The sequence below is a fragment of the Photinus pyralis genome, unplaced genomic scaffold (assembly GCF_008802855.1).
Source record: "Photinus pyralis isolate 1611_PpyrPB1 unplaced genomic scaffold, Ppyr1.3 Ppyr1.4_LG1, whole genome shotgun sequence".
Lineage (NCBI taxonomy): Eukaryota > Metazoa > Arthropoda > Insecta > Coleoptera > Lampyridae > Photinus > Photinus pyralis.
Genome location: NW_022170249.1, coordinates 59,063,110 through 59,351,467, shown reverse-complemented (window position 1 = coordinate 59,351,467; position 288,358 = coordinate 59,063,110). Strand labels below are relative to the sequence as shown.

Below are 288,358 nucleotides of genomic sequence, written 5' to 3'. Positions count from 1 at the left end.
TACTATGTCAAAAACCGTGCATACCTTAAAACTGTCACCCAGCTTTTGCCGCTTTTCTTGAAATTTTTCTATTGGAATAATAGTTTTTATTTTTGATTAATAAAATATGTCCTTACGAAAATTTTGCTACCTGGAAAATTGGAGGTTATGTGAAAATAGTTCTATAAGAAATTTTATTTTTAAATTTTTAATGTATTTGAGTGACAAGTATTTGAATACTTTTTACTGTATTCGAATAATTTTTATAGTATTCGAATACCTTAGAATACTTTTGAAAGTATTCGAATACATTCTAAAGTATTTGAATACTTATTTTTTAAAGTATTTGAATACTTTTCAATGTATCTGTATCTAGTATTCGCTTGTGCTGGACGTAAAGGTATTTAGTTTAGTATTCAAATACTTTCTCCCCAGCTCTGGCCTGGACTACTATGGAACTTGTATTTTGTTATAATATTAATATTCGTATCTATCATTTGAAGCTGTACTAATTAAAAAAAACGTTGTTCGTATTAACGTTTAATCGCAGCTTAAGCCCAATTTAATACCATAAACAATTTCAGTTATGTAGTTACAAGTCACCGTCCCATTTAGCAAAATATAACGAAAAATAAATAAACGTGTGCCTAAAACATCAAAAACCACAGAAAACGAATCAACGCGTTTCAAATTATAGTCATTTACATAAAGGTCAGGAAAATGACACATTACTGGCGAGGAAATATTGAAGTGCGAAACCCCTTCGGGGCCGAGTACTTTAATTTCTGAGTCAGGTAATATCATTTTACTGACGAGTTTTGTATTAAATTTTACCCGAAATCGTATTTTAATATAAAATTTCAATTTTTCTATATAGAACTTTTGATTAATGTCAATCTGTCAGTGATAGAGTCATTATAGACATTTGGAAACGTCAAAGGTGCGGCCGGTAAAGTGACAAGCGGCAGGAAACGTAGTCTGCTCTGCCTCTGTCACGGAAACTAAAATTTCCTGACAGAAAGTAGGTTTCAGGACGATTTTGGGTAAAACAAATTATAGGAAAGGAAGTCATTCAGTTTCCATTTTCTGGAAGTTAAAACTAAATCTCCAATCTCACTCGAATATGAGGGATGCGGCCGTAACGTTAATTATTAATTTTATACTAAAAGATTTTCTCGTAGGCCCAAAAATGAATAGCACTCTTGGGTTTTTAATGCGTCACTCACACATTAAGATGTAGATTATATGCCATGGATTAAAAGATTTGAATAGTCGATTTCTTTAAATCACTACATAATGAAACATGTCTCCAATAAGACAAGAGTTAATTCAACGTCTAAGAAAAAAACGTAACGTACAATTAAGCCACATTGGGAACTAAACTTAAAAGACAGATGAAGTAAACAACATAATCGATCAATTTTCATTAACTCCTGCGTAAAATAATTCCGGAGCCTTTAAGGAATACAATTTGGTACCTAATTGTATCATTACGAGTAAACAAGTCCGAAATTGGTCCATTCATCTACTAAATTTCATGTAAGACGAAAACAATTATATTTAATAAGAAAATTTCGTTTGGAATGGCAGTAGACAATCCTGACCCGGGATACTGCGAAGCAACTTGACTAGCGTCAGGTTGCTGCTGATGTCACGGGATGCGTAGCAACGCACCAAGGTGCCCTAACAACCGACGCGCCCTTAACGCCTTCGCATATTCGGGCATTTACAGTGGCAACGTCCCTACAAAAGCAAAAACCTTGAACTTTTCTATTAAGGCATTCAAATTAATTTAAAGTGGTGTAGGTTTTCGTTTGTACATATAACAAAATTTACAAAATTAATTTAGCCGCGCTTTGAAAAGAAATATCTTCGTTCGGTCATCAATGCTAGGAAGTGGGCTTATGAAGTACAGTTTTGTGTGGGCGTCCCTTTTATTTCGTATTGCTTCCGATTTCATGTTACAAAACAATGGGAAAATTTGGCATTCTGTCGAAAATAATTTTTTTACGTTGATGTCTGTTAGCGAAGTGAAAACCCCCATATATAAAAAATGTAATAAGAATGTGTTTGGCATGTAAAATAAATTGAAGATAACGAGTACATTCGACTTTTTGGATACATTCAGAGAGCACTAGAGGAACCATACATATTTGACATTATCGTTTGTTATACAAAAATATTCTGTTAAGAGAATACATACGTACATCACCGTATAGTAATTTCAAGTTGTAAGTAATAATTATGTGATTCGTTATGCATCCAGTACATACATAACCCACTCACCACCCCATCCCCCGGACAGGCAAATACATAGTATTTCATTTACTACACATTACATTGCTATCCTGTTACAAGAGATGTCACTGAAGGTCCCCTAAGGCGGTGATATATTTAGTGAAAGTCGCATGATGAGATCTATCAGCTTTGAGGACAACGCACGGTATCGAGACGTGATGTAAATATTGGCGCAATTCGTTACGAGAAACTGTTCCCTGTCCCTACGTTAATTAAAAAAATCAGCATTAAAACTGCAAGGTCGTGTAGTTTATTACATTATCGCAGACCTTTTGCGAATGATCCAAAATTCCATGCAACAATGGGTATTACTGGGTTACCGAATTTGGAAATTTCAATCCGGCCAATTAAGTGAGTATAATTAACCGTAGTTAATCAATTGTGTTGCAGAAAACTTCGTCTGATTAGATTGTGTTTAGTGAGATTAGAAGCGGGCTTAATTAATATAGATTCTGAAATATACCCCAAATTTTCAGGATGCCCGGGAAATTCATTGAAAAAGTTCTTCATTTTTGGACGTTATCACCCGAGTACGCCGACCGGTTGGGAAATCCGAATTCCATTTCCACATTTTTTTGGGAATTCTATAAAGGGTGGTGTTTTTAAGTGGTCCATTCTCAGGAACAGTTTGGAATTTTGATTCGGGACTCATTGCGTTTTTTGAATAATCGATCAAAAGGAATCATTTAAAAATATTTTCAAGATGGCCGCTTTTCCGGCTGTATCAGAACGACACCAGAACATTCTTATTTCAAATGGGACTATCTTTAAGCGAATTGCTGCTCCTCTTCTGTGACTATTACTTTTTTTATTATTATATTAGTATTATGTATGTATTAGGAATTTAAGTGCAGGTGAGTGGTCGTGCATTTGCATATTTGCGTGTCGTGTACATAATATCTATAGCTGTTAGTGCTTGCTACGTGTTTAGGCCACATGGAAGAGCAGTGATTTCTCACTGAATGTGATCCTTTTTCCACCTCTTGTAATATTTGTATTTTTTTGTGTATTTTTTCCCTTTTCTGTCTTTTTTGGTGGAAATAAACATTATTATTATTATCTTTTCTGATGGCATTTTTGAATTCCTCATAAAAAACCAGTATAATTTTGTTAATATGATGCTATGTCTAACTGACATTGTTTAGAAGTTATTTGACATTTTTTCACAGTTACAGAGCTTCAGTAAATTAGCCATACCACTGCTGTCTGACAACTTAGCAAAATGTTTTTTTTTGGTCAAAAACTCGAAATTTTCTTTACTATGCATCCACGGAAAGAAATGAACAAAAAATGTACTTGCAAAATTGTTCACAGTTCTTGGACAGTTTTTTTAGGCTTTTTTTAAAGAAAAATTTTGCAAGTACACTTTTTTATCCTTTTTTTATGCTCTTTCCATTGCTGCATAGTAAAGATATGGTTTCTATTTGAAAATTTCGAATTTATGACAACAAAAAACCATTTTGCTAAGTTGTCATACAACAGTGATATGGCTAATTTAATGAACCTCTGAAACCGTGAAAAAATTTCAAAAATGTCAAATAACTTCGAAACCATGTCAGTTGATAGCATCATATTGACAAAGTCATACTGATTTTTTATAAGGAATACGAAAATGCTATCCGAAAAGATAGTGCCATTTGAAATAAGAATGTTCCGGTACCGGTCTGATACAACCGGAAAAGCGGCCATCTTGAAAATATTTTTAAATGATTCCTTTTGCCGATTATTCAAAAAAGGTAATGAGCCCCATTATCGAACTACCAAACCGTTCCTGAAATACTTCTAATGGTTCACTTAAAAACACCACTCCGTATAAGGTAACCGCATGATTTAAGACTGATCTTTCGATATTTCGTCGTTTTGGATTTCACTGTACCGTGTACCGTGATATTCCGTTATGTACCGGGCGATCGAAAAGTAATGCGGACAATTAGAATTTTCCGTAAAACTAAACATTTATAACGTTGATAACATACCAAATGTCATTTATGTAAAAGCAGTGGTGGATCAATTTAATCGCTAATACATAAATAAACTACCTTCTAAACATGTTTGCCAATTCCTTAAGTAAAAAATATTAAAAACTTAAAGCGCCCATTTTAAACGGCCTGCAGTTCTTTTTGATCACCCGATATAAATAAGGGAGGTTGTGCTTCTGTTTCTGGTTTAGGAAATCGCTACCGTTTTCGTGTACTGTAGTTCTGGTTTAAATTTTCATCAATGACGGTCGCCATTTAGCCCGCATGATCTCTGCAGTTTTCCGTATTTTAATACCAGTAATCGTACCGCCCTTTGTGTGCAGACTATCGAAGTTCGTCACATTTTATTCCTGAAAATCAAAACTTGCCATTCTGATTCAATTGCAGATAATAAATAAATACAAATTTATACCCTACACTGTTACCACCTTACCCCTATTTAATCCTCAATAATAATAAATATAGAAATTTTTACACAAAATATAAACACCTTATAGCTAACAACATTGAGCTCATTTATAGGAATATTCTAATTTAAATTAAAAGAAAGAAAAACCAAAATTCCTTCTCGATGAATCCAAACATAATTAAATACAATGCAATTTTGCGTCATTCAGTCAATGTGCAAATATCCTTTAAGAACTTTCTGATTACTTTCAATTAAGTTCGTCGACCGATTTTTATTTTCCATACAAATAAAAAAATGTACGTTACCTAAATTATAGCCAAAGGATGGTGCCTTAAATCTGGGCAATATGGAAACAAAAATTGAACTATGAGGTTTTCTGAATATTATTTACGACAAACCTCTTCGTAGGCAAATAAGCGGGCAATGAAATTTTTATTTATAGTCTGCATTCAACTAGCTTTACACTCTCGTAATATAAGGTATTACTTGTACACTAAAAAGACCAAACAGGTTCAATGTTACGCGCCAAAACTGCGCTAATTTGTCCTTTTCCTTATCTAGCACCAACCCTGTCAAATCCCATGACGCATCCTGCAACCTTCGACCAGACCTAAAAATAATAGAACTGACGGAAAAAATTTGAATCCTAAAGGAAATGTACCGTTGTAATTTCCACGTTTCGAAGACATCTAAAATAATTTGTTTCAAAGATATGTCAATGAAAAGGATTTTTCAAGAATTTTCTAAAAACAAACCCCAAGCGTTACCCTTAAATTTCCAAAGGCTTCGATTTTTAAACTACCACAATTAATGAGTATTGTACGATACCTTTACACATACAAACCCTACTGAAAGGTTTTCCTTACACAGGTTGTAAAATATGTTGTGTATGTATAAGAAAAATTGACCTGTCGAGCGGAGGCACAACAAATTCCGATGTCCTGTATCAAAATGTGTTCTTTCTCACTTACAGGGGTGTGTGAGAATGTTTCAATTCATTAAGTGTAAATCGGGGGGATTACTTACGAATAATCACAAAGTTGGTTTATATTCTTTGGGTTTGTGTATCAGTGTTTTCCCTATTAGAATTGTTTGTATTTGTGTATTATTTTCTTGTTTGATTTTTATTGCTATTGTAATTCATTTAATTTAGTTAAGATTTGATGATTGCATCAAATATTTATGTGAAGATAAATCGAAGTCGTGCCTTTTTCTATGAAACCACAACCTTTTATTAAAAGAGTTACGATGATCTACAAAAGTTTTAACGAATTGTCAAGGTAAGCCACCAAAAACGATATCGGGATTTACTGTGCACATAGCTACGTACAACTCTGAGAAAAAAGTGGCGTCCGCTCGCTGACAGGCCCAAAAATATTCACCTTGCCCCCGTAATTATAAAATTAGGAAATTGTTTTATTGGCAAAGTTGCTAAATGCCAATAAATATCTTATGCAACAAGAAATATTTTTCGGTTCCGGTGAAACGCCCATCGTGTATGACTTTTCTGTATTGAAGAAGTTTGGTAAATATTACAGTACCAGTTTCCCATACATTTTTCCGGGTGATACCAGAAATCAAAATTGATCTTCATAATGTACTAAGATTAAAATGGTTCGAGGCGAAAGTTCTTGTTCTCCAAATGATAAATTAGTACACGAACGCTCGTGATCGCTACAAAAAATTTTTGCAATATGTACATTGGGTAATATGTAAACAATAATTAAATACTTGTTTTACGTACTTCATACAGAATGTTGGAATCGTATATGAACCGTGTCAAGGTGCACAAGGTGACGTACGCATTTCCATACCTGCTGCCACTGCTGTCTGAATAATGACTGCGTGTCGGAAATTTTTATTAAATAATTTAGGTCGATCTGCACTTTACTTAAATCACGCGGTATTTTTATTACGTGTCGTTTTGGCATTGCGGTAATTCGAGGAATTCGAATAGGGGTTAGCTTATGCACTTGACTACAGTAGTTGTTATGCAATTTGAGTAATATTTAAAAATCAACATCATCATCAACTATTTATGGTCGATATATATTTCTGAGAGGAAGGTCAGACCAGGGTTCCCAGTTTTTCTTTTTTCCTGTATTGGTTTTGTATATAATTTGATGAGTCCTAGAAACACATAGTCTCCGTTGGTCGTCACGTCTACTGCAGTTCCTGTTAATTTGTCTAGAATATACACAAGCACAATTCAAGTATAACTTTTCCTTTGGTCACAATGAAAATCGGGAAGAAAGGAAGGCTAGGACTGTAGGAGTTGCTATATAACTATCAGCTTCTCATGTTCGATAATATCTAGAGGCAAATTCGAGGGAATCAAGACGTCATTTACTAAAGAGTTGTACCGCGGCTTTTACTTACTTCAAATGATCGTGGAAAAAAGTTGGAAGTTAACATAATGTAGTAAGAGATAAAAGCATCTGTACAAAGAAGAGGGAGTGGAATAAATACGCATGGAACAAATAAAGAAAAGATTTTTGGACAAAATCCAGAATTTTTTATGTAAGTCCATCGTTTAGTTAGGATCTCATTTTGTTTAGTGGTCAAGATACTCTACAGTCAATTTACAGAGACCACCAGATCAGATTCGATTCGTGAATGTCTAATTTGACCGTCGACTTCGTACCAGACTTGATCCGTATACTGTAATGGTTATGATCTTATGATTTATCAGAAGTGACTCACTTCAAACTTGGTTTTTCTCATTGCTTTCTCTACTGTCAAAGTAGTGATATTTTTCGCAGATGTTTCATTCCAGACCATTGATGTCCGGGTTGACATACCCAGGATCGATAATCCCCATAACTGGGACAATGGGTACCAAGGAGCAATCGATTAATCGCAACCAAAAAACGAAAAGATTACGGACTATAACCAAAGAATCAAAACATTGTAAATTAGCGCGATTTTCACTATTACTCACATAGTTATTTGTACAACTAGACAAGAAACTAGAAAGTGGAGTTTTTCAACTCGAGTTCAAAGTTTGACACTTGTCAATTGAACTAGAGTTGATAAACAGTTTCTGTGGTGGGGTGCAACTATCAAAAATTAAATTTGGCGTTTATCACATGCCTACATGATGTGTATTTTTGGTAACCAAAATATTTTTACCTAAAGGATGCCAAAATCGTTATTTATGCATCGATTTTCGTGAGAAACTCGATTGCCCAATGCCCAAGAAGTGGTCTAGGTGTATTTTTCGCGACTAACATATTTTTGGGTAAGAATTGTCAAAATCGTTATTTATATATCGATTTTCTTGGGAAGAAGACGTCCACTACATGAAAGCTTATGGGTTGGAACCCATCTGGAGATGTGCATTTATCAAAAATTAATCACTTTTATCAAAAGCAGTTACTAAATACGGATTTTCAAAAAGATCGGATGAATTTTACTTAGTAATAACCAAGTGTTAATTTTGGATTACTTTTTTACATTTTTCCATAAATAACAATAACAGTTGAAAATGAGCTTTCCGGACCAACTGTATCTTATAGAAAATTTTATTCTAAACAAGTTCATTTCTATTCTTTTTTCCCTCCGAGCAATAGTTATCGAGATATTCGAAGTCAAATGTGAAAAAACACGACATTTTCCCATTTTTTCTTTGTTTTTTGTTTATAACAATGGCCCGTATGAATAAAAATAAGCAAATGCTTATACTTGCAAAATTCAAAGTAAATACTCGTAAGTGCTCCTTCGCACTGGGCGACTTAGCAGCGATTCTAAGCAGAAGGACAGGACGCAATGCAGCGCTGCTAAGCAGACCAGTATGAAGGGGCAGTTACGAGTATTTACTTTGAATTTTGCAAGTATAAGCATTTGCTTATTTTTATTCATACGGGCCAATATGTTCCGGGCGTTTCCGGCCAGGGGGACTATGATTTTCGGATTCAGCGAATTTTTTTACATAGGATAGGCTTGGTGTCGTTGAGTGAAGTGACAACATACAGCCCAAACCGTAATTTGACTGGACTAATTATAGTTATTTACGTTATAAGTCCGGTAGGTTACTTGTAACAGTACTAGGTAGACATTATGGACGAGGCGACGTCAGGAGCCGAGTCAAGAATGTCTTAACGAGTACTGTTACAAGTACTACCGGACGTATATCGTAACGTATTTTATTTCATACTGTAAGTCTGTTCTGTATCATTATTTCATTTCAAAGATTACAAAATCTCGTTATATTGTAAAAATCGCATTACCTTTTTTCTGTTTTTAATTAATTGTGTGAAGATGTCAAATTTGATACATACAGATAGCAGTCCGGTAAGTGTTGCTAGTCCGGTAAGTGTTGCTTAGCGACACTTACCGGTTCTGATGCTGTAATAACTCACCTACCGGACTCAAATTGATAGTGTAATCGAACATCTACCGGACAGTATGAAATAAATGGCGATTTAATGCCTAAATGCAATTAATATTGTTATTGATTGCATAACTTTATTAATTTATTAGTGAACATCATGTAACCTTGAAGTTGTGGTCAGTTTAGGAAATATTACGTTTAAACGAACTTTGTGTGATGGAAATTACTCCTGGGATTTATGTGGTTGTGTCTAGAACACATTGGACATCGGAAGAATGACAATAGGTATGCTGGTAATTTTCTCCAAATAAAAAAGTGGTAGTCTTTTTTTCTAGGAAGTTATTCTTGGGATATTACACTACTCATATAGTCATATACAGTGTGTGAATGTGAAAAGTGGCCAGTTGGAATAGGTCGGACACGTATGTATGTAATATCAAGAAATGCCCAAAACAACAAGTTGCAGATACGTGTGATGTGTCATTGGGGAGCTCTTTAAAGATTATAGTTGTCAACGGTACCTAAGTATAGGAAATGAATGCGAAATTACGGTTAATTAAGATTAGTTATTAAGATAGACTGTGGTAGTCATGGTATCATAAAACACATGATACGATTTTGGATATTTTTTGCCATCTTACATTTGAATACCTTTACATGCTTTTCAATAATGTATTATACATAGGGGTTTACCATTTACCATTACTCTGCGCTGGTAATTTTTGTTTCTCTGTGTTCCCCCCTAACCATTTTGAGCATATCTTCATTATATTTTACGTGCCCAATATATTCCAACTCGAAACTTTTAAAATTTACTCTTTACATTACGTTTAATTATCATTAAAACTGGTACCCTTCACAATAAAATAAACGCATAAACGTGTTCTTAATATGTAAGAACAGAAAACCGTTCCACTGAAAATACCACATCAGGAACAATGAAAGTACTAAGTATACGGTTGTTTTCTCTCTTCTGGGACAATTCCATTTAAACTTATTTTAAATTACAACAAACGGATGAGTTTTTTATTTGCATTGGCAAACTTTTACGTCATTCCACAAATATGACCTTTTGAAATGGCGGTTACAATGGAGGACGTGATTGAAATTCAAAATCTATTGTTGTTGTTCTCACTAATGGCGAACTTCAGGAAATTAAAATGCAGAGAATGTGGCATCGCAACCTACTTAGCAATTTGCAAATTTTCTTCGAATCGGATAAAAAATAACAAGTTAAAAAGTAATCGTAAACGATTTACATAAAGCGCATTTCCACTTGCATTCATTTCCCATTTGTAAGATGCAACTTCTGTTAAAATCGTAAAAATCCCGCCACAAATATGAAAGATAGCGTTGCACATGGGCAATCCATTGTTGACGTGCTACTTCAATTTCAGTTTATGAGAAGAATTTCATTTCAATGCTTTTCTAAATAAGAAAGTTGGAACTGCGCATGCGCAAACCTAAATTTTAAAACTAATTTACTATAACTAACTAATAAACTAAGATTTTCCTTTGTTCCAAGCGCCTAAGTATCAAATTTCACTTAAATAGTTCCATAGATAAAAAAGTTGGCACGGCGCATGCGCAAAATAAAATTTTGAAACTGGCGCTAGATTTTCCTTTATTCCAAGTGCCTATGTATCACATTTCATTTAAATTCTTCCATAAATAAAAAAAGTTGGCACTGCGCATGCGCAAAACCAAATTTTGAAATTGGCGTTTGATTTTCCTTTATTCCAAGTGCCTATGTATCAAATTTCATTCAAATACTTTTATAAGTAAAAAAGTTTGCAATTCGGTTTATAAATGGTCGAGATGCGAAAAGGGCACTGTGAATTTTGAATCGATTCGATTCAACTTTTGGCATTGCGTATTATATGGCTAAAGCTATGCCCATATTGAATTTCATGCAATTCAGTTCATAACTAACGGAGATGTAAAAGCGATCGAACATTTCTAAACAAAGTTATCGTTCACACGGACAGATAGATGGACAGACAGACAAAGTAACAGACGGAGAGACCAACCGGCAGGCGACAGATAGCAATGCAAAATTATAAACGATCTCTAGGATCGTTAATAAACGGCAAAAGTGTAAAATTATGGAACAAAAAAAAACGGTTTTTTGTTTTTTTTACAATAACTTTTTTTGTAAGCGGTACAGAAAAAATTCCTTCCTTTGGTACAAGACTCGACACCATAACGAACCAAATAGCGAAAAAAGTAGAACAATAGCTCTTAAGATAAAAAACTAGTAGCGTCGCAAAGTTAGCGGACGGACGGACGGACGGACGGACGGACAAAGTGACCACAATAGCGCATTTTTTTTTTATTTTTGTGGAAATGCGCTAAAAAGGCGATACAATTTTCAAAATTCTACCAACAATTTAATACACTGTTATACGATTACAGTTAAATTTGAGTATTTATCTTCCAATTCTTCTCTATCCTCTTCTTTACCAGATGAAATGAAATGATATAGATCGGTCAACGATTTTTTAAGTCAAAATCTATTTAGGTTTTCTGTAGAAAAAAATTTTTTACGTCAATCAACCATATTAGTTTTCAATTTTGTGCATAATAAAGACGGAAAATTGGAAAAATAAAACCCCCATCTTTTCAATAATCTGTGATGCCATGGAATTTTCTAATACAAAAACTACGCCAATATCCGTCATGCCATGGAATGTCTGCTATAAAACAAATCAAATTCTATCAAAAAGTATTATATTTAGAACAGCGAATTCAACATAAAGAAAGACCAAATTAATAAAAACGGTTTCCTAATATAACAATTTACAATAAATGTTCGAATAAGTCACCATTAACTGCAAGACAGTAACCAACTCGATCATAAAATCCATTTCGAACTGCTCCTAATTGATAACTGGATATCTTTTTGTATTATAAAATTCCATGGCCTCACGGATTATTGAAAAAGATGGGGGTTTTATTTTTCCAATTTTCCCTCTTTACTATGCAAAAAATTGAAAACTAATACGGTTGATTGACGTAAACATTTTTTTTCTACAAAAAACCTTAATACATTTTTGCTCTAAAATAATTTGGGGAGCCAATAATCGCATGTTATGAATTTTACATTGAAATCCCTATGATGCGTTACGCAAGTCACCACCCTGTATAGTACATTCGCCTAGTGCACCTTCTGTTTTCATCGTTGAATGCATGGTTACCGGTTTATAACCGGATAGCAAATGTGATAATGAAGAAGCGAAACCTGTCAGGTTTTTCCATGTGTGATCATCTATGAACTCAGCGCTCAGCGTTAGACGTAAATAAGAGTTACAGTTCCAGACAGGTAGACAAACAGACGCCGACAAAATACGCTTTCTTTCCTAGAACACTTTCACTTCTTCGCACTAATTGAAAGAATGCACGTTTAGTACCAAATTTGGTGTAAGGGGTGGTAGAGCGCAACAAAATAAGATTTTTTCCAAATAATCGTTGGGTCTAAAATATTTCGTTTGAAAAAATGTAGTTAATACATTTTTTTCCTGAGCCATCCATATACGGGGGTGCGATGAACCCACGACGAAGTTTGGTATCTCGGAATCTTGGAACAGGAAATGTCAAGGAAAAAATAGTAAATTTCAAATACCCAATTCCGCCAATCAAAATACAAAAAACGAGTTCGCTCTGCTCTTACATTCAGAAGATATTTAAAACAATTTAAAAACGAGCTTCCTCGCTCCCGACGAGAGCGCATTTTCCTCGCACAAAATCATTAATAACTCGGGAAGGAAGCGACTAATCAAAAAAAAAATTTGTCGTTCTGGTCTCGAAGCTGTGCTACACCGTATAAGAAAGAAACCACAACAATGGAAAAGCTTAAATTAAAAACTGGAGTATTAGTATTGGTTCAGACGGACAGATGTACAGACAGACAATTCTCTGCGACGTTTAGCTCTCAAAAGAAACACTTTGGACCCCCATTTACGTGGGAAAGATTGCTTACTCCTTACCTTAATGACGTACGGTTAATTTACACCCTCTATTAAAGGTGAATACCAACCTCGTATAAATTACCGAAAACGACCTAAAATTGTTTGTAGAATCCAACAAGTATAAATGGTGTACAACCCTTGTGCAGATAAAGCGCATTTTTTAGACTTAGTAAATGGTTGGGTTATAAGGTAGTAGCATGCTTATTTATCGATGTTTACTTTCTTGGTAGATGATTAATGGGGAGGGGGCTCTTTACACATAAATATTTAAAGGCCTCCTGGCATATATTCAAAATCTACGCTATATAATGCAAGAGATTAGAAAAATTCTCCGAATTATTGCCATTTCCCTTTGTAGGTAGCTAGGTACCTTCCTCCAACATTTTAGAGATTTTAGAGGTGTCCCGTCAGACGATCTTTTCGCCCTTTGAGAGTACCCTCCTCCGACACTCCGTTCTGCAGATATTTGCACTGAAAGTTTGATATCACCAATAGATATGTCTCGTCCAGACGATTCATTTGGCATTTGAGTGTACTTTCCTCCGACAAACGGTTTTAGACTTTCGGTAGTTGGTAGAAAACAGTTCTTTTTGTTGAGACCTTCAATTAGAATACCATGAAGGGTAGAACGTGCATTCACCCCCCTCCCCATTTTCAAAATTTGTACTTAGTACCACTAGTCATTCGTGCAAAATCTGAGGCCAATTGATTGTCCCATGTAAAAGTTATGGACGTTATACTTTCAAAAACAGCATCTCAGGAACTAATTCATGACAGCCGTCTGGTACACCTTCAAGGTATACACTACCTATTGCAAAAAAATGTCAGGACTCTAGACCATTCTCCTATAAGTTGTTCAACACGGCAGAAGTGGGTCCGGACAGAAAGACGGAAAAAACGCAAACAATAGCACATTTTTTTCATTCTAATAAAATGCGTTAAAAATGTATATTTCTTAAATTTCTGCACTTAGGACCAGGAAAATACTATTTGGAGTCTTCAATTCGTTATTTTACCCTTTTTATATTCACACTGCCAATTTTGGCTAAGTTACAGGGGTGTTTAATCCACTTTGTTAAATAATAAGAGGCGTATGATCTCATTATCTTTGGTGTACGCACGAAAGGAATCAGGTTTATGGTCGATGCAATGTAAAAGAAACAGAAAATATAGATTCAGTTGTATCACTGCACTTCCGCTAGTGGAGTATCGTACGAAAATCACGTTCGCGCGCATTTATTTCAAAATCCAATCTAAACGGAAGCTTGCTGCGGCTAGCACAGTTACCACCCGCACATCTGCACGTGCGCGTCCTGTCCAAAGACTTTTAAGCCGTTTCTTTTATATCTAAGAATATGTGTATTCCAATCGGTTTAGCCATTTAGCCTGAAATGAGAGTACAGACGGACTGACCTCATCGAGATTTTGTTTGATTCGGATTCCTTCAAAACGTGTATTTCCGTAAAAAAAGTGGGGGTCATTTTTTACCCCAATGCAATACCTCCCTTACTAACATGCGAGTGGTGAAAATGTATGCAAGATAAATTGTAGAGGATTAAATTTCCTACAAAAAAATCCGTTTTTAAATAATACATTTAAATATCAGTGCACGATTCCGTGTTCCGCGGTCTGCAAACAACACGTGCTTAAATCTGTTCATACTCGCGTTTTGCACTGTTCGCGCATAAAGACCTTGCGATGACAGGTGTGTATCTAATTCAAAAACTGACATATGTCCTCGCGAAATGTTTTGTAGGAAAAGTTGTACTCTACAATTTGTCGTATATACACGTATCTATTTCGGTTTGCCCTGTGTTTTGAAATAAATGTCAGCGAACATGATTTTCGTAAGAAAACTCCATAAGACTTCATTAGCAAAATGGTGTTTTTTTACGTTGGATCGAACATGAAATAAACTTCGCTATTTCATCCGAAGGGTTGAACTTCCTTGCTTTGAAATTAATTGACTTGACAGTTTTCTTGCGACTCCAATTTTTCTTTGCAAATTCTATTAATTTGCCGTACGATAAATTAATTTTTTTAAATTTATTATCCCTCTCTTGTTCTGGACCCCCAACAGGCTTTGTAACGAGTGGTTTTATTTCGCGCCAAATTTCATTAAAAAATTCGAAATTTCTTGTCATGATAGTGCAGGTCACCCTGTATATTTCATTATTTGTTCCGGTTAGAAATTTTGTGTTTGGGCATTTCGGTTCGCTCAAGACTATGGTCCGATAGATTTAATTTCGCTCAGATTTAATTTCGTCGTGGGAAGAGTGCAAAGTGATTGACGTCATCATGAGTAATGCGAGTTTTTGTCGTTCGTTTATCACCCAAGGCGCCGTCTAGACCGAGAATAGGAGCGGATATAGCACCGAGCCATCAAGAGATAAGGGTCTTCATTTCGTCAGCAGAAAACCGTGAGATCAGCTTATTCAGCAGATCCTGGAGGTTGACGACGAAGTTAGAGTGAGTTAAGTCTTCTTTATCTAAACCAATGGGAGAATTTCTAGCGGGAGCCATTTTTGTTTTATGGTAATTTAGGTGTGGTTTTCTCATTTCAATTCTGAAGAAGGGGATCGTTTTTGGGGAGACTCGCGGTTAGTACGTCAAGGGGTCAACACGTACCTTGAGTGATCTTTTTTTGGGGGTACCTAGCGGTTTGAGCCACCGGTTTATTTCGGTTGCTCGCAGTTGCGTGCTTTTTGCACCCGTTTCGAAGTGTTATTTTCTTTTCGCGTTGATTTTTTGGCGACGAAGACCCAGGTTCCGATCAGGTGATATTTTGGCGAACCCTTGAGCTTCACCCCAGTTTACTTTGGATGCAGTGAATCGCGTTAGGATACGTTGTGATTTCTCGAGGATATATAATTCAAAGTGCTGCCCTAGTCCTCAAGGCGCCGATATTCGGGATCCACCCCAGGTGGAATTTCCTACTAGTGCCGTACGGTCATTTGTCGAAGGAGCGCTGCGTTTTGGAGAGATATTTGCCCCAAGAAGAGCTGGTGAAATAATAAGTCGAACCACCCAAGAACAAATCGCGGTTTACCGTCGGATAGTGATCATAAAAATTTGTGTTCTGCCGTGCCGCTAACTCAAAAATCCGTCTCCCGCAGGCGATCAAAGTTAATAAACTCTAAGAGCCGGTGGATGGAAATAGTAGGGGTCACTGTTTAAATTAAATACACCTGCTGTGTAGAAACTTTGGCAACTAGCCGTCTCCCACTCGCCACGCGAAGGATTTCCTGGACTAAGCTTCAGTTCAAACACTAAACTTTGCTTTCGTTCCGAGGAAGGATGGGCACCGTGGATTTTGTTTCCGTGTGTTAATTTCAAGCCACCCCCTAGGAAGTCACAGAGACCTAAGTGTCAGGTTTCATCACATCCACCCTGTACCAGAGGAAAGAGCAGTTCACAAGATCGGCTGTACAAATATTGTAAAGGTTAGTCTAATTAAATTTGTAACGTTCTGTAAAACCCCACTTTTTGGTAATGAAGCTATAGAAAAAATTTTGATTTGATTGTTTATTAAAGTCCAATGAACGATTACCAAAGAGTAGGATAAATTGTTGTGTTTATTTAAATAAGTCCCAGTCCACGCTGGAGTAAAAAACGATTACCTGTTGTTGCAATTTTCAAACTGTAGAGGATGGCCACCCCTTGAGTAAATTAGTCTCACCTGGTAGGATTTTTTATTTAGTTTAGTTGTCATTGTTAAGCTATTGTTTTTACAAGGAGGAGAGAAGAACTGCTAGATCCCTGTAATTTGTTTGTATCTCTAATATCATTTAAATATATTATCTATTTGGGTTCAATGTGCCTATGTCTTTAACGAAGAACGAGGGGAAGGAAAGAGAGGAGTAGGAGTTGAGGCAGGAGACTGGTAGGCGGCAGGTTAAGGTTTGTTACGCAGTTTCAAAAGAGTTAAAAGCCCACCGATTTGAGTTAGCCGGAGCATTTATTTTTATCGATTGAGCAGCCTGAGAAGAAGACGGTTTGCCTTGCCGGGCGGAACCGATGGTAATTTTCAAGTCCAGAAGGAACCCCCGTAGCAGCTTGCGCCCAATTACAGAGTGACCTGCATAGTGCTTTTTAGATGTGCCTCTGCAGAAGGTCTTAAGTTATACGGTTACTTACTGAAAATTCTCACTTTTATTGTACTTTCGCTGGAAAATGGCTTCATTGGAGAAACTGGAAAAAAATATAGACGCGCATTGGAATGACAAAAGATCAAAAAGTAAGTAAAGTGCAGTAAAAAGGACATGAATCTACGGAAAAGAATAGCGAACTGGTTTGTATGGAGTTTTATGCTATACGGATAGGAAATGTGGACCATTTCGAAAAAGGATAACGAAAGATTAATTGAAGCTTGGAATAAAGATAAGATAAGATATTTATTCGAGGAGTAGAAATAAATACAGGCAATACAATACAATCGTATGTAAATATAACTATTGCTCACGTTAAAAGAAACAAACACAAAGATACTAAGTAAGGACAAAAACAGTAACAATTTATTACAAACTTACTGTGAATAAAAGTGCTCTGACAGGATTAGGGACGAAGAAGTACTAGAAAGAATATAAGGAAGACCTTTGTATAAAACAATTTTGAGAAGGAAAAGAATGTGGCTTGGTTGTGTGCTAAGAGCGAATAGTTACCTGAAGGACGTGGTCGAAAGAACCGTGGATCGTATAAGGACAAGAGGACGAGTGAAGATGGTAGACGATCGGACAGCAATCCTTCGGTGAGTTTTCACAGGACCTAAACTTCTTTGATCGTAGGCATCCAAAAGTTAAAATTCAGGTACTTTGTTGTAATTACAAGCAAGCAAATATACTGGTTTTCACAGAATTGATTACTCACAAGTTTTATAATAACATAAGGAGAATTTTCACCAAATAACAGTTTTTTAGACCTTTATCAGTAGTTAGAAATTTATCAACGTTGGGCCCTTTTTCTTCATTAACGAAGTTACCACAACATTTGTTCTAACTCTTCGTTTACCGAAATAAAATACTTTGGTTCGTTGAATGAAGAGGGACACTGCTTGGTTACACAGCGGAAGTTGTGAGTGTCTGCAATTTTCTTTGTAACTGAACACCTTTACCTCAACTGATCTCGCAAAATTATTTAATTGTAAGTCCATGAAAATTCCTCCATTTAAACACGAAAATGATTCCAATTTTATTGGATTTAGTCGAGGATTTAGTTAAATGCTTGTACTAGGTTTGAACACGAAATTTCACAGTTAATTTTTCCAAAAAAGTGGACGACAGAACGGTCGTAATATAATAACTACTATTTTCGAAATTCCTTTTTCATATCCGTTTAGAACTTTTCGTTTGCGTAATTAATTTCTTTGGCAGCTACGTGTTTTCTCGTTCAGCCTCAAAACCGAATATTTTTTAGTATAGGTCGCTTCGAATGCCAAAACACGAATCCTCTTGTCTTTTCCAAAGATAACCCCTAGGATAACCCTCTTCTACTTCGAGTTAATTCGTTACCACCTATATACAATGGCGGATCGTTAATCCCGACAGCCCTGTCTAATTGCTTATTATTTAATGTGTTTCGCTACTACCAATCCCGATCCCGCTTAAATTTGAAATCCAGAAGTCTAAACCAGAGCCCCATTATCTGAAGTACCGTAGGAAGGGAACGCAAAATAAAACACTAAAATTGTGAAAAGTTTGTTTAATAATTATTGTTATCATTATGAAGATTGTGAAAGCTCGGAAATTTAGTCGAAATAAATTATGTAGATGTACATTGCAAGAATACACTTTGAAACTGGTAGTTCACTGAGTAGGAATATAAAAATAGACTGGGGAAAAAAGAAGAAAAGACAGCCGACAAATTAATATTAAACTGTGTAATAATAAAATTCATTGTTTGTAATGGCATGAATGCATAATATAAAATTACACCAACAATATTAACAGAGCAACCATCGACATACTCGTACATAAACATAAACAAAATATATAATATCTGTAGGGTTCGATAGGTGACAGATTTGCACCGACTTAGCAAAAGGTTCACATATAACCAATATTCAATCATTACATGTCAAGAGAATTAACTAAAAGAATTAGCAATATCGGCAGTTTTCTAGGACACATAAAAATAACTAGGTACACATAAATATATCTCTGGCGTATGTTAGGTGGCTTATTTGCGCTTTCACCTTCAATGCACAAGTCGAGATTTTAAAATCGAGGAGGTTCACATATTCGAAATAAGTCATCCTGCTAAATAACAAATAATGTTATTATTATCCGGTCCAAATAGTGTAAGGAGTACGTTAATTAACATCGCAAACAAGTCGTGGCAGAATATTAGTATAAAGTAATTAATTCAATGCCAAGTGCAATTATTCAACAATCTTGACTTTTGAATAATAAATTGTTTGCAGTCAATGTTAAAAACAATTTTAGGGTACATAAGCAGGTAGCAGAAGTTCTGAGAAAGGGTGAAATGCACAGGATGTCACTCATCTTTGGTGCAATAAAAATCCTTTTGTTAAAAGCATCATGGAAAATTAAATAGCCTTGGAGGGCAAATTAAACTACAAAATATGTGAAAATTAGTGAATTGCAACTCATATGGCACTAAGATTCTAAACTGAAGAGCTTTTTTTGTAATAGGTAACTCGCCCTTCATCCGTGGTATCCGAGCGTACAGTTGAAATTCGAGATCAATCACGGCATTAGGTGTGGTAACTAATATAGATACAATCTCATTCACGGTGCAAAATATGTTAGTTTACAAACAAGTCAGTACATAGAGCAAACAATCCACATATTAAAATGAATTACCAAATACATAAATTTAACAAAGATTAAGAAACTCGGATCTTAAAGCCTTCCCCATACATTTATTGTTGTACTATTAAAACACGATTATAGTTTCGGCGATAATCGCCATCATCAGGTGAACTATAAATTAATTAAACTTACAAAATTGATCTAATTTACGAGCTGATTACTTACATTAATTATTATTGATTGAAGGTGTTGTTAAACATTGAAGACGGGTTGAAAAAGAAAAGAATAGAAGGTGCTGAAGTTACATTTTTTGAAATGAAATTTTGAAATTTGAAATTGAAACATGTAGTTATGCTATAGCTTTATCATTCGTAGGTCAAAAATTTCAAAAAATGTATCTTCAGCACCTTCTATTCTTTTCATTTTCAACCCGTCTTCAATGTTTAACAACACCTTCCATCAATAATAATTAATGTAAGTAATCAGCTCAGCTCAGCAAGTTTAATTAATTTATAGTTCACCTGATGATGGCGATTATCGCCGAAACTATAGTCGTGTTTAAATAATACAACAATAAATAAGGCTTTGAGATCCGATTTTCTTAATCTTTGATATCACTTAACCCCATTTAGAGGAACGATGGATCATTTAAAAAAAATATAAATTTAACTTGGGGTCAAGGGACCGAGACCATGTAATCAAAACATAAACATACATTGAGCAAACATTTACACCAAAATTGAAAGCGATTTCAAACAATAAAAGTCAACTGTTTAAAACACGTGATTCGCCATTCAAGTCAATTTCAAAAATAGAGATGGAAAATTATCAAAAAAATAAAAATGTTGCATACAAAACACAAATCAATTGTAAAAGAAATGCAAAGATGACTATTTGTATTAAATAACACAAAAATATCAACACACGTAAACTAAACGCAGCTTTCAGGACGAAACCAATATGACTCAAAAATGTGTGCGTATACCGTAAGGTTGTACATACAGGATGGAACCAAGTGAGGGATTCCGAAAAAATGGCAACTTCTTGTGATTTCAAATACTTGATTGCATTTTTTCTAGAAAACTAAAGGGGAATTTTTTGTAAATAATTATAATTATATTCCCAAAGTGTGTTCATATAATATCTCTCCTGAAAAGTTTTGCGAAACCATCAGTGCTACTTATCAGTCATAATACATTAGATCCGGTGTTTCCCAACAATTTGTGATGATCCAATTCGCAAAATAAACTAGAAACTTTGATCAAGGCTAAGGTATGTTCCTGATTCAGAGAAAAATTTCTTCACAAAAGTATGTGTTATACAAGACCTATCACCCTAGGTATCACTTTTCTACACTTAGCAATGGATTGCATAGCCACGCTCTCAGGAATCGTCGAAGACTTGTTGACTTAATGACACGAGTTTGTGCGTTCTTTCTCAGCCTCTACTTACCAAACAAAGTTCATGGCATTACAAGGGCAGGACCTCTTATAGGGTTCACTACAAACCGTTGCTGATGGAATTTTGTTAACCTCGCCAATAGTTCCACTTTACTTCTAAGTCGGCGCCCCGTCGCAATCCCCCTAGCGACATCCACTCAAGAAAATCTATCTATTTTTCACAAAAAATGCGGTTTTGCGCGTATCCGAAAGTCAACAAAATCAAATTCTACTCTGCTTCTGTCTCTTTTATTACTGAGTGAAAAATGTTGAATATAAAATATTATTCAATTCTTTACAAAAGAAGCTATTTAACAATCTTTGTTCGTTTGTTGGTCATATTCGAGTTACTAATTCAGAATGAATTAAATAGAACAATAAGAATTTTTATGCAATTTGTATATTGCTGTGTGTACATCTGAGACACTATTCTTAGTTAGGGGAAGGTAAATCTGGTATAAAGGCTCTATCCGGGTCGTGCAATGGGTACGCACAGCGTAAAGGAAACGTACACGCTTTTTCCAACCGTCGCGAACCACCTCCCTGCAGCCTCTTGTGTGCAGTATTTAACGAAAAAACACTTCCATAATAATATTAATTTCCTTCCGGTTTTTACTTACTTTATATATTAAAAACATCACAAACATTAAGAAGTATCGAACGAATCTAAAAAAATACTTAGTCGAACGTTGTTTTTATTCAATGAGTGATTTTTAATTGTAACATGTACTTTAGCGTTTACACTGTTCCTAATTGACTTTTTAAAATTTTAATTGTCCATAAATGTTTGAATGTATGACGATGTCTATGTCAAGGTACTTGATCACAGACAATAAAGTTATTATTATTATTATTATTATTATTATTACACATAAAGCGCCAACCATAATTAGCATTGATAACGCTAGCTTCGACAGAACGCCTCCCCACTTACGCTGAACGAATGCGCACATCATTGAACACCTGCATAATCCAATATCTATTTTTTAAAAACCGTGCGTTAATTAAATCTCACCCGATAACAAAACCTCTTGTCATAAACAAATAAATTACATAAAAAGTACGCAATTAAAAAAATATTTTAAAAGGAAAAGTAACACTACAAAATCACCAACTCAATTGAAATAAACCAATTCTGTACTTATTTGTAAATGGCCCCCTGCTCCCCTCGATTTACTTTAAAATACTGAAATACTCCTCATATATAGGGTGTCGCGTTATTATTTTATGTTTTTAAACCGAAACAACGTCTACAAGACTACAAGATGTTGTTTATACAACACTATATAGAAATGGAATTTTTATAAACAACGTTTGTTCAACTGTAACGGAATCTCACCATGCTTACTGAACTTTTTCGTTGAGTAGTTGATGTAGTACAGATTAAAAGTTTCTTGCGTTATATAAAGAAAGATGACATGGAAAATAAACTTGTTCTAGAGTGTAGAAATTTTACATTAAATTGATTAATTTTGATGCCTTCATTTTTTGTTGTAGAACTGACCATGTGATTGCATTTTGCAAAAAAAAACTTGCTCGGTTCCCTGGTAGTGCATGGGGTAGGTTAAGAGTAATTTTGGTGCCTGCATAAAAAATTATTAATTAGGATGTAGCCGACGAGGTATTTTACCTTTTTTTTTTGTTATCTCGTGTATACTTCAACATCTGGGCATGTTTACTTTTCCTCCTCATTAACCTACGAAGTACAGCAAAATGTAAACACATGTTGCGAAAATCGTAAGATTGCAGTGCATAGCATTATCCAAAAACAATTGTAAATACTGTTAACTCTGTGACCCCCGATAAGTGTAATTATTGCAAATCGTATAATTTTACACCGAACTGCCCTCGGTTACCATTACATTACAAGCAGAGAATTGTATTTATTAAAACAATTTCGTAATGTAAATTTCAAATTAAATTAAACATTCTACCGTAGGGTAAACGCAGAATAAATTATCTAACTTTAGTTACATAGGTTAATTAGGTAAAAAGGGGATGGTTATTTGTATACATCTATTTAACACAATAAAAGCGTTTTACTCTATTACTATTCGTCTAGCTCGTATATAAAGTCGGTTTAAATAAGAGTTTTAATGATACACACTACAAGACACGTATAAAGACGCAGACATAATATTTATACGTTAACGCGGTTTATTTGTAGATATTCTACCAATTTGTTTATTAAGTATACAAATTAATTCAATTTACACCAGTTGGAGCTCTTTCAAGTATGTACCTCGCTCTACTGTCTACCGTAATGTCTATCTATATATGGAAACCGAAAAACAGTCGAGCATATTTGCATTTTGAATTTTGTTATGTGACAGGCGTTCAAATTTGTTTGTTAAAAGGGCCAACACACCTTGTAAAAACCGAAAGGTTGTAACCTTGCAAAGGAGTTTACCAGCCCTTCGATTATCAATTAAACTTATCTGATAGCGTGCATTTAAACAATACATTATCTATTAGCACTTTATTAAAAAAATACGCGTTTCCAAGAGAGGCCAACCGCACATTATGGTAGTGTGCCTAGAAGCAAAAGACGAAGTTACTGTCGCACATCAATAGTAAATACTGTTATAATTAGTAATAAATCACAGTAATGTTCTCCGAATTTAGTAATACAAGTTCTTAATAAATTAAATTATTATTATACTGCATTATTATATTAAATTATATATTATTAAATCATAGCAATTTGCAATTGCGACCAACAAAAAATATCTAAGAGATTATACATTAAGTTTTTGCATATTTAAGATAGTAAGAAACTACAGATAATTAAAAATATGGAACGCATTTTTGTGAAAGCCTTCCTACTAAAATTTTCTGAATAGTGCGAAATCAATATCTAGTTCTCTCTAGGTTATTTTTCAAGAGCACTGAAACCACTTTTAGAATTTAGGTCTATCATGTCTAATTAAATCATTAAAATATGATCGCACAAAGGACAATGACAAACAATTATGCCGAACACATAAAACAATGACAACAAAGCTTGTTTGGGCATATTACCTCGCACGCAGGTGGTCAACAATGAAATAAAAATGAAAATCTTAAATTACTTACAGTTTTTTTTTCTTAATGATCCAAACAATTCGGTCGTGAAAGGTTACCCGTTTGTGATATTCAGAGACAGATAAACGCTCGCTGGCAACTCAGGAAACCACCTTTTTTTTTATTAAACTGGATCTTGTTAAATAAGATGAGACATTTTCAGGAGAAACTTGTAACTTTTAATGAAAGGCAAAAAGGTTTCACTCAGCACTGGAGCTACCTCGAACGTGTTTCAACAACGAATAATGGTTTGGAATGTACTAGTTCCTGTGGTCAGTGTAAAGAAACAAATTGAGGAAATAACCCACAGCGAATACAAGATGAAGATATTTAAAGTTCAATTGAAGAGTATGATGCATTGCGAAAGAACAGATAAACCATTTTAATTTTTTTGAATAATTGAAAATGATCCTGAATACTCGAACGCTCCCCAATATTCTAGAATAATCTCGAACAAACAGGTCATATTTCTCGGAAAGAATGCGTCTCATTCGTCTACGTTTCTTATCGCCGATGACTAATCTTTTATGGTGCCTCGATGTCTATCGGGGTTTCTAGAATATTCACCACAATATGCAAGTTGAGTGATTCATACCTATTATCATTTTATTTATATACAAAAATGAAAGTATAAAAAACAACCATCGACCTTATTTCATTATTTTGAAAATTGCGACCATTTTAATATTTCAAAACTAAATAGCCTAAATATTCAACTGGCCGCCATTTTGATAAAAATGAAATTAGTGGTTTTTCTTCTATTTTTGTTTTTGCATTTTAAACATGCCAAATGTTAAATTTTTAAATGAAAAATACAACGTTCAGGCGCCATCTTGGATTTTGATTGATTTCCTGGGCCGGGATTAATAGGGATTTTGAATATGTAAAAATAGACACGTTTCACAATAAAATGCCAGGTCAAAGGGAATTTTTTACATCATTTTGACTGTATTATATGACTTATTTGATTAGGTTAATAAATATTTCGTATTTTTTGTAGTGCTTGCAGCCGCTCATGAAATTTTTGTTAAAGCGATACAAAATCTCAGGCGGCAAATGGGCTACCCTGTCACCATGTTAATGGTTACGTGGTGTTATTAGTACCTAGAATTGACTAACATCCGGGTTAACATTTGTCAAGAACTTTTCTACCATGAATGTTATTGAGAATAGCACCATATTAACAACACCATTAACATTACCATGATTAAGATAAGCAGGGTCGTAGCCAGAGGGGGGAAATTGTCCGCTTTCGGGAACAGCTTTGCCCGCTCTTGAAAATTATTTTATTGTCATTAAACATGACAAAGAACGCATTTGTTATACAATGCCTAAATGTACGTGTGAGGAAAAGTATGGGTCTCTCCTTGTTTTGTTTTCGATCTAGAAGTCAAAATCTGTGTAAACGTTGTATTTTTATTTACGAAAAAGACACAAACGAAAAGCTTCAAAAAGTTCTTCTCCCATGAAACAAAAAGAAGATTTAAAAGACCACAACTTTCTTACTCTTGCTCCAATTCTTACTTGACTTGCGATGAAGCCATAATTATAATAAAAAATTATAACGTTTAGCACTCGGTTTAGCATGTCTCAATATTAATCCCCCCAAGTTACAAATTTGGTATTGTCCGTAAGCAAAGTAAAAGTAATAAAGTAGGTTGTATAAAAAAATTCTATTCTATTTACATATTAATCGACTATTCACACATAAGATTTTTGCTACAACCACTTTTAATATTTACGTTAAAGTTATTGTGAAGTATAGCGTAAGATGAAGGTATGATTGCAATTAAAGTAACAGGTGTAGATTGATTTATAAAGAGCATTACAAATTGTGATTAGATCTTAGAAAGTATTAAACCTTTCGCAACTACTACAGTACTACAATATTTGGAACATGCTTTTGTATCGAGCAACAACTAATAAAAATTTCAGCTCCAGCTAGAATGAATTATCTCAGGGTTCAGCACATTCCCAAAGAATTCGTCAGAAATTCTGATCGCTGTCTATTGCAAAGAAATAAAATAAAAACTGGAAGAAATGTACCAAGAAACCACAATAAAACTTTAATAAACCGTACACATTTCGACAGCACAGATGTCATCATCAGCTTTCTTTATTATTACTTGCACTATATTTTGCTATTGCTACTATAGTACAATTTAGGAATTCTTTCTTTTCCTTTACTTTTGCATTAGGCAAGGTTAAAATTACTGTATATTTTATTTTATTTTTATTTTATTTTGCCTTTCATGTAAAATCTGATTCCACAAAGAGAGCTCTTTCCAATAAGACCTATTATGTGAAAATCTGTTAACCTAACCCAAAATTACATTCAATTCCTTAAAGAGATGTTCTCCTTCCCCCAGCCCTCATATTTTATGAGCTATAGCAATATGTGCTGCATCAAAATGATGCAAAATTGATACAAGATTGCAATGCATGTATTTTTTGTGCATGTTTGTTGGGTATGTTTTATGAAAAAAGTCATTTTTTTAATCGTACGCCCTTTAGCGGCAAAGCTAGAAACTTGAAAATAATTTCCAGCGATTTCTCTTGGTCTCTTTTGTTAACAAAATTTTTTCCCGAAACTGTGCAATTAACGGTTCCATAGATATGGCCTGTGACCTTTATTAATGGGACACCCTGTATAGGTAGTATATTACCGAAGGTACAGAATTTCATTTCTATAAAAAAGCAGTTCGTAATAACCCCTTCATTTTCAATACGAGTATTTGTAACCTAATTGTGCCCAACCCAAAGTTAACACGTACAAAATTTAATATACCTGTATATTATGTTGTCAGAGATTCAAATGTGATCAGCAATAACTAAACGTAGGTTGTCCAAATTGATGAAAACCTATCAACAAATCAGTAGCAAATTACAAAGTACCTATGTAATATCTAGAGCACAAAATTGTCGATGTCATTCAAATCCCAATTAAAAAAAAAGAACCTTTAAAAAATTGAGGTGCAGCTTGCGATTACATTTTAGTTTAATTTCCCTAAGAAATAGTTACAATTACCCCCCACAATTACATGAGTCATATTCGATGATGATGATCGATAAATGAATTATGATGCTTGCAGGAATGATGAATTTGCAGTAAATTTTCATTGCGCGAAGTATAGTTATTGGAATATCCCCAGAACATATCAATTTTCTAATTCAATTGAAAATTAAATTCATAACCAAGTAAAAGATACAAATCATCTACTTTACAACAACCCCATCAAAAATACACGGTGTCCCAAGAAAATTTTGTTCCCCTCCTCTCTAAAAAACCCAGGCCTTACATTTCCCAAGACCTCAGGGGTTACTCTCCGTCGTTCGGCATTAATTGTTCCTTTAATTCAATTTAGTCAAGAGTGAAATTTTCAGTAAAATCTATAGTTTTGAGTGTAAGTTTTCTGTGATTGAATTAAGTTTACATAACATTGTTGCGTTATTGGTTAGTTTAAATGCGAGAGAAATATTCACAGTAATTTTCTCCCTTTACCTTTACTACACTAGCGTTTGTTTTTTTAATTTGTTCTTATTGTTCTGTTAACTGAAAGCGGATTGATATAATTAAACATTTTGTAATTGTTGCACAAATTCAATTTCAATTTTTAAAGGTATGAATGTAGTATGAATGACTTCATTTGGACACGCTACAATAAATATACAAGGTGATTCAAAATTGAGTGCAAAGATTTTAAGGGAGTATTTACCAGCCAAAAATACGAAATGTTTTTCATATAATCGTATGTCCTAACTTGCTTACAGGTTGTACAAGTGTTTTAAAAAGTCGGTTTTTATTTATTTTATTCCCACCAAAGGAAGACCCTTATGACGACAATAAGCCTACCAAATTTTATTTAAATCGGCTGAAAAGTTTTTGAATAATTGATAAAAAAACGATTTTTTGTTTAACTTTTACACCCTGTATCTAGAAAACGAAGCAAATTAGGACATACGATTGTATGAACAAAATTTCATATATTTTTGGCGCCCTAAAAATCTTTGCACTCAATTGTGAATCACCCTGTATAAGCAACACCCAAATTATACATATAACATGGCGTTCGAAAGACGAAGTTCACCTTAAGTTACTGTGATGGATCCGACTCTATGCGCGCTAAATTTAATAAATATTGGCGGATTTTTATTCTCTTTAAAAACTTTAGTACGCTCATCTGGTAGCTGCCTTATTAGAAACAACTGATTTTACGTACCATACCAACCCTCATTAAAAATTCTTTCATAGGCAAACTGGTTCTTATATGACAGATTTCGTGTTTTTTTAAATTTATAATTTAGATACAGTGCATTCCAGATATTTAAATGCAGAATTAAACGGTATAATTAATTCCACAGCAATTCGCTGATGGTTGCTGCAGTTTGGGGCATCGACGATAAATTGTTTATTTATAATTCAATTTCTTGCAGCATTTCATTTCTTTTGCAGGTTCAATATGTTGCTGTTTTTTTAAAGCGTGTGTCATCTGGGAGCGAGATTGTTACGTATTGCACTTCACATTGCATCCATTACTTTACACTAACATTTTGCCACGACAGGTTCCTTTGCTTTGTTGTAATGTTGATTAACGTAACGCTCCTTGCATTGTTTATCTGAACCGGGTAATAATGAATGAATATAATATAATCAATAATGAATATATTGAATATTTCGAAGAGTTTCTTGTTTCGAATATGTTATATTATATTATATTATTATGTATTATATTAGCCGACTTGACACACGCAGAGATATATTTATATGTACTTGTTTTTTTTTCACTACTAGCGTCTGATGACATGATTATTAACCTTTTTTCCATTTGTAGAGTAGGCTTTCTCGACAGTTGTTCAAAGTGGTTAATAATGTGGACATTATTAACTAGTAGTCAATAATGAGAACTGTCACGCTGTCACGAGATCCCGTGATTTCCAGAGAAATTACAAACTTAAAATTATCAAATTGGTGTCGACTGTCGTCGGACAGATCTTGTAAACACGCACAACTCCTGAGTAGAAGACCTATGTGACTTCTGGACCAGGAAGTGACGTCACACCAATCAATATTTTAGACGAAACATTTTTTTTGGATTTTAGAAATCTATTCGTAATGACTTCTAATAAGTAACTACTACTTGGTGGGACACCCTGTGATGGCGTCTATAGTTAGATGTTCTTTTTTGACTGCGCTTTAGAAAGAACTAAGACAGCGCGAAACTTCTTCCTGTTATTTTAAAGTACAAACGACACAGCACAAAGAACTATATTGCATAATAAAGATTTTCGTGATCGACAACAAATGCGCGAATAAAGTGAATTTCTTGTTTTAGCATTGAATAAAAACAATGGTTCAAATGATGAAAAATACTTACATTGCCACCTTAAGTTTTATTTCGTGTTGAAAATAGTACTATAAATCTGCTTACCTGAAACAAAAAATGTCTATTAGAAAATAAAGTACAGAAAATTGCATTAATAAAATAAGAAACGTTATTTAACATTAGTTTTCCTTTGAATGATTTCGTGATTATCTTTCGAAAACCGGTACTTTTTATTCTGTGCACAAAATATTCATATAAGTACATAAAATTAAAAAAATTAACAGGATCAATCAATGTCACTAATGAAATACTAAATATTCGATAGTTTTTTAGCATGTGAAATACATATAATTAATATCTATGCGAATTCCGTCCGTCCGTGTGAAGGTTTGAGATCTCTGAACTGAGACCAAGTATAAAACTGCGGTTTTTAATATAGATACGTAAGGTGGGCCGAAAGAAACAATTATATCAAAAATGTTGCCTGCAGATATTACTAATTAAATTAAATCCAGATTTAACTTTGTTGGCTAATGCGTTTAACATTTTTAATCAATATTAAAAATTGCTCTTATACGTATGTACCAACTACCAAGGGTCACATATGAAAAGTATCTTTAACCACAACACTGTTTTCTCACTAGTCCTAAGTAGTTCAATCTTAGTTCTTTTGCACAGATGGATACATTTTTTGAACACATGTATATATATGTTCGTTCACATTTTAAAATACCTACCCATACCTATATCATTTTGGTCAATACTAATTTTGATCTATTAGGAGTGGAACATATGAAAAACAACCCCATCGTGGTGCTCTTAGAGAATGTCTCCCCCACTCCTCCACCATTTTTGCAACGGTATCCAACTATAACACCACACGATATATTGATAAGATCTTTATTTTACATTTGAAGCCACCCAACCCACTGTACAGAGTGGTTTAAATTCGTGGTGTAGGTTAAATGGGAACAAAGTTGCCCCTTTTTGTGATAAAAAAACAAAATTTTTGAAAATAACTGAAATATCACCAAAAAACTGAAATGGGCGGTTCTCATTAGCGCCATCTATGGGTACTTTCTTCGGATAATCTGAATCTGTTATTAGAATTTCCATAGTACGCTAGATGTAGAACGTATAGGCTACTACCGACGCCATATTGAATTTTTACGGAATGAGCTAGAGGATAAAAAAAATAATGACGTCTCAGACTCTGCTGAATTAACATAGCTATGAATGGCGCTGCATTCAAATTAAGTTTCTTGTCTTCTGTCTCATTCCGTTAAAATCCAATGTGGCATCCATAAGAACAAAGAAAGTAGTAGCCTAAAGCTTCTATATTTAGCGTGTTATGGAAATTCTGTTAACAAATTCAGAATCTCCGAAGAAAAGTGCCCATAGAATGTGCTGAGGGGAACCGTCCATTTCCGACAGTTTAAGCTAGAGAAAATGAAACAAAATTTGTCATTTTCCGTTTTTCTGTGCTATCTCAGTATTTACAAAGATTTTTCAAAAATTTCAAATGCATTTTTAGTCACAAAAAGGGGGAACTTTGCGCTCATTAAACCAATTCCCTCGTATCCCAATGGTGGACCACGAATTTGAACCACCCTGTACCTACACTTACAAATCCCACATCCGGTCCGTCAGTATCGTAATCAAACTTTTTTAATTTTTACTAACCGCTAAGACTGTGGCCATCACGGCGTACCACAACTAGCAGCGCATTATATCCTCGCAAATAGCATCGTCCCTTAGTTTTATTTATTTTCTCTGCAAAAAAACAGAGCATCGTTTCTCCTTGTCATCGTGCGATCCTACTATGTACAGATGTACTTCAAGAATACTAAGCTCGATTTTTGGGTGCGAGGCTTGGGTGCAATGCTATGTGCGAGGCGAAGAGCGAGGCTTCGTCGTGGCCACGCATATTTGAAACTATGACTTGTTTTGCTTCGACCGCACCAGGCTAGGGGGAAGTCTTGGTGCGGTGCGATGTGCGGTGCGCCGTTGTGGACGCCGACTTAATTTTTACTTCAAAATGAAATGCAATATTTGATTCCAAAAAAGTTTTACAATTTTGCCCGCGTTAAAAAAAATACACTTTATGATACTCTGCGCCTGGAAAAGATCAAATAATTCGTATCTAAATCTTCACGTTTAATATTAGACAAACTAAACCAAATAAATTACCAACCTCATCATAAGCAGTTTCTTAATGAACATATCAACTTCCACATTTAATGATCGTAAATAGAAATTGTGCGCTCATGCGATAAGTATCTACGCATACGTTCGAGATTAGAAATTCATTGCACGTCCTCGTCAGCGATTGTCTCATTTCCATAACATAATTAAAAGTATTTTTCGAATAAGCCAGACGGATTTCGCAACGATTATATAGGGCGACCGTTGACCAATGCCGCGGCTATGAATGTACCTTTTGCATTTATTTGAAATGCAAATTACTTCCTCATATTGTCATTTGGGCTAGTAGTTGTATGTTTGCCAAAATTACCATCAAATTACACTGCAGTTGGTCCTTCCAAAATTCATTCATTACGATGTATATGTTATGAAATTGGGGCGTAAGTTTTAGGCCACGAGATCAGTATCCAATGGAAAAATTAACCGGTCAAGGAAGTGTATTACACAAAAAGAAAAAGATACAAGATCTGGGCGGTCGAGGAACAGAATTCAAAAATATCAGAAATTAAAAAATATCAGCTTTACTCGGCAATGAACTTTTTCCCCGAGTTTGCCGATACACATAACTTCGAATGATCGTAGTTTGTGTAGTTTCAAATAGAATCATTTTCATATATGAAATTCCCTTGTGTATATTTTGCAATAAGTTTAAATATTACAGATCTATTAAATTTCCTTATAACAAATCGACCCCCCCAAACATTTCAATTGTATGAAAGAGTCTAGTTCGGTTTCTCCTTATTTTTAATTTCATATGTATATAATTTTACTTTCGCTCTCAAAAAGCTTATTCCTTTAGAAAATAATTCTGCTTTTGACAGCGCCGGTAGCTGTCAAACGTTTAAAGACTGGTTGGTAATTTGAAAAATGTCTTATACTAAGTTTCCTTTCAAGCACGTTAAACGATTTTGTGTAATTTCCTATAAAACAGAAATTTACGGATTACTTCCAGATATAAATAAAATGAATAGGTGGCTATACTTTCAGTTGTACTGTATAGAACAATTCCTTCTTAAAAATCTTAAATTATTGAAGTAACATTCTGGAATAGAACTGCGCGATTTCAATAAATGAGAGTAGGTACTTCTGGTTATTGACAATATTGACAGAGCATGTAACATGCAACCTAAACGATGGCATGTACTTAATAAACCGAAAGCCATTCTGATAGGGGAAATATGCACATATGCAACGGCTATTTTGTTATTGTATTTTTGGATTCTCATAATGTCTAGATGGCAGATACAAAGGTTAATTGAAATTTCATTAGTTGAAATCCCTTAAAGTGATGGCATCGAGTTTCCACCAGTGCTTATTTAAATTATTCTGGTAAATTGATGTTAGAGAAAAAAATCATTTCCAGAGGTAAAACTACGGTGTAAATAAAGATGATTCAACCCATTGGACTGTAAAAGTGTATATTCACATAAACAATGTCAGAAGGTTGGTCAAAATAATAATCCAAAGTCGGTGTTTGTGCATTTCTAAAATTCACCCATGAATATTCGATATATTGTCTGTCGCAATTTAAAAGTTAAATTTCGTACTTTGATTTCTAGATCAATATGACAAATTAAAAATCACATTTTTACGGTGCTTCTAAAACCACAATATTCAAATAAAACGACCACAAAGACCCCAATTTAATTATATTTGTCTTTTGATATAATAAGGGATCCCGTAACTAGAATTGCAATTTACAAATCAGATTGCACATTTATTTATACGGTTACATTCCACAATGTATCTAAGATGAACAAATGCTAAATGAACTAGTTCTGGCTTTTGCTTTTATTACTTAAAGAATATTTTTGGTTTTGAAGATTTTTTCATGTATAAAATGCAATATTATACAAATGATGTTTAATATAAATCTAACAAGTGATACCTCCGTATTAAAAATGTAGTTTAGGGTCGTATAACAAAAACAAATAACCTGTATAAAAATTGTGTATTTATTTATTTATTATTTATTTATTATCTCTCTCTTGTTCTGGGCCCTCAACAGGCTTGCGCCCAATTACAGAGTGACCCGCATCGTATGTATCGCGATGGGTTCTGCATAACAAAGTCCTCTAAGAAAGATTATGCCAAAATGAATTATCTTTAATAATAAGAAATCAAAGAAATCGAATAAATTCGAGAAACGCCCCCTAGCGGCCAAACGACTAAAGATAGGTGAATTCTGTTTGCGCGAATGATTTTCTCTTTAAAATTGACATCCAGACATCTAGCTTCTTTTTTTCTCTCTGTTAAAATAGAGGGTGTTTGCATAAGAGGGTTAAAGGGAGACCACTTCTGACGGAATATAATGAATTACAAGATCTCGGGGCAGCTGTTGACAATCCTCATATTAGTATGCGCGAAATTAGTAGGAACACGGATATTTCAAGTGCATTGTACTGTTCAAAAGTACAATTTCGATCCGTTCAAGATCAACCGAAATGGCAACCTCAACACTTTCAATTTAGGCAAGATTTCTGCATGTGGGCTATGAGTAAAATTGACCGACAGGAACCCTATCTTATGCGCGCGTGTTAGTTACCGATGAATGAATAGTTTTTCAACACGATGGAGCTCCTCCACATTACACAGGACCGTTCGGAAAAATTGATGAAAGATTTTCGAGCGCATGGATTGGCCGTGGGGGCCAAGGTGGCCGCCAAGATCGCCAGATCTCACTCCCCTTGATTTCGGCGGCTAGGGCTACATCAAGAATGAACAGGATGGTACAGGACGGTACTAACTACTGCCGAGGACATGCGGAGGAGAATTCACCTGAAGCCTCATTTCGAACATTCGCTAACCATTTTTTCAAAAATGGCAGAGTTGGGTTTGAAAAAGAGCGGTTTTTCTACAAATTTTATTGTAAAAAAACGTTGGATACTTCACTGAAATACAGCTCGCCCCTGGTGATAACAAATATTTTAGAAACATGGCAACGGTAATCGTGTACAATTTGTAGGTCTCGTTTATGGTAAAAGAATTATGACTCAAGTGACTCTTAGATGCTACACTCTGTATAGCTGAAAATCTTGGGTATCTTTAGGCTAGTCTGTAGCCTGCATCATTTTAAATGCAAACTTAAAAATTATTTCAAGCAAAATTGTTTGCACTCCATCGTCGAATACTTTCAATTCTGCAATGAAAAATAGTTTGTTGAACTGCCTGCTATTTTATGTACTTATTTTTGTCATAGTTTAATGTCTTATTAATTGTTTGTTATTGTTATATACTCGTACGTACCATGACGCATCCCATACAACATTGTAAATTGTCTAATGGAATTATACTATTTATTACACGTCTATTATACAGAGTGAGCAACAAAGATTGAAGCGTGCCGCTTCAGCTAAATTGGCAATGTGCCGCTCATAGCATATGCTGATTTGATACAAGATACGAAATACGAATAGACGCACGTCACTGTGACAGCGCAGAACGTCATTTTCGTATACAACTCCATACAAAGAAGGTAGTTTTGATATTAATAGGAACAAGCGGTGATGACGCACGCTTCAATCATTGTTGCTCACACTGTATTTGTTCTTGTGCACTGTATCAAATTCTACCCATAATAAAAATAATTCGAAAATGAATTTTAAAAAATACCGTTCCATTTAAAAATCAACTTTGGTATCAAAATCAACGCACTCTTTATATTTTCTCATTAGTGCAAAAAATTATGATAGAAATGTGAATCTGATTTTTAAATGAGTTTGTTCCATATTTTAGCCACTCTCTGTATAAAGGTAAATGGTATGCGTCAATTCTCAGTGTTATTGTTATCTGGGAATTCACATCAGTTCTATTTAGGAATATTCAATTGCCACTGAGATCTATATGAATATATTTACAGATCTATTTCGGAATATACAGATCTAAAATATAGTTTTTTTAAGAAAATTATGGGAAATTTAACATCTATTGGGAAATTGGATCTTTCTGAAAATGTAAAAATTCTTCTGGAAATCTACAGATCTCTGGTATAATTTACAGACTGCTATTGCTTGCGGTACGGTAGGTATAGCTTTGTCACGGCGATATACTATATTCAATTTGGCAATGCCACTTATATTACCTACTAATGAGTAATGATTCTCCTTAAGAATAATCTCACACAAAAATTCTAAGGGGAACTGGCTCCAATGAATTGATCCATTTTGTAACTTGATGACAGGATTCAGTGTTATCGTGGTATAGTAACGAAATTTATGGGTACTCAAAAATGTGAGCAGTCGACGGAGAAAAATGTATATTTCTCTCTCTAGCGCTAGAAACGGTTGTAAGCCAGAAGGTTTTTGGTAAGTGCATAGGAGACTCTAGTAAATCATTTAAGTGCTCCATAGAATATTGTAAGTCTAAACAATTTCCACGCCCTTCAATAGATTTCAAGAGCAATGGAAAATTTTTCAGAGCATTTTAGGTGCTTTTCAGTGGTCTCGAGTAAATGTATATTTTTAATAAGGGCTATTGAAAATTGGTTTACCTTGAATTATCTTATCAGGAAGAGTTTTCTACATAAATCGAAAGTTTTATGTATTGTTGTGTAAAAAATGTCTGGAAATGTTATTTTGGATACTTCAAATAATGGCGGGGCACCCTGTATATGAGAAGTTTTTGAATGTAGCAAATTTGAGGGGGGTTATTTACGAATAAGCACAGAATTGGTTAATTTTATTTGAATTTGTATTTGTGTAGTGTTGTAGAATTGTTTATAATTGCGTATTGTTTGTTTAATTGTAAAACGTGAAATTGCGTGTAAAAATGTATGCGCATCTGGTCGTTTGCGACAAGAAGTTTTGTTATCGGACAAGATTTAATTAAGGCACGTGATTTTTTATCGCTGTTAGAAGAGGTGACGGGGTATGCATGTGTTCAAAATGGGCGCAATATTCTTGGCGTAAGTGGGGACGCGTTCTATCGAAGCTGGTGTTGTCAAAGCTAATGTGGTGTTTTTATCTGTAAAAAAAACCGGAAAAAGAAGTTTTATTTTATTATGGAGTGGACAAGTGGTCTTTCGTTAAATACTGCCGATAGCGGATTGCTGCAGCTGGTGTTTCGCGACGGTTGGAAAGCGTACGTTTATTTACACTGTTTATTTGGGCTGTCCGCCCGTTGTATGTATTTATTTATTGCCCCTCTCTTGTTCTGGGCCCTCAACAGGCTTGCTTTCGCCCAATTACATAGTGACCCGCATAATGCTTTGTAGAGGTGCCCCTGCAGAAGGTCTTAAGTTGTTCAGAAGCTGTTAGCGTTTGTGTGTGGGCCTTGTTTATCGCAAACCTTGTTATAACCAGGTTATTTGGATAATAAAAAACTGTAATTTTAAGATTTTTTTTATTTGTCGAACGCCTGCGTGCGGAGTAATTAGTTAGAACAAGCTTTTCAAGCTTCTTTCTTTCAGGAATTGTGTTTATTGTTTTTTCATGAGTTAATTGTGTGTTTATTCAAACCCATTGTGCAATCCGGATCATCTTTATGTCAGATTTACCTTCTCGTATCCAAGATTTACTTCAGGTGGTGATGATCATTCTTCGTAATAAATTATTTGGAATTTTTAGAAGATGATCAAGGCTGCTGAGTCTCACAAATGTTTTAAATTTAAGTCAATATTGGGATTTTTCTTTGTAGCAGAGTTCACAGCAATTCAAGGGTGTCACGTAACACGTCCAATAGGAAATGGCGTATAAAGTGCTAGACGGTTCCGAAAACTATGTGACCCTTTGACATTTTAGCGTTTCCCAAAGGCTTCATGAACAATTTGTAAGGCCTGTTCGGAAGCTTTAGGGCCATGTGATAACTTTTTAGTTTCAATCCTTACAGATCTTCCTATGATTATTCCAGAACTCTTCAGACATAGCTTTCTATATTGCTTTGTTAAAGATGCATATCCACGAACTTATAAATTAAGATGGAGTGTTGATCAAACAGTTGCATAGAGGTAGAAATGGCCCTAGCATGGGCGCGGCCATGATGGCTGCCCCCATGTAGGTGTCATTTGTCAATTCAGCATTAGCAGTCCATCTTAATTTATAAGTTCGTGTGTCTATCCCATCTGAGTGTTCTATGCCTTTTTCAATGCGTTCGATGCTGATATAGCTCTAGGGAGTGCACATGAGGTTCTTAGCAGTTTTAGAAAAGATTCAAGATGTCCCTGATGTGCGCATTAAATTAGACAAAAGAAGGCTTTCAGAGCCTCCTAAACATTTATTATAACTTTATAATATCTTCCCAAAGCGATAAAAAAAGTTTAGTTACAAAATGTGTTCGGTGGCGTTTAAAAGCATTCTAGGCCTGTTTCAAAGTACTTGTAGCTGTCCTTAACTCCATAGCACTATTACACGAGTAGATCATTCGATATCCCTCCCATGTCGTTCTTAAAGGTTTTTTTAAGGTCACTAATAGAATTTTATCCTTAGAGAGTGGCTAGACTCTTTAGAAAGCTTTAGACTTTTTACAGGAACATTTTTATTTACGATTTACGATTTGTCGCTTTGTAATACCTTTCAGTGCTTCCTAGGCGCGGCTATCTGTGGAAAGTGCCCCCAGAAAAGTCGAGAAATGATCTAAGAAGACGAGAGGTTCTCGAAAACGAAAGAGAACTCTGGAAAGTCTTAACGTTTTTCTAATGTGTTCGAAGACTTTCTAGGCGCTAAAATGATAGCAGGGCACCTTCCTAGTCGATCCTTACCAGAAAGATATGTATTTTTGAATATTCGAGATGATCCAAGTGGGGAAGTAAATGGTTGGTGGGGTCGGATAAAGCTGAGAAACTTTTAAATTCCCAGAAAGGTCTGTAAATTCCCAGCTGTTACACATTCCTAGATAAATTCGTATAACCAAAGAGTATACAACGGTATAACTTGAATTTATGTAACATGGGACTACGTGCTTGTTTGTTATATTTGTTTATCTGAGGAAAAAAGAAGACAAGACAAGATTAACAACGATTAAGCATAAAGGAAAATTTCTGAGTGAATATGATATAAGAATATAAGAATCCTAAAAAACAAGAGAGAGATAATAAATAAATAAATATTCAGTATGATGACCTGAACTACATTCGGATGAAATTGGATTAATTGTCCTTGCATGCAATTTGTTAGACCATGGTAAAAATCAACATATTCTGTCCAGGATCTAAAAATTTATGTCCTTTACAAGCAACAATACGACTAAAATAGGCGCACATGGGAATAAATGCAACATAAACGGCACAAATGTAAAATAGGCTCCTTGAGAATAACAGTGAAACAATTTCTTCTTTGGTGCAACATTTGGATCATTCTAAAAAATAGCGAAGAAAGTTTGTTGAAAGCTTTTAAAATAAAGATAAGATAACGGTTTTTTTTCCAAAATAGCTCACCAGAGATAATACCATAAAAATCAACAATAAATAAATCCTTGCGCACGATATAAGATATACAAAATTATCGTGCTGCTTGCTTAGGATTAAGATTTTTATCTGACACTTTCAGTGATCGGGTAAATACACAGTAGGTACACCGACCGATATCTCTGATAGAGAACATGTACCTTTTTCGTTTTTCCCCTAAAATACGAGGTGCACATATACATTCTATAGATATACTATACAGTGATATAATTAAGACAGAGGGATTTACGTATATTGTTTTCCCTGTGTCTACTTTTAAATGAGAAAATCTCTTCTGAAGGGCGCCTAATTTTATGCAACCAAAATATCTTCTTAAAACAAAAAGATCTAGCTATCATATTAATTAATTTGAATGTTGTTGCTTTGGTTTCCGTTTTTCATTTTCGTTCGTGTGCGATACATTCAACTGTAAGAAATTTATTTTCTGTGAAGCCAAAGTAACAATATTCAAATTATTAATAATAAATATGACAGTCAGATCTTTATTTGTTTTAATAAGTTATTTTGATTGCGCCTTTCAGAAGAGATTTTGTCATTTAAAAGCAGACATAGAGCAAAACAATACACGTAAATCCCTCTACTTCAATAAATATCACTGTAGATAGCGAAAACAGATTTGAAAAAAGTCAAATCGTTTTCCCGTAATCGCGGACACGGATGGGATGGACGCACGGCCGGATCAGACTGACATGACATAATAAGATACACTACCCATAACCAATCAAAGGTAATTAAACAGAGATGGTTTAAGCGTATATGAGCACAAACCTCGCATCAAACGATTTTTATTTGTGTTTTTAAATGGTTGCCAAGGTGATGACGGTTAACCATCTGAAAATTTAGACAAAAAGGTCGATTAGGTCGATTGGAGAATTGAAATGGAGCTTTTCAACGTGCGGTGTAATGGATGTTCACAAAGAAAATACAGCAAAACTGCAACATTAAATGTGTTCCTTTGAATATATCGGCCTTAGTAACGGAAAGTTGTGTTTGGACGAACATTTTCCTTTTATTGATTATCTGATATCTTCTTACAAACAATGTGGTGTGCCGGTACATAAAAGAAAGTGGTATTTAAGGCTGCTACTATTGGTTTTTTTGTAGGTTTTTTCAAAAGTAATTCAGGGTACCTTACAAAGCTTTGTGTGCGATTAAGAACGACTGATCGGAAAATGAAATAGAAAACGTGGCGGGGTGAGTGGAACTTTACTTTAAACAGCACGAATATTTTATAATAAAATAATTTAATCAGAAGTACCGACATATTAAAGAAATCGTCTTTTGGATGCGATAGGAAGCACCATTTCACGCCTATGGCGTATACGGTTGTCGAGATACGAATAATCGACGGTTCTCATAGATCACACTGTATTATAGAATAATAGCATAAATTGTGAGAACTGAGATTTCAAATCCATCTGCATTGCATTCTAACTAATTTGTATTGCCTTAATTGAATTGTACAGGGATACGCATTTAGTTTTGTAGCATTTTCAAAATAAAATATTAACACCAACTCCATGATGCATATAGAAATTTCACAGATTCTCCCCGTATACCTGCATTCTACAACATAAAATTGATGTATATAAATTAGATCGTTCTAAAATTCCAGTGGATCGCCACTTGAGAGATTCGTTTCACATGAAATTTTATGTACTCGTATATTTCCGACCGATTGAGTTAAAGGCTGGTAAATGGAAGAAAATTTAATAACGAGAAAATGGGTGTAGTGTGATCTGCATTTCAAATGCTTCTAACCATTGAATAAATAATTTTTTACTCAATGTTCTAACTAAAGACTCAGCTATGTAGTTTATTTCTGTAGTAGGATCTAAAGGTCTTTAAAGTAAGTAAAAACCGAACTAATTAATCTTTATTTTTAATTACGTATTAGACGATCTTAAAATAATATTTGAACTCTATCGAGATTTATAAGTAATTAGCTAAGCTTAACGAGCTGCCATTCTCCCAAAAGATACCTACTTGAACAAATTTACTTATGCTGTAACCCAATGCCAGAGCAAAGGACAAACTTTACCTTGTGGTATCATTTCGAAGCTTTCGAAGTTTGGAAATTAACAGAGTATTTTAATAGAGCAAATTGACACTTCCACGACACGACCACTTTATCCAGGAAACAAAATTAAAAGCGAGCGGTTCTAGTATAAAATCAAGCGGTTACCTTGAACTTCTGCTCCGAAATATACAATTTGCTTCGAACCCAGACGAACGTAATCGATTTTCCATTTTCACTTTCATTTCCACCCCTTCCAATACCATTTTCATACTTGTTTATCTGACTGTAATGTTTACTACTTCTCATCGGTTTCGGTTCGATAATGAATCATTTTCGAAATTGAGAGCCTTTTTTCAGCTATAAATAAATACGGTTCTGCATATAATGTCCTACGCTGACGGCGCCAAGTTGAAGGCGCCTAGAGTAATATACAAGACTAAAAAGACATTTCCGCTCCACAATATAGTTTTCTATTGACGTTCTTCCGAACATTACAACAAATACGGAATGTTGGAGAAGTTCAATGATAATTTTCGGTGGACGGTGGCAACGGAACTAGATATACAGACTGTTTCACGCAAACAGTTACCTAAAAGTATTCAAGACTCTCACTAATAATTTAAATCTGAAAATTTGACCAACATAGTTTTTTAAGATCTATTGAAGAAAAATATGTCATTATCATTTCACTTCAGGCTTTACCGGATGTAGATAGCAACTTTCTTATTTTAAATAGAACACCATATATTTTATTGCATTTTCGAAATATACATGAAAATCTACGTCGTTTCATAGCCCATTTCCCTATACCCAGCATCCAAAGTTTTCAAGTTATTCAAGATTTTTCAAAATTAGCCGGCAGAATCTTCGAAACTCATCTAAGGAAATTCCCATCTCTGCCACAGATGAAAAATTCACCTCAACTCAATTGTGAACACCCGACCTCCCGGCTGTGTAGCCTAACTTTCTACCACTGAGCCGCACAGACGCCCTGTACCTATGGCTCCGGTGTCTTGAATTTAAAAAAAAGTCTTCCAAAATCAACAATACTGACGTGATGCTACATGCGAACGATTTAAATTTGGATCGCCCTTCTACAGGGTGTTTTAAAATTAAATGGTCAAGTTTAATAACTTCGAACCTTAAAAAATTGATTTTTTCAAATGAAATCTGCTTTATTTTTTTGCACTTTCAAATATCGAAAATAATTCTACATCCATCAATGATTACATTCCCTATCCCTATCTATTATGGTTTTAGTTTTATTTAAGATTTTCTAAAATTGTGACCATTATATCATTTCTATATGCACCTTATACGGGGTTTCAATTTTAAAACTTGGAGTCGGCCAATTTTCCAAACTAAAGAAGATACTGAAAATCGTGCAAAACCGTTTCGGGGGTATCCAGAGGGGACCAGAATGACGTTAACCCCCGCCCCCGTAACCCTCCAGCCCCCCTTCTTCAAAAATCCTAAATGGCAACCCCATACTTGTGACACATCGTTGGAAAGCGGTACCAATAAAGTCAATATTCATTAAGACAATGACAAAAGACAAAAATTTAATAATAACAAAAAAAACAAAAATTAAGCGTTTTTTGTAAGGGTGTTAAAAAATCCGTATTGTCTTTTTATTGTTTCACGAGTTTTGCAGTTGCAGAGTGGGACGAGATTTTTCTGTTTTTCGAATCTAGTAGGCACGTGTCTGATTTATTCCTGCCATATTAAATAAATGTGTTTGGGCGGGTATTTTGGGGGATGCCATTATTGGACCTATATTTATAGAAGGAACTTTAAATGGTGACTGTTGGATAATACTCTACAACCGCTGATTGTTGAAGAGTTGAAAAATAGAGAGCCATACATAGCAATTTATTTCTAAACCAAAATTTGTGGCATTTTCAACAAGATGGAGCACCTCCACATTATGCTCTTCTAGTTAGAGTCCAGTGTTTCTCAACCTTTTTTCACTGATGACCTACTTGTGAATGTTATTTATCTCTGTGGGCCCCCTCCGTGTTAAACCAGTGGAGTCTGGGGGGTATGGAATTCCTGGAGAGGGGAGGGGGTCATACCTCGCGAAATTTTTTAAAATTTTAGTAACCTTATACGTGTTTTTAGGCTCATTCACGTCGTTCGCAGACTCCACAGAAATGTATAGAAGCCTGCCATTAAATGTGGCATTTCAAGATTTTAAACACTTTAGAATTAGATCAAAATGAATTTTAGTTATTTTGTAGTTATCAAGAAACCCTCGAAGAAAAACCATTTTCAAGCTCATTTTGTTTTGACGCTGAAATTTTTTTTTAAAATGCGCCTGAAAGTTGTAGAAAAACTAATCTTTACAGAAAACTAATTCTGATAGGCGTTAGAAAAAAATAACAAACATTTTCCGGTATCGCTTTATATTTATATTTATATCGTTTGCCATTTATAAACATTTAAATTTAAAGTTGTGATTAGGATTTATTGCTTTCTGGGAAAGGTACACTGAGATAACACAAACAAGGATAAGGGTATAATTTTTGTACTGGCCATTTTTGGTAAATTTATTTAATTTTAATATTTCAGTAAGATATTGTAGAAGCGAATTTTCGTGGCCCACTGAAAAGTTTTCGTGGCCTACCAATATTCTATCTTTCGTGCGTGGCCCCCCAAAAAATACGTTATGGTCTCCGTTGAGAAACACTGAGTTAGACAATGGTTGGACGAACAATATCCCGACCAATGGATTGGAAGAAGAGGTCCAATCGCATTATTCAAGAATGTCGTGCTATATCTAAAGAGACCTTCAATGATGTTCGTAAAGAGTTTGAAAACAGACTTTTTTTTCGTTTGGCCAATAATGGCAACCATTTTCAACATTTATTGTAACATTTATTTTTTTTGTTAATTATAAAATTTTTGTTAAATTGTCTTAATGAATATTGACTTTATTGGTACCACTCGAAAGCATTTTTCAGTAGCTTTCCAACGATGTGTCACAAGTATGGGGTTGCCATTTAGGATTTTTGAAGAGGAGGGGGCTGGGGGTTAAGTGGGAGGTGGGGGTTGTTACTCATAACGTCATTCTGGTTCCCCCTCGATACCCTTGAAACGGTTTTGCGCGATTTTCAATATCTTCTTTAGTTTGGAAAATATGGCCGACTGCAAGTTTTAAAATTGACACCCTGTATACAATGGTTATGTGCATAATTTTCTTAGGACGCCCTGAAATAAATACGTTAGCAGATCTGTCAAACAAATTTTTTTATGGTTATAAATGTTATAATTCGTTGTTCATGGTAGTTTATATCAGAATCGTATTTACTTTAACCAATACAAAGTTAAATAAAGATGAAATTAAAAACGCAAACAGGCCATGACAACAAACGACAAAATAAAAAACATAATGGCATCCTCTGATTAACTTGACTAACTAACTTGACCATTAATTTTAAAACACCCTGTAGAAAGGCGATCAAAATTTAAATCGTTCGCATATAGCAATACGTCAGTATTATTGATTTTGGAAGACTTTTTGAAATTCAATTCCACGGAGCCATAGGTACAGGCGCTTAAGAAAAGCAGTGAATCGTCCAAAATTTTGAAAAATCTTGAATAACTTGAAAACTTTTGATGTTGGGTACAGGGAAATGTGGTATCAAATGACGTAGATTTTCATGGAGATTTCGAAAATGTAATAAAATATAGGGTGTTCTATTTAAAATAAGAAAGTTGCTATCCACATCCGGTAAAACCGGAATGTTGGTATGCAAACTTTCAGATTTAAATTATTAATCGAAGTCTAAATACTTTTAGGTAACGGTTTCCGTGACACAGCTTGTATACTTTCAGTGCAACCATCATACTATCTTGAATAAATTAATTTGAAATAAACTGCTACTGCCTATATGAAATGCAATGTAGAGTTCAAACTTTTATTTAAAAAAACAAATTCCTAATAAAAACAAAAAAACAATTGTGGAAAAATTTCGCTTGTACTTTAAACAACATTGAAAAAATTTCTCGTTATATATGCATCAATACTTTTTCTTTTTAGATGTTTTTTTAATTATGACACATTTTACGTTAAATAAATCCTCCTAATGAAACATAAAGTCATGGGAAATCGTCACGATATCGTTGACAGAGAGACTTCAAGAAGGAGTGACCTCCGATAAGTTCAAACTGTCGAAGTTACTTAACCAATAAAATTTAGCTGTTGCTTACTTAAAACATTGAATTAGTGCTTAGTAGTGTAATTATTATAAATTGTAATGGAAACCGCTACATTAAATGTTCTTTTTTAGTTCCAGAACTGATTGTAAGACACCCCTGAGGAGTCGCCGCTGCCCTAGCGAGGACCACCTGAGCAAGAAGTGATTCGTTCGTTTTTATTAGGGCTTACTGTCTTGACGATAAAGATGTCCACATAAGTATCAGTCGGTTATTAAAATCTTTCAGTGCGAGCACACGTTTTCGTTTTAATTATATCTTACAAATCAGAAGTAGGATAGAGGACGCCCGCCCTACGCGACCCTTTTCAATCTATCGTTTAGTGAACGAATGTAAGTCCGAATAAATAATAATTATGCTTGTGAAAAACGAGAATAGTGGTGGTAACGAGACCGTGAAATTTCTGACGTTATATACGTTCCATATTATGTTCTTTGCGTGACTGTTTCCGTAGATGTGGAATCAGCGCAGCGTTGTAAGTTGCTGAAGTGGAAGAAAAATCTACACCACCCCCTAGAAGCAGAATTTCGGACAGGGCTAAGCGGGGCGCAGGTCGGCACGATTCGAGAAAAGGTGCGATAGAGAAAGCGAACGAGGATACAGGCAAAAGGAATGTGGGAAGAACTAAGAGGAAAATATTACGAAAGAAATTGATACGGACGTGCTGAGATCTATAGAAGAAAAGATGAGCAATGAGCAGGCAGAAAGGATCTGGATGCACAAATACAACAGAGGATGAAAATAGAGAGCGCACGCGGAAGTAGTATTTAAGAGCTAATAAGGGATTGACTACCAAAATATTTGTGGGTAGAAAAAGAATTTAAAACAATAGCAAGGTTCAGATGCGGAAATGAAGAGTGAGGGAAAGAGAAATGAACACTAGAAGAAGTGAGAAAATGTGAAATAGGCAGGAAGGGGACATAGAACACATGTTATGGAACTGTATGGAGGTGGAAATGACAGCGCAAAGTTCGAGTGAGGCGCTGGATGAGAGGGGAGGAGATGAGAAATAGATTTAATAGAAAGGAAACAAGTATAAATTGTGCACAACTCCTGTGCAGATAAAGCGCATTTTTTTAAACCAAAATAGCTTTTGTTTTGACATCACCAATGGATATATTTCTTGCAGACGTCTCAATCGCCCTCTGTGAGCACCCTCTTCCGACAATCCGTTCTTCAGGTATAAGGGAACATACCCGATCACGATACGAGGTCGAGCATGAGGGCTATGGTTGGTAGAAATTAATTCCTTTCGTTGAGACCTTTCATTAGAGTACCATGAAGGATAAAACTAGTTCCACCCCCCCCCTGCTCCTCCACCCCGTACTTTGATAAGAGGACAGAAAGAAGGGCAGTAGTTGGTAGAAAACGGTTCCTTTCGTTGAGACCTTTAATTACCTTACATCAATGGGTTAATTGTTTAAAATCATGTGTTGCACCCTCATTGCTGACTATGGTTTTGAATTACACTCTGTGAATTAGTTACCTTTTGTTACTTCTACGATTCAGTAAATTGAAGAGAAGTGTGGAGTTTGCAAAATTTGAAAGCCAGTCACAGTTATAAAAACCGTTTGGTAGTGGTGGAAAGAAAAACAACTCGCCAATGGAAATTAATTAAAGACCGCCGACATAACCATTCCGCCATTTTGGGCGTTAAAAAATTTACTCCCATCGAGTGATAAAAAGCGTCCTTCTATTATTCTGTTTGATCGGGCGTAGAAGTTTCGATATAAAAAATAAACAAACACTGAAAGCAGGTCTGTACTATTCAATCTTCACACTCCACCCAGAAAATTGTTGTCGGATAAGTTCCATACCGGGAGGTGTAAGTATGTTTTTTAGAAACCATCTGATATCAACCCCAAATTGACGAGTAGAAATTAGCAGTAACCGTTTTCATCGTATCTGTGAACGAGAAGAATTGTAAACGAAGGTTAGTCGTATTTAGTTATTTCGCCAAGTTTATTGGATCCGTTTAAGATCCATTCAAAAGAAATATTAATCTGTAGAAAATATTAAAGTAAAAGTAACTGATGTAAAGGGATTCAAATAAGTTTAAATTTTTGTATTTTCAATGTATTTTGCAAGTCAAAGAACTCGTTGAATTTGGTGTCAGCTGCTAGCTTGATTTTCTCGGAATTAAAAAGGGATTTCGTAATTTATTTTTACATTGAATGTAACCAAATTCAACGGTTTATTTATTACAACAAATGAAATTAGGTAGGGTGCAAATGTATTTTAAAGTAAATGTTATTATCCAGAGTGCGACAGGTATAAATATTCTTAAACAATATTTGTCATTTCTTTATTGTTTTTTTCCAATATACATTTATATTACCTTTTAGTGTTGTTGTTTGGCTGGAACGTGGAAAGGAGATGGTAATTTGTGTAGACAATTTTGAGGTTATGAAGTGAAAATCTTTCAAGTAAGTAAAAAACTACAAAAGAAGTAAAGATTTGGAAAAAATCGAATAGACACAACGTAATAAATTAATATCGATTGAAAATTGTTTACTTAAAAAATTTGCACCCCTTTTCCATTCTATCGTGCTGCTCGAGGTGGAGGATATCGAAAAAAACGTAGGTCTAATCCGCATTCTCCAGTCAAAATTAGAAAGAGACGTGGCATTTCGACTATTCGAACTATTCCAAAGTAGATGAGTGGAATGGTATTTTTCGCCAACAATTCAATTCTTGATATTAATATATAAAGAAAAATACTTCCATTAAAGCTGCGAATTGTAAAAGAATAAAAAAAAATTAAGGTTCAAAATCAGCCTCGAGCGAAGGCGAAGCGAAGCAAGCCTATCACAGTAAAATGTTTGCAAAGGAAATATGTATATAAGGAACGACGTTGGAGAATCTCTTCCACTCATTTCGTACTGTAATAAAAAACAATATTGTAATAATACTTTCAGATTTTCATACACGAGTTGCTTATTCCGCTAATCTGTTTGGGATAAATTAGATTACGCCGCCCTGAATGAAATTCAAACCAAATCGTTAGTCTCAACAAAGAAATAATGAGCTGTCATTGAAAGTTTTCCTTTTCAGCTTTCACTGTCGTTCGCCACGCCATAAGTAATCGAGAATATAACCTTGAAATGGAGCAAAAACCTAAAGCGTCGACTGCGTCGGTGTCGAGGGTTGTATTGTTGGGGTAGGTCGAACACAAGGTCGAGGACGCAGACGCCTTTCAATGCGGCATGACGCCCACACTTTAGTCAATACTGATTCAAATGGCAAAAAATGCACCGAGGTCACAATTAAAAGGTGGGTGAAAAATTGACCGAGCACGGGACCATTAACAAAAAAAATTCTTAGCGCATATTATATAAAATAGTGTCGCCATCTATTGATCGAAATTTAGCGCAGAATTCCGCCCCCGCACAGATTGAAGATAACGGCTTAGTTCACACCCGTAGTGAACAGATGAGACAAATAAGAGATGACCTAGCTGGCAACATCAATCAAAGCTGGGATAGGAAAACAGGTGGGGGTTCGATGCTTTAAACTTTGGAAGGTTGAAGCATCACCTTAGCAACCGGCGTCCCGGCGCGTTCGATAGCGGAAGGTCACCCCTACCCAACAAACGAACAGGTTAATGCATTTTGTCACTTAGAGCTCATTAATAAAAGCGAAAAGTTCCATACAACAATTACTTTTTCAGGAAAATGTTAGTAAGAAAATAATTTTACAAACACCCCTAACCTTTAATAAAGGTTTCTTTGAGGGTTTCCACTCGAGCGTCAAGAAAAACCCCCTTGAAATTTTCAGATAACTTTCTCTAATGTAGAAAACTTAATTAATAAAAGCAAACCACTCCCTTATTTGCTTTCTCTGCGCAACTTCTGCACTCCAGAAAAAACTCTAAAGCTTCGTTAACGGATCAGTAATTAATTAACAAGTTTGACTTATAGATAGATAGAGAGATATGTAGATACTAGATAGATAGATAGAACTTTATTGCTTTTGAAGTAATACAGACGTATACTTGTAGCAATTGAGTTAAGTTTTGCTTATTATACTTAACTAAAGAAAAACATAATTTTCTTTACTATAAATACTACAAAAAAAATAACCTAGCAATAAGTTATTAATATGGTTATAAAATTTGAAAAAAAAAATTGTTTATTCGGGGGTAAATACACAAGAGCTTTATTTTATGTTTACACGAAAGTTGCAACAGAAAAAACTAGAGATCAAAAGTGAGCTGGAGCGATTTTATCTTATGCTTTTGATCGAGAGTTTTTTTCACGAGGCAACAAAATTTGAGTGAATTAAAAATAAAATTATCCTGATTTAAAAACCAGGATCGAGTGTAAAGTCTTCCAAAATCAACAGTACTGACGTGATGCTACATGAAAATGATTTAAATTTTGATCGTTCTTCTACAAGGTGTTTTTAAATTAATGGTCAAGTTTAATAACTTCGAACCTTAAAAAGTTGATTTTTTCAAATGAAACCTGCTTTATTTCTTTGCACTTTCAAATGTGGAAAAAATTCTACATCGATCAATTATTACATTCCCTATACCTATCTGTAATGGTTTTCGTTTTATATAAGGTTTTCTAAAATTGTGACCGTTATACTCGTATGCATAATTATAAATAAAACGAATTATAACAGATAGCGCTTGTAATAATTGATCGATGTACAGTTTTTTTTCCACATTTGAAAGTACACCTTTAATGCTAGGTATAGGGAAATGCGGTATCACACGACGTAGATTTTCAAGTAGATTTCGAAAATGCAATAACAACGACTTTAAATCTTTATTAACCTTTTCGCTTGCATCTTTCCCAATAGAAGCATCGAAAACGTATAAAATTTGCGTGTCATCTGCAAACATGTGACATTGGCAGAATTTTAATGACAGATGAAAACTAGATGTGTAAATTATGAATAAGAGCGGGCCCAATATAGAGCCTTGGGGTACTCCTGAAGAGATTGACTTGAACGTATGTCATTTAAATAGAGAATTTGTGACCTATTTGAGATAAACATCGACACTATGTTGGTAGCTGAATCGGCAAAACCAACATATTTCGATATTGATAGCAACATTTTATGATCTATCGTGTCAAATGCTTTGCTGAAATCCAACTGAATTCGCAAATATATTTCGTTACGTTCAATTGCAGTACAAATTTGATTAGTCACCAACTGCAATAAGGTTGCACAGCTGAAGCCTGAACCGAAATTTAAGCAAAGATACTGCTTTATCTGGGAACCCATTATTTTTTCTACTTATAGGCCTCAATCCTTTAAGTTCAGTAGGATTCGACGTTTTTGGTAAAGGTAACATTAATGCAGTTTTCCATATTTCAGGAAATACACTATTTTCACACAAAACCTGTGTTATTGAATGAAAGTTGAAGGCCAAAATTTTCATACTTGATTGATTGATTGAAAACTTATGGGTTATAATATATTCCACATAAAAATACCTTCAAAATAAGGTGTCACTCGACCCCCATTCGATTTCTTGGGGGCGCTTGTCACTCCCGCTAGGGCTTTGCCTTCAGGGGGGCGAAACTAGCAAGAAAATGGTTCCCTCTTGAATAAAAAATTATTGACGGGTCCGAGGATTTTTTGCAGATGTTTTGAGGTCCCCAAAATAAGCTCTTTTTCGTTTTCAAATGGCCACTCTGTATTTTCGATTCCTACAGCATTAGATCCGATAGATGTATTATTTTTTCCAGCACTTCTTCAGTGACAGTTTGAAACTCCAATTGTGTAGTATTGCTCTGAAATTAGTTTCGTTACAATGTTTTGAGCGCTAGTTCGCTCAACTACTATTGATAAAATATTTGTTTATTTTATTAACATTGTAAACGTTTAATTGTTTTAAAACCTACCAAGTAGTTTGTTTACCATTCTGTTTCAATTTAAATTCTATAAATGCTTCTTTCTCCCGTTTAACTGCAATATTTACAATATTTCGCAGCTTTAGTTTCTTTAAATCTAGCTAATGCTTTTTCTCTCAACCATATGCTCAACCAAATCAAGAAGCAACAACTGTGGCAGAGGTTCTGATAAAAGAACTTTTTAGCAGATTTGGAGTACCAAATAAATTTATTATTAGTTAATTGTTAATTAAAGGTACCTACGTTACAATACCGAAAAATTGCGGTTTCTCACTCAGAGTATACTCCAGTAGAAAAGAGATTTGCAAGAACTCGACGAACATGAGAGAAACAATGATTTTTATGAAAATTTGAGAGATTCCCCTCTTTTGATGAATGTGCGAGATATTATGGAAATTTGAGAACCTGAAATGGAAAATAACTCAAAGAAATCTTGAAATGAACCTAAGGAACTTTGTGGGGACTTGAGGGAAGCAACTTGAGAGCAGCTTAATAAAAAATTGGCAGAAGTTTAGAGACTTACTAAACAGATTTCAAGAGAACCTGAAGAGAATGTATCGGGAATATTTGCAGGAAGCATGGGAGGGAACTTGATGAACTTTAATTGGGGTTGAAACAGTTTTATTTTAGTGTTCACAAGAAGAGTAGACAATAGTTATTTACATAAAAGTCAGGAAAATGACACATTACTGGCGAGGAAATATTGAAGTGCGAGACGCTTTGGGGCCGAGTACTTTACATTTCCGAGTCATTTTACTGATGAGTTTTATATTAAATTTTACCCAAAATCGTATTTTAATATAACATTTCGTTTTGTATATAAAACTTTTGATTAATGTCAATCTGTCAGTGATGACAGGAGCCATTATAGACGTTAGAAATGTCACAAATGCGGCCAGTAAAGTGACAAGCAGCAGGAAACGCAGTCTGTTCTGCCTCTGTCATGGAAACTCAAATTTCCTGACAGAAAATAGGCATGAAAATGAAGGTTTCAGGTCGATTTTGGGTAAAAGTCTGTTTAGCGAAATAGTTATATCAGTAAAACATATTTGATTTGGTCGTTTTTTTCTGTATACAAAACTCCTTGTAAATATAGTAATCTTGCTTCGTGTTTGTATTGATCAAATAAACGGAAATAACCAGGAAATTTTATTAATACAATTTTTTTGAGATTGGAAATTGTCAAAGATTATGCAAATTGTCTCATATTGACATTCTTTAATCTAAGGCCTTCCTTACTTTTTTCCAAAAAAACATTGGCCCAAGGTTAAAAACAAATAGGTCAAGAAAACTAGTTAGTCTTTAAATAAATAATTATAAAAATCACACCGTAACCAGAAATAAAGTACTTTTCCCAATATTTTGGGAAATAAAAAGGTTATTTGCCTTGAATATTTTTCAGTTTTTTTTAAGTACCATTAGCCATGGAACTGTTTACTAACAATTTAAGCTGGCGGATTCCGCGTATATTTAATTTACACGTTCCCATATTAAGTGCAAAACTTTGCACGGTTCATTGTCGTGTTTGTACTATTTTCTTATACTTAACATAATTTCCTTCCAAAATTAGTACGCGTTGTGAAGTATACATTTATTTTTTATTGTTGCAGTGGGAATTAGACGATTTGTCTCCTCGACTTTGATTTCGGGGGTTGAACTTTTTGCCCTTCATAATGGCGTTGTTACCTTTTGCGATTAACAAAATGCTAATGGATGAAGATTGTTAGAGAGAACGCGGAAAACACCCAGAACCATTTGCCATCGACTTCGCCCTTTAACCACTTAAACTTAAGAGCAAAAGAGAAAGAATTGACTTAAACACTTTCAATTTCGCTAATGTAGGTACGACGCGAATAAAAATTATTTTTAAATTTCAGTAGCAATTTTTCTATATGTTGTGAGAGCATCTATTTATTAATACTCAACCATATAGCCTTAAACTAATTCTTCCTGGCTCTGCTATAATTAGACACAAACTCACGTAAACAACATTAATTCACAATTATATTTATGCGTCTCAGTAGTTGATTAATTATACCAATAGAACTATATAGTGTCTTTAATTATGACGTGCATAGGCATAAATATGTTGCGACAGTTTGATTTATTTCAATGAACTGTTTAATATAAACATATAACGGTAGCCGACGGAGGTGGTAGGTCACTTCTGTGCAGTTCATTAATTTCAGTTAGACTGGATTTCAAAACCTTTTCTCATTTCACTTCTTCAGAATAAGCTATTGGAAAAATGGGAATGGGCCAAAATTTATGGCATGAAGGTGAAACGTACAAGTCTCCGCCCGACCACTGCAAGTGGAAGATTTCAATTTAAAATTTCGCTGTCAGGGCAGACTTGCGTGATTTTGAAACGCGCTTTTGTAGTCCTTACGATGGTTTGTGGTTGTTCTCAGCATCGAGTTTACTGTTGAAATTGTTCAGGCAGAATTTAAGATTAATCCACGACGATGTTGTGTGACGAGGGTTATCATGAATCTTAAAACTTCAAAACAATTCGTGCAGTTAATAAAATTGGTGGTTCTCGAGTATAAAATGTGCTGACGAATATCATTACAATTATTCTATATATACTGGGTGGGCCATTAGTGTGTGGGTGGAAGATTATGGGTTTATTAACGCGCATACTCAACCTAAAAATATTTTCAACGAAATTGCAATTGTTATACAGGGTGATTTATATCAAAGTTGCATTTTCTTAAATGGAACCCCCTGTATATTATTTCATATTTCGATTCCTTGGTCCATTGTGTGATATCTAAAATTAGTCGTTAGCCGCAATTCGTCGTTTTTTCAAAAGTAGATATCCAATAAAAATTGAATATCGCAGTTTATCATAAAACTAAGAAGGCCGTGACTTTGCAGTGGTACTAAACATGAAATGTACTAACATACGCCGAACGGCTAAAGTTAAACTTCTTTTGGGTTAAAAGAAATCACTCCGTCAGTTAGCAAAATTTAAATCAAAGGTAACTTTATTTTTTTAAATGGAACTACCAAGTTTTTTTTATCGCATAAAATGTAGGATTTTTTTTACCTTTCTAACGATATAATCATGTCGGTCTGTATCTCTTACCTATTTTTTGTAATTCAACTATTTCTAATAATTCAGTGTTTTTAGATTTTCAAAGCCTGTCAGTAATCAGTAGGCCGTTAAAAATTAAGAACACCAATTTAAATGATAAAACATTTACCTCCAACAAAACAAAACAAAAACCCTTGTTTGTCGTAGCCCATTTTAAAAGATGAAATAATGAATTTTGCATTGAACTTAAATTAATCAATTTGAATAGTAAGCCGCGAAAGCCATATTGGAAAATATTAAAACAAAATAAAATGAAATAGCATCTGTCAGTTAAGTTCATTGGCATTTACAATTCTGTTGTTGATTAGTTAAGTTAATTTGTTAGAAAAATGGAATTTGAATAACATATTTTAAAGAGTGCTCTTTGCTATGAATTTTTAAGTACTCAATTTTTTGCTCTGTTTTTGGTGCACATTGTAGAAGAAATGTGGTTTCAGCACGATGGTGTCCTACCTCACTTTGCTATAAACCTTAAAGAATGGCTGAATCAACAATTGACCAACGCGCTCTCCAGACCTTACACCACTGGACTCCTGATGGGGATACGTGCAAGGAACTGTATGCAAAGAAGTCCCAATAACAAAAGAGCATTCGTAATGCTTTCGCATCCATAACATTTTTCTTATTTTTATTTAAACTTTTTATTTTGATTTTTTTGAGTTTTTCATTTGTTTTATGTGGAGTAAATTTTTATAAATTCAATGGTTTATAATTTTTAACGGCCTACTAATTACTGAGAGGCTTTGAAAATCGAAAAACACTGTGAATTATTAGAAATTGTTGAATTACAAAAAATATATAAAAAATAAATATTGACATGCTATCGGTAAAAAGGTAATAAAGTCCTAGATTTGACGCGATAAAAAACTTGGTAGTTCTATTTAAAAAAATCAAGTTACTTTTGATTGAAATTTCTTTTAACACAAAAGAAGTTTAACTTTGGCCGTTCGGCGTATGTTAGTACATTTCATGTTTAGTACCACTGCAAAGTCACGGCCTTCTAAGTTTTATGATAACTGCGATATTCAATTTTTACTGGATATAAGTTTTGAAAAAACGACGAATTGCGGCTAAACGACTCATATTAGATATGTGTAATACATAGTCACACTAAAATTATGGAATCGAAATACGTAACAATATACAGGGGATTCCATTAAAAAAATGCAACTTTGATATAAATGACCCTGTATAACAATTGCAATTTTGTTGAAACTATTTTTAGGTTGTAGTCTGAAGGGTCCTTCAACATTCCCCCACAATGATTTTTAAGTATGCGCGTTAATAAACCCACAATCTTCCACCCACACACTAATGGCCCACCCTGTATTAAAACAAAATAAATTGTGTTGTGTAAACTTTTTTACTGCAAGATCAATACTTCACGAACTACATGTTGATATGTAATAAAAGGAAAAAAAACGACAGTTTTATCGCCTAAGTCTTCCACATCCCCTGGACCTCTTGATAGTGTGGCCACAAATATAGGGTTCATCTACGCGAGAACCTGTATACTTTAGTATCAAACATTAGTAAAGAATTTTTTAAGTTAAACCACTATTTTTTCTTTATTGACTTGAAAAATCAACCTTGTACCTATTGAATATACACACAATTTCGAAAATGAGCTTTAATATGTATAGGTATAGGTGGCCGTACATCGATGTATGATTAATAAAAAATGCTACTCAATACAGTATGTACTTTTTTACAGACCATATAAAAAATAAAGTTGATGCTGATTTATCCGGTTCGAAAAGTGGCAATTAGAAAGTGGTTTTTATTTTTTTTATCAGTTCAAATAACATCAGAAAAAAATAAAAGCGTTATCGGCAAATTTCGGTTTTTTTGACATATCTTCGAAAGTAATCTAAATATTCCGGTTTTCTTATATGCGCATCTTTTGTCTAATTTGACTACCGTCGTATATTCTATGGTTTCAGAGACCCCATGGTAGACGTCATTTTCTTGGACACAGTGTATAATTATATAAGGTTTCCCAAAAGTCAAGGAACGGAATTATAAGTTTGAAACGCAAAAACTATATTTTGAGATGGTTTAAAACTTTCATACACTGGGGAGTTTTTTTTGGGCGTGATAACCCCAAAATTTTTAAATTGCAACCACTATCGAGTTTCACGTTATTTCAAAGGTAATTAAAAAAGAAACACATTTCCAAAATCAAAACCCGATAACTTACTTACTTTAAGATTTATTACTACCTGCGAGAGCTTTAAGTATGCGAACTTGCAAATAATTTATTGTTTCTGAATTTGTTGCGTACCTTGCGAAACTTTTTAGAAATCGACAGAAGAAAATCCAGTAGTGTAAGATTCGGAACGTGTTTTTTAATTACCTTTAAAATAAGGCGAAACTTGACAGGGGTTGCAATTTAAAAATTTTAGGGTTATCACCCACTAAAAAAATCTCCAGATTATGAAAGTTTTAAACCATTTAAAATGGAGTTTTTATGACCCTTAATTGATTCAAAAAATTTTTTCTTCGCTCATTTGAAACTTTTAACTCCGTTTCCAGACTTTTGGGAAACCGTATCTATATTATCAATATATAGGGTCGGTGTTAAAGATGGAACCTCTTACGCCCAAACCGTTTGAGACATAGTGAGATATAGTTTTTGAGTGCGACCGCCATCTTAAATTTTTTTAAATGGCAACAACATAGGTAATGTGATACATAATCGGAAAGCTTATTTTTTTCTCTTTTTTAGTCCGCAATTATGAATGTTGTTAAATGAGAAAATAATGGAGACAATCCTAGGACAACTCTGTCCACTGGTCCATATTTCAGAAAATTAAATTTCTCATGTAATACAATAGTTGTAAGGAAACAAACCAAATAAGAATTTTGATTCAGTACATATTTCTTCATTTTTTGGAGTTCAAAATACCGTAAACAATATTTAGTCAGATAACAGAGGCTGTATCGTACTAACAACAAAAAGTCCGACAACGACAACGACACCGTAACAGGACCCTTTTTTAAAAAAATATTTTGTGTGTATTTATTAATACTAATAATATATTTATCCAGTTAAGTCATTTTCAAATATATGTATGTAAGTATATGAACATGTCACAAATAATTCTGAACGAGAAATAGGAAAACACACAAAACACTTAAAAAAATTTTTTTTGTAAACCAATGCTCTGTCAAAGACAAAAATATTGAAATTAGTAAACCATTGCAAAATTTTGAACCGAATTCGATTATCATTTTAAAATTAATCTAATTTTGTTTTATTTTTCATTTTGTCTTGTGTGAACACCGTAAAAACCAAATAACGGCCATTTCACTTTTACCATTATCATGCACGTTTTCACTTTGAATCCAAGAAGAATGAAAATGTCTAATTAAAGATTAAGTAATTAAATAGTTAATAATTAAGTAATTAAAGTAGTTAAGTAGTGATCCAACAAATTTCCAATTAGGGGAGCCCGGTGAACACTAACGGGAGCCCTACAGATATATAGTGTTGCAGTATTTGTTTTTTTCTTCTTCTATGCAAATTTCTATGTGTATTAGGAATATCAACTGCAATAATCAGCCCTGTTATGTATCAGAAACGTCAAACTTACAGTGCAAGTTATCTGCCAAAAAACGTTATTTTGCGTTATTGAGTACACATAGGCAAAACATCGTTTTCTACAAATAACGTGCACGTTAAGTTTAACGTTAGTGATAAATCACAGGGCTGAATGCCACATTTACTTAAACTAATTTTGTGCTTATTGTTGAAAAACTAAAACTAGGATAATATAAAATTCATGGTTTTTCGATTGTCGAGCCCCGGCTAAAGGCACATCTTCGCTCATCTTTTGTTTTTTAAATGGAGTTCATTTTCAAATTGTGGGAGCTACCATTAGGTATACTACGTGTATTTTAAATTATTTATTTTATCAATTTATTTTGCTTAATTTTGCCTAATAACGAAGAATTCACCTGAAAAATTTGATCGTAATCGGTCCATTCGTTTTCGAGATATCGTGCTAACGAACAGACGGACAGACATGAGACATCGCAAAATTATGAACTCGCTAGGAGCTCAATTGTCTCGAAAATTTCATCAAAATTGATCAAAGTACACAGGGTGTTCATGTATTTATGGCGGCCGTCGGCCAATATACATTTTTTCAAACTTTAAGGGTGCTTGGGCAATGTGTAAGACCTTACTAAATGATCTGGTTTATTGATTTTTTCGCTATTTAAATATTATATTTAAAGGTGTGAAATTTCGAAATGCCTCAAGAACATTTTGTATCTTTAAAAATATAAGGGTTGATTTAGCCCCACTACTCCGCAGCCAGGTCTGCAATTCTGTGTTTGAGTATTATTGGAGAAGTATTCGACAAGTTTTCAGCGTGACTCAAATACCTACTCAAAAATGTCTACCAGCTCTCCTACCTTTCTGCCTCTCATTACCAAATTGTGGAGTTTGTCAATCATTTCTGTGGCAAAAGTGAAATCGGTGCTACAGGACGCGGAAAGTTGGCGGGGCTCGTTCTGGCCATAAACTCGTTCACTTGCAAACTGCTTCGTACGAAGGAGTTGAAAAATGTAGTTTTAACTTCTCGCCACTAAATGGCGCTCTAATCATTTCAAAATTCTGACACAGGAGACTTATCAAACGCCAATTCATCGCCAATTCTACCAAAGTAACAAGGGTAAGCCTAGTTTTATTTACACACTGTAGTATAATTATGCAATGTGAAGGACGTTTTGCCGAACAACTTAATTTTGCGAAAGACTGCTTCTTTAAATAACATTTTAAAGTATTTCTTATTGCAAAATTTTTCCGTTATACTTAACTAAAGAGAAATTGTACGTAAGCATGGAAAACAGAAGTTATGGTTTTAAATCTGAAACAATTTTGTTCACTTTCATATTGATTAACGCAACTTTCTTATTGATACATATGGTACAATTTCCACTGCAATTGAAATGTTGTTATTAAAGGAACCTTAATTTGTGACAAATAGATTTAATAGAAAGTAAACCAACTAAAGATGTTGCTTAGTCTTCTTGTTGGAATGGGTATTTCTTTGAATTTGTAAAGATGTGACCCTTTAAAAGTGTGGACGGTTTTAATTTTACGTATAAGTTACTGTTTTTTTTGTATTCCTTCTGTGCCAGTTGTTGCTTTGTATTCATTTTTACATTTCTTGCACTATGCGATACATCCACGTTCAATTGAATAGTTTTTATGAACCCTAGTTTAGAAAGAGTCGACAAAATTTGAGTTATTACTTATTATTACTACCCTTCAAAGTCAACTATTTGCGAGTGGTTAAAATTGTCTAAAGGTGGTTGAGAATCACTGGATGATGATCACCGCCCTTTTGACGCGATCAGTTCAGAAAAAACCAAGTATTGGGTACTGGAGGATGCAAGACGAAATAAGCGACATTAGGAATTTCCGAAAACCACGGTTTTCAGAAGTTTTCATGAGTAGGTATGTTGGGATGACAAAGGTTAGGCGAATGCTTTCGCCATTCCAAAGTCGTGCCCGCATAGAGACCCGTGAAGTATTTTTCGCGCGCTGTGAATATGAATCAGACTTAATTATCAATCGACTTGTCACTGGAGATTAAACCTAGGTTCATCATTATATGATCCTAAATCAAAACAAGAGTCAATACAGTGGCATGTTAAGGGCTCCAGCCCTCTCAAGAAGTTAAAAGTCGCCCCTTTCTTCAGGAAAAATAATGCCAACCATTTTTTGGGACCCTCAGCGAATTTTGCTGATCGATTCAATGAAAAAGGGTAGTAAGGTAACGGGAGAGTATTATGCAAACCTGATGCATGGCCTTAGAGGCGCTACTAAAGTCAAGAAATCCTCAAATTTTTCCTTTACATAATTTTAGGCCCTAACCTTAAAATAGAACTGTATATTATACTTTATTCGATTTCACTTCCCTATTAAAGAAATTCAGAAAATAAATGGGAGAGTGTACATTCACTCATTTTTATCGAACGTCACTAAATGAATTTACACTGATCGATTTTAGTTTGTCTATTTCGGAAACGGGGTGGACATCGAATAAAGTACAGTTCTATTTTAAGGGTAGGGCCTAAAATTGTGCAAGGAAAAATTTGTGCTTACATAGGCAAACGAAGTCAAAAACGAATTAAATATATAGCGCTCCATTATTTTAATGTTGGAGGACCAAACTCGTAAAGCTATCCCCCAAATGTTTATTTTTTCAGGATCTTTTTTTAGGGAAATGCGCAAATGAAAAAGGTGTGCCTATATCTGCAAACAAATTGCAATTAAATGAAGTATACAGTGTTCAATTAATTTAATGTTAAGTGGCCAAAATCGTGAAGTTGGCACCCCCAACATTGTTTTTCAATATCTCTTTTCAGAAAAATGTGCAAACGAAAAATCGAAGTGCGCCTAAATGTACAATCAATCTGCAAACGAATGCCGTATTTGACGTTTCATTATTTTAATGTTGGGGGCTAACTTCACGCGGGTGAAAAAGAGACATACAAAAAGCAATTGATGTAGGATTAGGATTGGAAGCTTCTAGAATTGACAATGCAGAAATGTCAAAACAGTGTCAAAGTCAAGTAAGTCAATCTCTAAGGATAAATTTTATCGAGACGATCGTTCAAAATCAAGAGATCGTGGTGAATAGGGGCCGTACGTGTTCAAAAAGGGGATCACCATTTTAGTTATCATTCCGAAGCCAGATTCTATAGTGCGGTTATGTGCCGATTACAAAATTGGAGTAAATCCACAGATGAAATGATAAACTGCGTAACGCTAAATATTTATGCACACTAGATTCGTTTAAAGCATATCTACATATTACGAAAGCGTAGAACGGACAAGGTAGTTCAAATTATGTAATCCCGAGATATACCTGTTCATGAAAAGAGTTCAAAAAATCAAACGATATCTACACATCGTGGAACGTATACCGAAAACCGTCTCTCATGCCCGTTTGCACCGAAAAATTTAAGCGGACCTTAGCTTAAGCGTACCTTAAAATCCATGGTAACCATTGTCTCAATAATCGTTGCCAATGCCATGGATTTTAAGCTACGTTTATGCTAACGGCCAACAATCGCCTAGTGAGTTTAATCGAATATTAGACAGTATATTAGAAAATGTGCCAGGAGTTTCATTTTATTTCGATGATATTATAGTTTATGGTTCCAATTACGAAGAGTGCATGAATAACGTTAATACCTACAGTGTTTAAAACGGTTACAGGAAAACCTGCAGGAAAATGATCTACATTTAAATTTCAAAAAATGTACATTTTTTCAAGAAGAAGTAACATATTTGGGTTATGTGATTAAAGCCGGTGCTGTTTCCAAATTACCTGACAAAGTTCTATCAGCAGTAAATGCACCTAGACTAGACCGCATGATGCCAGTGAAGTAAAACAGTTTCTTAGACTATAGTAACTTATTACTCCCGATTTATTCCGAACACTTCAACTCTAACTTATCCGCTTCGACGATTACTTCAATTAACTACAAAATTCTACTGGTCTGCAGAATTTGAATCCGCATTTATTGGAATTAAAGCTGAAATTGCTAGTGATCGCGTTCTTACACCCTATAATCCTGAATTGCCAGTAATAGTCGCTTGTGATGCATGTCCTATCGGTATTGCAGGCAATCTGTCACATGTAATAGATAAAGTCGAAAGAGTCGTTGCATTTATTTCCAGATCACTAACTGCAACAGAAAGAGGGTATAGCCAGTTAGATCGTGAAGCTCTAGCTATCTATTGGACAATTCAAAAATTTTATAATTATCTTGTCGGACAACCGTTCACGCTTATCATTGACAATCAGCCGCTAACGCGAATTTTCCATCCTAATAACATAACATACCAATTACTACATCAAATCAGTTGTTCCGTTATGCAGTGGTTTTCAATATAAGGTCGAAAACAAAAGGAGTAAAAAAACCATTGCCATGGCATTATTAAGCGGCAGAGCAAAGCAATGCAAGCTTGATAGGGGAGTCGATGGTGTCCGTCCGTCCGTAGGGTCACACCCGAGATACTCTGCCGCTTTTTTAGATCCGTTTTAGGGGTTTATTAATGATCAAATAGAAATAATAAATCAAATTTCAACTTCTACGTTAAATAGTGATTCAATTCGAGAATCTACATCAACTGATAACAAACGTCTTAAATTACGTGAGGAATTATGGAAGGGGACAAACGTTAATCCAGAATACTAGTGTTCATTCAGATATTATATTTAAAGGCAAGTGTGTTTACATTCCAAACAAATTGCGTTCACACGTTTTAAAAGAGTTACATTTTACACATTTGGGAATTTCAAAAATGACATCGAACAACACGTCAAAAATTGTCAAGAATGCAGTGAAGACAGAAATCTGCCTCCAAAGGCGAAACACATCATTGACAAAATCCTAGATATAATTTTGTACGGGTACATATGGACTATGCCGGTCCATTTCAAAATATGCATTTCCTTATTTTAGTCGATGTAAAGTCAAAGTGGCCAGAAGTTCGTATTTTGAATGAGAGTCCAACATCAAATGCCATAATTAACCTGCTACAAGATATTTTTGCTTCAAGTGGATTTCCTCAAGTATTAGTGTCCGACAACGCAACAATTTTTGAGTACTGAATTCGAGGAATTCTGTAAAGTGAGTGGCCTTTCACAACATTTCATCGCCCCAGGAAACCCGTCAACGAATGGTCTAGCCCAGGGGTCGGCAACCTATTCAAACGGATGATCCAAAAATTACAATTTATAAAATTTCCCAGTTTTTAAAGAGCCGCAAAAAATGTTTGATTCAATATTATAGTATTTGACTATATACAGGGTCCTGCAACAGTGCGTCGGTTTTTCCTACATAGCTGATACCTGGTAAAAAATATTGGCGGTTGCGGATCTACAGAAATTATTTTTGAATATACAGGGTGTCCCATTTTTACGATGTCAATAAATAACTCATCTTTTTAAATAGAACATCCTGCATATTTTTACTTGTTTCAATGCCATTTGTTCAAAGTGCTATAACTATTCTTTTTCAAATGGAACTACCACTATTTTATTTCGCTATTAGATTGTCTTTTGGTTCTCTTCAATATTTATAAGGGGTGCCCTGTGCTTAAACTCCGCAGTTTTTATGTTATATTTTTCACAGAAAGTAAAAAAGTGTCACAAATTAGATAATTAATTGCTGCAAGTGTACTTTTGATTTCGTAAACAAATAAGATTAATTAAAAATAGTCAGGGAGACCTTTTTGAAAAAGGCTCTCTAAATCATGTCTAACGGCGTTTTGTGCTACAAACTGGCAACAGGCGGTTCTAGACTAATTTGCCCCCGCTGTAAACGATGCGCCCTGTTGCCAGACCCGATTTTGACGTTTAAGCCCTTAAATCCAAGATGGCGGCCAAAATTGCCGTTTTTTTGTTATTTCGAGTCCACAAGGCAGCCGCTGAACATTTTGAGTAGTTTAAGGGTAGAATAACATCTAGTACACACGACGACACCGTTTAGGTACACTTTCGTATTCATATTAAGGGCGTAAATGCCTAAACTCCGCTTAAAAACGTCAAAAATGCAAAAATTCATCATTTTTTTTCTTTCTGACCGGTTGTCGGCGTCCAATATGCATTCATATGGTCAAGTTAACATTTAAGTATGTGGGGACCTCCAGCAGCCCCATATGCCTGGGGCCTAAATATCAAGATGGCGCCTGGAAAGTCCAAAAACATTGAAAAAGTCGTTCTTTTTGCCGTATTTTTACTACAGTGGCCACTCTTTAGGTTCACTGTTCATTTTGGTGTTCTGGAACATTATTATGAGTAATTGCGACTGCCACCCCGGACGTAATACACCCCCGCGAGAGGGGGGTGGAATTATCATCTCCAACCGAACGGATTCGCGAAACTATCAATCAGTGCACTCGCGTGTTGTTGTGCATCTTCGTCGGCGCCGCTCCTGAAGTTCGTCTGTGTCGCTTCGATGGTGTCTTCCACCTACGTCCGATATTTCATTTAATTTTAAAAGTCAATTAAATTTACATCATGTAACTAAGATTACATTCAATGAAGATATTTTTTAATGTTATTGTTTAATTGTCATCGTTTTTTACCCATGCTCCCTTTCAAATTTTGCATTGTGTACTTCTAAAATATTTTAACAAGTTTTATTCTGTAATTTCCTTAAGCCAGAAGATGACCGTTGGTCGAAACTAGTCGCGGCTTTTACAATTTGTCTATTAAAATAGTATGGGGAAGGTTTTGTGTCTTTTTGGGATTTAACCTGGGATTTAACGACTCACTCTAACATTTACATTAACATTAATCTCGTTCATACTAATTTAACATGATATCACATTACATTCTAACGCATGAAGATGCTCTATTCAAACGTTAGGCCACATCTCTATTGATCGTAGAATGGTGCTCATGTCTTCTTTCGCGGTGATGACTTCCATTTGACTGTTTCAGTTTTCCCTAGGCCATGCAGCATGAATCATCCTCTGGTGGTGATTTTAACAGTACCTACTATAGTCTATGTGTAATATGCCAAAAACAATCCAGAGAGAAAACGTCAGTGCTTCAAGAGACAACGTTTAACTCTGTAACGTTCTTATTCTTGCATACCTACCTTCTTCATAGTATTAGTGCTCAATATTCTAAACAGTTTCGACTGCCAAGTGTGACGTTTTAATTAAAAAAAATCAAAGAAAACTTGGGAAGCGTGTTTTAATATATTTGCCCTCAAATTACGCCGCCAAACCAACTTCTACCTCTTGGTTCCATCGTCCAAAGTTTATAGGAGACGAGTCCCCACTTCCGCAGTTAAGCCCTTCAGTTGTGTAACATCCAGAATGATATTCGCAATTCTCATATTATGGCTCCAGGCCATCGAAATGGGAAATGTGTGGCCAGTTTAGTAAAAATACGGCAAAAAGAACGACTTTTTCACTGTTTTTTGGACTTTCCAGGCGCCATCTTGATATTTAGGCCCCAGGCATATCGCGCTGCTGGAGGTCCCCACATACTTAAATGTTAAATTGACCATATGAATGCATATTGGACGCCGACAACCGGCGAGAAAAAAAAATGACGAATTTTTGCATTTATGACGTTTTGAAACGGAGTTTTGGCATTTAGGCCCTTAATATGAATACGAAAGTGTGCCTAAACGATGTCCACGTGTGTAGGTACTAGATGATATTCTACCCTTAAACTACCCAAAACGTTCAGTGGCGTGCCTTGTGGGCTCGAAATAACCGAAAAATGGTAATTTCGCCCGCCATCTTGGATTTAAGACCTTAAATGTCAAAATTGGGTTTGACAACAGGGCGCATCGTTTTCAGCGGGGGCCAATTAGTCTAGAACCGCCTGTTGCCAGTTTGTAGCACAAAACGCCGTTAGACATGCACTTTTCAGAAATGTCTCCCTGACTAAAAGGCGAATTTCGAACAAATGAACTAATTTCTTTAGATAAATACGGAGAGCCGCAACTTTATATCAAAAGAGCCGCATAGCCGCAGGTTGCCGACCCCTGGTCTAGCCGAAAGATATGTGCAAATTTTGAAGAATAAATTGAAGATGATGGCCAAAGATCCAATGCATTGGAAAGTTTGTGAAATAGTATTTCGATTCCGAGCTAAATCTTGCAAAAGTCCAACTGAAATGTATTTAAATCGACTATTTCGAACGAAATTAGATGCAGTGCGGCCAAATCCAGTTCAAAAACAAAATGGTGTACCTACCCTACGACATCGTATATTAAAATTGGGAGATCGTGTACAATCAAGACACTATCCGACTAAGAGCTGGAAATATGGAACAATAATCAGGAAACTTGGTCATTTGCATTACATTGTAAAGTTGGTGATGGTTATATGATCAAACGCAACATTAATCAATTAATCAAGTCTGAAATTAATAGCTGCGGAGATAAGATTAAGAAGTCTGTATCATCCTGTACGTGAAATGAAGATTCCAGAGACAAGAAGAGATATTTAAAATTTTTCAAATAATAATCCAATGATGATTCCAGCTCAGACGTAGTCAGAGAAATCGTAGGAAGCCACTCAATTAGCAGATTATGTTCGATAATTTCATTGTTAAACATTTTATTCTAAATTTATATTGTTGTTAAATGTTAGTTTTGAATTAAGCGCACGAGAGTTGTTATATCTTAAAAGCACGCACTCTAGGAATAGAAAGAAAACGTAAAAAGGACAATTACGCATCGCACGTCATTAATAATAACGCATGTATAATTTGTTCTTTCATAAGTTCAGTTATAATAAAAAAAAAACCTTGTTATGTACTTGTGTTCCACCATCCAGAAATTGTAAAAAGCATCGATCTCCATCCTATTCTGCAATGAAACTATCCACTATTACACAAAGGCCAATCTGCTATAAACATGCCTCGCTCCAGAGCTTACCAAACTCAAAACTGGCAATCGCCTGCTCACATTAAGAAAACGTTTTTGTCAAAGAATTGCCGCAGTTGCAAAAAAATGAATTTTATATAAAACCCTCGAAATTAGTTCTAAACTTGACAGTCACGTTTGGCCTTAAAACGATTGGACGTGGACAATTGCAAGTAAAGTTGTAGAAATCTCAAAATAGGAAACTACATTAGCGTGAAGCTACTGTGAATTGCATTTTCTAATTGAATGCACATCCAAGGCAATAAGCAACAGGGACGTGCAAATGACCTAGGTTTACTCGTAACAGACTTTACAAAATTGAAAATTGATAGTTAACCATAAATTTGTATAAAACTTCGGACAGACAGTCGAGGGCATGCACAGAAGTTATGGTGATGCCAATTGGAGTTTATTCAGTACGCATTTACTTTCCTCAAGTAACTCTGTATGACTAAAATGAAACAAGTTAACATTTAAACGCACGCTCACAAGTAAATAAACTGCCCTATGACATCGACGACCATGTACCACTGCACTGTTTTACCATACGGCGCGCTACGGCGATCGTGTTCCACTTTTACCGGATATTCATTACGCACCTACTGCTTAATCATTTTCGTTCTGATTTAATTAATATTTAATGTTAAGAAGCGGTTAAATCACTATACTCACGTATGTAATTCGAATTTCGCTTTACAGTGAATATGGGGCCAAGGATTTCGGCACAGTTTATTTACTTCCCCCATGCAAACGCAGAACACGTTCCCTTATTTTTGTTATTGATACTCTAATTTTCTTCAGTTTACGTAATCAAAGATTGCCGACGAAGGAAGTGAGCGAGTTGGAAATTTAAATAAATCTCTGAAGCGTGAAGGTACGTGCGCGACCTTCCGGCTTTACTTGATCTTAATATGCATAATATATGAATGCCAGTGTGAAATTAATTTTATGCAATGCAAATTTACATTAATGTCAAAGTTTTTCAATTTTGGAATTTTTTTAATTATTTTACATCGTGATTATCCAAGGATCTTCAGAAAATGCTGACTGCAGGTGCAGTTTAGGGCTAGACCTAATTTCGTACTAATTATTATTACTAGGTACAATTCTTGATCAAACCAGGGACAGATCTCAACCTCATAAATCGATTTTTCTGAGATTGAGGCAAAATCTGACTACTTACGAAGTATTTGAGAAGCCGAGGCTCAAAAATTATATGATTCGATATTCGGGGGAAGCCTGGGGGGAAGTAACTGTTGGAAAAACACACATTCGGACCTTACATCGCACGGAAACAACTGAGTTTGAGCAAAGACTGGAACTTTGTTATTGATAAGTATCTTCAATAAATTCAAGAGATCCATTGTTCTACAATCCACAGGAACATTATTTGGACAGATAAGGCTCATATTAGTATAGTGTTTTAACATCAGACAACGAGCTGGTCAGATGCCAATTCTCATCGAACCGTCGATATTTAAACAAAGGTACGATTTGGATTTAGTGTGTGGTGTGCACTTTTCCAGAATCGTGTATTGATTTATAAGATCTTCCAGGAGAAACTCAACTTAAAAGATACCATGATATCATAAATCGGCTCGTCGTTGAGATAAATAATATAATGTTCCAACAAGATGGTGCACCACCTCATAACTTGAAAATAGTGGAACTGTATATGCCCATTTTCAAGAAAATTAGAAAATTTTATATATAAGAACAAAAATAGCTCCCTTAACGAGCTGAGAGAACATTTTTGACCGGGGTAGCCTGCTAAATAATTGCAATTGCGCTTTCCGGCATTTATTTCTTTATGTGGAACAGTTCTATCAGCAAGCTTTAGACAGTCCTTTTGCGATTTTACATTTCTGAACGCTATGCACTAGGTCCTTCGAGCCGGATATTTTTTTTTATTGTAGCAATTAATTTACAGCTAGCCTTTTAGGCCAACAAGCAAAAGTTGTGAAAGATTCTGACTTGAATGGGGTTGCCCCCACTGGAGCTACTCTCTAACAATTTTAAAATTTTTACACATTATCTAACACATGGTTTATCTGTAGTCTTCGGTTGTTGGGCTCCTCATCTAACAAAAGGTTGATAGCTAATGGGTTTGGGTGCCGATGTAGTCGTGCGATGTAGTTCTCAGTGCATTTCCTTATCTCTTCTTTGACTGTTGTTATATTTAAGTCGTTATGTAACGTCTCATTTCTGATATACCATGGAGCATCGGCGATGGTTCTTAGGGCTTTATTTTGAGTACGTTGAATTATGTTTATGTTACTTGCTTTGGCACAACCCCACAGCATGATACCATATGTCCATATAGGGATGATCATTACTTTGTACAGTAGTAGTTTGTTGTTAACGCTGAGTGTTGATCTTCTTCCCAGTAACCAGTACATCCTTTTCAATTTTATATTCATTTCGTTTCTTTTAGCAATTATATGGTTTTTCCATGTGAGGCGTCGATCCAAGTGAATACCTAGATATTTAACTTTTTCCTGTTTTGGAATTATAACTCCGTTTAAATGTACGTTAGGAGTATCGATATGTCGCAAGGTGAATGTTACATGAGCTGACTTAGTTTCATTTATTTTAACTCTCCACTTCTCAGTCCAGGTGTTTATTTGATTTAAAGCGCTTTGTAACCTATTAGTTGTCTCCAAAGGGTCTCTATGCGATGCCAAAATTGCCGTATCGTCTGCGAATGTGGCAGTTATTGTATTTTCGGTGGTTGGTATGTCCGCAGTATAGAGCTGATACAGTATGGGACCCATAATGCCTCCTTGGGGCACTCCGGCTTGTATTAAGTAGTATTCCGACAACTCTTGATCTTGTTTAACTTGGAAATATCGCTCCGAGAGGTATGATTTGAAAAGCTGGTAATATTGATGAGGAAGATGTTTTTTGATTTTGTGCAACAGTCCGATGTGCCATACAGTATCGAACGCCTGCTTGATGTCCAGGAATACTGCTGAGCATATCCGTTTCTCTTCTAAGTCATCTCCTATTATCTTGACAATTCGATGAACTTGTTCTACTGTCGAGTGCTTTTCTCGAAAACCGAACTGATGGTCTGGAGTAATATCTTCGTGGATTAATGGCTTAAGGCGTTTTAATATTAACTTTTCTAGCAGTTTAGATAAGCATGACAGTAGTGTTATTGGTCGGTAAGATTCAACTTCCTGGGGAGGCTTTCCCGGTTTTGGTATAAGTATAATCTGTCCAAATTTACATTGGATTGGAAAATACTGGATTCGTAATACAGCGTTAAAGATTTCTGTGAGAGCTACTATGATTTACCTGGGAAGTTCTTTCAATGTGCGGGCACTGAACCAGCGACCTATTGATATTGTCAATGTCAACACTAAGCAGGTTTTTAAAACAACATTTATAAACCGCCAACTACGATAATTGCTATATTTAATATTTACAGCTTGAATAGGGAATTATCTATAATATACATGTAGGATAAAAAAACCCTAATTAACCGTTTTTATCAAAAAAATTGCGGAAGAAGCCCGAAATTTTCTATAACCTTAATAAAAAGTTCAGTTAATTTCGTCGAAATGTGAGGTTATGTTACTTCATATTTTATAATCACGTACGTGGGAACGTAACTACCGAAGTAAACATTATAAACTCTTTGATTTGTTAAAAAAAATGAAAACTGTAGAATCGTGTACAGGGTGTCCTATCAATAAAGGACACCTGGCATATCTATAGAACCGTTAATTGCACAGCTTGGGGAAAAAGATTTTGTTAACAAAGGCGGCCAAGAGAAACCACTAGAAATTATTTTCAAGTTTCTAGGTTTGCCGCTAGAGGGCGTGCGTTTCATGGTTAAGCAGAAAAAAGATCTGCATACATACCTACATGTATCGCAAAATTGTATGAATTTTGCATCATTTTAATGCAGAAAATATTGCTCTAGCTCATAAAATATGAGGAATGGGGACTGGGGTAAGGAAACATCTAAGGAAGTAAATGTAACTTCCGTTTAGGTTAACCGATTTTCACATAATTAGTTTTAATGGAAAGAGCTCTCTTCGTGTAATCAGATATGAATAAAGCCTTTTAAGCAAATGTGATGAGTGGTACATGGCACGGTTTGACATTGACATACACTTTGCCGGTTTTCTTAGGTCTCCATAGATATAGGCAGTCGATGCGAATCGGCGATTGATACGAAAGAGGTGTTCGATACGAAAAAGGCGGTCCATGGAAGATGCAATAGGTGCCCCTTCCTCTCTCGGGTGTGCAAGGCGGTTGATTTGAAACGAAAAAGACGGCGCAGGGATGATGCGATAGATGCGACAGTGCCCCTTCCCCTTTCAGGCGTCAAATGCGGTCGATACGGAAAAGGTGGTCGATAAGAAAAAGGCCGCCCGTGGAAAATGCGATAAGAGCCGCTTCTTCTTTCGGGTGTAAAAAGCGTTCGACATAAAATGCGATCAAACCATCTCCGAAGAGGCAAGGTGTAAATTTCTCTGTTTTTTTTTTAAATAAAACGCAATTATAGAATGCGATTAGCGATGTTAAATGAATATTGTGGTATGGTCGTAAATTCCGGATAAGGAAGAGAAGGTGGAGAAGGATAGAATTGTTTTTCCAACAATTCGGCATATACGAGTGAGGTATTGCAATCTAAAAGTTGAGGTGGCGACGAGTGATTAAGTTAAGTGGACACGCATTTGCAGACTTGTGTAAATATCTCTATAATTGGAAAATCTTTTTGTTCCAGTTTCCATTGTAACGAAGCACTCCTTTTTCGCCTTGAAGTTCATACCCGAAGTTATGACCACATCACATCGGATATTTGGGGAGTATCAGCTAGAAGAGTTTTAAGTAGGGCGCCTCGTTACTAAGAAACCGTAGTTTCTGAATTTACTTATTTGTTCTAGGACACGAGGAGTGGGGTTTTGTTTAATAGTTTATCTTACCGCCGATAACGCACGTAAGTTTCGTAGTGAATTTATCCGTTTTGCAACCGTTCCTGTAGGAATATTTAAATTGTTTTTTTTATTATACTTCATTGAAATCACCTTATTTACACCTGTATTAGAAATAATGGTATCTGGCCTTTTCCAGGCTAGCGCACGGAAAAACTTTTTTCTATTTCGGTGTCACAATGATGATTTTGTACAACTGTTTGTACAAAGACAGTGATTATAGTCGTTTTTTTTGGTAACTCATCTCTTAAGTTGGCAGTTACTAGTTAGTACAAGTAGGTACTTCGTTGGGTACTTCCATGTTTGAACTTCAAAATGTCAGTCTTTACTACGCTGCCAACCTAAAACTTAACGGCATAAAAAGTGTTCCCAACATAAAACATGTTAGTTCTAATGTTCCCTCTAGTTTCTGATAATGATTTTTTTAATTAAATTAAAGCACCGAAATAGAAAAAATAGTATGAAACACGCGTGTTACAATGCTTTATTGTAATACTCCTATCTTGCGGACACTCGTGGCTACGCTTCGCGTCGCCACTCGTGCCACAAGATAGTCGTATTACAATAGGTCGCATTGTAACACTTGTCTTTCAATATACTATTTTCTATTTCGGTGTTACAATGATGATTTTGTACAACTGTTTTCGGCCGAAAACAGTTGCACAAAGACAGTGATTATAGTCGTTTTTTTTTTGGTAACTCATCTCTTAAGTTGGCAGTTACTAGTTAGTACAAGTAGGTACTTCGTTGGGTACTTCCATGTTTGAACTTCAAAATGTCAGTCTTACTACGCTGCCAACCTAAAACTTAACGGCATAAAAAGCGTTCCCAACATAAAACATGTTAGTTCTAATGTTCCCTATAGTTTCTGATAATGATTTTTTTAAATTAAATTAAAGCACCGAAATAGAAAAAATAGTATGAAAAACGCGTGTTACAATGCTTTATTGTAATACTCCTATCCTGCGGACACTCGTGGCTACGCTTCGCGTCGCCACTCGTGCCACAAGATAGTCGTATTACAATAGGTCGCATTGTAACACTTGTCTTTCAATATACTATTTTGGCATTTTCGCGTCCTCTCTCCCTCTTTTCCGGGCACGGACCTCATATTCCTTCATTATGAATCGAACATTTCTTACGATACCTATATTTATGCAGACTATAACTCCCAGTGAAATAATTTTGCCCTTAACATTTGTATTTGACCCCTGCATCCTGCGATCGCGCTCAAAATAGGAGACCCACACGTTTGGTAGATATAGAACAAGATAGCGAAGACAAATTTGAAAAACTGCTCCGTAGTGATTTACGAGTTACTACTTAAAACACCGTTAACAATTTAAGACAAAAATCCCCGCAACGGAAATTCTCCCAGCTGTTGCGCCTTGATGATAGTGCGATGGTAATTCCCCATGTCTGAATTGTTGTCACCAACTAAACAACAATTTCGGGTGACTTAAAAAATTTGTTTATCTGTTTGACACGAAATCAATGGTGGCTTCGTGCCTTGCTTCAACTCAACTGCGCCACACGGACCGGCGATAAAACACCCCCTCCCTTCCTCTAAACTAAAATAAATAAACGGACAGATATGGCTTTCGAGCGATAATCTTGAATATGTAAGCTGAGTCGCAATAAAATTTGCTGTGCGCTAGCACAGGTACCACCCACACACCTGCGGATGCGCGATTCTGCTCTTTTACGTCTAAGAATTTGTGTACCAAATTTTGTTCCAATCGGTTCAGCCGTTTACCCGGAAATGAGAGTGCAGACAACAGACAGGCCGACAGACAGACAGACAGACTGATCGATACCATCAAGATTTTGTCGGATTCGGATTCTTAGATTCCTGGAGTCCATATATACATGCCTACCAGGTAGTCACGGGTGATAAAAAAAGGATTGACGTCGAGTAGTCTTTGTTCAAGTTCAAGTTAAATAAAGAAACCAAAAATTTCAAAGGTTTAATTTTGACATGCCTTATACAGTGTGTCCCAAATCGGGTGGGATTGCATGGGTAACTTTGTTATTATTAAAGATAGAGAATTGGTTAAATGGGCAATGTTTTGCAGTTTTGGATGCGTATTTAAAATTTCCTTATGGAAATTCAAAATGTCGCATATTTTCGACGTAAATTCAAAAAAACTAAAATTGGTCATTTCCTTGAATGTCTTATATCAATATCATCGAAAGTATAAGAGATATAAAAAAAAAGTTTTATATAAAAGTGACTGTCTTTGATACGCTTAATTTAGAATTGATGTCAAAAAAAAATTCAAGATGGCCACTTTTGAAGAACATTTACCAACTTCAGTTAAATGGGCGCCATATTGGATTTTTAGATTACTTGATAGATTTTTAAATTCTCTTTTCAACAAGCTATTATAACATAAGATTGAAAATAAGATACCAGTTATATTAACGGTTTTTGTATTTTAATCAAGTAGTCTGTGACGAGTAAAAAAAACAAAACAATAAAATCTATTCGAGGCAACAAAACAATGAAAATAATTACACCAGATGTTTAAAACACTGGCCATTATTAGTGAAACACACTTCAATTCAAGACAGTTTAGTTTAGGCAACGTGTTGTCATTGATGATTATTATTATTATTGTAGTGGTAGCTACTTCCACTTTACTTTTATTTTTTAATTAAGTAGGTACTTACTTTTATAATTTAATGTACTGTACATAATTCGTGAATTGTGACCTGAGCAGCCAGTTTGTTGGTAGATAGCATAAACTAACCCTTCCTTCGAAACATACGTTGTCGAGAAAAATCCTTTAAGGAAGTTTATTGGAGAATTTGTAAATAATGGTGAGCAGTTAAAGATCCATCGAAGATTACCGGTCCAATTACATGACTTCCCATTATGCCATAAAATACATTAATTAAAAAAAATATTACTTGATTTCGGCGTGAAACTACAACATGTAGGTTTTCCTGTGACGGAGTAGTATTCATATGTCGATTTGAACACTTCGCAGTTAGAAAAATAAGATTCATCTGTCCATATACTCGGACTGGTAAAACTGTTAGTTTCGATATTCTTGCGGATAAACCACCTACAAAATGTGACCTGGGACAATGCATCAATGGTAATACATTGTGTAAAATAAAGCGAAGTGTCTTGAAATGTCTTTAACTGGATAATGGCATGACTTTTTTCGAGGGGATAGTTTGTAGTTATACCACCATTTGTAGGTATGTAAGTATGGATAATAAGTCAATAAGTGATGTTATAAAAATCAAATTTTTCTAGACCTAATGCTTATATAAAATTTTGGAGGGAGTTGTAATGCCCAAACCCCCCTCTCATGAGTGCGTCCCTGATTTTTTTAAACATCTGATGTAATTATTTTCATTGTTTTGTTGCCTCGAATAGATTTTGTTTTGTTTTTTTTAATTCATCACAGCCTACTTAATTAAAATATAAAAACCGTTGATATAACTATCTTATTTTCAATCTTATGTTATGATGGCTCGTTGAAAAGAGAATTAAAAAATCTATCAAGTAATCTAAAAATCCCATATGGCGCCTATTTAACTTTAGGAAGTTGTTAAATGTTCCTCAAAAGTAGCCATCTTGAATTTTTTTTTGACATCAATTCTAAATTAAACGTATCAAAGACAGTAACTTTTATATAAGTAAAATTTTTTTTTATATCTCTTATACTTTCGATGATATAAGACATTCAAGGAAATGACCAATTTTAGTTTTTTTGAATTTACGTCGAACCTATGCGACATTTTGAATTTCCAAAAGGAAATTTTCAATAAGCATCTAAAACTGCAAAACATTGCCCATTTAACCAATTCTCTATCCTTAATAATAACAAAGTTACCCATGCAGTCCCACCCGATCTGGGACACACTGTATATTACAAAATTGTAATCGACTGGGCGAATACAGAAATTTGAATTTGTTTCAAAACGTCAAAAAAGTAGGGGTCATTTTTTACCCCAATGCAATTCCTCCTTTATTAACGCGCGGGTAGTAGGTAAAAACTAGTACAGGGAATCGTAAATAAAATCACAGTTACATTTTACAGTACTTGAAAGTTAAATGGAAACTAAATTATTACAGATGAGAAATTAACTTTTATTTGTTGTTAATAAAGATGCAATAAAAGGGACAAAAGAAGGTGGCGCGCTCTTCATATAGCTCTAGGATAGAATATCCTTATATCTTTTATATACAGGGTGGCAATTTGAAAACTTACCACCCCCCATGTCTTAGTAAATAAACGAGATATTTAAAAAAATCAAAATCCGTTTCGGTAATTCGGAGGGAGAATCACAATGACATAGTTGGCGACGCACCCCCTTCAACACAACTTTTAAATCTTAAATATAGTGACCCCCCATGTGTGATACGTCGTTAGACAGCTCTGAAAGAATGCTTTCCAAGTTCCAACCATACCAAATAGCATTACATTTAGGTTAGTAATTATCGTACAAATCAAAAAATTAACTGTATATGGGAATAACGGAAACGACGCAGTCACCCATCAGGTACAGCCGTACAGGAAAGGCCCTCGTGCTCATTTGTCATTTAAAATGAACACAATAACTTAGCGCACAAATATTTAAACAAAAATAACGGAACCTCGTCACGCTTACAGAACGTGCCTGTCAGAAAATCCGAGGCGCAGTGCAAGATGAAGCCTACGCCTCTCAATGAAATTTTTGGTACTTATATATGATAAGTTGCCTATACGGCAAGGATACACGTCACAACTCTTTGCAGTCTTATGCATAGGGCCCTCACAATAATAGAGAAAATGGTGTGAAGAACACTAATTATCGATAAACCCAGCAAAGACGGACACGGGACACGAAAAAAAGATGGTCGAGCGTCTTCGAGCATCCGTTCCTTTCTAAAAACTTCCACATTTCAGAGTCTCTGAAATATTTCGGTACAACACTTGACAATAAATTAAACTGGAGAAAGCTCAGAGTAAGAATTTCTTACTCTGAGGGAGAAAGCACATATAGGTTAAAGCGGAAAAAAGACAATAGGGCCTTCTGGCAATGTCGCCGCGCTATTGGCAAACTATAGGAGTGCTTCCCGAAAGGCTGTTTTGCTTTTGTGACAGTACTTTGCCGCCATTAGGCATAAATATGCTTTCTCTTAGAATCAGACTAGCACAAATGTGAACACACTATAGGCGGGTGCCTTGCGTATCAACCCTCTACTCCCACGGCCGTTATGGAAGTTCCCCTGAGTCTGCTTGTACATTAATCGCCATGTACAATGTCAGACCCGGAGGGATGCCTTACAACTACGACCAAAGGAATAGTTGAACAACAGAGAGGAAGTCCAGCAGCACTCTCTCCTTCATAATTCTTTTCGATGCGGAAGATGCATTCAAAGCTAATATATCCAACGAAAGGCACAGGAACGAGCATCTGCTCAAAAGAACTGAACTTCCAATAAATCCCTCAACCACTCAGTAAATTCTCAATCGTATTCGAAACGGAATGCTCAGTGGCTGGTCAAGTTCTCAGTGAAAAATTTAGCCTCAAAAGACCCGTTTTGCGAGCCGAAGCTGACACTACTCCCACTTGCAATATCCCGTGTAGTAGCTCTTCTAACAAATCAAGAAGCGGCAAAGCACAAGGCCAGATGGGAGTTGATGTCCGGCTGCTCCCACGGGATGAAAGACCGTCATAGGACCATCTTGTCGTTTGGCGCGATTTTGTACAGGAGAATCAAGGAAACACTCTTGCTCGTAGATATACTTTCTGGCCGAAACGCACTGCTGTAGAAGATGCAAATGTATAGTCGGTTTAGCACATTTCAACTGAAAGGGTCCATATGTTGGAGGAATCCTGGTCGAACATGGTCAAGGATTAGAACCGATTCCCCCTGCAGCTGTCCTCAAGTTAATATCAATATAAGCGTGGAGGAGGAGGAAGATTCGTAATCATGGAGGCAGTACAAATAAGGGTCCAAAAGAGATAATGTAATTTATAAAATAAAAATTGACGTTTGTGACATTCCCAGTTGAAAAGAATTAAGGATGGGCGGAAGTCCGGAAGTACGGCATTAAAGTTTAAAGAATACATTACAACCATGTGGTTGTTATGAAAAAGGTATGATTATGCCTGATGAACAGTGACCTCTTTTAAAATGCAGAATAGGGCTACCATATAATTATTTAAACTCTTTTTTCCTTTATACTCCGTTTGCTTTGTACAGGGGCGATAATTAAAAACACTGAGCGAGGATTTGAAAATAACTTATTTATTTCTATGGTTGGTTCTCCTGTTTTTTTTCCCAACAACAGCTGTGTCTTCCACGCACTCTCCTTGTGCAATATTTGCATCTCACACAACGCGCTGTGCCGTGTGGTGTGAAGTGGTTAGTTCAATCGCGACCGTCACTTGCCTTGCCTAGTTTTTTCATTGTTGGTGTGGTTGTACTTGTAGTGACAGTTCGAGTGTGGGTTTTCGTACGTTATTATCTTCTTGCAGTTGTTTTATTAACAAAAGAATTTTATTCTCCTTTACACTCTACACGGCAATTTGTGTGGGGAAAACTAAGAATGACCGATAAAAAAGGTAAGAATGATTACACTTCAGTGCTATTATTAGTCGTTTCAGGAGGTTTTATTTCAATTTTTAGTCTTATTTAATTCTTTTTCTGTACAATAAATACAAATTTAGAGACGTTTAAGCAAAACAAATAAGTAATTATAAAGTATAGGCATTATTATGATGTTGGATATTTTGATCAATACTTAAAGTACGTACTTAGCCTATCTCTGTTCAGTTTTAAGAATTTGTATCCTCCATTTCATTCTGTAGTGTGTGGCCTTGCTCTATATTGCAAAATGCTGCAATGTAAGTTCAAATGAGAGATTTTTATTTTATTTTTTTTTTGAAAATGGTAGGCCATGAGTATGATGACTGTGTTCCTTCCAGCGGATGCAGTAGGAATTGCTGTAAACGAGATCGGAGAGTGCAGCCGCAGACATGGACCTCGACTGAAACAGTACCTACCTATTTAATTTTCATGTGTTTATATTTATACAGTGGCTGATGCTTGTTGGTTACCTGCTCATCGACTACCTTCACTAGATTTTTGGTTGGGATTTATAACACAATACTGCATTTTATTACAATTATTTCAAACTTCAGATTGCGATTTCTACTCTCATATCTGGACTACTATCAGGGGTATGATAACTTATATGAACAGCTGCTAAGTTTCAAGGAAAAGATCTTTTTTGAATTTATACACCAGCTCGATTGCTTACCAAATACTTGTAGGCACCTCATCAACATATACCTACAATGTATTGCAAATAATTTTAGTAGATTCGAAGATAACCTATGATGTAACCAATTTCTTTATAAACACATTTTTTCTAGCATTTTTTAAATCAAATTACAAATTTTATGTACGTATGCTACTAATCTGTGCAGACTGTACAAAGCTATAATGCTTTCTCGTTTAAACTCATTCATTAATAATCGATATGAATAATGATTAATCTTCAGTCACTGATACTACTACTATTTCATCAATATTTGTTCATGACCTTTCATGTTCTACAATCCATACATTTTCAAAAACTTAGCTGATTGTGAGAATGGTACCTATTAAAATATTCGCATACGTAACGAAAACTTCAGGTCATTTTCATGCCCAACCTTGACCATTTTGTTTGAGGTCACCAGTGTATAGTCTCGTAAAGTTTGAAAAGTAAGTTGCCATGCCTTTTTGTGCTGTCGATTCCACACCGTCTACTGATCTGGGTAAGGAGGTTTGAAGAAACCGACGAAGAAGCTAAAGGTTTGAAAAATTATGAAGATTGGTAAGACCTTGATCTTGTTGACATTGATGTAAAGTACAGAGCACTGGTCGGCAACCACAATGAAGGTATTTCGGCGTGTTTTGTAGACCAGGCAACAATTGCTCAAAAAAAGGTATAGAGCTTGGAACACAATGTTTGACTTTGTACCTAACTTTGTTTGGAGTTTTGGACTAGTTAAGAGGTGAACAATTGAACATATCAAAAGTCCCCGCCCGTAGCCCTTATTCAGGGGGTGGAGTGGGGGGTGCATTTATCGATTTTTCGCTTATATCTCGGAAACTATGCGCCCTAGCGACGTCACCACTCTATACAAAATGAATGCTGATGAAATTTGCTACAAGTTTTATCTCGAGTTTTACTTAGTCAAGTTTTCCATATCTTCTATAGTTTTTGTGTGTAATTTGGAAGAAAAACATTTTGGCCTTACATTTTTTGTTCTGTTTGACCGGAAACTCTTCAACGATGCACCCAAAAATGTCTCAAATATCATTCCTTATGATAGTCTGGACTGGATCTACCTTTCTTCCTCGCTTTCTTCTTTTGTCTTGATTCTTCATAGTTTCATGTTGAATGCGCTCTCTATAAATGAACAATTCTTCTTGAAATCAAACTTGGGTAATGCAGATTGCAGCACTGATGTTTTAGGCTGAGCAGATGTTGATACCTCTTATTTCTTGAAAGCTGCGATCAACCGGGTCCTCGTTTCATCTTTTTTTTTTACACCAGTTTTGTGTTTCTATATAACCAATCCATTTCTCCCCCCCCCCTTCCCCCACAACCAAAATGATTTAGTAAATTATTGAGCACCGCTAGAGGTGAACATAGACATGGTTATTGACACAAATTGGTAGTAGCAGTAGTTATTTATGTTTAGCTTCTTAGTAAATATACGCTATATAATGCAAGAAGAGTCAAGTCCTCAGGATATTTCGTCGCAATATTGCATTTTCCCTTTGTAAGTGCCCTCCTTTGACACTCTGTTTTCCAGTATTCGCACTTTGGCTTCCACATCACTAGTCCAGATGTTGCAATCGTTCTTTGTAAGTACATCCTCCGTCGGGAACACCTTTAAGGTATAGGTATAGCACATTTTTTTTAATGTTAAGAAAATGCGCTAAAAATTAAGAATCTAAAACCGAAGAATAGGAAGTCGCACAAGAAATTAAAAACTATTATTTTACTCGACTGGAGGGGATATCTGTTGTTATCTTCTGTATCTTTTGTTTTTTTTTGGACAAAACAGCAATAAATTATTGTTATCATCATGTAGGAAAACCCAGGGTCGACGGGTCATCAAGAAACAAATTTTTATCGTATTGTATACATAAGTGCTTTCTGCTTTAATGGGATGCGCTAATAAGAGATATTAATAACAGAGTGGGTTGTTAAAAATTATGCCATTTGCCAAGGGTAGACAAGCATCTAATTGCCTAAAGTTGCAATTGGAACTGCGCATGTCTTTGATTAAAAGTTCAATGTTCGCATTGCGAAAACATGGTTACTTGAATTTTACAAAGTAGAATGAGATTTAAAATGTGGCTGAAGGGATTATGAATCGGCTTAGAAATGTGGAATTCTGGCCTTGTCCCCGAAAAATTGAAGGACTTCAAATAATCCGAGGAAATCAGAATTTTAGAAAGTAGCATTTGAAAAATTTTAGAAACACGTGACGAACACAAAGGATCATAAGAATTTGATTTCCAAGAGTCAAAAATATTCAAAGGAAGAAAGTGAAGAATCTTAAAATTTTGAAGAATTGAATGAAGAGTATAAATTGATTCTGTTTATGGTATTAATAGTTTCACAAAGAAAGTGATACAGGATTACGAAAACCGCTTTAAAAACAGCTGAGATACACTGCAGTCTCAACCTAAATAGGACATACGGTACAGGGTGTCATATTAATAATATGGGCCATATCTATGGAACCGTTAATTGCACAGATTAGGGAAGAAGGCTAAGAGAAATAGCCGGAAATTGTTTTCAAGTTTCTAGGTTTGCCCCTAGAGGGGGTACGATTAATGGTTAAGTAGAAAAATAGTTTTTTTCTAAGATATATTTCAACAAACGTGCATAAAAAATATATCTTGTATGAATTTTACCATTTTAATGCAGCACATATTGCTCTAGTTCATCAAATATGAGGGTGGGGGAAGGAGAATATCTCTTTAAGGAATTGAATGTAACTTCGGTTTAGTTTAACCAATTTTTGATATAATTAATCTTATTGGAAGGAGCGCTCTTCATGTAATCATATTTTAATAAATAGTCTTTTTAGTAAACGTAATGAGTGGTTGATATTAACATAAACTTTGCAGGTTTTCTTGAAAATTTCAAATCATGATTATATGATATTATCAAATAAGATGAAAAAGTGGACTTATTGGTGAAAACCGAATTTCTAAGTAGAGATATGGGAAAATCGAGGGGAAAATACACACATTCACACATTAAAATGGCAATATTCATCCAAGTTGGTTTAGAAACAAAAGAAGCACAATACCATACAAAATTAGTTATTATTATTATTACCTATTATTATAATAAAAAAACTACTCGAGAGACTTCGTCTTTTTATCGAAGATAATGGCAGACATGAGACATTTTTGAGCATTTACGTTTATCATAAGTATTGTTTCTTTTAAATTTGTGAATGTGAATATTTTCGCCTTATCTCTGCTTAGGAAACAGATATCAAAATGCGGTTTTTACTGATATTTTGCTTTTTCATCTTATTAGATACTATCATATAATTATGTTGTTCCATTTGAAATTTTCAAAAAATCTGCAAAGTTTATGTGGGTGTCAAACCGCGCCCTCTACCACTCATCACATTTACTAAAACGGAAGACTGTATTCATATAAAATCTGATTACACAAAGAAAGCTTTTTGCAATAAGACTAATTATGTGAAAATCTGTTAACCTAAACTGAAGTTACATTCAACCGCTTAAAAAAATGTTTCCCTTCCCCCACCCTTCATATTTTATGAACTAGAGCAATAAAGATTGTGATGCATGTATTTTTTATGGATGTTTGTTGGGTATGTTTTAGGAAATAAATCATTTTTCTTGTTAACCATAAATATTACGCCCTCTAGCAGCAAACTTAGAAACTTGAAAATAAGGTCCAGGGATTTCTCTTTTCCCCGAGAGCTAGAATGTTTCGTGATCACCATTCACCATACCAATTACACCAAAGTCTATGGAAAATCATTGAATAATTAATTATAGGTACTTATTCAATGGTAAAATGAAACATTGCACTTGCTTTACATTATGTAATCAATTTTACTTCCAGATTGAATTCGTGGTAATTGTCAACTACAACTTCCTGTTTTACTAAACATGAACAGGTGAACACTTCAAAACTGAAATCTTTCTCTTCAAAGTCTTACTCAGCCACGATGACTCATCTGGTTTCAAATTGAGGGGGGGCTATGTACAATACAATTTTTGCAACACAGATAAATTCCCATGAAATCAAATGGAACCAAGTTCCAACATACTCAAGTAATACGAGCTGGTGTATGATTCAATTGTAGGTATGAACCTTATTATCCAATAGTCATTGGCATCTGAAGTTTTTGAGATTAGATACGGGATTAATTAAATTAATGAAAATGCAGTGTTGTAGTATAAGATGTTTGAGATCTAAATGAAATACGGTTGAATAGACACTTTCCTGAAAAGTGAGCAACCCCGCATAGATCTCAAATATATTTTTGTAGCTGAAGATGTACAAATCTCAGTGGTTCAACATTAGAAATTTGATGGTCAATTTCACTGCATGATAACGTTGAAGTAACATGTAACAACGCATACTGTTTCTGCTTTGTCGCAGAGGTTCCTTAACAAGTATTTTAAAAAGAAAACTCGGTTGTTACATGGTATTGGTTGTGTTTGGGTGTAGGGTGCTATCAAGTGGATTCACCCAGTGTTTTGCTACAAATGTTGGCTATATTGCTACAGCACAACTTCAACACTAATTAGCCATTCTCAATCTATCGAATGATGCCGATTTTACTTATGCGTAAAATTGTGTAGTTCGATAGGTTCGGAATTCAATTGAGAAAGGTTTTCGGGGTTTTTCTATTTACAGTCGTTGATTTAATATTTGAATAAATGTGATTAACAATAGACTATTACTATTAACAAAGAAAGACGTACTAGTATGTTCATAGTTCCTTATAGTTTTAGGCAAAACTATGAAGATACATCACGATAGAAATGCATGAGTAGTTTAGTTTGGCAATAAAAGCATGTAGATTACTTAATTTCGTACAAATTTAACACATTTTCTTTTCGAACTGAAATTTGTTGTTAGGTTTCTTTTTTTTATAATGTGAAACATCACATTTCAGTTCATTTAAGGCTTGTGGAAATTTTTACGTTTTTATATTCTACGAAAACTCAAAACTGGACTCCATATAAAGCCAGTTAGTACTACTGTTGCAAGTGATTCGAAGTTAACAGACATCTAGAAGCTATTTGGCCCCATCTATGCAATTTGTTTGGAAATTAACTATAGCGATAAGATGAGACTCATTCTCATACGATTAGGGTAGTTTCAATTCTTATTGGTGCCTTTCAATTTTTCCACAAGTTTTAACAAGGGCACCAGATTTAATAATTTACTCTGCTTGAAATTATTTCGTAACAACATAACTGTTTCGGCAGAAATATCTATTTGTCGAAATAATACCCGGATGTTTTTATTTGGTTGTAGATAGAGCTTTATATATTATTTACAATATTTGCAAGTACATGCGTATGCTAAAGATTCAGCGATAATATGTACGCAGGTGAACAAAGAACTTCCATTAATATGTATTTGCAAATATACGCTGTTAGAATTTTTTTTGCACTGAACAATTTCGTGCAGGCTTTCCCCATATTGCTTGAGATAATCAAAAGTTAAATTGAAGTGATCGAGAAAGTCTGTATTTGCATGTAACTTTAGTATTTATCAGAGAATCTCAATTTATGTAATAATAAGTCTCGAGATACACATTATTTGCTTTCAATTTCATATGTATAGATGTACGAAGTAATGGAAAAGTAAACGTTCTTTCATGTTTTTCATCGAGACCTAGTTAGAACAGAATGTACTGTTTTAGACGGAAATTAATAATTAATTAATTAAACTTTTTCGTATTTTTTGTTTTTAGAATAATAAACGTCATCGTTCATTCATGCACTGTGGGTTTCATTATTATATTGTAACAGAATTCTTTAAGTAATTGGTGTACTACTCAAAACAAGAGATTGTAGCGAATTTTCTAGAGCGATATCAAGGCGCCATCAAGTCGATCGGCGATAGAGAATAAAAAAACGGGCGTTACTCATGTGAAATATGATATGCTGAGTTGAATTGCAACGGACTGTGTTTAATTTTAGCTCCAAATGATAAATAGTGAAATTTGCGCTCGTATCATAAATTTGAGTACAAATAAGTGATAAATAATAATTGTAATAAGTCATTTAAAGACCGCTAACAAATTCATTAATAATTATTACGGGGTGTTTTCTTTGTCGGTCTAAAGTTACAAAACTTCCGCGAAAACTTCATATCAAAAAATCCTCGAAAAAATCTCGCTTTTTTTTAAATTGTGGTGAAATAAATAAACAAATCTTTCACGAATTGAATGGTAAACAGTTGTAATTAATCATAATAAGGAATTTAATTTAACGTGACAATATGCACGCTCCGTCCGCGTTGGGACCCCCGGCAGACATTCCCCTCTCGCCCGTTTTTAGTAGAAACAAATAATAATAATAAACTTTATTTCCTCGTTTTCTTATAACAATCCAAATGAGGCTAATTGGCCTATAATCCTTCGCCATGTCATATTTTGCACGACCCGACTTAGGTAGGTACTTCCCTTTCTTCAGCTTTCGGGGATATACCCTTAAACCAGAGAGGCCCTAAATCGGTGCAACAAATGTAACAATGGTTCCAGGCCCTTCTGTAGAAGAGCCAGAAATTTCCTGTTCGATCCTGCGCTCTTAAATGGACTGAACATGTTGACCGCCCATCTCAAAGATCCCTCGATAACCATCCGGGCAGCTACTTTTCAGTTCATCGACATTATACCAACCTGGGTAGCTTCTTTTGGTGGGTCCGAAGTTATGTATTCTCCAGTGCCTGGAAAGTGTGTTCAGAAAACATGTGAGAGTCTCACCCGCGGTAGACGTCTATCTGACACTGTTAGAATTAACAACTAAGAGTGTTGTGCGCTCTTTCCTTTTATAAAAGAGTATCGGCGTCGCCAGAGTTCAGTTTCCTTCAGACTTGTGTAGGATAAGGTATACAGCACGACCTCGAACAAGTTGTATAGTAGTGACCATACTTATTAAAGTACATTCAATAAATCAGTCAACTTATTTCGCGGAATCCTAAGTGATTTATAAATATATCATCAGACACAAGGAAGTCTCAGTGTCCTCAGTGCCCTGGATCTTTCAAAAGGATCTTAACAAAGTTTTTGAACCTCCGTAAGATCCTCAATGTGACCACAGAAAGTTCTCCCTGATCCTCGTTTAGACCAAATTGAAACTTTTACAGTCCCGCTTATAATGTCCTAACTTGCCACATTTATAACATTTTGGGACAAACTTCTTTGACTTGTCCCCACTTCCACCGCCCTTACGCGCTTTATCCATCTTGTGAAGAGGAGGGAGTACAAACATTCTAAAATAATTTTAAAGGGTACAAGCACAAAGTCACTTTACATTAGATTAGAGTGAATGAAGGGGTTTAATTCCTATGATGAATTATAATTATGATCAAGCCGCATTTGATTAAATGTGCCATGTTTGGCAAGGATTTGGGTAAATATTTTAAAAAACCATGACAGATCAACCCTTGGACCAACCTATAGTAGTAGTAGTAGTTACAGAAGTTTTTGTTACCAATTGAACATTACTGAAGTGTCAAGTTTGGATCCCTCAGACATCAGCGGAATAATAATTGAACCCTTCCAAGGGAAATCTTGGCCTCACAAGGCCAATTTGACAAAACTTTTTTTGTCTGAAAGTTAAATTGCTTTTAAAACACACCAATTACTTACGTTTATTAATAAACAGATATGTGCTACCACGTGCATTAATGAATTAAAATGAGTTAAAATTAATTGAAATGAAGCGATACCGAAATGGGTATTAACAGTTTTATGTTCTTGTTCACTTGCTAATGTATAGTATAGTCGTGGTCTTGAAAACTATTTTTGTGTCCTATCACTACTCATAATAATCACTATTAATTGTATATAGCTGTAAAATAACATTGATATGGCACAAAAACTGCATCTGAGTGCTTATTTGTTTCTCTTTCGTGTATCATACGGTATAGGTTAATTAATTTCGAATTAATACCACAGGAAATATATTGCCACCTACCGCAGCGGCGCCAGGAATACCTGGAGGCCCACCACAAGCTAATACTGGTGGAGCCGCTCCACAACCTTACGGAGGTAAATTTTACGTTTGTAATTCCCAACCTTAACTGTCACGTTGTGTCTATAAGTATTTTGTAGCCTAAGTACTGAATATAAATTCCTGTACTCGAATTTGCTTTAAACTCGACCGTTAAAGGTGGGTAATGTGAAAAAGCAGTGCGTGGCCCAAAGTTAACTAGCTAATGTTTTGCAGTTTTACCTGGAATTCCTGCAGCAGCTCCATATATGGTGCCTGGACAACAGCTATATGCCCAAGGACCGCCGCCGACATATGATCAAGCTTTGACACATCCCGCTATTGTGGGTCAACCCGTAAGTATCTTCCCTTCACGTTTTTGTATTAACATTTGACCATAATCTTTATCTAGATTGCTTCATTTTCAAAGATCAACATATCAATAATATTAAAGAACTTATTTCACTATGTGGGGTGTCATGGTTCAAATTATTACAAATTCCATCTAAATATTATTAGGATCAATAGTTATCAGCAGTATCAGAGAGTTCTGAGAAAAATATTGGACATGTTACATATACAGTGTGTCCCCAGATGGACTGAACAAGAGGGAACCAAAATTTTTAATTTTAACTTTACGCAAAAATGTCATTCTTTATAAAAAATTTTGCTTGCCTCAAAAACACCTATTCTGAAATAAAAATCTAGATATTCCTTTTAGCAGCTGAGAAAATGACAAAAAACGCAAAATCCCCAGCGGAAATTTTTCTAAGTTGCATGTTTTTGATTAAATCAGACTATCATTGTATCTTCCATGGCAACCTGATAAGCAAATCAAGTTAAAAAAGACACCTTAGAGCTTAAGAAAAAGAATGACATTTCTGCGTAAAATTAAAAATTTTTTCCCTCTTGTTCAGTCCATCCGGGGACACACTGTATGTATTGCATGCAATGAGACTGCTTCGCGATAAATGGTTTCCTAGGTGCCGTGATGCAGAACATTGGTTTGACAGTAATACTCGTATTTTGTAACCTATGTAATGTAGGACAGGAGGCTTTGTTCGAGGTATGTAGATCAAGACAAAGTTTTGTGAGAATATTTGAATAATTTGGAAAACTGTTTCCTGTTTTCCAAATTTGTGTAAAATTATAATCCTACTATAACCTGAGTGGGTTTACGTTTTGTTCAATGTTGTCACGGTACCTAAATATGCTGGGTAATTTAAAAGGTAGGTTTGATCTACCTTCTTAAATAAAATGTGATGTGAATGTGCATATTTTAGCATGAACTTTTTTTGTCTTATGGTTTTTTGACTCAGTCGTCATTTTGTTTTTTAGCGTATTTTTCATGAAAAATACAGGTTGTACTTGAGTGAATTGTATCCGCTCGGCCATCTGGAGGGTTTGAGATCTCAGCACTTGGATCTTGTAGAAGGTTGTGGGTTTTTTTATTTAGTAGGTTTCAATACGTAGAGTGGGTGAAAAGAAAAAAGAATGTCGAATAAGATATACTTTCTCATAAAAGTGTGCAGTAGACATACTATGAAATGGATTTGCGCATGTGCAAAACTGATTTTCTTGTTTATGGTGCTATTTTTATGACGTGTTTCTGAGAAAAGCAATTACGAGTGCCCATTGAAGGTTCGATAAGTAGGTCTAAAAAATACGCTTTAGTCAATCGCGAGTGCGTCAGTATATTATCAAAATTATTACTTAAATTTTGATTCCAGGTTTTATATGTTTTATCCTGGGTTAAGTCAAATAAATACATGTACTATGAAATATTAAAAAAATTGCTTACAGGGTGTTTTTTTTTGGTAGGTCCAAAGTTGTTAAACTTCATATTAAAAAACTCACTTTTTTTAAATGGAACATCCTGTATGTTTTTCTGTTATCTTTTAGGTCTTCCAAAAACCTTCAACTTTTGATAATAATGTCCTATACCTATTCTTGCAAATGCCCAATTTTTCTTACAAATCGAATTATCTTTAAAACGACTAGTTTTTCGGATATTAATAATAATAATAATATTTATTTTTCATGTTACTACGCAAAAGCGCTTACATTCATCTAAAAATATATAGTAGAGATTACAAACAACGTATATCAACTAACAAAAAGCAAATAAATAAATAAACAAATTACTAACAATTAGAGATTACTAAACCCATCGTGAATACATTCTGTGGTGGAATAATATGCCTTATTGATAAGACCATATAATAAAAAAGACGTACAATTACACGTAGAATTCAAAAATGCATTCAAATACAGGGGGTTCTATTTAAAAAAATGTGCCATTTTGGCGCCCTATATTGTGGGCGCGCCCTGTATAATTCGAAATATTTTTAAAATGTGGAGAATATTCAACCATATCATAATACAAAAGCACTCTATCGAAAAATCTTATATTCAAGGCATTAAGTTACTCCGCGCAATCGTTGACTCACCCTGTATAAATGTAAATATAGAAAAAGCTTAAACAATCGGAAATGGACGGTTCCCGTTAGCATCTTCTATGGGCACTTTTTTCAGAGAATAAGGACAAAAATGTACACTGAATATAAATTACCTCCCTGATACCACGTACTTGCCCCCCCCCCCTCTGACAACACAGTTAATTCTTCGGATTTTGAATCCCACATATCTGGTAATCTGAATGAGGAATAACAACTAAGTTGGCGCCATATTGGATATTATTAAGAGCCTATCTTTCATGTTTTAGTACAATTTATCTAATGTGTATCCTTCAATATGTATACAAGTTTTCATAATTGTTAGGTAAATTTAACAATGAGAAAGAGTTTTTTTAATGTTGTAAGATTTTTAATCATACAATTAGGTAATTAGCTGATTATAGGTTATTACGTTAAAAAAAGAATAAAAAATGGTTTTAATCGCCCAAAAGTTCAATTCAATTAATAAAAGTTGATATGCATATCTATACGTCTGTAGGCTCTGTTTTGAATTTTATTTTGATGTCATTTTTTAATTTGTCTTATCGTAACAAGAACATAATAAAACTTTGACATTGTTTTATAATGAAAGGGATACTTATTTTTAGATTTTATTCCAAGAGGAGCAAAACTCATTTTACCCAATCCTTGTCTTCCATAAGTTGGTAAGCAGTTGATAGTCATACCCCTTCTCTTTGTGAACAGCCACTTTGGACCATCACCATGTACTCAACTTTTGTAAAATTTCAAGAAAATTGCTGTGAATGCGGTTGCTTGCTATACCTCATATTTCGGTCGAAAGCGGCATACCAATGAAAGAGCTGATGATTCCGCCCAAGGTTGGTAAGTGCAACCCCCATCAGAATTCGTTGTTCTTCCATGTTTTCAGTGAAAGGTACTTGCTTAGCCCACCCACTGTATCGATCCTAACCCTCAGGAGTTGGTTCAATCTTAAAATCACCAGGTTTCATTTGCCATCCAAGGGGGCGTATTTTGAAATACGTTTTGAAACTTTTGGTATGAGGAGGGTAAAATACGTGTTAGCTCTTGGAAAGCTTGGTTGCCATTTAAAGTCAAAAATTTGTTCACGGTTCAAAGTCCAAAGGTTGATTGCCATTCCAAGTGGCGATATGCATGTACTAGATAGCATGTCACTCAGAATGCATTTCTACGTTTTATTATGGGATATGAGCGATCATTCATACTGAAGGTCAAAAAAATGTAAAATCCAGCATAGAAAAATTATGATATCATATAAGGATACTTTATGTATTGTAGCATATTTTGAACCAATTTGCTGGAAGGAATGACCGAACGCGGTCTTGATCTACTTTCCACCTGACACCTGGAAAGAGGGAGAGGTTTAGGGGTGAACGACCGATCGAACAAGGCTTCGACTTATTTCCTGATGTCACCAGGTGGCACCCGAGAGGCGGAAATGCTTAGGGGTGAACGACCTAACGCACTTTTGTTTCACCTACTTTCGAAGGTCACAGCCAGACGCCAAACTTGACATTAATCTACTTTTCAATATCACCTCCGAGTGACCTTTTGAACTTCACAAACATGATGAAGGTCATTACACTGTATTCAGAGCATCAAAGCTTTGCAAGTACGGTGCATTGTAAAGACTATGAATTATAAATGACTGATGTAAACTACCTCTCTGAAGGTTGTTGCACTCACACACCATAAATCATTTATTGGATCCTAAGGCACACGTGTGCAAATGTTGACACTCAATATCCGTCATGATTCCGGTTGCACCAGGGTAGCCATACGCAACTAATACTGTCCATAAACAAGAAAGTAAACTTTTCAAACTCCACACGGAATAAATTTTCTGTTTGATGATTCAAATTAATGAACTTAATCTTGCAAAAGTGAATCGCATAAAAAATGTCCAGTATAAGGTAACTGTAAACATTATATCATAATTTGTTTGCTTTTTGTTTTAGGTGTACCCTCCAGGGGCCACAATGTACGCAGCAGCTGCAGGATACCCAACATATTTAGGATATCCCACATACGCACCAATGCAATATTATCCTTCATTGGGCGCTTACTCGTATCCAATGCAGCATGCACAGTTACGTCCAACAATAATGATTCCAGTAAGGCGCCATCATTTAATACTAGATTCTTAGCTAAATCCTTAGATCGTTAAGTATATACATAGATATAGCCTCCTATTTACTTTCAATAAGGAGCACATGTGCCAATATACCTAACACAGATAGAGATAGATTTTGCACCATAAGTAGAACAACGCACATGCGCAATACCATTTTAACACGAGACTATCAAGAATTTAAAATGTGTCCAATGTGACCATGCAACGAGTGATAAATCTAATTATAAAACACATTTATTGACACACAAGATCACCAAGGATTTAAAGTGTACCCAGTGGGTTCACCCAGCATAAATCCAAGCTTAAAGCACATCTTATTGTCTAAAATTTATCAAGACATGGATCCTGCCAAGGATTTAAAATGTGACCGGTGTAATTTTGTCACCAGGTACAAATCCAATTTTAAATACGCCTGGTGTGAACTACAGCACCGTAAACCTCTTTATGCTCTAGTACATACATATTATTTTAAGGGTTATAAGTTATAACAATGTTTTTAGCACCATCAGAAAATTACCTATTTCTGTTTTTGGATATAACTTCGCTATTTATAGACCTACAAGAAACTTTAAAGGGAAAATTAATCACCAGAAAATTCTGCATAACGTTGTCCATTAAGCGGCTTTGTATCCTTTACGGTTTTCTGAGTCCCCATAGTGAAAACGAAAAAAAAACTCACCCTGTAATTTTTTTAATAAATATGTAGTAACAGCAGTTTTTATTTTTTAATCAAGATAGGGGGGCGTAAAGAATTTTAATTTTATGAAAAGGGGCGCCATAGAAATAAGTTTGGGAACCACTGCTCTAAAGAAATGGCAACTCAGTGCGCATGATCAGTATTCTACTGTTAGCTATCTCACATATATTCGCTCAGATTTAGTGGCTGTAGGCTATATATCTATCGAATATCCAGTGAGTGGGTAAAATATGGAACAAATTCGTTTAAAAATCAGGTGTTGGGTTTAAAAAATATGCGTCTATCATAATTTGTTGATGATATTCCAAAATTTCGAGGCAAAACCAGATATAATTCCATTTAAAATGTTTGCTCGAACAATTGGCATATCTATACGGAAATCCCATTTTTATGCTAAAGAAGTTTTTGGACATATTTTTTGTAGTGTCCGTTTTCTGCTAGGTCTAATTTGTACTCTTTGTTTTACTAGAATGGATACGACGCGGGTGCAAGGTTCGACGGGATAGCTCAACAAGTTTTACCGCCAGCACCACCTGGAGTGCCACCGAACGCGGCACAGTTAGCCGCAATGGCGGGTCATCAAGTTGCTTTAGGTCAAAAAAAGAGTTCCTTCCTGACAGGTGGCTCTGACGGAGGGTATACATTTTGGTAGGGTTTAGTAGAGCAATATAATAAAATTTACAATATTATTGGAAATATTGTAAGTGATATCATAATTTAAAATAAAATTGAAAGCAGTGCTATACATGCATTTTGTTTTTAATGGTTTCATGTTTTAAGAGAATTATTTCATTCAAAAATACGGTGTCGATCATGTCATCATACTATTTGTTGGTTTTATTTATTCGCGTTGAACATAATTCAAAAATAGATAATGTACGAAATTAGCGAGTAAATATATCGGCTTGCGTTTTTGTTATAGTTTTTGTGGTAATTTTTCTTGTATAGTATTTGCCGATTAATGACATAATCATGTGGATTAGCTCATGTTGATTGTTAACAAAAGGATTTACACAAATTGAAATGTATTATTTACCTTTAAAGTTCATCTCTATGCAGCACTTGGAACTTGCTTAATGTCATCTGTATATACATTTTATTTCTAAATCATTGATCATCTTGCGTTTATTATGTCGTACACTACTAAATTTGATACCTGGTTATTGGATACTTGCCGTACTTCAAATTTAATTTATTTTATTTTGACACATTCCGAATGAAGATGACTATAAGTAAGATACAGATGGGCATTACAGCAAATACAAACTTTATGACTATTGTGTATCTACAATATTTCATTAATATAAGATATTCGACTATCAAAATAGAAAATACAAAATCTATGAAGTAGATAGTGAAATCTAGTGCAATAAATTGTGGTTAGTCACATTTTTTGTATTTTGTTTCTGAAACGTGGCGATCTACTTATAAAATGAACGTCAAACCTATACATTTTATAAGTGTGATCTCAAATATAGTTTATTATTTCATTTTCCATATAATAACATTCTATGGATGTTGTGATGTGATGCATTGCAGACTTATTTAATGTAAATTAAGTTTTATGGTTATTATTAGTGTTGGCTAGAAACTTGTTTTTTATTTTGTTAAATAAATTGTTACAGTTATAAACAATGAAAGATTGTTAGCAACCTAATACAATTTCATATAGAGAATGACTACAGGGCCAAGAAAAAAAAATAAAAAATTTTACTTTGCGCCGTTTTATTATTGTCCACTTACCAAAAATCGTAACTCGGTTGGGCTCTACACACGATCTTTGTTAACATTTATTTAGCTTCGTGTTGCTGTTCAGTGTAAATATTTGGACAATCTGAAAACTCACAATGCAGAAGACAGGTTTGTATCCATTATTGTGATACGGTGGTTTGGTGTAAAAGACACCATTACGTCCCTTTTTTGAAATGTAAGCTATTCAAACTAGATAGGTGGTAGAGGAAAGGATGTGGTCTTATTTGATAAGTGAGGTTAAAGTTCTGTTGCCTACATCGGTCAGTCATCACTGTTCATTTGTCATCAAGGCCTATTTTTCCACCTAATGTTTTTTTATCCCAACTCAACAACCCTTTCAAAATCATTTTAATGTAGCCCCATTGGGTCCTGTTCCAGAAGTTGGAACACAAACACAATTCGCACAATAAAAATGAGGTTAAACAAATTATAATGACAGCGAAACACAAGAGACATCATAAATACACATGAAAAACAAGATAAATCAAATTAGTACAAATAGTGATTGATTTAGACAAACAACTTATAAAATGATAAATTGCATGTACATAAAACACATCAAAAATGGGCATCGCTCTACTGCAGCATAGGCTTCCATTAATTTAACACGAAAAAATACATTGAAAATGCAAGCAGTTGTAATAATCATAGGGGTCCCCCAAACCGGCACTTTAATCTTGACCAAAGATAATACACTTTATCTTTGTTTTTACTCGATATGGATGGCACAAATAAACTACATTAGTATACTTACAGCTCTGGAAAAAAACTATGAGCAAATATTAAAGACGGATAGTTTAAGCGACAAAGCCATCAGTCGAATAGCGATAGCAATCACTCGATATGGATGGCACAAATGAACTACATTGTGTAATCGGTTCTTCTATGTGTTGAGATGAAGACATAATTGGGCAGGGAATTGAATAAAATGCAGAATTTTAAGACAAGAACAAATTAAATATATTACTCACACAACAATAAGGAAATAAAACATCTCAAATTGTACGACAAAAATCAGGTAATCAAATCAAATGCAGCTAAACAAATTCATAAAAACAAACACAAAGTACAATAAATCAAATCAAGTACAAAACACATCTAATGGTTCAATTTATTTCAAGCAACTAGTAAAATTTAACACGGAAAGTATACCTACAAGTGACATAATGCCAGCACTATTCATGTTAAAGTTTATTATCGCACAAGCAAATGAAAAATAGGAGAAATGGTAATAAGAGAACCCCTCTTTCTCGTATAGCTTACACACCGTCCGGCGCAGTGGGTCACGACTCACGAGTAAAAGAGCAAGAGATACAATGAATCAGGTACTCCTCAAAAAAGTTCCTACAAATTTAGACAGAATTAATATAAAGCCAAACGATAAGGAAAAGAATGCCGCCATCTCAACTAGATTTAAATGTAACTATACAAACCTTTCCCATTTGACATTTGTGAAAGAATAACATTCCGAAAACTCTTACATACAGTAAATGAAACACTTCGTTAATTAGCAGGACCCTCCAGTCCAGAAAGTATCTGAAGGTCCTGGATACGGTCCTTAGACTAATAAGTTGTATTTAGAGATTATATGCGGCTAATAACACTTAGGCATCTACCTCTGCACGGACGAAATAGTAAATTACATTGAAAAAAGGCAGATTCGTACACAACGAATTGAAGTCGCTAATCGATCTAAATAATCAAATGGAAATTAATAACTGACCAATCCCAAACAAATCAAAATAGGAATAACATTCAGATTGAAAGAAAATAAAACCTTATATTCAAAGATCACTTTTGTTATCTCATCGTAGGTACAGCAAATTGATTGCTTTTTTCAAATATCGTAAAAAAAACATAGGCATTGCATTTCAAAAACAAAAGTTTTATTGATTTCCGGCATAGTCATAGTCTATAGGCATTCATTATACACACCAGTTGCCAGAGTGTGTATAACCAATGCTATGTTTATGAGGCGCAAAAATTTCAGATGCCTAGAACACAAAATAACTGATACAATATACAGCCGTTCACAACAATATATTTTCAAGTCATGGAAATGATTAGTATTATTATTTGGAAACAGTGTCTACATAAATTCCGAGGTTACGTTTTTTTACTGGTTTACTAATTATTTGTATTTTTATAAAAAACAAAATTATTCTTTATTATTATTAAGGTTTCTACTATTTCTATGCACATTCAAGTTTTGATTGCGTTAAAAAAACGCGCATTTAAATATCTATTTTTTGGGAGACCCATTAGCCCAATATATAAATTTGGGGATGCATTGTCGAAACAGGTTGTATAAATGCATACATATATTTTTCAGAAATATAAGTAAGTAGGTACTATACCATAACATCGCAAGAAATGCTTACCTTTTACTTATTTCTGAAACTTCTTTGATGAGTACCTACTATTGAATTGACGATATGCTCAGATGGTACATTCAAAATATTTACACCCTTAGTTTATAAAAATACATATACGTATTTATTTAGGCTAAAGAAAATTATGGGGAAAGGTTATTCTTTTGCACAGAGCGTAGGAAAAGCTCGCTACGGTACTGTATCTTAGGATACCCTGTATAATTATAAAACGGAAAAATGTAAATCAATTTTTGAAAAAAAATTGGGTATAAATTCAATTCTTGTCCCTAAATTCGGGTAAAGCAATTTGATTGTATCGTACCAATACAATGCAGAGATGTGAAATTATGAACAAAAAAGTTGACATACTCTATATATCAATAAAAACATGACACTCTGAACTGCGACTGTTTTGGTAAATTTTTAAATAATCAAAAACACTTAATTATGCTAATTTATTCCATAACACGCTGTAATTATACATAATTATATTTGCTTTATGTACTTTATCAAGATTATGTCATCCTTGTGTAAATAAATTTAGGGAATTCCTAGGAGTTATATAATATTTCGGTTGGTACACTGGAAAATAATGGGCCGAACATGAGCCGAAAGTGGACGATTTCCAAATTACGTCATAAAAAAATTGGAAGCAGCGAATTTATTTTATGGACGTTCCAGCTGATTTTAGTTAATAAAATGTTTTTTTATCGCAGCCCGTAACAGTCGCAGATGTTCTCAAAAGCATGAAAAAAATAGAAAATACCTCCTTCAAATTCCCAGGCAAGTATGGAAAAACAGGCGTCCAAAAATTTGGAAGATATGGCAATGGAACTAGATGGACCAGATAATTATTTGAAAAATATTTCGACAAATTTGGCCGAAAATAACAACAGAATAGAGGAGCATAGCAATGGAAAGGGTCCGCAGAGTAGAAGCGAACGTAACTCACAAATCCAGCAGGCTGTCGAGGCGGATATTAGGTTAGATTTTTGTTTTGGGTGTTTTCTCAACTTTACGGTTTTAGCGAAATTTCGAGAAAAACGATCGATAACATTTTGGAACAGGTGAAGGTGTTAACGCCCACCGAACATCTATTGCTGTATTTAAAATTACCGACGGAATATAGCAATGTAGGGGATCCGCTTCGACAGCCGTTAAATCCGTTGGGCAGCAGATCGGAAATAAGTCAGACTATTATGTGGATTAAGACGCATCTTGAAGAGGATCCTGAGCTTTCGTTGCCAAAACAGGACGTATATAATGAATATTAGTAAGTAATTGCCATAATGAGGGGGTTTTTTATTTAACTTATTTTACTTAGTGCCTTTTGTGGCCCTAACAAAATTAAGCCGTTGTCGACGGCTGATTTTGGAAAGGTCATGAAACAAGTGTATCCTCGTGTGCGACCTAGGCGTTTGGGGACGAGAGGAAACTCGAGATATTGCTATGCGGGATTACGTCGTCGGTATAAGTTAGATGCTCCTTTGTTACCCGATCTGGGTGATAAACCTCAGGTAGGGAGTTTAATTAATTTAGTTGTCACTGTTTTGTAGTACACTTCTACTCATTCACAGTCTTCTGAATTTGTATCAAGTTCCGAAGAACTTCTGTCTGCCGCATGGACAATAATTAGAGAGTGGTCGGAGCAACAACTCGGCATGCAGTTTTCATCATTTCATTCACTCGCATATTATCTAGTTGTAAACCTTTCTGTTGGGAATGGTTCTACTGCTGCATCTGTAATTACGTCGTCTAATAAAGGCTACTTTAAAGGTAAGGGGTAAAGAGGCGCTACATTGACAATTTTGAACCTACCTCTATTTCAATGAAATTGTAGTATTTAATGAAAAAAAGATTACAAATTAAAAATTTCTTCCACTGATGTTAATTCTGTAACAGTTTCTAAAATCCTAGTTGCATTTCCATGTATTGTTATATACAGTGTGTCCACGGATTGAGTGCACATAGTATATGACAATTTTTGGAATTGGAATTTTTGGAAGTTGGAATTTCTTGTTCTGAGAATCGCGAGGAGCATCGCTCCTGCTTAGTCTCAAAACTAAGATAAAAAATAGTCAAATGAATACAGGGTTTTTTTTTGCCTCGTTTTATTCAGAATTCTAAAAATTAGTCAGGAGTAAAGTTATGGAAGACTTTCAATTGTCATACGAATTAGTCTACTTTGATTTTTTTTTTATCAAAATGAGACAACAATTTTAAAATCAGTAAATCGTGTAAAAAAACAATCACGTCTTGGACATATCAACTTGACAGATATGGTAGACTTTCAATTTCTAATCAAATCAGCGTTGATGTTTGTTCAAAAGTTTGGTTGCTGCTTGCTGCTGGTGAAAAATTAAAAGTAGGCTGATTTGTATGAAAATTTAAGCTCTTCTATAACATTTAATTCTAAACAGCTTTTTTAAATACATTTTTGTTATATCTGCTAAAATAAAGACAGTTTACTATTGACTAATTTTTAGCATTCCCCAAAAAACAACCTGTATATTAATTGGCTTTACTCATTTTTTCAATATCTTAGTTTGAGATCATGCAGGAGCGATCCTCAGAACATGAAGACCCAACTCGAAAAAAATTTGATATATATACACCTTATGTGCCCTCAATTCCATGGACACACTGTAGGTATAGTTTGGATTTTTGGTCTTCAAATATGTGACTAAGTTTTGAACCAATAGTTTCAAAACATTTTTTGCTTTCTTCAAGATTCCCATTGCGTCAGATGCTCGAAGATCCACACATTTTAAATGTTTTCGCTTAGAGGCTTCTTCAGCTCCGCTTCCTGGGGCTTTAGATAACTTCTCTGAGAACTAGCAAAGATACAGTCCCCTATTAATGGTTTTCTATTGGACTGTGGAATGATTGTATCACTCTCAAGGCCTGTTTAGAGTTTGCAAGTTTTATTGTGGGCAATAAAAATTGCGCCAATATTTATTGCACGCATGCGCGTAAGTGCACTTTTCGATCAGCTGTTGCCAGAAGTAGATCCGGAGCGATTTTTATTGCATTGCAACAATTGCAATTCTGGTGACTATTTTAGAGGAGTTTTTAATGCCAACATCTAGAATTACTATGGCACCAACGATGTGAAGTGTGCAGATATTTTGACATCTCTGTTGTTCATCTTGATTGAAATGCACAATAAATAGATAAGTGAAGAACAAGTTAAATGCAAATGACAAATCGAAGATATTTTGTACACACTTATTTAAAGTTATAGGGTTGGTGCTATGCAATGAAAATTGCAAACTGTAAACACTTGCTATTTGTTGCAATATTTATTGCCCGCAATAAAACTTGCAAACTCTAAACAGGCCTTCAGACCGCCCTACAGGTTCCAAAGTTGATGGTAGATTTATGACCGCCAACACAATTTAGAATCAGCCCTATATTATCTAGTAACTTTCCTAGGGACTTTTTTCTCCTCTAATAACTTGTACTTTACAGTACAGGCTCTTATGGATCACAACGATGCCAAATGTCATCAGAATATGATTTGAAGGAAATGGACATATTTGTAGTGTATATAAATCGTCATCCTGAAAGCCACCAGATTTACTTATGTACTCGCCGAAGCGTTCACTCTGTTTTTAGCGCATTTTCCTCAAAGTGAAAAAATTGGCTGCACTTTGTTGCAATACTATTTACGAAAGCATTAAAAAAAGTTTCATGTGTAGACCCTTCGAATAAAAGTAACTAATGCCCACTTCAAAATTGTATTTGTATATGCTCCACCATTTTTCATTAAACTGTATGGACTTCGACTATAGGCAGCTCATTTGAAAGAGAATGGGGTAAGGATCTCGTGCCTACCGGTATTTTTTCCTGGTCCTAACATTAATATTATTAGGAGAAATACGCTCTCTTCATTTATGTTTGCATAATGACTTTTTACACTTGTTTTATACATGCGAAGGTATAGCAGAAAGTCGAGCAGAAAGTACTATCATTCTCTATCGCGAAGGTTTTTAGAACCTGCAACACTGTAGCGTTTCGAATTTTATCTGCTTTGGACATTTGTTTCTTATCTTAACGCCCTCCATTCTATTGCATATTAGTTCCGTTCTCTTTCCCTATGAAGCGGTACACATATCAAATTTCCTATATTGGCAAATTTGTAAATGTAGCAAAGAATCTTTAAAGCCTAAAGCGATCACCTGTTTCATATAGATGACCCCAATTCAGCTAACATGTTTTTATGTTGTTTTTGATGCTATGTGAGAGCCAAGCCCATACCACGTAATACATATAAAATAATTATGCTATGATATACAGAAGTTTGTCTTCATGTCGATACGTTTGATGTCAATGGTCGCGTTCAGCCGTATTCGGCGCTTACACAGCTGCTTCCAGCTCCAAATTTCAGCCGATTAACTGAGCTGAGGTTGTAAATTAACTATCACGGTACATGCGCGCTTTTACTCCCACCTTCCGCTGACTATTCTAGCAGAAAGTATTTTTCGCTGGAAAAAATGGCGAACGCTGTTAAGCGCAAACGACTGTTGCCTTGGCGCTGCGACAGTAGTGACCCGGCTAAACGCGCCCATTGTTCCTAAATAAAATTCGCGCAGTGTATCCGCGATAACCGTCATCGAGAAATAGCAATGAAGCATCTTTCTATTTTTTTTAGGAGATTTGGTTTCATCAAGTATTGCTTGCAACACAAAACACAGAGAAGCACAATTACAATTACAACGCAAAATTCAGCAGAAGAATGAAATAATTCGGGAACAGAAACGTAAGGTTCAGGTCAGTATATTTTTCCTACTTGAATGGCATTGAATGACATTAACAATATAGAGAGACCTTTTTTGCATGATAATAAAGAGGTAAAAAGTGTATTCAGATATACTATAAAAATATTTCATGTACATTTTCTTATATAGAGATCATAACTCATAAAAAAGTGAGCTTTAATACCACACTCTAAGCAACGGAAGATAAATGTTTACACTCACGTTTGTAACCTATGAACAAAAGAAGCATGTGGCATTAGAACGAAACTTAGCTTTAGCTTAGTGGATACGTCACCCGCAGAACTGTCACTTAGCAATATGGTGCCTGTTACCATGTTACAGTTTTATTAGATGCATTGTAACGGTGAATTTTTGAAATTGCGAAATGATACATGTGAATGTTTTATGGACATCACTTATTTGAGCAACTGATGTTGCCTGGTACAGGAATAGAATCATGTCGCCCAAGTTGTAATCAAATACTATAGCGCGTTCGCACCTCCAGATGCAGTATGGGGTCTTATGGACTAATTGCCTCTCTTACTAGTTTGCGTCATTCTTCGATAATACTATCCTTGTTTCTGACCGCATTGATGTCAAATTGACATATGATTAAATTGAAGTACTAAACAATACATAATCTAACATGCTTATTTTTAATTGCAACACGTCATTCGCATTCTTAATGTATAGATTTCTGAGAAAATCGTGATACATTTGCAGTTTTTCCTATATGTATTATCAACTGTTTTTTTTAGATATCTTTATTTTTTGTAATCTTGAAAGATGTAGTCTTATTTTCATTAATGCACTTTGTACCCATTTTCAACTGTTGGCAAGCGCTTCTAGGATTGACGGAGGATACTTTCAAAATCCACATTGATTTATCGCATACAGGGTGTCCAAAATTAATCACGATTTTCATGGGCAAACAAGTTTGTTTTTGTAATATGGCGCCTTGTGTATTATTTGGGGCCCGGCTGCTGAATTTGATTATGCATCGATTTGCTATGACTAGACCTTTAGAAGTTGTAGTAAACCAAAAACTGAAAAAAGCACCACGAAGTTAGCACAGGTCTGTCAAGGTTGCAAACTTGGTTTTACACTATTGGTATCTAACATCTCAAAAATTTAAAACCTTGCAATTTTTTGCGACTCAACGCACTTTTTGTGTTTACGGTGACTGACCATAATGGTATCCACAGGTGATTACTTTCACATGGATAGAGGGAGTTCGTTTAATAGTTGCAAATGCAGGTCTTAAGGTGTCATTTTATATTTATAAGTAGCAGCGAAGTTATAGTGCCTACGTCAAAGGGGGTATCGTAACCGAACCGACGCAGTGCGTGGATGCCTATTTAAATGTTTGCATAGCAAATCCATCGGCGGCGTTGAGCCGTGTGGAGTCGATTCAATGCGCGTTCTGCTTTTTAATCATATTGATCAGTCGCTTCGCCGCCCGAAGATGGCGTGATGCTGAACTTGTAATTGAAGGGTAGCAGAAATTTTACCTGCAACAGATTCCTCGTCAATTCAACTTCCGTGAAATGGAATACTGATGACCCTTTTCACGTCACGGTACGGTAGAAAACCAAACTGACAAAACAATAACACAAAATATGAAGATCAGCTCAAACAAAAAACTACGCGTGCATGATTATTCGTCGCCATCATCTACATATCTGCACGGTCGGTGAACCATACGCGGACTCCACTAGCGGAGTTCACGTCGACTCCTGCTACAAACCCTCTATCTATATTATAATTTTTCACTTATACCGAAGTGCGTCTTACGTAAGTTTTTTTTTCTATAATTCAGTACAGCAAGAAAAATTGACCTGGCTAGCTCCAGGGCAGTAAAATAAACCTCTCAAAAGAGGGCGAAAAGACCACTTAACATTGATACAAAATAAAATATGGACAACACTTTATTTACACAATCTGGTTTTGATAATTGTCACCATTTAATTCAAATTCCAGGATTGACTCCCAAAAATGAGATCAGAGCAATTTTTATTTTATCCGCGCAAACAAAATATTAATTAACGTTCTTAGTAAACACGCTGATCAAAATGTGTTGGAAAATCGTATGAAAAGAACAGATTACATACGTGTTTTTACACTGTACAAGATGGAGCCTTGAACGCCTTGATGTGGATTAGCAAATTTCCCCAAATTCTTATCTGCAACAGCTATTGTGCGAGCGGCCGTGTTACTTATTGATAAGCGGACTGCATTCCCATAAACAGATGTACGTGATTAATTGATCGCAACGATTTTGCTCTGCTTGTTGAATTCTCGATGATAGACGAAATTAAATGGCCCATAAACCATTCATCCAAGATGAATTAAATTAAATTTCAAAGTATACAATAAAAAAAAACCCTAAAAAATTTAAACTCAAAATTTGAAAACTAATTTAAAAAAACACATACCTTTAATTCAAAGGGTTAATAAACGTCCGTGGTTCTTTATTGACCTTCTAAGATTCCACGCTTAACTCCCAAAATTTGGATATACAAATTGTAATTATGTAGAATAGTTAACTCAAATCCTCCAACAACTTCGGAGAGACACCAATATCAATAATGCGTCTATTTTAAAGATCAACTATTCTAGCGAAGAAAAATTTAACGGCCAGCTTTTTCGAATATTTTCGTAGTAATAATCTACGTTACCGAAAATGCATAAGAGCGAACATAATCGTTAAGGATCGTCTAAAATCGATCGATCATTTGAAATAAATACGTAACATGCGTGTGCAACAATTTCACTATTTGGTGTTATTACAGATGCAATCTCCAAAAATTGAATCGAAAGGCAGAAGCAAGAAGTGTAAGATGCAAACGCAACCTTCTGTTTCTTCAAATACTTCACCAGTTCCTGGAACGGAGGGTGAGAGTAGTGCAAGTGTATGTGAGGAGTTACAACCTGTCTGTGATAAATCATTAGATTTTGCTAATCTACAATCGTTACCTGACTTTAGTAGTTTCCAGAAAATGGTTGCGAATGATCAAGTATGTGAGTATACGAATGAATTGTATAAACCTGAGAGTAGTGAAAATGCGAATAATGTACCTGGACAAAGTCCGTCAGGAAAGGTTCCCATACCTCGTTTAAGTAGTAACATCAATAAATTTTCACCGGCACTGTCGCCTCAAAGGCCTAAGAGTGCCAAGTACAAAGCTATTCAGCCTAAATCAGAACCTTGTGATATCGGTTTATGTAATCAGCAACCTTATACTGGCGACTATAGATCTCAAGAAACAAACTACTCCGGTGCTACTTCCGAGAAAAAGCAGAAATCTACAAAGAAAGTACTACAAGACCCCGTGAAGACTGAAATCGAAGATAGTCTCACATCATTGGCGGACGTCGGTTCCGAGGCACTTTTCGCGCGAGAACGGCTGATGAGCGTCGCCGAAATCGACAAATCGGCGTTAGACGATTATTTGGGTGCTAATAACAGTCAAGAGCACGAAGAGGAGCTCGTTAAATACTTTGAAAACAAAGATCAGTCCTCCGATCAGGATATGTCAATGAAGTTGACGCAACTGCGTCAGCTTCTTATTACGCAGCAAAATTTAGAATCCAATACCGCGCAAGGAGGTTTGAACACCGTGCCAGTTCTAAATTCTAACGCAAGCGCTTTCATAAAAGCGAGTCAGAAGAATATGGCACAGTGTTACCCCAAAAGCTTTGACGGAGGTAATTACACTAGCGAAGGCGCAAGGCGAAGAGTAAGTTTTGAAACCTACCATCCTGAGGATGCAGTTCCACCAAGTCCAAACACGCGTAGGAAAAACTTCAATTTCACTCCGATTTCACCGGGCCCCATGTCGCCAACTGGCAGGCAGTCGAAGTGCTCGAGTACTAACGCAAGTCCATTTGTTAGTCCAAGGAACACTCCTGTTCCAAAAGCCAAAGGTAATATACACCAAAATGTTAACTCGTCGTATATTGTTAATCAACCCAGTTCTAGTAGCGGCGCGTTCAATTTCGCAAACGCTCAAAAATCGCTTATTTCTGTCAAAACTAATTTGAAAATTAAACAAGAGGTCGACATTTCGCACGATCCAGATAAAATGATCAATCAAATCTCCGATTCAAACGAAATCCATAATTTTCCCATTCACGGTTACTTACCCATGTCGGCCCCGCCTAGTCCCAAAATGATGAAAAATAGAAACTCGAACTTACTTCAAAAGCTTCTCAATAACAAACCACCCTATTCGTCCCGCTATCAACCGCACGCCGGCGATAATTTATCGGCCGAAATCACTCAGCTGTTGTCGAGTCAAGGTCCTCCTTCAAATGTTGAGGCGAGCTACCGATCACAGTCTGTTCCTTTACATCAAATGTCTTTGAAATCAAATCAGCATTTGCTTTCACCGGCTCAAGAGAACTATTACCAATCTCAGTTTCCGTTTTCGACCCAAGCTCCTACCGTTACAAACGAATTTGGCGATTTCGATTCGTTTAACGCGACCGAAAATCTTAACATGAATAAAATTCTTAACACCATAGACACAATGAAAACGCCCTCCGAACTAAACACATTTACAAATCCGAACGCCGTTGGCGCTCATAATGTGGGCGGTCACATGGATTTACCATTACCTGGCGAATGCTACGATAATGTGCAGCAGTTTAAGGTGACGCAGCGCCACGTGAACGTGCTGCCGAACTTAAGAACGCTGGGGCGCTCTCAAAGTATCGAGCTCGATCTCGAGTCCGAACTCAACCCTTCGTTAAAATGCAATCCGTCACGATCCGTGCCGACCACACCAGTACCCGGTTCGGTATCCAAATTTCATTTCCCGCGAAATCGCCGATCCTATCCCTCCACACCTCTAGCACCCAATCATAACTTCTCATTCAATCACGGCCAAGATTATTTGCTAAACGGTCAGCCGATAAAAGAGAAATTATCCGCCGAGGATGAGGTTAATCCGAACGTACCCTATTTTCAAACTGCGGAGAATCACGACGAAATGTACGATAACGTAGATATATTCAACGTTAACGATACAAATTTGAGTTGCGACGTTTTAATAGGTGACAATAAGAATAATTTTACTTTCGAAGGCCAAATGTGCGACGGAAACTATAACGTTAACAAAAACGTTTCCGCCGCACTCGACGAAATTAATCGTAGCGGTGGTAGCCAACCCGATTTTAAAAATGGCAGGAACGATCATTTGTAGTTTACGGTAATGTTAGTAAAAGATAAATTTTATTTTTAATAAATTTTTAAAAAATTGTCCGAATATTGTAAATATGAAAATTTATATTGACTATTACCAAAATTTAAAATTAAGTAAACAAAAAAATTCTGTTATCGTTTTAGGTAAAGCTATTATATCTCTGTCTTAGCTTTATGTTACATTGATTGAGTCATCTAATAGTCGTTGTTTCCTTTTCACTTCTTCCTTCATTAACTTCGCTTGCAATATGTTTCAATTAACAGTTTTAGTTTACGTAGAAGTATTATGTATCCTTGATGGAAGTACATAAGTTTGCTTTCTGGTATTGGGTACCAGTGATCATCTCAGTTTAATAAAATGGTGTCGATGCTTTTTATATATAAATCTGTTTTATGGTATGCATTACTGTCATAAGTAAATTATTGATGTAGCTTTTGTGATATAAGTTGTACATAGTTTCTATTTCTCTAATAACTAAATGCAATACACGGTCGTTTTTTTGACATCTTTCTTAGCATATTGCTAAGCTAGTGAAAGTAGTTTTGGAAGAGACGTCTGCTTCATATACACATACCAGTACGGTGCTTGAAAGTTGGTTATTTTTTGGTAGTACATCAAGTAACAATGTCTCCATGCAAGGATTTCGATTGTTATCTCAATCTAATAGAGTGTAATTAAACTATAAGCTAATCATACAAAATAGTGCATTATCAAATTTGAATATTTTTAGTGAAAAATAAGGGAACCGATTCGTTACAATAGTTTCTCAATGTACAGGGTGGCCAAATAAGAATGCGAGGTACTGTATCTGGGAACCTGTCCATCGTAGAGGCTTGCGGTTAAAGAATTTATTACTAAAACGGCCACGAGAAAAACCTGGAAAATATTTTTAAGTTTCTGCAATAGCCGCATGCATTTAATTTTTTGAGAAAATTAACCATTTCTGTCGGAATGTCGAAAAAAGCCCTCAAGCGGTGATATGTGAAACTAACAAAACTTCAAATAGTATTTTATTTGTAGCTGAAGAATAGCTCTTTTGAACTAACCAGAGTTTGTTTAAATCGGCTCAGCCGTTTCGAAGATACAGGGTGTTCTTTACGGAAACCTTTGAATACCCCCCACCACTTCATTTTTAGAGATACAGGAAAAATTGTCAAACAAAAATTGTTCAGATTATCGTCAACTTCAAAGGCTGGACAGTTTTTTGTTAGGTTAATATAGCGGAATTTACAGAAATATCACTTTTTTAGATTCCAGATAGCAGTCATTTCAGAAACTTAAAAATATTTTCCAGGTTTTGCCCGTGGCCGTTTTAGTAAGAAATTTTTTTAACGCAAGCCTCTGCGATGGATAGGTTCTCAGATACAATGCCTCGCATTCTTAGTTGGCCACCCTGTACATGTTTGATTAACTTTTTTTTAGTTTTTGCTTAATTATAGAAAAAGTTTTAATGCCTGAAGTACATTTCAAGTAGTCTGACAATCAGTGTTATTGCTGCCTTCAGGTTCTCATTGGGGCAGCATTTGTTCTGTTTTCTTGTGTGATTTTTTGTCTTTTTCCTTTGATTCCTTGTGCTCTAATTACAGCAATGACAAAATATGCATTCTTATGGTCAGTTTTTCATGTTAGTTAAACTTATCTGATGGATAGCCTCCTTCGTGAATACATTTGTTTTCACGGAAGCTAACTGTCAGATTAAATTAACGGTAACATGAAAAACCGGTCCGAGAATATAAAAAAAAATTGAGCAGACTCAAATCAAACCTTTCTTTTGATTAATCCAAGTGCCCAAAATGTTTAACACCAAATTCCCAAAATTTGCGTAACCTTTAAAACACATACAAGGAGGGAATTAGCAACTTTGCGTAGTTTTTTGGTAAGTATACTATTTTTGAGTTTCTCAAACTTTTTCAAAAGTTCTTACCACTAAAGTGTGCACCTCTAAACGTGAGTACCAATAAAAATTCTCGACAAATGTTAGTATTTACCGGATCCTTGTATGATAATTAGACAGTTAGCCTTAGTGTCCAAAAGGTTAAAAAAAGTCAACTGGGACGTAAGTGTACTACAGACATTTCGTAAAAAAATTTGACCATATTTGTTGCTCGCTCAAAGGTCACAGTATTTTTGTGTGTTCTGAATCTGGATTTGGATTAGTCATTTTCATGTTCGAAAGCTGTCAATTATCATGCCATCTTGGAGCAGCAAAAATCTGCAGTGGCATGCCTGAAAACTACTAAAATTTGTTATAGTACAAGATTCCACATAAGGTCATCCTTTGCTCATCTGTTTACCGAGTACCCTAATTAAAATTAATGTAATGAATATTTTTGACTGTTTCTATCACATGGAGCCTTTGCATTCATAAACATGTTTCTCTCTCGCACGCTACTTAGAATTGCGGTGAAAGAGAAGGACGCATCCATGGCCTAATAAGAGTATGGTCTGCTATTGCGCATAGTGCATTAGTCGGCGGGCGTTGATGTGACGTCACGCGGTTCTGAAACGAACTGGTGCCGGCAAAACTCCCATAATATTTCTATTTTTTGGCCTCATTGGTTATAACATTTGTTCAGATTATTATATACCATTGGAAAGCATATAAAATTATCTATCCTCTAGTATAAACACAGTTTTATAAAAATAAATTTTCGCGGAGTGAGAGATCCGATAAAACTGATACATTTTTTGAAGTTTTTTGTGAATAACTTTTAGCTCGACCAATTGCCGACGTCTAAACTATATGCATCTGATATATCTTTTTATTCCGCGTAATCTGATATATAACACATGTGGTTGTACCACTTGATTGGGTATATGAACGATTTTGAGGCTCTGCCGCCGCACTATAAGAATAAGTAAGAAAGCCTAACAATTACGGTGAAAAGTTTTCATTCATAAAGTGATTACGCCTAATTAGAGCTTATCTGCATATATCTACGTAACAAACTGTGTTGTATTACAAAAACAAAGTAAAAATCATTAGGATTTAATCTAAAATATGAACAAAACTTTTTATTCAATACCATGAACAAAACATTAATTCAGACTATTTACAACTTAAGAGTTCTTTTTCATTAGCTACTAAACCATTTTCTTCAGTTTTTTCACATATTTTCGTCTTTCTACAGAAGTTCCGCAGCTTTTCATTGTCTTATTTAGTTCCCGAATTCGGATATACGTTCTTACTTTAACTAAGTATTCGAGAGCGTCGTTAGGTATAGGTATTAATGTCGTATCACAGTTTTGATGCATTAAGTTAATTACTTTTTCAATAATTTTAGAATCGTGGCAAATGTTCTCGCCGTGCACGTGATTAAAGTAATACTCCATTTTCTCTGCGGCAACAGCGAAAAAATTTGTTGGCTTTGTCAAGTTCCCTTCAGATATAAAATTTATCCAATTACCGCCTTTTTCAAATTCGGCCTTTTCGCCTAAGAATGGGTATCTCGTTCTTAATTTGTGTGCAACGTAACCAGCTATATATAGTAAACCCTCTTTATGAATGCTCGATGTTTCTTGAGCAAAATTAATGTCCTCATCATAAATTTCATTTTGAAGTAGTATTTCACCAATACCTTCTTGCAATAGTTGGCCCGTTAAACAAGAATTCATTTCTGCCAAGTCGTGTAATGGTTGAGCGAGGCAGCTTTCGCCGGCGGTTTCGAAGGTATTTTTTTTATCAACAAAAACGGCATCGGAATGTTTTCCTAATATATATAATTTTAATCTATATTTGAAGTCTACAGGCGAAGGATTCTCATGTGGTCCTCCCATACCACGAACATATGAAAAAAAGTTTTCCAACAAATCTTGGTTAAGTCTACTTGTCAAAACATACTCCGTATCGTACCTATTTCTTAACTCGTTGTACAAATCTATTAAGGATCTGTTAGATACAATTACACCCCGCTGAAAAGGTAACATGTGCTTATGGTTTCCCACCTTCATCCTAGTCATAAATTGTGTCATTTCACGAATAATACTATTTTGAGCATTTATGTCAATTCCATACGCATGTTTGGCTTTATGCGTTCCAAACTTAATTTTGGAATTAAAAATATCAAACCAAGTATTAACTAATTCGAGTAAATTCGCAGCCGCTTCCCAATTTTCTTTGATTATACCTTGATGACCACACCATTGTAGAGCTTTTGCAGTTGTATGTGAGAACAGTTGAGCCGCAACTTTTACATTTTGGCGTTGAGCTTGCTTAACATCAAGATGATACTGAGATATTTTATAGCCCACTTTTAAGTCAGTGTTGGAATTTTTTATCATATATTGTATACACTGAGAGTTTATCTTAGAGTTGTCAATTGTAAAGCCGTGATCAAGGAAATTATTTCTAACCAATTTTAGTAGATGTGGTATGTCTGCAAACACGTAAATTTTTTTCTCATTATCAGACGGATTAGGGAAAAAATTATTGTTATTCCAATCGATATTTAAAGATTTCCACAATCCTTGATTACTAGCTCCCATATCGCAGACAATCGCAACCACGGAATAATACGGTTCCACTTTCCTAATTATTTCAAACAAAATACCTTTTGTCATAGCTTGATCAAATTTAAAGTAAATTGGTTGCTTCCAATCTGAAAAAAGTCCTCGCGCCATTACAACTTGTGCCGATTTACAAGGACCAATTATTCGCTGTTCTTGTTTATCAAAACAAATTTCATCAGATAAATAAACTTCATCGAAACTAAGGATAGTAACCTTTTGCATATTTGTCATACTTTTACCCTTAAACTTCATTAATCTTAGTACTTCTGATAATAAACCTTCGGATATTGTAAACTTAGAAGCCCATTTTCGTAACGTTGACAAAGCAGGAAGAGGATAATGTAATTTTTGTCGTAGGTACCTAAAAATTAAAATTATTAAAAGTAATTCTGATAAATATCTAATAAAGGACCTACCTATAAGCCTTTGGACTAACGCTTCGTAAAGAAATTGCTGCAGAAATATCTTCAGCAGACCAACAAACACGAGTGGTTTTATTCATAAGTAATTTTATTTGCCCAGGTGTAAACAATGAATTCAATGTCTTCATTGCTTCTTCTAAGTTTTTAGTCGTTTTCCCCAGTTTATTTGTCAACAAATTGTTTTCTTGCGACAATTCCGTATTTTGTAAAATTAGTTCCAAATTACTTTCCTCTAATTGAGCTATTTGCTTTTTCAGATCTAGTACGACACTGTCGTTTGGATCAGAGCTTACACAAACCGTGCTCAAATTATCCGTTTGTTGCGGAACTTCTTCGGAGTTGCCGGAAATTTCATGTAGTAGGTCGCTTACTACTTGCTTTTGTTCTCTTTTTTTTGCCCGTAAATTTCTTTCCAAATTAGACTTACTTTCAGTTCGTGTTTGTTTGTATAAATGCTTTCTTGGTATCGCATTTTCCTTTAATTTGCGAGCGTTTGAGGGTAAATAATTCATCAGCCTATGTCGAAGAGACATATGAAAATCATCTTGATCAAAATGAATTGAACATATTCTAGCTAAAGTAAGGTATATTCAAGGTTAAGAGAAATAATTATGTCTTCAATAACGCATCTTACCTGATGATATATTTATTTTATCGTCTCTGCTGCAGCTATTTATCCATCGACTTTTAATATCATCTCGTTTAGGAAATCTATAATAACTTATGTCTTTAGTTTTTCTACTGTTGTTACTACAACCGTACACCGCACAATGAACCATTGTAATGAAGTAATTAATTGTATTTACACGTCATGAAATGTAATACCGAAATTATTAGTGCAAATTCATTCTTATACGCGCGTACAATATTTCAGTGTACAGAACCGCGTGACGTCATGCGCGACTTGTGCGAGATTTCGTTCACGGGAATAGCAGACCATACTCTTATTAGGCCATGGACGCATCAATGTAAAAGCATGCGCATGCGCTCTTTCCATGTGATAGAAGCAGACAGAATTTTAATTTAATGCGTTTGTTTACATATCAAAGCTGTGTTCGATTTTCCTTTTCAGAAGTGAGCAGAGCATACGGTGTAAAAGGTCACGTGATCACTGGAGTAAATTAATAACTGCACCATAAACAAACGGTATTGAGCTTAAACATAACCTGTAAATTTTATACATTTTTGCTGGTCGAATCATGTGAATGTGTAGAAATATTCATTGCAGACGCAAATGATGTCCCAATTATCTTTATGAAATAAATTGCGAACAATAACTGTCAATCAGAGAAGGCACAAAGGCTAAAATAAACATGACCACGTGATCGCGTCTATTGCACTCTCTCATTAGATGGAGTGTTTTGTAATTAAAAAAAACTATACGGAGTTAACATTTTGTCTGGTGCACCAATAAACGAACGCTTTAAAGCAAAAAGAGTGATCAGAACCCATAAACGAACGCACCTTGAGATTGCTAAAAAATATATTTCACTCAGTAAACAGATGAGCCAAGGTTGACCTTATGTGGAATCTTAGACTGTTAGTTCCATTGTATTGTGTTATGGTTACGGAGAAAAAAATTAGAGAGGAAACGAAAAGTATGGCACTTTTGGGGGCATAGTAGTAAAGATTATTTGGGAATACAGGGTGTTTCGAAGTTCGCGCACACGGACTGTGGGAAGGTGTTATACAATGAAAACTGAATAAAAAGTTCCTGTACCAGTTTTTGATCAGACCGGCACTTTTCGAGTTGTTGTTTGAAAAATCTGAAAATGAAAATGCCGGAAAACAAAAGATAGTTCAAAACAATTTATTGTAATTATCGTACAATTCAAATTGCGAAATAATGGCCGGTAATTATTCAAATCGAGAATATTACGATATGCTGATGGCACTTGCGGCTTGTAATAATCGAGCAGCGCAAGCGGTGCGTTTATACGAGTTGCGACATCCTCTGCAGCGGCTACCAGATGCTAACGGTTTTAGAAGATAGAAGTTCTACTCAACGGTAATGTTGCGGTGCCACGTGTTTTTAAAAATGTGTTATTATTAAGTTTAACCAGTGGCGCAGCGTAGGGGGGGGGCGGAGATGTTTAAAACCGCGGTAGCTCGAAAAATAGCGGTCTGATGGAAAACTGGTAGAGGAACTTTTTGTTCAGTTTTTGTCGTATAACACCATCTCATAATCCGTGTGCGCGAATTTCGATACACCCTGTATATCCGTGAGCTGATTTTGAGTGTTGATGTAGGTTACAGTCACTAATAAGGTTTCTAATAAAATTATATTTCAGGTCAACATGTAGTTCTATTTTTCACAATTCCCTCATCAAAGCCGAAAAATACATTCAATTCAGCTTCCGTCATTTTTCAAACTGAAAGTATTTCGACCTCGTTGACCATCTAGGCTGTGGTTCCAGAGTCGATATACCGCCTGACACTCTCCTCAGTCGACACCATGAACGCGACCTCTTACTGAACATTGTTGGCATGCTTCAGTTGTCTACACTCTGACTTCTTGTGCCCTGGTTTCCCACAATGGTAACACTTGAAGGTAGTTCCTTTGAAATGAATAGACCATTTCACGAACTGCCTCTGCTGCATGTGGAATGCCAATGAATCGTTGCTCCCTCTTTGTTCTTGACTGAGCTTCTTCACCTGATAATCCAGAAGTTTTCCCTTCACAAATGATAGTGTAAGCTTTTCTGGTTCAAGAGTCTCCATTGCCGTGACGATCGCATACGATTTTAACATCCTCCAGCTTGGATCCAACGCTCATTAGTTCTGCAACACAGTTCTCGAAGTTGATAAAGTGACTCTCGAGTCCTTCTGTATTTCATCATAAATCCTTTCGTTTTGAACACCCTCTCCAGAGCCTTCCACATGTTGTAGACTCTCTCGCAGGACGTTACATACTGTAAGTGAATATTTGCTATTCCTTGGATTAGGATTAATTTACAGCGTCTGTCCATTTTCATCATGTAAGCGTCATCCAGCTCAGTGGGTAACTCCTTGATACATTTCTTCATCACCAGGATAATCTCCATTCGGAATTTATTTCCGATGATCAAAGTCTTTAGTAGAAATTGAGTTATCCCTAGTTTCTCCGCAGCATGTTGCACCATCCTAATTTCACTACTGTCTTTGTTTTCTGGTGTGCTCAACAGTTCTCAATGAATTCGAAAATACATCCAATCACACAGGGTCTGTGTCTGCAGAACCTGTGAAGAATACAGTTCCAAAAGTTGCAGTGAATCATCTGAATTGATAGCAAATTCCTTCCATTTTATAAGTATCAAACAATAAAAAAATAAAATATCAATTATGACAAACATTTCCATTGTGTGCATTTCTAGAAAATGTACTAGAATTATTCAAACTCAGCACTAAAATGCATTTAAAATTGATCATATTAGCATAACCTTCTATTCTCGCCCATCAGACATTTGTCTAAGTATGTGTGATAGCAGACAATAGAAACTCTCTTCCGATCCATTATCCTGTGTAGAATTGCTATTAACAAACTTTTGTGAGCTATATCATTATTTTATATAAGACCTGAATAGTACTCATCTAGTATGTATTTCTTTCATTCGGATGAATTATTTCTTACAAGTATTAGTTTTTATTCAATGTTACGACGCACTCTTTAATTATCATCTGGCTATATTTGCGTGGCATTTCTCGATGCCGCATTCCTGAAAGCGTAGTTAATTTAGATGCAGCTGGCGATAATTAGGAGTTCGTCGGTTTCGCTATAAGGTTTCTAGAGTATGTAATTTGCATCATTTTTTGTGGTCTCGTTAAACTGTCAGAGTAGAATCAAAATTTGTATATTTTCTGTGATCACAAATGTTTTTTAAAAATTTCTCTAGTCTAAACTTGTCCAATTTTGCATTTTAAAGGTTTTTGGTTTGTTACCTACAAAGTGGGTGATAAACTGTATTGCATTATGGTTATTAAAATAAGTCGCCTAACTACCTTTTTGTGCCTAGCAGTTTAGGTTTAGCAACAAAAAGAATAAATGTTGTATTAAACATATTTTTATATAACACTTTTTCTAATATAGATTTAATTTTTGTTTTGTTTTACGGTGCACTCTGCGAAACGTAGGTGCATAGTGAAGTTTAATTTTTGTCCAAATTTTATTGTGTATTGTTGCACTAAATGTGATTTATGTTCTGTAATGTTGCATGTAAACTATTGAGATTTGCACTTAATTAAGTAGACTTTTATTTATGCGTGCAAAATTGAAGAAATTTTTGTTAATGTTTATTTGTCATCAATACCAACACCATCACAAACACTAAGGCAGAAACTTAAGTTGAAGTGTAGTAATGCACAAGATGTTTGGTTTGAAAATATTAACAAGAATTGTATTGCATAATAACTATTCGTGATTAAACATATAAAAGTCTGAATTATAGCCACATTACTTATATTTTAGATTTCTTATTAAGTGCAAGATATTTAGATTGTAAGGAATTAATGATAGATTATGAGTACATAACAAATTTTTTAGTTATGTGAGCTGTGTTGAAGTACAAATTGTGAATGAATTCTGCTTTATTCTGAAAAGATTGGTTAAGTGAGAGTAATTGTTATTGTTAGAGAGGCAAGTTTAGAATTGAAGCAGAATTCATAAATATGTTAAGAGGAGGTAAATGATATAAGAATTTATTTGGTGTATGCTGCTGTATATGATTTCGATAACTGTATGTATATATAAAATAATTACAGTAATTTGTACCTTATTTATTTGCTGTTTTAATCTTAACACCTTAATTTTAAAAATAATTCACATGGTCTATGGGCATTCGAAGTTGCAACCTAATATGTAATAACCACACATGATACTATTACTCATTATTATATCACAACCTAATAAGTGTATTCTCAAGTCACTGAAGTATCTCCACTTTGCTGCGGTGATATTGCTTTTAGTATAGCGACGCAGCCCTATAGGTACTGAGTGTTCAGTATCAATCCAGGGATTTTAATTGTGATAATATATAGTTCTCTTCAGTTCAGGATGTTCAACCACATCGGGTACATTGTCCAACACTGGGTTACACCTGATGCCTATATTGTTTCCCAACTTTTTTAAAAATTGTTTCTGCCGCCATTGTGTCTTGTGTTTAGATGCAATTTCACTTGAAACTAGCTCCACTATGCGCCTAAACACTTTAATGCTCAAACCTGTCTTTGAACCAGTGAGGCCCATTTAATTCCTACCTAAGTCTTACATTTGATTGCCATAGTTGGACGTATGGAATCATATCCTGTGAGAACTAGAATCTAAGACTAATAATCCAAACACAGAATCCTAAATTTCAATTGAGATAAGGTTTTGTGAGCCAGGTTCGTGACATCCTTTCAAAAGGATTTTCTCTGTGAATCTTGCAGTCACGATTAAAAAAGAGAATACTTTTGTAAAGATCGGTATGTCCATTGAAGTACGAGGCGTTTTTTTTTAATGTCATTTTTCAACTTTATTCGCTGCTGGCTAAATTCCGCGCATACGCATCATGTATCTAATCTTGGTGTGTAAAATGTTTTTTCAAAGAATAACATCATTCTTTGCGAAAACATCCAATCACATGCCTTTTCAACATTGTTAGCCTAACAACTTTGTAATCCTTTTTTTTAAACAAGACCCGATACACCGACCTATACATAGAATGCTCCCATATTCATTTATTACTCGATTTATCTTTAAAATACAAAAGTGTTGACTTTTTTGTGCAATATGTGCTATTATAGAATTTTTCAGCGAGCTTAAATTACGATTTAAAAAATGGCGACCGCTTGCAAACAATCTGATTAGTAATGCGTTCAGTAAGCATGCTTATACTGTAAAAAGCGCAAATATAGTTAGGTAGTTCTGGTGGACGCACCCTAAGTGGCCATATTATGTCCTTTGCGCTGGTCAGTATGTTGACTTTTATGATAAAACATAAGACGATGGGTGAGTAGAAAACCTATGTTCGTTCAGGCCCAGGAAGGGACGTCAAACCAATCAGATGAGCTCGTGACGTCACAACAATTAGACACGTGCAGATCCTACGCCCTTCCCTTTCAGGTTCGTGAAGCGGACCACCGTATTTTGGAACCGGTGCCAGTCTAAAACCAAATATAGCTGTTGAACTAGGTGGATAAGCTGTTGGACTAGTTGAAAAACCTGCTGGACCGCTTCACGAACCTGTTGGACCAGTTGAAAAAGCTCTTAAGCAGTGGCGTAACTACAATGTCTCAAATGTACGCAATGAAGACGGGCCCGACTTAAAAGGGGCCCCGGCAAAAATTTAATTAATTTAGAAAAAAATCTGAAAAAAATGAAATTTTCCCGAACTCCTTCAGTGTTATGCTTTTATTAATTATGTAGGTCTCGCTCACTCGTACCCAAGCTTACTATCGGAAAGGTACAACGCAAATAACACACTTAGTGAATTGGAAAAACAAAATAAAGTTTATTGAATAACTGATCAAAAGTGTAAAATGAATCAAAAAGACCGAAAGAGTTCCTACAACTTTTAGACAGAATGGATTTAAATCCGTGTTCCTATTTAGAACTCGTCGGACAAAAGAACCGAGTCGAAGAAAATACCGAATCATTGATCACAGAGGGTAAAAATCTGGAGCAATATCCACTATCCACAATATACAAAAATTAACAATCCGAGGAAGTAGGTAACTCTTGAATTTTAATAATTTAAATCTGACCTTAATTTAATACAAAATCTGATATGTTTAAAAGTAGCCATTTCAAATAGAATAAAAAGCAAACTGACCTCATTTCCCATTGGTGAAAGATAACATTCCGAAGTCTCTTATATAAAGTACATTGAATACTTTGTTATTAGCGGGACTTTCTGCAGTCCAGAAGGTATCCGAAGGTCCTGGATATGGCAACCTTAGACTGAAGTTGTATTTGGAGATGAATGTCCCTAAGTGATTTTAACACTCCAGCATTTACCTCTGCAGGGACAAAACAGTTGGCGACATTCAAAAAAGGCAGATTTACATATATTGAAGTCGTTAATCAAACTAAATGAGTTTAAATGTATCTCCAGCGGCGCCTGTAGATACGCCAATGGTTTGAAATTTTGAAAGCAGACAGCTCAGAATGGACGAAAATACCATAGTGGAACCTCCAAGAGAAAAGCGAAAAATAAACGCTGAACAGCTAAACAATAAATTGGTTAAAATTGCTCAATTCCTGAAGCCTTCAAAAGCAATTCCTGCAGCTAGCTCTAAGCATCAAATTTTTTTTTAAAGCTTAGAGTCGAGTAACGTCAGAAGATCGATATGAGGGTGATATCTTTATTAAAGAATGGGGTGTATTTCTAGTGAATTTTATATATGTTTAAAATGGCTGTCATTAGAAATCCAAGTGGTTAAATTAAGCGTAAGGGAAAGGGCCCCCAAATATTTTTGAAGACGGGCCCTTCAAATGAAGTTACGGAACTACGTACAATTTCTCATAAGGAAGCGCCCGTGTGAGTTTGTCGAAGTACCGGGTGTTCATTAAAGATGGTAGCTTCCATAAATGTGTTCATTAAAACTGGTATAATTCCCTAGATGACGGGTGCTTCGTTACAATAATTCGGAATTACACTCCTGATTTGAAAATGAATTGTATTTGCAATATGCAATTTATTATATCTTCATCGCCGGAATTCGCAGAAAACGCGACGCTAACGATAGTATGTCGGTAATATAGAAAATATCACACTCTATTTAAACTATTCATGTTAATCATGTATACTTACATGATTAACATGAATACATTGTATAGTATTAGGCGAGATTCGAAAAATGGTCAAATATATATATAACAGATGGCAGAGTGCCGCTCCGCGTCGCTTCGGTGCAGCGCGCTTTAAGTGCGTTTCATCTGTAAATGAATTAATAGGAATTTTACAGTGACTCCCAAACTGTTCTCCCCTTCCACAAGGATTTAAAAAAATAGTGCAACTTACTTATGAAACAACTGGGCAGGTTTTAGAAAGACAGGACCTCTTAAAGTCTTAACTGTCATGCCTTTACTGAAACTGACTTTGTCAGCAGAGGTTCAGCGCCCGTGAAAGATCAAAGCATAGTAAAAGAAGACTGTTTAACCTCATAGGAAATTGTTGAATATAGAAAGCAAGCGCCACGTAAACAGCGACCAAATAAATAATTTTTTGGGTTATTATATGGACTTGTCTCCGACCTCTCCCCTTTCACACTGGTCAGAAGAACCATTGTTTTGTGAACATGAGGATGCAGATTTGTTCTTGTTCAATTTGAAAGCAAAGGTAATTAATAGATTTTTTCACTACTAGCGTCTGATGATATTATTATTAACCTTTTTTCCACTTGTAAAGTAGGCTTTCTCGGCATTTGTTCAAAGTGGGTAATAATGTGGACATTATTAACTAGTAGTCAATAATGAGCACTGTCACCCTGTCACTTTTAGAATACACAACCCGAAATTTCGCTCAATGAACGATTAGACAAGTTCTCTAAAATGAATAATTCCTACCATCCGCCATTTCCAGAGAAATTACATACCTAAAATTACCACATTTTAAAAAAATTCGAACGAAATTACTGTTTGAAAATATCTCAATGACAGAACAAAATACGGCCTGTTTGACTTGTACTTGTACGTACTTGAATGACATGTTAAATTAATAAACAAAAAATTCCGATTTTCTTATTAAATATAATATGTTAATTTAGAGTATTTCAAGTGCTAGTAGTGAAAAAAATAGTATATATATACCACGGTAGAGAAGTCTATTATTGCCTTTGCACCTTACACCTCTCGGCGCAAGCGCCTCGAGATGTAATCTTGGTGCTCAGCCAATAATACTGTACTTCTCTACCTTGATATATAATGTACTATTATTGATGTATTGCTCCATATGAAATTATTTATGATATATAAGCAGGTAAGTAGAGGTAAATAATTTAGTTTTTATGTTTTCTTACAGGTAATCTGTAAGAAAACATAAAATCTAAATTATTTACCTCTACGTACCTGCTTATGTAATTAATAGATTATTTTCTATACGTGGGTATAGTTTCACCCATCTAAAGTCTTTAGTAGAGAAGTTCGACATTAAACTGGTATTACCACAATTAATTGGTTGGAAATGACATGGTCGGTTTATTTCCTTTGGAATAAACATTTTGTATAGTATTTACTCGAATTATATAAAAATATCCTTGAGGCATTTCAAGTGTTTATACCTTTAAATTTAATAATTAAGGAGTCAAAAAATAAATATGCCAAATTATTTAGTCAAATCTTACATTTTGCCAGGTACTTTTGAAAAAATGTATACTGGCCGTCATAAATACATGAACACCTAGTATACTTTGATCAGTTTGACACTTATTTATTTCGAAACAACAATGAAAAAAACTTCCACAAAATGAAACATCTTACACCATCACATTATTTTAAAAAAAAATGTTAGTTTTGATCCCCACTCCTCAAGATTAACCTTGACCAGTTTTTTTAAACATATATTACAGATGATATGTTACCGCCACGTACAAATTTGCGTTGCCCAATAGGTTCTGCTGAATTTTATCATTCACTATCTGTATTACAGCAGTTCCACATCATACAATTATTGGTACTGGGTTTTCACAGGCGCAAAATAGGCAATACTTATTAAAAAGCACACAGAATGGGAAATTGCTTTACTAGTTGTTGCATACTTATGCCGAAATAAAAAATAGTTAGGTACAATATATTTTCCTAAAAGCGCGGAATATCCATTAAAGCTAAGTAAGAATTGAGTTTAGGAAAATTATTCTTCAGTTCCACCCTTTTTCTTTTGCTTTTTCTTCTGTTCTCTTTCTAAATCAATAGGAGCCGGTTTCACAAAAGGTATTTCCTCCCTATACTGCTCTGGCATAAATTCCTTAAGTACTTGAGGTACAGCTATTCCAGTTTTCGTTTGATGAACTTCAAGCAGCGCACATATGACTCTTGTTGTCGCACACATCGTAGCATTCAGCATGTGTACAAAATCGGTAGATGCGTTCATTTTTTTCGTTTGCCCATATCGCACCAACAACCTCTTCGCTTGATAATCTAGACAATTACTACACGACACTAATTCCCTAAAAGCGTTTGATCCCGGAAACCACGCCTCCAAATCCAATTTCTTCGCAGCTGCGTTATTTAACGCCCCCGACACAATATTTACGATACGATAGGGAATCTCAAGAGCCTTGCAAAATTCTTCGGCATTACTGATCATTTCGTCCATCATTTCCCAAGATTTATTATCGTGGGGCGATGTCAAACAAAATTGCTCGACCTTCTCAAACTGATGCACTCTAAATATACCGCGGGTGTCCCTACCGTGCGAACCCACTTCCTGTCGGAAACAGGTCGAGTATCCCGCGTACCGAATTGGTAATGCACCTTCCGGAATCCATTCATCTCTGTGGAAGGCGGCTATTGGCTGCTCCGACGTAGCTATTAAATATTTTTCTTCGACCTCTCCCTTATCCGCGCCTTTACCAATAACTTTATATAATTCTTCGTCGAACTGAGATAACTGGGCTACTTCTTGCATAATCTAAAATTAGTTATATTATTGAAAATATATCAAATAAAACCAGGGGTTTATCCACTCTGGGGTTTGGTGTAAATAGTAATGCATTGCAGGTGTACTACGATCGTCAAAAAAAAGATGGATGCATATGTTTATTGAAGATATGAACCACACATTAGACCATTCAAAAAAATGTTCAGGTTTAAATTTAGTCTGAAGATCACCACATTAATACATTACCAGGATGTTTTTTTTTTAACTAAAAAATCAATCAAATTGCGATTTATTGCATTGAGCATAGTGACTTTAGTAGTCTAAGTGTCAAAGGCTGGCATTGTTAGCATTATGAGCCCTATAGACAGTACGATGTTAAATAATGCCTTATTGGCATCCAGTATATGTAGATTGTAAAGTAGTAGATAACCCCTCGAAAAGACTTTACCTCCTTTTTCATAAAAAACGGAGTATAAAGAGGTTTGTACCCCTTCTTGCTTAATGTTCGTAATGCCAGCTGAACAACTGCCAATTCTAGAAAAACAGCAGGGCCTGTTAAGTAATATCCGCGTCCACCTGAAACAGCAGCTCCCCTTTCGCCATCCATTCCTAGACAGGGCATAGTAAAGCGCGCTTTACAAGATTGTTAAATGTCTTTACCATCAATCATATGTATCAAATCTACATGTGAATATTCTTTCCTTTGGGTGCAATCGCTGAATGTTCTTTCAATTTTGTTATTATCTTCATTGTCATCGATTGGAACTGAATCGTGTATATAGTTTCCAATTTCGGATAGTGCTGCATTTCGTAGTTTTTCAGTCTCGTTTAAAGTTTTCTCATTTTTAACTAGCTCTTCGTCAATTAATACTCGAACCTTTAAATTCAAGTTAATACTTAAAATCGATATAGTCAAAATATACCTTTTTAATTTGGTTAACGGTAATAGTTTTTAAAACATCCGATGTAAGTTCTTCTAGGGAAATAGTATCGGGTATTGCATCATTTACATTCCCCTGATTTTCTTTGCTTTTCATTTTTTCTCCAATTACTTTACTACATAAATTCTTTAATTTGTTCCAATTATCGGCTTTGTGTCGAAGTTGCCTCCAAGTCGTGTCCTGTTGAACTACAGCATCTACTAGGCCTACATCTTTAAACCGTTTTCGCTGTATTTCTTTGATTTTTTCAGCATCGCCCCCTTTATCGGCTCTAAATAAATCGAGATCTAAAACCATTTTCAAATTTTACTTTGCGAGTAAGGTTTTAATTTAAAAATGATATTTTTTTTGTAATATTGTTGCAACGTGTTAACATACGAATTGCGGACTGCGGGAGCAATTCGCACAAATAGGTTAACAGCTGTCAATTGTCAAAAAAACGCGGCCCTCATTTGGCAGTCTCTCGGTATACGCCTAAGGATGTTAGCGGTTAACAAATACAGAGTGTAGTGTAATCCCACGGACCTCTTAAAAAAAATTAGAGGTCCGTGTGTAATCCTCAGAGTAAGCCCGCTTGGCATGGAGCATAAAGATTGTAATTGCATACAAGTTGTAAGAGACTAGCGTGCAATTTTTATAGGACGGTGGCTATTTTCGTTGCATGATCCGTGCAATTCTCACTATAATTCGTTCCCATTGGCGCAGCAATTTGAAATCGAGACATTTCACTGGTTGAAATGTGACAAATGTTAGATGAATTGAATAGTCAGGTTTATTTTGATGTACGAGTGTAATTTGGGGGAATATTTCCCGAAAAACATTACTTGTCAAACTGACGTTACCTACTTATAAATTATCGGTGTATTATGAAAGTATCCAAAGGAGTTGCCAGTTGCCATGGATATGGACTGTGCAATTATTTCAGGGCTCTTTCGCTTTCTACAATGCAATTACCGCTGTAATTGAGCGATAATTGCACACCTCATATTAGATTTATTACATTACATATAAATATTCGGTCTTGAGTATAAGCTGTACTTCTTCGTTTTCAGTGAACATTCTGCCGTCGCATTGCTTACATACAAATTTTTCTCTTGGTACGCCATGACTTTTACTGACTTCGTGTCTTACCTGCATAAGGGATTATTGTTTTGGCTGTTACCATATATCTTTGAAGTGATTTTTTTCTTTCTTTTGATGTCTGTGGTTGTGCTCCATTCTCAAGCGTTTTTACGGATTTGTATTTGCCAATGAATAAAGAATGAAGGAGAATATCAACAATATACGTGCGACCCGCGATGGCTTTTGCAAATGGCGGACAGTAGTTTCCTGTTCCAGTGGCGTACCTACCTTACATTTGTAGAAGGATACAATTATAAAGAATTTTACTCGAAAACAATAGGCGTTTTTTCGCGTTGACCAACGCGAACAATTCTGGTCACGCTTGGTTATGATTTGGTCAATACAAATTCACGGTCATTTGAACAGAGCGCGAAAACAGTTTTGAGGTCATTTAACATAACCACAATTCGCAGTACATAACCTATACTTAAACAATTATGAACGCAGAATATCTTGGGTACCTAATTGCTGCATTAAGTGACGATGATTTTTTAAACATAATTGGAAAAATAACCGCTCGCCGTGGCATAAATATCCAATATTTACTCTTACGTATACCTAACCCTACAATTCAAAACCTCAAAAAGTCAAAACAAGCGGCGGAGTGCGGTCAACCTGGTCATGAACGGGTAAATCTTGCGAGACCCTTGTAGAGGCTAGAAATTCTTTGACCGGGAGTGCGAAAACGGGAAATTCTTAACCACGTTCAATGGTCATTTGAACTGGTCAACGCGAAAAAAGGCCTAATCAAGTCAAGTCGGTCGGTTTATTATTAATCTAAACCCCCATGTGTCTACTCCGCTTATGACTTTCGTTTAACTAACCTCAAACTACATTCCGATAAAAAATTTGTAAATGTACATGTACTATATAAAAGGTATCAATACTTACACATGAAATGTAATTCCCAAACTTTTATTTTTTTCCGTTTTGGAGCAATCACAAGCACAACAACTAACCATTATTTTATGTCACTGCAAAAACCATAACAAAAGTGAGTCGTAAGTGGCTTTTGCAAATGGCCGACTTCCGTCGCACTCTCTCTGTATGCAACCTGAGTAATGCTCCTTCCTGGTAATGGTATTCTTTATTCATTGGTATTTGCATATAAACCGTACGAGCTATGTTAAGATATGATTACACAGTATTTTTCTAATACGTTTTTTAGGGCTCCCTCAAGCTTTTCATCCAATTCCGTTTATTCTTCCCTCAAGTTTCCTTAACCATTCTCTTAAGTAGTTCTCATCGTTCTTTCATTTCTATTATCTTTCACGTTATGATCTAGGTACTTGGATCTTACCAACAATGTTAAAGGTAAGTTCATAGCTCTCCGTTCATACGTTTCCGTTTGTCCGTTAGCCAATCAGAAGACAGCAAATTTTTAAATCGTACGTCGTCCGTTTACGACGGAAAAGTTGGTTGAAGTTGAACATTTACGTTTCCGTTGGTCCGTTTTTAACAAGAGTGAGGTTATGTTTGGTACGTTAACAGTGTTCACCTATTCGTTCTTCACGGTGATATTCAGATAGCAACGTGTTCTTATTTTCGTACCATTTTTTCATACTGAAAATCACGGAGGGTACAGTACAGAATAAAATTTAGGTTATGATTATACGTTGCAAATGTACAATGTGCACGGATTGCTATGAACCTTAACAACATGTACTATCCGTTTAACGGATCAACGCAACGGATGAACGGAGAGCTATGAACCCACCTTAATACCCAAAAAACATTCCAATTGAATGCGACCAAAACAAGCACTTTCGGCGCTCTCCATATACTTCTCTTATATATATGGTTTCGTTAGCGTCTGTGCTGCTAACAAATGTCAATGAGAGCTCTAGAGTTTCATTTCTTGAACTACACAGTGAATTACTGAGCACTAAATCAGAACCCATTGTACCATCTAAGCTGTTTACTGACTCCTTATCGTCTTCTCGTTCTTCCGCATCCGTACACAACTGATCCACCATAATCATGTTGAGAAACTTTCGCTGATCTGATGGGTGCCACTCTTAGACCTGACCTCTTGACACACGGCGGGAAAAATTGAATACACAACGAAATAACCTAACCTTGTTGCTGTTACCTTACTCTAAGCTCTTACTCTTACTACCTTACTAATTGTGTTGCCTTCTGTGTCGTGTTAAGAGAAAAAAAACTCATGTCTAAACAGGTGTTTAAACTATGCTGCAAAGCAACAGAGCTCCAATTAAAGGGCACTTTAAATGGAGGTCAGAGTTTTAGGTAAGTTCAATTAATGATTTATTGTATTTGTTATGTGGTTACTTAATGGGACTTCAACTAACTTAAGGGGTCTGGTAGATTTACTATGGTGGAATTATTCCCACATTTGTCACTATCGTAATTTCTACCCACCCAGTTCAACCCGTCGAATTATGTAAAACCCGTATAGGTCAAATTTAGGTTTTAACCGCACAAATTTGTACTTCACACCTTATGCTCCTAGACCATGCTGCTTTATTCAATCTATTGAAGTTAAAGCTTCGTTAGATCTCCTACTCTATGTTGTGCAGGGACGGACCTAGACAAAAAAATTGGGGGGGGGGCCGTCATGACTTTTTGCCAACTCAACTGTAAAAATTTCCAACTCAAACGGGAAGTATCTATTAAGTATTAAGTGGTATTTTCAAGTCTAATAAATCATGTAGAAAATGTAGGACATCAGTATACCGTCTCTAATACGTAAGTATTGGAGGGGCAGCCTGCCCCCCCATAGGTCCGTCGCTGATGTTGTGCTCAACAAACTGGATATTGGTTTGATATCTACAAGTTCTTTTTAGTTCATTACTTTAAAAGTCAAATAATGTACTATCTTATTACAAACAATATATATTTTTTACAACAGCAGACACAATATTGGTTCTTGAGGTACTCGCAACGAAAATTGATTTTTGATACACTTTGAAGCAAATGGCAACCAATACTAGCTGGTCATACCAACTAAATTCCCTTTTTCATATAAATTGTTAGTGACAACTGTTACATTGTAGCTTTTTTCTTATTAAAATTACATAGCTTATTGCTTTACTATATAGGTGGCAAAAACAAACGAATAATGGAGCTGAAGAATGGATTGGCGTATTCAAAAATATGGTATGGATTCTTCAACAATCCGAAGAATTCCTAACTTGCCAAGTCCATCAGAATAATGAAAATGAACTGAACGTGGACCAACTAGAAACGCTTTTAAGAAATTACTTCCATTTAGACCTAATCAATTTAGAAGAATATTACGAAAAGTGGTCCTCAAGTGACCCATACTTCAGACAAGCAGCTAAGGAATTTTATGGAATCAGGATATTACAACAAGATCCTGTAGAAAATCTCTTTTCCTTCATCTGTTCCCAGAATAATCACATTACAAGGTAGATACTTTATTATTTTTGTGTATCCCTTCCAATCATGATAATTGTTAGGATATCAAGTATGGTTGAAAAATTGGCAACGTTTTACGGATCAAGAATATGCGAACTGAATGGAATTGTGTATTATGGTTTTCCCAAGGTGGAAGACTTGGCAGATGCAAAGGTTGAGGAAAATTTGCGAAAAAATGGATTTGGTTATCGTGCCAAGTACATAGCTAAAGCTGCTCAGGAAATTGTTAAGGAAGGGGGCGATGCTTGGTTAGAGAAGCTTAAATGTATGGATTATTTAGATGCCAAAAAATGTTTAGTAGGCTTAACTGGTATTGGGCCAAAGGTGTGTAAACTATTTGCATGGCTTACTCGGTGTTTGTAAGATTATGACCAATTTTGAATATAGTAGTTTTTCTAGTCAAAAACCAAAAATCATGTCAGCTTTCGAGGTGGTTCAAGTCTTTATAGGTGTATCAATTTCTTGAAAAATAGGTTAAATTTACTGTCAAGAAAAAAAAAGTGTCAATTAATTCCATAAATTTTCCACCTTTCTCTTTATACAGGGACCAATATACTTACAATGTGTTCGCTAACTTGTAAATTGATTTCCTCACTGTGTGCCCTACATGATGAACAAAACATGTTTGACTACAAAGCAGTTTATTTAATTAAATTGTTAACAAATTTCAGGTAGCAGATTGTATTTGTTTGATGTCACTGGGACATCTACAGGCAATACCAGTCGATACGCACATGTATCAAATAGCATCTAGATTATATTTACCAAATCTACCCAAACAGAAAAGCATTACAGACAAAATATACACAGACATTGGTAATCATTTCAGAAAACTATATGGTCCTCTGGCAGGCTGGGCACATACAGTACGTATTGATAGTGTGTGGCATATTATGTTACCTGTATTTATTTCTAGATACTATTTTGTGCAGACCTAAAGCAGTTTAAAACTGTAGAAAATGTAAAGGAAGAAAAACTAACAAATAAACGCAAAAAGAAATAAAAATGTAACGAGTTTTAATAAAGAATTTTAATCTAACTGCATGCCTTCATCGTCATCATCATCCGGATTATTTTTCTTCTTATTCTTATTTTCCTTTTTTTCGTCCTTCTTGGAAGACTCATCCGAACCACCTTTCTCCAGCGCCTTAACAAAATCCGCCATGTTACCATGTGAAGCGGCTGCAACTGCTTCCGAACTAACGGCTAGTTGAGAAACAATGGGTGCTAACTGTCCTGATTCTAATGCACTCGAGAACTGCTGCACAGCCTAAAAGAACGTACTGAGAGATTTTAATCACGCTCATTAACTACCTGTTGAAACTGCGGAGAAGCTAATGTTGATCGAAGCTGATCTTCAGTTGTTCCGCCGATAGCGGGAAGATGGGTCTCTAGTTGATTCATTGCATCAGAATTGCTCAACAAACCGGACAAAGCATCACCTGTTAGTGCGGTTGACAAGTCCACTAAAACAGAAATGTTGTAACAAGGAATGGTAAAGGTAATTCATTTACCGGACTGCGGATCGGTCGAAGCGGTCGGTGCTATGCCCTGCAAAAAGTTTTGCAAATCGGTTAATTGAATTGGGCTATTAATGGAACTGGCAGATTGCGTAACTGGCTGGGAGGTAGGGGTTTCCGCAGTAGTTGTCGTAGTGGTGCCAGTCGGTGCAGTAGTGCTGGTAGTAGTAGCGCTTGGAGTTGAAGAAGTGGTACGATGTGTTAAAGCGGGAGTGGCTCCAGAACTACGTGTACCACCAGTCGATGGACGGCTAAATAACAAAAATTGTCAGTGCCAATTACCGAGGGAGCAATTAAAACATACTTCATAGTTCCTAATAATGAGGAGAGCCCTCCAATTTGCCCAACACCGCCTCCAAACAATTGCATTAGTTGAGATTGCGACATGTTATTTAACAGGGACTGTAAATCCTGATCGCTCGACCCTCCACTGGAGACGTTTCCAGAGGGATTGTTTAAAATTTCATTGATTCTCTTGCAATTGTCTTCATCCTTATCGGTGCGGGGTTCCTAAAGGAGGACAAATTAATACTTGTTCATTCAATTTTTCTTTTATACCTGTAGCCAGAAGAAAAAGCGCCTATGCGAAGATTTAAACTTTAGAAGATACACTCGGCCTGTTGTACACTGAGGGACTTTCACATATTCGCAATCATCAGGGAAGATTATTAGATCATCTTCTACTATACCTAATTACAAAAAAAAAACATTACCACCATTAGTAATAATAATCAATTATTTTATTTTGTGTCAACAATACAAAAGTATTTTACACCCGTCACACAGATTCATTTATGTATTATATTTTTCAAAATTGTGCAAAAAGAATTCATCAATGGAGTAAAAAATAGTCACGTAACAGTTCTAGTAGTGAGCATCTACAAGCACTATTCTTCTTCCCACATTAATTTATGCAATCTTATTTAAGAAAACATATTGCGAGACATATTGTAAAATTTGTTGCCATCTTCATCATGAATCACTTGACATCTTTTTTGATAAATTATTGTGATTACAAATAAGGGACAGCTGAACTTCTATTTATGTAAATTCATAATTGTCTGCCTCAGGTAAACTGCTAAATGCACTTTATTTTATAAAATGGTACATTCATACAGCAATTGTGAAGAAACTCAAATAAAAAACCATTAGGTTTAGGCATATGGTGACGACATCAAATTTAGTTCAAATGTACATTAAAAGCAATCAATTAAAAATGTGACATCACATTTAAAATAACAAACTATGTATTGATCAGTAAACCCCGAGAAAACCAGAAGTAAATAAGATTGAAAATGAACATTTCAGACTATTGGGTTCATTAGTAGACACCCTGTATATGTCAATCATATTTGACAGGCACCTTCATATTTCCATATTTCAAAACAACTTGATTTTGAACTACCTATTCAGCCAATGAGAAAATATTTGCATTGCAAGGTGACACATCAATATAAATAAGCACAAAGAACATAAACCTTATTACGCCGAGTTATACCAATGGTTTAGTACCTACCAGTTGTTCTATCTTGCCAACAAAAATGCATGAGCGAATCTTCACTCTGATACACGTACAACAGACCCTTCCGAACATCAGGAACCACCATACGTCCTGTAAACACATGTAATTATAATTCAAAATGTCAGATCAATGGGGCCAAACAGAGTTCAGTATGACTCGTTAAATACACATGCTATAAATAATTAAGTCTGAGCATATCAAGTACCTTTCTGGTTCATTTTCCCTGCTCTCATTTCGATGAGATGCTTTATGCCACCGGTTGAGCCAGGTCCACCGGCCGAACTTCCAAAAAGCGCACCACCAGAAGGCATTTTCTGAAAAATTACCATAGAAATCTTTGTGCTATGTGATTTAACGAAATAGTAACACACTGAAGAACTGAAGTAAACGGAAAATTAGTGCAAAGCTTCTCACTATCCACTTTTATATCTTCAGAGCAACACAAATTTATTATTTTATAACCTACAAATTATTTAACAGATACATGTTCCCAACGAATGGCTTAACTGTATAGATGACAATTAGATACTATTAATAATTTTAGTAAATCTAAAAATTGAACTTACAGACGATTTCAGGAAATCAGAACTTTTTGAAATAAAATTTTATGACTTGCAAATCGTATTTGATAAATGATACCGACGCACTTACGCAGGCGCAGAATCACAGACTGATCATCACCGTTGTGTCCATGGTTGTGTCTAAAGTACATCGAGTTGTATACAGGGACCAGCCGATTTATTGATTCTAAGAACTATGCAAGTTGATAGTGCACAACTTTCACTTTTGGCATAGTTGAATTTTATTGCGTAAAATAACAAAAAGTATAACAATCGGGCTCTCTAAACTCGCAAAATTTAAAAAATAAAAATATCGCTCGTTTAATTTAAAACAAATCTCTACGTTGGCAGGCACTACTGGGAAAAATATCATAAAATTAATAATAATAATGATAAACTAGTAATGCTAAATTTGTCGTTAATTATTTGTGGGAATAAAAACTTTACTGCTCATTTATTTTCATTTTTTTTAAAACTGATGTTTGACTAAGTTGATATCAAGTTGGCGAGACACTACCAAAAAAGAAAAATAATGTCGGAAAAGTAAGTGGCTCTAAATTTCTGGTTATTTTACCACTAATCAAACAAGAATCATGCCGTTCTTATATATTTTTTTTAATTGATGTTTCGCTATACGTTGATGCATAGACATATATGTCTATGCGTTGATATCAACTCAGTGGGACAATACTATAGAAAAAAGAATATTGCAGCCTTGGTTGAAACCCCGCCCACTTTAAAATAAAGACCTAAATAAATAAAAATATGGACAGTAATAAATGTAATATCCCGCTAAGTTGATTATAATGAATATTGTCTGGTTTTGTACTTCCGTGGTTCTTTATAGATCTACAATTTTGACGCCAAACGCGAGCATACGTTTTGTATGCCAAAATCGATATATACAGTGTGTAAAATCAAGCTGGGGTAATTCCTATAACCATTTGCTAGAATTGGAGATCTGGATATAACATTTTGGATTCCTTTCCTCAACGACTTATATGACCACAAATTTCAAAATTGAAATAGCACACCTTGTATATTTTTATAATATTGCATTCTGTACACATTTTTACACCTAATACGTTGCTTTCGGGAATTAATGAGGTTTGGTTAAAAAAATGTTTAATCAATATACTAACATAGAAAAAATTAAAGAAAGTACTTACGTAACTTTTCTTATTTAACACGCAGTTTAGTAAATGTAGTCATTTGAAAAATATATACAGGGGGTGTACCATTTAAGTTTATAAGTTTTTAAAAGTTCTATAACAATAGAATTTTTATACGTGAAAAAAATGAAACGCAATATCTTCCCAAATTAAAAACTCAAAATTTTACATGTTAGGCTACATAGCCGGACGGTCGGGTGTTCGAACCTGGGCTGAGCTAAGAATTTTTCATCTGTGGCAGAAATGAGAATTTCCTTAGACCAGTTTCGAGCATTCTGCCGTCTACTCCGAATTAGGTTCTCCTGCAGTTTTGCTGATTCGTAAGTAACTACCAGAGTAGTATAAAACAACTTAAGACCTTCTGCAGGAGCACCTCTAAAAAGCAATATCACTTTGTAATTGGGCACAAGCCTGTTGAGGATCCAGAACAAGAGAGGGACAATAAATATATAAATAAAATAAACAGAACGATACTTGATAGAAGCATGAATTGATTTGGACAACTAGCAAAAAGGAGCAAATTTAGCTTTCCTTATTTTTGCAAATTATTAATTTGGTAGTCGTATTGTTTTGAAAAAAAAAATTAAAAAAACTGCAAAGTTTTTATTCCCTCATCTAATGGGAGGGAAAAAATGCGGCAAATTTTGTATTACTTATTTTTGGTAGTGTCTCAGTTTAAAAAAACGTTTTCGAGGTAATATCATTGTACCTTTGAATGCAATGATAATATTTTAGCGAATTTTCTAGAACGATATCAATGACGATAAGGAATAAAAGCGAATGTGACTCGTTCTTTCTATGAAATATGTACTTTGCAGATTTATCAAGATGGTTTAATGTTTGCTATTGTTTCCAAATTGGGTTGTGTTGAATTTCAGTCGTGACATCTATGTCGTAGTGATAAATAACGAAATCTATGCTTGTATTATAAATTAACTGCAAGTAAGTGATAAATATAATAATAATAATAATTGACTTTATTCCCATACAAAATGATATACATGAGCATTCACTACATGAGAGTAAAACAAAAAAATTTCTTTTTAAGATATCTACAGGAAAAAACAAGAGGAGAAAAGAGAAGAAAGAAAGTGAATTTTTTAACATCAAAAAGAAATTTAATAGGGAAAGGGATTCTCTATGCACTAAGCATACAGCCCTGAGTTAAAGTGTAGCTTTAGTTTTTTTTTTTTCATCATTTTTGTATATTGTATCTTGAATTGTTATAAATCATTATCATTAGGTCATTAAGAAATTGCAAATAAAAACAAAGGATTATTGTGCATAACTAACCAACGAAACCATACCTTCGTTTCTATTGGCTATTTCTTAATTATACAATAATAGTGAGGTAATTATGATGGTATAAACCTATCATTACTGATTACTCATTAGTTACGGTGGACATTAATAGTTAATTTTATACAAATAAACAATTAAATAAATTAGATAATTAAATTTACGTTACATGTTGGACACGGTGTATAGCCTAATTATACACCATGTGTTGAAGTCTTTGTACCTATAGGTAGGCAACTTATTTTACACCGCATCAATCGCTAGGATATTTGTTTTTCTCCTTCGACTGTCAAGGATTTTAACCACGGTCGGTGATTGTAACCTACATTGATTCGACAATCACCTATCAATTAACAGTTAATTAATATTTCACAATTGATTCTCCCAAACTCTACCAATGACTAAGTTGCCAAGGCCCCCCAAGTCACATATCCGCGGACTCCGTCCCTGTCCATTTTTTTTGCTCTTTATGTGACTGGGTGCAGGAATTGGCGTAACATCTTGATACCGCATTAATAATGATTAATGATTGTCATTAATTTCGGAAAGTTTTAGGAATTATGAAATGTAAAAGGATTTTCAGAAAATAGGAGGAATCGGTTACATTCGGCTGATAATTTCATAAGCGGTGGTGGGCGATACACGTAACATGCACCTACTACGTAGCCTCCGCAGTCATTCCCAGTTTTGTTGATTTATAAATAGAAATGTTATATTTAACGTTAACTTAGGAACACTATTTAAGAGTTTAACTTATTTTTTTACATATTTTGATAAACTAATGCACAATAATACTACTGTGATTCGTAATTAGTGACTGGATACGTACGAGTGTTATTAAAATGATCTGTGTTTGAAGATTACCATGAATGTTTAAAGTGGGCGTGTATGCTAATTTGTGGTGCCGTTTGTTAACCGGAAAAATCGCACAAAATGATATCGAACGGACAATTAATTGGTGATGGATCGTGGAACTTACGAGTGTACGTTACCGACTTACAAACGGAACGTGTACTTCGGGTTAAAGGAGATTTACATGTTGGGGGTGTAATGCTAAGGCTAGTTGAGGAATTAGGTAAGCGAGTATTGACCCATAGCATAAATTCCGTCGCTTCCCCTTTCAATTGTCATTTTATTATTATTATCGCCGATTGGAAGAGTAGGTATCAAATCAATTTTACTCGATCACATTCACGTCTTCAAATGGTAATGTAAAATGATCTAAGTAGGCGTGCTGTTTAGGCGGCAGCGGCACTTGCCATTAATTGGTCAGATGAACATGACGTAATCCAAATATTTCTAATCCAGCATGGAAAGAAATATGTAGGTTTTTATTATTAAACATTTACTCATATCATACAAATATAAATAATGGAACTGGGACGAAATGCCTGTAGGTTGTCATTTTTATTCTTGTGGCAGAAGATATACCGGGTGTTTTAGTTGCACTGCACACTGATTACAACTTGGAATAAGTAGTTTTATTCACTCATTTCAATATTAACGGTACTACAAGGACTATGCTACTAATGCATACTTGATAGATAGATATGCTCGTGACCTCGATTTTGTTTTGTTTTTGCCCACTTAGCAGCATTCAATAATTTATTGTTCTGGTTCTGGTCATAACTATTCCAATTCAGACAAAAAGTACGATAAATCGCAGCTCTATTGCCTAACTAAATGTACCGCCAAAGACATGTTTATCCACTCTGCTCAATGACATTACCTGTGCACAAGAAAGTACAAGTGACATGGTAGCAACATAGCATTGATATTTGATAGCTGTCAATCTTCGTCGTTTTAACTTTGCGCTTACTGTCGCATTTCTGTGCGTTTCTTACAAATCAATATTTACGTTTTTTTCGAGTGTTTATATGGTATGTACGTGAAGGAAAAACAGCTGGCATTAAATTGACAGTTGACATCAAACCTTACTTACTACTTTATCAACTTGTCTACTAACAATTTTGGATTTGCCTATCATACCTATGCCAATTATATCTGTCATATCATATGAGATATATAAAGCAGTTTATGACGTCCGAGGGCATAACGAGGGGCATAATTGATTGTACCCTCATTATGCCCTCCCGTCAAGTATATATTGATGGAGTTATATTGTGTATTAACTGAAAAGAGTATGACGTGACCCAGCGACCCAGTGACCCAGTTTAATTTAGTGACCCAGGTGACCCAGTCCAACTCTGATGGCAGTACCTCGATAGCCTTTAATACTTAAAACTACAGGCCTTTGGTGAAGCATGCATTCAATTAGTTAGTCCCTCCCAAACTAACTGAACCCCATGGCACATGATCGTCTAGCTAGACAAATCTACCTAATCTGAATAACAAAATACTAGGACCACCTACTACGTTGTGTTTTTAAAAGTTGCTACAAGATATGTGTTGCCTGTCGGAGTGAGGATCAAGTAAGAAATAGAAATAAAACAAGTACATGCTTAAAAACGGAAATTTAATAAAATAAATCGCATTGCAAGATTAAATTTTAGTTCACCCCGAGGTTCACCCAGTACAAATATAAAAATAGGCTGGGGAAAAAAAGAACTGATGAAGAAAAAAAACAGCTAACAAATTTTATATTAAGCTTTATAGCCAAATTAGTTGTCTGTAATGGTATGAATGCATATTATAATGGCTGTGAAGTCATATAATTTCGAATCATAGACTGCACTGGAATTCCTAAAGAATTAATATTAGACACATAATATAAAAAAAAACTTAAAGCATTATAATAAATTCACATAAATTTGGATATTGGATGACCAGTTCAAATCCCACACCGAGTAGTCTTTAACTTTAGTTGCTCTGGTCATGACATGTCAGCCTACATATTAAAAAAATAATTATAAACAAAATATATAGCATTTATGTAGGCTTCGGCAGTTGACATACTTGTATTTACCTTGGATTGACACAAAACCAACATTCGGTCACTACATCTCAAGGGTCGACTAAAAGAATTAATTAGCAATATCGGCAAGATGGCTTTTTTCTAAAACACAAAAACCAGTACATATGAACATATTTCGTGTAACTAGGTATTTTTTGAAACGGTGCCGGATCAGGTTTTGATGCCCTACCTGATTTTCGCGCCTTATCATTTACCATCTCGTTTACCATACCAATCAACAAAACAATGAAAATTTTTGAATGCACCTTTGCATGAAATTTCAAAAGTTACATATGTATCACGCGTTACGCTCTTTCAAATTTACACACAAATTTCCGAGGAAATGATTAAGTCTTGGAATAGGGGTGCAAATGATGACTCTCGTTTGCATATTTTTCGAGATACTTTTGAAATTTTGGGCAGACTACTTACAATCATTGTTACGAGCATTGTTATAAATAATTGATAAATACCTTGATAAATATTCAAAGTGTCCCTTAGTAAAAAAAAAAGGTGGCGAACTTATGGAAGAGTTGTTATACCTAATCACTTAACGTTTCCACAAGTTTGCATAACTTTTATCATTGTGTGTGGGAGAATATATGTCTTGTTGTTTTTCAGTTTTTAATAATTTTCCGTTCTACCTAAAGCGATACCTAAAGGGTCACCATTTTTCAGTATATTTCAGTGTTTTGCACCCTGTAGTCGACTTTAGCTAACTATTCGAATTTAACTGCCTTTTTTGTCTTTGATGACTGGCCTATACCCTGTACCACCCAAGGCACCTTCGGCACCTACCTAGTTACACCACTGCTCAAGACCAAACTATATACTTAATATATAGCAAATTGGGTGCATCTCCATCTCTCGGTAGTTATCTGGATAGCGCACATAACGGCACAAACACTCCTGTTTTCTATTTGTGACTTTAAAAAGTTGTGAAGTTAGTAGTGCCGTAACGGCAGTGCACAAAAATGTTCACAGACAAATCGTCAATTACGTGCCATAGTCGTATTAATTGCTTGATGTGCTGGTTTTCTACAAAAAATTTGCAATTATAGTCCTCATATGTGCGCAATTTTTTTTATCTTGTTCCAATTGACTAGGATAAGTTAGTAGTTCTCAACAAATTACGTTCTATTAAGTGGGCTACATAATTGCGGCCCAAAACGACAATAAACATTCATTTTAAACAGTTTAAGTAGGTAACTATAATCATTGAATAAAAACACTTTGAATCTCTTGGGTTAAGTTCGAAGCGAGGTTCGAGGTTAAGTTAGTATGCCTGACAATCCCCGTTCCCTGTTGGGGGAATGTCTTACTTCGCGATATTTGAATAATGAATAACATTGGCGGATATCCGCCAGTATTTATCATAATTGCAAACCTCAAATTTCCGTGGTATTGCATACAAATGAAATCCGTTGTGGGTCAATAAGTCCAGCAGTGATAGTAGTATGAATCATACTTTTGCTTTTTTTTTGTGGAAGCGAATGCCCCTCTAGCTATTTATAAAATAAATTAGAATATGAATATTCATTTCTGTAATTAGGAATGAGGTCAAAGATATAAATTATGAGTATTATTGCAAAATAGTCCAGATATGCATAACTTATTTTATTACATACTCGCTTTTCGATAGTGATTGCCTCGGTGATTGCATTATGTTGGTATATAGACCGGGAGATGATGACACTTTTTGTGGTGTGATTTGCTACAAGTATGGCGACCATTCAAACGTTTAATTAAGTACTCCTCAAAACGAAAATGGTGCTAACTCTCTGGGAGTGGGGCCGTTATTGCGTGACAATTGTTTAAACATGTCGGAAAATTTAATGATTTTGGACAATTTGCTACACAAAATTCTTTGGATTTTCTGGTAGTCGGTGACAAAACAAATGACGGAAACGAAATGCCATACTTTTCCGGTGGGCCTTATAGCCCGCCATACTCATTTGAAAGTGTCGATTGTTTGTATTTTTTTTGGGTGATTTGCTACAAGCTCATTTTTTTATGAGCATCAAGTCCTTAAACAGTCATTCACGAAAATCAACCTGCCATACCGCAGCGACGGGCCCCCATAGCCGCCATACCCGCACAAAGATGTCATTTTTGTAAATAATTTTGGGCGCCCTATACATTTTTCCACCTATTCTTTTTATAGTCAGAAATAGAAATTTCGATACGCCATACCTGTGGCATGGACCAATTATGTATAATATTTTTTCAAAAATGTAAGAATTTTCGGAAAATTTGGGCGATTTGCTACAGTATGGCAACAATTTTTCGTGACAGTTTGAGGTGTAATAAAAGTAAATAATAATAATAATAATAATAATAATAATATATATATATATGTGCAGACATGTTGATACATTTACACTCGTCATTAGATAAAGAACATACACTAGCATATAATACAACAAACATAATAAAATAAAAACAAAAAAGAAAAACATATATAACACAGAATGACTGATACAGTTACGAAACACTCCAACAGAAGTCGTTAAACTCATCAAATGAGAACAAAGGGTGTTGAATAAACAATTTTTTTAACGTAATTCTAAAATCTGAGAGGGGTAGCGATCTAATCTTTGGAGGAACTATATTAAATAAAGATTGCGATTGGTATGATGCACCATTTTGGCTCTTCAACAATCGGCAAAAAGTCACCCTTAAGTTATCCCTTTGTCTAGTGTTATATGAATGCACCTGGGATTGTAACACATTCTCCACCATATTTTTCTTACAGAAACACAAGGCCTCAAGAATATAAAGACTTGGAAGAGTTAGAATCTTTAGTTCCGAGAATGATTGACGACAATCATCCCTGTACTGTAGATTGTTAATCACGCGTACGGCCTTACGTTGGAGGCGAAAGATGAACTTCCATGAAGCACTATGACCCCACGCTAGTATTGCATAGGCAAGAGTACTGTGAATCAATGCGTAATACGCGGAAAGCATAACTGCTTTTAACGTACTACTGCGCAGTCGTTTAAGTAAAAATATTGACTTATTCAGTTTGTATGTAATATTATCACAGTGTTTGTTAAAGTTAAGCTTGCTGTCAATAAAACATCCAAGCAGTGATACACCCGTAATACAATTTGAAGATGTATCGATATTTTTTAACGACAACGGTAAAATAGATGTCTTGCGCTCATTCAAATTCAATCTATTACTGACACACCAATTCGCAACAAGTTTGATACTGTTTTCAACATCCCGGACTGCTGCATCGACATCTTCACTGGTTCCAATTAATGTCGCGCCATCCGCATAAAGTATGCAGTCGATATTTGGTGGCACCGATGAAGGCAGGTCATTTACATAAATTAGGAAAAGAATAGGGCCTAGAATAGAACCCTGAGGAACTCAATGTCGTAGGGGCAATTTGTTCGATAGAACATTATTGAATATTACGCGTTGATGTCTTCCTTTTAGATACGAGGATATTAGTTGAACGCTTCGTTCACCAAAATTGTACACAAACTTTAGTTTATTCAACAATATTTCGTGCGAAACGCAGTCGAACGCCTTCGAAAGATCAACAAAAGCAGCCACTAAGTGGCGACCCTTTTCAAAGCCTTCCAAAACACCGTGCACAAATGTGGAGATGGCATCAGACGTACTTCTCCCCTTACGAAAACCATACTGTTTATTATAAAAAAGATTATTAGTCTCAAAAAGATTTGCAATTTGCTTATATAGGATCTTTTCAATAATTTTACTAAAGACAGGTAATTTTGAGATAGGCCTATAGCTATTCAAATCATCGGTACTATTTCCTTTTTTAAAAATCGGTACAACCAGAGCTAATTTTAAACAGTCTGGAAACACGCCTGTGATCATGATCATGTTAATAAGCCTGGTAAGTGGATTTATTAATATGCTTATATTACGTTTTATTAATGGGACATTAAGACCAAAGATGTCTTTGGAATGTCCATTTTTCAGGCTAAGTATTGCATCCCTGACTTGCACTTGGGAAACAGTTTGGAATTGAAACGCAACAGAAGTAGGTGCAGTTACATTGCAGTTAGTAATGGGATCTATAATTGCGGGTGGCATTTTTACAAGTAATTCGAGAGTGATATTAGTAATGAATCCCGGGCCAATCTTGTTTTATCACGAGATGTTATGTTGCTTAATATTCTGCGCCCCACTCGAACATCTTCATCAAGTTGTAGAGGTCCCGGTCGGGGTCGTTGTGTTCTGCATTGCATTCAATGGATCGCAGGTAGTAGATAGTAGCTGCCATCAAGTTTATACTACCCGCCATAAGTATCTGAACACCCAGTGACTTTGATCAATTTTGATAACATTTTCAGGGCAGTTGTATTTATTTCGAATTAAGAAACGATGAAAATTTGAACATTATACAACTTAAAATAACACTAATAATATGACCTCAGTAGTCGATGCCCAAATGAAGAAAAAAAAATAATAATAAACGTTTAAACAAATATAGAAAACGAGCTCCTGGGTATGGCTATAGCATGTTCAAGACCAAATTTTGCACCTCTAAGTGCATATAGGTATCAAATTTCATTTAGATGCTTTCATAATTAAGAAAGTTGGCACTGTGCATCTGACATACCCATCAACATAATTTTATATATTTTATATTTTATTATAGTCCTGAATATTACGGATGGAAGTTAACGCACACAGATAATTATGAATTTAATTGGTTCGACGGCGGCGACATGCCCACTACTGTCGGAGACCTATATCATTCTGGATCGCATTGACCAAGAGAATGAAAATCAAATCGATTAGAGTACTAACGAGGGCAATGGGAACGAAACAAAAGAGACCGATGACGATAATTGTTAAACGCGAGTACGATATTATATCTTGTCGCGATAAGTTAATCAATTTAGAACAATTATTCTTTTGAATGGATTGTGTTACCAATTTTTAATAATAAAATCTTTTTTTTTGAAGCTCACGAGAAGGTCGTTTTCAAGGTTCCTTGCTTGTCCCAGTTATAGCACAAAGATGTTTTAAGAAAACGGATTTTCGAGTATGGCGCCATCTTTAGCCTTGACGAGTATGGCACATATATCATGGATCAATGTGGAGCATGAACTTTCGGAAAATCCAAATGCCATACTGTAGCAAATCACCCAAAATTATTAACAAAAATGACATCTTTGTGCCGGTATGGCGGCTATGCGGGTCCGTCGCTGCGGTATGGCAGGTTGATTTTCGTGAATGACTGTTTAAGGACTTGATGCTCATAAAAAAATGAGCTTGTAGCAAATCATCAAAAAAAAATACAAACAATCGACACTTTCAAATGAGTATGGCGGGCTATAAGGCCCACCGGAAAAGTATGGCATTTCGTTTCCGTCATTTGTTTTGTCACCGACTACCAGAAAATCCAAAGAATTTTGTGTAGCAAATTGTCCAAAATCATTAAATCTTTCGACATGTTTAAACAATCGTCACGCAATAACGGCCCCACTCCCAGAGAGTTAGCACCATTTTCGTTTTGAGGAGTACTTAATTAAACGTTTGAATGGTCGCCATACTTGTAGCAAATCACACCACAACAAGTGTCACCATCTCCCGGTCTAATACCTCGAGTGCATCTGATTGCCGCGTGGATTGCCTTCTAATAAAAGCATAAATGACAATTCAATGTTGCGTAGGTAATCGTTACGCCAAACTACAAGTAGCCAGTAGGTAATACAAGGACAGTATCTCGGACAGAAGGTATAGCCGAAAACATTTGCCACATTTGGTCATTGTTGCAACGAATATTCTCGCCACCTTGCGCGGTGAATAATAAAATAAGTTATGCTTCATTTAAATTTTATCATCTAAATTGACCTGGATACAGGATACTATCACAGATTTAAATATAATATTTAAATCTGTGGTCTCGTCTGTGGTACTACATTCCGAAGTTTTGGAATTTCCCATACAGGTGTCATAAAACAAGAATGTTATTAAAATTGGCAGGAAACATTTTTGATTTTATGCACATAAAACCGCATAAAACAAAATATACAAAGTTCTGTGAGATTTGATTGAACATTCATTAGGACCATGTACCTAAATAAACATCGCAATTGTTCATTTGCCATCGTTAACGGAAGGATACGCACTACGCACCGCTCCTCGATTTCGTTACTGCGGCTCATGTCTGGTGCTACGCCTCCTGCTATGTATGTACTACACGAGGTATTACAAGACAAGAAAAGGATAAAGTGTTCTCCGACTTTGGAGCTACGCACCACGCACCTATAATTTAGTGCGTCATTTATATTTGTGATACAAACATACCCTCGATTCCATGAACGAACTCAAAAACCATACTTGCAGGGTCTAGCTCCGACATTTCGCGCGGTAGGTGTGGCGCCTATTCGCTGGCGGGTTCATTGGTTGCCGCTGCCGACCGTTTTCGCCGTCAAGTCCATAGTAAACATCTTCCAAAGGGATATGTACGGTCTGTTTCATATTAAGTCGGTACTATTGCTAAGGATCTTTTACTTAGAGTTAGAAAGACGGTTAGTTAGCAAAATTGTGTATCCTTTCTACTGTATCCAAATCTGTAATTAAATAAACAAAACAACATCGCATTTTTCACACAATAACAAAAATGTCACTTTTTATATGGAACCCCCTGTGTATTATTACACCTCGTATTACACCATATTATGACAGTTTATTAAATTCTCTACAAAAGTTCTTAATGGACCGTAGCCAAAATACTTCAAATAACCAAGATTTTTCAATTATTTTGCATTTCAATCTGTTTATCCATGAAAATGGCAGTAGGTACAATACTGTGTAATAAATTTCAAAGTTAGCTGTTAGAGACTTTACAACAAACGAGGTCATTTTATCATTTTCATGGATAACTTGCTCGAAATGAGAATATGTACATAATTGATAAATCTTTGTTATTTGAGGTGTTTTGGCTATGGTGTGTTAAGAACTTTGGTACAGAATTTAATAAGCTGTCATACGATGTAATGTACAGGATGTTCCATATAAAAAAGTTGCAGTTCGATAAATGCGATGTTGTTTTGTTTTTTAATTACAATTTAGATTCAGTAGACAAAAAACACGGTAATTTTACCGTCTTTCTAACTTTACATCTAAGAAAGTTAGCGATAGTGCCTCAAATAGTGTAAACTTAATTTGAGACAGACTGATGTATTTTAGCCTCGATTTTAGCACTTTAAAGTCATGGTCTTGCGCTTTGAATTCAGGAAGTACCTACCTCTATTTACACTCCACTTAATTAAACTTACACTCGTCCATTAAAAAAATAACAGAATCGGCACAGACTTTATTTCCTTAATTTCTGAGGGGACGCTAGGCCATCACGACCATTTTGAATTTTTATTAATTCGCTTAGGGTACGTTGGTATACATTCTAGATGTCAGAGAAAATCAAAATCCATTATCAATTAGTTATCAACTGGAACTGTCTAATCTGTATTGATGACCGCATAACGAGGGTTTGCATATTAGAAATTACCGAAAACAAGGTTCAAAATTGGTCAGGTATATGAATATGATAATATGAGATGGCGTGTAGTGGTGTTCAAAGCTGAATCCAGTAAAATAATTTCGGCGGCGAAAAGGTCAGCGGTAAATCGATACGGCGGCGAAATACCGACCTACCCGTGCTCAGAAATGGCGTATGTCGTAATGGAAGAGTTCCAAAGACCTACGTTTTGTGTTCACTCAAGTGATGGCAATGCCTACGAAACGCAGAAGACCGATTTTTCTAATATATTGTTATAATAATATAATATCTAATTGCTACCGGAATATTACAATTACCTGCTTCATTTGCTCATGACATTTCATATCTTGAAAAATCATTAGAGATAAACGCCCTAAGGTATCTCCAATAACACATGTGTTGGTGGCTATCAGTTATCAGCTCATAGATTATTTACATTCAAAGCTAATACGATAGTGATAACTACCTAATGGCAAGTTCGAGGACAACGACAAGGACTAGAAAAGATAACTGTAACTGTTTGGTGAGATTACGCGAACATACTGACTTGTAATGATAGTGAGCAGCGATAAGCCTTCCCACCGAATCGCTTTTCCACAAAAATCTCGATGTCTTACTGCTAATTGAACATTGCCCGAAAAATATACAGGGCGGTTTTTTTGTCGATGCGTTCTGACAATATGACATGCCAATACGCATTCTGGCATTGTAATGGGTCTTTTCTGGACTAAGTACATTAAACAGTCGGAAAGTGACATTTTGGATGTTGCTTGTGGTCAGATCGCGTTTTGTCCATATTATTGAACTATTGAAGTCGGTGTATGATCCTAACGTATACATATGGGCTATTATGCATATTTAAAATTTTACTTCACACCTTTTAGTTGCCTCCACCTTCCCCGCCTCCGTGCTAGTAAACTCAAACGTTTGGAGACGCTTTTAGGAGGATATGTTGAATATAAGGATAACTTTAGGACGTGGCCGTAAGTTTCCTGAAAGCACTGAAAAACTCCATCGGCTAGAGCATGACGGTTGAAATGGTATTCACCTGATAGTTTCAGTGGTACCTTTGACACCAGTTCTGAAGAAACCTAGAAAAGAAAAGTTCAAGAGGGACAGACGATCATAGTAATAAATAATATGCAGCGCGTAACAAGTTTGTAAAAAATGTGTGTGGAGAGGTGATCAAAACAAGCACTTTTTTAAAAAAACGCCCAGCAAGATATTTCTTCATAATTTGCAAAGCTCCGTTACTGTTTTGAATGTATCCTTGAAGTTTTTATACTATGCGATCAAAAATGAGTTGCTGTCGAGCCACCTTGGGATTTTTGTTTACATGGGAAATCGTACTTAGCTTGAACTTCCAAAGGCGACTCGACCGCCACTCATTTTTCATCGCCCGTTACAATCTACAGTGAGTGACTGGAAGCGCTTTTAGTGCGTTAGGAGAGTGAAGTTGGTACAAATCGGGATTGGGGATATCATTTTTGCTGTTGTCGTTAAATGAAAGGTGTCGACTTTGTGAAGGATGAAATCTGAAGTGGAAAATCTAAAGCCATCAGTTAAAATTGCCGAAATTATATATCTAAACGTATTTACGTGAATGGGACAATGTTGAGGACAATATGTTGATATCTTTCCGAGGTGAAGTTATTTTCATGGGATTCCGTATTTGGTTAACCACGATTCTTTTTAGGTTATGCCATATGTTTCAATCATCGACATATAAAGAGATGGACTGCGCGTGACAATGCTAAGCGCAATACGGCAGGTGAGAGAGAAGGGAAAACTAAGAGGCAACTAGCTCTCCCGCTATCGCGTTTCTGTTGGTTGCATTATAATATTAAATCAACATTGATGAGGCAGTGCTTATGTGTTACATGTCAATAGTATGATAAAGAGAGCTTGCCTCTTAGTTTTCTCTTCTCTTCTCTTCTCTCCTTAGACCATATAGTACACTTCTCTCTCACTTGCAGTATCCGCGCTTAGCATTGTTACGCGCAGTCCATCTCTGTATGTCGATAATTTCAATTTAATTACGTATCTTTTTTACCTATATCGCAATCGTAAACCCATTTATTAATGGGGTATGTAAGTTTGAATTAATTTGATATTAGTTTGATTATTGGTGTTTATAAAGTTGTATCTTTTTGTGTACCTTAACGCGTATTGAAGTAGTCGTATTAAAGTAGTTGTTCTGTCTGTATGAAATGCTAACAGTCATTTTTGAATCAAAGATTGATATTTGTCGGTTGGCTGGAACTGATCTAATACATGGTATCAAGATCGAAGGAACTGCTACGTAAATGATTATCTGAAATACCATATGTACAAACGGAGACGCACTGACACGTCGACAGTTATTTTTAGTTGCGCAGTTACACAGGGTGTACCATGTAACAGCGGCATAGAAACTTTCTTATTTTAAATACAACACCCTATATTATTCAATTGTTGTATTCGTTGAAACATTATTTACAATACAATGTCTTGGCACTTGGCGACCTGTTTGCGACGATGTTTTCCACAATATCTGTATGCTTTGAATGAGAATATAATTTTTGTTTCAGAAATTTCGATGGACTGGTCAGATCACGCGCTATGGTGGCCTAATCGCAACGTTTGGCTAACGCGAACAAGATCAACCCTCGATCAGTGCGGAGTACAAGCTGACGCGCTGTTGCACTTTACCCCCATGCACAAAGCTCTAAGAGTTCAACTTCCCGACTTGCGTTACCTTGACATGAGGGTGGACTTTTCTATTAAAACATTTGCCGCCGTCGTCGGCGTTTGTAAGGATTTGGGAGTTAGACATCCTGAGGAACTGTCCTTTTGTAAGCCCTTAGAATCGAATTATTTAAAATATAATTACAAAGAAAATTCAGAAAAGAAACGAAAAGAGAACGTTGCACATAAGAATGGCGCGGTTGCGCCGCCAGATACGAATACCTTTATACCAAATCAAAGTCCCCTCGGTAGTACGGGTAGTTTAGATAAGACACCTCTTATGTGTGCACCTGTAACTCCGCAAAAACCTCCATCGTCGACACCACTAAACAGTCCTGGAAATGTGAGTGGATTAACGTTAAGGGTTAATTTTAACTCGTTACATGCAGGTTACTATATGGAATAAATCGGACTACGACGCGAATGGAAGCTACTCTCCAAATTCAACTGCCAGTACCGACCAAATGAATGGCAGTGCTTATAGCACTCTAGCGCAAAGTCCACCTTATCCTAGTCCCGAAGCCAAGAATCATCTTATACGACCGAAAACTTTGGTGGAAAAGGCGAGGATGAATGTGGCGTAAGTAAACATTGGCACTGTTATGTTTAAAAATTTTGATGTGAGACTCTTCGAAGGTGGTTGGATTCGTCACTCTCAATTATGGAGCAGGGGATAAGAGAGCGAGACACGCTATGCTTGCGATTTAAGTTTTACTCTTTTTACGATCTTAATTCGAAAATCGACGCGGTTCGTATAAATCAAATCTACGAACAGGCGAGGTGGCAGTTGCTTAACGAAGAGATCGATTGCACTGAAGAAGAAATGTTAATGTTTGCTGCTTTACAGGTAAGCCATTCATCGTTAGGATATTTTAATTTGTGTTTTATTTAAATTTTTGAATGGATCATATTGAAGAAAAAAATGTGAGAAATTTACTCTACCATTAATTACGGGTATCTATTATACAAACATCCCACCTACTATAACACTATAGCGCCGAGTTTGTGATTCAATAAAACAAAAAACCACTATGTTATTAAGTGAACCTTTCTTAGTACATACCAATTGTATTTCCAAAATTTGTTGTATTGCTACTAGAGCGGATTTTGTGTTGCGACAAACTCGGCCGGGAAGCTGGCGCACATACGGTTGCTTGAAATTAAACGGTAAGGTATAATGCAAAATTAAACACTCTGAAAATGCAACAATATCGACAGATCAAAAAGCTTTCTTTAAATCATGCTGTTATTTCTAAAAAATGTGGAAATGGAACTCGGATTTTTCAGCCGGGCGGCGCGGATGATAACGTTCAAAATTAAAACTTCTTTCATTAATTTCTCAGGCTCTGGTCATCATAAAAATTCGGGACCAGCCCCAAAACTCATGCCAATTAAGCGCGCTTCATTTAACACAATCTATCAGACTAGGTTTGCTGCAACACATCTGATTAGCGCTACCAGTATTTATGCTCACTCAAATGGCCGGGCTGAAATTTCCAAATTCGGTAGTCCAGTAAGGCCTATTGTTAATTGAATTTTTGGATCAAGCGACAGGTCGTGTAACCGAGTGACCTTCTAGGTTAAATTACCATTAAGCAACTAAAATCGGCTAACCATTAATTAACAGAGCTGAAATCAACCAATATTAATTTCCCTCTACTTCCAATCGAACAAAGGTTTTGGATGCTGCACAGATAATTAAATGATCTGTACGGGAACGGTTACAAACGGCAAATTAATTACAGTATCTTGGTGGGAATCCATGGTGGTAAAGCTCAAAACGGGGTCAGAAAGTAGACAGTTGAATAGGTTCAACTGTCTAATTACAGTATCTTGATTTCCTTATCGGCGGCTGCTACAAATTAAAGCAAATACTTTTATCTATTTCCAACTCCTAGAATAAAATAAATAGGTCCAGAACAAATTCCTAAAAAAAATAGGCATTTGTTTTAGAACGACTACACTAAGCTACCACCACTTAAATTGGCATAAGCTATAAAAAATCTACACCTGCCTTGTCTAAATCGAAGAAAAACCATTTTCCCTTTGCTCAAACCATTTCCGAACTTAACAAAATATGTGCAATTTAGTAATAATTATTGTACTACTATTATACAAGACTGTGAAGGGACGATTCCCTTAGTTTCGCTCTCGGTTTCGCTTTATCGTCGTGTATAATACAAAACTTTATTACATAGCGGAAGCCACAGAAATCATTATAAATCACTATAGAAGTTGAAAATTCTGAGGTATTTAATTTAGACGTCCAAAATAGCAAACTTAGGTCCTCCGGTCGTTTCCATAGAAACAATATTGCATTCTGTTTTGAACGTCATTTTATTTCGTGCTCAGCGTCTCATTTGTAAGAAGAATGACAGGAATGCACAATGATTTCTTTCACTTTATCTACTGTTGCCGTTAAAGTGATCACTTTATCCACCCTTCCAGTTAAGAAGCCACCTAGTCCACTGGTTCAAACCTATTAAAATGTCAATTTAACTTTAAAATCCGCTATAAAATAAAGATGATATTAAAAAAACGTATTGAGATAATCTCCTGTAGAATTTATTTCAATATCAAGATACGATCCGCCGCTAAAGAGATCGGCATCATTTGAATATGCTAACACTAGAACATGGACGAGTTAAAGCCTTACGATTCATAATCAAGTGCCAAAGAGGTGACATTAAATTTGATATGGTACTGGCTATGCCCTGTTTGAATTTCATGCAATTTGGTTCATAAATGGCCGAGATAACAAAAATTATCAAAGTCCTCATGTGATATCGAAGGGACATTGGCGCATTTTTGTGTGGCAGATTAGTATTCTATTAGCCATATTCCCTTTGTCGGTACCCATTTCCGACGTCCCGTTCATCCGCAATTCGATTTTGAAGTTTTTACAAATAAATTTGCAAAAATGCGCTAAAATTGCACTGTGAATGTATCAAAAACGGAACACTGACTTTGCCCTTTTAATTGCGGAACTGCATGTTTCAAACGTAATCGGCGAAAACTTGCTCGTAATATTAGCGCAACATTGACATCGACTCGCAATCAGCATTACGGCGAAACAGCCGCCTTAGTCTAATCAGCATCGTTTTTTCCTTCTTCGTATTTGAAGGTCAAGCCACCTCCATTCTTCCATTCGATTTCGTTCTTACCCGGCGCCTCTCGTAACACCGCTTCGTTATCTCACACATGGCGTTGTTAGTAAATAAAGCCAATTAATTCGTCACATAACGCCTTTCCAACACATTTGGTCAGATAAGACTTGAACTTACGAAGGATTAATATTTCCTTATTTATGCGTTCTAAAATTTATGATACCCACTAAGCACAAGGAATAAACTTACATGACTAAAATAATTACCAAACCCACAATTAAAAACAAAAATTAACTTTATTGCAACGACAATTTAAGAAATTTTCCATTTGTGTTATTACTTTGGGAACAAAATTCCCTCAGGTCCTATTAAATAAATTCTAACTACTGACTGCTATTTCCATTGCGTAAATCGGAAATACGTTGACAACACTCAAATTTTTCACTTCAAGGTGCCTCGCTCTCATCTTCAGCATTATTTCAACCTAGAGAAACGACACCGCCCTGTAGTTAACACAACAATATGGAAATCATACTGTTTTGTTATTTAGATATCTTTAATTTTGGACGCAAATCTAAACAGAGCACATAAAACTACACAAGTTTGTCCATTTCTAATTTGAAGAACTTCCTTTCCGTAGTATCAGCACAAAGTGAACTCAATTTATGACCAATGCAATATAAGAGAGATGGGAAATTTCTACTCGTTATAACTCTTCCACTAGTGGAGTCTTATGGAGGTTTCTTACGAAAATCACGGTCGCACGCATTTATTTATTTCAAAGCGCCGGGCAATCTGAAATAAATAGGAAAAAATGTATAAACTGTTTAGTTCTTTACAATGTATGTCTACAATTCATTCCAGTTAAAACGAGCCACTTTTGTAAGTCCTTTGATATTGAAACTGTAGCAAGTTGTGAAACACATCAACTGTGGCTTTTAGGGGAGCTAGAGAAGGTAATATAGCGACCTTTGTAGATCTTCAAAAAGCATTTGTGGTTGCATAGTATTTTACTTAATAAGCTTCACTACTGTAATCTTGGCGTAACCAGTTGCAAATTACTTACCTCTAATGGATAGGGCGCAATATGTTACTGTGCAGGGCAGAAGGTCTGATGTACTTCCCGCAAATCACGGCGTTTCGCAAACGTCAGTTTTGGGTCCTTGGTTTTTTTTTATATACAGTGCTGTTTATTAAGAAGTATTGTTAAAACCTATGTTTATTTTTAAATGACAAAATTTCATCTGAAGGGCGCCTAATTTTATGCAACCAAAATAACTTCTTAAAACATATACAAATTTGGCTGTCATATTATAGTATATTGCATAATAAGTGTGCTAAGAAGCCTATTTCGCACGAGTATTTTGCGACACGAGCGAGCGCAGCGAGCGAGTGTTGTAATAAAATCGAGTGCGTAATAGGCATTAGCACTCGAATTATGTACTAGGTATACTTTTTCTACGACTTGAATATATTTGATAAAAGATTGATAGATTACGATCGATTTGGTTCTAAATATTCGAACTTCGAACTAAAAATTAGAACTGTCAAGTGTCAAATGTCATGGTCTATTTAAAAGGAATACAAAATACAACGTAACCTCACTTATATTCCATGAATGCACGCCAGCGAGCAAGAATTTTATAAATACTTTTTACTTAGATTGGAAAGTGTATTGCAGGGTTTTGACATCCCTATTCCTTACTGCAATGTGAGTTTCATTTTAGCACCATAGATGCAATAGCCAATAGGATACAAGATACAAGTGTTGAAGTTGAAGATTACTACCTAACTAGCTCAGGTGGTGTTAGTGCTCTTTTTCATTACAGTTTTGAACGATTTCTATTGTTGTAGTTGCCAATGTATTAGGTACCTAACTATCGATAATACTAAGGCCTTCAAAACGCTGCGTCTTTTAACGAGTTTTCCCGGGAAGGAAGCATCGGACTACCCAGTATTCTAAAGTGCATTATTCCGTGTTCCATGCAAGTCGTAATTAGCACCATCCATTAATTCTACGAGTACTTATTGTAGTTTTCTAAAATACAAAATAGTAGCAACAGAGTTTGCTTAATTAACTAAACGCAGCTTCAAACCATTCTTGAGTAGCCCATTGCGATTATGAAAAATAATTGGGCACGGCTAATAAATTACATACAGGCTCCATTCCCATACAAATGGCAATGTTTAAACAAATTATGAGTAATTCTGTTCAAAGAAGTTTACAAAATGTGAAACATAACCTACAACAACAAAATCTGACGTTACTTCATTCATTAGGCAGGGCTGACAACCTACTAAATTAACATTTCGCGTTTGACCTTTAACCTGTTACGTAATATATATACAGGGTGTTTGGTAAACATGCGGCAAAAATGAAAGAGGTTATTCCTTGGACTATTCTAATGTTATTTTATCCTTTGATGATTTTTGAAAAAACGCTTCGTTGCGAAGATACAAGGCGAAATAGATTTTTGAAGAGTTGAACTTATCAAGTAAAAAACGTTAATCACATTCCCTGATATCTGTCATTGATGATCTTTTGTTTCGAGTTTGTCAAGATTTATTGACGTTTGGCTATTGGCGTGTAATTTCTGCCCTTATTACTTAAACGGTTGTTTGTGAAATCCTCTATCATGGCTCATTATTCGAATGCGTTTTTTCAAAAATCATCAAAGGATAAAATATCATTAGAATAGTCCAAGGAATAACCTCTTTCATTTTTGCCGCATGTTTACCAAACACCCTGTATATTAAGTAACAGTTCTAATTTTCATTATGCAACCGTATGATATAATGAACGATTTAGACGTGCAGTACAGGGTGACATTTTGGGTATGTTTACAACATAGGAGTAGAAAAATTAATTTGATTATTGGTGGTTTGGCTTCACAGAAAATAAACCTTTTACGCTTCTTAAACTGCTAAAGAGATTAAAATGATTAAAAATACGGATGCCAAAACGAAAATATTTAAATGAATTAATATGATAGCCAGATCTTTTTTTTGTTTTAAGAAGTTATTTTAGTTGCATAAAACTAGGCGCCCTTCAGAAAGATTTTGTCATTTAAAAGTAGATATAGGGAAAAACAATATGGGTAAATCCCTATGTCTACTTCTTAATAAATAGCACTGTATAACAATGACTTGTGCAAATATAATGGCTTGTTAAGTTGCATCACACTATTTGTATTTGATATGGGAATTATTCTTTGGTGTAGATTTACAGTAAGCCAATTAGTAGTCACTCAACTGTGGAATACACATGCAATGTGGCCACGTATTCAGCAAAGTGTACTTGTATTTAAAAAGATGCCAGGTACCATATCTACTTATAGGTTGATTTTTGACTGAACATATGGGTGGTATTTGTTAATATAATAGATAACACTTATTTTTTTTTTATCAGTTACAAGTCGCACTTCAAACTGGTCAACCACAACCAAATTTCGACAATGGCAATTTAGTGTTTCCAAACGAAGATGACATCGATGCGGCTCTAACGGACTTACAGACCACCTTGGAAGGTTCCACCATCAACTCCCAGACCAACGACATTACGCAAGTCCCAGAGTTGTACGACGAATTACGATTTTTGAAGTGAGCCGTACGAATTAAACAAAATTTAATAATATGCGAAAATTTCAGACCAAAACGCTTTACGCTGAAGGCGTTTAAAAAGTACTGGTTTACTTGTCGTGACCTGCACTTGTACCTGTATAAAAGTAGAGAAGAGATGATTCATCATGGTAATCCAGCACACTCCATAAATTTGAAAGGATGCGAAGTTACTCCAGATGTGAATATAAGCCAAAATAAATACGGAATCAAATTGGAGGTACCGAGTTCCGAAGGAATGTCAGAAATGTACATTCGATGCGACAATGTAAGTGCTCGATCCTTTATGTAACCACCCGTATTATAGTTAATTACCTTTAGGAAAAGCAGTATGCCAAGTGGATGGCCGCGTGTAGACTAGCTGCCAAAGGGCGATCGTTAGCCGACAGCTCCTACAACACTGAGGTACAAACCATTTTGGATTTCATCCAAATGCAGAGGCCTAGTGAAACCGGTCCAGCAATAAACCCCAAATCGTTAGACATTCAACCAGAAGATTACATTGCGCCGAGATTTACTCGCAAAATTAAAGGCCGGGTAAGTGTCACTAATTGTATTTCTTACTTTACACGTCGTCTTTAGCTCGTCCAAAGAATTCTGGAAGCTCACACCAATGTAAAGGAATTACCATTAATCGACGCAAAATTAAACTACATCAAGGCATGGCAGTCCTTGCCCGATTACGGAATATCGCTCTTTGTTGTACGATTTATGGGTCAGAAGAAAGATGAACTGATCGGCGTTGCACATAACCGTCTCATGAAAATGGATATTAATAATGGTGACCATCTAAAAACGTGGAGGTTTAACACAATGAAGGTAGGTGACAAATTCTTCACTTGTTAACATTAATAATCCAATTTGAAGGCTTGGAATGTCAACTGGGAAGTTAAACATATGATGGTCCAATTTGAGGAAGGCAACATCATTTTTAGTTGTCTGTCGGCCGATTGCAAGGTTATTCACGAGTTCATTGGTGGATACATATTCTTATCGATGCGTTCGAAAGAAGCGAATCAAAGTTTAAATGAAGAACTCTTCCATAAGCTAACCGGGGGTTGGTCATAGTTAATGAAACTTCAGAAGATATACAGGGTGTGGAAAAGAAACTTCTAGCATTTTAATATTAATTGAAAAGAAATTTGTCGGTGGTTAATACATTTTTTTAATACAATCTTACTGTCAATTAACGCGTTTTAATTTGTGTTGTTCGTTCATATGACATGTTTATTAATCGTACTGTCACACCTGTTTTTCATCACTACTACAAGCAGGGGTTGGTTAATTTATACAATGATTTAAATTTCTTGATTTGATAATCCCACTAAGGTGTATTTATATGAATCAATTGGCGCCTTTCAATGCAATGAGCAGAAATTATTTGATAGTACTCTGTGATATAGTGTTTGGAAACTTCATATGGATCTACCTTGGTCTGGGTCAAATCGATTAAAAACTGACATTTCGGTAATTAGACAGGATTCACTGCCAGATTTTTGAATGTGTATTTTATAATAATTGTACATAACAATAGAAGTAATGACTTTGCTTCCGGATTGATATTGTTGGGCTTGTAAATGTAAAATTCATAGGTAATGCGACAATGATATTTTAAGTACTATGATCTGTTAATGATATTTAATAAGGATTAGAATCAAGTTATTCATGGTACAGCTTTCATTACTCCTAAAAATGTTATTCACTAGTGCCTGAATTTTTTAATGATGTTTAACTTACTGTTTTGGTATATATAAACGTTTACTAAATCTGTTAAGAACTAATATTTTTCAAATGAATGTATACATATTAATTATTTTATATACAACGTACCTAATGTAAAAAAAATATATTATTAACATTTATATGCTTCCTTTTATTACCTATTTTAAAAGGCAAGTTGCGGGATAAACTGCACTTATTTTATTATACATGTCGTTTGCGCAGGCGCACGTCATTTATTAGATATTTGAACTTATTGTGAAATATTTTGATAAAATTGATACACTGTTGCAAAAGTATCGAGACCTGCTGTCAGTACGTTAATATCAATTGCCCTCTTCTCGAGACAGCACACCATCAGACACAGAAGTGGCGGGACTGTACATAAGACCTTATGCAATAATAATAATAATATCCGTTTATTGAAAATGGAATGGAAAATACAACAAATCTTCCTGCAGCTCCAGAGTACCTCCTATCTAAGCGAGTGCTGAATAAGTAGCTCTTAATGCTATGGATATGGATGCAGCAATTCTGACGTCTCCGTGTCAGGTCAAGAGGCCAAGCAAGGACTTGTCCAGATGGATTCAGATTGTGATCATAGCACCAATAAGGCAAGTTTTATGGTAATATTTGATTTACATATTTTATCTCGGAAAAACTGCTAGTTTGTACATTACTATTGATTACTAATCTGGGCTTAATTTAGCATGACTCAAGGTGGCGGCGAGAGGGATACTAAAGAAGTCACGAATGATTTGTAATTTTTCTTCGCTGCGAATATAATTAAAATCTTCATATGGATGACTACTGAACTGTGCTATTCAGTAGCACATTCACTTTACATAGGTGTACTAGTGCATTAGTCACCAAATTCAAAAGTTTTCAACATAGTACAATATAATACTGTTGTTTCTTCCACAGCTCCTAAACTATTATCCGATTTTGGTACCAGCTATAACTTTAAATAGAGACACAACATAAGAGGAATTAATGACACATGATATGCAAAACTAAATTTATTTTTTGGAAATTAGCAATATTGTAACCAAATATTACAAAAAGTACATTTTGAAAACTGTAACTCTATTCAGTATAATATGAAGCATACTCTCCCGAGACCTAAGCAAAAAAAACCTTGAATTTCCTAGTTTTATCAAATAAATCATATTCTCATATTAAAAACATTTAAAACATACTGTTGGTATAAGTTCTCCAACTACCACCCTCATGGATGTGGCTAATAGAAGTCCAGGTACTCCGGCTTGAGTTCATGGAAGTCGAGGTCATACTCCTGGTCGGGTTCATGGAAGTCGAGGTCATACTCCAGTTCGGGTTCATGGAAGTCAAGGTCATACTCCAGTTCAGGTTCATGGAAGTCGAGGTCATACTCCAGTTCGGGTTCATGGAAGTCGAGGTCATACTCTAGTTCGGGTTCATGGAAGTCGAGATCATACTCCAGTTCGGGTTCATGGAAGTCGAGGTCATACTCTAGTTCGGGTTCATGGAAGTCAAGGTCATACTCCAGTTCAGGTTCATGGAAGTCGAGGTCATACTCCAGTTCGGGTTCATGGAAGTCGAGGTCATACTCTAGTTCGGGTTCATGGAAGTCGAGATCATACTCCAGTTCGGGTTCATGGAAGTCAAGGTCATACTCCAGTTCAGGTTCATGGAAGTCGAGGTCATACTCCAGTTCGGGTTCATGGAAGTCGAGGTCATACTCTAGTTCGGGTTCATGGAAGTCGAGATCATACTCCAGTTCGGGTTCATGGAAGTCGAGGTCATACTCTAGTTCGGGTTCATGCAAGTCAAGGTCATATTCCAGCTCGAGTTCATGGAAGTCAAGATCAAACTCTGGGGTGGCCACGTAGCGAGAATTTCCTTGTACATTCTTTTTAGCTCCTTGATTTTTCATTAAACTGTTGATTTTCCCTTGCTTACCCATTGGACAGTCAGGCTTCCTACTTTTGGCTTTGTGTTTTTGCTTGTTTTCACCACCAGCACACTCATTACTTTTCAATGAACTGCTTGGCTCGCTTCTCGCTTCTTTTGCTTCAACTCGATTTTTAGTCGTGTAACTGTTAGGCTGGCTTCTTTTGGTCTTTGCTTCATACATTCGTTTACATACACCAGCATTTGGCTCGCTTCTTGTTACCTTTGCTTCAACTCTATGCTTATTCATGGAAGTGCTACACTTACTGCTTTTTGCTCTTTGTTCCGCTCCTTGCTTGAAACTATCGCAATATTTCCGACTACAGTCACCGATCCTTACATTTTCTTCTAAGGTACTACTACTATGAGAACTAGCCATTTTAAATCCAGTAAGAAAATTAGGTTTATTTACTTTTAATTTAGCTTTCTCGTTGTTTTGATCCAACTCTGTTAATTGTAATCTAAAAAAATTGTTTAACAGTTGGTCTTCGTTTGATTTACATGTTTGGTTTAAGTTATGTTGCTTACTGCCACTAGCAACTTTGTTTATCACTTTTTCTTCCTCCATCCAAATACAAACTGTACACATGCAATTATTTTTTATGGCACGTTGTGCACTGCGACCACAACATACACACTTTTTCAGAGTTACAATTTATGATACATATAAACTGCTTAATCAACACATTCTGACATGAGTCATCAATAGAGGTATTCATTGATAGAGGTATAATCTTAGATCAGATCATATACATGTCAATTTGACCTAAGAGTAGAACTGTGAATTCACATAAATAATCTTTGCTCATGTATCAGCGTTTAATGGCAATAATTTAAACAAGCAAAGTGCAATTAGGCCTTATTAGTTATTTATGTATTGAATAAACATTAATTATTATTTAGATTCATTAATCATTGATGATTGATTAAGCAAATAATCATCAATCTAATGTAAACTGTATACATAGGATGTTAACCATCAGACAAAATCCGTGGCTGTACCAATTAAAGAGTCCTTTTTAACAGTGCAAAAGGTAATTATAGGTCTGTCATTTGCAAGTAAAATATGCTTATACAGACAAAATCACATCTACTTTTCTTTCATTTGTATTCTACACATACTTTCCAATAAAAAGGGTTAGCGAACCACAACAATTTTTTTAAAAACATGAGTACCTATGAAGTGATAAATCCTTCACTCAACAGTGATATTTATTAAGAAGTAGACATAGGGATTTACGTGTATTGTTTTTCCCTATGTCTCCTTTCAAATGACAAAATTACTTCTGAAAGTCGCCTAATTTTATGCAACCAAAATAGCTTCTTAAAACAAATAAAGATCCTGGCTGTCATATTAATTAATTAACCCAAAATCGTCAAAAAAAACCTTCATTTTCATGCCTACTTTATGTCAGGAACTTTTTCTGCCGCCTGTCACTTTACCGGGCCGCACTTGTCACTTTACCTGCCGCACCTGTCACATACCTATTGCTAAATGTCTATAATGACTCTTGTCATCATTGACAGATTGGCATTGATCAAAAGTTCTATATGAAAATTAAAATGTTATGTTAAAATACGATTTCAGGTAAAATTTAACACAAAACTCGTCAGTAAAAATCAAAAATGGCATTACTATACTCGGAAATTAAAAATTTCCTCCCCAGTAATGTATCATTTTCCTGACTTATGTAAGTAAATAACTATTGGATATTGTTGTCATTTGACATGTTTTTGGGCTTTTAGCGTGCGTTTGTCAGAGCACGTAATTTTATTTTTTAAATATCAAAGAGGGGTTAGTTTAATCTAAGTTTGTGGGGTTGCAGCCCTTGTCCCACGGCCGCCATTCTTGAAAAAGGGGTGCAAATGGTTTTTATGGTTTATCTGGTCTCACAAAAAATTTATTCAATCATTTTTTATTAAAATTAAAATTCTCTACAATTTTGGTCCAGTAACTTTTAGTCGTAGAATGAAAAATGACAAAGTTCTAAACGAACATTAATGAACATTTTGTAAAAAATTTTCAATTGATCGTTATAACTTTTTTCTGGTCATTTTACAAAAAATAACATTAAACCAATTTTATAGAGGGGTTTTCAAAGAATAATTTTCATTACAAACTTTTCCAATTTTATTCATTTAGTATGGTTTTACAGCGCTGCGAAACAAATAGGTACTGTACTCTAGTATTATTCATAACTATACCTACGTAAATATTAATGATTTGACATAGCTTATTCTAATGTTCTAAATCCCATAATTACTGTTTTCTCGGTCTACGGCTCAGGATTTGGTTGATCTTCAATGTTAAAGAATGTTGAGGGGGAACCCGAGAGTTGTCAACGGTTCCTTCGAAATCATTTTCCTCAATTAATTTTGATATGTCCATTATGTTGTTGCAAATCTCCCCAGAACAATTAATGAAGACACGCTGCGGAACATTTGAGGCCTGCTGTCCGACATCCACAAATTTCTGGGCAATTTCCTTTGCATTGATAGAAGATCAAGTTTAGACGCTCAGGGGGTGCTGGAGGTTTTGAGCTTTGAACTGGCATGATTTCAAGAGAAACAGTCGGCGGTACTTTCCATTGGCATTATTCTCAGAGGATGGCATCAGAAAAGGTACAAATCGACATTGTTTAATGCATCTTCTTATTAGTTATTAGTAATAAGAAAAATGAAATATATTACGTACGAAGAATAGAAATAAATCTACTACCTACATCATACAACAAGATGCAAAAAAAAGAGAAATACACAGATTACACATATCAAATCGTACAATAAAAATCAAGTAATGGAGTCAAATGCATGTTAAACAAATTGATCAAAACGACACACGAGACATAAATACAAATGGTAAACAAAAATTAGTACCAAAACACATCAAACACGCCTACGGTCAATTTAGACATAACAACTTGTAAAATGAAAAATTGCGTGTACAACATTCAAAAGAACATCAAAATGCATGGCTATCTGATTCTGCATGGTCTAACATGAAAAGAAGTATTCATGTTAAAGTCGATTATCACATAAACACAAATTTAGATGGACCCCCTTTCTCGTATATTGCTTATATCTCGTCCGGCAGCGGACATGAGATGAAAAAACATGAAAGAAACCCAATAATCAATGTGAGAGAGGCATCACTTTGCGCAGTATTGACAGTAGTAATTAAATCCGTCATTGATACTATTGCTCTTCTAGTATAAAAACGGTTGCTATTATATTTTCATCTCTATCTCGCTCATGTGAAAAAAGAGACACAAATTGAGTAATTGTGGTTTTGCAGTGGGCGTCTACCTGCGACTGTTCTTATACTAGTGGACGTATATCCTATATTAAAATTTTAATGACGTACCTATGACCTCAGCGCTTTTCGTTTGTTGTGTATTTCAGTTGAATGATGTTGAAGTGATTGTACTGTCTTTGTTTTACTTATTATAAATCAGACACCCAATAATTTTTTTCCATACCTGTATATATATAAAAGAAATATACAGTGTGCCCCAGGTAGAATGCACCATAGGGAAACGGCACAGTATTTTTTACCGAAGAATCCACGAGGCCTTTGAAATTAGCGTTCAACGTACTACTCTAACCTCTTCCTAGCATCAGGCACGCGAAATAACGTAGTTTAACGCTAACTTAAAACTTCGAGAAAAAAAAGGTCATTAATTTTGTTTACCTATGGCACGTTCAGCTTGGGACATACGGTATATGAATTTTATCGAATCCAAGTGAAGTTAGCTAGTTCAAAAGTGGCTCTGGCTACCTTCAGTTTAATATTAATGTACATATGTTCACACTTGTTTCTGTTTTTGTTTTCATAGCAGTCTTTTCCATGCCTTCAGCGTCATAATTATATCTTTTTTTAGGTATATGCTCAGCGTACAGATAAAAAATTCTGTTATTGTGCCCCCCGTTAATCTAAAAATGATACTACTGTATAAATAGGTGCATGCACCTCATCAACGATGTTAGAAAACTCATAAAATGGCCAGCAACACCTTAAAAATAAGTTTGGTCACGGACGGTAAGGCAGTCCATGTTCCTTATACAAGTAAAACAATTGCCGAAGACATATGCATATCGATATGCAAACAACTGTCAATCGGGCCGGTTGCCAGGCATATTTTTGCCTTGAGGATCACCGGTAAACAAATATTCTTAACACCTGTATCAACATTCAATGAAAAATTGCACTCGTACGACTTTCGTGTACGATACAGAATCTCTGACATCAATAACCTAAAGGAGACTGACAAGAATGCATTCGACTACTATTTCCATCAAGTTCGAAGCGACGTCTTGGAAAATAAAATTCCCGATTTAATTTACGAGAAGTACAAACGGGAATTGGTAGGTCTGGGAGTAACCGACATGTATAGGGTTATGCTAGAGAAAGATTTGTCTAGAGATACTGTCGTGAGTGACTACAAAAAGTATATTCCCAAAGAAGTGTTAAAGCGGCATTCACTTTTCATTAAGAAGCCTATTCACGACAGCTTGAGTAATATACAGAAGGCCTCCCATGATCCTTGGTATTAAGAATATGTTTATGTTTGTGAAATTTATTCAATTTTTTTAGGTATGTTAGAATGGAGTACCTGAAGCAATCGTCTGTGATGGCACCCGAGTATTTGGCAGAAGAATATAAAGCTGTTACAGATCATAACGGTGCCTTGACTAGCGTAATTGTAAGAGTATCACCTTTCCATACACCACAGCCTGGAATAAGATACTGTTTAGATTCCGAACGGGAGGTATGTGGCACTAAAAGCCGTCTTACACTGTGCAATTTTTTGCACAATTTGAATTGCATAGTACCCATCATACAGGAAATTGCATGCAAAATTACATTGCAACAAATTATTGTATCAAAAATAGGTAGAACCGGTGATATTTTTTATGTAAGTGTTAATGTAATTTTAAAATGTGTGTGCCGCTTATATAATTTATAGTAGAAATGCGCAGAATCCTCAGCTATTTCTTACACAAGAAATTGCATAGTATAAAAGCAGTCAGCTCACAAATGTGTGATACATTTTCTTGCACAAGAAATTGTGGAATTTCTTTCGCAACAAATTGCATAGTGTAAGATGGCTTTAGGATCATACTACACTAGGTATGACCACTTGTACAAATTTCATTAGAAAACCATGTCTGTGCAGCTCCTTTTACATTACAGACATACAGGATGTTTCAAATAAAATTCACACTCCCTAATGAATTGGTTTCTAAAAAGTTACAAAGTGCTCAAATATGTAAAATTTGTATTTAACCTCTTCCATCATTGGAATCCTCACTGCATTTTTGAATTGCATCTGGCATTTGTTTTGTTTCAATGGAAAATGGGAAGGGATTACCCTCGGGATTACCTATCACTGTAGTTCTGGTATTTGTTATAGATTAAATTTCTCGGAGTATAATGGAGTTTAACACAATCTAACTATACATATTTTAGCAGAACAATTGGTTTATATGAATCTTTGAATAATAGACTGATCCGCTAATATTTTTATTTTGTCCAAATTATTTATGAATTTACATATAGCAACTATTTTTCAGCTTTTTCCCCATTTAATGCTTAGTTCTCATGATGGACTTATATAATATATCCAAAACTTTTGAATTTAGAATACGTAAGGTAAAGGTAAAGTTAATTCCTTTTGAATTTCATTTTATTTAAAGCCACTTAAACATTTTGTGAAATTCCTAGTTTAATCTGTTTTTATTTTGTCTCGAATAAATAGTTGTTGCTTCAGGTCTGTATAACTTTCTTATTTTACCACCTGCATGTCAGTAAGGGAGGTATTGCATTGGAGTAAGAAATGACCCCCCACTTTTTTGACGGAAATGCATATTTTGAAGCACTAAGATCCGAATTAAATAAAATCCCCATGATGTCGGTCTGTCGGTCCGTCTGTACTCTCATTTCCGGCTAAACGGCCAAACAGATTGGAACCAAATTTGGTACACATGTTCATCTACATAAAAGGAAGAGCTGAAAAGCTGTTCCTCAGCCATATCTCGAGAACCGTTCGTCATATGACTTAGGGGAAAAAAAAATTATTGGGTAAATCGGTCATGAAGAATCGCTGGAAAATATTTTCAAGTTCTAAAAATGACCTACAGAGGGCGGAACTGTCATCTTAAATTTTAAAATTGCATTTTCTGTAAATTTCGCATAATAAACTAAAAAAATTTTTTCACATTTTTAAAGAGAACCAGAACCATCTATCATTTTCCTAAAAACAAAAACTGGTTGAAAAGAGCATTCCTTGGGCAATGAGAATTAACCAAAATATAGTTAATTTAGTTGAATACTTCTCCGCCAGGGGGCTAGTTTTGACACTATGACCCAAAATCCTACAAAAATCAAATGGAATGATATGACTTTTTCTTTATGAAAAAGTAGCCAAATAACAATAAGAGGCCAGTGAAAACCGATTTTCAAAATGTCGTTCCTAACCTCAAATATTGGGAAAATGAGATTAATTAATTAATTAATAAAAATGCTTAACTTGTATCTTAAATTTACTTTTTACATATTTCCGGTATTTGTCGATGGCGCGAAAGAAAAGCACCCTACACTCTTAGGTAGGCCTTGGAAAATTAAACAAATGAAACATGATGCATTAGGTATAAAATAATAACATCCATAATTTGTAAATTATTCTGCTGTGTTTACATTCCGAAAGTGCAGTTTTTTGAATTTGTAATCTTTTCTAAAATGATCGGCATTTTAGAAAACATTACAAATTCAAAAAACTGCACTTTCGGTTCTAACCAAGAAGCATTTAATATCCTGGTAATATATTTTGGGTATTTTCAAAATGCGACAATCGCTGCCTGAATCTCCTATTTGCGTTATCCGAATCGATCATAAACCATCGCCGCCAGCATATTAAATGCTTCTTGGTTAGAAGTCGGCATTTTAGAAAAGATTACAAATTCAAAAAACTGCACTTTCTGAATGTAAACACAGCAGAATAATTTACAAATTATGGCTGTTATTATTTTATAATGCATCGTGTTTCATTTATATAATTTTCCAAGGCCTACCTAAAAGTGTGGAGTCCTTTTCCAAACAATCTTTCGCGCCGTCGACAAATACCGGAAATTCGTCAAATAAGATGCAATTTAAGCATTTTTATTAATTAATTAATCTCATTTTCCCAATATTTGAGGTTAGGAACGATATTTTGAAAAACGGTTTTCACTGGCCTCTTTGGGTGTTATTTGGCTACTTTTTCATAAAGAAAAAGTCATATCATTCCATTTGATTTTTTTTGATTTTTTTAGGATTTTGGATCATAGTGTCAAAACAAGCCTCCTGGCGGGTAAGGATTCAACGAAATTAACTATATTTGATTCTTGTTGCCCAAGGAATGCTCTTTTCAACGATACCAAATTTGTTACAATCGGGCAAACGGTTAAGTTAAAGCAGGTTATTGCAAAAACAATTGAACATCCCACACCATCTTTGTTTTTGAAATAACAGAGTTTTTGTTTTTACGAAAATGATAAACTGGTTCTCTTTATAAATGTGAAAATTTTTTTTTAGTTTATTATGCGAAATTTAAAGAAAATGCAATTTTAATGGTGGTCATTTTTTGAATTTAGAAAATATTTTCCAGCGATTCTTCACGACCGATTTACCCAATAATTTTTTTTTACCCCTAAGTCATACGAGGAACAGTTTTATTGGGTCACCTGGTACACATACAGGGTGATTCCTATAGTACCTGCCACCGTTTGGGAGCGTATAGGGGGTGCCTAGGGGAGTATTTTGATATAGGACACTTGGGGTCGGAAATCTAAAATAAAGGCGCCAGAACCAAATTTATCTTCTGGAATTTCACGCCTGTATGTAGGCAACCCAACCGACCGACGTTTCGCGCGGAGCGATGCAGAGCGAGTTAGCGCGAGGAAGCGACATGGGAGGGAAGGAGGAAAAACGACAGTCAAAAGCAATAACGTTTACAAGTGTTCAACGTGGCCACCGTTGTTCTCAATGCACTTCCTACATCTAGCCAACTATTATTATACTATTGCCATAGTGTTTATTCACTTGATACGCGTCGTTGCAGACGGGATTTCGTGGGTTTAAACAAAATTCTGACCAAGTGTCAGCCACACATCGCCGCCTGAGATCGCTCCGTGTGCACCGCCGGCCGGTTGGGTTGCCTACCTACAGGCGCGAAATTCCAGAAGGTAAATTTGGCTCTGGCACCCTTATTTTAGATTTCCGACCCCAAGTGTCCTATATCAAAATACTCCCCTACGCACCACCTACACGCTCCCAAACGGTGGCAGGTACTATAGGAATCACCCTGTATGTTACATGACCTTATGGGAAATACTGATCAATTTAGGAAAATGTGCTAAAGTTACTCGCCGAAAACCATTTTTCATTTTTTTTTGTACTCCATGGACTAAATCAACGTGTTTGGTCTTCCATCTAAGGGACTAAAGCGTCGTTTCGATGGCTCCATGCGATGTTATCAAAAGTACCCGCTATATCCTCAAACGCGGTTAGAGCCGCCTCTATTGGCATGAGCACCTTTTTAAGTTTGTATGTAAAAACTATGTAGGGTCGCGATTCTTGATTTTCCTTGTTGATAGGCGTTTTGTTGGGGGTGAAGCGGATGTTTCGTTAGAACTTCGCTTCTCAGGATTTGGTCTGAGACCTTTTCCATCCCCTTCAACAGGAACGAGCCGAGGCCCTCTATATTATTTTTACGGAACTGTGTAAACCCAAAATAACTCATAAATTTACATTGGTCATCTACTCTAGTATGATCTTTGGTAGAATTAAAGTCATTATCAATTTACATCAACGGTTTTTTTTAGAAATGGGAACACATTTGCGGCATCGACGAGCTATGTCATATTTCAGTTAGGCGAGACGGCACCGTCGAAATCAGTCGCAAAAATGGAATTCCGTTTTATCTAAATTTTCACTCTTTATTGCATATGTTTTCGTTTGTGAGCCTATTGGATGGATATTATCGGCTGTCGTGTAAATGGATATTTAATTTATGTAAAGATATGACGACTCCCTCTTTGCAAAAGTTATACTCGATGAAATGTCACGGACCTGTAGGGTACGTATCATAATTTTTTTCGAATAGGTAGTCTCTAATTTGAGAAGTTTGCAGGGGAGAATTTTCTTATGCGAAATTGGAGGAGAAACGTGGTAATCGGCCCGGATGCTTTATCCTCAGAGAAAGTCAATTGAAATATAACACTTATTATATAGATGTTTGCATGAGAGAAAGGTAAGTAAATTGATAAAGAATTTGCTTTAAAAACTCTTTAATTGTGCAACTTTTCCCTAATTTGATCATTGTCATATCTTATATTTCGAGATCCCCATGATAGACATCCTTCTCTTGGACACAGTGTATAATGCAAGAAGAATTAGTTCTTAAAGAAATTCTCCGCAATATTACATTTTTCCTTTGTAGATTACCTTTCTTTGACTACATTTTCGAGATATTCACATTAAGGTTTCATCGCCAGTAGATATGTCTCGTCCAGACGATTCTTTTTGCCTTTGTGAGTACTCTCGTCTGACACACCTTTTTTTGAGATATTCGCCCTTAAAGTTTTGACATCACCAATGGATATATTTCTTCCAGACCTCCCAATCGCCCTTTGTGGGGAAGGATAATCACGATAAGAGGTCTAGAAGGAGGACATGTGGTTGGTAGAAATTAATCCCTTTAGTTAGGACCTTTCATTAGAGTACCATGAATAAATTCTTTTTTTTTTAAATTTTTAAAAATGTGCTAAAAAGTCATACGCTAAATTAAAATTTTAAAATTCAAACATTTTAGGTTTAAAATGTCAAAAGTTGACATATGAGGTGTCATTGTATTTTGGACTGGTACATTCTATCCAAATATAATAATATACAGTGGGCGATTTAAAATTCTAAAGCAATCATTTTCGGTAAAGACGGAACTACAAAAACAATTGAATATTCCTTTTAATGCATAGTCACTCCAATGCGCAGTTGCCAAGTGTAATTCAATTCGGACACAAACTGTAGACGCTACGGCTTGTGGCGATATTTAAATTACACCTTGTAGTGTACTTAACCCCCAGGTTCTAGGCTAACTTCACACTACAAGAACAGGGGAATAAAGTCAACCCGGCAACGTTTAAAAATGGTCACCCGAATGACTATTCCCTCCAAAACTAAACAAGATCCCGCTTAAATTTGAAAAGTGGTACGTGATAAAACATCTAAGGCAGGGCCCCCTTACGTTAGAGATAAACAACGCTATGACCTGAGGCACAGTAGGGAAGGAACGTAAAATAAAACACTCAAATTGTGAAAAGTTTGTTTAACAATAATCGCAATTGATTATAAAAGCTCTGAAATTTAAGTCGAAATAAATTACATTCCACAAATAAACTTAGAAAATGGTATTTCACTGAATAAAAATAGAAATAGGCTGGAAAAAAAGAACTTACCAATAAAAAACCCAGCCATCAAATTAATATCAAATTGTGTTGTAAAATTAATTGTTTGTAATGATGTGAATGCGTAACATAAAATTATAACCTCACAAAAAGTAGTATGTAGACTTCAAGAGGTAAAATAGGTTAAAAGTTTTGGGAATCATGGGTCAGGTAAGCAGGTAGCAAGATTCTAAGAAAGAATGTGACTCATCTTTGGTGCAATAAAGTCCTTTTGTTAAAAGCAAGATGGAAAATTACATGGCCTTGTAGGCAAATTCAACTAAAGACGAAATATGTGAAAATTACGAATCATAACTCATTTATCGCACATTCTAAACTGAAGAGCTTTGACTAGCGTAATCTCGCCCCCGCAAGATAGGTAGCGTTGCCCCTCGTTCGGGGTTTCGAGCCTACAGTTGAATGTCGAAGACAATCACGGAATTAGGTGTGGTAGCTCAATTTTGATTACAGTTTTTACCACCCCCGTGACTGCTTCATCCACGGAGAAAATGTTAGTTACAAAGAACAAGTCAGTACATACATCAAACGAATCGGTAATTTCCACATATTAAAATAAAATTACAACACTTACATGAATGTTACTTCAGGGACAAGACCAAGTAATCAACATCAATAAACATAAATTAAACAAGCATTACACCAAAAACGTAAATAATTATAAAGAAAAAAGATAACGGTATTAAACATCTCATTGTGCATTGCGGTTAAACCTAAACCAAGTAAATTTCAAAATAGTCCAGTCAAATTAGCGCAATTTTGGACAAATAAAAACATTAATTGGTAAAGATCTGAATTTTGGTATACACATTTATTGGGACTTTCTAATGAACATACTAAAAGTCCCTGTCAAAATCTGTTGCGCTCGAGATGCCATCTTGGAAAAAGGGTACAATTTTCTAGTTTTCGCCCATGTCTCGGCAATTATTACTGACACGAAGAAATAGTTTACATGAAAAATATAGTTTACTAAATTCCCTATAAAAAAGAGTATTTGCATTTTTTTGGATCTCCAGTACTTTAGCTGTAATCTCACGTTGAATACGTCAGAACGCGTTTAGGCCCCGTATCGTAATTATAGAAGGAGGCCGTCTTTTTTATGACTACACCGATAGCTGTAACAGAGCCAAAAAATGAACAGAATCGTCGTAGGATAAAGCATTCTAGCAATGACGTAATGTTTGATGATATATCATGTTTTTTTCAAAAAGGTAAGCGAAAATGTGTAAAAGTGTTGGAGCAACAAAATGATTTCTGAAGCTGAAGAACGCCCTTATCTGCATAAGTATAACGTGCCTGCTAGTGAGAGATATTAAAACCGACATCGTTATCAGACCTTCAGAATTACCTTGACCCTGTTCGGACTGCACTGAAGGCTCCCAGTCCACACTCAGTGCTCGCATTGAAGATGAAAGTTCTATTGAGAGAGAGTTTTATGAGAAACCTTTAAACGTGTCTCTGCTGTCTCATACCAAGCTTGAGTGCGACGACTTCGCATATATAAGAAATACTGGTAGAATTTTCAATGAATTTAATGATTTGTAAAAAGTTGTAAAAAAATATCTGCGCGACTGTTTCGAGAGCTCAGGATACTTGATTCCCTATTCGATGTCGGATTATAGCTAAAGTATTGGACATACAAAAAAATGTTAATATGCTTTTTTGTGGGCAATTTAATAAACTATATTTTTTATCTGAACTATTTTTCCGTATCAATAATTGTTGCCGATATATAGGCAAGAATCTGAAGAAGTGCTCCTTTTTTCCAGGATGGCGCCTCGAGCGCAACAGATTTTGACGGGGACTTTTAGTATGTCCAATGGGGAACACTAATGAACATGTGTACCAAAATTCAGATCTTTACCGATTAATGTTTTTATTTTTTCTTATTTGACTGGACTAAAAACAAAGATTGAAACACACAAAAAATATAGAATGCGGCATACAAAACACAAATACGATATAAAGAAATGCAAAAATTACTACCTGCATTAAATAACACAAAATAACAACAAACATTCATGGAGCGACGCGTTCACGACCGCCATTCAAGAATATTAATATATTAATACAATATATCTATGTTTCCCACCTAGAAATTGCATGGTTGCCAACTCTCAAAAATGTATGTATCATCGGCATTATGGCTCAATGGTAGAGCGTTGAGTTATAAATCCGGAGGTCGGGTGTTCGAACCTGGGTTGAGGTGAATTTTTCATCTGTGGCAGAGATGGGAATAAATTGCCTTAGACCAGTTTCGAGCATTCTGCCGGCGACTCCGAATTAGGTTTTCCTGCAGTTTTCCTAATTCGTAAGGTAAATAGTATAGAACAACTTAAGACCTTCTGCAGGCTAAAAAGCATTATGCGGGTCACTCTGTAATTGGGCGCAAGCCTGTTGAGGGCCCAGAACAAGAGAGGGATAATAAATAAATAAAAAGTTTTATATACAGGGTGGAACCTATCAACCTTATTGTATATATCGTAGTTTCTCAGACTAATAAGAAAATAGAAATAAAGATAGAGATGCCTTGACGCTTATCTAAGCATTCCCATCATCTCGTGTTTACAAAGATTGCAGGAAGCAAATTTTTCACATTTCACAAGATGATTATTCATTTTTAAGGGTTTATTGATAACAGTGACATAGCGTTTCTCCATCTTTTCATTAAACATATTTGACTACTGAGGGAGATATCCTTTATAGTGATTTTCATTTGTGGTTTTTTCACTGCACTCAGCCTTCTGGCAACTTTATTCCCAATAAAACTCCAATAAAATCTTAAATACCACCAAAACCGTATGACACACCAAATAATTATCAATCTGTACCACTACTAGATTTAAAAGTTTTTCCTCCGTCACATCCGAATACAATTTTTTTTTGACAGGTGATTAGGATTTGTTCATATAGAACTTTTATTTGATATACTCGAGAATATAAACATCACTTTTATGCCCTTAATACATAAATAACTATAATTAATACCTATATTTGCATTGGTCTTTGGATTTCTGAACTACGTGCTAATACCTAATTTGGAAAATTTTTCTTGCAATATTTTTTATAACAAATAATAAATGCATGTCAGGAGCTGGTCTGTCGCCCCTAATGCGTAGGTAAGTAAGAGGGCGACTCGTAGCAACAGGTTTTTGTCGTTTGCATTACACAAGGTTTTTAAATTTAATTATTTAACTAAATTAAATATTCTTTTCATTTCAGCGCCAAACCGAAAACATTCAAACTGGAAAAATTGGCAACGGACGAATTTATTTTTAATGACGACTTAAATCGTTACAAAAGCATCCAGCACCTAATGTTATCGTACAATGATCCCAAAGAAAGCATTTATTTAAAAGAATGTTTGCCACCTTCCGAGTATGGTAAATACGATTTTACAGAGTTTCACGGGGATTAATTTTTGTTTAAAGATATATCACCACTTCTTCTCTCACGAACGGACAACATCGCTGGAGATTCCGTTGCCGATAGCACGGCAGTTCACAGTTTAATTCCGGCGCAACCTCTTTGCATACACAGCCGAGATCTGCAGGTTTATAAGGGTAAGATTATTTTCTTATAGTATATATTTGACCTCCACCAAACAATTTGTGTCACATGGGTTAATCTACAAAGAGGTTCTTAGTAACTGGCATCTCTCTCGTTTATTCTCTTCATTGGTCGACGCATAATATAAGCACTAGGAGTTTATCTCTAGGCAACGGAGGTTTGTTCTCTTATGAAGTATTTCATGTGGATTGGGGTAAGTTTTATGAAAAAAGGTTTGACTTCAAAATTATGTTTAAACCTGGTGCTCTTAAGTAATAAGATTTACCTTTGTAATATGGAATTTGTTACGAAAAGGTTCAAATTCTGTATCTGAGTACGTGACATTATAATCGTAGTTAAGTTGTTTGCATAAAAACACGACTTTGACTATTGGTTGGCCAGTCGAATTAGTAGTGTCATAGAAGAACGTGTTGTTGCGTGAAAGTGAATCACTTCTAGATCTAATTTCACTATTATTGTGACAGTATCTGTCAAGCTTGTCAGAAATCATAATTTTGTCTACTTCACCATGTTGCTCCTTTTACACATCATATTACTCTTCTCAATTCGCCGTCCATTTTCACGCGGAAATGAAAATGCTTCACTTACAAACTTAGAATTGTGCAAGGTCAGCCATTACGGCCTCGAATATCGGGGATTTCAAGGCAAATCGGAATCGGGGGTTCGTTGTCAACTGTGGGAAACCGACAATCCCGTGCACGCGGTCGATAAGAACCTTACGGATGACAAGTTTCCCGAAAATTCTAGAGCTCTCGCGAAAAACTACTGCAGAAATCCCAGCAAGGATCCGAAAGGTCCGTGGTGTTACACGATGGACCGTTCGTTAATAAACGAGACGTGCGGCGTTCTGTTATGTAGGTATCTTGAGTGTAGAATTACCGGACCCGGCATGGAATATGCTGGTTCGCACAATCGAGGGAGTTCAGGTGGGTCTCAACAGCTAGAGTCGATGTAATACCTACAAACTGTTTTAGAAAGGAAATGCCTAAAGTGGAATAAGTCAAGGCAGAAAGTCAAGTACAAGAACACCTATATTTCAATTGATAAATTTACAAAAGACAGGTTTCCGGAAGGCTCATTAAGTGACGCCAAGAAATACTGCAGAAATCCCGACGGTGATTTCGGTGGCCCTTGGTGTTTCATAGAGCACGCAGAAACAAATGAAATTGAACGAGAGTATTGTGACATTCCATTTTGTGATGTCTATGAATCTTTCACCTTTTCGAAGGATGACTCTGTGTACTCGCACTATCACACTTTTAACCACACATTTTCAAACCTCACATTCGGTATTAAGCTGTGGGATTCGGACGATTACAATTTAGCCAGCGCTCGCTTGGTTTTGTCATTGTACGCTTTACCACTGAACCGAAAAGAATTAAAGGACTCAGAAATTGGCATAGAAATTTTTGTGTCCAATCGTGAAGTTGGTTTAACGATTGGAAGCCGAGGGAAGGTGGAACTGGAGCCTTCTATTGGTATCATCAAGTCTGCCACTTTTACATTTCTCTCGCTTACCTGGAGCTCTGGGTATATAACTCTGAGTTATGAAGGAAAAACTACATCGTTGTTTATCAATGAGTTTAAAACGAAAGGTAACTTGCTGGGTTACTTGAAGGATCAGTTTTACTTCTACTCCTTTCAAGGAACGAACATTTTATGGAATTTTCCATTTGATAATGCAGATGCTATTTGTAACGTGCATACAACAACAGCATTAGCATATCAGCATTTTTTCCCTCTGCGTGTGACAGATACTGGACACGAATTACGGTTCACAGTGCGCGCGGCACATTCTGCGCATATCCTATTAGTAACAAACCCACCTACCAACTTTCCACGCATAGAATTAATGCTAAGCAAATTAGACAATGTAACTCGTGTAGTAAGCACCGAGTATGAAAATGGTCCACGAACCGTTCTGAAAGAGGCAATCTTCCCTTCCATTTTAAGTTATTGGAAATGGAACGACTTTTCTCTCATGCTGTTCTCAGACAGCCTCCACGTCTACTGGACGAGAAGTGTCGGAGAGCGTATGATTATGGATGTAAAGCATGAGACGATCAAAAAGCTACGTTGGTATTCGCCTAGTTCGGCCAATAACGTCGCCCACTGGACTTTTTATTGCAAACCGCCACCTTCCGCCAATCCACCTAATGCGTGGCCACCAGAGTGCGCCCTATATAAGCACGAACCGGATTATAAAGGAACTCAGACAGTTACTAGCGAAGGGCTTCCCTGCATACCTTGGTTGAGTCGTCGATTGCTACCCAAACTCGAGGATCTCTTGTCAAAAAGCGATCAAAACTATTGTCGTAATCCAACAAACGACCCCCAAGGAACTTACTGTTACGTTATAAATCAATCTGGTAACAAAGCTGTCCAAAAAAAATATTGTAATATACGTAGATGCAAATCTGCTGAATGTAAGGTAGCAGGGACTGGTAACGATTATATTGGAAAATTAAATAAGACGCGATCTCGACGTACATGTAGAAATTGGATTAATGCACTTAGTAACAATGGAAGGTTCTCGGAGTATCTTAATGACACACTATTTACGGATATGACAGTAAAAGATGCCGACAATTTCTGTAGGAATCCCACAAGAAGTATTGCTGGTAACTGGAGATGAGGTACCGTTTTCTGTTGTATTAAAGTTTATTTTTAGGCAGTTGGTGTTTTACAACAGATGCGAATATTGAACGGGATGTTTGCAATGTGCGAGATTGTAGCAAATCTGAAAAATGTATTATATTACTGAGGGAATATGATAAAGGTCGCGATTGTTTGAACAATCAAAATGTTACCATTGTTATAGGTGTTACACGATCTTTTAGTTGATACAAATAGTGCTGAGAAACGAAAAAACTTGATACACAGAAATAATCCACTTCTTGTTTAAGAGGGGCCTTTAAAACAAGTGGCCAGATTTTGCCAAGGGCGACGCTAAAGTCGCTAAAAATCGATATTTTTCATGAAATCAGTCAACAGATTCCATTGTCATTATAATTGTAATACTTACGGCTTCCCCATAGAGGGCGCCTAAACTTTAGTGCGTTTATCGTGGGCGTTGGTTATTTCCAGAAATTTGCATTCGACATTAGGTGCGTCAAGGTCGTATTTACGTGTGAATTGTTGAGTCACATACGTAAGTCCATAACTCAAATTCTTGCTCTTAACTGATACCAAATGTGTGGATCCTGTTGGGCTGCAACTCCTTGATTTGCTGAGGTGCTATTATAACTTCACCTAGGTCTTGTGATGTGTTGAGATGATGCCTATGGCTATGCATGACCTTAGTTCACTTCTGCCGAGTGCAGTGCACGAGCAAGATTTTAGCCTCCTAGAAACTGATCAGTTTCTTGGATTATCTTAGTCCAGGGACAGATTCCCATAGACGTTTCCACTCTTTTCTACGCTTGCTTCTTATCACTCCTCCAGCTAGACTTGCTGAGGCTCCAGCTAGCGCCTTAAGAACTACCGAGCAGATGTAGATGCGTTTCACAGAATCTTTCCCAAGACGACAACTACGGCTGACAACCGGTATTTAAAGAAACACCACTTCCACCATAAGATAATCTTGCTCAAGATCTTTCAAATCAACCGCCAATCACAATCAAACTAGATAATGCCAGCTTACGTTTAAGTACAACGTAATATCTGTGTCTCTTCGATATTTCTTCTAACAGCGACATCGATAAGAACACGTGCGTTAATTAAATTTCGTCCGACAACAAAACTTCTTATTGCAAACAAACAACCAGAAACAATCAGATCCGTAAATTTTAACACGTAATTTTGTACTTATTTCGTAAATAATCCCCCAGATTTAAGGTGTATTTTTTTTTTCTTCAGGAGGGGAAATGCAATGACGCACTAAGTGTGGGGCTCCCCCAGATACCGGGTATACCCACTAAAACCCCTCGACTACTATGGTCATTTGCCTTATTAAATATATATAGGTATCAGTGTAATTTAGATTTAGATATTAGGCCAGTATTTCTAAGATATATTATAACTGCTCCACATTGATCTTTATTTGTCAAGGTTTCTATTATTTCTTCACTCAGGTTACACCGTACTCTTTCTACATTATATTTGGGACACACACAAAGTACATGATTTACAGTTAGGTCTAAATATTGTTCGCATTGGGGAGGATCTTGACTCGTCAAAAGAAATGAATGCGTGAGGGAAGTATGTCCCAATCTGAGCTGATATATCTTTTTAAGATTGTATCTTCCCTTAATTGGTAAGAATATTGGACCCACAACCTCCTTGAACTTCCTTAGGAACGCTTCCGATTCACATTTCCCATATTCGATCTTTAACTAGGGACCGACGGGCGTTCTTGGACATGTCTTCGGCTATCAGGTTCAATTCGGTCATTTTATGCTCACTAATAAGTAATAAGTAATAGTATCTTTTTCCACCATTTATACTAGTCTAGACAATCCTATCTAAATCTTTACTTTTAACTTTTATTATTATTATTTATTACTTATTCTAATTATTTATTATTAGCAGATACCTTAATATATTACTACAGGAAAACTTACTACTATTTGCATTTGCGTAACGCGAGACATAAAGTCACTAGATATAGAAAGTACCGCAATCATCCGCCATTTTTGGGCAAATTTGCTGCCAACTTAAAAAAATTGACAAATAAAATCTGAATAGCTGTAATTTTTTATAACCTAACTTCATAGTACTGTCATGTTTTATAAAAATATATACAGATATCTCTAAACAGGTGGAACAATCCCTAACATTAAAGTTACTAGAATCTGGCAACTTCCGCCATTTTTGGGCAAAAATCATGCGTTCTCTCTCTAACACATGAGCCCAATGGATTGCGGTACTTTCTATATTTAGTGACTTTAGCGAGACACGGAAAAGAGCGCCATCTACACGGCCCGGTGTGGAATGACGAAAAATTAAGGAGCAAATTAATGATATAAGCAAAGTTATTTAATATCTAAGATATGTGATATTACTAAATACCTCAATATTATCAATTTATCCATAACAATAACTATCACAAAGAACGTAAAACCATCAATTAAGTTTAAACCAAGTATGACAGCTTACTGTTGACACTTCCTGCCGCAATAACGTCGTGGCGCTGTAATTTGTGACCGGTTTTCAATGTCGGTGTCCTGTATTAATATATACAGAGTGGCCCAACGAGAAGTACAGAGGGCTTTTAGGGTATTAAATTTAGAAATTTCGAAAAATCCTCGAACACGTCAATTTTGTATTCGAGGGGGACAACTTTTGGAATACAAATCACGAACCCAAGTCTTCACCCCTCTACGTAGGGAGCTTAACCCCTAAAATTTTAAATGGAATCCTATGGCAAATGGCACATTATTTGAAAGCCAATTTAATCGTGATTACTAATCTGCTTTGCTTTTTAAATTCAATTGATTCGTTTCGGAGATATTCGCATTTGAAATGGTTTTTTCTAAAAAAAACAAAACAAATGCGATCTAAGTCACCTTGTATTAAAAAAGGTTTAAATTGTGCAAAAAATAACAAATAACAGACAACATTTATTTCAATAAATGCTCGAATTGCCTTCCGCCTGCTTCCATGCAATAATAAAGATTTGCTTCAAAACGCTGCCGTACATGTTGCAAGATTTCAGGGGTAATCGCTCGAAATTGTTGAGTTATACCATAGTGTATTCTATTCTTACACTATGGTTATACGTGCTCGCAACCCTTGTAATGTTCCGGGCGGAGTAGCATAAACTTTATTCTTTAAATATCCCCACAAGAAGTAATCTAAAGGACTTAAATCAGGGGAAAAAACCATTTCAAATGCGAATATCTCCGAAACGAATCAATAGAATTTAAAAAGCAAAGCAGATTAGTAATCACGATTAAATTGGCTTTCAAATAATGTGCCATTTGCCATAGGATTCCATTTAAAATTTTAGGGGTTAAGCTCCCTACGTAGAGGGGTGAAGACTTGGGTTCGTGATTTGTATTCCAAAAGTTGTCCCCCTCGAATACAAAATTGACGTGTTCGAAGATTTTTCGAAATGTATAAATTTAATACCGTAAATGTCCTCTGTATACTTCTCGTTGGGCCACTCTGTATATTAATATGTATATTAAGGTGTTTGTTATTACTATTAGTGACCATAAATACGCCTTTAGACTTAATAAATTGAAATATTCTCATATACAGGGTGCCCCATCATTATTTTTGGTGCCTAACTAGACCGAAATAACATCTACAAAACGTTGTTTACACAATAATATTCACAACGCAAGTTTACGATAAATTGGCGCAAACAAGAGACCGAGGTCAGATTTCAGTGAAAAACAGGTGTCGGAGGCATCTATTTGGAATCGGTTGCTGCTACTTGAACGCGTTTGCGTGTTTAATTGTCCAGGGTCGGTTTTGTGCTAGCTTGAGCCTCAAGTGTTAGATTTACGTAGGATGAGTTACTGTTCAAGTGGTTTCCGGGCTCGCGGGGGAGTATTTGTGTCTTGTGTATGAAGATGGCCCTAGTATGTTACAACATCAAAAAGGAATCGGAGGAAACTAATGTAACTTCTCACTATAAGTTTATTGTTCATCTCAATATCGCTGTGCTATGAATCAAGATAGGTATAAAGATGGAACCACCCTCTAGACCAGGCATGTCAGACTCATTTATCATCAAGGGCCATTTTAAAGTTTCCGCTTATAGCTGCGGGCCACAACATAAAAAGTCCACATAATCAAATTTTGATTTTTTATTATTAACAAAATAATACAAAAAAAAACGAAAAAATGCAAATAATCATAAAATCATTTTAGTACGCGCTCAAGAAAATGTACCGTGTGTCCTATTTTGGTTGAAAGTGCAGTGTAGTCCAGCTGGTTTTAAAGATAAGGGACTTGTGGTTTTCGCGACCCTGTGACATTTTTTTGTGAAACAATACGACAAACAGAATCGATCCAACTACGTTTGTTTCTGAGGTCTGAGATATAGGGCGGTTATGAAAAATTTGACTTTTTGTGGAATCTGACTACCCATGTAAGATAGAAAAAAGGTAAAAACTGCCTATTTAGGTATTTTTACGTAGAATCCAGTGACGTAGTAAAAAAATTTGGACAACTGTTTCTGAGATTATTTTTTAAATCATGCATTCTTTTTTGTGATTACATTAATGTATCATCCTATATTTATTTACTATTTTTCAAAATTTTGAAATGGCATGTACCTACCGCCAGCCATTTTTGTCGATTGGCATCGACTGCTTTAGTTACAATGGAGACAATAAACAAAACAAAATCTCCATGAATCCATGGCCTACTATTTAAAGAAGTAAAAAAGGTTTTTATTGTTTATTGTTTCATCGCTAAAATTTAAAAAAAATAGGTTGTGATACATGAATGTAATCAGGAAAAGGAATGATAAGAAATTGACGTTAAGATATACAGAGTGTTGCATTTACTAAATACCAACTTTTGGTCAAACCTCAGAAATGTTTCGTTTTCACCCTGCATCTCAGAAACAAACGCAGCTAATTGGTTCTGTTTGTGGTATTATACATTATACACAAAACCGCACTTTAAAAACAGCTGAAATACACTGCAGTCTCAACCAAAATAGAACACATGGTGCAATTAAATTTTATAATTTACAAAAGTCGTGATGGGCCGCAGGTTTCAGAACGGGGGGCCGCGAGTTTGACTAGCCTGCTCTAGACTCTCAATGAATGAGCGAAGTGTTTATAAGCGCATAGACGTTTATAAGTTGAATGTTCTATTATTCTGGTGCATTGTACAGTGCACCCTACACTTTTATCGGAAACGTACAAATTGTTAGCGCCAGACATACTTTCGTTCACGTTCGCTGTGAAGCAGTACATGTGTAAATTTTCCTATACTGAAGAAAATACAAATTCGCAAAAATATTTTTAGCTTCCTAGCATGTGCTAGGTAGCTATTGCGATAGCCGTTTTTTGAACATTTCAAAATTTCATCAAATGTCGACGTTTTAGACCATTTTAAGCAACTTTTAAAGAATAAAATTTTTTTCCGTCTGTATGTACGTACGTACGTATGTGCGTACGTACGTACGTACGTTTGTTGGCAATTTTCTGAGAAAACGGCTCGACGGATTTTGTTGAAATTTTGTATATATGTTTTAGGCATACCGAACAGAAAAATAACGGGCCGGATTTTTGAAAAAAAATTTTGGAGCGCCGTAACGGCATCGAACTTTTTTTTTCAAATAGCAACCTAAAATTTTTATTCTATTATTTGGAAGACCTTATTTTCCTGTGTACAACCTACAAAAAATTGGGCCGGGTTATATTATCAAAAAACGGAGAAAAAAATTGTCAAAGTCAAAAAATTGTGTTGCATATGTGCAAAACGCAACGATCTTGTTTCTGAAGCAATTTAAACGAAATTTCTATGGTAAGTCCCTTTAATAAAAGCAAACAAAATTCATGCGCAAAAATCGTGTTGCGCATGCGCAGAAATGCAATTTTCTTATTTATGGAACAATTAAAACGAAATTTGGATGGTAGGTCCTCCTAATAAAAGAAAACAAAATGCATGCGCAAAAAATCGAGTTGCGCATGTGCAACATCCAACTTTCTTATTTATGGAACAATTTTAACGAAATTTAGATGGTAGGTCCTTTTAATAAAAGCTAACAAAATGCATGCGCAAAAAATAGTGTTGCGCATGTGCAACATCCAACTTTCTTATTTATGGAGCAATTTTAACGAAATTTGGATGGTAGGTCCCTCTAATAAAAGCAAACAAAATGCATGAGTAAAAAATGCACCTTTCTTATTTGTTCCGTCTGTATGTACGTACATATGTTGGCAATTTTTGGTTTCAGCTAGGAAGCTATTCTGTCAAGAATTTGACACCTGGTTTTAATTCTAAAGACCACCTGTTACACTATCCACTATTTTTAATTTAAGACTGCTTAGCAAATTATTAACGTGTAACATCTATAACGACGCGAATAAGCGACAGGTAGTTACTGAATGTTTCTCATTTATACCCAATGTAAATTTTAGGGCGAAATTTGTACATTCTCCCACAGTGGAAAGAAACAGGCCCAGACGGCGGCTTGTTCTTTTCCCTGAAGCAATGGAATCCTGATAATCTGGGCGGAATGGCAATTGAAATAACATCAAAAGATGGAAGACAACATTTAAGACTCTTTATCGGAACACAGGGTAATGACAAATTGGTTCTCTACTATGGGACAACTTTACTTAAACATTTTACTGTACCACGTATAATACCATCCGGACGATGGGCATCTTTTTGGCTACAAGTCAGAAAAGGCGAAGTTCTATTGGGATACGAAGGATTGACCGATGCGATTTTTGAGTGGAGAGACCCGGAGTCGATCTACGCGTTTGAACCGTTTTTTTTAAACTATCAGTCATTGGAAGGCTTTCCAATCGGAATATCGTTCAAATGTGACAGTTGCCACACGGAGGTCACCGATTCCACGTTAAATTCGTCCAAAATTCTACCCATCGGATTATGGTCCCAAGAGGAAGACGTTTTGAACAACAATTTAACGATAAACATAAGAGGATTCGGTACACTATCGGTTAGATTCTTCACGTTTCCTGACTCAGATTCTTATCACTCATTGGTGTTCGATAATACAAGGAAAACGTTGTCGTTTATAGAACACACCAAAGATTTTCACAGCCATTTCGTTAACCATACGCTCTATACTGACAGTACGTGGACCAAGGTAGTCGTGTTATTTTCCGAAAAGGCTATCACAGTTCTCATAAACAGTACTGCCACAATGAGCTACACAACCAATTCGGGTTTACTTATTTATTGGTTCACTGTAGTTGTTAAAAATGGTGCCATTACTTGGACGGCAAATTGCAATCCCCCCGACATCGACGGTAAACCATTGGATGGGGGTTGGTCCCACTGGTCAGCATGGCACTGCACCGTAACTTGCGGAGGGGGTGAGGGTTACAGAACTCGCACTTGTACAAATCCCTCGCCCAATATCTTTGGGAAACTGTGTGAAGGACCATCAGTGTCGACTGGAATATGTAACGACTTTGAATGCGGAGATATAAGCTTGGAAACCATGGAGAAAATTCGTGAGAATCTTCGAACAATGCACTTCAGCTTTGTTATCACCGAAAATAGTGGACTCACAATTGAAAATGATCACGAACTTCTAAATGTAATTTCGGCCCAATCACCAGAAGCTTACTATGAGTGGACTTGGAATGGTTTGCCTCTGAAATTTGATGAGGAACGTCTCAAGTTCAAGGATGACAACATAATTATTCAAAATGCCAATGTAGGGGATACAGGAGTGTATGTTTGCATGCTGTATCGGGTGAATAAACAGAAACTGGTGTTGAGAGTTGCATCTCTTTCTGTATTAACCTCAAACTATTTAATCTCTACTCGAGCAACTCTCGATCTTACTTTACATTCAAATGCGGTTGTATTAGGCTACGTATATTCCGATTTGCGACAAAAATGGTTGTTGAATGATAGCATGTATCTTGATTACGGTATAACAACATTATCAGCTGTAAACGTTGAGCGTTTAAAAGATATAAACCAATCCCACTCGGGCTTATGGAAATGCATCGTGGAGCAACGGGATTTGAAGCTTCAATGGACCACGAACGTACTGAAGGTGGAAGTGAAATCTGCACCGAACATATACACTTATTTGAGGGAGGACAAATTGACCTCGCCAATATTTTCGTGGTTTGAAAGCGATGAGCAAGTTAAAGCGGCCTTAATAACCACAGTTGTTATTGTCTGTCTATGTGTCCTTTGCGGTGTATATATTTATTTCAAATTCTGTACGCTTCCCAGCAAACCTAAAGTCAACAAAAAAAGGAATCGACGGTTTCATAAATAATTGTTTATTATAGTCGAGTATTTCAGCGATTGACTTGTAATGGCGGAATAAAACAATCAATACAAACAGTTGAAGTTTTTAAGTTATGAAAAAAATGTTGGACACGTCCATTAATATTTTCACTTGCGCGTTATTTTCGATTAAAAATATTATATGCAGGGTGTCTCAAGTAGGAGATAAGACATGGGCATTAATTTTTTAATGTAACGCCCCGTATATTGTGTGTCGGGGGCAGTCCGAAGCTCGCTTGACGTTTGTCCCGTTGTACTCATAAGCTTTTTAGGTGCAGCTCGTCTCACCATTAATCGTCTCAAAGCCGAGTCATGTCCAGACTGTTAGCAATTTCCAAATGAACACCACGAACTGCCCCACAAAACCAAGAGGATCGAACACTGATATGACGACACTCAACAGTTCCCTCTTGGTTGCCATTTGTTTCCTATCTGCTTCATACTCAGCTAGCTTAAACTAGCTAGGCATAAACTTTGATGACGCACTCATGAGCCTCGCCGCCGTTTCCCCATCATCCTCACACGTTACAATCCAAATAATCGTCCATATAGTGAGGTTGAATGATCGCTTTAACTACTCTCGGGTGATCTTTCTCAAATTCTATAGAGTTTCTGTTTTTGACATGCGGAGGATGGCGACTCCAAATATCATCTGCCACTCCTCAACAGGTTGCGATTTGTCTTTCCTCCAGAGGAACCTTTGCGCATTTCTGATGTCTTTGTCTCAAATGAGGACCTGGTGGAACATCTCTTCAATATCAACCGTAAAGACAACTCTTTTCATCCTCAACAGCATCAAAATCACTAGAAGGGAATCCAGCAAATCAGGACCTGTAAGTAGATTGTTGTTGAGACTGACTCCGTGGATCTTCGCGGGCGTATCTACAACCACTCTGATTTTATTAGTCTTTTTGGGTTTGAAGACTCCAAAGTGGGGCAAATCGCAAATACCATGCCTTGCCCATATCAACTTTTTGAACATTTGTTCACTGTGAGTCATCTTGTCTCGGTAGAGCTCGCGCCAGAGAAAGCCTGTTTCGCAACGTCCCGAGTCAACTCTCCTCATTGTTAACTGTATGATATGCTCCGCACGCTTGTCTCCTTGATCGCGGCCGATCATCCTTGACACTACTCCAAATTCCTCTGAACTCATGAATTCTCGCATCATTTCTTCAATTGGTGTTTTCTTCTGAGCTATGAATAAGGATATCTTATTTGTGCTTGCCTCGCCAGGCCAGTGTGTCCATCTTACACCTTTATACCCACGGAGCGTTCTTTATTGGAGGCTTAATACATTCTTTTGGAATGATGAATGTTATCTTGCCCTATCAGGATTTATGTCTCACTCATTCTCTCGGACAAGCTCACTTTCTGCACATGTGGCCCACGATCCAGCAGTCTCTTGATCTTGATGCATTGGTAAGTGATGTACAAATCTCTACTGAGTACTGCCTTCACTCTTTCGAGAGAAAAGAACTCATCTTCTAACTCTCCATTGACCAGGATTGCGGTTCCTTTCTGTCCAATGGATTTGGTCTAGGAAAGAATGTAGGGAATCTCTTTCCCTTCAGGTCCAAGCTAGGCGACTAGACTTTGCTCCATTATTGTAGTTATTGAGCGATCATCCAGATCCAACATGGCCGTTAACCAAATTGGGCTATAAAGCCGGAGGTCGTGTGTTCGACCCTGGGATGAGGTAAGAATTTTTCATCTGTGACAGATGTGGGAATTTCCTTAGACCAGTTTCGAGCACTCTGCCAGCTACTCCGAATTAGGTTTAACTGCAGGTTTTCCTAGTTCGTAAGGTAAATACCGGAGTAGTATAGAACACCTTAAGACCTTCTGCAGAGGCATCTCTAAAAAGCATTATGCACGAGACATGAGAGAGATAATAAATAAGTAAATAAATAAAACAAAAGACTGTATGGAGAGTGCATTGAACTAAATACTCCGTAACTAGAACCGCATTGCCTGTAAACAATTGATGCAAGGGCCGCGTGACGAGGGAGATGGGTAGAGGTAGGTACACCTCATCGTGTTCCACTCACATGGCGGTTATGCGTTTTACAAATCAACGTGCCAAACAAGGATTATTATACAGACAACGTGCCAGACAAGGATGAGCATACCTACCACAACCTACGTTAGACGGCACGCGATTTTGGATATCGATGCCATTCCAGTTACAGGGTATACAGTTCAATGACAGAGTGTAACCACCTGGCGCCATCTCATGGTTTGAATTTTTAGGAACCTTTACATAAGAGGTAGAGAGGCATTCCCAAGTATGCTGTGTTTCATACAATCTTATAATAACTATTATAATAATGCTGATCTGTATTTTATTTGGAATATTTTAGAACGACATTACTTTCCACTTTCCAGAAATTTTTGATGGCACACAAATCATTTGCAACAATATGAAACAGTTATATACAGGTCATCGCAAGTAGGAGATATGACGTCGGCAGTAATTTTTAGTGCACTTTTACTCTCAAAAAATAATGCGTTTTTAATGTCTGTCTGTCTACCTGTCTGTCTGAATCACAAAGGTTTCGAAACTACACCTCTTACAGACTTGGTATTAGTACAGTCAAATTAGATAAAAACAAGTAGTAAATCAGCATATGCATGATTAAATCGCATTTTTGGTAATGCAGGTCAGTATTTTATTAGCGAAGTTTAAAATTATCGCTCTCACGAGTAATTTTGGCTGCGTTAAATAATTAATTTTATCTACGACTATTAAATAACGCTCAAATAACGTCACTATATTTTAGCGAATTATGATATGCATTATTATCGGTTCCTCTAAAATCCTTATATACAACTACTTTATGTCACTATATATTTCTCATAATTGCATATGTATAAGTTCATAATTGCATATGTACTAAAAATAGAACCGCCCATCTCGTATGTACTACCTGTCAGTTTTGTTTTGAATTAAGCATTTCTTAGGTTAGAAAAGAGAGATTTCGGGTTACGTACGCTTAACTTTGTAGGTTTATTTGAAAAACAATTAATACAGGAACTTGATCCACCTCTATGACGAGATATGTGCGATATTTATAAAATGGGATGAAATAAACTTGTAAAATACCTGAAGTCATTGGCAAGTTCAGGCAACGTTACTTAACGACAGATACCTTCGCTGATACAAATATTCTGCATGAGCATGAATAAGGTTTTCGTTTGTATTTAAAGTATCTGTACCTTCATATTCACAAGGCATTATTTGTAGCATAATGGATTATCGGAAGCCCCATTTGAAGATTATGCTAGGTATAACCTATAAGTTTCAGCCTTTTACGAAGAGAAATATGTTTCGTACAACATATGTGGTATTGTTGTCGAAATTGTGCCACGATACAAAACAATAACATATTGTAAACTCGTTGACAATAAAGGATACAAATTGTCGTAGCACTTAACCACAGTTTTGCATGATTTATTTTAAGAATTGATAATTCGTAACAGGTCTTACATACTAGGCATTGACCAAATTACTTAAATAGATGGCTACAATATGTACGTTAACTAATAAAAAACACCTCTTGCCCTTAAATTTGCAATAAAACTATGCTTTCATTGCTTAAACTTCGTTTCTAAAAGAGGAAGAAACTTCTTGGATGCAGGTCGGAGAAGCGTAACGAAGTCTTTGAAAAATTAGATTATGTATGCGAAACAAAATATTGTATTCCATTTGGCAGCTGTGTAACAATTTCTGCAGACATAATTGATACATCGGGATCGGATTTAGAGAATAGTTGTACAGGTACATCACATAAATATCCACCTTACTTCCATAGGTTATGTCACAATCTAAAACAATGAAAAATGAATGACAACCATTTATATTAGCAATAATCTTACGTGTAGGTAATTACGTGTTGAATTAATGACTTCTGGGAACTTTAGATAAATTGCATATTTAGTTCGCCACTTAGGTACATTGCGATACATTTTGAATCTGAGCATTGAATTAGATTTGAGGTTAAATACCGTCAACGAATGAACGAACGCAAACCAAACCATAGGCGTACATTGCGCTACCGCTATGAAGTTGCTACGTTTCAAACTGATTCAGATGCCGCATTTTCTATTTAATTAAATAGTCGTAGATAAAATAGCGTATTTTACTTGCATATAAAGGCGATTATGACACTCGGAAAAATTACAACACTCGCCTTCGGCTCGTGTTGCAAACTTCACCTCGTGTCATAATCGCACACTTTATATGCTCGTATAATAATATACTATTATTTAATTTCAATTGACGGTACGTCTTCATTTTGTAAAACAAATCACAAAGTAAATAAGTTTTTATACTGGTAGCGCTATCTAACGGTAAAATTATAACACCTCCGAAACCCATATCGAAATTATTTTCTTCAATTATCGATCTCACAAGTAATCTAACTCAAAATAGACTAGTGCCTGCACATCTACACTATAGCAGAAAGCTTTTAGTGAAAATTTGAATTCTCTAGCTATTGTAGTTGTGGAGATCTCACGCGGACAGCCGGCCTGCCAGTAATAACGAATATAATAGCGTATTTTTTTAAAAAATGCGCTAAAAATGGGCATTCCGTGCATCAGATATGTCATCTCTAATTTTTCTTTTAAATTGTTAGGATCAATATGGATGTGAAAAATCCAAGTTTTCGACATTGAAAGACCTGTGCGAACGACACAGCACTTGAAAATATGTCATTCTTCTTACCATTTTTTGGTTTTTGTAAGTTTTACTCCTGAAGAACCGATTTTAATGCAATTATTGTCGTATACTTTTTTGAACTAGACAAAATTTCTGACAATTTAAGCCCTTAACGATCTCCGCAAGTCTAATAGTTTCCGAGATACGGCGCTTCAACTATTGGTAAACTTATTAGTTTTACAAGTTTTATCAAAATTTGGCGGTTATTCTTCGCAGAAACTAAACTTACCAAATTTGCACGATGAATTGTCGTAAGTCGTGAGTCGTAATAAACTTGTTGTTGAAGAAGTGCTAAAAATTGCGGATAATGAAAGCAAATTAAATATTGATTTTTGTCTTTTAGTGGAAAAATATCCATGTTTATTGATTTATTATTATGGATTGATTCATTAGAAGTGAGGACAATTTGAATTTCCCGCAAATCAAATAAATTATGAAGTTGGTACTAACTGATGATCTTTTATTTAATTGCAGTGGTGTATCGTGTATCATCATGCTTTCAGTAAATCGTTTACTTATTTATAATCTACAAATACTGCTTCTGTTTTACCACAAATTATAAACTAACACTAGACACAGTCACGTTTCTTACATATTTTAGTGCATCAACTCTAAAAATTGTTCAAAATGGAAAATGTAATAAACCGCAAATGGCACACAACAATTAACGGCGACACTGGTTTCTTAAATGACAGTCATGTCAGAAAAAAAATACTAACGAAATTCAAACCGTCAATCTAATAATGCAAAAAATACTAAAACCTTACGCGCGAAATTCAAGCGATCATCACTTCTAATGAATTACCCGGTATATGATGCGTTATTCATTCAAATCATAGTGTTGTGAGTAAGCTTTCTGCTACTGTCACAGATCTTCTATATTCGGTGTTCCTTTTGAATGGTCGAGCAAGGTCAGGCAAAAGGAAAAAATTCACGGATTTCGCAATCCATGCTACAGGTAGTGGATCTTGCTGAAGAAGAAGATGACAACTTTCTTATCGTGGGAGATGCTGGGGATCCAGAGGATATCAACATTCTACCTCTTTCTGTGCGGATTTATGGAGACCCCTCACCCCAAAGTCCCCCCAAACGAACAAAATAATAAAAATGTTCATGAGGTTTTTATGCTAAAAAAAGGCAAATTTGATTAAAACTGAGAATTTACGAATTTTTGAAACACTGTATCTCCAAAACTATTAGACTTACAGAGCCGATTAAGGGCTTGAATTGTCACAAATTTTGTCTAGTTTAAAAAAGTATACGACAGTAATTGCTTTAAAATCTGTCCTTCAGAACTAAAACTAACCAAAACCTAAAAATAATAGAAAAAATGGCGTATTTTCGAGTGCTGCGTTGCTCGCACAGGTCTTTGGATGTCGAAAACTTGGATTTTTGACATCCATACTTAGCCTAACAATTTAAAAAAATAAATAGAAATGACACATCTGATGCAAGGTAGTATGATAATTTGACTGGACTATTACTGTCACTCGATCAGATTATTAAAAATGATTTCATGCTTGTATTCTCGTTAAGGCATGAAATGTCCATAAGGGCTATTAAAATCAAAAAAACAAATTTGCAAGTCCACTCTTTGCCTCTTGCTCGCAAGCGGCTTAAAGAATTTTTTTAATGTAACGCCCTGTACATAGTTGCAATTTACAATACATTCTATATATTTCGCATGTAGCTTACCATACAGCAAAAGTAAACGGTTTTCCAAATATGCCGTAGGCAGTAGTGTTCGCATGACCTCTTTTGACCATTTCAAGACCTTCACATTTGAGGCGATTTTGCACATACAGCCCAGGTTATCAACCTGGAAGTATAGCAATCCGTTGCGGTCAGTAGGGTTATAAAAAAGGTGTTTGGTTTATTTGAGAACGGCAAGCTTTTGAGACAAAAATTTGAAAGCTTTGGATATCGAGTAACAAAATTCGAGCGCAATCTTCCCAAAAGTAGGGACAAAACGCAAATAGTAGCAAATTTTTGACCTAAAAGTGCCATAAATCGTTAGAAGTGCCATATATCGTTAGAATCGTTTAAAATGGTATTTTTTTAAAAGTCATCATAATCAACAATGGTTTCCATTTAAAAAAAACACACAAGTTTAGGCTGTATTTGGATTAAATTAGCACACCACCTTATGTACTCTCCAAAATATTACGCTTGTTTTCTTATGTATGTGCTTCATATCAAAGAAAAATGAAATGAGTGTAGAGGGTTGCAACTTAGGCAGGTATTTTGAGGGAATAGGTATTGCCACCTTAGTAAAGGTTTTGACTCTTTTTATTCTGAATCCCAATATTTGTATCATATGTTTGCGCTGATTTGTATGGCCGTCTCTATGTCTTTAACAGAGCTGGATTAGGCTTTTGCCACCCATAGTCTAAGTCCGCTTTTGAGAAAAATGTCATAGCCTACTGCAGATTCTACAATAAACGAATTTTTTACACTATGCCACACAATGATACTAAAGAATATTCCACAAATCAAGCAGGAGATAGAACTGCCGGCTGTTGCACTCATCTGGGTTGTTGCAGCATATTTTTTACATATGTCTTATGCCATTTGGGATATGGCGAGTAAATTAATTTTGCAAAAACTCCAAGAAATATCATGTATATTTCGACGAGAGCAATAAATGCCTATCAACATTCAGTTATTTTCTGTCAAACGCATGGATGTTTACTGCAACGGTCACATGTCACTATGTCTTGTGATGTAGGTTACTATTTGCACTAAAACATGTTTAATTATTTTTTTACCATGGAACAAATAAACGTGGAATGCGCTTAGTAAAAATTGTTTTCTTGTCCTCCAGTCTATATGTCTTGGAACCAGACTGTAATACTGAGAACTACAGCTCTAAGACAGATGGACGAAATCAGCGCTATTGTATATGAAAAATACGGTAAAATGAACATATACTGTTAACCTCCGTGTAAAAATTGATCACTACTAAACAAAACGAAAACTGTGAAGGTTATTTGAGAAGCACCATTTGTGTGCATCGTAAGATTTTGGTATAGTGGAGCTGTATTCCATATTTTATGAGTCCTGGATAGGTTAACTTGCACTAGTCTCCAATCCCCTGAAGCCTTTATAACCCTTATGGATTTATCTGTGACTCTTGAAGAGGCCAAACAAATTTACAAGGGTCTACGAGGTTTTTTAGAACCTTTGATAGAGTTTAAGAATCTTAATCGGATAAGATGAGATTTTAAAAGCTCTTTCAGGCTCAAGAGTTTCCAAAGCCTTCTAAATGCTATGAGCTTTTTAAATCTAACCGTTTAAGGGACATGAGCTTTTAAAAAAACTTACAGATTGTTAAATTACATAACTAAAAAATAGTATACAGGGTGTAACAAAGTTAAGGAACTGAAACAAACATTTTTCTAATTAAAACAAAGGTCAACACATGCTTCTATTGTTATTGTTGTTTTAAAAAGTTAAAAAATTGCAAATTTTGGACCATTGATTTTTTGGGGAAAAAGTTTGTTTTGGTTACAGCATACATACATTCCAAGGGTCAAACATGAGCTAACTTTAATTCTAAAGTTTTAGTTAAATTGGTGTAATTTTTTAAAACGAAAGAATCACAAAGGTGCAGCGGTAACCTGGATCTAAACCAACGGAAAGGTCCTTCTGAGTATGACGGTTGTAAGTTGAGTTGGAACTCACCATAGAAATTTTTAATTTTTCCTATACTAAAAACGCTTGGTACTTTGGCGGCCGATTTCTCCTCTTAATTGTGGGGGAGATAGGTTGTTTCTCTCTTTCAGCCATACAGCGAGTTCAGATTTTAAATTGAATTCAACTTGCTCCAACTTTACGTCCACAGTCCTTAGACTAAAAGTCTGTGGAACGATTCTGGACACATGCTTTCCTTATCCTCACAGTTCACTCTAATGGTTACTTGTGGTAACAAGTGGAAACCATTGATTCTTCTGAATAGCTTTCTAATTCTTATAATTGTGATAGAGTCCAGGCTAGGTTTAATACCATTGGAGCTCGTCTGACGCACACAAGGAAAACGCGAGCATAGAGAAATCTACATTCCTTGGATTAGTGGTAAATTTGCTTATTTTTCAGGGCAAAAGAAAGAGGGAAAAGACGGCATCACAGTAGTATATCGATGTATGTGGCGTTTAGCAAAGGGAAAGAAAATCGAGGTGGCAATGAAAGTACTTAAGCACGATCTCTATGAAAAGTATCTCAAAGTAAGAAATGGTTAACTTGTACAACTGTAAAAAAAGTTCTTTTTTAGGATTTTATGGAACTGACTGGTCACTGGGCCTATTTAGAATCGAGCGCGATCGTCCGATTATTTGGGATTACGTTAAGTAGTCCAGTGGCTATGATATTAGAACATATGCGTTTAGGACCTTTAGATGAATATCTCAGAGAGAATAAAGCACTGTTAAAAGTTGTAGATTTAATTGAAGCCGCCTCGAATTTGGCCTCGGCATTATGGCATTTGGTAATGAAATCCCAAGTTTCTTCTAACATTTTGTTAACATTTGCAGGAGGAACACGGTATTGTACATGGTAATATTCGTTGTAGGAGAATTTTGGTTAGTTGCCACGAAGAAAATAAATTTACTGTCAAACTTGGGGACCCAGGAATTTTCCATTCATATGCCTCTAAAGAGTAAGCAATTTTATTTCTACAACAAGAAATTAAAAAATAATTTAGAGTTCATTGGATACCTGTTGAGTGTTACTCAAATCTGGAATATGCGAAACGGTCTACTGCCGCAGATGTGTGGGCTTTTGCCACAACACTTTGGGAAATATTTACGTACGGAGAAACAATCGAGCATAACAACTACATGGATGCTATGAGAGTGAGACACCGCACAACTTTTTTCCTAATGTGATGTTTATGTTGCAGTATTACGCAAGCGGTAAACGATTACTTCGTCCATCAGACTGCCCAAGCAACGTTTATCAAGTAATGCTCGAATGTTGGGACCCTGATCCGCACTGTCGCAAACAACCACAGGCTTTGCTTCGAGATATTAACCAAATTTACTATCAAAGTATGTTCGTACCTTCACAACCAAACCTAAATTATTTGTTTCAGTTTATAACTCGAGAGCTGTTCACGCTTATTCAAAGATGAAATTAAGTTCTCTCTCTCACAGTGACATCATATCGGTTAACAGTATATTTTCGACTAACACAGGTTTGTTGTTATTTGCTTTCCCCTTCACACTTTTGATTATTTTAGAGAGCACTGCCATAGATGAGTTAGTGTCAGTTTCGGACATGGCAGAAGCCGATTCCGACTTAACTGCTACCTCTGATTCTAGTAGGGAAAACTCATTGACTTCCAAGTGCCTCTTCTATTCACAGGTAATAAAGTAATTCATTAAAATTTTGCCAACAGAAGTGCGTTTTCAGGACATGGATAATTATGAAGATAACATCTCGTGTAACTTTTCCACAGTTTTCTCAAACTTCAACTTTTCGGTAGCGACATCTGCCACTTCATTAGATAGCATAAGCTCCATGCAGAGTATATTTGAATTAGACGCCAATTGCAATGTCATCTTACAGGGTCGTATAGGCCAGGTTAGACATTTCAACATCTGTTCGTTTGTCTCCATATTAAACTTTCAGGGATTTTATGGGGAAGTGTATAAGGGAACGTTAGAGTATTTGGGCGACGAGGATTCTGAACCGCGACTGGTCGCTGTGAAGAAATTAAAAACGTCTGCCGTTTCAACTTGCCTGCAGGACTTCGAACGAGAAATTTCTATTATGAAGGTGCAGTTAACATGTGCATATTGTACCTATAATGTGTATTTGTAGACCTTAACGCATCCAAATATTGTCGATATATTAGGTGTTCTGCAAGAACCGGAGGTATCGTTGGTCATGGAATTTGTTCATCATGGTTCATTGCAAAGCTACTTGAAGATTTATCGAGAATCGTTAACTATAAAGCAACTTTTAAAATATGCTTTGGATATTGCAAAGGTAAGAATTTTTGTCAGGGTTGCATTACTTGGTGGGCGGCAAATAAGCGGTTCCTTGCTTGGAAAATCAAAGTTGCTACCAGAGGAAGTAGTTTTAAATTTAAATTGTTTTACAGGTGTTGCTTTTTTCTTAGTTTCGTGTACTGTTGACCAGACATGATCTTCAATATGAAAATGATTATCCTCCTGTGCAATTAAAAAGATTTCTTTGTGGTTTTTGGTGTATTTATTTCAGATTGCTTTACTTCAAATAATAAGTGTGTGCGTCCAATCTTTTAAGATCGTCTAATTTTAATTAGAAAGAGTGGTAGAATCTGACCCTGATCTATTAGTTTTTCCATATTTGGATGATTTTCTACCAACCTGTGGGCGGTAGGGAAAGGACGCAGCCCGTGACGTAAATATCACATGGCAACCTGAGGCAAGGCCTGGGATATCCAAAAGGTTTGGGGGTCTGTAATTTGGATAGTTCAGAATCAACAACTCAATTAATCATTAGAGACCATTATTCCTACACGCAAAGATAATACTACACTAGATAGTAGCCTGTATACATTCTGAACGCTCAATTTTGTCCGCAGAATAAGTCGACTGTCCACAGAGTCAATGTTTTTACTACAATAGTATCGTATATTCACTGCATTAACAGGTGCGATATTTGAACAATGGTTCTTTGTATTGTGTGTTTGTCAGGCATGGCCATGTATAGGCGTATTCTCTGACTGTTCTTTCTCCCCTCTAATTTAAATTAATGATATCCTTGAACACTTAGAGAACAATCTGTCATATTTCTTTTATTTAGAATGGTATATGTACTTTCAGTTTCAACCGGACAATCTACCTGTCCCTGTTTACACCATGGTTCGCGAATTTTACAATTCTGTTATTATGTCTTTCATACGTCTAGTTCAATACTCATCCTCAAATGGAATAAGAAAAAAACTTATACATTGAGAATAGTTTTCGAAATATACTTCATGGTATTCTAATGAAAGATCTGATCGAAATAAATTGGTTTGTGCAAACTATAACTTTCCCATGCGACTCTTTTTCGAGATTGGTGAACGACGGGGCCTGAGGGGGGGGGGGGGGTAAAAATTAATTTTATCTCTCATTGTATTATTAAAGGTCTCAACTAAAGGAACCGTTTTCTACCAACTACTGCCCTTCTTTCTGTCCTCTTATCAAAGTACGGTGTGGAGGGGACCTCTTATCGTGAATATTCCCTTATACCTCAAGAAGGGATTGAACGGACGAAGAGGGTACTCACAAAGGGCGATTGAGACGTCTGCAAGAAATATATCCATTGGTGATGTCAAAACAAAAGCTATTTCGGTTTAAAAAAATGCGCTTTATCTGCACAAGAGTTGTGCACAATTTATAGTTGTTTTGGTTTGAGCTCAGGCGCCGGCCTGTCTCAGTGTAATAAAGAGTTAGGGGTTTTGAGATCCATTCTATAACAGCTTTCATATAACATAAAAATTCAAATGTTCATTAAAAAGCAAGTACATATTACATTTGGCATTTATGCAAAATAATAATAATAATAATATGGTCTTTATTTCAACACAGATTTTATGACAATTATTATAACATATCGCATAGGGCGAGATTGATCAGCTCACGTTAGAGGCGCGTGCTGTTCTACCACTTAACCCAATAATGACGTACGAAGCTTATGTCGAAACGCAGGTAATGAAGGTTCTGTGGCAAATCATTCCACCATTTCGCTACATTGCAAGTAAAACGACATCGACCGAGTTCAGTGGTTAACCGTGGTATGGTAATGTGGCCCCTAAACCTCAAATTTAAGTTATGTACATCTGTTCTGAATGTAATTTTGTGATATAAGTGGTGGAGTTTTTAATAACAGATTTTAAAGTAAAGTACTGAATAGTGCAGATAACGTCTGTTTAACATATTTACCGAATTAATATCCTTCAGTTTATGTGAAATTCTATCAAATTTCCGTATGTCAAATATTAACCCTAAGCATGCATTCTGAAGTGGATCCTGGTTTTATCTTGTGAACCAATACACGGACCATATATTACATCACAATAATCCATTTGTGATAAAACCAAACTGTTGCATAAGATACCTCTCACCCTGATATTCAGCATGTGACGACTTTGATAAATCAGCCTAAGATTTCTGTACACTTTTTGTAAACACTGCGATACATGTTTTTTAAACCGCAAATTTGAATCAAGAATAACTCCTAAATTTTTAACTGTATCAACAACCGCTATTGCATTATTGTCGATTTTTAATGTTATATTATGTTTAGCAAAGTCAGTATCGTTCTTTCTCCCAAAAAATATAGCAGCCGACTTGTCAACATTAAGCTTCAGAGAATGTTGTTGAGAAATCTCACTAATACGTTCTAAATCCTCATTTATACGATCTGCTGCATTTAAGCTTCGCAGCATAGAAAGAATGATAGATTTGCGAGTCATCGGCGTAAAAGTGATAGTTACAATGTTTTAAAACGTTATGAAAATGGGAAATATTAAGACTAAACAAGAGAGGCCCCATGATTGATCCTTGAGGGACTCCACATTTATTTTCAATGAATCCAGAGACACTGTCTCGAACCCGCACAGCTTGATAACGACCAGTGAGATAGCTGTGTAACAGGTTAACAGCTTTAGGACGTAAACCAATATAATGGCAGATTGATAACAAGACATTACGATTATAGTGTCAAATGCTTTTGAATAATCCAAAACAACGACAGCTGTTGCCTTACCAGCATCTGTAGCTGCAACCAAGTCGTCAACAATGTTTAGTAATGCAGTGGCACAACTGTATCCTTTTCTAAACCCTGATTGGTTAACTGGCAGCACATTATTAAGTTGTATATGATTGCGGAGTTCCATTATCCTTTCTAATATTTTTGACATAAATGACAAGACACTAATCGGACGTAGATCTTTTAATTCTTTTGGTGATTTGACTTTCGGGATCGGGTTTATTAATGCTTTCTTCCAGTCATGTGGGAATACCGATTTCTCCAGGCATGAGGTGGGTTATGATGGGCAAAATAAATGGCATGCACAATTTAATAACTCTGTTGCTAACTAATACCATCATGTCCCACGGCATTAGTGTAATAGATTTAATGACTTTTAGTATGTAATTCATCAACTGCTACAAATTAAAAAAAAAAGCTAATGAGATAGCAGCAAAATAACGGACGATCAAAAATGAGTGGCTGTCGAGTTGCCTTTGGAAGTTCGAGTTAAATACTATTTTCCATGTAAACAAAAATTCCAAAGGTGACTCATTTTTGATCGTCTGTTATTTTGCTGCTATCTCATTTTGCATAAATGCCACATGTGATACTTGTTTTTTCATGACTCCTGAATTTTTATGTTATATGAAAGCTCTTATGGAATGGTCGCATGGTCAGGAATATTAAGATCAGAGCAATCGGTTGGAATAAAATCATTGAGAGATTGTCAAGTTGTAATTTTCAAGTCAAATAAAATATTCTTCCTTCGTATTCAATTTTATAGAATCTCATTGGAATTTGGATCAAATATAATAAGGAAATCAGTAAAAATAGATATCAATCAACTTCTCAGGAGTCCAGAAAGGCTCTTTTCTAGAATTGCCCATACAATACAGTTTATGATAATTATAATAATGTGGGTAATGTAAATTTAATTACGTGATTTATTTTGTACAATTAATTATTATTTACCACTTACAAAAACTAACACAAAAATTTTTTACAAATAAACGAAGCATTCAAACACCGTAATGGATGCTTTGCTTGGGTGCTACACCCCTAAAAATACAAACAATTGCCTCTTTTTTCCTTCTCAGTAACGGAGATAGATATAAAGTTGGAACTATAAATTTACTGAACTTCTACAGACGCATTACACAAAACAAAAACTAAGGTAACATAAATTTGTGCAAGGCTACTTTGAACGGCATACCCAACAACCTATATAAAGTCGCTATATCTCTTATGGTTGCTGGGAAGAAATTAAAAAAGAAACGCAAATTCTGGGACTTTCAGAGGAGTGGTTCCAAAATGAACCATTCTGGGCTCTTGGTTTATTTCAGACTTTTTTACATAGTTAATTGTATTTTGTCAAATGAATAGAATTTACCACAAAATAGGATTTGAACACTTTTTCCCTCCATTTTTCAAGGTCAAACGTTAACTGATGAATTCATCTATTGATCAAAGTTAGTTATAGTAAAGCTCTATCAAGAGGTTATATGTTTAAAAAGAGAACAGCAACTAATACTTAACAGCTTTTTTTTCCAAAACTGAATCTGCAATGATTTTTCATAATATCAATGTAATCGAATGTAATTAAAATACTTTCATCAATTAAGAATCAGCGTAGAAAGTCCTGTTTTGGGTGTTGAAATAGTACAAAGCATATTTTTCTGGGAGACAAATTTTTTTGAAGGGGTAATGTCACCTTTTTTACAAAATCACTTATTTATTTGGGGGATTTCTATTGCTTCAGGAGGAAAAAATCTCCCCCTCCCCTCCTCCTGTAACTGGTAAGAAAATTGTAGTCCAAGAAGTGTGATTATATGCAAAGCAATCGTTATGGACATAGGGATGCTGTCCCATGTGTTCACTCAAGCAGCCACAATAGTATACTTTGGACTATTCTTTCAGGGTATGAACTACTTAGGAACCAAGCACATAGTACACCGGGACTTAGCAGCAAGAAACATTTTAGTAGTCGATGAAAATCACGTAAAAATATCCGACTTCGGTTTAGCTCAGGTCATGGAGGGAAATGAATACTATATAATAAAGACTAACAGAGACCTTCCTATAAAATGGTAAACTGCCGTTATTGCTTCTTGTAAACTTGACTAATTAACAACATTTAGGTATGCACCCGAAAGCCTCCGCGACGGTAAATTTTCGACACGCTCCGATGTATGGTCATATGGTGTTACAATGTGTGAAATGTTCGCGTACGGAGAAGAACCAAAGTTACAGCTGCCAAAGCCGGATGACTCCGTTGGGCAAGAGCAGCAAATTTTACTGAATGCAATTGAGAGCGGAACAAGGTAATATAATCATTTATAATTTACAGTTCGGTATACTTACATACTTGAACCCGGTATGTAATAATAATAATTGGATTCTATTCTCCAGATTTCCGTGCCCGCCAATGTGCCCTCCATCTGTGTACGTTCGAATAATTTATCCCTGCTGGCAGGCAAACCCCCATGATCGTCCCAGCTTTTTCGAATTGTGTGAAGAAACTGAAGATTTGTTAGCGCAGCATTAAACTGTATCATAATGCCATCTGATTTATGCAGTTACATATGAATCGAATTTGTTATTTTTATTAAAATTGTTTTCTACTTTGCCGTTGGAGTTTTGTCTTTTGGCCATTCTTAACTCTACCAATGAGCATTGTGTGAGAGAAATTGTACAAATAATGTTATTGTTATGTCTTTAAAGACTTGTTATATATTTTGAACTCAATTATTTCATTAGATATTGATATTAACTGATTGTTAGTACCTAAGTCCTTAAATAAAATTTCTAATACGTGAATGTGATATCTTGCGTATTACTAGATAGTTAGCTTATTGGAAATGTTCTCTGCTTTTTTCTTCCATTGTGTAATTGTAACACAAAAAGGGAACATGTCTGAAAGCTATCGATCTATGGTGATGTTATGGTTTTTTGGAATAAATAAAATGTTATCTGAATTCATTGGCCATATGTATATATTTTGTATATTATATTGACATTATACTTATACAGCCCATTTATTTATTCATTTCTACTCAAATAAAACTACAAAAGTACTTTACATACTATATACTTACATCATTGAACTATATACTCTATATACTTACATGGATAAATATTATCCACAGACTGCTATGTTTTTCTCTGTATAAATAAATTTTTGATGGTAATTTGGAACTTTGTTTTGGCAGAACTCGTGACTGCGTTCCAGGTGTATTAAGATACCCAAACTTGTGCTTAAACATATAGGCAGCGACATTTTTTGTGTACTCATTTCTACAAAGCTGGTATTCTGCAATTTTATTGTTTTGATAGTAAAAGTATACAAAACGGTAGTCTAGCGCGTCGGCGGTGTTGCCTAAATTTGCAACAATGTTCTGAACATGTTAATAAATAATATGTACCTACATGCCTCATTTGTACAAGGATGAAAGTTTGTACAGTAATTAAGTATACCTAAAAATGAAGTATGGTAATAATCTACCAAGCTGGAAGCGTTGCTATCACAAGTCTACCACCCACGCAAGATGCATAAAAAATTATTCGACTGAACTTATTTCTATAAAGATGAAATTTTTGTTGGAAAAAGTTGATGTCATAAGAAACCAAAAAAAATTTGTGTACCAATCGCGTGATTTTACTAATGTCACGGTAGACACGCTGGAAGGTACGATTTTCCGAGCGCAGCTGCTGCACTGCTCTGCTAAAAGTACCTCTAAATTATTATATACCCGGGCATAAAATAAAAATATTTCAAAAACGAACATAGGCAATTAACATGGGAAAAAGATTTTTTGCAGATCGTTGCTCCCCATTAAAATTTTCAAGCACACATTATACTAATTGATGTTATGGTAATTCTGATTCTGAGGTTCCTTCAGATATCAATTGTGATTGGCTCACAATGTTCACTTCCAGGATAATAAAGAACGAACATATGTTTGCCTTCAATGTAAAATTTGTAGCTTTTTACTTATTATTATTATTAAAGCCGTAATGACATCCAAACGGCCATAATAATGACACTGTCTTAGCTCTTAGATTAAATGAATGATTGCTTTTAAAAATAAAATAATATATACACAAATTGTATTTCTATATTAATTTATATAATTACATCTACAATGGTCTATGATCCGTTTCCCAGCGTTTACGTGATTCACGTCGCAAAGTATCACCATCCAGCCTTTTGGGATCCTTTACAAACTTCTCTGTCGCTATAAGTTTATCCTCTTGCGGCTTCAATGCCTTCGTAACCAATAGTTCTCCATTTTCTTTTAAATACGTTCCCCACGAATCATCCGGGAAACCATTAGGAAATGTTACCGGTACGATCTTTACTAAATGCTTTATCCTCCATAGGCGAGCGTTATTTTCGGGTATATTTTTAATAATCGCATAATCGTTCAATTTACCATCTATTTTAAACTCTTTCAGGATGTTTTTCTCCCAATAAGGGCAACCTTTTATATGTTTTATCCGCTGCACTTTAAACAACTTGGACGGTTCATAAGGAGGATCCTTATGATTTGGATCCTTGGGATAGTATTTGAAACCTGGATACTGTATACCTTCACCGTGCCATTTGTATATGTTTTTACTTATACTTCTTTTAAATATTTTTAAATTATTAAACGTTTGCAAGAAATTATTCATGTTGTATGTCTAATCATTTGAGGTTAGGTTATAAATAAAAAAACAACTGTCCATAGACAAAGCACATTTAGATACATAAGTTAAATGAACAATGATGGAATGATGTGTTGTCTTGGCTAAATGCGTTCCCTACTTCCGTTGGAGGGCGCTAATAGCGATTTGAACAATGTTTGAACATGCGCATTAGTTATATTGTCATTTATTTAACGCGTAGCGCGTGGTTTTGTTAATCTAACCTAAGTTTGCTGTGTATTTTCACGTGGTAAATATAATTCGTATAAAAGATAACGGTTAAATATTGACTTAATGTTCGTGTTTATGCAGTTTTAATGTGTAGGAAAATTGACTAAGTTAAGGATTAAACTCAACTAATATGGTATTATGCAATAAATACTAGTTAATATTAAATAAACGAATGGACGTCTTTAGGTAATTGTGCTATGATGGATGCTAATACTGTAAAGTACAAGAATAAGTGTTGTGTACCTGGCTGTGATGACAAGGTTTTAAAACGACATCGTTTTCCAAAAGACCTAAATCTTTTAAGGAAATGGATTGAAAATATTAAAGTTCCACATTTAATGGCATTGCAACCGCATCAAGTATATGATACAAAGTTTGTTTGTCAGAAACATTTTGCTCCGGAATATGTGGTCCCTGGAACCAGAAGGGGCCTTCGTCGAGATGCTGTGCCCACTTTACACATATTAGGTATGTAAATTAATGTAGTAATATATGTATAATGTCTAATTAATTGTTACGCAGGCAATGTGGTAGTAGAATCAGCTGTACCCACACGAAATTTATTTGAAGACACAGAAAATGATCCCATGGAAGTGACCGCAACAACAACTGTACCCACACGAAATGTATTTGAAGCCACAGAAAACGTTCCCATGGAAGTGACCGCAACAACAACTGTACCCACACGAAATGCATTTGAAGCCACCGAAAATGTTCCCATGGAAGTGACCGCAACAACAACTGTACCCATATCTTCCTCAATAAAAAAACCGCAAGGTATTTAACTTTTTAACCTATATATTATATTTATGACTAATTTTTACACAATCTGATTAAAATTTCTGGTGCTTACTGAACCATTTACAATTTTCTGCATGATTGACATTTTTGAATTACTAGCTAATTGTAGTAGCCAGTAACAAGCCAGGAACTTTGATGAGCTAGTATAAATCTTGGATTTAAAGATATATTTTTATATGTTTCACGTGAATATAATTTGTTACAGATATAAAAAAGAAAAAAAGGATTTTGCAAGCTGTGAATGTGACCAGACAAATTCAACTAACACCTAATTGTCAAACATTTTATAAAATGGTTACACAATTAAATACCAAAGCCGCAAAATTTCATATCCAACGGGAAAGTTACCGAAAGCGATTGATGCACGCTGAGGCTGTTGCTAAAAATCCAAATTTTGCCAATTTTGCTGATGTGATTAATGAAACTACCTATAAATTTATTCTCCAGCAACTTCGTAACCAATCTTTACCCCCTAAGGCAAGACGTTACACTATAGACGACAAGTTATTAGCGTTAACTGTGCTAAAATCAAGTAGCAAGGGGTATAAGATTTTGTCCAAAATATTTTCCCTCCCATCAAAACACACTCTGCTAAATATGCTGAATAAGGTTCCTTTTCGTCCTGGAGTTAACAAGCAGATATTTGCTAGTTTGAAGGATGTTGTGCAGAAACTTTCTATTAATGAGAGAAAATGTGCCCTTGTGTTTGATGAGATGTCAATTTCTCCTTCCTTGTCGTACAACATAAGAGCTGATTGTTATGATGGCGTAGAAGATTTTGGAAAGGAGAGATTTCCACATTTGGCTGATCATGCCAATGTATTTATGATCAAGGGAGTATATCGGCAGTGGAAGCAAGCATTATCATTTACATTTAGCAATGGGCCAGTAAAATCATTGCAACTTAAAAAGATGATTGTTGAAATTATAAAGGAGTGTCACAATATTGGCTTTGAGGTAGTGGCAACTATTTGCGATCAAGGTAGTGCAAATTCATCAGCAGTAAATTTACTGATTAAAGAAACAAATGAACATCTCTTGAAAAATGGCATTGAGAACAAATATATAGGATTTCTAGTCGATAATAAAGAAATTGTTCCATTATATGATGTACCCCACTTGTTTAAAGGAATTCGCAACAATTTACTATTGAAAAATTTGCATTTTACAATGAATGATGTGGAGCATGTTGCAAAATGGGAGCACATCGAACAATTATATTTTTTGGACACTGCAGAAGATACACGTTTATTGCCAAAACTTACAGATCGTCATGTGATTGGCAAGAAGATCAATAAAATGAAAGTTGCCTACATGACTCAACTATTTAGTCATGCAGTTGGTGCACATTTACAACGTTTTGCTGGCTGGGGTATGTTACAATTGGAATCTATGATCATTTGTGTATATATACTTTTTTTTAGATACACATACTCCGCACAATTTACCATTGGAGGCAACACAAACTGGTACATTTATACTATTTATGGACAAGTTATTTGATAGCCTTAACGGAAATAATAAAATCGCCCCACTAAGTAAACCTCTTAAAGGGGGACTGACAATGACATCTGATCATGAACAATTTTGGCGTGATGCAATTAGAGTGTTGGAAAATGCGAAATTTTTTGATTCACAAAAAAAAATATTTTGTAAAGTGCCCTCAATATTAAATTTGGTTAAAACATTAAAAGCCTTCATATACCTAAAGAAAGTATTACTGATAAATAAGATGCAATATATATTACCTCGAGCTTTAAATCAAGATTGCCTAGAAAATTTTTTTGCTAGTATGAGAAGTCATGGAAGGAGAAATATTTCTCCAGATGCTCGTCATTTTATAACTTCATTTAAGGCTTTAATTGTAAATAATTTCATGTCTAGCCATTCTCCTTCTTCTAATTGTGAAGACGATTTCACTGTTGGCGCTTTAGATAATTTAAGATCATTTATTACTGGAGAAGAAGTTCCCGGCATTTGCTTATTAGAAAATAATTTTACGATTGAGACTAGTTTTATTGTATCACATTCAAAAAAACGTCCTATTGCGAAAGCTACTTTAGCGTATGTAGCAGGATATGTAGGTAACAGAATATCAAAAAGTGCAAATTGTTCAGTTTGCAAGGACATGTTAACCACTTCATATGGTAATGTTCCGATGGATGTTATTGAGGCAAGAGAATATAGCAATTCCCGCTTGTTCAGACCTGGGACATACTTGTACCTTGTAATAAGTCAGGCTTGTTCCAGATTATTTTATTTAATTCCACGTCATTGCCACAAGTATGGACTAAATCGGTCGTTAATTGCATTTATAATGGAAACCATTAACTTTGATTTTCTTAAGTGTGAAAAGCATACTGATTTAGGATTACATGTTGTTAAGTTAATTGTGAAAGTTATTTTTTATTTTTGGGGTAAGCAAGTGAACAAAATTTTAAATGGCAATGATGAAAGGTTTGTTAGGTTACTTGCAACTAAGCCAAATATGACCACAATTGATGCAATAAAATTAGAGGCACATAGGAAATATTTATCTAAATTAAAAAACAAAAAAAAGTATAGCATTTAAATTTGTATTCTTAAGTATATTTGTTACAAATTGTATATTAATGAAGTGTTGCAGTATTTTGTATTGTAATAGGTTAGTATTGGTCTAAAAGGTTATGATTAATGTTTGTTTATTCCTAAACTTCATCAATTTAATCCTGATGTAATATATCTTGTATTTATATTGATATGACAGATGATTTTTGTCAATAAATAAATATTAATTTTTGATGTGCTCAATTTCACCTTCTCATTACATTCAGAAACAATTGTATGATTTAAATTGTAGTGTACAGTTCATTTTATCTGAATTTACACTGAAATTTAAATTGCAAGCAGCAAATAAAACCAAACACCCAAGTAGGGGTACCGCCCCCGCCCCCCCCCCTGAGATTGTTATTAATTCAAATTTCCCTCTTCAGTGATTTAGTTACCCCTACATCCACCTTAGCGCCACTTTTTCATCCTCATTGGTACTATAGAACATGTCCATCTAAATGTGCTTTGTCTATGCAACTGTCCACAAGAGACATTGGGCTGCGTTCAACTGCCACCTCGTGATGCATCGGTTTCTCCCGAGTTTCACAAAAGGCGCTTTCTTTCGCTGAAGCAAACGCGTTTGGATTGTCAAATTACGTACTTTCGAAGTGTGATCCTATGATCATGATTGCTAAAATCATGAACAAACTGAATATAAAAGTTTTATGATTTGTTTACTGATCACGAATTCCTAAGGACCCATAGTGACCGCTGCGAATATAAAAAAAGACGAGGACTATCGCTGGAGACGTTAGACATATTAGGAGATATTTCGGCTGTTAAAAAAGATGGACCATCGCTATCGAAGTTCGTGCGCATTAAAAAAAAACATGAAATGTTTTATACAAATAAAATTATAAATAACTGCAAAGATGTGTTAAATAACACAAAAAAACAAACCTAAATAACACTATGACGAAATTTAAAGTCAAGATGGCCCTTGACGTAAGAAGCGTCAGTGCTTTCGAGATGCGCAGACGGCTCTCAGAAATGTAGGATATAAATGTAGGGTGAAACCTCTCATTGTGTTTCAAGTGTATATCTGGTATACAGACTTACAAACGTTTTGCATGTACTATGCGATCAAAAATGAGTTGCTGTCGAGTTACCTTTGGAATTTTTGTTTACATGGAAAATCGTATTTAACTTGAACTTCTAAAGGCGACTCGACAGCAACTCATTTTTGATCGCCCGTTATTGATTAAAAGGGCATCTAACACCAAAGCATGAAAATTGTTGAAGTAAATGAACAAAACTCCATCTGGCCCTTGGATTGGGTCACAGTGTAGGAAGGGATAGAAGCTTAGAAGCTCAACATACAGCAGGCTTCACATGCACACTCTTTTTACGAAAATACAAAAATCTATTCCAACAATGGGCGTGTAAGTGTAAACAAGCATAAACGAAATTCCCGCCGAATAATTTGCGCACAGCTGCTGACAGAAAGCTGATTATTAGCGTACCCGTTCGGTGGATTTGATGTGTGCTGACCGTGCCAGATATAAAAAAAACAGCCGCCTTAGACGTTACAATTTTATTATACGCTATTAGTCTTCTTTTCAGTTTTCCTTATAAATACCTACAAATAATTGGTACACGGCAAGTTGTAAATAAATATTAGCTTTACTTTATTAGTTAAAAATAAAATAAACAAATAAGTTATATGAATACTTGTTCGATCGCCAAAACATCAGCAAACGGACTGACAATTTCTTTTGTGGCAAAATAAAAGATTAGTCCAAATGTAATCGAAATTGGAAGAGCTGGCAATGCTTTCTTAAAGATGGCCAGAAGTAGGAGAGTTAAACACAATCCCTAGAAAATAAATAAAGCGAGCACATATTAAAAAATGATGCCAGGTGAAATCTTACAATTAGAATTGCTACAAAGCATGCTAATGTTGTGTTCCAATCGCCATAGGAAGAAGCTTTTCCTACCAGCACACTATAGAAAATGAAGTCGCCTAGACCAAGCTTGACTCCACCTATGAGACAATTAATATAATAAAACACACGATATTAAGTCATTATTACGTTCTTCCTCCACTGCAGTGGCGACCGTTTGTACGGTAGAAGTATTGGCTGCTTGAGGTACATCGACTTGTCGCGAATCTGCACGTGATGCGTGTGTTTGCACCCACTCTTCAGTGAATCCGTTGTCAGTTTCTAAAAAGAAAAAAATTCACCAAATTATTTGCTTGTATTTTATTTTATGCTTTTTGGTCGTTATTTTTAAGTGGGCTGGGTTTCCGCCAAAGTATTCATACTATAAAAATGCAGATATGCTCAGTTTCACTTCAGTGATTAATGATGGGTTTATACAATCATTATCATTAGTTTACTAAGCTCAGGATGGTTTTGTTGGTTACCGACGCACAATAAACCTTTGTTTCTATTGGCCATTTCTTAATGATTTTTAATAGTGAACTAATTGTATGTATAAGGGTAATCAATAATTAATAGTTATTTATTGTACATGACAATAAAGAGATTTTTAACAAACGAATGAAAGATGTTAATTAAGTTTCACAAGATGGTTAGTTTCTCTATATTGTCGTATATCATACAAAATTTGATTTTATATCAGAAGTCATAAAAATCATTATAAAACTTAAGATGTCCAAAAGCGCAAGCTTAGATTCTTCAGTCGTTGGAAACAATATTGTATTATATGTTACGACTTTCATTTTATTTCGTGTTCAGAGTCTCATTCTTAATAAGAATGACAGATGTCATCACTTTATCTACCCTTACGGTTAAAAAGACACTTGGCCTACTCATTCAAACCTCAAAATAAAGATATACCTATTTAATTATAAGGTAAGATATTATTAATCATTGATTAATAATTTTAATGATCAATGTGAAACTTTTATCTCACATGGATGAAGGGTTGCAAACTGAAAAGTCATCAACCATAATCTCATGTCATTTCCATTTAACATTTTTCTCAACACAGCGTTGTTCCTTGGCGTTGTTCAATGTTCAAGGAGATGTAAATCGTCAGAGGAAGGCTCGTAATTTAATTCCTTCAGACTTGATGTGTGACAGTCTCAATTGAGTCACCAGAGTAATGGCAGTACCCTTGTGTTTGTGTTGTACAAGGTAACAGGTGATGGTGAATCATTGGATAGTGGTAGTTGAGTCCACTCGATGTGGAGAAAGAGAACAACACACTACTTCATCCCAAATGGCAGGTCAAAGCTAAGCTATCTAGATCAATCTTCTGTATCAATATTAGGTCACTTGCAAGTGACAATTCAGATAACCCATGGATTGAGATTCTATACTTACCAGTTGAATTAGTGGCTGTCTGCATAGAACTGGGGGCGTCTACTTCAGTGTCACTTGCAGTTGCAACATAAGTATACATGTAAGTCGCTACAAGTTTGGAAACATTATCTAAAAATGTGGACATATAAACTACTCACATGAATAGATAAGAGCAGGGAAAATTTGTTCATTTCTTTCTTGTGCAGTTTCTACAAGAATTCGCAAAGGTCCTCTCGGCATTAAAACGGCAATAAGATCTGCATAAAATTAGCACATTAGCTCTACATGTATCATGATGCAGTGCCATTTACCCCAAATTGAAATAACCGCAAGTACCGCCCAGGTTGTCCACTCGGGCATATACTTTATAAATACTAAAGCCATTAAAGCTGCCACAAAAATCAGATAAGCCTGCTGTAATAGCAGTGGACCTTGCCAGTGTATGCACACCATCCCCACAACACCAAAATTCCACATTAATAACAAAAGTGTTGGATAATCCATTGGTATGTCGTACGCCCGTAGTACTTCCCTAAACATATACCAATGTACAACAATGCCAGATGACTTTTTGAACTTACTCCAGATATAAATAGGAGAAAATTGATAGCAGCATAAGGGACGAAACTATTAACCAACCATGTATAATCTAAAAATAGAATGTAATTTACATACATTTACTTACACATCTACCTTATAGCAGCGGTACTTATACAACACAATTAACAATATTGTCATAACAACTATGACTGCCATTAAAATTAACGAATTAGCCACTGCATTCCATACTTTGGTGCTAACGTCTGGACTTTTTTCATGGAATGGGGTATACACACTAGAATGTTAAAGCATAGAGAAATAATTTTCTACAGATGGACCAATCGTACAGAAAGACATCTTTCACTGAATAAAAATTCACATTGCTGATAGTCGCCACGACCACCAGCATACACAGCGAAACTGGTGCAAACAGCTTTATAACGTGTTTGGCACCATACTTAAGTTCCTCCTCATCATCACGCCACTCTCGATTTGCCTGTGAGGCACCTCCCTCATTCTGATGCGCTGAATGCCCCGCTATTTGAACATCAGGTACTGCAGCATTTACCTGCAATTGAGGTTTTATGATAACTGCTAGATTAATTGTCCCTTACATTGTATCCTTCACCATCAGTGTAAGGTTGTTTTGATTTGCGCTTTCGAGAATTGTCAACAGTTCCATTGCAATCACCTCCGCCACCGCTCGTTGCAACGTGACCGTCCATCAGTCTCGTACTTTCAGTAGACAATTCAAAGTCAGTATCACTTTCCGACATTCAAGTGTAATTTATTAATAAGGGAAAGTGTACCAGACATAAAGAAAATAAATTTAGGTTATATTAGTCACAACTACAACCAACCACGTTGCCACACATACAAAATTGACAGTAATGGCGCGTTTGCATGATGGCAATTGACGTTAGACGCCGCCGCTGATCCATATAAAATATGTATTATGCTTGCAAAGAAATTGTGCGTCCAAATGGCATAAATATTCCTATAAATAAGACACTTGATGTTCATAATATGCGATATGTTTGCCTTTATTAGAAAAAACTTTGGTTAAAATTTCAAAAAAATATCTTTACAAATAAGTTGACATTTCACAAATTGCGCATGCGCACATCTGATTTGTATGAATTTGTACATACGCTAGTCTTTACAAGAAGCATATCTGTGGTTAAAATTTCAAAAAAATATCTCTATAAATAAGAAAGATGACATTTCGCATATTAATAGTCAAGAATTTTCTTGGTTGAAGTACAGAGCTATAATAAGCTACCGAATGCAAAAAGAACGAACTAAATAGCTCGAAAACTGCAGAAGTAAGAACGTTTACACAAGAGAGCAAAAGCAATATTCGGTATCGCTATCGGTTTCTGAATTTCGTCGTTGACGCACGTTGCTCCGGTCTGTACACGGCTTCATGCTTCGGATCATCACTCTTTTTAGGGTCATGCGCATGCGTAATGTTAATCGTAGGCGATTTAAACATTAATCAAGCAAAATAAACACGTTTCACCCTTGACAAATAGTGTTTGTCGGTTTCCAATGTTTCCATAAATAAAACACCGTCGGTGGTTTCTGTACCTACAATGGCAATTAATGACTTAGATTCGTATTATATAAACGCAATAGGATCATTACATTCTCGTGACTATTTAGTTAAAAGAGAACCTTCACATCTTCAAATAAATTTAGAAGAAGCAATAAAGAGCAAGTATGGAATTACAAAGGATTATGGTCCTTTAATTGCAACAACACACAATCGGGCCCCCGAAGAAATTATAATTCCTGTAATCGAGGAGAGCAAAGCGACCACCTCAAGTTCCGATAATGAATTGGAACTTGATTTATTTAATGAAGATTTAATGTGTATAGTCTGCAAGTATGTTATTACACTCACTGTGAACCTCCCTTGAGGTTACTGCTCTATTTTAGTGGTATGGATGTTGCTGCCCGTAATCGTCTTCTTGAATGCTCCGACTGTCACTCGCTGTATCATCAGGAATGCCATCATCCGCCTGTCAACTCGTCGGATGCCGATGGTACATGGACCTGTCAAAATTGCAAGGTGATATCTTCATTCCGTTACAATGGGTGAACCTTTACGCTTATTAGTTGTAATTGTTTTATAGATTTTTTAGATTCACCATTCCTTTATTCCAGTGTTTAAAAAATAAAGCTACCTTAACTTAAATTTTAGGATGTATCTAAATGCTTAAAGGCTACACCTCCCGCGTCACCATCCCACGCTGGTGCAAGCTCGTCGTCGAAGAGCACGTCTAAAAGTTCATCTCAGAGACCTTGTAATTATCCAAAACGCTTACTACGTTTTACTATTCACGATCCATTTCAGCCGTTGTCGTTCCGAAAGTACACTTCAACATAACAAAACCAGCGCCAGTTTCAAATGTAAAAAATTCTGTTAACGTTAACATAATTAGCGCTGATAAGCGTTTACAGATCATGAAGAAGAAGGCTGCCAAGATGCATGAAAAACGTAAACAGTGTCCACGTTAGAAAGTCATTTGGTTCACGAAATGATCAATTGCATGTTTCGTAGATTGTTGAGTTAGTTGCAGTGGTGACCGAAAATCATCAAGGAATCTTTTGTTCCTGCTCATTTAATTTTATTTATAGTAATTATTAGCGATGTAATTAATGTATATAAATTGTATGAATGTTAATTGTAAGTTTTCCATTGTTAATTACATTTTTATAGATGTTTCATAAGTTACTTATTATTATTATTATTACTTGTAGGGATACAATATACATAGTAGTACCCCACTATCAGCTCCGAAGATCATTTACTATGATTATTAAAAGAGAGATTGAACAAAGCATCGACACAAAAATTATATAATGCCAGCAACTATTTGTTTATTACGCATGAGAAAAAGACCTCGCATGAAAATCTACATAATATTTTTATGAATTAACGTAGGTACTTATATTTCTGGAAGATGCCATAAACTTCATTAAGCTGAAATGGCATGTATGAATTTTTCAGTTTTGTGTATCATTGTATGAGTGACTAGAATATTTTTTTAACATATTTCTTTAGCAAATTTATAATACATTTGATTGAAGACTAGAGATCACAGATTTGAGAAATTCAAAAGCTCGTTTTTAGTAAAGTAACCAAAATAGTAACATGGCTAATGTTACTTTGCCTACATTAAAGAAAAAAAAAAGAATACATATGAAAAAACCTGGAAGCTGATCTCTCATTACAGGCATCTTGGTTAGCGTCCAGTTTTTGAGCGGGGGCCCACGCCCTGGCGGGACTTGTTCTTGAATTAAGATATCATTTGAACATGCGAACACTAGAACTACTTCGAGATGTCTACATACATGCTACATTTCATTGAAAAAAAAACGAATTGCGCATGCGCAGAACAATTGTTTTTCGACATTTGCTTTACTTTTACATATTCTAAGTGCCTACATTCAAAATTTCATTTAACGCATGACGGGTGTCCCCTTTGCTCAACTTTTTTGAAATGTGAGCTCAGTTCAGTCAGGATATGAAGAATCGTGCCTAGTGGTAAGGATACACATCGCGCATCCAGGCGGCTGACATTCGTTTTTTGGTATGGGTACTAAAAGGATACAGCGCATGGTCAACGTCACCTCAGTTACTCTCTGTAGCCGCTTGTGCTGTATGTAGATGATGTTTGATGTCCCCCGAAGCCGGTACTGAAAGCGTGACGTATACTTACATCAGTTGGCAACTCTGGGGAAAAACTACAAGCAGAGCCACCTAACCCTAAAGTCGAAACGTTGGATGTTTCGCGGCACATTTGAATCTCAATAGCAGTTGGCTAGGACCGGGTGGCACGATGGATCCTACGTTGTGTAATAGGTTGTTTTGTGTTGGGAATTGAAACATAATACCGGGAAGGGAATTGAATAAAATGCGGAACTTTCTGCGCAAAAAAATGCAAAATAAACCATATTACGCACACAAGGCAGTACCAATACCACGGAAACCTATTACGGGCCAAAAACCCTGGCATAGCCCACCCAAATACGTGAAATAAGTAACTATGACAACAAAATGCAAAATAGAAAAATACACAAATAAATGGATTTACCAAAAAAACAAACCTATTCGTATTCTTATTTGTGGACGTATAGAAGAGACTGAAGCGTATTTAAAGTTTCCCGTACCACGCGGTTGCTACCCAAGTGCGAAAACATCTGCAAAACAATGCATTCTACAGTGTAGAAGAGTACTTAGACTGTGATTTCGATATGTGTGGTTGAGTTTTCTGTTTGTTTGTCTAATATTTGTTTTTGTTTATATACATTAATCTTATTGTTAAATGTCTTTTTTTATCTATACAAATACTTTTTTTCTCTTTTCGTGTATACATACCATTGTTATTATACAAGATTTGCAATTTGACGTGTGCAAACATATTTATACATTTGTACAGCACAAATATACATCTATCTATCTATCTATCTATCTATAGAAACTACTTTTTAAGCGATTCGGGTAGTGTTCACATGACTTTAGTTTACTCTGAGATTCACATCTTATAATCTAAGATTCACATACCCAGGACTACTCCCCCATCCGTGACTGCGGATTTGTATTGAAAACATATGTTAATACTGTGGGCTAATAGCAGTCCATGTACCTAGTACTGTATGGTCTAAGGTTTAAAAACTTTAGGCGACACTAAATCGAGGGATGTGGCGTGATGAGATTAGATTACAGAAAAGGTTTTGTTTATTTTGGGTTTTTCAAGATCAGCGGGAAATTACTCACATTGTTCGAGTTGTGGCACGTCAAGCAATCTAGCTGATTTGTTGTGTAAAATTAGTTTATTGGTGGAAAAGTTTGCGTATCCCTTGTTATTGTAAATGTTTAATGAATACTTTATTAACATAAAATGCACTATAATTCAATCACAGATTAACTAAACGTAAAATCGTCTCTCAAAATGTTTACATCCTTTCTGCACCCACGCGCGATTTTTTACTTTCACTTTTTTCAGCACACTATTCACCTTTTTATATTTTAACATCCCTGTTTCTCACAAAATAAAGTAGATTGTTCTGGGAGAACTGCGAAAGAATTTGCGTCCAATCTCGAGAGAATTCGCGTCAAGCCACCAGACAATTGGCGTGAAGTGGTTCGCAGTTAAGCCGATACCCTGTAATTTAGTGCAGGGTTGATTTGCATTAGAAAATTTCACATTGGGTACGGAGCGAAGTCGAGTTAACCGCCTATAATTAATCGTAGGGTGGACTTTATTTCGTGTGATTGAAACTCGTGTCTATCCGTTAGCGCTTTCCTAATCTAAGGGCAACGCCTTAAGTGCTATGAACAGGCATGCTCTCTGAGAATTGCCAAGCAACCCTACAAACACTCTTGGTGGCGCAAGGCGTGCGCTAAGCAAAAATTCAAACTAGTAGGCAAACTGGTCTACAAAGCCAAACTAAAAACACTGTTGACAGGGAGACATACAACATACTTCTAAGGCAAAATAAAAAGGAAATTAAGAGATATCAGAGAGAGGCCTGGAAGAGCTTTTGTGGACTGGTAGAATCCTTTGTATCGCGCCTGTAGTAAATTCTAAATAAAAACCAGCATTATTACTATTCAGCTGTAGTCTCAGAAAAGACAGAGCTCTCTGAGACAGCTAAGATATTGAGAGATGCTCTGCACTTCCCAGAGGTTGTCACTATGCGATATCGTATCTCTCAAGACTGTGAAAGGCTATGAGACAGATAAATATAAAAATATGCCAATTTGACCCAAACTTTACAAAAGGGGCATGGTTTTATCTCGATACCTGTTGCATCCTAATTAGCACGGGTACCTCCGGGGAAGTGTACTAACGTCACACTACACTATGTTGTTGAGCAGATTGAGAAATCTGAGAGCATTCATAGATTTTGAATGTACATATGCCTTCGAAAATACAACCTTTGGGGTACTTAACTGCACTACACCAATTTACACATTTAAAAATCAAGTAGGTACATTAAAATATAAATTGTAGTTTTTCTATTACTGTGAAGAATTGTCTCCATATCCATTAAATTTCTTCAACCACTCATTTACTTATAAATTCAAAATTCATCTTAACTGATCTTTATACTGATATGGCTAATATCACACAGAGGTAAGGCAGTAGTAGATGGAGCAGTAGAACACATGAACACAAAATGAGGTAGACAATGATAGTTTCCCAAAACGCTAGAAGACAAAGAAAAGTGAAACAAAGAACACAAAATTAAAAATAGTGATACCTAATTATACTCTCGTTGGTGCAATCCAAATAGACTTACACTTTAAACCATTCTCTTCGCCAATCCCATTAATCGGCAACTTGTATTTAACATTAGACAATTTTCGATCCTCCGAAAATTCAACCAATTGACTATTACTTTCTGCCAAATCCCGTATATTCCAAACAGCCAGGTTTTTTGATTTTCCATGTTTCGCAATTACAAAGTTTACGGTACTTGTGACAATTACTCCAATAATCGCCGCCCAATGTGCCTTATGGCCATTTAAGTTACAAGGTGTGTGGTTCTTATCGCAGTCGTAACTGTGCCAGTTCAGGTGTTCGATTCTGTTAAAGTGTACTGTAAAAAAGGATACGGTACCAGCATTAAGCCACCTTTCAATAAAAAGCTTATAACATGATTGGAGTCTAAGAAACCGCTGTATAAGGACACTTCGTTTTCTGGTAAATGCTTTTGAACTAAATTTAAAAATTCCGCCGCACTAAATAATTCACCGTTATATGTATAACCTGAATTTCTCGCGTCTGTTAATAATTTCTCTACGGTATCTTTGGTGGGCTTTCTCATGCAAATTGCTAACGCGACTAAGCCGCATTGTGGTCCTTCTTGGAGGATTCCTTCGAGGTTTGTGTACGACACTTCGATTGGATCATTTAATTCGCTTAAATTAAATTTTAGGCAGAAATTGTAAAGCTCCGGATATTTTAATGCCCATTCAAATTGCATCTTAAACTTTTATAATAATTTAACAAAATGATTTGTTAGGTTAACTTTTACATACAGGGTGTTCAACTGTTCAGGGAGACGTTTAAAGGAAGGTCCACAAGTTTCATTCTGCGATGAATCCTGACTACAAAAGACGCCGAGGCACATTGAGAGATTCCACCCTGTATATACATCTTGCGATGATGGACATATTTTTTACTATTTATAGCTGGCAACCGCGTGACTTTTTAGACAATCTAGGGACTTTAGAAGGGAAAAGCTGTCTGCGCCATCTGGCGAGCACCAAGTCTAGTTACATTTGGCATCGTGTTTTTAATGGCGATCACGAAAGCATCGCTCCGTAAATGTTTGTTGTTAGTTTACTTATTTTGTGTTATTTAATGCAGGTAGTTAGTAATCTTTGCATTTATTTATAATACTTGTGTTTTGTATGCAACATTTTAGAGTGTACAATTAATGTTCTATCTTTGCTTTTCAAATTGACTTGATTTAACCTCAATGCAGAATCACCGTATTTGATACCGTACCCTTCTGTTTGAAATCGTTTACGTTTTGGTGTAATGTTTGCTTAATTTGTGTTTAGATTACATGGTCTTGACCAGACCGAAAGTAATAGGTATTCATATACATTTTGGTCAATCTTTTAATATGTGGAATTTATCCAAATGTTTATTTGTTTATCGTATGGGTGGCACTCCTGGATTACAAACGTTTTCAGATCGCATCAACAGCCGTCAGCGTGACCTATCGACACTTGTGGTATGAGTGCAGGCACCGTGAGCCTTACATGCCCGTCAAAGCATGGTAGTCAGAAGATGTTCTATATAAATCTATACCACTAAAAACTGGCAAGTTGTGGGATTTGAACTCACCACCTGAGAGGTTATAGAGTCGGAGGCTTGTTATTTGTACTCATTACTTTACTGCATTTTAAACTTAAGTTAAGAAAATTCATTCGAATTTAATAAATAATAATTTTTCGAAATAACTGTCGGTACGGAGAAACGTGAATAAGAATAAAAAATACACCGGTCACAGGCACGGCGGAGACTGGATTAATCATGATTGCATCATGCATACATGAATGAAGTGTTATTTTTTGTTTTGCTTATGCGCGCAGCAAAATAGTCAACAATTATCATTTTTAATACCTACAGTGCATTTCTGCATTCTTGTGAATTTAAAAGTAATGGATAATGCTTAAAGTAATAGATAATGGGATTATTATATGTATTTGTTCTATGTATGACGCGATGTGTGCAATAATAATAATAAATATATTTGAAATCATTCAATAAATTCAAAATGACAAGTGGGCAGGTATACCCTTCAAATCTCAGGGCCGGTCAGTTGTCCCCAGTTCGCCCCTGCCCAAGGTAAGTAACTTGTCCTACGTCCAGGGAATTCAAACCTACAGTCGAAGTCAGTCCCAGCATTAGGTGTCGTAACTAATGTGGTTACAGTTAACTGATCAAATACGAAGTACTTTTTCCAATAGAGATTTTAAAACACTTTAATCAAGATAGCTGTCATGTGCATGTTTTTTCGTACTTCCGGGACTAAAGTAACAACTTCACTCCATTATGACAAGTACTGAAGTGTCACTTTTTGTCCCGCCGGGATTAAATTTAGACGAAAATCCCGGAAGGATGAAATTACTAACAAGGCAATTTCAGTAGGTTGTTCCACATTTTGTATGTGGCACTACTTCTTAAACGCATCGCACTGCTGCTCATATAGTTTTTTGGATTTCGGTGGTATCAATTCTATACCTACTTTGGCTGCTTTTTATCAATATCAAATACACCTTTGTCACCCACCACCAAAATTATGACACTAGCAATGACAGTTCCTATGGTTACTTGTTAAGCAGCGATTTTTTGAAAGAACGCGTTCTCTAACTTCATACATATTAAGTGTTTCGGTTTCGGAAGTACGAAAAATATCGTATATACCTTGCGACTGAAGTAGTGGTCTTAATCCCTCAGGTAAATTATGGCCCGACCGAAGGGATTAAAAGTACTACTTCAGTCCCGCGGTATATAATATACTATTTGTTCATTATTAGTTGACATTTCACCATGAACAGACTTACATCAGAATTATTTCCAAAATCAGTGTTCAGTAAGAAATGTTTTTGGTGCTTTTCGGTCATTTTATGGTGCTCATAATCGTCCAACTGAACGCATAATGAAAAAATCGTTGCCAAAAGTTCAAGATATTGATGTAGCCGACTTATGGTTTCAGCAAGATGGTGCGACGTGCCATACAACACATGAAACCATGGATTTATTGAAAGAAACATTTGTTGAGAACATCATATCAAGAAATAGAGCAGTGAATTGGCCACCAAGATCCTGTGATCAAACGCCGTTAGATTACTTTTTATGGGGTTGTCTAAAATCACTTGTTTATGCCGATAAACCACAAACTATTCCTGCATTAGAAGCGAACATAATACGTGTAATTAATGAAATTTCGGCCTAAATGCTCGAAAGAGCGCTTGAAAACTGGACCCATAGAATGGACCATCTACGAGTCAGTGACGGTCAACATTTAACAACAAATTATTTTTAAACATTAAATGTCATGAACCGAACTTACGTATCAAATACAATTTTTGATTATTAAATTGAATTTAATGCGTTTTATTTCAAAAAAACTTTCGGAAGCTCTTATTTGATCACCCTTTATTTGCCACCACCATGACGGCTTCATTCACGGCGAAAATTTTAGTTTACAAAGAAGTCAGTACACACATCAGAACAATTTGATAACTTCCACATATTTAAACGAATGACCTTAAATTATAAATTGAGTCAAGACCATATTATATGGAATCAAAATATATATTGAGTAACATCTACGCCAAAAATGGAAAAGATTGGAAATCAATATAGGTTAACAGTATTTTCCTGACATTTGATGCATTGCGGTTAAATTATGACAATTTAAAAAAAAGATTGCCTATAATAGTAATTATTAAAAAAATGTAAAGAAATGCAAAGATTACTCCCTGCATTGAAAAACACAAAATAACAACAAACTTAAACTGGTTTTCGTGGCGAAAAAAAGTAATATGCAGTTACGTAGTAAGTTTTGCTGCCCGAGATCACGCAGACAGCTTTTTCCCTTCTAAAAGTTGCATAGTTTCCAGTTCCTGGAACCTCTCAAAGTTAAACACATAGACAACACTTGATTTCAGAAACATTTTTTACTGTGATTGGTCAGAGAAACTGGTGTCATTACAAAACAGCCAAGAAAGGTTGCAGACGAGCTCTGCTTTAAAATGTTCATCTCACAAAAGGTACAACTTTAGAAAATTGCAGTCAATTAAAGCTTTTGTTTCTGGATATACATAGCAACAGAAAATCGGTTTCAGTTTATTAGAAAGAAAGAAATTTACATGTAAATTAAAATTTATGTCACTCCAACCTATTTTAACTGCATTAAACTAAATAATTGTACTTTAATACATTGGTAAACTATTTTAAAGGTTATATATCGTAGCATAACATTTTTGAATAAAATTAGTTAGTTACAATTTTAAAACTACGATTTCGTTTCTATACCGGGTGGTTTATCTGACATAATTGCTTTTATATCGTCTGCATCTAAAGTTTCATATTTAAGAAGGGCTTCGGCTAACGCCTTGTGTTCTTTTGCGTGTGCTTTTAAGATACTTCGTGCTCTGTCATAACTTTCTGTTAAAATTCGTTTAATTTCGTGATCAACCTGCAACGCATGTAGATTAACATTTGAGCGATATAAGATTGAATTATACCGTTTCATTAGTGGAAGGACCTAACTGTTCGTAGTTGAAGGACTTTGCGTTTTCTGGTAGTGTTCTCAAGCCAATTTTCTCCGACATGCCCCAATCTTTTACCATATGAGAAGCGATTTGCGTAGCTTGTTTTAAATCAGAACTGGCCCCTAACAAATTTGTTTAGTGCGATATTATCGCTTTTATACACACTCACCCGATGTAATTTTTTCCGGTCCAAAAATCAATTCCTCCGCAGCTCTACCTCCCATCATTGTGTCCATCATCGCCAATAATTGAGATTTTGTAATGTGATATCGTTCCTTTTCGGGGATGTAGGCTGTGTGACCTAAACTGGGACCTCTAGGGATGATGGTTACTTTGTGTAATGGATGACTGTCCTTTGTAAAGTAAGCCACAATAGCGTGACCGCCTTCGTGATACGCCGTTATCATGTTTGCTTCTTCGTCTGGAATGCGAGATTTCCTTTCGGGCCCCATTAAAACTTTATCGCGGGCAGATTCTAGGTGCTTCATACTCACACAGTCTGCGCCGTCTATCGCTGCTCTGTACATAAATAAGACAATTTTTTTTACACAAATAGATTTTAACCCATTTTTACTTTTTCAAAAATTCATGTTTGTATCGGACAGAAAGTTACTGGTGGTAAACTCACACACACCTGTTTCGACACTACGGCTGAATACTCATAACGGCAATACATTTTTCATTTTTAAAATTTTTATTATTTATTAAAACAGTTATTCGATTACTCAAACCGCTGCAATGTTTTTTTGCTAGTTGTTTGACAGTAATTGATTTGATTTAATTTGGTTTGCCCCATTTAATTAGAATTTCTTTCTACTTAACTTAAAATAGTGATTTTGTTGTAATTGTGTCATTACATAATAATATGTCGTTAATTTTTGATTATGAATTGATACCCTCTTATTTTTTGTGACGATTAACGTTTTTAAGTTTAGTGTCCATGTGTTTACTAGCATCACAGACAACATATACTACAGACGGTCAATCTTAAGGGGAAAAAGCACGCTAAGTTTTGTTTCAAATGTCCCCTTATTTAAAAACCAGCTATCCCTCTATTTTGCTCCATCTATTAGCGCATACAACAATGTGTTGGTTCTTCTACAGATTTCTTTTATTGGAATGGTTTTGCAAATTGTCTAGGGAAAGAAGTATTGATACTTTATTGTTAGAAAGCTGTCCCAAAAGAAATCCCCATATTTACGTCTGGGCGATGGTATGTCTGGGCGAAGTGCTGATAATCTTTGCAGGTACACATACAAAGCAAATATCACTTCATATTCGCAATTACGTATTACTCGTTGTCTTTGGGTGCACAAACGATATAACTTGCATCACTTTTCGAATTCTCGAAAAAAGTGTAATCTCCGTGTTTGTTTATATACCTACGTACTCTATTTGCCTACTTGTCTCTCCGTTTGTGGAATAAATCTTGCAATCGGCAATTTAACTTCATTTAACTTTGATAAAGAAAACCTAAACGTAAGCAATTTTCGAATGAATATTTGCCTCATATGTAATAAATCCCATATGAGGTGTGCAATTATCGGGCAAATACAGCGGTCGGTAATTGCATTGTAGAAAACGAAAGAGCCCTGCGATGATAATTGCAAATTTCATGGGAATACACTTAAAAATTTTATAAGTAGGTAAAGTGAGTTTGTAATGTTTATTCGGGAAATATTCCCCCGAATTACACTTGTGCATCAAAATAAACCTGACTATTCAATTCATCTAACATTTGTCACATTTCAACCAGTGAAATGTCTCGATTTCAAATTGCTGCGCCAATGGGAACGAATTATAGTGACAATTCAACTCATGTATAAAAAATCCCATAAGCCGCAGTGCAATTGTCACTTTGACAGCGGCAAAAGTTACCTGCATCTTTTCCAGCGAAAAATGCACTAGTGGTTTTTTCAGTTATTCATTTTTGAACCTATTATCGCATTATCCTTTCCCATATGACTAGTTTGACGTCTGTCAATAATTGGTTAGTTTGGTGAATTTCTTGTTCGTTAAATTGTCCTGCCGAATTACACTCGAGGTTTGTATTTAAACCGAGTAAATTTGGGTTGTTGCAATTCAAATCTGTTTCCTTTTAGCAATTGAACTCAAAAAACTGTCAACCTAAAAATGCTCCACCTTCGGTGTCGCATTTTTATTAGTTGACAGTTTTTCTCGTCTAATTGCTAGGCAACAGATTTTCGTTACCTAAACAACCCAAATTTACTCGGTAAAATACAAACCTCTTGTGCAATTATAAGTGACAATTGCACGTGTGGTATTTTAGCGATAATTTCACGTGTGGTATTTCAGCGACAATTCAATGCGATTATTCAATGACATTTGTCAAACTTCCACCAGTGAAATGACGCGAAATTTTGTCTATTAACCGGAACATTCTTCTTAGTTTGTTAATCAATTTCGACAACCGACTTATCACCACATCTTTTAATTTAATCACTCATAACGAATTAGCTTGGAGCACAAAAGTTCGAATAGAATCAATAGCAAAATGAAAAGCAACTTCCATAATTTATTTTGACGTTTATTGTTGTCATGGAAATACATTCGCGTGGGTAATTATGCTTAATTTTTCTTTTGATTCATTGAATAGTCCTCCGAATACCATTCGTAGTCGAAGTATTTGTAGATTATTTTTGAGCTGCTGCTCCACTCATGCTAGTTACGCTTTTTAATACCACTCGCGCAAGCGCTCGTGGTATTAATCAGCATTCGTGACAGCAGCTCAAAAATATTCGACAATACTTCGACTACTTATGGTATTATATATGATAATTTTTAGCGCATTTTCCAACGAAGTTGGGTGCGCTATTGCAGTCACTTTCTCTGCCCGTCCGTCTGTCCGAGGTCTTAACTACTCCTACAGTTTTCAAGATATGTAGTTCGTTCTTTTTGCATTCGGTAGCGTATCGCTCTGGCACCTGAGTCAAGGAAAATCTTGACGATTGAAATGGCAGTCTGCGCAATGTTAACTTTTTTATTTATTAATATATTCTGTTGAAATTTTAATCACAGATACTTGTAGTAAAGGCAAATATATCGCATATAGTAAAAATCAGATGTGCGCATGCGCAGACTGCGCAATGCAAACTTTCTTATTTATGGAGATATTTCTTTGAAATTTTAACCAAAGATACTTATAGTAAAAGCAAACGTATTGCATATTGTAAATATCAGATTAATAAGCGCATGCGCAGGACGCGCAATATCAACTGCGCAGTAAGTGTCATGAAGATATTTCTTTAAAATTTTAACCATATATGCCTCTAGTAATGAAAAAACAGCGCACATAGATATGGCCTTTGGGGAAGTATTGATCAATTTATGGAAAATGCGCTGAAGTTACTCGCCTTAGGGCGAAAACCTTTTTACTTGTTTATTCAAGTATCTTATCAGTAAAAAACTGCGTTCGGTTAATTTCATATTTTGTTAAAAGAGCATTTTGATGCACTTGTGCAATTACCTACGAAAATTGTCACAAAGCAAAGTTTTAATAGCGATCCTCGAGATGGTTTATAGTTTTGTATCTATTACTGTCTGCCGGTTTAGTGTGTTGTCACTTCACTCAACGTAAATGACAGTCTAGCTGACCGGAATATAAAAATGGGAAAATGTCGTTTTTTCGCATTTGACTTAATTAGGTATCTCGTTAACTATTCCTCTTACGGAAAAAATGAAGAGAACGAATTTGTTTAGAATCGATTTTTCTATCAGATAAAGTTGGTATGATTTTTATTAAACAGAGTGCCAAGGGCATTTTATAAAGTTATTTTCTTGTTCTTTTTGCTGGGGTTTTCACTAAATTAATTCCACATTCCGTCGATTTGCAAAACTCATCGGGACAACAGACAATTATTGGAATAGGTTGTTTTACGGTACCACCATCCATAAAAATATTGAAAACGCTCTGGGAGTCATCCAGTTTGAAAGACAAAGCATCGAGAAGGGCGTATCAACAAAAACAATAACATTTAAAAATGGACGGTTCTGTACCAACTGAAAATTCGATTCTAAACAAATTCATTTCTATGAGCTCGAGCAATAGGTGACGAGATAATTGGAAGTCAAATGCGGAAAAAACTGCATTTTTCCGTTTTTCCTTGGTTTTTTTGTGTATAGCAGTTCCGGGAGCTTCCGGGCAGGGAACTACATAGAATACACTTGGTTTCGTTGTGTGAAATGCCAACATCCAGTTTAGAATACTTTTGGAGCTAATTTGACTGGACTATGTTGACCCTACTACCCAACACATTGACATAAAATAAAGTTCGTTAAGTGCTCCCTCCCCTAATCAAAAATTTTGTGATGGTATTATCACAGATACATATAGGTCGTCGGGAGCGTCAAAGGCGTGAGTGAAAGATTTACATCGAATCATATAAACGAATCCGTACATACTCTTGTTTCGTAATATTTATAAATTCAGAATCAGTAAAAATTTAAAAATTAAAAACTGTAGCGTTTATAAAGTCGGTAATTCCATGGATTTAGGAAATCAAACAAAAGCGCGTCACCACCCGGTATAATAATATATTTATTATGGAAAAACAAAAATTATGTTTATTTTTCTAATAAAATCTTACCTTGCCCAACCTCATAATTTTATATTTGGAAGCCAATTTAGTTTCCGCCCTTGTATAACCAAACCCGCTCCATCAATTTTTTAAATGTTTAGAAAAGAGAAAAATGAAGAAATAAAATGTATTCCATGTAATTTATGATGTTATACAAGTGGGCGCTTATCTTATCTACGTAAAGGCCGGCGTTCTGAAGCCGAGGAAATAAGGTTTGAGTATATGTATTTTATTTTTACAAAAATGACTCCATCTATTACACACTTTTACCACACACAACAGTTTTCTGTGCGTCTACCACATTTTACGACAAATTATTTCGACTGCTGCAAGATAGACAACACACTAACCGTACTCTATTAGGTGTTGCGTTTATTTCTATAGCATTGCATTGACCGTCTGTAGTATATGTTGTCTGTGCTAGCATGTACCTACTAGGTAAGATTAAAAGTGATGTTGCTCTAAGTCTATACTAATTGGTTTTGCTGTTGAGCAATAAATATTTATTATTATTATTTATTTATTATTCCACAATTACAATATTACAAATTATAGTGGTAATAACGGCCATAACGTATTTAATTATTATTACTATTATTTCAGATGTAAATAAATTAAACAAATATAGCAAACGAGCTCCTGGGTACGGCTATAGCATGTACAAAACCAAATTTGAAACTTGATGTTAGTTTTGCTTTTATTTAAAGTGTATATGTATGAAATTTCATTTAAATCCCTCCATAAATAACAAAGTTGACACAGCGCATGCACAAAACCAAATTTTGAAACTGGCATTAAATTTGCTTTTATTAGAAGTGGCTATGTATCAAATTTCATGTAAATACCTTCATAAATAAGAAAATTTGCAATTCGGTCTGTAAATGGTCGAGATGCGAAAAGGGCACTGTGAATGCTGATCGGTTAGGCTCAACTTTTGGAATTGTGTTTTATATGGCTAAAGCTATGAGCATATTCAATTTCATGCAATTCGGTTCATAACTAACAGATATGTCAAAAGGATCTCCGATCTACAAATTTGATAAAGAATCCACCTGCAAAATTTCATCGTAATCGGTCCATTCGTTTATGAGTTATCGTGCTAACGGACGGACGGACAGACACCGCCAACTTATAAAGTCGCTAGGAGCTCGTTAATAAAGTAAATAAACATTTAATAATAATAATAATAATAACACAACCCACTCGTATACAACCCAAACGCAAAAACCTAAACAGCACTACAAGCTCACAAAATACTGTAATGTTTCCACCAATAACCCAAGCGACAACACAAATACAGTACTTCATAGTACTGTCATGTTTTATAAAAATATATACAGATATCTCCAAACAGGTGGAACAATCCCTAACATTAAAGTTACTAGAATCTGGCAACTTCCGCCATTTTTGGGCAAAAATCATGCGTTCTCTCTCTAACACACGAGCCCAATGGATTGCGGTACTTTCTATATTTAGTGACTTTAGACATTTCATTACAACCGCGCCATCTAGCTTACATAAGGCGTATTTTTTTTCTCGCCTAGCCGACAAAATTGAATTTTCTCGCTCCATGTGTGCAATTGTCTTCTTTCGCGTCCTCACACAGGCGAGAAAATGTAAGTTTCTCCTTGTATAGGATAAAAACGATATTAACGAATTGTTCAGAGAAACGCAAGTTTAAGTACGTCTAACTAAAGTGTAAATAAACTAACCTGTCTTTAGTTATTTACAGAGCACTCTCACTTATCCCGAATGATTTAAAAGATATGAATTTTTGAATGAACCCTTGCCTCTTCTAATTTTTAGAGAAAAAAAATTGACATATGTCAAAAACTATGACAGGTAGGTAGGTACTTAAATCTTATTGCGTTAAATTCAGAATACAATCGCTCATCTACACAAATTTGCGCGTTCTGCCCAAAAGCTTTTCAGCCCATAAATATTTCATTTAATAAATATTTATTTATTTATAAATTATTTTTTTCACTACTAGCGTCTGCTGATGACATGATTATTAACCTTTTTCCACTTGTAAAGTAGGCTTTCTCGGCATTTGTTCAAAATGGTTAATAATGTGGACATTATTAACTAGTAGTCAATAATGAGAACTGTCACGCTGTCACTTTTAGAAAACACAACACGAAATTTCGCTCAATAAACGTTTGGACAAGTTCTCTAAAATGAATAATTGCCACCATTCGCCATTTCCAGAGAAATTACATACCTAAAATTATCACGTTTTGAAAAAATTCGAACGAAATTACTCTTTGAAAATATCTCAATGACAGAACAAAATACGGCCTGTTTGACTTGTACTTCTACGTACTTGATTGACATGTTAAATTAATAAACAAAAAATTCTGTCCAACCGTTCACTTTCTTATAAATATAATAATATGTTAATTTAGAGGACTTCAAGTGCTAGTAGTGAAAAAAATAGTATATATACCACGGTAGAGAAGTCTATTATTGCCTTCGCACCTTACACCCCTCGGCCCAAGCGCCTCGAGATGTAATCTTGGTGCTCAGGCAATAATACTGTACTTCTCTACCTTGATATATAATGTACTATTATTTCAATTTACAATGGTTTAATGTGGCTGTAAACCAAATTTCAAGTTTCCATTTCATCTGCAAGTTTCAAAACTCTAATGACTAATGACCGGGTTGCATGAATCACCCTGTATATTATTTGAAAATATACAATAAACGTGTCCAAGTTATTAATGTACATGCATGCATTTGTGGCCTACTATTAAGTAATCCAGGCATTTCACTAATTCGGACGCACTGGATTATGGAGGTTGCACTGTATTTTGAAAGACTCAACTTACAACTGCATTTTTACCTTAAAGCTGCTTGGTTCACCATATTTTCTAAATCAGCGCCAGTAAACCCAGTTGTTCCCCTAGCCAGTAGCTCGATATTGATTTCTTTTGCCATAATTTTCCCCAGATATAATCCTAAAATTTCCAATCTACCTGTATAATCCGGCGTCGGAACAGTAACCTACAAGAAAAATTCAAAAAATGAAATAACGTTACGGTACAATCAACCTCAACATCGAATCGACCAGGACGGAGGAGTGCCTGATCCAAATCATCCCGTCTATTGGTAGCACCAAGCACGATCACTCCGTCGTTCTGATGAAATCCGTCCATTTCGCTTAAAAGCTGATTTATGGTCTGATTGGCGTAGGGGTGTAATAAACTATTGGTACGTTTAGCACCGACAGAATCAATTTCATCAATGAAGACAACACATGGAGCTCTCTCTTTTGCCGATTCTAAAAGTAATGTGTAAATATATAAAATACGCATAATGTTTTAGTTTAGGCAACCTACTAAACAAATCACGAACTCTTCTAGCACCCTGGCCAACTAAAATCTCGTCAAACTCAGGCCCAGCTGCATGAAAAAATGGCACGCCTGCTTCACCAGCCACAGCACGAGCTAACAATGTTTTTCCTGTGCCTTAAACAAAAACTATGCAAAGTTAGTTGCAGACATCATCCTTATAAGCTATCAACAAATTTGGCAGTCAGAAGATATCAGTAAACGAAGAACAATCCTGCAATTAAAAACTTGTTTGAAGTCTGTTAAATTCTGTAACATCTTGAATAAATCAGTCTGATTGTTCCAAAAGTTATGAAGTTCCCCTTTCAAGCTTCAACAGTCCTTAACGTCAAAGAAATCTTATGTCAAAAGCAGAAATTCACGATATTTACCTGGTGGTCCCACCAATAAAACTCCTTTCGGCAATTTACCACCCAAACTTGAAAACTTATCGGGATTTTTTAAAAACTCGACTACATCTTTTAGTTCCTGTTTCGCCTCGTCTGCGCCTTTGACGTCCTCGAACGTAACATGTATATCTTCTGGATCGACTTCCACCTGGTTGCCCAGCTGAATTCTAAAACAATTCGATTTACTAAAAAAAATAATGCTCACTTCAAGTCACCTACCGAAACATTGACCCACTCGCACTGGCCATTAAACTAACAACTATCGCTAAGAATATTACAATCGTAAGCACTTGTTGAACAATTTTGAGATATTTCACCGCCTTCCCCCTGTTAAAATTGCTATTATTTCCGATTAGGTATCCCTCGGCGAAAGCAATTTTGATACGTTGTTTCTCTGCATCGGAAATACCAGAATCTTCATTTATTAAAATTTGCTTTAATTTTTCGCTCGATGTCGGAAGATCGTTTGCGATCACTCTGTTGTCCAATTCAGCTGCTTCGGAAAAGCCTAAAGTGGTCTTAAGCCTAGTGAGCAAGGTGGGATTTCGGTTTAATTCGGCAGAATGATTTCGTTCTGTTTTAAAGCCTCTAACTTGAATATTAAATGAGAACTTGTTGTTAGTTAACAAACTATTTACTAAGCGATCGTAAAAATTACTCGAGATGGTAATCGGCTTGTTTTTCTTTATATACAAAATCGGCATATGTTCAGCGTTAACCGTGCTTTGAGATAAGCCATGCTTGTTTTCGTAAAATGAATCGCTCGAAACGTACGATACTTTGTGTTTATTTAAAAAGTGTTGCTCGAAAAGCTTATTCACATTCAAGTCCTTAGCAAGGTTGCTGTCGCAATGACTAAGAGTTTCAAGAAAACTGTCTTCGCACAAAAACCTATCGTCTTTTTTCTTCGGGTTATTTTTTTTGTTTAAGTAGATGTTGTGCCTCGGTGTAAGTATAGCAGAAACTTGTGAAAGTGTGAATTTTGCCTAAAAATAACAAATAATTGTAAAAACTTAACCTATCAGCAAATATAAAATTAAGCTTCAAATCGTTTACATACCTGATTTTGATTCTGAATGGAAAACATCGTACTTTACATGTATAGAAAATTGGCCTGTGGCTTGATTTCACTACAAATTTGTTCTATTTGAGATTGTCTAACAAAAAATTACTTTTAGACAGACAGTTTTGAAGAGATTACATCCATTACACAAAACACCATTACGTCTTTCAAAGTAGAGCTCTGTAAACCTAAATTGTATGGGTGCGCCATCTATGAAAACGAAAACACCTAGATAGTACCATATACAGGGTGCTACATAGCAGTATGTAAAAAAAGTTGTGTAGAAGAGGGGATCAAAACTTGATGGTCTGTGATCAAAACAAGCATTTTTTCCAAGGGTCCAACGTGTTTCGTTTGGAAGCCACCCTCAAAAAAGTGGCGAAATTTGCATTTCTTCTTTAATTTTTTTCTCAGCAAGCATAAGGGTTAGAAAGACTGATGTACGTCTTTGAATAATCACGAATATGAATTTAGTTTTTGAAAATTCGAAAAAAAATTCCACTGCAATTCTCGGCTTGACAACGAAAATGCAGAGAATGCCACGAAATTCGTACTTGATGAAAATTATCAACCAGTTTTTTAAAATCACTTTTTAAACAAAAATTATACTGATTTAAAGATATGGGCGTTCGGGTCACAAAGTGTCTCCCCCCCCTTCTAGTGAGTAATTTAATTTCGCATGTAGTTAATTGAAAATGTCGCAAATAAAAAAATAACGATTTTAAGTCGATTACGGCAATGCACAGACCATGTTTTGCGTGAGCAAACAAACTATCTTGGCTTCATTTTACTATCATTATTATCACCCCTTTCTCTTTCCTTCTCTACTTTGAATATAGTTAGTTTATAATCAAAGCTTCTCTATAAGGTCACGACCACTGATCTAAATTCTAGGGTTTTCGGCAGCTCCTCAGAACGGTCAAAGTCGAAGATCGAGGTGGTGTATACAGAGCGTTTCGTACTTTTCACATAGTGTTCTCCTCCAATGTAAGGTGTGTTGCCTAACCGTAGGAGTATTTCACAACAATGACATAAAACAATGGAATTAAAACTATTGCAATATTATTTCATTAACACTTCTGAAATAAAGGAAAAATTGAACTGGTAGACTCACATAAAAAAAACCAAGAAACCCCTGTTCTGTCGGATGCGCAAAACGATAAAAAAACTTTGTCACAAAAGCATCGAAAAGAATTGCCATTGACAGCTCGATGTGTGTTGTCCAATCACCGAGGTAAGTCATCAGACATCTAGGAATTAATTTGGGAAATTTAATTTGAATTTTTAAAATGTCTCTTCTGCACATTCTGCAAACGTGTGGAGTTGAAACTGTTGTGTCTCATAATAATAATAATATTTAATTGAACTGTAAAATATGCTTACAAACACAATATAAATAAACATATGAAACAATAAACTTCGAAAGAATTAACACAAATGTACCGAATTACCTGTTTAAATACTCGGCCACGGAATAAGGATCTAGATCGTAGAGCAATTCAGTGATAGCTCTTTTAAATGCATTTTTACTTTTTAGCTGTAACAACTTTTACCTCTGCGAGGAGTTTGTTAAACATCTTCATCCCAGCATAGTAACAACTCTTCTCTGTACTAGTTAGCCTATGGAAAGGCTTGTTATAATTTACTATAAATAAGTTTATACATGTATCGTAAGCATGACGTGCGGTCCAAATGGATGTTGTAGGTAGGTATTTACATTAGAGACACTTGTCTTGTCATTCATCGTCTACAGTCTGCAAATTTTCCTTCGGTTTTTCATTTAGGTAAGTACCTAGTTACTCAAAATGTCGTGGACCCATTTCTTCCTGCGTTTCTGGATTTCGTGCTCTTCATCATTCATAGAAATTGCAGCTAAATCAGTTTATTTAAACTTTGTCCATCTGAGATATGACACTGGCTAAAATGAGCGCCAGTCGAGTGTAAAAAAAATGTGAATATTACCCCAATAGTATTTTACATTATTAGCCAGGTAAGTGAGTTTTTACTGGCGATAGGAGAAGTTGACTGGCGAGCCGTCAGGCAGGTAATAAAACAAATCAAATTCTATGAAAAAGTATTATATTTAAAACAGCGAATTCAACATAAAGAAAGACCAAATTACTAAAAACGGTTTCCTAATATAGCAATTTATAATAAATGTTCGAATAAGTCACCATTAACTGCAAGACTAGTAACCAAGTCGATCATAAAATCCATTTCGAACTGCTGTAAATTGATAACTGGATATCTTTTTGTTTTAAGAAAATTCCATGGCATCGCAGATTATTGAAAAAGATGCGGGTTTTATTTTTCCAATTTTCCGTCTTTATATGAAAAAAATTGAAAACTTGAAAACGGTGGTTTGGCGTAAAAAAATTGTTCTACAAAAAAACTTTAATACATTTTTGCTCTAAAATAATTTGGGGAGCCAATAATCGAATATTATTAATTTTGCATTGAAATATGATGCGTTGCGCAGGTTACCATCCTGTATACCATGTATTGCATATACAATGTTGATACTTCTGTGTCAAATGTAGCACCTTGTAATATATATGGTAAATCTCATACATTCGCAGTTTCCTGTTTTGCTTTTGTGTTTAGTGGAACCTAACCGCCAGAGGTTTCTGTGCGTCGAATTTTTTTTTTGCTAAGGCAAAATCCGTCCCCACCTCACACGACAAAAAATGTAATCAACAAAAATGTTAATCAAAGTCCGAAGTATTGGTATTGTTTAATTAACTATGATTTGGAAAAAATTGCACAGTGTCAGCGCGTAACTGCAAACAAAGTATCATCATGACAACCGAACAAAAATTTCACGCAGCCGTAAATGTGATAAGAAGTTTACCAAAAAATGGTAGAAATTATTAAAAATTGTTTAGAAAACTAGGTTAAAATTGAAAGTTCACTCCTTTTTGCAAATTGATATTGATTATTGTTGCTTTGAATGCCGTTTTTACATCTGTTAAACCCTTTTTAGGATCGTATCAGCCAAGCAATGCTTTGATGCTGCGTTTCTATGCCTATTATAAACAGGCAACGCAAGGTCCATGCAAGACATCTCGTCCCGCTTTTTGGGACATTGTCGGTAGAGCTAAATATGATGCCTATAAGGCTCTAGGAAATATGTCGAAGCAGGACGCAATGAAACATTATGTGGATGAATTACACACGTAAGTACGTTTTGATAATATATTAAGGGAACGCGTTGTGACCAGATTAAGCTATGGAAATAAATCCGTGTGGCGCTTAACTCTATCTGAGTTTTCATGGAACCAAATCTGTTCACTTAGTAAATTATCTTTCAATTAAGGTTAACTGGCACACGAGAAACAGGCTCTTAATGTTTCGTTTGTATTGCTGTCTAATTTACAGTAGCAGTAGGCAGCATGAACTTAGGGTCATTAATAAGTTCATATGGCTTAATGTCGACTGTCAAAAAACGTTAAAACAAAAACACATCATTAAGTCGACACTCTCAATCGATTCTATGTATCGACAGGCTTGACGAAGTGTGTATGCGACAATTACAGACAAAATACTACACACAGCTCATAAAATCTTTGTTGCAGTGAAAATTAGTCTGCATGCTAGCACCACAGCTTACTTACTATCCAGCTCGGCAACTCTCGAGCGGCGCCTTTGATCTGGCGGTCTACAACCAAGCGAGATGGAATGGTGCCCTCTTTCTCTCGCTTGGGGTAAAAGTCGGGGCCGGATTAAACGAATTTTCATCGCGCGGTCGCTTCACAGTACCGTAGTAGGTGATTTTTGAGCTGTATTGTAATGTGAACGTTTAGAATTTGCTGTACAATATTACGTAATATTGCAATGAAAGTAGGGTTAGTGTTTAATACATTTTATTGCCTAATTGAATTGAATTTGGGACAATGGCCAACGTGGCAACACTGGGCTTGATTGCACGCCAAACAGGCAATGTAGTCTTTTACCCCAAGAGGCGGGGCTTAAGCGCTGCGCGCGTAGATCGGCGCAAACCGCTCCCGCCAAGAGAGTTGTGCAGCTGGATAGTAAGTAAGCTGTGCTAGCATCATTTAACTGGCTAGTTACATTTACTTTTACCTTGCGGAATGTTGGTTTTTTATCTCCTCGTATAATCAAAACCCTCCTCAAAGATTGTTGGTTACCTCCAAAAATATTTCATCACAATTTCAAATATGCTTTTGACTAGTACCTACTAATAACCGTAGCAGTTGGAGATGCATGGAAAGACATGGTTGCTAGATTTCGGGCCACAAACAACTAAATAAATAATGACCACCTCCAACATAGAATAATATTCTTCCAGTAGGTATTACAAATAAAGCGCCAATCATAATTAGATTAGATAATGCTGCCAAGGAACGCATCCCCACTTACACCGAAAATAATGCGCACATCGTTGATCAGCTGCATCTCTTGGTATCAGCACCAGAACACGTGCGTTAATTAACTTACGTCCCATAACAAAACTTCTTATCGCAAACAACCAGATGGCGCTACATTTTAAAACGCAATTTCATGCTTCACAATACAGCAAATCTAAATAAACAAATTACAACGGTTACAATACAATACATCGGGGTGATAAGAAAGGAGAAATTACAACATAGGGGTAAATCAAAAACATCGAAGGTTATTCTTTTAGATGCGCAGTTTAATGCTATTCAAATAACCTAAATAGGTTTTTCCTCTAAAATAATTAGCCATTATTAACCTCCTTTAAATTTACATGTCCCGCCTTTCGATGCCACATGCTGTATATTTCTGTCTGTGTTATGTATGCTGGTACAGATGCTTCTCATTGAAAGTAGATGGGAGACTATATCTAGGTATATGTAATCTAACTAAGGTGTTAGTCTTATTTTCTCTTTCGCTGAACGGTGATAAATAGCAAGGTTGAAGGCAATTTTACAATCCCCGAGTCATGGAAATTCATATCGTAATTAATGTTGTCCAAATTGTTTGTGTTTGAATAATTTTTCCAATTTGTATGCAATTTTAGCCGTCTATTTCAGCGCCTTCTTTACGCAAATGGATGGCAAAAGCCTACTTGCCACCAACTCGCGCCGCCATTGAACAACAAACAGAAACTTGAATTAATTGTCTTTAACCTTTTTACCAGTGGCCGTTCTGTTCATAATTTTCTTCACACTTCATATAAATAAAATAGATGCCTACCTTCCATTAGTAAATTGGTTTTTTACGTTACTTGCCACTACACATTCTGGGGTAACGGAATGCTTTGAACCTTGAAACCCAACGCTTTCGTAGTTTCTATTTAAACGCGAACACTATAATCCAAATATGCACCGAAACGAATAATGTTAGCTTGTGTATTAACACGGCACCGTTAGCAATATTCTCGGTTGAAAATCATATTGCCGTCCGATCGCTTCTTTGACGAAATGAAATTCCCGTTCTGCATAAACTAGCCACGTATTATTAATTTACTTCTGGTAGCAACTCGTAACGAATTGAGAAGACACCCATGTTTAATAAAAACTCGTTCAAGATACCGGCATCGTCTTCGATTGCGAGGCCAACGATTCTCTCACACGGCGATCCCAAAATGGCGTACACAAATCGCAATATTTACCTTGACAGTTTGGCGAAGAATTTCGTTGTACGCTATATATAAATCTCCGCGTTCACAAATCACAATACATAAGTTCGCACCAAAGGTTCGGTCAAGAAATCAGTACGCGGTCGAGAAAATGTGACATTCGAGCGTCATAGATTATTTTCAAAAATGTTAGTAAGAATCCCGCTCTCCCACCAAATTTTTACTTAAATATCTTGTCGAATTCAAAACACGAAGCAACCCTCTTTTTCTGAATGCAGCTTTTGTGAAAAGCGTGCCCTCATACAAATTCAGAAACTTTTGAGGTCTGTGCGTGTCAATACCGTGACGTTTCGACTCTTATCTACTTGAAACCTTGTTTCTTATCTTAACTCGTTTTATTTTCTCAAAAAGTTTTGTTCTCATTCCTTGGTACACTTTTAATTTTCTATACCAGCAAATTGATACATTTAACACTTTAAAGCCTAAAGCGACCACCTGTAACAGCCTCTAGTGGACATCTTTTTAAACACTTTGTTAAAAAAAAGCACCTTATATTCTTGTATACATATAAGCTGGTACATGGTGTCCAAATTTTGGTGGGAGACCAGGTTTCTGAAGATAGAGATTTGTGGATTTAGGTATAATAGTGATTGCACGCAGACCACACCTAAGTGAATTGTGAGTTAACAATTGCGTTTTAAAGGGAGAATTATTTTGGTTGCGTAATTACACTGGGCGCATTTTAAATAGTTGGAAGTCTTGTGTGCATTAAGATATGCTTTTTTAAACTGTATTTATTAGTTGCATAGTCACACATAGGCACACTTTATGTCCTTGGAACTTTAGTGCATTAAGAGATGCTTTTTGAAACTCGATTTATAATTATAGTTGAGTTGCAACATATTGCACTAGACCAGGGGTCCGCAACCTATTGAAACGGAAGAGCCTAAAGTTACAATTTGCAAAATTTCCCAGTTTTTAAAGAGCCACTAAAAATTTTGGAATCAATACTATAATATTTGGTCATGTACAGAGTCCTGCAACAGTGCATCCGTCTTTGCTAGATTATACCTGGTAAAGATTAAAAAAAATCTTGTGTGCAAATGTCAATTATAGATGGTTGCGGATCTACAGAAATTATTTTTGAATGTACAGGGTATCGCATTTTTACAGTGTCAATAAATAAATGATTTTTTTAAATAGAACATCCTGAATATTTGTGCTTGTTTCAATGTCATTTGTTCAAAGTACCATAACTATTATTTTTCAAATTTTCAAATACCACTATTTTATTTCGCTATTCGATTGTGTTTTGTGTCCTGTTCAATTTTTATACGAGGTGTCCTGTGCTTAAAGTTCATAATTTTTAGGGTACTTATTCAAGTTTTTTTCTTATTAATTAAGAAGACAAACTTTCAATATCGTAATAAAATAAGATTCATTAACATGAATTTCGAAAAAATGAACTAATTTTTTTAGATAAATGCAGAGAGCCGCAACTTTAGATCAAAAGCGAGCCGCAGGTTGCCGACCCCTGCACTAGACACATTTTAAACCCTTGGAAATCTTATGTGACAAGAGATTGAGATCACCTCTTTAATGTTGGTTGAGTAATCGCACTGGATACATTAAAAATAATTTCCAGGCAACGGAGAAGCTAAACGTACCACTTACTGTACTTATTTCAGAAATTTAATCAGCCTTTTAAGATTTTTTTTTATTGCCGCTAGAGGTCTCGTCCTTATTTGGGAACGAATATAATTTTTACTTACATATTTTTATTGTAACTTTAAGTATTTGTATTGATAACATGCAGTAATTGATACTTTGTAAGTTTAATGTGAGAAACTTGACGCCGTTGACATCGATTGAACAAATCTTATCACATCCGTAAAGAAGATACACACTGGTAGGACTACACAAACCCCATTACTTCATTGAGTGGTAGAGCCCAGTTATCCCAATGACGTCACGAGCACGTGCGCATAGGCATACCTTGTCTTATTGTACCATGAGCGGTTCCTGTAGTCGGGAGTCTCACTTGGGGCTGTCATATGTCGAACTGACATGAGGAATAATCCAAACCATCCTCTAACATTATACATCCCCTTGATCATTGACCCGCATAAGTCCCACATTCCACAACCACGTCAATGAACAGCATTCTAGACGGTTTGTCCGAATTTTTAAAATAAATAAATGGTGTGGTAGGCGTTGACGCTTTAGATAACTTTGCTATAATCTCAGGTTTCCAAGCTCTAACTGGCCAGATTAGCAATCTTCTTGTAAACTTATTTTTTACCATTTCATTAAAGACAAATCTACTATAGCATTCAGATGGCAGTACACCAATATAGGAGAACAGCGTTGCCAAATCTACTCCAATTGCAAGTTTCGCTAATAAGTTACTGTTGGACAAATAATGAAAATCATTTAACACTAATGCATTTGCAATTTAACACCATTTCTTAATTTTATATACATTTGTAGTTATTCTCGGATATAGAAACCAGTTCTAACAAGATTCAGATTCAGTTGAGTTTGATCTTCTGGGGATATCCTCTTTGTTTGTATCCCATACACTGATGGAAGGCTTAAAACCACCTTTTCTTAGAATGTGCATGTTTTTTGTTGGGATAAATCGATACAATGGTTACAACTTGTATTTTAATAATGAAAACATATCTACTAGCATGATTTTTAATGGCTATTTATACAAATCGTCGCAATTTCACATTTTATATCGACATGAAATAAAAGTAATAAAACAATATCATCTTCTCTCTTCACTACAGTTATATTATTACAGTGGACTGAAACAAATAGAAAGGTGGGGGTTAATGGGATAATTATAATGTTTGATTTCATTCCATATAAAGTTTTATAGTCTTCACACATACATGCTAGTGTAAATTTCTTCAGCAATATTTGAAAATGGAAAATGAAGATATTTTCATCTTTTCAGAATTGTTGAGACAATGAGCTACTCAGATAAGGTCGAGAATTTCTTGGAAGCATCACCAAGTGAAATAGATTCTTTAAATATGGCCGATTTGGAACTTATAGTTGGCGATGTTATGGAAAGAGTACGATCAAGATCGAATTCTCCATTAGGTTCGAGAGATACGTCACCCAATAGAATACATTCCAATGTGAGCACTTCACCATCTGACATCTCCTCAAGTACGGAAGAGTCGGATCACAGCGATGAGGAATACATCGATTCAGTCGAGGTAAAAAATCATTAGCAAGTGACTAGAGCTGATACAGTAGTCTTTAGATTCCCGAGCCCCGGAGGTCTCTAGAGAATGGGATAATTCCGACCGATCGTATGTTTAATAGTTATGGATTCAAAGACAACCCGTCACGGATGAAACCGAAAAATGCACCATATTCCAATGTTGATATTACACAGGAGATAAACGAAACAATTAATAAATTAAGAATAGACGTAGAACATTTATCACATAGAGTTAATGTATTAGAAAATACCAAAAGTGGTTTGGAAGGAGCATCACTAAAAAAGCATCACAAGACATTTTTCAACGGAATGTCTGCACAGTTAATAGGATTTTTAGTTTTGTGGCCCTTTTTGGCATCATTTATAGTGTATCGGTCTATACACAGAAAATAGAATTGATGGTTAGTTACTACCTGCATTTAAGTGATCGAGAATTGTAATTTTACAGCTTTTTTTTTTTAATGGTTGTTATTATATTTTAAAGGTTTATCGGTTTGGACAAACAGTGTTGATTTTATAGACGTGTTTGATTTTTTTGTAATATTCAAAATATCACTTAATAAAGACGTCATAATGTTGAGTTTTTGAAGAATAGAAAATTACCTATACATTCATTTATGATAGTGTCTCTAGGAGTGTCTAGTGCACTGGTCTAGGATCTATAGCTAGACAGTACCGAAAAGGAAAGGAATATCTCGCATCTTCCATAAATATAATCGCTAATCCGTTATTGAAATTCATTCATTTTAGGGACTAGTGGGTTCATTTGTTGTATCCACTATAGGGGTTTCCCTCATTCAGTGTGATTGTATTTGAACTGGCTACCTAATACATACAAACTTATGTGAATTTATTATAATGTTTGTTGTTTTGTTATGTGTGCACTATATTTTCTTTAGAAATTCCAATGGAGCCTATGATATGACAATTTATGAACTTATACTTCATAAAAATATTCTCGCAATTATTCCAATACGCATTTTATGTCATTACCAACAATTAATATTACTTTTGTTGACTGGTTTTTTTCGTTGTCAGTTCTTTTTTTCCTAGCCTATTTCTATTTGCACTCGGTGAACTATCATTTTCTAAATTTATTCTTACAATTATGTAATTTATTCTGATTAAATTTCTGTTTTTAAAGCATATGTACTATTTTACTTGTATACCTTACTTAATGTTCACTGAGACAAGCAAGACATATACAGTGATATTCATGTATAAGTAGACAGGGATTTCCTATGTCTATTTTGAAATGACAAAAAGTCTTCTAAAGGACATCTAATTTTATGCAACCAAAATAACTTCTTGAAACAAAAGATCTAGCTGCCATATTAATTATTGATTTGAATGTTGCTTTGACTTCACAGAAATTAAATCTCTTAATCTACTTTAACCGTTACCGCCACTATGCCAATTTGATATATCAACTTTTTCTTTAGTTGAATACATCACACACGAACGAAAATGAGAATACGGAAGTTAAAGCGATAATATTCAAATTAATATGACAGACAGATCTTTTTGTTGTAGGTAGTTATTTTGGTTGCATAAAGTTAGGCGTCCTTCAGAAGGCTTTTTATCATTTAAAAGTAGACATAGGAAATCCCTATGTCTACTTCTATATGAATATCACTGTATATCTTGTAGGTAGCGACTTTTGAAAACACAACGTATGTGGTCCTAGTATTTTATCACTCAAGTTAATTTCTTAAAATAAATAGATCTGGCTGGCATATTAATTAAGTATTTTCAATATTGTCGCTTTGGCTTCCGTATTTTTATTTTCGTTCGTGTGCTGGTAACAGGTTTAAGGAGCGTAATAGATTTATTTTCTGTGAAACCAAAGTAACAATATTTAAATTAATATGACAGCGAGATCTTTATTTGTTTCAAGAAATTATTTTGGTTGCATATAGGCGCCCTTCAGAAGGATTTTCTCTTTTAAAAAAGTAGACATATGGAAAAACAATACACAAATACCTATGTCTACTACCATTGAATAATAAATCTGAATTATTATTCAATGCTACTACTTAATAAATATCACTGTATGTAAAAAAATATATATGGGCCTAGTTACACGTTACAGAATTTTTGTCAGATTATCGTTCTTTAATGTGAGAGAAATAGGCACGTTGTTTTAGATAGAATTTAACTTTGAATAAAAAAATTTTTATATAGCTAAATTGTATTCTCATTGCAATAGGGGTTTAGAAAAAGCGTTAGTAGAATAGATGTGAACAATCACCATCAATTTCTAGTAGTGCTCTTTTTGTATACGCCTATAATGGTAAACCAGAACCAGTTCACAAACTCACCTTTTGATCAGGCTCATATATTCGCCAGCGCTGATCTTCGGACTTTTAAAAATTGATGGGGAAAGACAAGATTGAATAGATCTTCTTGTTCTGTACGTAAAGTAACGGGACAAAAGATATAAGAATTTCTTTTTAACAATTCCCTCCTACATGCCATTGTAATTTTTATGGTAGTACAGGATTTGTGTTTCCCACACTTGCATTGTAAAATTTTCATAGCCATTATCAAAGCTTAAAGTTAACTCTGTAAAAATAATGGACTTACTAAATGATGTTTACAATAAATGAAACAGACAACATTAAAGATTATATAGACTTATCATGAAATTAGGATAACATTTATAAATTTATAACATCTTTGTTTAAAGATAAGAGCATTCACTTAAGACTTCATTAAACATTTTGAAGTTATATTTTTGAGTATTTCTAAATTAATTAAATCGTGATATTGCTTGTTTCTGTAATTGAACAGATGTAAAAGTTGCACACATGATAATTATGACAAGTCTAGTCTAGTCAGATCATCTTCATGTGCTTTTACATCACAAACTTAACGTATTATATTAAGATCATCTTTATTTCCAACGTATATAAATTTTTGTCGCATTTCACTCACAACCATATATAAATATAAACAGAAAACATTGCCTTATAAAGTAGAAATGATAAAAGTTACATACAGTTAGGTATGTCAATCGAATTAATAGCACTTCAGTTGCTCACCACCACTATAAGAAATATAAATCTGAATTCACTCTCCCTGGATCTATACAACCTATTTGAATACTGAAATATCAGACGGGGTACAAATGTATCAGCAAAACTGATACGTATCATAACCTCTCTATTGCCATGGCTATACCCATTCCACCACCTATGCACAAGGCAGCCACACCTTTAGTCAGTTGTGTACGCTGTAAATTATAAATTAAAGTGACCAATATCCTGGCACCGGAAGCTCCAATAGGATGACCTAAGGCGATTGCACCACCACTTATGTTAATTTTCTTAACATCAAGTCCTAATTGGTCAACTACAACTAGCGATTGTGAAGCAAATGCTTCATTCAGTTCGAACAAATCCACCTCCTCTTTACTCCAGCCGCTCCTTTTCAAAACAAGTTCTACGGCCTTCACGGGGCCAAGTCCCATTTCCATTGGTTCCAACCCACTTTGAGCAAAGGCTACAATTCTGGCCAACGGCTTCAGATTTCTCGATTTTATCTGTGAAGCGCTACACAGCATTACTGCGGCTGCACCATCATTAATACCGGACGCATTTCCTGCCGTGACCGATGGAGATTTTGATGCATCCTTTTCAAAGGGCGTATTCAGTTTGGAAAGCTTTTCTATACTTGTGTCTGGTTTTACAAATTCATCATTGGTCAGTAACATCGGAGGTTTCAGTTGGGCTACAGCAACAACTTCTTTCACAAAGTGACCATTACGAATAGCTTCTGCGGCTTTCATCTGAGATTGAAGAGCGAAATTATCTTGTGCCTCACGTGACACATTATACTTTTGCGCAATAAACTCAGCAGTCACTCCCATGTGTACACCGTGGAAAGTATCAACTAATCCATCCACCAACATCGTATCCTTCAGATCAATGCTTCCAAACTTAACTCCAGCGCGAACATGCGCGGCATGTTGGGCTAACGTCATGTTTTCTTGACCACCGCAGATTACAAAATCCGAATCACCACTTTTAACGGATTGGTACCCTAAGGCAATCGCCTTCAACCCCGAACCGCACAACATGTTTACCGTATACGAGGGAACCTCGATCGGAATGCCAGCATTCTTAGAAGCCAGACGAGCTGGATTTTGCCCTTGACCGGCCGTTAGCACATGGCCCATTATCACCTCCGATACATTTTCAGGAGAAACATTTGCTCTTTTAAAGCACTCTTGAATAACAGTACTTCCCAAATTAATTGCTGGGATTTTACTAAATTGTCCGTTAAATGCACCTATTGCTGTTCTACATGCTGAAACAATGTAAACATCGTTGCATTCCATTGTGGTATGTTAAGCTAAAAGAGAAATTATCACAAAGTTTCCATAGTGCATAAAGTAAATAAATAGCTACCAGTTCCTGTTCCAATGGTGAATGGAATGGGGAAGTTATGCCTTCCCTACTTGCATAAATAATCAGTTTATCGTTATCTACCGATTTCAACACAAACGAATACGTGATGTGTAGAAGTCGAGGTTGAGGTCGTAACCCTCCCAATATATAACTTTTTTTCTGGACGTAACTGTTTCGTAAATGATTTGCATAAAAGTTTAAATCGTTTGTGACGTAAACATTCTTCATTAACCGGTATTTTTACGTACGACACCAGTGGCGTGACGTGTAACTGAGATCCCGGGGCGTCGTGGACAGGTGGGACGCTTATGATTCAATAATTTGGAAATACCAAATTGAAAGTCCCGAAACGGTCAATTATCTCCGTTATCCGCAAATACATCTTTTTCACATTTGGTTTGAATATTAAAGTTATTCAATTTTCTAAAAGCCAGATCTAATAACTTTTCCGCACGTTTGAAGCGATCCTCTCATTTATAAAATTGAGCAATTGTCATTTGAGTTTTGTTTACTTCTTGATAAATATTAGACAGAGTTCCGACCGGATAAGTCATAAAAAATCAATTTTATAAATATGAGAGAAAACTTCACGAAGCTCCCGTTGCGTCAAAAATGAACTTTTTTTAGAGTTTTGAAAAGAGCATCAGTAGTTCTAAAATTCCTGATAATTTATTAGCATATTTTCGCGAAAAATCGGTGACACAGACCTGGTCAAATATTCTAAAATAAGAACTGCCAATTTTACTAAATATACCTATACGTACATTTTTGCCATTTTAATTTCGTACCTTCAATCCAACCAATAGTGGCCGGGGTTGGTCCTGGAAAATTATGATGCAGTACTGTATAGTTTATATATTTCACAAGAAAATCTGTTTTGTGTTACTTACCACAAGTTAATAACGGGCGAATGGCGATCAAAAAAGGATTGACGTCGAGTCTTTGGAAGTTCAAGTTAAATATGATATCTCATGTAAACAAAAATTCCAAAGGTGACTCGACAGCAACTCTTCTTTGATCGCATAGTAGCAATATAATGTTATTATCTCCTACCTATGCTGCATGTCGTCGACTATAAACTTATCTTTGGATTTAGATATTAATAATACCACTTGGAATTATTTTGAACAAAATCTTACAGACTAACGTAAATTCATGAACATGCCTTATTTCTAATTTAATTCTTGTTTTGTTATTTTTTTCACTTCAATTTTCATGTAACGTCATTTGATAATTTAAATTCTTACTTTTTATTTGTTCGTAATTTGTTGTTAACTGTTTGGCAATAAAATTGTTATACGTCTTCTGTGCCAAGTTCAGTACGCACATGCAGATTTCTTTGGCTCTCACAGCCAACGATCGACACCCAGCGAGTTTATCATTTTGCGGTGTCTCTCCGTGCGTCCGTTAGGTCGATATCTCGTAAACGAATGGACCAATTACGATGAAATTTTGCAGGTGGAGTTTCTTCATCAAATTTGTAGATCGGAGTTTGTGAATTGGCAATGTAGGCCAAGGAGTAAAGAAGGCCCTTTTGACATCTTCCGTTAGTTATGAACCGAATTGCATGAAATTTGATACATATAGCCACTTGGAATAAAAACAAATTTAACGCAAGTTTCAAAAGTGTCAACTTTCTTATTTATAGAGGCATTTAAATAAAAAATAAAAGCAAATGTATAGCGCCAGTTTCCAAATTTGGTTTTGTGCATGATGTGCAGTACCACCTTTTTTATTTACTGAAGCAATTAAATGAAATTTCATACATATACACTTTAAATAAAAGCAATCATCATGTCCAAAATTTGGTTTTGCACATACTTACTTAAGACCCGCGTCCCGATCCCTCGTGTTCTCTTGCTAAGCGTGGAAAATTACCCTAAACATTAAAATTGTACTATACATATACAGATGGCAGTTGCGAAGTAAAATGTTAAATATTTGGGTTATACCATGGTTATACAAAACTAGATGCCGCTTTTGGCGCTTCATAAAAGATAACATTGAATAAATTTATCTTGAAAGCTGATAGCTGCACTCGAATGCTGATAGCAAATTATACCTCTTTATACCGGTTGTAAAAATGAAATTCAACTCGCCGTCTACACGAATGAGCATATTTGAACACTCATGCAGTGGTAATTTATCCTCGAAATTCGAATTTATAAACTATCAAAGGGACAAATATCATTATGGATCTGTATTTTGAAATGATTTTTTAGCGACACGCTTGTTTTGCAGGTTCTTGTACGCGATTATTTTTTATATACCTAATGATAACGATTGTCATGTTATGAAGCGCATTTGGTTGATTGCATTATTTAAAAAATTGTACTACACTTTTTTGTTAGACCAAGCAAAATATATTTGCTTCCCGCTCGCCTTTGCTAATCAATCAACTAATCGAACTAATCAACGATATTAAAATTTGTACTCGTATAAACCAAAACTGTTCCTAACATGAAAAAACGCTACTTAGACTTACTCAGGTGCTAAAATAATTAATTTATTATTATTATTATGCCAGCTATTGAATAAAGTTCAGATTCTTTATTCAGTGGTAAAGTAAAATTAAAGGTAAAGAACGCATCCCATGTTTACTTCATTCTCAATAATCTGTGTAACAGTCAGACCCCGGGCAAATATATCCCCGGGCTATGTTTTTAACGCCCTGGGCTATATTTAGCTCGACACCCCCGTAACTAATGTTTGTAATAGTAAAATTCCTTACTTAGTGACCAAGTTTCATACGGTTATTTATCTGTATTGATGAAAACTAGAAGTCGACGAGTTCTTCTTCCCAAGAAAATCGGTACATAAATAACGACTTTGACATTTTTTGTGAACAAAAAAAACACATGGACCACTTCTTGGGCATTGCGCAATTGAATTTCCCAAGAGAATCGATGCATAAATAACAATTTTGACATCCTTTAGATAAAAATATTTTGGTCGCCAAAAATAGAAATGTATCATTTCTTGGTCATCGAGCAATCGAGCTTGATCGTTTTCTCAACAAAATTGGTGCATAAATAATAATTTTGACCAATTTAGGGCTATAACACGTGATGAATGCCAAAGTTCATTTTTGATAGTCAATACGAGGTTTAGCCACTGAGCTATAGTACGGAACGACACGCAGACGGACGGAAATGTGAAGTCATAAGCGCACCACTTTCGTGGATTGCGCTAAAAACGAATTCCTTCGGCAGAACACAGCAAATTATTAATATTTTTCCTGCCCGCTCTTAGTAACTAATCTGGCTACGGCCCGAGCATTCAGAAGGGGCGATTCCTGCAAAAGGTGGTGTAAACGATTTTATCGTTTTAAATGGTCCATTTGGGTCCAAATAACATGTATTTGAACAGTACACACCCATTTTCTCCTGGCACAACTTTTGACAGCCAAAAAACTTCAAAATGTTCGTATTTTTTTCAGTTTTTCGCTTAAAACTCGAAAACGGTCTATACTTTATATGGATAACACTTCTTTAGTAAGTATATTAAAGAAAACACAATTCTGCGTCGATCAACAGTGAAAAAAATGAACAAGCAAACAAGCAAGGAGCCACAACGCACTAAGTTTTTTTAGAAAGCTTGGAAAAAATCGGTGTTCTTTGATCGCTTGTAAAATTTTTTCTATTGGACCGATTTTGTTTGTTCATCTTTTGATCACCGCCGAATTTCTTTAATTTCTTTAATTCACTAAATAAGTGTTATTCATTAAATATGGACCGTTTTCGAGGTTTAAGCGAAAAACTGAAAAAATTCCAAACATTTTGAGGTTTTTTGGCTGCCAAAAGTTGTGCCGGGAATAAAATGGTGTGCACTTTCCAAATACATGTTATTTGGAGCCAAATTTATTTATTTATTTATTTGTTATCCCTCTCTTGTTCTGGGCTATTTAAAACAATAAAATCTTTTACGCCACCTTTTACAGGTCAAAATTATCTGCATAGTGACTATGACAAAATTAGAATAATTAAATTAGAAGAGTAGTTGCGCATAGGTTTATTAAAACATTCAACAAATTAGTATTTTTACGGAATGCTCTGTAAATTTTTAGTATGCTTTTTTTATTTAAAAAAGTGCGCTATTGTTTGCGTTTTGTACGTTTTTCTGTCCGGATCCCCTTCCGCGGTATTGAACTCATTTTAGGTAATTGCGCTGAATTTTTTGCAGAGTCTTCAAATTTTGTTGTTTTAAGCCTCCTCCCCCCATGAATTGTTTTTCGAGATGCTGTTTGGAAGTAAAAGGTGCATCATATTCATTTGCGTCTTTTTGTGTCAGATTTGGTATGCGCCTGGCAAATAAAATTTTCAAAATGGGAGGTGGGGTAATCACACTTTTTACCGTTCATGGTCTAATGAAAGGTGTCATCGAAAGGGATTGGTTTCTACCACTTTCCTCCGCGACTGCTTTTAGAGATAAGAGAGTGACGTGGAAAGACGGAGGGCGGAAATGTTTTTACCTTTCATGGTAATCTGATGAAAGGTCTCAATGAAAGGAACTGTTCCCTATCAACTACCGCCCTTTTCGCCCACATTTTATCAGAGTTGGAGGGGGGGGGGAGGTTAAACCGGTTCTCCTCGGCCCTTTTACGTGATCGGTGATAATTTCTTATATTCAAAGAGCACAGTGTCGGAGGAGAGTACTCAACAAAGGGCGATTGGGATATCTGAGAGGAGAGCATCCACAAAGGCAAAATGGATCGTCTGGATACAATACAGGATGTAACTTAAAAAACGCCTCAACCTGTAGCGCCTACAGTTTTTGTCCGAATTAAATGCAACAAAAACCATATTTCATGATTGTAAACATACTACAAAACGGCCGTAATTAGAATGTTTTAAATTATTATTATGGTTGACTTATATATTTTAAATTGCATGATTATGTTTTGTTAATTGAATTTGATATTTGATTGGAATTTTTTACACAGAAAATTAAAGAAGCTAGTTTTTCAAAATTTTCTGGCATGTCAAGGAAACAATCTTCTTTACGCATCGAATGTAACAGAAATCGTGAGAAATTTTATGGAATGCCATGGAAACAACATTACACTTTACTGTGGTTGCTGGCTAAATTTTTTTAAATGGATTTCAGTCAATTAACTGATATGTTGCAAGTGTACCTCGAGTGCAATAAAAACCGTGGGCAAGCAGTGCATCTGTATTGCAAACGATTCCCTAATCGAGATCCTGCGAACCACGAAACTTTGTTAGGCTGAAAGAAAACATGAAATTTAAGGTTTAACAAGTACCAATTGTGCACAACCCTTGTGCAAGTAAAGCGCATTCTTTTTTAACACCCCTACGAAATTTCTTCCATAAATAAGAAAGTTGGCACTGCACATCCTACACACAACAAAATTTAGAAAATAGCGCTACATTTGCTTTTATTCCAAGTAGCTATGTATCAAATTTCATTTAAATCCCTCCATAAATAAGAAAGTTGATATGGCGCTTGCGCAAAAACAAATTTTGAAACTGGTGACAAATTTTCTTTTATTCCAAGTGGCTATGTATCAAATTTCATTTAAATGCCTCCATAAATAAGAAAGTTAGCACTGCGCATGTGCAAAACGAAATTTTGAAATTGGCGTTAAATTTGGTTTTATTCCAAGTGGCTATGTATCAAATTTTATTTAAATGCCCAATGGTTATATTTCTTCCAAACGTCCCAATCGCCCTTTGTAGGTACTTTCGTTTGATAATTCACTCTTAAGATATAAGGAATTATAACCGATCACGACAAGGGATCGAGGAGGAAGACTATGGTTAGTATAAATTAATTCCTTTCGTTGAGACCTTTCATTAGAGTACCATGAAGGATAAAACTAGTTCTACTCCCCCCCCCCTTCCCCTCCACCCCGTACTTTGATAAGAGGACAGAAAAACGGGCAGTAGTTTGCAGAAAAGTGTTCCTTTCGTTGAGACCTTTCATTAGAATACAACGAGGAATACAATGAGAGATAAAATTAATTTTTAACCCCTTCCCCCCCTCAGGCCCCGTCGCTCACTGATCTCAAAAAAGAGTCGCACGGGAAAGTTATAGTTTGTACAAACCAATTTATTTCGATGAGACCTTTCATTAGAATACCATTAAGGGTAGAACACTGTAAATCCCCCCCCGCCAATGTTCTAAAGCCCATTAAAGGCATGCGTATGCAAAATCTGAGACCAATTGGTTGTCGTATGTATAAGCTATTGCCCTTTTACTTTCAAAAACAACATCTCAGGAAATAATTCTTGCCCCCCCCCCCCCCCTAGAAAGCGAAATTTGATGGCCTTCAAGGTATAGGGTATCTACTGCAAAAAATTTTATGACTGTAGGACCATTAGTAGTTCAAAACGGTAGAAGTGGGCCCGAACGGACATAACGCAAACAATAGCACATTTTTTTCATTCTTAAAAAATGCGCTAAAAAACTGAAGAGAGAAGAGCGCCTCATGCGTAATAATTCCCATATGAAGCGGGCAATTATCACTCAATTACAGTGATAGGTAATTTCCCACTATGTGAAAGATACCGCCAATAATTTCTTATAGACCCCGTGTCTATAGTAACAAGGCAAAATAATTAGTGTTTATCAACGAGTGCTTTTTGTGCTAATGAGATTTATGCTAATTTGAACTAAATCAAAGATTCTAGAAATACTGTACTGAATTAGACTCGTTCTTTAAAATAAACCTGATAATTTTTTAAGATTGAATTTGGTTATTTCCATATTTTGTTTCAAGCAAGAGCGCTTGGTCAAAATATGAAAATAGCTCATGTAGTTTTTAGACAACATGCTTTCAAAAAAATGTATTATTATGATGCACTTGCGTGTAATTCCTACTTGCGAAAATTTTAGATTTTCCAACGCATGCATTTGTTTCTAAAACGTTTACCTACCTACTACCTACTACAAAACGCTTATTGTTTACTGAAGAACAATATATCATTCAATATGAATGAAATTATTTTTCATTCGGCGCGGCAATTACAAAATACGAATTGTGAAAATATAACGCGATAGTAATGCCATCCTTCATATAGTGGCTGAACTACGAAACAGTACGGACTGCTACAATTTTACAATTAATGGACATGGGTGTGTGTCTGCGCTTCATTGTATTTTGTATCTCGCAATTCCAACAATTACGAGAAAATGGAGCAATATATTAACAAACAAAGTATATTAGGTTCAACACTGAACCTTCTAGATCAATATCAGCTAATATGAAAGTGTAATTTTGTTAAATAAAAGCAGGATTGTTGGAATAGCGAAGGTCTGTTTTTGATGCGTTCCGGCGGTCTTAACCGACGGCTTATATAACTGATTAAGGACACGGAAGCGCAAGAACTCAAAGCTCAATTGTCGATAGGTGGTGTTGAATATGTTGTATAAATGAAATATTGCAGAGCGACTCTTTGGCAGAAAGTACTACTAGCACGAGTACACGCGCACAATCTACTTTACCGAATTTGTGTTTTTCTAGATCTCTATCTCGATTCATTACCATTACCCATAAAACTACATATTGCTATTGTGCAAAGGTAAAAGTTCCGGGCAGCCGCGCACGTACATATAATACATATACCTAATACTTTAATACTCTCCATTTTATAACCCATATGGTTCTATTTTGTTTCTTTCATTAAAATTCAGATTTTCAAAGTGGTGATATTCTTTTTGAATCGACCTGTATATGCATTACATAGTGTATAGGTGTATGGAATGGATGTATAAGTGTGTATATGTCGTAGTCTTTTAGTGAAATCCGTCATTTCACGAAACGCCTAGTCATTTATATGAAACTGTGCACAGTGTACTTTCCAGGACCAAACGATTGGATTCCCTTCCCATTCGAGATCGATAAATGGTATCCCTTATCGCTCTAGAAGCGGAAGGAAAAATACCCCACACGTACAAATTTTCAGCGTTTCACTAAATGACTGGGCTTCGGACTAGGCTTTTCGTGAAATGACAGATTTCACTAAAAGACTACGACATATATAAGTCTAATTTGTAGTATACGAAATATATACCGGTCATGTAGCATAAATTCTTCGATTTGTGCTTTCAGAATTTTTCGGAAAAAATTGTGATTCGTTTATTTTTAATCATAACTTCTTTATTTTTATGATAAAAAGTGCATTAAAAAGCCATTTGTAGGTTTTTACAAGACTATTTACATAAAATCCCTTTAAAACTCTTAGTTTTAAAATGGGGTGAGCTAAGAGATTTAAAACAAAGCAGTGCTCGCATATAAATACACGTTTTAAACGTCTATATCCACTTAATTTTTATCGTACAGAAAATTCCCGGCGAGGAAAATGTTTGAAATTAAAAAAGCTACAATTGGATGCTGTATAATTTTGTACGTATCTCCAGTTGTTTTGTAGATATTGTGAAGAGAAGAGCGTTATTCACAAAATTGCAAAAATCCGTTTTTCACTTTTAGGTTCAATTATTTCAAAATTAAGTCTTCTAAACTGGTCACTCTTCTAGATGTAAGTATTAATAATACGTAATTAGAGAAAACTGGAAAGGGGGAGGACTAATTTTAATTAGGGTGGTAATTAGGGGGTTGCTTGCGCTGATGTTTTCGCTGAAAAAAGTACGGATCTATCTTATTTTCATCATAACTCACTTAACTTTTATGCTAATGTTCGTTTTTAAAAAAACGAAGAAAGGTTTTTTTTAAATACTTATAGAATAAGTATTCTACAACTTTTTCTGGAAAAATGCATAGTTTTGCCATTATTTGACTATCAAACTCTCTAATTTAGCGTTTAACGAACAAGAGCTAACTTTTAACAAGCCAAAACTCGGTTGGTATTGTTAATACAGAAATTATTTTAAAAAAAACCATTTTCTTTGCTTTTTTAAAACCTACGATTTTGTTCTCCGCAGTTTTTTTATAAAATGCATACTTTTCGTGTTTGTCGCGAATAACCAATTACAAACATTGATCTTTTCTATGAAAAACTCATACTTTCGGTCGCGAATAACTGGAGAAGTATTAACTTTCTAAAAAAATGTATAGAACACTTTTTGCTTAGAATTAATACTTCTATCTATTCCTGTATAAAAATTACAATAAAAAATTACCACCCCTGAGGTGGGGTGGCAACCACCCCCAGGGGGAAAGCGCTCATTGCGATGATATACATTTTGATCCTTAGGCTATTCCCTACCTACTGTCGAAATTTCAAGATAATCGATTCATTTTGAAAAAATTGCCATGGCAAAACCTTAATTTCCTGGACGAAAAAGGTTTGTGTGTCAAATGATCCCCTTTTGACCAACTTCACATCTGTCTAGAATAAAAATCCAGCACTACGTTCTGATCCCGATGATCTGTGTACTCCTGTCACTCCTGATATCCCAACATATAAGCGCTTACTTACAGGTGAGCCAATTTCGAGAGGGAAAAGCGAGGATTAATGTTTAGAAAAACTGTTTTGAAAAATTTCTTACCGAACATCATGGAAATGAAAATAAATTTTAAATATAATTTTAATGGTTTCAAATACGCAACTTGAGTCGTAAGCGTAACTAGTTCTTAAACGATGTTAGTTTATTAACCCATTATTCCACATTTCTATACAATTCCTAGGCAATGCGTATCATTGAGGGAAGGAAAATTTTTTATACAGCTCCCTCCCCATGGCTGAAGTAGTTTCCCTTCCCCTAAGTTTTAAAGGAAAATGCACCCCAAATTTTGAGGTAGTGTTTCATATCCAGTATCCAAAATAAAAGCTTCAGTACGTTACCAATTTATGTAACCAACTGGAACTTAGGTTGTTTAATGTACAAGTCGATAGCTCTGAGAAGCATAAAAACTAAAAAGAATTACAATAATAAAAGCCGTAGGTATTTCTTATCTTGCAATGTGATATGATACGCAAGGTCATTATACGGGTTAATTGAGGTAACGAGTATCCTAGTGTCCCTGCCGTAATCTAGAATTCTAGACAGGATGTTATCTAATTAAGACACAGAGGTCTTTAGAAGCGAAAATAGGGACGCTGTAATATTCCAACGGCGCGCCACCTATTATCATTGGGAGGTGCTATTATGGCGCAATTCACATATTAAATGGCGGAAAAATTTATTATTTTCATGAAAATTTGCATCATGTCGGAACGGAAGCACCGAGAAACTTCACTTAAGTTTCAAAAGATTCTAAATATGTAGTATTTTAAAATGTGAAAGTGTAGGAGATAACCATTACACAGTTCTATTTTAAATAATTGTTTTCTAAAAACCAAAAATTATAAAATCCTTATTACTGAAGGTATCGAATTCAAAACTTCCTATTATTAGCCCATATGCATTCTGATTTTAAAACAAGATTGGTTCAAATCGGTTCAGAAATAAAGTTAGTGATGCAAAAAGAAGTCCGCCACCTTAAGTCTCTATCTTGATAGCAGTGAGTTGAATATATTGCATACACGTAAAAATAGTTGCACACATTACACTTTAAGAGCCCGGAGTGCTGTTTCTGAAGTAAAAACTTTTATACGCGAAAACCAATTTGTTTAAAATTTTGCTTACGCAGTGATAATTGAAATTGGGAGGGGGGGGGGGGGGTCAACACACATTCCACCTCTTCGTGAAATTGGTTCTACTGAAGGATTTCCACCAACCTACACAGCTTTCCTCATCGACCCCTTACAGTGATTGGTTATAATCCCTCATATTTCAACAACACAGTGTCGCTGAAGTAGGTACTCATAAGGGAGGATTGAAACGTTTAGTAGAAATAATCTCGAAAACGGTGTGCCGTAGGAGCACTGAATAAACTTTGAATAAAATTTTTTATTCAATGGTAGGAGAGTACTAATAAACGCACAATGAATCATCTGAACGATACGTATCTATTGTTGATGTCAAAACGAATATTATTACTATTATTATTATTAATCTAATCTACTTTCATAATCATTTATTACACTACGTTTCTATCTACAGTGCAAACTAATTAATTATTAGTTCTTAGGCCCCGTATCAGATTTTCCACGGTTATCTTGTTACTCAAACATCGGCAAACGGCAATGTTTGATTTGTAGGTACATTGCAAAGTTGTGCCCGTAGTGTGGCTGGTATATTAAGGCAACGAATTAAATAAAATAAACTCACTACCGATTTACAGTAATTAAATAACATTTATTTAACATGGTAAAAACAATGTTACATTTTAGGATGTCGTTTCAAGTCTCCCTTCTTTTCTGATGGTTAGTCCTTTTATTACCTATTGGTGATTCACAAAGATTAGTAGTCAGGTCTTGGTTTCACAGAAAAGGGATGAGTTGTCCTTAAAGAGTAGTTGACAGATTCTTAGGAAAGCTTAATCTATTGTACATTATGTGTGAGTAATACTCGAGGATGCAAGGATACAACAGCAAGAGCAAGAATTAACTTTGAAATTGTTAGATAGTTCACCGAATAGAAACAGAAATAGGTTGGGGAAAAAAAGATCTTAGCAAGAAAAAACCAACCGACAAATTAATATTAAATTGTGTTGCAAAATTAATTGTTTGTAGATAAAGATGTGAATGCATAACATAAAATTATAACAACAAAATATGCAGCATGCAGGCGCTACGCTCGTGTTTAACATAGTAGTGTCTAAAGTGTCGTTTATAAAACTTGATACATAATATACTAATTACATACTTACCTAGTATCTGAGGAAAGAGTGAGAGTATAACTCATGTTATTTTATAAACAAAGGAGCACATCACTTTTCTTGTTGCTATTATAGTTAGTGCGATCAAAATACCATGTTAAAAATAAACGCTGGTAGACTTGCGATGGAAAGCCCTTTTCATGTGATCCATTGATGCGCTAGATGTCTTTGATCATTACAGGTAGCTTACATTCGGCTTACTAATAGGTAGGTTCATGTTGCATTTGAAAAGTGCTCTAAAACATATGATTTTTGCTACTGCCAGAACAGAATGTTGTCCTTTCTCTGTAACTTAAAAAACTAACGAAATACTACCATTACAAAATAATAGATACATATATTCGAGTTCGCGTAGTTAAGCGACTAGGTATCTGACAAGAATCACAAGTAGGTACATTTGCACACATGATGGGTTTGATTTCGTACAATACCTACGTAGGTACATATAGAATGGGGTGCTGCTTTTAACAAAAGCCAATACACCTGCCTATACTATTATAACACTATCGATTACGTTGCTAGGTGTTTATTAGTAAATAAAAACTTCGACACATCATCGGCACAATTATTAGTACTTAATGCCAATTTAAAACATTCAAAATGGGCGACAAAGACAAAAAAAGGCAACAGGACGATGACACAGATTATAGAGTCGAATTCTTATTGAATTATCTCATGAAAACGTTAAAAATGAAAATGGAGAAATGGAACAAGATGTGGTCAACTGACGAATATGCTGTAAGGTCACCTTATTATAACGCCTCATTTCTCCACTTATCGATTACAGAGAATCATTCTGAATTTTTTTAATAACCCAAACGTGCCCAGACTGATAATGATAACTAGTGCAGCCGGCCAACTGATGCCGGTCACAGAATTTCCCAATAATCTTAAGACAAAGTCGTCATACTTCATTCGGAAGAAGAAAGAGGTCGTAACTCGAGATAATATTAGAGAAGTTCTCCTTATTGGTGATATGTCACCAAAGCCCGTAGAAGAGATCGCTGTGTTGGTGGAAGAAGTATTTTTACCGGTCTTGTCAAATCCCGCAAATCAAACTAAATGGCCCGCTGTTATTGCTGCAGATATTACGAAGCACGTGTATGCATTCAGAAACAAAGTCTACCAGGTGAGACTTAATTATAACGAGTAAGTATGTAGCTGTACTTAAACAAGCCAGGACGCTATGGATGTTTAACTGATAGAAGCGCATCACATGCGAGATGCAGTATTATCCAATTAGTCCCCTACCTATCGAAAAGCGACATTTCTACTGAACTGTTAGGTATTTGGAAAACTTGCGTAATTCATTCATTGTTCCAAAAGTAAACATTACTGATCAATGATTAAATAAGTATATAGGTGCAGCCAAACATGTCTGTTTGTCCCGAATATTACCTTTTAACGTGCATAACTTTCGTTTAGGTATACACATAAGAGTAAATAGATATAGGTACCTATTATTGTTAAGTCCGGAATCATATCATCTATTTTGAATTCAAATTTAATTTATGAATCCCGCATATCCTATCCCAATCCTGCACGAGGAGAGGGAGTGCCGGAAAGAGAGCAGTGCAGCGCGCGCGCCAGAGCAGCAAAGTTGGTGCCAATAAATACTGGTTCTTTTGGGGAATTGGGGTAAGTGCAGGTCCTTTTACTACGCAAACATTGATGGTCCTTCGTCCCGGATTTAAATCCTTTAATTACCATTTCATAAATTAAAACTCATCATAATTGATTTTTGATTTTGATAGTAGTTTGGTTACGGTAATTTCATATTTCCACCACATAAATTATACACGAATTAATCCTTATTAATTGCTTAATTACGCAATTACGTTATTAGCTCAAGCAATAGATAAATAAACAAATTCGATAATTTTGTTCGCAACGACAAGGTTGTGTCGTTATCAATACAGCCATACAATTTTGGTGTGTCTGTGTCTGCGCTCTATCTGTACCTGGTCGCATTGTAGTTCCGTATAACGATAAAAATTCGGATTCGATATTTTTTCTCTTATTTTTCATATTGCTTAAATTTACTATTTTTCAAGAATGAACCCAACCGTAGCAGCTAAATTTAACAAATCTATTCTTTTACGAAATACCGCGATGTCTAGATTAAAAGAAACTTTACGGGAAGGCGAAGGGGAGTTAGATGAATCAAGAAAAGCTATCTTCTTGGCGAGAGCACTTCAAGTAGATACCAATTATAAGGAATTTCAAGAATATCACAATTATATCATAGGGTTAGTTAAAGATGAGGATTTTCCGGAACATGACAAAATTCGTTCAGATACAGATATTATTTTTTATAAAATAAAGGCGTTATGTGCTATAATTAATAAATCTCATATACATACAGAAAATTCTAACGCAAAAACAATACAAAAATTACCAAAAATTCAGATCCCAAAGTTTGCTGGTGATATCAAGGAATGGCCAGCTTTCATAGACTTATTTAATTCATTGGTGCATAACAATGACAGCATCTCTAAAATCGAAAAATTTCATCATTTGATAACTTCAGTACGCGACGAAGCTCATAATATTATTAAAGGTTTGCCGTTAGTTGAAATTAATTATGACACAGCTTATCAAATTCTAAAAAATAGATACGAGAATAAAAGATTACTTGCTACAGCCTATTATCAACAATTACAAAACGCCACTGCTTTGCAGCGCCCTAATTCCAAAGATTTAAGGTTACTTTTAGACACGTTTCACGAAAACATTGAATCTTTAAAGGTTCTCAATTTTCCAGTCAATTCTTGGGATTTTCTATTGTTTAATATGCTTTTGCAAAAGTTAGATACCAAAACCCGGACAGATTTTGAACTAGAACATAGTGAAATTGAGCTCCCTTCATATAAACAATTAATTACATTTTTAGAAAATCAGTCAAAGGCACTAGATTCGTTACAATTAATGTCTCCCAAGTCGAAGATGGCAGCCGCTTCACCTATTCCACAAACTATTAAACGTGGTTATCAGATTTCCAATCTTTTAAATACTGACGCCACCAATACTTCACAAACGCAATCTAGTACTAGAAATACTTTGAAGTGTTCACATTGTTCGGGGCCGCATGGCATATATAAATGCACTGAATTTTTGTCAAGACCAGTTCAAGACAGAATTCAAATAGCTAGCACGAAGAAACTTTGTAAAAATTGCCTTAGTTCTTTACACACTGCTTTTCATTGCAAATCTACAGCAAGATGTCATGTCTGTGATCGCAGGCATCACACTCTGTTACATCTTAACGCAAAGGTTTTATCAGTACCAAGTGAGGATACTGTAATTCCTTCGACTTCTTCAGAGTCCGTGAGCGCTAACGAAATAACGCAAACGCAGTCATTGAGCGTAATGACTAATATTACTTCTAATTATCAAATTTCGACAGTGCTTTTATCGACCGCAGTTGTTAATGTTAAAGACATACGGGGTAATTATCAACCAGTTCGCTTATTAATTGATTCTGGAAGTATGATCAATTTTATTTCTGATAATTGTGTTAATCGGTTAGGTTTAAAACCCAAGCGTTCATCGTTAACAATTCATGGATTAAATAATATGTCCACTCAGTGCAGTAAAGGAAGTGTCCTATGCCACATGCAACCTGCACATTGCCAAAATCCAAAATTTGATTTTGAAGCTTTGATCGTGCCCCAAATTTGTTCGAAGCAACCTCAAATGGAAATTGATGTTTCAAATTGCAAACATATCACCAATTTACGCCTCGCAGATCCCAAATTCAACATACCTTCGTCTATCGACATTTTAATTGGTGCTGAACTCACACCGTACATATTTAACAAAGATCGCATATTTGGTACAGCCGATCAGCCAGTAGCTATTGACAGTATATTTGGTTGGATACTACAGGGCACCGCTTCGGTCCTTCGCAATTCCAGCGACAATGCAAATCCGTTTTCATTTCACGTCTTCGCACAATTTTCATTGAACAGAACTCTACAAAAATTTTGGGAAGTTGAGCAGGTTCCGAAGAGTACCGTAATTCTGACTCCAGAGGAACAACTGTGTGAAACGATTTTTTCTAACACAGTGAAACGAGAACCCAGCGGCAGATTCATTGTGTCTTTACCATTTAAAGCTTCTCAGCCAGTTCTAGGCGACTCTTACAGTCAAGCAAAACGCAGATTTCTTTCCTTGGAAAACAAGCTAGCTAAAAACCCATCTTTACGGATTGCATATTCTGAATTTATGAAGGATTATCTCGAGAGTGGTCACATGTCAGTAGTTCGTGATTTGAAAATTAATAATGGGTTCTATTTGCCACATCATTGTGTGTATCGCCCCGACAGTTTATCTACTAAATTGCGTGTTGTATTCGATGCTTCCGCAAAGGCATCGTTAGGATTATCTTTAAATGATACGCTACTTATCGGTCCTAAACTACAAAAGGACATATTTGCAATATTATTAAATTTTCGATGTTTTCCAATTGCAATTATTTGCGATATCAAACAAATGTTTCGACAAATTAATTTGGAACCCAAGCATAGAGATTTTCAACGCATTTTGTGGCGTTTTTCCCCAAACGAACCCATTAATGAATATCGTCTTAACACAGTAACTTATGGGCTCGCTTCTTCGCCTTATTTGGCTAATCGCACAATCCAAGAACTCGCCAAAATATACGAAAATAGATTCCCTTTCGCATCGCACGTATTGCAGAATTTTATTTATGTCGATGACGTTGTTTACGGTGCAACCAGCACAGAATCGGCGTTAAAATTACAGAAAGAATTAATTGAACTTATGGAACTAGGCGGGTTTTAATTGAGAAAATGAGCAAGCAACCACTCAGAATTAATTAAATCGCAACATCAACATCTCATCGATTTTAACAAAGAAGAACCATCTTCCGTTAAAGTTCTAGGGTTACATTGGAATCCGATAGATGATCATTTCTTTTATTCTTACACATCCCATGATCCATTGGTCACTAAGAGATATATTTTATCTGAAATTTCCAGAATTTATGACCCTTTAGGTTTCCTATCACCGTGTGTAATGTTCGCAAAAATTATTATGCAACAGTTATGGATCTCAAAGGTCGGGTGGGATGATCCTCCCTCAGATTCTATCGTACAAAAGTGGCATCAATTCAGATCCGAGTTATCATACCTTTCAAAAATAAACATTCCTAGGTTGTTTTTGTGTCAGGACGCACTTTATACGGAGTTGCATGGTTTTGCCGACGCGTCGCAAATGGGATATTGCGCAGTTGTTTATTTTAAAATTGTCTTATCCGATTGTTTAACTAAGGTATTCCTTGTTTCTGGAAAATCTCGCGTCGCCCCACTAAAAACTTTATCTATACCGCGTTTGGAACTATGTGCTGCTGTAATGCTTGTAGATTTGATTGCCAATATTCAGTCAATGCTTCCTAATGTAGTTATTAATGAGCTACACGCTTGGTCGGATAGTCAAACCACCCTCGCTTGGATTAATTCGTTACCTTACACAAAAAAGGTTTTTGTTGCTCATCGAATTTCGCATATTCAGGAAACATTGCCAGAAGCTCGATGGGATTACGTTCCAACAAAAGATAACGCCGCCGACGTGGGGTCTCGAGGTATAACCCCATCCCAGCTACTCGCACATTCGTTGTGGTGGGCAGGTCCTTCTTGGCTCTCACAATCAAGGGAGAATTGGCCTTTGCAACCAAATCATTTGGAAGCAACCGCCGAGGAGGAAACGAAATATGTGGTCCTAAATGCAGTCGTGGAGCAACATTGCATCACTTTACTTCTCCAAAATTTCTCATCACTTCAAAAGATTCAAAGAATTATAGCTTTAACTTATCGTTTCATACATTGTCTGAGGAACAAAAACTTTCAACCACCAAGAACAATCAATATTAGTGAAATAGAACACGCTTTGACGGTTATTATAAAACATGCTCAGCTCGAGACATTTTCTGACATTTTTCGAGCAATTCAGCAAAACACTCCGGTTCCTAAGCCGTTTCGCAAACTTGCTGTTTTTGTTGATGAGGTTGGTTGCCTTAGGGTGGGTGGAAGATTACGTTATTCAAATCTCGCATTTGACGCAAAACATCCGCTTTTACTGCCAAGTAATCATAGGATAACGCAATTAATTGTAGAACATACGCATCAAAAATATTTACACCCAGGATATAAAACCCTTCACTTTCTAGTATTACAAAGATTTTGGATTCTGTCACCCCGACGTGCCATAACTAATTGCATATCTAAGTGTATAAGATGTTTTAGAGTCTTTCCAAGAGTTAATGTGCCATTTATGTCAGATTTACCGTCCTATCGAGTATCGCAGTTGAAACCGTTTTCTGTAGTAAGTTTAGATTATGCGGGACCCGTTATGATAACTTTAGGAAAAACTCGAAAACCAAAAATTCTAAAGGCATACATATCCTTTTACTACGCAAACAATTATATTTCCTGGGAATAAGGACAGAATTAACTGGCCCGCCTTAAACATCGATTGGCACTATATCGATGCGAGATGCTATACATATTTTCTATGCAAATTGACTTGAAACACGACATTTATATCTCGTCTCCAATTTCTTAATTAAAAGACAAATAGTGATATGCGTGCATCTCTATACAGCGATCGAATTGATTCTCCAAATAATCGAAAAATCCAATATGGCGCCTATTTAACTTTAGGAAGTTGGTAAATGTTCCTCAAATGTAGCCATCTTGAATTTTTGTTTGACATCAATTCTAAATTAGGCGTATTAAAGACAGTAGCCAGGTTGCGGACAGCATTTTCCGTTATGTTAGACGGCCATCTGATGTAATTATTTTCATTGTTTTGTTAGCTCGAATAGATTTTGTTTTGTTTTTTTTTTAATTCATCACAACCTACTTGATTAAAATATAAAAACCGTTGATATAACTGGTATCTTATTTTCAATCTTATGTTATGATGGTTCGTTGAAAAGAGAATTAAAAAATCTATCAAGTAATCTAAAAATCCCATATAGCGCCTATTTAATTTTAGGAAGTTGGTAAATGTTCCTCAAAAGTAGCCATCTTGAATTTTTTTTTGACATCAATTCTAAATTAAGCGTATCAAAGACAGTCACTTTTATATAAAACTTTTTTTTTATATCTCTTATACTTTCGATGATATAAGACATTCAAGGAAATGACCAATTTTAGTTTTTTTGAATTTACGTCGAACCTATGCGATATTTTGAATTTCCATAAGGAAATTTTAAATAAGCATCTAAAACTGCAAAACATTGCCCATTGAACCAATTCTCTATCTTTAATAATAACAAAGTTACCCATGCAATCCCACGCGATCTGGGACACACTGTATATTATATTATAACAATATTAAATGTAAAAATAAAATGTAAATAGACTATGATATGTTAATGTTATAAAGAGAACAAGCGCATGGTGCGCATCATAGTCGTACAAGATAGGTGGGGGAAATAATGAAAGCGGCAAATTTAATTTAACAATTCGGCCGAATGGGTTCGTCCGAATTCTCTCAAATTCTTTCGACGTTAATATTTCTGCCCTCATACCTCCGAACGGCTGCTTTATCAAGCACTCGGTTATTTTTGCACTATGTCCAAGATAACGATGTCTATCATGGGGATCTCGGAAACCATAGGAAATACAAAGATGGTCAAGTTAGGAAAAAAGTTGCGGATTTAAAGATTTATTATCACGCTGTAAAGAAAAAACAGAAAATTCCGATTACTTCCGAAGATATGTCAGAAAAACCGAAATTTGCCGATTTCGTTTTTATTTTTTCTGGTTATTTGAACAGATACACACTTTCTCATTGCAACTTTTGAGCTCTAGCTCTACAGTGCACACATTTGGCCTGTGTGTTTTTCTGTAAGTACAGGGTGTTTGTTAAACAAGCGGCAAAAAGTAAAGAGGTTATTCCTTGAACTATTCAAAGGATATTTTATCCTTTGATGGATTTTGATAAAGCGCTTTGTTGCGAAGTTACAGGACGAACAAGTATGAGTTGTTATCTTAACAACATTCCCCGATTCCTTTGATTGATTATTTTGTTTGTTTTGTTTTTGTTTTTGAAAGAGTCCGAGAGTCGATGAAGGAAATGTTGTGGTTTATAGTAGAGAGGATTGGATGGTTGCATTGCATCCGAGCTGGAGGTAACCATTTTAATTTTTGTCGCATGTTTAACACACACGGACCACCGTGTATAATTTCATGGTCTTTATAATTATGTGATGGTGGTTGTGGTGACAAAACTAAGGTAAGCTTTCCATTAAAGTTCCTCTTAAGGCCAATTCACACTATAGCTCAGGTCACGCTCTACTCAAAATATTGTAACATGCTATCTCAATAGGAATATTCACATTTGACGGTCAGAACATGCTCATAAGAAATACAAGCTACAATAATTGACCGGACCGTGACGTGACCGATACTGTGAATTGGCCTTTTGTAGTTATCTAAATGAACGTGTTTTTGCAATTTTTGATCATTTTTATTAAATTACTTTACCTAGCGAATAATCCCGATAGAGCTCGAGGCGCTATGAAAGATTACTCATCGACGATAAAGAACGAAAGCCGATGCGACCTAATCTTTCCGGGAGATGTGTTTTGTTCCAGCTAGAATATACGAGAACATTCGGGAGCACTCGAGAACACTCGATTTTGCTATATAAGCAAATCGAATTACGCTTCTAATTTTAACGCCGAAGTAATAAATAGTTCGTGCTATTATAAATTGTATATATGTGAATGATGAATAATTTTTTAACTGTTATTAATTCCTTTCGGGACTGTTTAATTTATTGTTAATTATTTGTAAATAAACATATGACGTAATTAAATTTACGTTACATTACAAATAACGTTCGGTGGTTCGTGTTTAAAAATCCCTGTATGCTCTTTATTTCTCATTTTTATTTAAAAATCGTTCAATTAGGTACTTACACAATGACTAAAATGCAAAAAATATAGTTCTCACTAATAAACAAACAGTGATCAAAAATGATCAAAGTCCTCGTGTGAGATCGAAGGGACTTCAGCGCATTTTTGTGTGGCAGATCAGTGTTTTATTAGCCAATATTGACTCCACCATCAATAAGATCTTGCCAAAAGCTACCACGTTCACTTTGTCGGTACCATTTTCTCACTTACCGTGCACTTGCAATTCGCGTTTGAAGTTTTGACTCCACCATCAGTAAAATCCTTTGGGGGTTACCATATTCCCTTTGTCGACACCCACTTCTGATCACCCGCAACAATTCGGATTTGAAGTTTCGACTCCACCATCAGTAAGATCTCGTCGGGGGTTACCACATTCCCTTTGTCGATACACAGTTCCGACGTCCCGTTCATTCGTAATTCACATTTTGGTAGATTTCGCTAAAATCCCGGCATAAAATCGTATTCAACTTTTGGGTACTTCACATAGCTCGACCTTCAATTAGTGACACGAGAAAGAGAGACCGCGATTCGCGCTGTAAGAAACTTTTGGGCGCCCAAAGTCGACTACCCCTCGAAGCGCGCCGCGCAAAAGGTGGTTTATTTCGCCCCTAGGAAAAAAAAACAAAATTCCGCCACGCAGGAGTTGTGCGCGTTGACAAGATCTTCCCGACGACACCAATTTGAAAACAATCGGAGAAAAACTGTAGAAGAAGATAGATAAAAACTGAAAAATCTCCAGGTTAGTATAATACGCTCGGGGATGGCGTCCAGATGTCGTCGACTCCAAATCTTGTAGCCCCATCCCTAACGTTCTTAATTACACGGCCCCGATAGTTACATGTACACTCCTTGTCTTTTTACAAGCGTTTTTCTACGGGCGCGCATTTACTGCCAGCCAGCCAGCCAGCCAAAGTGAGATTAAAAGCTACTTTTTACAAAAAAAAATTTTTGCAAAAATGCGCTAAAAATGCCATAATTGGTAAACTAGTACTGAAAAACACGTTACCAAAGTAATCGTAAGCACTAATTTAAAAAAAAATAGCAAAATTCATCTTAAACCATTTAACCAAAATGACAATAAACCGTTATTTAAAAAGTTTAGTTTTCGGCAAAATTCGGGTGCAACAAAAAAATTTTTCCGTTGTTTTTTAATAACCCCATTAATTTTTGTCGCGCAATTAGCGAAACACACATCTTTGTGTACTAAGTTATTGCGCCCCTTATTTCGGTATCTACGCCTTCACCGGAAAATGAAAAAGTAATTCGATAATCGATAGGTAGGTATTCTGGCATGATTAGAGCGTTGCGCGTGGGCGCACCATCCTGTTGAAACGAACAGTTTTCAACTTTTGTTTTGTGTGTGTGTGTGCCATATATCGTTGAATTCGTAATCAAAAATGCTACTCATGTACTTCATTTACGGGTCATGTAAAAAATTAAGTTGATGATGATTTCTCTGAAACGAAATGTTGTATTGAAATTCCCTCAACGATGGCTCCTACAGCTCAAAATGAGGCAATGAGAAACGGTTTTGTATTTTTTTTGTATCTGTTCACATAAAAGCAGAAAAAAATAAAACCAAATCGGTAAACTGCGGTTTTTCTAGCATATCTTCGGAAGTAATAGGAATTTCCTGATTTTTTTAAAGCATGATGTTTAATTGCGCAACTTTTCCCTAATTTGACCATCGTCAATTTTTTTGACGAAATGTCAAACGAATAACTAAAGGAACGGATGCTATTTATTTGGGGACGCAACAATAACGGTAGTTGAATGATTGAAATGTTGAATTTATCTTCGCCTCAAGGATATATAGGAGAAAAATAAATCAACTAATCTTTATTTATTTATTTAACGAAACAGTTTTTATTTTCTTAATTGTCCGCTGAAAAAAAATTGCATGGTAGTAAATGGGGAGGAGGCCGTAGCTGAAATAAATAAGTGGCAAACACATTTGTTCACACTCAAATAAATTCAATTTGATTGGATATGAACAGGTAATACGTTTCAAATCAGCATAAACATCTACCAAAATTTGAATGCGTTAGCAACCTCGATTCGTCTTAAAAGGAAAGCAATCAGGGGATGGTTACCTAACCTTTTTTGCCTACAATGTCGATCTTGAGGTTTCGGAGGCATCTGCTTTCGCTCCTCATTATAAGAATGTGGTAGTTTTATAGGACCCGATGTAATGAGATGAGGACGTTACTCCCATTACGAATAACGATTCGCCTTTATTTACAACTCTACATACAGACACTGAGACACGTCGTGGGTGATCATGGACGTGGTGTTAAATGTTTCAGGGGGAGATGAATGGAGAGTTTATAAAGTGGTGTGAAAATCAAGAAATTTTTTTAATGATTACTTTCGGCATATTTACTTTAGGTATTACCTATATATCACAGATTACTCTACACTAAATTGCAACCTCAAAAATCTAACATCGAATTCTTTTCAGATTAAAGGAGCATTGAAAAGCCAAACTCTTTTGCCAATGCCGACGGGCGTTGAACGAATATACGAAGCTACGTTATTACTACAGCAGTCGCATGGTAAAGAAGTGGATCTGTCTCTGAAGACGGCAATTGAAGGTGCAGTCTTGCAATGGGCATCACTATGTAACGACGTACTACAACAAACGTCAGATGCGGCATTTGCTCACGGCCAAAATCCCATCCCATCAGCGGAAATTAATTTTTGGAACTCCAGGTTGAAGAATCTGGAGAGCATTTTTGATCAACTACGCGATCCCAGAGTTAAAAGGATGGTGCTTTACTTAGAGCTAGCGGGTAGCTCTTACTTGTCCTGTTTTAAGTGCGTGTTTCAAGATGTGGTCGCGGGAGTAATTGAAGCTAAAAATATTTGCCTCTATTTAAAGCCGATGAAAACTCACTTTGAGAAGTTTGAAGACGGGGAGTTCTTGGAAAGCGAGCCCTACATTAGACCTATGGTTCATTGCTTAGGTTTGCTATGGGCAAATTCGTGTTATTACTGTACAAACACGAAAATCACAACTTTACTCAAAGAAGTGGCAAATTTGTTTATTAGCGCTATTACCGCGCAACTAGATCCATCGACAATCTTTCAAGGGGAACCCGAAGATATGGTTAAGAAAATTAACACTTGTCTAAGACTGATTAACATATTTCGCATTTCTTTCGAAGAAGTTCGCGCAAATCTCGCCTCCTATTTTAAGACACCAGATATTCAACCTAAACCGTGGACTTTTCACCAAAGAACCGTCTTTCAAAGACTAATGGATTTTGTGGAAAGATTGGAATTGGTGAAATCAATCCTTCTGGCAGCGATCGAGTACCAGAAACTCGAAAGAATCGAAATCGGCGGGATTAAGGGTAGATTGCTGTCGAAACGGTGCGAAGATCTGCTCGAGGAGTTTAATTATGCGTACGCGAACTTTGTTACAATCCAGTATGACCTACTCGATCCCTTGCACATGGCCATTGTTGCCGAAAATGAGCAGTTCTTAATTAAGTGTAATGATATGGATTCGAGATTGGCGTCCATTTTTGAACAGGTTTTAGATGATTGTCACAACCTGGAGAGCATCTTCAAATTTGTTAATATTGCCAATACATTAGTCGAGAGGCCCATTATATATAACGCAATTAAAGATAAATTCTACAAAATAATTGAAATATTTAATCGAGAGCTAGACACAGTAAAAGAGGTGTATGATGAAGGCAAAAGGGAAGGTGTACCAATTAATAACTACTTTCCACCAACTGCCGGCGTTTTGTGTTGGTTGCACAAACTACGCCAGCGGATCGTGAAACAGGGCGAAGATTTCAAGATGTTTCAGAACAAACTCGTGGAATCACCGGACGCCCTTGAAGCTTTCAGCAAATGGGAAGAAATGCAACACATTCTTGACGCAGAAGAAGCGCGTGTTTTATCGCTTTGGTCTCAGTCGATTCCTTCCCAAATTACAGCGAGCCTATCAAAAATGCAACTTTTCAAATCCGGAGAACAAATCTCCGTCAATTTTGACAAAGAGCTGGAGGCGATCTTGAGAGAAGTAAAATATATGAAGTTATTAGGCATCGAAAACATACCCGAGGTTGCATTGGCACTTTACGAAAGAAATGAAGAGCTATTCATTTCGATGCAACATTTAAATAATATTTCGGAGTGGTACAATCATCTTAAAAACAAGTCCCTACCGGTAGAATATGAATTAATTAGAAGCGAGGTAGAGGAGTTGGACCTTCGTTTAGATGAACTGATTTATCAACTGAATTGGACCACCGACAGTAAGTATTACATTACATTTATTAGATACGTAAAATATTCGTTACAGATTTCGAACTTATCAAAACTATATATGACGCGCTAAAACAATTATACGATCGCGTTATGGAAGCACAGCGTAATGTGAACAATATAATCGCCGAAATAAACTTATGGGGCGAAGAACCGCTGTTTGAAAGGAAAGATCGTAACAGCCATTGCTTGCTATATGTAGAGGATAGAGTGGAACGGGTGCACAAACGATATTCCCAAATAACTGCCACTTCATTGTCCATAGAAAAGGTCATGGAGCTCAATTACAAGTTATTTTTTAATATTCCAGACCCACCGCCTGATCCTGTTGAAGAGCCAAAGGTAAGACAACTAGGTAATACTTGTATTAAACATAATCTCCTTTGAGAATTGAGGGGGGATAGAACGGTGGCCTCACTTTTTACTTATAACGTGAAAACGGTGCGCTAGATGGAATTTAGTAGGTACATGTTCCGGTGCGGGCGGGTGGGAAGTCTTGATGGGTTGAAGCATTCGACCCTCTCCTATCCCCCAACCCCACCGTTGTGGACCGAGGTTCCCAAGCCATTGCTAGATTTGGAAGAACACCCTGCGAGAGTGTTGCCCAGACGCAGCTTTAGTCGGTGGAAGAGAAGACATTAGTTGAGGATTTTAGGAAGCACGTGTATCTGTGCTCATTCAAATCCTATTCTGTTTTGGTGCGGCTTAATACATTATTCTTCGCCTGCTCTTTCAACACTATCAGGGCTTGATGATGTGTTATAGAACAAACTATAAGCAATGGCTCGAGTTTCGTTGGGCTTTTTCTCAAAGCATTTGAGCATCGAAGCTTATTACTTTCTCCATATATGGCGCTGGTAGTATCGTTGCTTCTATTCCTCTTGCAGTCAAGATTTTCAACAACACTTCTAGCAACTTAGCTTTGTTCTTCGCATTGGCGAGAAAGTTCTACTGCGGAACGTTACACACCACGTTCTTAGTCACGTTGAGTTCCACTGAAGTTCCTCTCCGCTTCTGTTCAGCTCGTTTTCTTGAATCGACATTTCTTTAAGTACCCATCATCAAAAACCACAGCATAATTCTGGCCATAGTGACGGATTATGTACAAAACATACCGTTCTGCGATGGAAGATAAGGTGGATCCAACTGCCAATTTAATTCGGTGACGAAGGAAACCGCCCTCCACTCAGTAAAACTTGCTCTCAGATTGAAAAAAATCCCGCTATGCGGATCGAGTTGGCTATACATGTGTATAATCTCAATCTTGGAGAGTCAAAAACTTAAAAACGGTGAGTTTTTTAAGAAAGTTTATAGAATCAAAGTTGTAGCAAATTGTAATAAGTTTTATTTAGATGCAATTTTTTCCTAGGACGCACCGTTTTCGAATTGTAAGTAAAAAATATCTCCAATAAGAATGTTGGCATTGCGCAGTCTGCGCATCAGAGTTGGACTGGGTCAAACATAGAGTGACCCATTGACCCAGTTAGTTTACTGACCCAGTGACCCAGCTTGACCCTGTGGCCCGGCTTGACTCGGGGACCCAGCTTGACCCAGTGACCCATCTTTACTCGGTGACCCATCTTGACCCGGTAGCCCAGTTTAAACCGTTGACCCCTAGGTTGTTCCAGTTGAATCCGGTGACCCAGTAATTAAATTATTGTTAGGTATCATCCAAAACAATTTCAAGTAACTTTTAATTTAAAAAAAAACTTCCTCAACAATATTCGGCAACAAGCACGTAGCCCAATTTCATTCAAGAGAACTAATACCTAAAAAAATCAAATGCATTTGTTTATAGTTTGTAGTCATGTAGTCAACAAAAGTATTTAGAGAAAAGATTTATTTGGATTAAGCTAACTAGTAGAAAAAAATTAAATGTGAATGAACACCTGTAAGCAAACTGGTAAGCCCTGAAGCAAAGAAATAACATTATTCTAATACAATTCGGGACATGGAAAGTTTTTTACGGCAGTATTAAAGCAAACATCACAGAAATGGCAGTTGTCAAGCAATCGAGTATTATTTTCAACAAACCAGCATTAAGTTTCATTTATTTCATAATCTGTAGTTCTGTACACTTGAACCGAAGGCACTGACTTAACTGCGTTATTCGATCAAACTAGGTTACTGGGTTAAATTGGGTCCCCGGGTGAAATTGGGTCGCTGAGTCAAACTGGATCACTGGGTCAAATTGGGTCGCTGGGTCAAACTGAGTCTAACTTGACCCAGTCCAACTCTGCTGCGCATTCGGATATCTGATATTACAATATGCGATATGTTTGCCTTTACTAGAAGTATCTGCGGTTAAAATTTCAACAAAATATATTAATAAATAAGAAAGTTGACATTACGCTGCCTGCGCATGCGCAGTTTAATCTTCAAGATTTTCCGTGGCTCAGGTGCCAGAGCTATACGCTACCGAACGCAAATAGAACGAACTAAATATCTTGAAAACTCGGACAGACGGACGGACAGAGAAAGTGGCTGCAATAGCGCACCCAACTTCGTTAGAAAATGCCGCTTGTGAGCAAGAGGCGAAGAGTGCACTTTCAAATTTATTTTTTCGATTTTAATAGCCCTTATGGAAATTTCATGCCTTAACGAGAATACAAATATGAAATAATTTTTATTTTCTGATCGAATGACACCAATACCAAGTCTGTAAGTGGTGTAGTTCCGGAGCCTTTCCGACTCACACAGACAGACATAAAGACAGCCAAAGTGCACTTTTTAAATTTGAAAGTCAACCCGGCAACGTTTAAAAATGGCCACCCGAATGACTATTCCCTCCAAAACTAAACAAGATCTCGCTTAAATTTGAAAAGTGGCACGTGATGAAACATCTAAGGCAGGACCTCCTTACGTTAGTTGTAGACAACGCTTTGACCTGAAGTACAGTAGGGAAGGAACGTAAAATAAAACCATTGAATTTTTATAAATTCAATGATAAAACACTGAAATTGTGAAAAGTTTGTTTAATAATGATCGTAATTATTATGATTGTGAAAACCCGGAAATTTTAGATGATGTACATTAATATAAACAAAGCAAGCAAAGCCCAAAGGTGTCGTACTCTCGCAAAAGTAACTGTTAAGGGTAAAAAGAGTACGACGTAAGAAAAACCTCGCAGTTTGATTAATACAGTCCAAAAGTTAATTAACAAAATATTAACAAAGATAGATAGTAAATGCATCTACACAAGGTTGGTTACACTCAAGGTTAAAGCAAGTTTTTGGGGACAATAGGTCAGGTAGGAGCAGGTACCAAGATTCTGAGAAAGGGTGAAATACACAGGATGTGACTCATCTTTGGTGCAATAAAGTCCTTTTGTTGAAAGCAAGTTGGAAAATTACATGGCCTTGTAGGCAAATTTCACTAAAAACAAGATATGTGGAAATTATTGAATCGCCACTCATTTAACGCACATAGATTCTAAACTGAAGAGCTTTGATTAGCGTAATCTCGCTCCTGCAAGATGGGTAGTTCGCCCCTGGTTTCGGGGTTTCGAACCTACAGTTGGATGTCGAAGACAATCACGGAATTAGGTGTCGTAACACAAATTTGACTACAGTTTTTTTCCACCCCCGTGACTGCTTCATTCACGGAGAAAATTGTTAGTAACAAACAACAAATCATAACAAACCTCAAACGAATCGGTAATCTCCACATAATAAAATAAAATGATCCAAACTTATATGAATGTAACTTCAGGGACAAGACCAAGTAATCAACATCAATAAACATAAATTAAGCAAACATTACACCAAAAATGTAAACAATTATAAACAATAGCATAACGGTATCACACATATGATTGCTTTACGGTTAAACCAAGTAAATTTCAAAAACAGAGATTCAAACACACAACAAATATAAAATGCGGCATACAAAACACAAATACGACATAAAGAAATGCAAAAATTACTACCTGCATTAAATAACACAAAATAACAACAAACATTTATGGAGCGACGCGTTCACGACCGCCATTCAAGACAAGATGCCAAACGTTACTCCTGTTCGTGCTTTCTAGATGGCGCAGGCAGCTTTTCCCCACCTAAAAATTGCATGGTTGCCAACTCTCAAAAATGTATTGTATCGTCGTAAGTTGTATATACAGGGTGGAACCTCTCAAACTTTCATAATAATAATAATAATTTTTAATTTCTGATCGAATGACACCAATACCAAGTCAGTATGTGGTGTAGTTCCGGAGCCTTTGTGACTCAGACAGACAGACAGACATAAAGAGCGAAAAAGTGCACTTTTTATTTTTTTAAAGTGAAAGTGCACTAAAAATGTCGTTTTTTTCCAATTTGACTTCAATCATCTCTTTAACTATTTCTCTGAGCGAACAATGAAGAGAAATGAATTTGTTTAGAATCGAATTTTCCATAAGATACAGTGGGTCCGAAACGGTAATTTTGAAATGTTATTGCTTGCTATGGAAAATTAACAATTGGTTATTATACTAAGTAAAATTCATCCGATCTTGTTGAAAGTTCGTATATGATCACTACTTTTGATAACAAAAAAATATGACAAACCCGATCACCGTAGGTTTTATAGTTATTGTTTAATTAAATAAACAAATTAAAAAACGATGCTTTGTCTTTCAAACTGGGTGACTCCCAGAGCGTTCTCAATTTTTTTACAGATGGTGGAACTCGTAAAACAACCTTTTCCAAAAATTGTCAATCTAGCAACTTATTCAAATGCAAATCATTCGAGTCAAGCGAAATTCGGCGCGTTCCGCTCTAACAGAGCATATAATTTGTAATGATCTACCAGAAAAAGAAAAACCATCGCCAAGATCTAATGAATAAAATATTATCGATTGAAGGGTACAAATTCCCGAACGAATCTATTGGAACTTGCACCAAATTATAACGATTCTTATCTATTTTAGGTTGAAGAGCCTCCCCCAGAACCCGTAAAAGACAAGAAAGAAAAAGATAAAGGCAAAAAAGCGGCCGATAAGGGCAAAAAGCAAAAAACTGAAGAAGAGGAGAAACCGGTTGAGGAACCTCCAGTGGACGAACAAGCATTGAGGCGCTTAAATCTTTGGGAACCCTACGAAGCGTTCATAGATGAATTGGTCTCACAGTCGTTAAGGCAAGCCGTCTCCGTTAGTTTGGAATTGCTGGTGAAGGCAACGGAGTCAAACCCAAATTTGTACCCGTTATTTGAATTATTGTTAAAACTGATTGACACAAATGTGGTATTCATACCTTCGATAGATCTCGAAGATACCGACAATTTTTTAAGTTTCGTCGAGTCGCTAATTGAAGACATGCGCAAAATGGGGATATTTATGAAACGAGTTAAGAAAAATGCGGACCCCGATTATTTTAATGACGTGTGCGAGGATCCCGAAATAACGAGCATGATGGAGATAGTGGTGAGCCGTGTTACACAAGCCATGGAGTTGGCGATGGAATACACTACGGTTTTCGACGATTTCTCCAACTTATGGTTGGACAATCGTCAAGAATTCTTAAGGCAATTTCTTCTGTACGGACGTCCTTTAACAGCAGAGGAGTTAGACATTGAGCAAGACGAAACGAGCGGTGGCCTGAAATCGACGCCGCCCATAGTTAGTCAATTTAAAGAACAAATCGACTTCTTCGAAGAAATGTATAAAACTGTCGAGCAACTTGAAACCGAAAAAATTATACTCGGCTGGCTACGCATCGACGCCAGACCGATACGTCAAGCGATATTAAATACTGTTGGAAAATGGGGCAACATGTTCAAGCAACACCTTTACGACCACGTCATAAACAGCATAAGTGAACTGGAAAACTTCATACAAGAGGCCATTGCGGGGATGCAGGTACAACTGACCGAAGACGATTACGAGGGTCTTTTAAAAGTGATGGCTTTCCTGGTAAAAATTAGAGACATGCAGGCGGCTACCGACGTCATGTTTGGCCCGTTGAAAGATATTATTGCTTTGCTGAAAGATTATGGGGTAGAATTTTCGGAAGAAACCTACGTACAGCTGCAAGAACTTCCCGATAAGTGGCTCACCTGCAAAAAGGTAATAATCTCTTATTTTAAAATGTTCTATCCATCTATCCTATTTTTTTTTTTCAAGTCAATATCAGTAGTTGCTGGGGTTCGCATTATTTCATTCCATATTTTTTCATTATAGTAGGACAGAGACGTCACTTGTGGCTCTCTCTCTCTCTCTCTCTCTGGTATCGGCCTGGTGGACGGAGCGCGCGTTTCCAGTAATACCAGTGCAGTGCAACCGTTTTGTCTCTGACATCATGAATGCCATGATCGTCCAAATATGGTCCTGTACAGTACCACTCACTGCGCATGTCTGAAGCATATTTGCATGTTTGCTGTTCAAAAAAATTCAAGAAAATCTGAAACCTAAAAATAACCTATGTTGAAGCCCACTGACTTGGGTACGCATTTTTGCAAAAAAATGAGTTTTTGTATCAAAGAATCGAACCCGAGTCGCCGGGGTGCAAGCCGGATATCCTTACTACTAGACCATTGTGGCACACAACACCTAATAAATATTCAAAGTGCCCTCATTCACTTAGAGTTCTTCTTACATTCCCATAACTAGTCTTTCAAAATCAATTGCCTAAAAAAAGTAGTACGATTGTGCTTACCATTTAAGAAGCGTATCGCTGTTATGTTGCCATTTTTGTCAATTTTGTGATTGGAATTATCGTTGTAGGTTGCAGTACAAACTAAACAAGCAGTAGGCCCATTACAAACCATTCAAATCGCAGCAATTAGAAGGCGAATAGCATTATTCGACGTTCGTCAGGCGATGAGCAGGGATGCATTCCGAAAGATGCCTTTCTTCCTTTGGGGTTGCCAACATGTGTACGCGTTGTTTGATAAGGTGCACAAGGAGTTGTCCGACTTTGAGGTCGAATTGAAGAAACTGAGCGAGCAGTCGAATTTGTTCGACTTACAAATGTCCGAATATAAGTCTTTGAAGGTTACCCGTAAAGAGTTGAAGCAAATTAAGCAACTGTGGGATTTTGTTAACATCGTCATGTCGTCAATTAATGAATGGAAGACGACGCCTTGGAAGAAAATTGACGTCGAGGGTATGGAAATGGAACTGAAGAAATTCGGAAAGGAGACCAGGCTCATGGACAAAGAGGTGAGGGGATGGAACGTGTACATTGAAATGGAGGCAACGATCAAGAATATGCTCACTTCCCTTCGTGCAGTCACAGAGTTACAAAATCCTGCAATTCGAGATCGCCACTGGATTCAACTCATGCAAGCCACAAAGGTAAATATACCACACGAGACGCCTCCATGTAACCGTAACTTAGAAATGTACGCTGCCAGATTAATTTGGAGGAAATTTACACTGTACGTATAACCATCAGAGCGCCAAACAGTTTTTCGAGTTTAATCTAATTTTAATAATTTCGTAGGTCAAATTTGTCTTAGACGATGAAACAACACTGAGTGATCTTCTCGACTTGAACTTGCACGAATACGAAGAAGAGGTCAAAACAATCGTCGACAAGTCCGTAAAGGAAATGGCAATGGAAAAATCTCTCAAGGAATTCAACCAAAACTGGAACGTACTCGAATTTGATACCGAAATACACGATCGAAGCAAAATAAGATTGTTGAAAATCGCCGAAGAAACGATAGAAATTCTTGAAGACAATCAAGTGCAGCTGCAAAATATGATGACCTCGAAATTTATACAGTTCTTTCAAAAGGAAGTTTTGGAGTGGCAGCAAAAGTTGTCTAACGCCGATCAGGTTATACAGGTATTCTTCGAAGTGCAAAGAAAGTGGTGCTACTTGGAGAGTATTTTTATTGGATCTGAAGATATCAGGGCACAGTTGCCGGAAGATTCGAAAAGGTTCGACAAAATTGACCGGGAATTTAAAGAGATTTTGAATGAAATGGTTAGGACCTTAAATATAGTTAGGGCGACCAGTAAACCAGGTTTGGCAACGCGATTGGAGCGAATCTTGGATGATTTGCTCTTGTGCGAAAAAGCCCTAAATAATTATTTGGAAACCAAAAGATTGGCGTTTCCTAGGTTTTACTTTGTGTCATCTGCGGATTTATTAGATATATTATCGACCGGAAATCAGCCACCTTTGGTGGCCAGGCATTTGACCAAGCTCTTCGATTCGTTGGCCAAACTGCGATTTGCGATGGAAGGTGGAAAGGAGAGTAAGAGGTCGAACGCGATGGGGTCCAAAGAAAACGACGAATGGGTACCTTTTTTGAACCATTGCGATTGTAGCGGAAAAGTTGAAGTGTGGTTAAACCGGGTTATTGACATTATGCGAGTAACATTACATCGGTCATTTAGCGAAGCGGTAACGTCGTACGACGAGAAACCAAGAGAACTTTGGATTTTCGACTATCCGGCCCAACCGGCTCTGTGTGGCACACAAATATGGTGGACGACGGAAGTGAACATTGCTTTCGCTCGATTGGAAGAGGGGTACGAGAACGCACTTAAAGACTATCAAAAGAAGCAGATTGCGCAACTAAACGCGCTAATCACTTTACTGTTAGGGGATCTCACGGTAGGAGAACGGCAAAAGATTATGACCATCTGTACAATTGATGTGCACTCACGGGATGTTGTAGCAAAAATGATTCAGGTTAAAGTTGAAAATTCGCAAGCCTTCCAGTGGCAAAGTCAGCTCAGACACCGCTGGGATACCAAAGTCAACAACTGTTTCGCCAACATTTGCGACGCTCAGTTTCTTTATCAATACGAATATTTGGGGAACTCGCCAAGACTAGTAATCACTCCTCTCACTGACCGCTGTTACATAACTTTAACGCAAAGTTTGCATTTAATTATGGGAGGAGCGCCGGCTGGTCCAGCCGGAACTGGCAAAACCGAAACGACCAAAGATTTGGGCAAGGCTCTCGGAATGATGGTGTACGTTTTCAATTGTTCGGAGCAAATGGACTATAAGTCAGTTGGAAATATATATAAAGGATTAGCGCAAACTGGGACGTGGGGGTGCTTTGACGAATTTAACCGAATCTCCGTCGAAGTGTTATCGGTAGTTGCTGTACAAGTAAAAACGATACAAGACGCCGTTAAAGTAAAGAAGGCCAGATTCAACTTCTTGGGCGAGGAAATTTCTTTGATTCCAACGGTAAGTTGTTAGCTCTGCTAGGGGCCCCCTTCATTGAAAAATACGAATGATGATTTGACATTCCTCAATCCTTACACCCTTGTACGATTCGGGTAATTAGTTCCTTTGCACCTTATTATTCATACAGGACAGGGTAATATTTGTTCCTACTTACCTTATCAGGGTGTCCCGCGACAAATTCCGGCTGTCTATACAGTGCGCTCGAGATAAGAGCTTATATTTGGCGAAATACGAAAAATTTGTTAAATATAATTTTATGTGTGACATTATGATATATCTGATCAGAAAAGAAAAATCAATTTGCTGGATAACATAAAATATGCATATGGTTGATATAGAAAAAAAAAACAAGTATAAATTGTGCACAACTCTTGTGCAGATAAAGCGCATTTTTTTAACCGAAATAGCTTTTGTTTTGACATCGCCAATGGATATATTTCTTGAAGACGTCTCAATCGCCCTTGTGAGTACCCTCTTCCGACAATCCATTCTTGAGGTATAAAGGAATATACCCGATCACGGTCGAGGAGGAGGGCTATGGTTGGTAGAAATTAATTCCTTTCGTTGAGACCTTTCATTAGAGTACCATGAAGGATATAACTAGTTCCACTCCCCCCTTTCCCTCCCCCGCATACTTTGATAAGAGGACAGAAAAAAGGGCAGTAGTTGGTAGAAAACGGTTTCTTTCGTTGAGACCGTTAATTAGAATACGAGGAGAGATAACATTAATTTTTAACCCCCCTCCCCCTCAGGCCTCGTCGCTCCCTGATCTCGAAACAGTCGCACGGGAAAATTATAGTTTGTACAAACCAATTTATTTCGATGAGACCTTTCATTAGAATACCATGAAGGGTAGAACATGTGTTACCCCCCCCCCCCCATTTTCTAAAGTTTAACTTGGCACCATTAAAGGCATGTGTATGCCAAATCTGAGACCAATTGGTTGTCGTATGTAAAAGTTATGCACATTTTTGTTTAATTCTTAAAAAATGAATTTTGAAAATGGGGGGGGTAAACACATGTTCTACCCTTCATGGTATTCTAATAAATGGTCTCATCGAAATAAATTGGTTTGTATAAATTATAATTTTCCCGTGCGACTCTTTTTCTAGATCAGTGAGCGATGGGGCCAGGGGGGGGGGAGGAGTTAAAAATTAATTTTATCTCTCATTGTATTCTAATTAAAGGTCTCAACGAAAGGGACCGTTTTCTACCAACTACTGCCCGTCTTTCTGTTCTCTTATCAAAGTACGGGGCGGCGGGAAAGGGGGGGTGGTGGTGGAACTAGTTTTATCCTTCATGGTACTCTAATGAAAGGTCTCAACGAAAAGAACCGTTGTCTACCAACTACTGCCTTTCTTTCTCCCCTCTTATAAAAGTACGGACTAGAGGGTGGGGGGTGGGGGAACTAGTTTTATTCTTCGTGGTACTCTAATGACAGGTCTCAACGAAAGGAATTAATTTCTACCAGCCATAGCCCTCCTCCTCGACCTCTTGTCGTGATCGGGTATATTCCCTTATACATCAAGAACGGAAGAGAGTACTCACAAAGGGCGATTGAAACGTCTGCAAGAAATATATCTATTGGTGATGTCAAAACAAAAGCTATTTCGGTTAAAAAATGCGCTTTATCTGCACAAGACCTGTACACAATTTATACTTGTTTTTATGTAGTCCTTGACACAGAAAAGTTGATTGCCTCTGAACTCTCTTACCATAGGGAATCTCCAATCGATGGTCAATAGCAAACAATCAAAAGTACAAAAATTTGAGTATATTGATTCCAAATTTTGTAAGTGGTTTTAATGACTTCACACACCCAGATACTGTTTCTTGATATATTTGTGATAGTTAATATTCAAAATAAAATGTTAAATATTATGAATTCGATTGCGTAATGAAATAAAACTACAATCATACATCATACGGCCTCACTTGTTCGTTCGTGCTCAGATGTGTACCCACCTTTAAAACGCTGGGCGGTGTTTTTTTTAACCACTAGTTTCTTTATATCGACCCGGTTGACTTTAACGTCTTTATGCTTTGGTTTCTTGCGACTAAAAAGCGCGATCCCCATTAACATTATCAGAGCGTTTCCAAAATTAAAGGCAACTTTATGTTTTTGCGTAATTACAATTCTCATAGAAACGTCCGTAATCTGTGCGGGTAAAGCTGGATTCACGTGCATACGAAATCCGACGATACTGTAATCCGAAAGGCGTATGATTGGTTAACAATTTCAAATGTGCTTGGCATATGTAATTCTGGTTCTGCCTATACATATATAAAATTCGTAAAATGTTAAACTGCGAAGCGAGCTACCGTTACATTTGCTTATTTTAAATGAAGCACTCTATACATAATTCCGTTTTTACATTCTATGTAAAATTCTATATACATTTCATGTTTATTACAAAACGCACGTACACTGATCCTATTTTAGATTAGAGCCAACTGTCTTGTTTAGGTCTTCGACTAATTTTATATTCAAAGTTTAGGTTGATTCTATACAAATTAAAAGTTGTAACGGGCTAGTTACATTTACAGGGGTTACAAACCCCTCTTGAGGAAATTAAATTTTATTCTCTACGGCACTGGCAAAATTTTTTTTACTGTAACAATAAATTTTTTCTATTTCGGTGTCACAATGATGATTTTGTACAACTGTTTTCGGCCGAAAACAGTTGTACAAAGACAGTGATTATAGTCGTTTTTTTTGGTAACTCATCTCTTAAGTTGGCAGTTACTAGTTAGTACAAGTAGGTACTTCGTTGGGTACTTCCATGTTTGAACTTCAAAATGTCAGTCTTACTACGCTGCCAACCTAAAACTTAACGGCATAAAAGTGTTCCCAACATAAAACATGTTAGTTCTAATGTTCCCTATAGTTTCTGATAATGATTTTTTTAATTAAATTAAAGCACCGAAATAGAAAAAATAGTATGAAAAACGCGTGTTACAATGCTTTATTGTAATACTCCTATCTTGCGGACACTCGTGGCTACGCTTCGCGTCGCCACTCGTGCCACAAGATAGTCGTATTACAATAGCTCGCATTGTAACACTTGTCTTTCAATATACTATTTCATACCACTTTAGCTCAGTAATGAATGACTCTTACCTTGTGAAGTGTTAGATCTTATAGTTATAATCTGGAAATTAAAAGCTGATACTCTGATTTGGCTCTCAAAAAGTACTCATATAAATTGAACTGATTGAATATATTGTTGAAGATAATATTCCCATTCAACACATCAATTTATACATATCTGGACACTAAATAAAATTTAACACACAAAAGAATGGTATTAATCATCTTCACAATTAATGAGAAAACAATGTACCTACCAATATCTTTGGTTTGGGTTGGGTTCACTTATCAGTTATTCATAAAAAATACACAAATTTGTTCGCGGGATAAATTCCCGTCAATCGACCTCTTCAGGAATGTTGAATCTGGACAAGCATGAGAATTTGAACCTTTTTTGCGTGGGGGTTAAACGAATTTTTTTGTACGTTAGGGCCATAGGGGCAGAGTTCACCCTCTCAGACGGTCGCTAAACTTTTCATTTTTCCTCCGCCACTGGACGTTCGGGCGTTTTCGGCAATTTGGCTGCTAACTTCACACAGGTGACTTTGCGGATCATCAATCATCATCATCATCCGCTAAAATAACCATTTTAAAGTTACGCACGTTTGCAACCTTTGATTATATACTACTCAAAGCTTGCAACGCATCATCTGGGTTAAATCTTTGAATATCAAACTATAATGTTTATCTTAAAAAACCACCTACCGACAAGATTAGATTTTACAAATCCCGTTTCGCCTAAATTTCGTTTTTCAACCCCGCCTCTCAATCTACACCATAATCGGCCGGTTAAAAATAATTTTTAATTTTAATTTAAATGATTTCAGATCGGAATCTTCATTACGATGAATCCTGGATACGCCGGCAGAACGGAACTTCCCGAAAATCTGAAAGCTCTATTTCGACCTTGCGCAATGGTCGTTCCCGATTTTGCGCTCATTTGCGAAATAATGTTAGTCGCCGAGGGATTTCAAGAGGCTCGACTGCTCGCGAGAAAGTTTATTACTCTCTACACGCTGTGTAAGGAATTATTAAGCAAACAAGACCATTACGACTGGGGTTTGCGCGCAATAAAGTCGGTACTGGTGGTCGCGGGCGCGCTGAGACGGGGCGACAGATTGCGGCCCGAAGATCAGGTGCTGATGAGAGCTTTGCGAGATTTTAACATTCCGAAGATAGTTACGGATGACGTCCCCGTTTTCATGGGACTTATTGGAGATTTATTTCCGGCTCTCGATGTCCCGAGGAAGCGAAGTTTAGAATTTGAAAAGTTGGCGAAAGCTTCGGCTGTGGATTTGAAATTGCAACCCGAGGATGGGTTCATTTTGAAGGTGGTGCAGCTTGAGGAGTTGTTTGCAGTTCGTCATTCGGTATTTGTGTTGGGATTCGCGGGAACTGGCAAAACGTGTGTTTGGAAAACTCTAAATAGAACGTACTACAATCAAAAATTGAAACCGTATTACAATGATCTAAATCCTAAAGCGGTGACAAATGACGAACTGTTTGGAATTATTAATCCAGCTACCCGCGAATGGAAAGACGGGCTGTTTTCGGTTATAATGAGAGATCAAGCGAACATGTCCGGAGATGGGCCAAAGTGGATAGTCTTAGATGGTGATATTGACCCGATGTGGATAGAATCGTTAAATACCCTAATGGATGATAATAAAGTCTTAACGTTAGCTAGTAACGAACGCATTGCCTTAACCAGAGCAATGAGGCTCCTCTTTGAAATTGCAAACTTGAGGACCGCCACTCCAGCTACGGTATCGCGAGCTGGAATTCTCTACATAAATCCGGCTGATTTAGGCTGGAATCCCTACATAGCGTCTTGGATTGACACCAGAAATGAAAACGAGAAAGCAAACTTAATGATACTGTTCGATAAATATATCCCCCCTTGTTTAGAGATGGTAAAGACAAAGTTAAAGAAAATCACACCTATCGTCGACATTGCGCATATCCACATGCTTTGCTTTTTACTTGACTGCTTTTTGACATACCAAAATGTACCGCCAGAATGCCCAAAAGAATGGTACGAAATTTACTTCGTGTTTGCGCTAATTTGGGCATTCGGATCGGCTCTATTCCAAGACCAAATAATCGATTGGAGAAATGAGTTTAGTAAATGGTTTACCAACGAATTTAAGACCGTTAAATTTCCCACTGCAGGAACCGTCTTCCATTACTATATTGATCAGGAAACGAAAAAGTTTATGCCTTGGAGCGATCTGACCCCGAGCTTCGAGCTGGATCCCGATATACCGTTACAAGCGACGTTAGTTAATACGGCAGAAACCGTCCGTGTGCGATACTTTATGGACAAACTGATCGCTCACAAGCATCCCGTGATGTTAATCGGAGGAGCAGGCAGTGGTAAAACCGTTTTGGTGTCCGACAAGCTCTCGTCTCTCTCTGAAGGGTATGCAGTTACGAATGTGCCCTTTAATTTCTACACCACTTCAGAAATGTTGCAAAGGGTGCTAGAAAATCCTTTAGAGAAAAAGGCCGGGAGAGTGTACGGACCACCTGGCACAAAAACAATGATCTACTTTATCGACGACATGAACATGCCCGAAGTTGATAAGTACTTCACCGTTCAGCCGCACACATTACTTCGCCAGTGGATGGACTACCAGCACTGGTACGACAGACAGAAGTTATCGCTCAAAGATATACACAACATCCAATTCATATCGTGTATGAATCCAACGGCAGGCTCCTTTACAATAGACCCCCGACTCCAGCGCCACTTTTGCGTTTTCGCCATAAGCTTTCCAACGCAAGACGCCTGCTATCATATTTACTCAAACATATTTTCACAGCACCTAACAAATCCGCTTAACAAGTTTCCATACTCCCTCCACTCCCTAAGCGTAAATGTCGTTACTGCCGCATTGACCCTGCATTCGAGAGTTGCGCAAACATTCCTGCCGACGGCCGTCAAATTTCATTACGTCTTTAATCTGCGCGATTTATCCAACCTATTTCAGGGAATGCTTTTTGCTAACGGCGACACTGCACCTAACCAGTCGGCTTTGATCCGTTTGTGGATGCACGAATCCTACAGAGTTTATGGCGACAAATTAGTGGAGCGCCGAGATCAGGACACCTTCTCTAAGCTGGTGGTAGAAGTACTAAAAAAGGGATTCGAAGAATTGGAAGAGGTCGAAGTAATGGCAAAGCCGTTAATATTCTGCCATTTCGCCGACGGTTTAGGCGATCCGAAATATTTGCCAATTCAAAATTATACTGTTCTAACGAGATTGTTAAACGAGGCTCTGGCCGGTTACAATGATTTAGTTTCCGCTATGAATTTGGTCCTCTTCGAAGACGCGATGAATCACATATGTCGGATAAATAGAATTATGGAGGCGCCGAGGGGGAATGCGTTACTGGTGGGAGTTGGGGGTTCCGGGAAGCAAAGCTTGACTCGACTGGCGGCGTTTATTTCCTCTTTGGAAGTATTTCAAGTTCAACTAAAGAAGGGGTTTAATATGTCTGATCTAAAAGCAAATATAGCGGCGCTTTATGTTAAGGCTGGGCTGAAGAATATCAGTACGGTATTTCTCATGACCGACGCGCAAGTTGCGGAAGAGGCGTGGCTGGTGGTTATAAATGATATGCTAGCTTCAGGCGAGATACCCGACTTACTGCAAGACGAAGAAGTGGAGAACATACTAAACGTCGTCCGAGGTGAAGTAAAAGCGAGTGGGGTTGATGACACGAAAGAAAATTGCTGGAAATTCTACATACAGCGGTGTCGCAAACTGCTTAAAGTAGTATTGTGCTTTTCACCTGTGGGCTCCACGTTGCGGATTAGAGGAAGAAAATTTCCCGCAGTTGTTAGTTGCACTGCTATAGACTGGTTTCACGAATGGCCAAAAGAAGCGCTTCAGTCTGTGTCACAAAAATTTCTACAAGACATCGAAGTTCTACCCAAACGCATAGTGGATTCGGTTTCCAACTTTATGTCGTACGTCCATTCGGTTGTTAACGACATGTCGGTGGTTTACTTACAGAACGAAAAACGGTACAACTATACCACCCCAAAAACGTTTTTGGAGCAAATCTCTTTATACTCAAAGTTACTCACCGAAAAAATTAACTTTCTCGAATACAGCATTATACGTCTCGAAAATGGCTTGCTTAAACTGGCATCGACTGCCGAGGAGGTTGACGGTTTAAAGGAAGTTTTGGCCGTGCAAGAAGTTGTGTTGGCCGAAAAAAATGCGGCCGCCGATAAATTAATTGTTGTTCTCGGTACTGAAAATGAAAAAGTGGAAACGGAAAAAAAGATTGCAACGGAAGAGGAAGAAAAGGTAAAAATAATCGAAGAGGATGTAAGCGTGAAAGCGAAGATTTGCGCGGCGGATCTGGCAAAAGCCGAACCGGCACTTCTAGCCGCGCAGGAAGCTTTAAATACATTGAATAAAAATAACCTTACCGAGCTAAAGTCGTTCGGAACGCCTCCACCAGCGGTGGTAAATGTCACGGCGGCAGTTCTAGTGTTATTTTCGAAAGGTAAAATTCCCAAAGATCGTAGTTGGAAGGAATGCAAAATGATGATGGGAAAGGCGGATCAATTTCTGAATGACCTAATATATTACGACAAGGAGCATATGTCACCTGAAGTTGTAAAAGTGACACAAGAATATTTGAAAGACCCCGAGTTTCTACCAGAAATTATACTTGGCAAATCTGCCGCGGCTGCCGGGCTCTGTTCGTGGGTAATTAATATACTAAAATTTTATGACGTCTTTGTGGTGGTCGAACCAAAAAGGAGGGCACTAAACAAGGCAAATCAGGATCTCGAGGAAGCCAGAGCGAAGCTTGTCGCCCTAAATAAAAAACTTGACGAATTTGAACAAACATTGAGCGTTTTAAGAAATGATTTTGAGGAGGCCACCGATGCTAAACTAAAGTGTCAAGCAGAGGCGGATGCCACCGCGTTGATGATAGATTTGGCTAACAGATTAGTAAACGGTTTGGCATCAGAGAAAGTTCGTTGGATCGCTTCGGTTGCAAATTATAAGGCAGCCGGTGTGACTATGCCGGGTGACGTCCTACTAGTAACAGCATTTATCTCGTATGTAGGTTGCTTTACAAGACGCTACCGGTTAGAAATGATGAATCGTTACTGGTTGCCATTTCTTCAGAAATTAGACGTTCCAATACCAATGACCGAAGGTTTAGATCCGCTTTCTCTTCTAACAGATGATGCTAGAATAGCTAAATGGAACAACGAAGGTCTACCAAATGATCGCATGTCATCGGAGAATGCGACAATTTTGGAAAATTCGGCGCGTTGGCCTTTAATGATCGATCCTCAGCTACAGGGAATCAAGTGGATTAAGAACAAATATGGTAGTCAGCTTACCGTAATACGCCTCAGCATGAAGAATTACCTCGATACTATCGAGAGATGCATAAGTAACGGCCAGGTAATTTTACTCGAAAACGTTGGCGAAACTATCGACGCCGTCCTAGACCCTATTCTAGGTCGCATTCTCATTAAAAAGGGCAAGGCAATTAAAATAGGCGACAAGGATGTCGACTACGATCCGAGATTTCGGCTTATTATCCACACCAAACTGGCCAATCCGCACTACAAACCGGAAATTCAGGCGCAAACCACCCTAATCAATTTCACGGTGACGCGAGACGGACTAGAGGAACAGCTTCTGGCGGAAGTAGTGAAGGCGGAACGTCCCGATTTGGAACACCTGAAGTCGAATTTAACCAAACAGCAGAACGATTTCAAGATTACGCTTAAAACGTGCGAGGATAATCTGTTAGAACGACTTTCGTCGGCAACCGGAAATATTTTAGGAGACGTGGCACTCGTCGAGAATTTGGAGAAAACCAAAAAGACGGCCGCGGATATTCAGATCAAGGTGGCCGAGGCTAAAGTGACTTCGATTAAAATTGACGAGGCTCGTGAACAGTATAGGCCCGCGGCTATACGAGGATCTTTGCTCTACTTTATATTAACAGATCTCAACAGAATCAACGCCATATACCAATTTTCACTAAAAGCATTCACGGTTGTATTCCTAAACGCGCTGGTGAGGGCCGATCCTGCCGAAAAATTGACACAACGCGTACTAAACCTGCTCGACAGCATCTCGTTTATGGTCTTCATGTATACGAGCAGAGGACTGTTTGAATGCGATAAATTAATATTTTTGGCTCAAATGACTTTTCAAATATTACTCCGCGAGAACGACATCCTACCGAGCGAATTGGATTTCCTCTTACGTTTCCCGGCGCTCACAGTGCACTCCCCATTCGATTTTCTCTCAAATTTGTGTTGGGGAGGTATCAAAGCCCTGTCAGGATTAGATGAGTTTAAAAACCTGGACAAAGACATAGAAGGCTCCATTAATCGATGGCGAAAGTTTGTCGAAAGCGAATGTCCGGAGAAAGAAAAGTTTCCGGGTGAATGGAAGAACAAATCTGCCTTACAAAGGCTTTGCATGATGCGTGCCTTAAGACCAGATCGTATGACTTACGCGGTTAGCGCATTTGTAGATGAGAAACTGGGTAACAAATACATTGTCGCTCGATCGGTACCATTTGCAAAATCGTACGAAGAGACCAGTAGTGCAACGCCAACGTTCTTCATACTGTCGCCAGGTGTAAATCCACTAAAAGACGTCGAAGCCTTGGGAAAACAATTGGGATTTACTTTTGATAACGGAAATTTTCACAGCGTTTCCCTAGGCCAAGGGCAAGAAATTGTAGCCGAATCCGCTATTGACATCGCGACCGAAAACGGCCACTGGGTTATCCTACAGAACATACACTTAGTTGCAAGGTGGCTTTCGAGTTTAGAAAAGAAAATTGAGCAAACTATGGATTCGTCAAGTCCGGACTACCGGTTGTATTTAAGCGCCGAGCCCAACAGCGATCCCCAAATTTGTGTGATCCCACAAGGAATACTGGAGTCAAGTATCAAAATAACTAATGAACCACCTACTGGCATGTTCGCAAATCTACACAAAGCCCTAGACAATTTTAACCAAGAGACATTAGAAATGTGCACCAAGGAAGCGGAATTTAAAGCGATCTTATTTTCGCTGTGTTATTTTCACGCCGTAGTCGCCGAGAGAAGAAAATTCGGGCCTCAGGGCTGGAACAGAAATTACCCGTTCAACGTAGGCGATTTAACAATCAGCGTAAACGTCTTATATAATTACTTGGAAGGTAACACAAAAGTGCCATGGGATGATTTACGATATCTGTTTGGGGAAATAATGTACGGCGGGCATATCACAGACGACTGGGACCGTCGCCTCTGTAGAACTTACCTAATCGAATTCATGCAGTCTGAACTGCTAGATGCCGAGCTGGAATTTGCACCAGGCTTTCTGGCACCTCCCAACACCGACTACGTCGGCTACCATCGTTACATAGACGATCGCCTCCCGCCCGAATCTCCCTACTTGTACGGGTTACATCCAAATGCCGAAATTGGATTCCTGACGAACCTCTCGGACAACTTATTTAAAACCATTTTTGAACTGCAACCGCGCGACACCGGCAGCTCGAGCGGAATAGGTATATCAAGAGAGGATAAAGTGCGTTGCATAATAGAAGATATTATCGATAAGCTGCCGGAGGAGTTTCGAATTGTAGAAATGATGGCCAAAGTGGAAGACCGGACACCGTTCATTATAGTCGCGTTTCAGGAATGCGAACGTATGAATATGCTCACCAAAGAGATGCGCCGATCCTTGAAAGAACTCGAGTTGGGATTGAAGGGCGAACTGACAATTACCTCAGTTATGGAAGTTTTAGAAGAGTCGTTATTTATGGATTATGTACCCGAGAGTTGGGCGGTTAAGGCGTACCCCAGCATGCTACCCTTAGGTCAATGGGTTGGCGATTTGTCGATTCGAATTAAGGAACTAGAAGGTTGGGTGGGCGACTTCCAGATGCCACCTGCAGTTTGGTTGGGCGGATTTTTCAATCCGCAGTCATTTCTAACGGCGATCATGCAACAGACCGCACGTAAGAATGAATGGCCCCTCGATAAAATGTGCCTATTAACCGACGTTACGAAGAAACAAAGGGAAGATTTAACGACGACGCCCCGAGAAGGTGCTAACGTATGCGGATTATACATGGAGGGTGCAAGGTGGGACACAGCATCAGGTAGCATAGCCGACTCTAAGCTTAAAGATTTGTTTCCGGTTGTACCCGTAATTTACATTAAGGCAATAACTCAAGATAAGCAAGATTTGAAAAATATGTATGACTGTCCTGTGTATAAAACGAGATCGAGAGGACCGACATTTGTCTGGACGTTTAATTTGAAAACAAAAGAGAAGGCAACTAAATGGACATTGGCAGGTGTTGCATTATTGTTACAAGTTTAAATTGTTAAGTTTTAAAGATTTAAGAATGTTGTAGTTAAAGAATAAATATCACATTATAGCTTTATCCGTTTTATTAATTCTTGCTTGTACCGGGTGACCCAATAAGACTGTTCCTTGGCCATATTAGGGGTAAAAAACAATTATTGGGTAAATCGGGCATGAAGAATCGCTGGAAAATATTTTCAAGTTCTAAAAATGACCAACAGAGGGCGTAACTGCCATCTTAAATTTTAAAATTGTATTTTCTTTAAATTTCGCATAATTAACTAAAATAGTTATTAAGGTATCAAAGGCGTTATGAACTAAATAACGCCCCAGGTCAACAGTGTAGAACCCGAGGGCCTCCGGCCCGAGGGTTATACGTTGACCGTGGGCGTTGTGTTCATAACGCCCGTGGTGCCTTCAACGTTTTATGTCATACTTAATGATTTTCCAAGAATTAGCAGTGACAGATGATTAAATGGGAAGATAATAAGAATCATCAAAATTAAGTTATCTATGGAGATAGATAGCTACTTACTATATTTGTCAAACACTCTAAAAATTTTCTGAAAAATGGCAGACGAAGCATTTCATTTACCGGCCACGTTCTTGCGCGAGCCGCAAAAGCGAATGAAGCCATAGTGCTACAAAAATCGAAATCCTCTTACGAAAAAGAGTACGCTACTTTTGAAAAATGGGTGGTGAGTAATTCTGTGGAGACAATAAACGAAACCGTTATGAAAAAAATTTCGAAAAAAATCGTGCAGCTACAACGGTGTTTAAAACAAGTTCAGAAAAGCTATAGTCCAAAAAAATCAAAAATCCTTACTCGCGAACAGAGAGTCGCCTTTCTTACAGAAGCACCTGATCCGCAGTATCTGATGTACAAAGAAGAAAGAAAATGAATGGGTCTGGGTCAAGCTGCTGCGGTGTTCTCTGGACAGTTCCAGAATTGTTCTTTTTACTTTAAAGAATAGCAGTAGGATAATGCGACATCAACACAGTTCCTTTTATTTAGTTGTTGAAAATAAAAAGTTCGTACAGATTCATTATTCCATATTTATAGGACTAGAAATTACGCCCTTGGGCGTTATAGAAATAACGCCCGTTGCTACGCATAATTGGGGTTATTTTTTCACATTTTTAAAGAGAGCCAGTTTATCTCTCATTTTTGTAAAAACAAAAACTCAGTTATTTCAAAAACAAAGATGGCGTGGGGCGTTCAATTGTTTTTGCAATAACCTGCTTTAACTTCTTAACCGTTTGACCGATTTTAACAAATTATTTATGGTTGAAAAGAGCATTCCTTGGGCAATGAGAATCAACCAAAATATAGTTAATTTAGTTGAATCCTTCTCCGCCAGGGCGCTAATTTTGACACTATGACTCATAATCCTAAAAAAAATCAAATAGAATGATGTGACTTTTTCTTTATGAAAAAGTAGCCAAATAACATCCAAAGGGGCCAGTGAAAACCGTTTTTCAAAATCTCGTTCCTAACCTCAAAAATTGGGAAAATGAGATTAATTAATAAAAATGCCACTCCAAATTTGTCAAAATACTTGAAATTCAGTTGAAAGTGACCGAGAACGTGGCGAACACATCAAATGCTTCAAACCTACGAGTAAAATTTAAAAGGAGAGAACCTTGCATTAAAAGGGCACGCGACGGAAATGGATAAAAAGCGGGGTTAAGAGTGGGGAAAAAACGCGTCACTATTGGCAAGCCATCGTCTCTTCTGTTTTATCAAGTCAAGTCAACATAACTGGCCACCGCAAAGGAGGTAATTTGATGGCTTCTGTCGCGTGCTATGTTATTTCCCACCACCGTTACATTCTCTCCTCTTTTACTCGTAGCTTCAAACACAGCGAATTAATTGAGTTGTCCTATTAGTCCGAGAACCTGTGAACATTTTTTAACAAGATTTTCTCAAAGGTGAAACCTTGTA

At 35.9% G+C, this 288,358-nt stretch overlaps 16 protein-coding genes and 4 long non-coding RNA genes across 25 annotated transcripts; 11 read left to right on the top strand and 9 right to left on the bottom strand.

Annotated features, from left to right (window-relative positions):
- The first annotated feature begins 78,098 nt into the window (after window positions 1-78,098).
- On the top strand, window positions 78,099-93,026 carry LOC116160530 (DAZ-associated protein 2). Of its 2 annotated transcripts, XM_031473745.1 has the most exons (5): window positions 78,101-78,322; window positions 86,963-87,055; window positions 87,234-87,352; window positions 91,411-91,566; window positions 92,753-93,026. In XM_031473745.1, the coding sequence occupies exons 1-5, from the start codon at window positions 78,307-78,309 to the stop codon at window positions 92,933-92,935; spliced, it is 567 nt and encodes a 188-aa protein (XP_031329605.1). In that variant the 5' UTR covers window positions 78,101-78,306; the 3' UTR covers window positions 92,936-93,026. The 2 variants fall into 2 exon arrangements, with proteins under 2 accessions (XP_031329606.1, XP_031329605.1); XM_031473746.1 differs by lacking the exon at window positions 86,963-87,055 and having other exon boundaries at window positions 78,099-78,322.
- Window positions 78,764-85,562, top strand: LOC116160531. Its single transcript, XR_004143244.1, has 2 exons — window positions 78,764-78,848; window positions 78,902-85,562. It is a non-coding gene; the product is annotated as an uncharacterized LOC116160531 (long non-coding RNA).
- A 4,006-nt stretch (window positions 93,027-97,032) lies between the features above and the next one.
- Window positions 97,033-106,860, top strand: LOC116177717. The gene is made up of 6 exons (XM_031496782.1): window positions 97,033-97,390; window positions 97,435-97,680; window positions 97,732-97,924; window positions 97,985-98,183; window positions 101,062-101,180; window positions 103,960-106,860. The coding sequence occupies exons 1-6, from the start codon at window positions 97,197-97,199 to the stop codon at window positions 106,372-106,374; spliced, it is 3,366 nt and encodes a 1,121-aa protein (XP_031352642.1). The 5' UTR covers window positions 97,033-97,196; the 3' UTR covers window positions 106,375-106,860.
- Window positions 106,861-120,986: 14,126 nt separating this feature from the next.
- LOC116158873 (serine--tRNA ligase, cytoplasmic) lies at window positions 120,987-123,233 on the bottom strand. Its single transcript, XM_031471727.1, has 4 exons — window positions 122,785-123,233; window positions 122,522-122,738; window positions 122,310-122,470; window positions 120,987-121,891 (listed from the first exon to the last, which is right to left on the bottom strand). Exons 1-4 carry the CDS (start codon window positions 123,097-123,099, stop codon window positions 121,112-121,114), a joined length of 1,473 nt encoding a protein of 490 aa, XP_031327587.1. The 5' UTR covers window positions 123,100-123,233; the 3' UTR covers window positions 120,987-121,111.
- A 2,469-nt stretch (window positions 123,234-125,702) lies between these two features.
- On the top strand, window positions 125,703-128,365 carry LOC116179423 (N-glycosylase/DNA lyase). The gene is made up of 5 exons (XM_031499218.1): window positions 125,703-126,174; window positions 126,987-127,316; window positions 127,368-127,650; window positions 127,998-128,192; window positions 128,243-128,365. Exons 1-5 carry the CDS (start codon window positions 126,092-126,094, stop codon window positions 128,327-128,329), a joined length of 978 nt encoding a protein of 325 aa, XP_031355078.1. The 5' UTR covers window positions 125,703-126,091; the 3' UTR covers window positions 128,330-128,365.
- Window positions 128,323-131,071, bottom strand: LOC116179403 (proteasomal ubiquitin receptor ADRM1-like). Of its 3 annotated transcripts, none has more exons than XM_031499203.1 (9): window positions 130,935-131,023; window positions 130,740-130,830; window positions 130,574-130,682; window positions 130,363-130,458; window positions 129,405-129,535; window positions 129,151-129,356; window positions 128,841-129,097; window positions 128,641-128,792; window positions 128,323-128,596 (listed from the first exon to the last, which is right to left on the bottom strand). In XM_031499203.1, the coding sequence occupies exons 3-9, from the start codon at window positions 130,677-130,679 to the stop codon at window positions 128,357-128,359; spliced, it is 1,188 nt and encodes a 395-aa protein (XP_031355063.1). In that variant the 5' UTR covers window positions 130,680-130,682; window positions 130,740-130,830; window positions 130,935-131,023; the 3' UTR covers window positions 128,323-128,356. The 3 variants fall into 3 exon arrangements, with proteins under 3 accessions (XP_031355063.1, XP_031355070.1, XP_031355056.1); XM_031499210.1 differs by having other exon boundaries at window positions 130,748-130,830; XM_031499196.1 differs by lacking the exon at window positions 130,740-130,830 and having other exon boundaries at window positions 130,935-131,071.
- Window positions 131,072-133,196: 2,125 nt separating this feature from the next.
- On the bottom strand, window positions 133,197-133,931 carry LOC116174868. The gene is made up of 2 exons (XR_004146186.1): window positions 133,795-133,931; window positions 133,197-133,742 (listed from the first exon to the last, which is right to left on the bottom strand). It is a non-coding gene; the product is annotated as an uncharacterized LOC116174868 (long non-coding RNA).
- A 150-nt stretch (window positions 133,932-134,081) lies between these two features.
- On the top strand, window positions 134,082-154,383 carry LOC116174860 (unc-112-related protein-like). Its single transcript, XM_031492890.1, has 9 exons — window positions 134,082-134,474; window positions 146,382-146,881; window positions 146,928-147,118; window positions 147,175-147,385; window positions 153,055-153,245; window positions 153,294-153,531; window positions 153,585-153,800; window positions 153,846-154,082; window positions 154,131-154,383. Exons 1-9 carry the CDS (start codon window positions 134,333-134,335, stop codon window positions 154,329-154,331), a joined length of 2,127 nt encoding a protein of 708 aa, XP_031348750.1. The 5' UTR covers window positions 134,082-134,332; the 3' UTR covers window positions 154,332-154,383.
- A 6,326-nt stretch (window positions 154,384-160,709) lies between these two features.
- On the top strand, window positions 160,710-198,376 carry LOC116160425 (tyrosine-protein kinase hopscotch). The gene is made up of 19 exons (XM_031473620.1): window positions 160,710-161,461; window positions 161,509-161,683; window positions 165,777-166,030; window positions 166,085-166,204; window positions 170,637-170,797; window positions 170,846-170,977; window positions 190,714-190,841; window positions 190,889-191,101; window positions 191,148-191,272; window positions 191,318-191,468; window positions 191,516-191,663; window positions 191,708-191,809; window positions 191,855-191,979; window positions 192,028-192,198; window positions 192,247-192,393; window positions 192,439-192,606; window positions 197,260-197,429; window positions 197,481-197,663; window positions 197,752-198,376. Exons 1-19 carry the CDS (start codon window positions 160,914-160,916, stop codon window positions 197,885-197,887), a joined length of 3,357 nt encoding a protein of 1,118 aa, XP_031329480.1. The 5' UTR covers window positions 160,710-160,913; the 3' UTR covers window positions 197,888-198,376.
- On the top strand, window positions 170,992-183,688 carry LOC116160424. Its single transcript, XM_031473619.1, has 4 exons — window positions 170,992-171,910; window positions 171,959-173,605; window positions 173,656-173,763; window positions 180,035-183,688. The coding sequence occupies exons 1-4, from the start codon at window positions 171,493-171,495 to the stop codon at window positions 181,885-181,887; spliced, it is 4,026 nt and encodes a 1,341-aa protein (XP_031329479.1). The 5' UTR covers window positions 170,992-171,492; the 3' UTR covers window positions 181,888-183,688.
- Window positions 184,926-185,332, top strand: LOC116160427. The gene is made up of 2 exons (XR_004143213.1): window positions 184,926-185,085; window positions 185,143-185,332. It is a non-coding gene; the product is annotated as an uncharacterized LOC116160427 (long non-coding RNA).
- Window positions 185,334-186,148, bottom strand: LOC116160428. The gene is made up of 2 exons (XR_004143214.1): window positions 185,775-186,148; window positions 185,334-185,723 (listed from the first exon to the last, which is right to left on the bottom strand). It is a non-coding gene; the product is annotated as an uncharacterized LOC116160428 (long non-coding RNA).
- A 1,038-nt stretch (window positions 198,377-199,414) lies between the features above and the next one.
- On the bottom strand, window positions 199,415-200,088 carry LOC116160426 (39S ribosomal protein L30, mitochondrial). The gene has a single exon (XM_031473621.1). The coding sequence runs from the start codon at window positions 200,014-200,016 to the stop codon at window positions 199,480-199,482; it is 537 nt and encodes a 178-aa protein (XP_031329481.1). The 5' UTR covers window positions 200,017-200,088; the 3' UTR covers window positions 199,415-199,479.
- Window positions 200,089-205,253: 5,165 nt separating this feature from the next.
- On the bottom strand, window positions 205,254-208,345 carry LOC116160612 (presenilin homolog). Its single transcript, XM_031473852.1, has 10 exons — window positions 208,076-208,345; window positions 207,809-208,029; window positions 207,615-207,756; window positions 207,503-207,570; window positions 207,233-207,453; window positions 207,080-207,178; window positions 206,943-207,029; window positions 205,683-205,814; window positions 205,521-205,633; window positions 205,254-205,464 (listed from the first exon to the last, which is right to left on the bottom strand). Exons 1-10 carry the CDS (start codon window positions 208,235-208,237, stop codon window positions 205,309-205,311), a joined length of 1,401 nt encoding a protein of 466 aa, XP_031329712.1. The 5' UTR covers window positions 208,238-208,345; the 3' UTR covers window positions 205,254-205,308.
- Window positions 208,346-208,924: 579 nt separating this feature from the next.
- On the top strand, window positions 208,925-210,197 carry LOC116160613 (integrator complex subunit 12-like). 2 transcript variants are annotated; one of them, XM_031473854.1, is made up of 5 exons: window positions 208,926-209,349; window positions 209,403-209,535; window positions 209,668-209,770; window positions 209,821-209,876; window positions 209,928-210,197. In XM_031473854.1, the coding sequence occupies exons 1-5, from the start codon at window positions 209,057-209,059 to the stop codon at window positions 209,982-209,984; spliced, it is 642 nt and encodes a 213-aa protein (XP_031329714.1). In that variant the 5' UTR covers window positions 208,926-209,056; the 3' UTR covers window positions 209,985-210,197. The 2 variants fall into 2 exon arrangements, with proteins under 2 accessions (XP_031329713.1, XP_031329714.1); XM_031473853.1 differs by having other exon boundaries at window positions 208,925-209,349; window positions 209,821-210,197.
- Window positions 210,198-210,284: 87 nt separating this feature from the next.
- On the bottom strand, window positions 210,285-214,515 carry LOC116160614 (UPF0692 protein CG33108). 2 transcript variants are annotated; one of them, XM_031473855.1, is made up of 3 exons: window positions 214,093-214,515; window positions 213,738-214,039; window positions 210,285-213,684 (listed from the first exon to the last, which is right to left on the bottom strand). In XM_031473855.1, the coding sequence occupies exons 1-2, from the start codon at window positions 214,461-214,463 to the stop codon at window positions 213,742-213,744; spliced, it is 669 nt and encodes a 222-aa protein (XP_031329715.1). In that variant the 5' UTR covers window positions 214,464-214,515; the 3' UTR covers window positions 210,285-213,684; window positions 213,738-213,741. The 2 variants fall into 2 exon arrangements, with proteins under 2 accessions (XP_031329715.1, XP_031329716.1); XM_031473856.1 differs by having other exon boundaries at window positions 210,285-213,688; window positions 213,739-214,039.
- A 3,311-nt stretch (window positions 214,516-217,826) lies between these two features.
- Window positions 217,827-227,855, bottom strand: LOC116160611 (ATP-dependent zinc metalloprotease YME1 homolog). Its single transcript, XM_031473851.1, has 9 exons — window positions 227,678-227,855; window positions 226,837-227,603; window positions 226,600-226,784; window positions 226,217-226,345; window positions 225,929-226,158; window positions 225,721-225,881; window positions 218,444-218,793; window positions 218,248-218,396; window positions 217,827-218,198 (listed from the first exon to the last, which is right to left on the bottom strand). The coding sequence occupies exons 1-9, from the start codon at window positions 227,702-227,704 to the stop codon at window positions 218,016-218,018; spliced, it is 2,181 nt and encodes a 726-aa protein (XP_031329711.1). The 5' UTR covers window positions 227,705-227,855; the 3' UTR covers window positions 217,827-218,015.
- A 2,479-nt stretch (window positions 227,856-230,334) lies between these two features.
- On the top strand, window positions 230,335-237,067 carry LOC116182001 (acyl-CoA-binding domain-containing protein 5). The gene is made up of 4 exons (XM_031502464.1): window positions 230,335-230,540; window positions 230,664-230,856; window positions 236,212-236,479; window positions 236,527-237,067. The coding sequence occupies exons 1-4, from the start codon at window positions 230,480-230,482 to the stop codon at window positions 236,878-236,880; spliced, it is 876 nt and encodes a 291-aa protein (XP_031358324.1). The 5' UTR covers window positions 230,335-230,479; the 3' UTR covers window positions 236,881-237,067.
- A 2,299-nt stretch (window positions 237,068-239,366) lies between these two features.
- On the bottom strand, window positions 239,367-241,145 carry LOC116159031 (acetyl-CoA acetyltransferase, cytosolic). The gene is made up of 2 exons (XM_031471924.1): window positions 240,900-241,145; window positions 239,367-240,843 (listed from the first exon to the last, which is right to left on the bottom strand). Exon 2 carries the CDS (start codon window positions 240,827-240,829, stop codon window positions 239,642-239,644), a length of 1,188 nt encoding a protein of 395 aa, XP_031327784.1. The 5' UTR covers window positions 240,830-240,843; window positions 240,900-241,145; the 3' UTR covers window positions 239,367-239,641.
- Window positions 241,146-253,197: 12,052 nt separating this feature from the next.
- On the top strand, window positions 253,198-286,469 carry LOC116158635 (dynein beta chain, ciliary-like). Its single transcript, XM_031471452.1, has 8 exons — window positions 253,198-253,323; window positions 253,373-253,714; window positions 263,997-265,809; window positions 265,857-266,161; window positions 270,729-271,862; window positions 272,520-273,092; window positions 273,241-274,953; window positions 278,872-286,469. Exons 1-8 carry the CDS (start codon window positions 253,261-253,263, stop codon window positions 286,426-286,428), a joined length of 13,500 nt encoding a protein of 4,499 aa, XP_031327312.1. The 5' UTR covers window positions 253,198-253,260; the 3' UTR covers window positions 286,429-286,469.
- The last annotated feature ends 1,889 nt before the right edge of the window (window positions 286,470-288,358 follow it).

Coding starts and splice junctions, on each gene's coding strand:
- LOC116160530 (XM_031473745.1), top strand. Junction 87,056..87,233: donor CGCTCCACAACCTTACGGAG/GTAAATTTTACG, acceptor AATGTTTTGCAG/TTTTACCTGGAATTCCTGCA. Junction 91,567..92,752: donor GTCCAACAATAATGATTCCA/GTAAGGCGCCAT, acceptor TTGTTTTACTAG/AATGGATACGACGCGGGTGC.
- LOC116177717 (XM_031496782.1), top strand. CDS start 97,197: ATGGAAAAACAGGCGTCCAAAAATTTGGAAGATATGGCAATGGAACTA. Junction 97,925..97,984: donor ATCTGGGTGATAAACCTCAG/GTAGGGAGTTTA, acceptor ACTCATTCACAG/TCTTCTGAATTTGTATCAAG. Junction 98,184..101,061: donor TAATAAAGGCTACTTTAAAG/GTAAGGGGTAAA, acceptor TATTTTTTTTAG/GAGATTTGGTTTCATCAAGT.
- LOC116158873 (XM_031471727.1), bottom strand. CDS start 123,099: ATGGTTTTAGATCTCGATTTATTTAGAGCCGATAAAGGGGGCGATGCT. Junction 122,471..122,521: donor TTTGATACATATGATTGATG/GTAAAGACATTT, acceptor TGCCCTGTCTAG/GAATGGATGGCGAAAGGGGA. Junction 121,892..122,309: donor CGTTTTTTATGAAAAAGGAG/GTAAAGTCTTTT, acceptor AACTAATTTTAG/ATTATGCAAGAAGTAGCCCA.
- LOC116179423 (XM_031499218.1), top strand. CDS start 126,092: ATGTCTAAACAGGTGTTTAAACTATGCTGCAAAGCAACAGAGCTCCAA. Junction 127,651..127,997: donor TAACTGGTATTGGGCCAAAG/GTGTGTAAACTA, acceptor AACAAATTTCAG/GTAGCAGATTGTATTTGTTT. Junction 128,193..128,242: donor TGGCAGGCTGGGCACATACA/GTACGTATTGAT, acceptor ATTTATTTCTAG/ATACTATTTTGTGCAGACCT.
- LOC116179403 (XM_031499196.1), bottom strand. CDS start 130,679: ATGCCTTCTGGTGGTGCGCTTTTTGGAAGTTCGGCCGGTGGACCTGGC. Junction 128,793..128,840: donor TTCGACCGATCCGCAGTCCG/GTAAATGAATTA, acceptor TTTCTGTTTTAG/TGGACTTGTCAACCGCACTA. Junction 128,597..128,640: donor CTTCTCCGCAGTTTCAACAG/GTAGTTAATGAG, acceptor ACGTTCTTTTAG/GCTGTGCAGCAGTTCTCGAG.
- LOC116174860 (XM_031492890.1), top strand. CDS start 134,333: ATGATATCGAACGGACAATTAATTGGTGATGGATCGTGGAACTTACGA. Junction 147,119..147,174: donor AAGGCGAGGATGAATGTGGC/GTAAGTAAACAT, acceptor GACTCTTCGAAG/GTGGTTGGATTCGTCACTCT. Junction 153,801..153,845: donor CTCGCAAAATTAAAGGCCGG/GTAAGTGTCACT, acceptor CGTCGTCTTTAG/CTCGTCCAAAGAATTCTGGA.
- LOC116160425 (XM_031473620.1), top strand. CDS start 160,914: ATGGCCAGCAACACCTTAAAAATAAGTTTGGTCACGGACGGTAAGGCA. Junction 170,798..170,845: donor TTTGCCACCTTCCGAGTATG/GTAAATACGATT, acceptor TTTTGTTTAAAG/ATATATCACCACTTCTTCTC. Junction 191,980..192,027: donor AGTGCCTCTTCTATTCACAG/GTAATAAAGTAA, acceptor GTGCGTTTTCAG/GACATGGATAATTATGAAGA.
- LOC116160424 (XM_031473619.1), top strand. CDS start 171,493: ATGTTGCTCCTTTTACACATCATATTACTCTTCTCAATTCGCCGTCCA. Junction 173,606..173,655: donor TCCCACAAGAAGTATTGCTG/GTAACTGGAGAT, acceptor GTTTATTTTTAG/GCAGTTGGTGTTTTACAACA. Junction 173,764..180,034: donor ACTGAGGGAATATGATAAAG/GTCGCGATTGTT, acceptor TGTAAATTTTAG/GGCGAAATTTGTACATTCTC.
- LOC116160426 (XM_031473621.1), bottom strand. CDS start 200,016: ATGAATAATTTCTTGCAAACGTTTAATAATTTAAAAATATTTAAAAGA.
- LOC116160612 (XM_031473852.1), bottom strand. CDS start 208,237: ATGTCGGAAAGTGATACTGACTTTGAATTGTCTACTGAAAGTACGAGA. Junction 207,030..207,079: donor CCCTGCTCTTATCTATTCAT/GTGAGTAGTTTA, acceptor CCAAACTTGTAG/CGACTTACATGTATACTTAT. Junction 205,465..205,520: donor GCTTTGTAGCAATTCTAATT/GTAAGATTTCAC, acceptor TTTATTTTCTAG/GGATTGTGTTTAACTCTCCT.
- LOC116160613 (XM_031473853.1), top strand. CDS start 209,057: ATGGCAATTAATGACTTAGATTCGTATTATATAAACGCAATAGGATCA. Junction 209,350..209,402: donor TTAATGTGTATAGTCTGCAA/GTATGTTATTAC, acceptor GCTCTATTTTAG/TGGTATGGATGTTGCTGCCC. Junction 209,771..209,820: donor AAGTTCATCTCAGAGACCTT/GTAATTATCCAA, acceptor GATCCATTTCAG/CCGTTGTCGTTCCGAAAGTA.
- LOC116160614 (XM_031473855.1), bottom strand. CDS start 214,463: ATGCAATTTGAATGGGCATTAAAATATCCGGAGCTTTACAATTTCTGC. Junction 214,040..214,092: donor GGTGGCTTAATGCTGGTACC/GTATCCTTTTTT, acceptor GAACTGGCACAG/TTACGACTGCGATAAGAACC.
- LOC116160611 (XM_031473851.1), bottom strand. CDS start 227,704: ATGTTTTCCATTCAGAATCAAAATCAG. Junction 227,604..227,677: donor CCATTCAGAATCAAAATCAG/GTATGTAAACGA, acceptor TGTTATTTTTAG/GCAAAATTCACACTTTCACA. Junction 226,785..226,836: donor GCGAGTGGGTCAATGTTTCG/GTAGGTGACTTG, acceptor GAATTGTTTTAG/AATTCAGCTGGGCAACCAGG.
- LOC116182001 (XM_031502464.1), top strand. CDS start 230,480: ATGACAACCGAACAAAAATTTCACGCAGCCGTAAATGTGATAAGAAGT. Junction 230,857..236,211: donor TATGTGGATGAATTACACAC/GTAAGTACGTTT, acceptor TCATCTTTTCAG/AATTGTTGAGACAATGAGCT. Junction 236,480..236,526: donor AATACATCGATTCAGTCGAG/GTAAAAAATCAT, acceptor AGTAGTCTTTAG/ATTCCCGAGCCCCGGAGGTC.
- LOC116159031 (XM_031471924.1), bottom strand. CDS start 240,829: ATGGAATGCAACGATGTTTACATTGTTTCAGCATGTAGAACAGCAATA.
- LOC116158635 (XM_031471452.1), top strand. CDS start 253,261: ATGAAAACGTTAAAAATGAAAATGGAGAAATGGAACAAGATGTGGTCA. Junction 253,715..263,996: donor TCAGAAACAAAGTCTACCAG/GTGAGACTTAAT, acceptor AATTCTTTTCAG/ATTAAAGGAGCATTGAAAAG. Junction 274,954..278,871: donor AAATTTCTTTGATTCCAACG/GTAAGTTGTTAG, acceptor AAATGATTTCAG/ATCGGAATCTTCATTACGAT.